Here is a 288,358-nt window from a genome sequence, read left to right on the forward strand (position 1 = left end):
GAGATGCCATCAAACATAATATCTCATGGGATCTGTTGGTTCAATCATCATGCCAAGATAAAGTGTTCAGAGGTTACGGTTGCAAGCTTCTGTACTGTCAGGCAGCACTGAGTGAGTGAGTGCGCTCGCACCTGCGTGTTGGTCATGTTATTTTGGGAAACAGGTGAGTAAGGGCTGCAGCAGGATCAGCCTGAGGGAAACAGGTGAGTAAGGGCTGCAGCAGGATCAGGCTGAGGGAAACAGGAGAGTAAGGGCTGCAGCAGGATCAGCCTGAGGGAAACAGGAGAGTAAGGGCTGCAGCAGGATCAGCCTGAGGGAAACAGGAGAGTAAGGGCTGCAGCAGGATCAGCCTGAGGGAAACAGGAGAGTAAGGGCTGCAGCAGGATCAGCCTGAGGGAAACAGGAGAGTAAGGGCTGCAGCAGGATCAGCCTGAGGGAAACAGGAGAGTAAGGGCTGCAGCAGGATCAGCCTGAGGGAAACAGGAGAGTAAGGGCTGCAGCAGGATCAGCCTGAGGGAAACAGGTGAGTAAGGGCTGCAGCAGGATCAGCCTGAGGGAAACAGGAGAGTAAGGGCTGCAGCAGGATCAGCCTGAGGGAAACAGGAGAGTAAGGGCTGCAGCAGGATCAGCCTGAGGGAAACAGGAGAGTAAGGGCTGCAGCAGGATCAGGCTGAGGGAAACAGGAGAGTAAGGGCTGCAGCAGGATCAGCCTGAGGGAAACAGGAGAGTAAGGGCTGCAGCAGGATCAGCCTGAGGGAAACAGGAGAGTAAGGGCTGCAGCAGGATCAGCCTGAGGGAAACAGGTGAGTAAGGGCTGCAGCAGGATCAGGCTGAGGGAAACAGGAGAGTAAGGGCTGCAGCAGGATCAGCCTGAGGGAAACAGGAGAGTAAGGGCTGCAGCAGGATCAGCCTGAGGGAAACAGGAGAGTAAGGGCTGCAGCAGGATCAGCCTGAGGGAAACAGGTGAGTAAGGGCTGCAGCAGGATCAGCCTGAGGGAAACAGGTGAGTAAGGGCTGCAGCAGGATCAGGCTGAGGGAAACAGGAGAGTAAGGGCTGCAGCAGGATCAGCCTGAGGGAAACAGGAGAGTAAGGGCTGCAGCAGGATCAGCCTGAGGGAAACAGGAGAGTAAGGGCTGCAGCAGGATCAGCCTGAGGGAAACAGGAGAGTAAGGGCTGCAGCAGGATCAGCCTGAGGGAAACAGGTGAGTAAGGGCTGCAGCAGGATCAGGCTGAGGGAAACAGGAGAGTAAGGGCTGCAGCAGGATCAGCCTGAGGGAAACAGGAGAGTAAGGGCTGCAGCAGGATAAGATTACAGATTACAGTTGGATGATGACTTACACAAGTCTCCTACCACAACAAATATTTTACAGAGACCCCTCAACCCTAGTGCTTCTGTCTCATGTATAGGCACGTATAGATATACCTTAAACCATGTATAAACATACATAGACTGTAAGCTATACACATACCCAAGCTGATTGATGTAAACACACTGCACAATACACACATACTTCAAATTACTCAAATCTATTGGGCAATAGACTACTGTTCTGAATCAACATGTTCACCTTATGAACCAAGGCCTGATAGACATTTGTGCTGAGCATCTAGGTGACCGTCAAAGTCAGATTGGGGTGTGGTCTATCTGTCGGTCTGTTGTTACAAAGGGAGAACATGAGCTGTTTCTGTCTGTCAACTCAGCGCCACAAAAATCCACATCATCTACTGTAACTCTCCAATGCCACCATGTGGTCAAACATTACTGCAGGCCACCATAGCTATGATCTCAACTTCACTTTGCCCAGCAACAGCCACACTGTGGAGTCTATATAAAAATCACCTCCAATGACAGAGCCCAGGAGAAAAATGAAAAACGTAAAAATTCTGTCATTCCCCCTGAGCTGCTCATATAAGCCGTACCCAAAAACAGAAGGGTGACCAAAGCTAAATCTCAATGTCTTGGAAAGTAAATGATCCTCTTCCTTTGTGTTAGACTACACAAACAATAGTGTAGTCTTTCTACCTATAGCCATGTAGGTGGTGGCCCTTTAACCTGAGCAGACCTCACTCCAGGCCAGTGTTAGACTGCCCTTCAGTTTGGGTCTGGAGTTATTCCTGAAGAGGAAAAATTCCTGACCCCAATACATCATTGGGCAAGCATAACTGGGAGTCAATCTATAGTTGTTGTGTATTTTTCTAACAAAGGGCTGAGATTTTGTATGGACTGACAGACCCAGCCTGTTATGGCTGGTTTATAAATCAGCCAAAACAGACACTGCCTGAAGTGAAACAGTCCCTGTGAAGTTACGTAAGCAGAGCGTCCACATGAAGGCCAGAAAGTAACATTCCATAAACCCTTCCAGGATAAACATACAACAGCAAGTAAACAGGTTATAAAAGAAGACATTTAAGTAAAACAAGCCAAATGGAGCCACAGATGTCAAAAGAACAATAGTCCCAGAACATTTCCTATTTAATCTATCCCATACTTACCAGGTTGAAAGTAGAGACAACACTAAGAAAAGGACTCAAAACGGCTCGCAGTAGACACGTCTTGGGGTATTCTACAAAGATTTAAATAAATACTTCAGAAGATTTATCTTCCTCAATGAGTCATTTGCATGTAATGTTCTTGGTCTCCTCAAAACATGCTCTTAATCTGTTTTGTACTGTGGCTTAGTTAGTTCAGCTTCCTCTTCAGAGACACTATATATATACACAAAAGTATGTGGACACCCCTTCAAATTAGTGTATTCGGCTATTTTAGCTACACCTGTTGCTGATAGGTGTATAAAAATCGAGCACACAGCCATGCAATCTCCATAGACAAACATTGGCAGTAGAAAGGCCTTACTGAAGAGCTCAGTGACTTTCAACGTGCCACCGTCATAAGATGCCAACAAGTCAATTGGTAAAGTTTCTGCCCTGGTCAACAACTAAGTGCAGTTATTTAAAGTGGAAACGTGTAGGAGCATCAACGGCTCAGCCGCAAAGTGGTAGGCCTCACAAGCTCACAGAATGGGACTGCGGAGAGCTGAAACACGTAGCGAGTAAAAATCGTCTGTCCTTGGGTTTCAACACTCACTACCGAGTTCCAAACTGCCTCTGGAAGCAACGTCGGCATAAGAACTGTTCGTTGGGAGCTTCATGAAATGGGTTTCTATGGCCGAGCAGCTGCACACAAGCCTAAGATCACCATGCGCAATGCCAAGCATCGGCTGGATTGGTGTAAAGTCCGCTGCCATTGAACTCTGGAGCAGTGGAAACGTGTTCTCTGGAGTGATGAATCACGCTTCACCATCTGGTAGTCCAACGGATGAATCTGGGTTTGGCAGATGCCAGGAGAACGCTACCTCCCCGAATGCATAGTGCCAACTTTAAAGTTTGGTAGAGGAGGAATAATGGTCTGGGGCCATTTTTCATGGTTCGAGCTAAGCCCCTTAGTTTCAGTGAAGGGAAATCTCTACAGGATACAATAACATTCTGTGCTTCCAACTTTGCAGCAACAGTTTGGGGAAAGTCTTTTCCTGTTTCAGCATGACAATACCCCTGTGGACAAAGCGAGGTCCATACAGAAATGGTTTGTCGAGATCGGTGTGGAAGAACTTGACTGGCCTGCACAAAGCCCTGACCGCAACCCCATCGAACACCTTTGGGATTAATTGGAGCGCTGACTGCAAGCCAGGCCTGATCACCCAACATTAGTGCCGACCTCACTAATGCTTGTGGCTGAACGGAAGCAAGTCACCCACTAGATGTTGGAACATTGCTGCGAAAGCCTTCCCCGAAGAGTGGAAGCTGTTATAGCAGCAAGGGGGGGAGAAACTCCATATTAATGCCCATGATTTTGGAATGAGATGTTTGGTCATGTACTTTTGGTCATGTAAATGTCACATCGCAATGAAATGACAATAGCTAAATCTTTCTGAACACTTCAAGGAAAACAATCAGAAACCAAATACATCTCAGGCATCTCTTATTCCAGAAAGAAATTGCTATATCTCCTTTTACAAATAAACAAGTCATAATACCAGCCAAAAGAGGAGCTACATGTGTCATACAGATCAGGAGAAACAACTAAATAATTACACTTAAATAAGACATTGTAAAGGCCTCAAAGAGTTAACATTGATAATCACACAGTTAAATCCTCCAATTCACATTGACCATACATAATATACATAGCAGAAGAGAAACAAGACATGAAACAGAATAGTTTAACCCCATTTCCTTCCCAGAGACACTTACAGTACGTACATTATCATTGTGGTTTTGGACCATCATTCAGAATTTCATTGTTTTTGAACATTTAATCAAACTATGTCAAGTTACAGTAGGGAAATTGTTTTAATTTTACTGAAAGTAAAAAATATATATTTTTTAAAGTTACATTTACATTTTGTCTACCAATAACTAAATCTCTTCCATCTACATACATACATACATACATACATACATACATACATACCAATTTCAGGACCTTTTTGCATTTCTTTCAGATGCACTACTACTTCACCACTATTGAGGCTCATGCCTGGGCTAGACGCAGAGCTTCAGGTTTTGCATCCATTTCCCTAGTCATGTAGAAATGAGTGCGGAAAAGCCATTTAAAAACAGGAGCACATTCTCATATGTAGACCTTCTACTCCATTCGGTGGTTTCTATCTCTCTGGGTCTTACATGTGTCTCTCACCATAGTCAGCAGGGATTGAACAGAAACATAACATTCAAACTAAAGACAACCCAATACAATCGGTATTGTATTCTTTTTCAGTCATACAAATAATTTTTGGTACGTGTCAGGTCTTTTTTAAATATTTGTTTTTATACTAAATGTACAATATTAAGAAAATTGGATAAGTCACACCATCATGGACTAGACACAGTTATGTGGTCAGCTTAGTTCTGGTGCATCATGAGTCACCAGTTTTATTATCTTGACCTCTTATTCCCTCCCTAAGAGAGGGGACATAGGAAGCTGAGAGATAGCGTGACATAATTCAGTCAAACCTAATGTCAAAGGAATTGCCCTCATATCAAGTCTGATGAGTGGGTTTAATGAACGAGTGAATGACCATGCATGGTCCAAGCGGTTGTGGTAGCGGCTGAGCGGTCATCGGGGTCTCTTGCGCGTGACGAAGATAAGGACCCTGCGGATGGCGATGAGGCGGTCCTTGAGGAAGGGCATGGCCAGGATGGTGAGCTGGGCACGGTTGTCCAGAGGCAGCACAGCTAACAGCCACCAAGCCCACGCTGGACCACTGGGATTACTCTGGAGGGAGGGATAAATGCAGCCCATTCAATCCCTATATGACATACAAGTGTGATTCTCACCAGGAGAGACGTGTGAGTGTGTGTGTGCACTTGTGCGAAGGTTAGGTTAGTGTCATACCTGTGGGTCAGGGTCCTTCCCGGGTAAGTGTCCAAAGTGGCTAATTATCTGGCTCTTCATGTCATCTTTGAGGGAGGTGAACCAGCCACTGGCCTGGTCGTACACAGATACATAAAGCTTCTGCAGCTCTGCTAGTTCTTGGCCCTCCACCTGACCACAAAATATATAATACAGTTAGCACACAAAGTACACACACAATGGAACAAACACGGTTGGGATGGAAGACTGAGGATCACATACACACTCCAATCATACACATATCAAACACATACAAAAGTGAGGATATGAATATCTATCTAGATCTATCCAAATACCTCTAATGCACTCTTCGTATCCACATACATGCAAAACCTTCCTCACACACAGCATTAGCCAGTACACACCAACACACACACCTTCTTATCCTCCAGGTACTCGATCTTGGCCGTGTTGTATCCGTCTCTCTGGCCGTGGCTCAGCACTTTGAAGCGGGACACTCCAATGGTGTCAACCACGGACCTCCCATCGGGGAAGAACTTGACATCCCGGACCTCCAGCATGCAGCCATAGTCAGCGAAACCCTTCAACTCGTCAGCAATGCACATGCCAAACCGTTTGGTTCCGGTCTCCATGGAGCGGCGGATCATGAGGCGGTAGCATGGTTCGAAGACGTGCAGTGGACAGGGGATGGTGGGGAAGGCCATGGTGCACACAAAGATTGGCACTTCCTGGTTCAAGCTAGGGTGTAAGGAGAGATATGAGATTGGTCAGCGATTAGCTGAAAAAGCAGGACTGTTGAAGTGCAGTTAACTCACTGACGATGCTATTACGTGATTAATTTACCATAAAATCAATGGCTATGTAAAGTGATCAAATCTGTGTTTGTGTGCTAATGCGTGTGTGAGTGCGAAACTCACTTTGACAGTTCCTTCATCTCCTCCTCGTGGATCTTCTTCCTCTCCGCCAGCTCGTCTCCAAGGTAACGCTGCAGCACCTCCTCCATCAGCAGGGTCTTGTTGTACCCTCTAGTGGCCAGATACTGGTATTATATAGAACACAGAGGAATAGGAAGTTACATTCACATTCTATTGGATCCTCCATGTCTCTTGTGAATTCTCCTTTAATTATATATTGTCCCAATATCCTACTTCACTCCCTGTGTCGGAGGAAGCTTTGTGCTAACTTTGTTTTGGTCACGCTAAACCATCCCTCAGACACTCAACAAACACAGAACAGAGATTATATTGTATTACAGACAGCCCTAAACCATCATTTTTCATAATCACCAGGTCTGCCTTAAGCCATCTATCCACATATAAAGTACAGCTACTTCCTGTGTGTGTGTGTTTACCTCTGAGAGGTTCTCTTTGCAGAGAGGGCAATTGGGGTTGTGGTCCAGACAGCGCTCCAGACACTTGAGGCAGAAGGTGTGTCCACAGGGGGTGGTGACGGGCTCATAGAACAGCCTGGAGGAAACACAATAACATAGGCTTTATCAGTTGAAGTAATTGTCAGTATTGACTGAAAATCAAACACTGAGTGGCTAATCGTAAATGCATAATTGTGTGGTGGTTGGTGGTCCCCTTACCTCATACAGAGGGAGCACTCCATATCTCTACTGTCGAGCAGGTCTGCAGCCACTGTCCTCCTCCAGGGGAAAGCAGCAGGAGGGTGAGAGGAGGAATAGGCTTCATCTGGTCTGGGCAGTTTGGAGGGGGCGTTGAAGGCTGGGCTGTCCCCACTATGTCTCCTCTTGAGGCCTCCTGGGGGGGCAGGCAGGGCAGCCAAGACACTGGCCAGGCTCTTGGCGTCTTCTAGCAGAGGCTTCTCAGCTTCACTGCTGGGAGACAGGGGGTGTTTGGAGGAGTAGGAGGGACCCTCACGAGGAGAACTCTTACTCGCACTGAACGCTGGGTCCTGGAGAGGAGAAGAGTTACTAGGAGAAGTAGGTGTGTGGGGAGGTAAGTGTGTGTGTGTGTGTGTGTGTGTGTGTGTGTGTGTGTGTGCCGACCTGAGAGGAGCAGCCAGGCCTCTGTCGGGTAGTGAGGGGGTGTAAAGAGCTGAGCAGGGCGGGGGGCTTGAGGCGGCGAGTGGAGGGACCACCCTGTAGGGGATGTAGGGGAGTGGGCTGACCGTCCTTTTCAAACGCTGACGAGAACAGCTCACTAAGCAGCTACAGAAACACACACTGTCAGTCAATACGCTCATACAATGTCATAGCATTCATAAGTAGCTTATACCCAGAGTTTAAAAGGGAATATGGTGGAAATACAGGACAATGGCTCAAACTAGACAGACTGCCTTGTCATAGTGACAGTACTAGTGGTGGAAAAAGTTCCCAATTGTCATACTTGAGTAAAGTAAAGACACCTTAATAGAAAATGACTCAAGTAAAAGTGAAAGTCACCCAGTAAAATACTACTTGAGTAAAAGTCTAAAAGTATTTGGTTTTAAATATGCTTAAGTATCAAAGTAAAATGTAATACACAAACTAAGCATGTGTGTTTAGTGAGTCCGCCAGATTAGAGCCAGTAGGGGATGTTAATAAGTGTGTGAATTGGACCATTTTCCTGTCCTGCTAAGCATTCAAAATGTAACGAGTACTTTTGGGTTTTAGGGAAAATGTAGTGATGTAAAAAGTTTAAAAATATATAAATAATAAAGTACAGATACCACAAAAAATGACTTAAGTAGTATTTTTACTTAAGAACTTTACACCACCGGACAGTACATATTGCAGTGAATATGTAACTGCAGTGGAGCTACTAAAACAGGCCACAGTGACAGCAGGGGATAGGCCTGGAATAGCTCCCCAGCTAAGACAGCTGGAATGGGGGCATTGCGTCATCACCTAGTGTGGCGCAGAGCAGGATTTAAAACCAAACTAATCCGGTCTGGTAAGCATGGAGACAGATTTACACTGTCATATCGTACATAGTAATACTGCATTTTTATATAATTGTGATGTGACATTAAGGGGCATTACGTTTGTGGTTAAGTCTGTAATTGAAGTAAATGGACAAAAGTTTTTTTGTTTTTTTTTTTAACTTGTGTATTACCTTCTGAGCTTCCAGCTTCACCGTCATCCAATCAGGCTTGAGCGCTACACACATGAAGTACTCCTTTAAGGCCTCATCATTGTAGTTGGCTTTACTCAGGGCTGAGGCCTTGATGTAGTGGGCCTGGGAAAAAAACAGACGAGAGGGTGTTTTGAGTAGGGAAACACCAAAGTGAGTAGGAAATACTGATGGCATTTCAACTACACCTCTAAAGTATATTCAAAACACAGATAATCTAAATATTGTTACAGTGAGCGGCCTAAACGACCTAAGAGAGATAACCATTTAAAAACATGGGAATCTAAGGTAATTCTTGTCATAACCCCTGGGTTATATTTCCAGGGGCTCTTCAACCTGGTCAACATAAGCTCTTCCCTATTGACACTAGTGCCTGGTTTTCAGGTCTATATGATCTATTTTGCATGTCTATCAGCTGCTGTCATTTGCATATTAACATACACAAGCTTGTAGCATCCAATCTCACTTACGAACACACTCAGCAGCATCCAATAATACTTTCACACATACATACAGTCCTGAGCATGTATAGTGTATTGGGTGCTGACTGGGTCAGACTGTGGTTGTGGAGATGTGATGGGTAGTTCATGACACGACTAGAGAAAGGTTAAGACAAGGCCCAGATATACAGAGATCATGTGGTGGTCTAGGTCTACACTCTGCTGGGTTCGGTAGACTGAGTTACATATCCATCTCTCTCACCTTTGGACAGAGAGGTTTGAGTCTGCACAAGCTCTCTGCGTCCTGGATGGCCTGGCTGTAGTTCCTACTGTCCATGTGCAGCTCAGCACGCTGTCCCAGTAGCCTACCTATAGATGGCGCTGTAGAACAGAGAGAACACAGGAAGAATGACAAAATGTCATTTACACCTTTCCACACAGGTACAATGTTGTCAGTGTATACAAGACCACAAAGAACAGTATCAGTTACTATGCAACAATATGTCAACTTATTTAATGTGTCTTTTCTGCAGAAATGTAATGCGACGTTGGATGTTATTCACCCCACACAGTATGAGTAGGGAACACTGGACCAAACCAGAGCATTTCCCTTGAATCAAAATACTGCACCATAGTCGACCATGCAGTCTGTGCCAGGAATTAGGTCTACAATGACATGCAACAACCTTCTGGCTAGTGAGAAGGGGAGGGGAGAGACGAGTGTGTCAACATTCTGATGAATGATTCTGTCCTGTGTGGCTCATTTGGTAGAGCATGCCGTTTGCACTCACTACTACGTTGCTCTGGATAAGAACGTCTGGTAAATTACTAAAATGTAAAAAGTTGAGGCCTTCCGAGAAGCGCGGCGGTCTAAGGCACTGGGGGGGGGGGGGGGGGGGGGGGGGAGGTTGGCCGGCTGGGATGTCCTTGACCCATCACGCTCTAGCAACTCCTTGTGGTGGACTGGGCGCCTGCAGGCTGACTTCAGTCGTCAGTTGAACGGTGTTTCCTCCGACACATTGGTGCGGCTGGCTTCCGTGTTAAGCAGGTGGGTGTTAAGAAGCGAGGTTTGGCGGATCATGTTTTGGAGGACGCATGACTCGACCTTAGCCTCTCCCAAGCTCGTTGGGGAGTTTCAGTGATGAGACAAGATTGTAATTGGATATCACGAAATTAGGGAGAAAAAAGGCGGTATTTTAACATGTAAATGTTTATGAATCTTTGCCTCAGTGGATGATATGACGCCTCTGTGGGTAAAAGCAGTCTGCGTCACCCCCCCCCCCCCCCCCCGACTTAAATAAGCAGGTCAGTAACTGACATTAAAGCAAAAAGAATGGGGTCAGTCAGAGCTTTTGTGCTATGCTGTTGGGCCGGCCTCTACTGAAGAACCAAAGGGCCTCTGACGCTGCCTCGCTCTCATTCCTGACTATGCCTCAATGCTCTCTCTGTAGTAAGGGTCAGCACAGGAGTTTTTTCTAGGGAGTTAGGCTAATTACGGGCCCAAGTTTATCCTGGTAAAACTCAGGTCACAAGGTTGGGGAAAACAACTCCTGGCTATCTATATGGAGTGAACTGTTCAGGGCTGACCTGGTGTTTCAACAGTAAATCAAATCAAATTTTATTGGTCACATACACATGGTTAGCAGATGTTAATGCGAGTGTAGCGAAATGCTTGTGCTTCTAGTTCCGACCATGCAGTAATATCTAACAAGTAGGCTTTAGGAGTGACCTGCATGCCTGCAGCTTGCCTAAAATGAGAAACACATGGAGCATTTTGGGGAAAATAAAACTAACTGGGGCCTGTCTGTGGTTTATACTGTTTTTTCATACAAAAGGGGAGTGAATTTGAAAAACATAAATGAATAATACCTTAACATAACTTAGGAATATTTAAATAGCAGTAGTAGACTACCCTTTGATTTAAAATGTAGTGTATTTTAAAGAGATAAGGGTAATGCATTAATTGTCATGGTATAGCTTTCATAAGAGTCTAACTTTCATCAGGGATTGCAAAAGAGGACTTGTTTTTACTGGGTTAAATAATGGCCATATTGCAGGTGATGCCACTCGAGGAGATACAAGCAACTTATTCTACCATTTGAAACACAGGCCGTCATGCTGTATTACATATACAGCATGACGGATGAATGCCAAAAACTTAGGAAGAGGCCAACAAGCGCCATGACAACAGCAAACAAACCCCATGCAAGAATCCATTACGGAATTGTTTGCACACACAACTCCCTATGCAACACGATCTCACCGATGGAATGAAATAACAGATGCCATAACGTACCACATTGCATTTTGATTGTGTTTGGAGCAAATAATATGCTACAATTACCAAACGCCAATATACTAATGGACTTGTACATGGTTTGAAATACGGTTACATTTAAAATCAGAAATAAATGCAAAACTAAATGAATGTTTAAAAAACAGGTCTCTTTCTGTAGCAGCATTATATCATCTTAGAAATCATATGCTGGATCACCTGGTAACCAAATTACTTTCTTTGACCTGGTGTAAAAAGGGCACTAATGGAGAGTAACTGTAGTCTTGCTAACACCAGCCTCTCATCGTCCTTGCAGCTGGCTGTGTAGACACATGGGTCACGTGTCTGCCAGGCTAGCGTAACATGCTGACCACACTGCCCGTGTTGCAAAATAAATGTACACATACATGTTATTCAATCATTTCATCCAAACTGCTAACGAGCGTCTGCGTAGCCAGGCGCTAAAATTGAACGTGGTTCCATTTGAAGCTTGATGCCCTGAAAGTCCCACCTCCTTATTGTTTTTTTTGGAGCATATACCCACGTGGGTGATTGAAAGATGAACTGAGTTAAACAGTCCAGTCAAAGTTGGTTGCCAAACGCTATATAAAGTCCACAGAATAATAAGACTGAAGGATGAGAGATTACTATTAACTAATTAGGTTTCCACTTTACCTGAGGATTCATTGTTGGAGTAGAGAACACACGATTTTGTGTGACTCAAAATGGGTGAAAATTCTACAAAGATCCAGAAAAAAAGACCTTGTGCATTTCAGGGAAAATAACAACCCAATGTTTATATCCCAAGACAAATTAGCTATCAACAGCAAGCTAGCTAGCTAAATGTTTCATGTTCTTCGACCTGTCCCCAACTTAATATAGTTGGTTGAGAGTTCTGCTCCTAGTGTGGATGGACAAAATCAACATGCTCGTGCCGGGTCTAGTCAGCATGTAACATGCTGATCACACTGCCTGCGCAAGACTTGCAAAATAAATTTACACATACATGTTATCATTTCATCAGCATGCTAGCTAAATGTCCATGAATGTTTCATGTGTTTCGACCTGTCGCCAAAAATAACACTGAACAAAAATATAAATGCAACATACAATTTCTAAGATTTTACTGAGTTAGATTTCCTTACACTGTATGAACTGTATCAATTGAAATAAATTCATAAGGCCTAAATCTATGGATTTCACATGACTGGGAATAGAAATATTCATCTTTTGGTTACAGATACATTAAAAAAAAGGTACGGCCGTGGATCAGAAAACCAGTCAGTATCTGGTGTGACCACCATTTGCCTCATGCAGCTTGACTAATTTCCTTCGCATAGAGTTGATCAGGCTGTTGATTGTGTCCTGTGGAATGTTGCCCCATTCCGCTTCAATGACTGTGCGAAGTTGCTGGATATTGACGGGAACAGGAAAACCCTGTCGTACACGTCAATACAGAGCATCCCAAACATGCTCAACGGGTGACATTTCTGGTGAGTATGCAGGCCATGGAAAAACTGGAATATTTTCAGCTTCCAGGAATTGTGTAGATCCTTGTGACATGGGGCCATGCATTACCATGCTAAACCATGAGGTAGCGGATGAATGGCACAACAATGGATCTCGTCACAGTATCTCGGTGCATTCAACTTTCCATCGACAAAATGCAATTGTGTTGCTTGTCCATAGCTTCTGCCTGCCCATACCATAACCCCAGCTAACCGCCCTCCCACACGCCATCTGTCCGGTACAGTTGAAACAGGTGTTCATCTGTGAAGAGCACACTTCTCCAGCGTGCCAGTGGCCATTGAATGTGAGCATTTGCCAACTGAAGTTGGTTACGACCCTGGTGAGGATGACGAGCACACAGATGACCTTAACCGAGATGGTTTCTGAAAGTTTGTGCAGAAATTCTTTGGTTGTGCAAACCCAGTTTCATCAGCTTTTCAGATTTCTGATCTCAGACAATACTGCAGGTGAAGAAGCCAGATGTGGAGGTCTTGGGCTGGATTGGTTAGACGTGGTCTGCGGTTGTGAGGCCAGTTGGACGTCCAGCCAAATTCTCTAAAACAACATTGAGTCAGCTTATGGTATAGAAATTAACATTAAATTATCTGGGAACAGCTTTGGTGGACATTCTTGCAGTCAGCATGACAATTGCTCACTCCCTCAAAACTTAAGACATCTGTGGCATTGTGTTGTGTGACAAAAGTGCACATTTTAGAGTGGCTTTTTATTGTCCCCAGCACTTTACATGTTGCAATAACTTTTTTGTTCAGAATAGATGATGCATCATGGGTGAATAAAACTGTTTAAATAATTATTGAAGTTTTTACAGCAACTTGAAAAAGTGTTACTTAATGAGAAGGATGTACGCAGACACCATTTTTAGATAATAGATATTATAGTTTCATGTAAGCCTCAACTAGTATAACACTGATATGATTTACAGAAGAAACTGCAGCAACATTGTGTTTTATGCAAATAAATTCATTTTTTTTTAAGTAATATTGCGTAAAATAACCAGAGAATTTAATTCAGATGCATTTCTGTAATGAGAATTTACAAAATTCAGGCAAAAATGTAAAATGTCTTTAAAATAAGACACTGTGTCAAACTAGGCATCTTAGTCTCCAGAATGAGTTAATTGTTGCAGATGCATCATGTTTTTCAAACTCAATTTTCTACTGCCATGGTTGAAACTGAGAATCACCCCAATGTTGATTTAAAGACTACATCTACATAGGTTAAGGATGTGCCACTTATTTTGGCTGCCATGGCCTCTCTGCTCCAGAGACCATGGCGCCTAAGGCAGGTTGACATTTATTGTCATGAATCTTGCTCTGGAGGCAGAGCAATTTTCACTAGATGGGCCAGCTGCTAAATCAAAATTAGCTATATCATAGAAAGTCTAGAAAACAAGAATTTGCTTTTTGGCTTTAAATGTGCCAAATGCTAGCTAGTGACCACTCTGCAGAGCTGCCTCCAGGTCAAGATTCATGACAAATGCTGACATGCTTACATCCAATAATGTAATATGTCCCAATAAAAGGCCTACATACTCTACATAACCAGAGGAAAAGACAACATGTAGTCCAGTCATTTTTAATTTAACAGCATAACCATTATTAAATAAATCTATGGGGTATGTGACTCAGGGTAGAAATGTGGGTTTGGTAATAAAGGGGGGTGGGGCTACTCGGTTTATGAAAGGATTTCTTCGAGAACTGAAATGGGTACAGTGTCACCCACTATCGGTGACACAATGTAACCTTTATTTAACTAGGCAAGTCACAATGCGGAGTAGTGAAAAGTAGGTCATCTAGACTCCCAGATATTTGGTTTTAAATAGGTAAAAGGGAAACATAAAATACACAATCTGTTCTAAAACATGAATTCGACAATTGCTTATTCAAACTTACTGTAAACGTTACATTATCTTACCCTGTTCTATGGCTTTGTTGTATTTGTCCAGGGCATCAGTGTAATCGTGCTTCTTTCGTGAGACCTCACCTTCTATCCAATGTCTCCTGGCTTTACTTTCAGAGTCGAAACATTTATCCAACAAACTACTGAGAATGACATTTACTCTAAACCCAACGGACAGGATCTGTCCGTCTTTTTTGTTCAGTTTATGTTTGCATTGTATGCAGTCTTTAACAGTTTCATCTTCTAAACAATGTTTGCAAAACGTATGGCCGCACTCCAAGGTGGTTGGTTCTGACAGTAAACACCTACACAGGCGACATGAAAACAAGTCCAAGGGTTCTTCCTCAAACGTCCCATCGGCCTCAACCTCATCGTTTCCATTCCCACTATTATGAGAACTCGTTGCCTTCGAATTAATGTTTAACGTTAGCTCCTTCTCGCGAAGAGTCCGTGCTATGTTTTCAACCAGAAGCTGCAATTCGCCTGGCCGAAGTTCGCCAATGTTGGCCGCGGTGCAGTACGAGTCAAGCGCCTCTGCTATCCGCCCGGTCTGAGCCAAAGCGTCAGCTTTGCGCAAACAGAGGCCCCGGTCTGGATGCTGGAGGTCCGCCAGCTGAGAACTATAGATCTCCGCAGCAAGGTCGTAGTCACCTGCCCGGTTTGCTTCCTCTGCCACCTCGAGCATTTCAGGGCATATACCCGCTGCTCCAGGGTTGTATACCGGGTGGACAAACTGCGCCGACTGGTGAGATTGGATTACCGTCTCCATGTTCATCTCGGAATATTACACATAGCAAACTGTGTTCAAAAACACTCCTCACAAAACGTCTTCAGACTAACGTTATAAGGTCACATGTGCCATCGTGAAAGACTCCTGTCGTTTTCCAAGAGAAGAGCTGGTTAGGCCTCGTTCCGCGACAGCCGAATAGAAAATGCACCAACTGGTGACTCCTAAAATGTCGAAATAGTTTGTATGTAGACTTCAGACTATAACGTCGCATGTGCCATAGTGAGCGATTCGTGTCGTTTTCCAAGTGAAGAGCTGGTTAGGCCTCATTACACGACAGCCGAATAGAATACGCACCAAGCATTTGCTAAAATGTCAAATTAGTTTGTATGTAGACTGACCGTTTTTAAAAACCGATATATTCGGACTCTGTGTTACAGCACCGTAATGCCTAATTACCTACCCAGCTGTGCTGAATAAACCAGTAGTAATTCACGAACTGAGGAAGTAGACGTCGAGTCACTCCTCTTGTTTGGCTGACAACGGCGTTACGCCTCCCCAAATAACAGCAAGTAACGCTAGGTATGTACTTCTAGTCAGCTAAACATTGTTGCAACTCAAATCCTTCATCGGAGGTTGGCAGACTTTAAGTCATTAGATGGCATAATTACGGTTTCCTGGGAGTAACGTTCTGTAGAGCAAAGTTCCGAGTGCAATTTCACGTTCTGTTTTTATGTAAGACCTGAAACAACCCAATTAATTTCCCTAGCAGGCTAACCTCTCGCGCTCACTGTGGCTGGAAAGCTTAGTTCGTTTCTCTGCCCGGGTCTTGACGTTCAAACTTTTCTTGTTCGGTTATAACAATTCCTGCCAAAATACTATTAAAATGAAAGTATCTGGTCCTCGCCGTACTCCATACTGTTGTTCAGTTAGCGACTTCAAATTCAGCTGTGATGATTCGCCAAACAAAGCGCAGGGAAGCACGTGATCGTAACTGTGAAACGTTATTGGTCCATTAAATGGCTCGCTTGTATAACATATCAACATTGCGTAACCACTTAACGTCAGTGTAGATCGCTGCGCACTGTTCATGTAACAACCTGACATTTATCATCGTTACACTATGTTTTAGAGAAATATATCTGACTAGAGAGACTATCCAGGTATGGTAATAGACTACCTAGACCTAGTTGTTTCATCTTCATTAGAAATGCACTGGTTATATCACTGTTCTGAGGGGGAGGGGGGTGCATTGTTTTATGTAATCCTTTATATAAGAAGCAGAGCTAGAATTACCCTTACATTTGTTTGAGAACACTGCCAAAACATATTGCAGTGATTTAAAAGACACAGAAAACAGCAAAAGGTTATTGCTTTAGATAAAGAAAATGATGTCCAAAATGATATACAGTACCTCTCAAATGTAATGTAGGCAGCGGGCTATCTGTTGAAGAATTTGTGCAATCTGAAAAAAGCTTTGTCATTCTTATACTCTTGGCATATGGATTTGTATATATATATTTTTTTCAATGTCTATCATACTGAGTGTAATCCTATCCTTTGAAAATGTGGGCAGAATTACTGGTGGATGTCAGAAACTTTTGCCATTATTCAATATGATAAATATGATGACAAGAATATGTCCACCTCAGGTAGCAGGCTACTACTAAGTAGCTACAAATAAGGACACAAATCATCATATCTCAGAGTCAATGTGTAATTAATGTGGATGACTCTCCCTAACTATCTCTTCCTCTCTCCAACTCTCAGCCAGGTAACAATGTTTATGTAATTTCAAAGTTGCATAAGGATGACCTCAGCTTTTATGATGACTCACATCTCCCAACATTTCACACACTTATGATGCTGCTACTCTACCAATCTTAATGAGGGGATGGTTTAAACTTATCAAAGAAAATAGAAATTCGGGCATTAACAATCACAGGGAAGATAAATCCTTTATCTTTAAGAAAACATGTTTTGTTTTAAGGTTATATGACACAGATGTTGCACTCCTCAGGGTAAACTCATTACTTCTCTCATTTTGTATGACCTGTCTAGTCTATGACACAATCCATCCGTCATAGGAAGGAACACAGTGTTCCCTGTTAAGGAGGTCTATTGCTCACGTCTGGTGAAATAGCTAGGATTATTTTCATGTTATGTACTGTATAACGATGTATAACAGTTTTATAACAGGGCACACAAACTCAGACAAAGGCAAAAGCAGAACAGGCCTTTAGGGTCGCCTCTGGTCAGTATGCATGCAGAAGTCAGAGAGGTGAAGGAAAGCCCAAACCTCCGCTACAAGAACCATTTAATCCCCGTAGCACAATAATCCAGGGCCAACCTGAGATTCTGGTTAAGAAGAGTAGTCCATAGGTTTCCCCTAAGGAAGAAACTCACTATTATATGCATTTCACCACATTCATCACAGTTAAGTAATGAGTATTTACACAGTATCTCATGAGTCACCATGACTACTGTAGTAATGTTATAAGAGGCTGACATAAGAGTTAGATGTCATAATAGTTGGCATAAAGTAATGCCAAGAGGTGCTGAACTTGTTTGAGCAAAGTGGCAGATTTGAACCAGTAATATAGTTGGGGTTATTGACCATATCATTTACTGGTATTTGGAGACCACAAACACAGAACAGGTCTTTTACATTGTCAGGATAATGTAGGATGTTTATACCTACACTCTTTGTGAAAAAAAGGTGCTATCTAGAACCTAAAAGGGTTATTCGGCTGCCCCAATAAGATATCCATTTGAATAAACCCTTTTTGGTTCCAGGTAGAACCCTTTCCATAGAGGGTTCCACATGGAACCCAAAGAAATTATACCTGGAACCAAAAAGGATTCTCCTATGGGGACAGCCGAATAACCCTTTGTAGCCCTTTTTTCAAAGTATTAAGAAAAAATGAAAAATACATTTGGGGAAAGTCCCAGCTGCCACTTACCTAGAATTAAAAAACAATCTGGAGCATCAGACAGGAAAGTTGTTCGCTTGGCATACCTGTTTGGGTAAAACAGTGATAATACAATACTAACTAATTTGCCCTTCCCTAACACTTTATGCAAGGTTCATCATCTATGTTGTGTGGATGACGTATTATACTGTATAGATTCGATTTAAATAACGCTTTTGTACCAACTGAGGTACTCAAAGCACTTTAGATAGTACGAGGGGAAATCACCTCACCCACCTCCATTTTTGTGACACAACGCTCATCACCCATCAGGTGAGAAGTGATATGCCAATTAGAAATGAGGGGGATGATTAGGTAGCCTTGATGGAATGGGGCTAGGTTGGGAATTTAGCCAGGACAACAGGGTTAACACCCCTACTCTTAAGATAAGTGCCATTTTTAATGCCCAGAGAGTTAGCACAACCATTTAACATCCCATCCAAAAGACTGCACCCTACACAGGGCAAGGGTGGTATGCTGCTGGCAATTCTCTTAAGTCATAAGTCAAACTAATCACAACCTTTTTACTATTTGTATTTACTACAAACACATCAAACTTCTAAATTATATTTCATGACAATAAGAAAACACATATCCTTTGGAATACATATTTACAGATGTAGAAACCTAAGGCAGTGACAAGTCACTGGTTTATATTGCCCATCTTGAAATACCAGTCAAATACATTTAACATGTAATATCATTAGAAATAGGCATAGAACAAGTCTGAAGTTTATACAGTCCATCATAACAGGCTAGACCATCTAATCAATCAGTTCTTCTACACAATGCTAACCTGTGGAGATCAGGGCCCGTATCCACAAAGCATCAGAGTAGGAGTGCTGATCCAGGATCTGTCCCCATAATCTTATTCACTATGATTTAAAAAGGCAAAAATGATTCTAGATCAGCAGAGATCCACAGCTGTAGTTCTGTGGGGTAAAAGTAAATAAAAAGTCCCCTTTCTATCGACATTTTATACTGGCACAATGTTAAAAACTGAAACATTAACATACAATAAAAAGGTACACACATGTGTGTATTAAACTAGCCTGCAAATGGATAAAATAAATTCACAAAATAATTTTGAGTATAATGGGTTCCCTGTGTTTGGTTTTAGTATGCTGCCATTGCCCTGAAATTGAGAAGTCTCACGATCAGATTTAAAAAGCAACGGTGTGATCAAGGTGTGCTGGAAAACAGCTTCAGATAGTGGACAGTCCGTGTCCACTAACAATTGCTGATGAATCCTCTGACATCTTCAAAGACTGCTGTACTATAGTCTGTGTTATAGGCAACTTTACCATACATCAATGGTTTTGGTAATAGTCCGAAACAAAGAAAGAACAGGGCAAATCTGAAAGGAAAGGGGTGAGGCCTCATCCGCATGGTTTTTGATAAAGCTGTTCCTAGACAATCTCTCAGTTGTTTAGTTCCGTGAGAGATGCAATCACCACCTCCCCCTGAAGATATAATGTTTATAACTAGGGTCTTGTTGTTGAGCTTAAGAAGCAAACAGGGCTATGGGAGAACAACAGTCATGTTGGTTTTGCACTTATTTAGCCTCGACTTGCCAGCCGTGACCACTTGATGAGGTGATTAGCCAGGGTTGGAATATGCCTTCAGTGGCTACACGTGATGTGACCACTTGATGAGGTGATTAGCCAGGGTTGGGATATGCCTTCTGTGGCTACACGTGACGGTCAGGTCTGGTAACTAGGCTGACAGAGGCTTGAGGCTGAAGAAAGCTATACTTCCTCTAATGGCTTAGTTCAATCAAACCTGCACTCCAGTATTTGCCCATTAGCTATTTTTCCCATTGACAAATAAAATGACAGATTTTACATTAAAAACATTCTACCACCAGCCCAGTTAGATACCCTCACAGGTAGATACTGTACTTCCAGAATACAATCTATTTTTCTCTCTCTCTCGCTCCCAGGAAGTGAAGGCTTAGCCACCGGTGCATTGTTCTGGCCCCATGTAATCCCCTCTAATCAAGGCTATGCCTATTTCATTGCATAATTTCTTCAGCAAGATTTATTTGGATTTGTGGAATGCCATTGACATAGTTATTGTTTTGATTGTCATTGACTGCAATGTAATTGAATTGACACTACATATGACAATTATATATTTTATTTTAAACAGAATTTCTTCAATCTCCGTTTATTATTTTTTTATTGCTTGTCACTACTAATGTGAATGGGATTTTTTGGGATTGCGGTGGCATTTGGGCATGGCAATTTGGGGGAAATTAACTTATTTAAAAATATATAGAGTACCAGCCAAAAGTTTGGACATACCTATTCATTCCAGGAATATCTTTATTTTTTACTATTATCTACAATAACACATGTGGAATCATGCTGTAACCAAAAAGTGTTAAACAAATCAAAATATATTTTATATTTGAGATTCTTCAAAGTAGCCACCCTTTGCCTTGATGACAGCTTTGCACACTCTTGGCATTCTCTCAACCAGCTTCATGAGGAAGTCACCTGGAATGCATTTCAATTAACAGGTGTGCCTTGTTAAAAGTTCATTTGTGGAATTTCTTTCCTTCTTAATGCGTTTGAGCCAATCAGTTGTGTTGTGACAAGGTAGGGGTGGTATACAGAAGATTAGCCCTATTTGGTAAAAGACCAAGTCCATATTATGGCAAGAACAGCTCAAATAAGCAAAGAGAAACGACAGTCCATTATAACTTTAAGACATGAAGGTCAGTTAATCCGGAAAATGTTAAGAACTTTGAAAGTTTCGTCAAGCGCAGTCGCAAAAACCCTCAAGCGCTATGATGAAACTGGCTCTCATGAGGACCGCCACAGGAATGGAAGACCCAGAGTTACCTCTGCTGCAGAGGATAAGTTCATTAGAGTTAACTGCACCTCAGATTGCAGCCCAAATAAATGCTTCACAGAGTTCAAGTAACAGACACATCTCAACATCAACTGTTCAGAGGATTTTTGCTTCTAACCGCCGTGCCTTTGTGAGACGCAGAGTAGGTGAACTGATGATCTCCGCATGTGTGGTTCCCACCGTGAAGCATGGAGTAGGAGGTGTGATGGTGTGGGGGTGCTTTGCTGGGGACACTGTCTGTGATTTATTTAGAATTCAAGGCACACTTAACTAACATGATTACCACAGCATTCTGCAGCGATACACCATCCCATCTGGTTTGCGCTTAGTGGTATTATCATTTGTTTTTCAACAGGACAATGACCCAACACAAGGGTAAGGGCTGTTTGACCAAGAGGAGATTGATGGAGTGCTGCTTCAGATTACCTGGCCTCCACAATCACCCGACCTCAACCCAATTGAGATGGTTTGGGATGAGTTGGACCGCAAAGTGAAGGAAAAGCAGCCAACAAGTGTTCAGCATTTGTGGGAACTCCTTCAAGACTGTTGGAAAAGCATTCCAGATGAAGCTGGTTGAGAGAATGCCAAGATTGTGCAGAGCTGTCATCAAGGCAAAGGGTGGCCACCTTGAATAATCTAAAATATATTTTGATTTGTTTAACACTTTTTGCTTACTACATGATTCCATATGTGTTAATTCATAGTTTTGATGTCTTCACTATTATTCTACAATGTAAAAAATAGTCAAAATAAAGAAAATTCCTTGAATGAGTAGGTGTGTACAAACTTTTGACTGGTACTGTTTTTATATATTTAAATGTACTTGGGTACATATTCCCATACAAAGTCAACCAGTATGGCAGCTTAATTTTAAGCTTTTTTTGACAATTATGATAACATTGGGCCACCAGTAATAGGTGTAACACCAATGATGAAATTATCGGTAATTTAGGATTTAATTTTCTTGAATGGAGGCCACAGATGCTCAAATCTAAGGTCATTAACCCATTACAAGACATTTACTCACTAATACCAATTACATAACACTTAGAGACACATAATATATTTGTAAAAAGAAAAAAAAGTGATCTACAATATATTAAATATTTTTGTTTACATTGTAGCATTCAAGATAATAGATATCAACGGGGACAAGCCAATTTGCTTACCTTCAGAACTTTAAACAATGCATAAACACCAAGTTTTGCACGATAAAGGACTTGCATTATGTTTTATCATCAACAGTTCAATATTAACAAAAACATGTATGATGTGTAATTATTTTACATTTTTAAATGTTTTTCAGGGTTGCAAAAGAGAGAGATGCAAATGCCTACGCAATTCAACAACAACCCATATTTGTTATTGGGCATAATACCATTTCTTTCTTCTGTAATTCACTCAATTGAGGGAGTGAATACATACAATGTTCTTTTACGGTTGTCCATTTCCCCAGTCCGTTTCACCACATGCAGTCCCAGCTGGACGAGGTAACTGGCACCGCATGTCCCTGTTCTCTCTCTATGATCACCTGTTAGATTCTTTCCAACCTGCAGCACGGTCTCCTCACCTCCACCACGTGCAGCACAGCACGTGGCAGTCAGGGTATCATTAAAGAACACAGCCTCCCAGTCCTCCTGCCTGTGTTTCACTGAGGTTATGAAAGAAAACGCTACAGCAAAACATCCACAACAACCATCTATCACACTGAGGGGCTGAGTGGGATGATTGTTTAATGAGTTCTTCTCTCTCAGACTCATGCAGGCACACACACACATACACACAGCTGCAGTCAGGGGGTTTAGAGTGCTCATGGTGTTGTTGCTATGGCAGCAGTGTTCAGTTGATCCCCAGCGTAGCAGGTGTCAAAAATAAACCTAATTTTATATTATGCCTTATTCTATCCAGGTAAAATTGCAACACATTATCCTTGAGAATGACACATCAAATGCTCATCAATTTTACAAACCCTTTTTCCATTCCCTTGAGCATTTAGAGGTAATTGTATTTCCTGCAAAAGTTATCATTATAAACTGTGACGTATGTTTGTGTCTATAGGCTACATGTTTTGTACTGGTGTTGACTATCTCAACCTCCTCAGAGCAAAATAGCATGGTCCATTTTGATATAATCTGTGTAATCTAAATTCATTAAAAGCGCAGTTTTCCTGTTGTCGTGTGTGGATGACGTAGGCTGTAATAGGTTCATCAATGATTCACACTATGTATTGCCTATAGTCTCTTCTTACACTATAAATATACATTTATGTGGAGACCCCTTCAAATTTGTGGATTCGGCTATTTCAGCCACACCCGTTGCTGACAGGTGTATAAAATCGAGCACACCGCCATGCAATCTCCATAGACAAACATTGGCAGTCGAATGGCCTTACTGAAGAGCTCAGTGACTTTCAACGTGGCACCGTCATAGGATGCCACCTTTCCAACAGGTCAGATTGTCAAATTTCTCTCCTGCTAGAGCTCCCCTGGTCAACTGTAAGTGCTGTTATTGTTAAGTGGAAACGTCTAGGAGCAACAACGGCTCAGCCCTGAAGTGTTAGGCCACACAAGCTCACAGAACGGGAGTGCTGAAGCGCATAGCGCGTAAAAATCACCTGTCCTCGGTTGCATCACTCACTATTGAATTCCAATCTGCCTCTTGAAGCAATGTTAGCACAAGAACTGTTCGTCGGGAGCTTCATGAAATTGGTGTCCATGGCCGAGCAGCCGCACACAAGCCTTAGATCACCATGTGCAATGCCAAGCGTCGGCTGGAGTGGTGTAAAGCTCACCGGCACTGGACTCTGAAGCAGTGGGAAAGCATTCTTTGGAGTAATGAATCGCGCTTCAACATCTTGCAGTAAGACAGATGAATCTGGGTTTGGAGGATGCCAGGAGAACTCTACCTGCCCGAATGCGTAGTGCCAACTGTAAAGTTTGGTGGAGGAGGAATAATGGTCTGGGGCTGTGTTGCATGGTTTGGGCTCCTTAGTTCCAGAGAAGGAACATCTTAACGCCATGTCATACAATGACATTCTAGATGATTCTGTGCTTCCAACTTTGTGGCAACAGTTTGGGGAAGGCCCTTTCCTGTTTCAGCATGACAATGCCCCTGTGCACAAAGCAAGGTCCATACAGAAATGGTTTGTCGAAATCGGGGTGGAAGAACTTGACTGCCCTACACAGAGCCCTGACCTCAACCCCATCGAACACCTTTGGGATCAATTGGAACGCTGACTGCGAGCCAGGACTAATTGCCCAACATCAGTGCCCGACCTCACTAATGCTCTTGTGGCTGAATGGAAGCAAGTCCCCGCAGCAATTTAAAAAATATATATATATATATATATATTTCACCTTTATTTAACCAGGTAGGACAGTTGAGAACAAGTTCTCATTTACAACTATGACCTGGCCAAGATAAAGCAAAGCAGTGCGACAAAAACAACAACACAGAGTTACACATGGGATAAAAAAAAAATAGTCAATAACACAATGTTCCAACATCTAGTGGAAAGCCTTCCCAGAAGACTGTAAGCTGTTATAGCAGCAAAGGGGGGACCACCTCCATATTTCTGCCCATGATTTTGGAATTAGATGTTAGACGAGCAGGTGTCCACATGCTTTTGATCATGTAGTGTATGTTGTGTCCTGGGACATGGACCATGGAGACTGTCATATTCTTGAGTCAGTAACATTTCAGTCACATAGTTCATTAGACTGCTATGTCCCTCATATGAAATAAATTAGGCTTTGATGAGATAGATGACAAATCTCACCAGAGCTCAAGCAGACACTAGTGCTTGTTTAGGATTTGTGCCAAGAGCTCTTAAACCTCTTAACATGTCCATTATCTGATTCTAAACAGAAGAGGTTTGTCTACCACCATTTTACACCAGAAGATGGCACCATGTCCTTTACTTCCTTATGCCAGTTTTGTTTTCATTTTACATTGTAAACCCTTTTATGCCGTTGGATGTGAGACAATAAACCATTCAGTCATCAACAGATGCATAGGTTCCAGCCTAGCATGAACTGAGAATATGACCTTTGTTGAAGAGAGAAGTGTTCTGTCATTGATTGGGCAAGGATAACAAACCTAGTCAATCTATATACAGTATAACAGACTCATGATAACAGCATCACAGTGTCAAATTCCTGGAAGGAAGTTTTATGACCGTCAATCAACTGGATCATAAAATCTAGACTTGGCTCTTCCCTGTCCGGCCTGACTCACCCCTAGTTAATGTTGTACATAAAATATATTGTCATGGAGACTTGGCAACAGAGGTGGTTATGTGACCAATGGAAGTTTAAATAGCTGACTAGACAAACATTTTAAAAAAATAGAGTCGATGTCACCGCCCCTGTGGAAATATAATTAGCATAATACAAAATCACCATGACAACCTGTCTGTTTAAACTAGCGATATCTGTCTCAATCCACCGCATCCTCCGATGTCGCACTTCCCTATCTGAGATGAAAGGTGACAGAGCTAGACTGGTGTTTGTCAGACCATGAGACTTCCCGAAAATCGTTATCACAAGAAATCGTCTGTAGCGTCTGAACAGTTAAGACCCCTCTATGGAAAGATGAGACTCCCCACAAGTGTCTTGGGACTTGTCTGTAGTCGGTACAGCCAATCTGCCAACTCCTGTCAGTAGCGCCCGAACAGTTTGGGTTACCCACTAATATGACCCCTCTGTGGAAAGGTGAGACTCTCATGAACACTTACATATTTTGCTCTAGGACGCACACATGCCTCAAAGATCAGCTTTCATTTTGCAGATAGATTGTGGCTTCTATCAATGTAATTGTCTCCATCATTTCCAGTCCCACATATATATTTTTTGTAAATATATATATATAATTTTAAATATATATATATATATTTTATATATTTTCCTTATTTATTATTTTGCTGTAACCCTACCACACCTCCCCTAATTGGAGTGAACAATGGACAACAATCCTTACACTGTGTCCGTAAAATGTATATGTATTTTACATTAGTTATCTTTTGCTTGTTTTTAGTCCCAGCCCTCAGCAGGAGATTGTTTAGTTTTTTATTTATTTTATTTTATTTCACCTTTATTTAACCAGGTAGGCTAGTTGAGAACAAGTTCTCATTTGCAACTGCGACCTGGCCAAGATAAAGCAAAGCAGTTCGACACATACAACACAGAGTTACACATGGAATAAACAAACATACAGGCGAAAAAGTATATTTACAGCATGTGCAAATGAGGTAGGATAAGGGAGGTAAAGGCAATAAATAGGCCATGGTGGCGAAGTAATTACAATATAGCAATTAAACACTGGAATGGTAGATGTGCAGAAGATGAATGTGCAAGTAGAGATACTGGGGTGCAAAGGAGCAAGATAAATAAATAAATACAGTTTGGGGATGAGGTAGTTGGATGGACTATTTACAGATGGGCTATGTACAGGTGCAGTGATCTGTGAGATGCTCTGACAGCTGGTGCTTAAAGCTAGTGAGGGAGATATGAGTCTCCAAAAAATAAGTGATTAAATACATGTAAAAAAATAACAAATGTTTTCTGATCTTTCTTATGTCTCTCAGATATAGGACAGACACTTCAGAACAAACTTCCTATAGATTATTTTGGGGGACTATCGGTTGGTTGTTCCACATAGTGAATCTGTTTTTCAATGTGTTTGTATGGGCTAATAGCTGTAAGGCCCAAAATATTTGTTCATCAAATATTTTTTTAAAATATTTTTGGGATACTTCAATGATTCTTAAAGTTCTAAATCAAATAGCTAAATGATCCTTGGTATAACCTTAAAACAATTCCAAATTGCTTAGTAGAACCCCCTCCCCCGAATTAGACAGGGCTTAGACTGTTATGGGTTAAATGCTAACTTATTTGCTCATAGACATTTCAGTGAGAATACCCCGTGGAAGTTGACATTTTAAATGGTTAGGGTTAGGTAAGGGTTATGGTGAAGGTTAGGCTTAGGGTTTAGGGTAGGAACGTCCCAAGGCAGGCCAAAACAGGCTGAAATTTCAGGTGGCCTTTTCAAACAGCTCTTACACTTAACGACATTATCAACATTTTCACAGTTTCACAATATTATTCCAACCACATAGTGTGGAAATATAAATAAAACACAGGAAATGCACTGGGCCTTTAAGGCAATACAACATTCATTTTCAGCTGTGAGACAGTGTGTTTGGAGTCATTCAGTCAATAAAACAATATTCACTGTCTGAAAGAACAGGGACAGGTGATTTGACTCCTTCTATGGTTCCCCTGACATTTAACTCATTTGTGCCCAGTCCCTGGAACTGGTCATGTTGCTATGTGCTAATGTCATACTCCGTTATAGCCATGTCTCTCTGTGAGGCTAATTGATACACTGCTGAAGGACTCACACCTTCACTCAATAGGCGTTCACACTCTCTACTCCCTTAGAGGTTAATACCAAGCAATGACAGGGAGAGTGAGGTGGATATTGTAACATTTACCGACAGGTCTAAAACACAGGAAGGATTGGAAGCCAAAAGTTAACCGTCACAGTTGTCGTAGGGTAAAGTGGACCAAGACACAGCGGGGAAATGTGCACTCATCTTCTTATTAAATGGAAAAGAAGGTGAACCAAAACGTACACCCCCCCCCCCCCCCCCCAAAAAAAAAAAACCCCCAACGACTAATAACAGGCCAGTAACACACAAAGCTATACACAGCACAATCTCCCACAAATACTAAAACAAACACATACCTATTTATAGAACCCTCAATCAGAGGCAACGAGAAAACACCTGCCTCCAATTGAGGGTTCAACCCCCAATAAACTAAACATAGAAATACAAAGAACTAGACTAAACATAGAAATACATTAACATAGAACAGTGCCCAAAGCCCCGGAATAATAAATCAAACACACCACTAAACACACAACCACCCCGAACCACATAAAACAAATACCCCCTGCCACGTCCTGACCAAACTACAATAACAAATAACCCCTATTACTGGTCAGGACGTGACATTAACGGATTGGGAGCCAATAATTAAAGGATTTGGAGCAAATAATTAGTACATGATTAAGGAAACTCCATTTGTGTGATGTTAACTTTTACTACTCAGCTGAGTGTGCGTAGGAGATCAGGATCAAATCACATCAAATACTTGTGTAAAATTAAACTAAAATGGATTAATCATGGAAGATTCCATTGGAGTGCCTGAGGCAAATCTTCTTCCTCAGCCATCCCCATAGTCCCATGAAGGCCAATGGCAAATCGGGGACTAGATGCAGCCTAACACTAGTGTGTTGGGTTGCTGCACTGTGGGAGAGGTTCATCACTGTCCCTGTCCATCACTGAAATGGGTTAGGTCATCACTTTGTGTCTTATTGTTGTGCATCCATCTCTCCCCCAGCTGTTGTTTGCTCGCTGTTTGACAGGTCTGACCAAGGGAGGGCTTACTTAATCCTTACTAGAGAGCACAACACCCACACAACACAAACACATCCTTTCAAGGACACAAATACACACACTCTCTCACTCACTGTAACACACACACACACACACACACACACACATACACACGTAGGGCCGGCTCCAGGAATAAGCGACATAAGCGGTCGCTTAGGTCCCCCGGCTGCTAGGAACTCAGTCGTGGTCTCAGCTTACTGTTGAGAATTAGAATAGCAGAATACACAAGGTGCAAGTTCAACATTTTGCTGTGCATCAGCAGGTTTTTTCTTGTTTTGTCAGTCACTGACAGTCACTTATTTGGCCATGTCAGCTAGCAATTTTTAGATTGGTAAGTTAGTCTAGCTAGTTATCTAAAGTTTAATCATGGCTGAATACCGACCGGCACGTGTCCAGGGGCCCGGGCCAAAAGGGTGCCCCCATTGATTTTGTTAGACACTCTCACTCATATCATTAACATGGCATAATGCATGGCAAAATGTGTAGAATTGCAGGAAATTAGCTTTAAAGCTACAAAAATGTCTCTCTGTGTCACAATCACTGTCCTCGAACTCCCTGTCATAAATAAGCCAAGGCGCAGCGTGCCGATAATTCCACATCCTTTATTTAGAAGTGAAACCGAACAAAACAATAAACAGGATAAACAGAAAGAAACGTGACGTTCTGGGGCTGCTCAAAGGCAGCTGCACAAAAACAAGATCCCACAACTCAAGGAGGGAAAAAGGGCTGCCTAAGTATGGTTCCCAATCAGAGACAACGATAGACAGCTGCCTCTGATTGGAAACTATACCTGGCCAAAACATAGAAATAAAATACATAGAATGCCCACCCCATATCACACCCTGACCTAACTAAACAGAGAAAAACGGCTCTCTCAGGTCAGGGCGTGACACTCTGCCCAAAGGCAAAATAAGTAGAACGCAAAAAACACCAGATTTAATTGGTGTTCTGTATTCTGATATTTACGAAGGAGCAAGTGAAGACTTTATTTCCAAAACATTATATCCACCAATGTTTCATCAGAAATTATTGCTTATCGGTTCCTTCATGTGTGTGTACAATATTACTGTTCTCAGATTTTTTTATTCATAGATTTTAGATGTGTATGAAAATGAGATTTTTTGCAAAACGCTATACTCAGAACAGCCTTAATTAATCAGGTCATGTACAAGGTTTCGAAAGCATTCCACAGGGATGCTGGCCCATGTTGAAGCCAATGCTTCCCACAGTTGCGTCAAGTTGGCTGGATGTCCTTTGGGTGGTGGCCATTGTTGATACACACAGGAAACTGTTGAGCATAAAAAACCCAGCAGCATTGCAGTTCATGACAAACCGGTACACCTGGCACCTACTACAATACCCCGTTCAAAGGCACTTAAGCCATTCACCCTCTGAATGGCACACATACACAATCCATGTCTCAATTGTCTCAAGGTCTTTAACCTGTCTCCTCCACTTCATCTACACTGATTGAAATGGATTTAACAAGTAAAATCAATAGGGGATCATAGCTTTCACCTGGATTCACCTGGTCAGTCTATGTCATGGAAAGAGCAGGTGTTCATAATGTTTTGTACACTTAGTGCATATTCATTGTTTAGCTGAAATGGAATGTTTGTATCCTAAATATTTGACTGTGATATGGGGTTTACTCACCTAGCAATCTTAGGATGAATGCACTTGCTGTAAATCGCTCTGGATAAGAGCATCTGCTAAATGACTCAAATTTTAAATGTAAATGTTTTACATACAGACCTCATATTACTGTATTGAATTGAGGTACTTAGCAGAACTATTTATCTGGAAGTGAAGCGGATATACATATAGCATTTAGCAAAAAAAAACGTGATTATTTGTCTCTCTGATATTAAACCATCAAAATTTCAAACAAATACATGTCTGTCATTGAACAACCCCATGCCATGATTAGATAATGAAAAAACACACCAATATCTTTCATAATTTCTTTAAACAATAAAAGCTAATTTACCAACATTTCTGAAAATGGATATGTACCGTTTTCAAATGAAACTCTTCATGTGTGCTATCATCGAACAGAGGAGCAATGAGTTCTGTGACGTGAACACTTGCGTCAATGCAACACTCAATAGTCATGCAGTGACAAGCATATGCAAATGTTTTAATCATCGTCGAGTGTGATTGCCCTGAAAATAACAGCAACAGCAAAAACAGGAATCTAGTGATGAAGAGGCCGTTTGAGAGAGATGGTGGCCCTCTTTAGAGGACTCTTCAGACCCTGAGGCAGTCTCAGCGCTGCACATACAAAAGAAGGTTCACCCTTGATGGGGAATATGATCATAGGCTATCAGTCGGCTGCACTCTCTCTCATTCCACCTCTCTCCTTTTTGGCATTTCTTTCACTGCATCTCCCCCTCTATCACTCTCATGTGAGGTTTTAGCTTTATGTGTGGAATCTCTCTGGAGTTTCCTGTGGGAACAGTGGAAGCCATTAATAGAGTTGAACAGGAAAGGTTCCTGTTGATGACTAGCTGTGATTAGAATCAGTTCGACTAATTAATTAAATGCAGGGGGCTGATCAATGCCGAGGGTCAAGTCATCTCAGACAGTACACCCCTTTCTGTTTGTGCATTAATGTGTTTGCTTGAGTGTATGCTATTTTGTTTGTATGTCAGTCTGTGTGTGTGGCTGTGGGATGATTGGGGTGATGATTGCTGTCTCAAATGCTTTTGTGTGACGTGTGCTGTTTTACTAGTGTGGTGGTGATTGGGAAAGCATCTGATTGTTGATTGTAAGTTTCCATGAGGGAACACAAGAACACAAAATATTACTCCACAATGAATGTCATTAAAATAAAAAAACGGAGGAAAGATAGACACACACACAAAACACACACACGGGTGTCCATCATGTCTCTGGGTTGGCTGTAGTTGGTCCCTCAGTCCAGATGAAAGTGCTGGCAAATCGATACAATGGCTTATTAACGGTATAAATCTACCCCACCTGTCTGTGAGGCTCGTCTCTAAAATGAACCTCAGAGTCCTTTCCAATATGGTTGATATAACATACAATCACCGCTCAGGGGACCTATAACAAAGACAAACATACAGTAAAGACCCGTTCTAAATGTAATGATCAGTATGTTGAGCTGAAGTGTAACTGCAAAAGCTCTTGTTTTTCTATTGGTTCCATCATTGAGCGCAGTGACTATAGGATTTCATAAGCATTCATAACCATGTTATATGCAACCATAACTACTAATTAACACAAACTGAACTGACCCAGAATAGAGACGTTTTATGTTCGAGGGTGGGGGTCTGGGTCTCCCCCTTGAGTCTTCTACGCTATATTCCATCCAAGGTCCACCGGGCAAGTACAGCTAATCCACAGTCTCTCTGGAATATTGTTTCAGATTAATCCAGGAGAAACTTGATCCATTGACCCACACATTCAGCTTTCATGCTTACACAGGGAAACCGGGCCCCAGCAGTCACAATAACTCTCTGTAGTCAATCTAATGAAAAATACTCATTTATTAGTAAATGTACACAACACTGATAAATTGATGTAGTGAGATTAGTGGAGACAAATTATATGATAATAAATCTCGACATTTCAACTCTGTGTCACTTCCACAGGATCACAGAGTGAAAAGGTTGTTTACACAGTTAGGCCTACATAATACATTTATTTGGTAGCCTACATCATGGTTTTGACTGACTGAACTTGAGCATCATCTGGTCATCCAAAGATAATTTCCTTTCATCAAGTGCACTGGGAAGAAATTGGAGACCAATTTTATAACCTCCATTTTGATTTTATATTCAGTCGCATCCTGTTTTTGATGAATTTCTTTTATTTAGTTTCCTATCTAAATGTATCTAAAAACCATTATCAAAATTGACTTACACAAGTTGTTATTGTCCGACAGGCAAGAGAGAGGACACCTGCGCTCTAAGACTCAGATGATGATCAAGGAGACCAGTGGGACGTTGATTGGTCACTTCTACGTGGGAGATGATGCTTCTCCCATCAAAGTTATAGCCTATATAATTCTCTCGGTTGAGAAAGTCATTAGTGTTCAGTTCTAGGACCTGATTTTGTGATATAACAAGACTTACTCCTGCAGCACCAAACCACACAGAGAAGCTATACTCTCACCAAAGCGCATGAGAATCTGATAGCTCGAGATGAGCGCAACGTATCTGCGACAACTTTGCCTCCTTCATTTGGTCTGGTGCCTTGGATGTTGGAAGGTGACAGGTGAGAGAATATTATTTATATAATTTAAGTTAACTTCAATATTTCAATTTAACTTATTTTAAACTAATCATATAATTGTAAGTCTTCTAAAAATGGTTTTCAACATTCAATTGATTTCTCTTTTGGTTCAGCTATTCATTGATATTGTTGATAATAGTTGACAATTACATGCATTTTGTTAATGTTGATGCTGATTATAGATTAATAACATTATAAATATATGCTTTTTAAACTGACAATGTTTTATCTATCTTTAGAAGCTAATCCCAGCAAAGAGTGTGAACATGGAATTGCTTTGACAAAGGTATGGGAAAAGGCAGGCAGCCCGATTACACAGGCAGCCCGATTCAGATTTTTTCCGCTAATTGGTCTATTAAACCAATCAGATCAGCTGAGAAAAAGATCTGATGTGAAAAGATCTGATGTGATTGGTCAAAAGACCAATTACTGAAAAAAAGATCAGAATTGGGCATTATGAAATTAGTTTTTAAAACAAATAGGTTATTGTGAAATTAGTTTTCAAACAAATAATTATTAATTTATTACCATTACATTCCCTTATTTGATACCAGAGTCAACATTTTGAAGGTGTAATAGACACAAAACTATCAATATGTGCCTTGAATGCGTATCACTCTGGCTGCGTTTAGACAGGCAGCCCAATTCTGATGTTTTTTTCACTAATTGGTCTTTTCATCAATCAACTCTGAAAAAGATCTGATGTGAAAAGATCTGTGATTAGTCAAAAGACCAATTAGTGGAAAAAATATCAGAAATGGGCTTCCCTGTCTATGAGCAGCCTTAAAGACGCTGCATTGGCAGTGAATCATTTACGGTAATACGACCTCTGCAGAAGTCAGGGCATTCATTATTTTTGCGCTTCACGAAGCAGCACAGAGCTGTTGAGTTGAGCTGTGAAGGAAGTTGTCAAGGAAGTGAGTTTGTGTTTATACACCACCTACCGTCAACCAATCATGTCAATACGGAGCTATACAGAGCTATACGGAGCACTCTGCATTGTTACAAAAATTGGGAGGCGCATGGCATTGTGGTACGGAGCTCAATTTGGCCTCTGCATGTTTATGGAGCCTCTGACCACATAACCGGATCAAGCATAAATTGGCTTTCAGTCTGTATCTTTGGCTGTCTTTACACAGGCAGCCCAATTCTGATCTTTTGCCACTAATTGGTCTTTTGACCAATGAGATCAGATCTTTTGCCAATAATTATTTTGCCAATATTTTGGCCAATAATCGGGCAAAATATCAGAATTGGGCTATCTGTGTAAACACAGCCTCTCACTGTTTAAACATCATGAGCTGCTTTATTTGCACACCTCTAGAAAAATCTATTCTGTGTCTGAGTAGGTGGTCTGCAGGTAATTCCATTCAAATTAAATGGTTTTCTTGTGGTGGCTGGGGCAGGGCAGAGAACACAGAAGTGAGTCACACTGTAACTTGAATCAGACTGGTGGGGGATGAGAGGGACATGAGGGGCATAAGAACATTTATGACTTTAGCCTACTCTCATCAGCTAGATACACAGGTTACAGAGACAGGATTATTACTCTGCAACCTGTAAAGTATAGTATAGTACATAATGGATGTCATGTCCAACAGATTTAAGGTTTTCTTGGGTTTAGTGATGTGTTATAGACTTATGTTTGATCGCCATTGGTTTGCCTGGTGCAGGGTCCTGGGATCCAGACTGATGTGGGAGATATGATGTGGAGAGATCAGAATGAGGTAAAGCTAAGTAACTGCATGACTCAATCTTATCACAAATCATTTATAATATCAGTTCTGTCAGGATGCTTACTCTCTCCCTTTCCCTCTCCCCTCACAGCAGCAAGTTCAGAATGTATTCAAAAGAGTAAGTTCCTCAACAATATCAAATGTTTATTCCTACCCTGTACATATATACCGTATCCTTCTTTGGAACAGAGTGTTTACTTGGTATATTCTCTTTTTGTCAGTTCCTGTTTCACTATTCAAAGGCAAACTCAGTAGGCTCTATACAGCATGCGGTAAGTAAAGGAAGACTCCTCAGTGAACAACTTGGCAACTTACAGTGCTTTCGGAAAGTATTCAGACCCCTTGACTTTTTCCACATTTTGTTATGTTACAGCCTTATTCTAACATGGATTCAGTAAAAAATTATCCTTATCAATCTACACATAATACCCCATAATGACAGTGAAAACAGGTTTTTAGACATTTTTGCAAATGTATTAAAAATAAAAACAGATACCTTATTTGCATAAGTATTCAGACCCTTTGCTTTTAAACTTGAAATTTAGCTCAGGTGCATCCTGATTCCATTGATCATCCTTGAGATGTTTCTACAATTTGATTGGAGCCCAGCTGTGGTAAATTCAATTGATTGATTTGGAAAGGCACACACCTGTCTATATAAGGTCCCACAGTTGACAGTGAATGTCAGAGCAAAAACTAAGCCATGAGGTCGAAGGAATTGTCCGTAGAGCTCCGAAACAAGATTGTGTCGAGGCAGAGATCTGGAGAAGGGTATCAAAGCATTTCTCCAGCTTTGAAAGTCCCCTCTGAATGCTCGGCTATGAAAAAACAACTGACATTTACTCCTGAGGTGCTGACCTTTTTCCCCCTCTACAACCACTGTGATTATTGTTTGACCCTGCTGGTCATCTATGAACGTTTAAACATCTTGAAGAACAATCTGGCCTTAAATGGCCATGTACTCTTATAATCTCCACCAGGCACAGCCAGAAGTAAACTGGCCACCCCTCAGAGCCTGGTTCCTCTCTTGGTTTCTTCCTAGGTTCCTGCCTTTCTAGGGAGATTTTCCTAGCCACTGTGCTTCTACATCTGCATTGCTTGCTGTTTGGGGTTTTAGGCTGGGTTTCTGTATAGCACTTTGTGACATTTGCTGATGTAAAAAGGGCTTTATAAATACATTTGATTGATTGATTGAAGAACACAGTAGTAGCCTCCATCATTCTTAAATGGAAGAACTTTGGAACCACTAAGACTTTTCCTAGAGCTGGCCGCATAGGCAAACTTGGTCAGGGAGGTGACCAAGAAGCCGATGGTCACTCTGACGGAGCTCCAGAGTTCCTCTGTGGAGATGGGAGAACCTTCTAGAAGAACAACTATCTCTGTAGTACTCCACCAATCAGGCCTTCATGGTAGTTGCCAGACGGAAGCCAATCCTCAGTAAAAAGCACATGACAGCCCACTTGGAGTTTGCCAAAAGGCACCTAAAGGACTCTCAGACCATGAGAAACAAGATTCTCTGGTCTGATGAAACCAAGATTGAATTCTTTGGCCTGAATGCCAAGCATCTCGTCTGGAGGAAACCTGGCACCATCCCTACGGTGAAGCATGGTGGTGGCAGTGTCAGGCTGTGGGGATGTTTTTCAGTGGCAGAGACTGGGAGACTAGTCAGGATCGAGGGAAAGAGGAACAGAGCAAAGTACAGAGAGATCCTTGATGAAAACCTGCTCCAGAGCGCTCAGGACCTCAGACTGGGGCGAAGGTTCACCTTCCAACAGGACAACGACCCTAAGCACAAAGCCAAAACAACATAGGAGTGGCTTTGGGACAAGTCTCTGAATGTCCTTAAAGCCCAGCCAGAGCCCAGACTTCAACCCGATCGAACAGCTCTGGAGAGACCTGAAAATGGCCATGCAGCGACGCTCCCCATCCAACCTGACAGAGCTTGTTTTTGCTTTGTCATTATGGGGTATTGTGTGTAGATTGATAAGGGGAAAAAAACTATCATATTTTAGAATAAGGCTAACGTAACAAAATGTGGAAAAAGTCAAGGGGTCTGAATATTTTCCGAATGCACTGTCTCTTTAGATTATATTGCAACATTATGCAATTGATTGATATGTGATTGGTCTAACAGGCCTTTTCCTTCTCTAGTCCCATTCAGTACACCCATTGATGCGCCTGTCACCAAAACTGTCTCAGAGGAGAAAGAAGCAGCTCCTGCTTTTGGTAAGAATCCTGTCCCTTTTCAACTTGAATGGTTAGCAGAATCATATTATTGAAGCTCAAGTTTAGGAAACTGAAAAAGTTCCTGAGACAGACATCTAGTTGTTAATTTACACTTGGTAGAGTTATCAACTACCATGAATTCAATGTGAACAAAACATTTCACCATGTCATTGGATTTAGGTTAAAACTTCCTTACGTTGATTACTTTTTGCAAATCCAATTAGTTTTCCACTTTGATTCAACCAGTTTTTGCACAGTGGGTGTGGCCAGTCAGTAAGGCTCAATCAAGGCATACATAGCAAATGTATTTAACCTCAGACCATTTAGTATTCCCAGACTGGTGTTAGGACCATTATTTTAAGGTAGACAATTAAAAGAATGTACCAAAACTATAACTGAGGCTTTCGCTCTTCCCTGTTACACAGAAGCTCCGGGATCTCCCTGAAGGTGTGATGTAAAAATCTGACTGTGGAATAACTGGAAGGCAGACCCCAGCAAGCTGCATCCCCCTGAACATTGAACACAAAATGGTGGACAGACAGAAGCAGCATTCTCAACTCTCGCTGGCAATGGACTTGATATTTTTGAGAAATAAATGAAGATAAATGTGACTGCATTGCAGAATGTAAAGTGTCTTCCTGATTACCATTGGTAAACATATGTTGCGATTTAAAATGAGGTGGCAATTACACATACAGGCATTAAGTACATCGCTATCAGAACAGTGAACATACACAAGAGTCAAATATAGCCAAATCAGTCCTTCATGTGATGGTTACCCAGATCACAGCGAACACTTTATTAAAAAACTGTCAACCGTGATTATGGCATGGGTGAAGGCTACTTACATTTAATTTAACAATTAGATGTGTATACATCTAAATTGTCATATTATAAAATGTATATGCAAAAAAAAAAGACAATCTTCAACCAAAGGTTCTGTAGAAACCCTATTGAAGAGTCCGATCTGATTTAGGAGAATGATCACTTAACACGAGATCCTTTAACCGGGAAGGCATAGAACTCTGACAGAGCCTCTCTGCGGTAAGCATAGGAAGAGGTGTGCATTTTAACACATCACCACATGAGAAAGCCATCCCCATTCAGTGACAGTGGAGCATTAGATTAATGTTATTTGGCGGTTAGGGGGCTAGTTCTCTTCTTCTGAGTCACTGTCTTTCCGTGTGGGGAGAGTGGATCGAATCGACGACATCAGCTTGTCTTCAATCTGCTTCTTGGGGTTTTCTTCCAGGTCTGTCTTGACAGCGCCAGATTCCGATAACCTCCACTCCAGCTCTGAGGATGATAGGATAATGGATAGTTTAATATCTAAACGATTGTCACTAATAAAACAATAAACAAAACTGAAGGGTCTTATGCTAGATTTCATATCATGTAACTAAAAGCATCATAACTTAGTATAAATAAAACGTCCTTCTTGAGAGTATAGCTAAGGAAACTGTCTCTTACCTTCAACTTTGAGGTTCATGCCTCCGAAGACCAGAGGCCCGATGTACTGTGCCTTCATCTCTCCCTCATGGTAGACAAAGATGGTGGGCAGGTTGCGGTCGGGGTAGTTGGGGATGCAGGTGGTGGAGATGGACTTGAGGAACTTGGTCTGGGGGAACTTCCTGGCCAGCTCTGATAGATGCTGGTTTATCAGGGTACACAGAGGTACTCTGGGAGGACAGAAGGTTAGAACAGGACATGTTAGAGAGAACAGATGTCACAATGAGTAAATTAGTTAAATCAGATATTTTGGTAGATGGGTCGATTCAGAGCAAATTAAAATGGACCACTGTAAATCAGGCTTAGGCTAAATGAAAACCTTGAATCATGATTTTCAAATAAGGTCTTGGTCATGAATGTTTTCACAATATTCTGGTTTATCGGATCTTGTCAAATCAAACATCACTTTTTAAGTGCATGAATTGGTGTGCTCGACTGCTATTGCAATCCTGAGAGAGAAGAGAGAGAAGAGAGAGGAAAGAGAGAAAGAGAGAAAGAGAGAAAGAGAGAAAGAGAGAAAGAGAGGAAGAGAGAAGAGAGAGGTAGAGAGAGTAGAGAGAGTAGAGAGAGTAGAGAGAGTAGAGAGAGTAGAGAGTAGAGAGAGTAGAGAGAGTAGAGAGAGTAGAGAGAGTAGAGAAATGGCAGAAGACTCACCCCTGTTTGTAGAGATGGAGCACGACCCAGATTCCCTCTCCAGCTTTGTTCACCTCCTTGATGTAGTCCTGCCCAGAGATCTCCACTACTTCACCGAAGCAATTCTTTATCTGGGTGGCTTTCCATTCTGCAAGCCTCTTCTGTCTGGTAAGAGGGAAATGCAGAGTGTAAAGAAAGGTTGGCTAATCAGAAAGATCAGTTTTAGGGCGCTGAAAAACACCTGCCCAATGGGGCAAACAATCACAGAACAGGGTCAACTTGCCCGATTGCTCAGCTCACATGCCCCAGGCAATAGGGCGGCCGTACATTCTTATCAACCCCTGTTGTATGTACCATCTAAGTGATGCTTTAAAGAGATCACTGACCTGTACATCTCGATGGCGGCCTCGTCCTCTTCACTGAAGTCATCCTCGTTCTCATCCAGCTCGTCCAGAGTCATGCTCTCATAGGTTTTCACTGGTCACAAAACACCATATGCATCGCACGTCAAAAAAAAGTACCATTTAAGTTATTAAAACAACTAACATATGTTGCTCTTAAATGTTGGCCATGAATCAGCCTTCCCACACCATGTCCTGTTAGTTATGAATAACATCAGAATTTGCTTTCCCTAGATCAGTTCAGTAGAAACTTAGTCCCATAGAGGTAGTCAACTATAACTAGTCATCTCTTACCAACAGATTCCTGCTCAAGAAGTATCTGCTTCTCTAGAGCTTCCTCCTCAACCTCATCCTGAGTTTTCTCCTTGGGAGGAAGGACCCCCTTCTTTCTCAGGATGTCATTCCACTCGGTATCTGCATTAGGGTCCTGAGAAATAAGAGATCATGTTGGAATTGTATTGTAACTTGGCTTTTTTCCATTCTGTACTACCACAGAGTTAAAAAAATTAAACAACATCTATATAACTAGGCCCTTTGGTATTACTGCTAGCGAACATTACCTAATGTTTAGCCATCTAGTTACCCAACATTTAGCTCTCAAACTCTAAGCATACTGCCTTCTCCCTACCGTTTTTAGCCATTAGCTTTGCCCCCGACTAGCTCATGTGAACTACAATCCGAACCCTATGTTTTAACTTATAGAAACGTAAATCATCAGTGGCGATATGGCTTTCGAAACATGGGCCTCATCTTTCATCAGCAAGAAAACAATTCTGGTAAAAATTATACACATTTACTGTAGCAGTTTTTCACAGATCCATACTACTGGAGATGCCTCCACCATACGAAACTACATTTCCCGAGTTAATTTACACACAGGTGTTCGAGCACGCTAGATCACTAATTATCACAGATGGTCCGTGATCGTAAACAAGCGCTGCAACATGGATATATCGCCATGTGGGAACAGTAACAGTGTGTGTATTCATTTAACATTTAGGTTTTTAGAAAATTAATTATCGCTGATATGAAAGATAAGGTCCTTATGCATCCAAAACCATACCGCAAACGACGCGTGTTAATGTTCAGATTGAGCGTTGGGGCTCTTATTAACAAAACGCCCCTGTACAGAAGACGCCTTCCTCCAACAATGACTGATGTTATAATGGAACTGAGAGTCATGATCAAGGGCTAAATAACGTTTTGTGCCAATCGAGGTGGCATGCGAACATATAATCATATTACTCGAAACATCGGCTATGTCCTTCATAACTACGATTAGAGGTTTAGCTAGAAAAAGTTATCTAAGTTTACCAACCTGCATTTTTTTAACCGTTCAAAACAGACGCTGAAAACACCACTGCGCTTCTCAGACACGGAAATAGAAGGACCTCACCCATATTTCTTCCGGAGTAAAACAAGATCATTAATGTGACAAAACTTAAATACTTGTCAGATATCTCAAATATAGAATCATTACAAAATAATTTATTTTTCTGAGGACAAATCTATTCTATCACCTGTTTTATATGTATTATTATCATAAACCTGTCTAGGGCAAGACATTAACGGGACAATAATAAAGGTTGCACCAATATCCGGTTTAGGTCCTGTATGTCTATATTAGGAGTGGGAACGCTATTCTACATTCCATGTGTGGCATCTGATTGAGACAACAGCTGCACCTGAAAATCACACTGCTGTGCTGTCAGTGTCTGGGTTGACCATAGATTTATGGGGGTGGCATAGAGGTCCAAAACATCTCTGAAAATTGTTGGCCTGTTTTTTGGTGTGTAGATGTGCTTCAATATGATATCCTTATACTGTATTTGTTTATTTTCAATGTAGTTATGATGAGTATAGTAAGTATAGACGACGCATTTAGGAATCATATAGGTAGGTACATTTTCTACTGTGCAAATATATTTTCAAATCCTTTATGGATATGGTTATAAATCTTTATGTCAGTCTTGATCTTGTGACACTCAATAAGATTGCTGCTCTAAAATATGATCATTTTCTTAATTTCACTGTTAGTCTACACCTGTTGTTTACGAAGCATGTGACAAAAAACATTTGATTTGAATAGAGTATTTTATGATAGGTGCCTTTGACAACTCTGACCACGGGTGTGTTTATTCTATTCAAATCAACCATAGTTTAAAACAGACATCATAAAGAAATCCTGTATTTGTTGATTACATGTCAAGCATGCATGTTGCAACCTCTATTTTACCACAGAAGTAGGCTGTAGGGATGGTATATACGTCCATACAGAACATTATGTAAATTGTTATATTGTCTAGACTCTATAGGTACTTTATCATTGAAAAGCAAAGTGACCATGTCACCGACATGGCATTGATGTCATTTAATTAATATGTGGTATGATCAAAGACTATGACATTTAAAACTATAATATAAAGAGAATGCAAACAAATATTCTGTCATTGTAAGCATAATGCAGAATTGATATAATAGATACTGTACATCATCTTCTGACGTATTTTTTGCACACACCAGACAGCATATGGCACATGAATAAACCCCTTTACTATGGACAAACAATGTGTTTACAATCCAATTATATTCCCAGATTTAGTTTTGTATGATGTTCAATGAATATCCTACTACTGCATAATAACTATTCACAAAGGGAAGGGACAGTGAAATTAAACTTCCTTGCTTTCGCCGGAACTATGGGAAGGATGTTGGGAAGGAAAGGTTGGGTTAAATGCGGAAATAAGACGCTCGCTGTGTAGGCTACAGTTGCAACGGGTGTGAGAGAAAATATGAGCACAAGACGCCTGCTATCTCGGGCAGCGCTTGAGATCAGTCATGGATGATTCTGAAAATCACCTAATTTTCTCCGACGCGTGGGACTACTGAAGAAGTGTGCATTCTATCAATAGCACAACAAAAACTACACTCGGCTTTGTTTTGTTTTCGTCCATTCTCTTTGTCAATCTCTTGTTTTGAAAGAATGTGGTTGAATCCGGAGGAAGTTTTGCTGAAAAATGCATTGAAGCTTTGGGTTACCGAAAAATCTAACGATTTCTTCCTTTTGCAGCGCAGAAGAGGACATGGGGATACAGGGGGGAAATTTACAGGTAATACGCCCCCTCCCATCTTCATCTCACTGTCTGTCGTCTGATTTCAGCAGCTTTGGCAGTCTATATGGATACACCAGTCTACGTGATACACTTGCAACACAGTAACAAATCATGTATAAACAATGTTGCAACTTGCTACAATGTATCACTTTAAATAGGCTCAGGATTTTTACACAGCATTACTTGGGAAACAAATGTTTTCTCCATATTTGGTGTCGTCAACAGCTTGGAGCAATAACAGGCAACTTTTTTGCATATAGTATTTAGACATTTATTTTGTTTCAGGTCTTCCTTGATTTCTTTAAGTTCGATACAATGTTTGTCTGATGATGAACTTTGATAAGGTGCCACCTGGTTTTGTTTTTGTTTAATCGTCATTGGGACGTTCATACATAACTGAACACATCAAGGACAGGAGGATAGAGAGTAGACATCTCATAAAAGGAACAATATAAAAACCTCCCGGCAATTGGTTATGATTTACAGTATTTGTTTGTCTCCATGGTGAAAGGTAAGATAAAGCCCTGGTTGTAATGGGGTTGGCTCTTCTTACAAAACCACACCATAGTATGTTTTGTTGTATGAAGAGAAGAACAAGTACAATATCAATTGGAAGAAGAAATCCATGATTCGATTAAGATAAAACATAAAAACATCTGCAACCTCTATCATTTTGTGTCACTAGTTAAAATAACTTCTGCTTCACAAAGAGCACTTTGCTACAAGGGAATTTTCATTTATTTATATACATAGGGTTTATTTTCTCTACGTCTGATCACACTGTACATGTCCATTGTCCACAGCCATACAAACTCAGTGAACTATATAAGCAGAACAAAATACATGATTTACAGTAGTTTAAGTTGGGACTTACAATGTAAGCGGTTTGGTGACAAATAAGTTTGTGTTGCCAGTGTGTCATGGTTCAGAGCGGCAGATGGACAGAGCGTATAGATGTGGTGTGGTCTGGAATGTTCAGTGCTCCAGGAGAGGGTTATTTGTCAGGAGTTCAGTTTGTCTTCCGTCCCTCTCCTCTTTTGTGGCGGGCGGTTGGGCGGGAGTGAGAATGCCAAACACTAGATAGTGATCTCATACCAACTAGAATGTAGCCTATTGAACGTAGTAAGCCTAATGCCTTGTCTTGCCTGCTGTGTGCTTATTACACATTTGATTGGCCAAATCATTAACAGACTGTTCTTGCTAACTTGATTTTTTATTGTAGTTGAGGGGTGTAATGTGTTGCTGTTAGGACTGTTTTTACTAGCGCTCCTTAAATGCTCCATTCTGTTGAAAATGGCAAAGAAAAGCCAGAATTAAAACTAGACAAGAGGGACTAGTGTTTGGTGTCTTTGGCCTCAGTGGGAAAGCATGACCATGAATAGCAGTGGAGTAAAGAGATACTATGATGATGAGTGTAGGCTCTGTTACCTCAGGGTATTAGTGAGCCTATCTGCTTCCATTAGGCTGATGACTGGTGGGGATGACTGGATGTGAAAGTTCTCCCTAAATGCTGGTTCCAGGGTTAATGTAGCCTTCTCAACGCCTAATAGGTACAAATTAGTTAGGTCTGGATGGAAATTGAAAGCTTGGGGTAGAATAGTGCAGTTTCTTTTGAACGTCAACTGGGGTGTCACTGTCAACCATATTGGATGGGATGTTAGGGGCTCTGTATTAAGTTTGTATTTTTTAGGCCATGGCTTTGGGGCTTTATATGTGGAGGATATGGGGAGGGTGTCTCCAATCCAATACTATTAGCCATTGGTTCTAGTGGGCCAATATAGTGACAAACAGAGAACAGCAATACTTGTGTTGAGTCTCTCAACAGCTTGTAAGCCTATGTTATGCTCTCACATGATGTGGCCATTATGAGACCGTTGGTGACCGTAAGTTGTACCAGTTTATGTCCTATCCAGTGCCAATCTTCTTCTGCTTGGCACCTCACTGTGGAATGTCTTGACTGTGATAGACATGGTAATGACTTTAGCCTTCTGGCATTATGTGTAATAGGTACCTTTGTGTCCCATGTGCTTCAAGGCACAATCTGTAAACTTCCTGCTGTTCAACAGTCATTCCACTAATGCTAACCATTGATTATGTATGTTAGAGTATATCTTATTAATGCCTTATGAGCTTAATACAACTGTTTTACCCTTTGAAAATGTGATTTCAGATTATATGGGTTGGTATAATGTGGCCTCTCTCTCCCATATGTCAATGAGCTCATTGACATGTCTGTGTTGTCAGATGGTATTTCTCCGTATTTTCTGGTCTCTTTCTGTGTCTGACTGCTCTGGTCTGTCCAGGTCTTCTGGTGGGAGCTCTGGACTCAGTGCTGGACTCCAATGCCCGGGTCACACCGTTCCGTATCCTACTACAGATGCCTGGGTCACAGGTCAGCTGGACTATAGCTTGTGGTAAGCTCTCTGACATTTCTCTCCATTACTTTCTATCTCTCTGATTCTCATATGTGTCTGTCTCTCTCTCTAGCTTTCTCTCTCTCTCTCTGTGTATCTATCTCTCTGACGGGTGTTGTGTGTGTGTGTGTGTGTTGTTATACAGGTGCTGCTGTTGGAGAGATGAACAGACATTGGGACTGGCTGGTCCAGAACCTACTCCACTCTCTCTCAGTGTTTGAGAACAAGGAGGATGTCGCCAGCTTCGTAAAAGGGAAAGTCAAGGTACTGTACTATTAGAATAAGACCTACTATAGACCTGTGATGCACTGTAAATACTTTATAGGCATACTATCAAAAATCACAGTATTCAACCTAATCTCAACTGTTGCTCTCTCTCCTCCTGACTTTCTTTTCTATTTGTGTCTCTTGCTCTCCTTTTATTTTCTCTTCCTCTTTTCTCTTTCTCTCATTTATTTCTCCTCCTCCTCCAGGGTCTAATAGCGGAGGAGGTAACGGGGAGGCAGGTGGCTCAGGAGGAGGAGCCTGAGAAGTTCCGGGAGACGCTGCTGAAGTTTGAGCTGTGTTTCGGCCTGCCCTCCTCAGAGAAGCTGGTCACCACCTACTCCTGCTGCTGCTGGAAGGGGCGGGTCCCCCGGCAGGGCTGGCTCTACCTCAGCATCAACCACATGGCCTTCTACTCCTTCCTGTTGGGAAAGGAAGGTCCGTCCCCTTAAATGCTCTTCCTTTCATTAGCACACAGAATAGCCCCCAGTCTTACTGGTTGTGAACTTTGAATGGTTGACCGCTTCTCTCTCCCTCAGTGAAGTTTGTGGTCCCGTGGGCGGAGGTGACGAGGCTGGAGCGGGTCTCCACAGGCCTCATGACGGACATGGTGCGTGTGATGACGCGGCGGTGCCAGCGGGACTTCTCCATGTTCCTGAGCCTGGATGAGGCGTTTGGGGTCATTGGTCAGCTGGCTGACATCGCCCTGCGACGCCTGCTGGACAGTGAAGGCCTGGAGCTGGACCGAGTCCTCCAGCAGTCCTCCAACATCACCAAGAGGTCAGCGGGTAACGCAGAAAAAGTTAAAGTTGTATCGTATTGTAGTGTAAAGGAGGGCAGGGGACTTTGTGTGATTGTATCATTGACTTTGTTCAGATTCACATCATCTGAGAGGATTAGAACAGTTGCTTGCCTGATTAATCAGTTTGATAAACAGTAATTTAATAAGGTTCTCATTCTTATCTGTTTTGGTCAAAAGAGACCTCATCAAGTGCTTCCTGAAAACCCCTCATATCTTAACTGATTTACTTCCCTTTAGTTTCCGACCATCCTTTGTATAATCATAGCATCATAGTGCAACTGATCTTCCTTTGAGCCGAAAGGGACGTTCAGTCATGTTCTTCAGACAGACATTATATGAGGCTGATGAGCTCATAAAGACTTGTAAATACCTAGACTTTGCCCCTAGGTGTTTCAGCCATAACAAGAATACAGTTTATCGTGTTAGTCTATGGGAAAATATATTTTTTGTTTGTTCCACTGCCTGTGTTTTGGGTTCCGGCTGGTCTCAGAACAGTTGTGTAGTGATTGATGGGCCGCGTTCCACTTCACAGCACTGCAACATACGTTATAAATCAGTGTTTGTCTCAGTGTGACTGGAAGGCCCTTCAGCTCTATCCTGTGGGAAATTATACCTTCACTTGGAGAGGTAGCTCATAAATACACCCCTGTTCTTTGTTCAGTCTTAGTTCCTTGTGTGTGTGCGTGCCTACATGCGTGTCTCAGTTCCACCTGTAGTACATTCACCATAACATTTTCAGTTTCAGGTTTTGTGTGTAAAATGACAGTTTGCGGTGGTAAACATTGTACTTGAGCTGGGCTAGAGCATTTAGTTCTCTCTCTATGGGTGTAACAGACTGTTTAATAATCAATTTGGTGACTTCCTCACATTCAACCCTTGCCAAATGAGTTATCTTTTTGTCCCTCCCCATCATTCAAACTAGTGACTTTATGTAAATTCCGCATCACAATACCATAGCAGGAAGTGAAAAATTACCTGACCTAAATTGTAGTGACCAAAATAGTCTGCCTGTATCTAATTGTCTGTGGGTACATGTGGATTATTTCAAGAGCAACTCTTTTTAACCTCCTTTATTATCTCCAGCACCAAAACAGTGTCTACATTACTTCTTCTAATTTTCTCTTGCACAGGCTTGAGGTACACTCACTGAACTCTAGCCACACACTCACACATACTACACTGACACTCCAACACACACACAGTAGTGAAGTACTTACGTAAAAATACTTTAAAGTACTACTTAAGACTTTTTTGGGGTATCTGTACTTTACTATTTATATTTGTGACTAGTTGTACTTCACTACATTCCTTAAGAAAATATTGTACTTTTTACTCCATACATTTTCCTTGACACCCAAAAGTACTCATTACATTTTGAATGCTTAGCAGGTGTAATGAATTCTCGGGTAGGAAAAGGTGTAGATTCACGCGCAGATGTTTATTAAGCCATCGCAGAAGGCAGGAATTGTGGTCACAGGCAATGATCAAACACAGGTAGGCAGTCAAAAACAATACCTCACAACCATACAAACAGAAACAAATGAAGTAAATAGGGAGCTGATGAGACCAGGTGAGAAACAAACACAGGTGAAATCAATGACCAAAAATGAAAGACAGGGCTACGTTCCAGAACACAAAGAAACAGGGCTACGTTCCAGAACACAAAGAAACAGGGCTACGTACCAGAACACAAAGAAACAGGGCTACGTTCCAGAACACAAAGAAACAGGGCTACGTTCCAGAACACAAAGAAACAGGGCTACGTACCAGAACACAAAGAAACAGGGCTACGTACCAGAACACAAAGAAACAGGGCTACGTACCAGAACACAAAGAAACAGGGCTACGTTCCAGAACACAAAGAAACAGGGCTACATACCAGAACACAAAGAAACAGGGCTACGTACCAGAACACAAAGAAACAGGGCTACGTTCCAGAACACAAAGAAACAGGGCTACGTTCCAGAACACAAAGAAACAGGGCTACGTTCCAGAACACAAAGAAACAGGGCTACGTTCCAGAACACAAAGAAACAGGGCTACGTTCCAGAACACAAAGAAACAGGGCTACGTTCCAGAACACAAAGATACAGGGCTACATTCCAGAACACAAAGAAACAGGGCTACGTTCCAGAACACAAAGAAACAGGGCTACGTACCAGAACACAAAGAAACAGGGCTTACGTACCAGAACACAAAGAAACAGGGCTACGTTCCAGAACACAAAGAAACAGGGCTACGTTCCAAAACACAAACAGGGCTACATTCAAGAACACAAAGAAAAAGAACACAAGGTTGACTAAGAAAAGAAAAGCAGAACCTTACAGCAGGACAGGAAAATTGTCAAATTCAAGCACTTATCAACCGAACATCCCTGGTCATCTCTACTGCCTCAGATCTGGTGGACTCACTAAACACACATGCTTCGTTTTTAAATTATGTGTGAAAGTTGAAGTGTGCCCGTGGCTTTCCGTAAGTTAAAAAAAACAAGAAAATAGTGCCATCAGGTTGTTTTTACATAAGGAATTTTTAATTATTTATACTTTTACTTTTGATACTTAAGTATATTTTAAAACAAATACTTTTAGACTCATACTCAAGAAGAATTTTGCTTTTACTTTTACTTGAGTCATTTTCTATTAGGGTACTTTTACTCAAGTATGACAGTTGGGTACTTTTTCCACGACTGCAGATATACATTCACAATCCTTCACACTCTTCACATACGCTGCTGCTACTCTCTGTTTATTATCTATGCAGTCACTTTATCCCTACCTACATGTACACTACTGGTCAAAAGTTTTCGAATACCTACTCATTCAAGGGTTTTCTTTATTTTGACTATTTTCTACATTGTAGAATAATAGTGAAGACATCAAAACTATGAAATAACACATATGGATCATCTAGTAACCAAAAAAGTGTTAAACAAATCAAAATATATTTTATATTTGAGATTCTTCAAATAGCCACCCTTTTCCTTGATGACAGCTTTGCACACTCTTGGCATTCTCTCAACCAGCTTCATGAGGTAGTCACCTGGAATGCATTTCAATTAACAGGTGTGCCTTCTTAAAAGTTAATTTGTGGAATTTCTTTCCATCTTAATGCATTTGAGCCAATCAGTTGTGTTGTGACAAGGTAAGGGGGTATACAGAAGATATCCCTATTTGGTAAAATACCAAGTCCATATTATGGCAAGAACAGCTCAAATAAGCAAAGACAAACCATCATAACTTTCAGATATGAAGGTCAGTCAATACGGAACATTTCAAGAACTTTGAAAGTTTCTTCAAATGCAGTTGCAAAAGCCATCAAGCGCTATGATGAAACTGGCTCTCATGAGGAAAGGAAGTCCCAGAGTTACCTCTGCTGCAGAGGATAAGTTCCTTAGAGTTACAAGCCTCAGAAATTGCAGCCCGAATAAATGCTTCACAGCGTTCAAGTAACAGACACATGTCAGCATCAACTGTTCACAGGAGACTGTGTGAATCAGGCCTTCATGGTCAAATTGCTGCAAAGAAACCACTACTAATGGACACCAATAGGAAGATGGGACTTGCTTGGGCCAAGAAACACGACCAATGGACATTAGACCGGTGGAAATTTGTCCTTTGGTCTGGAGTCTAAATTGGAGATTTTTGGTTCTAACTGCCGTGTCTTTGTGAGACGCGGTGTGGGTGAACGGATGATCTCTGCATGTGTATTTCCCACCGTAAATGCTTTACGAGGAGGTAGTGTTATGGTGTGGGGGTGCTTTACTGGTGACACTGTGATTTATTTATAATTCAAAGCACAGTTAACCTGTCACGTCCTGACCAGTAAAGGGGTCATTTGTCATTGTAGTATGGTCAGGGCGTGGCAGGAGGGGGTTGTTTTTGTGTGTTTTGGGGTTGGTTTATTTAGAGGGGATTTGTTCTAGTTTTCATTTTCTATGTTCGTTTTCTATGTGTGGCCGAGTATGGTTTCCAATCAGAGGCAGGTGTCTTTCGTTGTCTCTGATTGGAAGCCATACTTAGGCAGCCCTTTTTTCCTTTGGGTTTGTGGGTGGTTGTTTTCTGTATAGCCTGTGTGCCTTACGGAGCTGTTTTGTCGTTTGTTTATTTTGTTTGAGTGTTCTCTCTAAATAAAGAAAAGAAGATGAGCACTATACCCGCTACGCCTTGGTCTGTCCCTTACGACGCTTATGACAGAACCACTGTGGCTACCACAGCATTCTGCAGCGATACATCAACCCATCTGGTTTGGGCTTAGTAGGAATATCATTTGTTTTTCAACAGGGCAAGGACCCAACACACCTTTAGGCTGTGTAAGGGCTATTTGACCAAGAAGGAGAGTGATGGAGTGCTGCATCAGATGAGCTGGCCTCCACAATCCCCCAACCTCAACCAAATTGAGATGGTTTGGGATGAGTCTGACCACAGAGTGAAGGAAAAGCAGCCAACAAGAGCTCAGCATATGTGGGAACTTCTTCAAGACTGTTGGAAAAGGATTCCTGGTGAAGCTGATTGAGAGAATGCCAAGAGTGTGCAAAGCTGTCATAAATGCAAAGGGTGGCTACTTTGAAGATCTCAAATATAAAATATATTTAGATTTGTTTAACATTTTTTTGGTAACTACATGATTCCATATTATCAGGTATTAAGGTAAGACCCAGATGCAGACCACATCGAATAAACATATTTCAACAGGGGCAGGCGATAGACAGGTCAAGGCAGGCAGCATTCAGTAAACCAGATGTGGGGCAACAGTACCGGACGGCAGGCAGGCTCAGGCAGAGGTCGGTGATCCAGAGGGGGGCAAAGGGACAGGTCGGCAGGCAGTCTCAGGATCAGGCAGAGTGGTCAGGTAGGCGGGCTCAGAGTCAGGACAGGCAAGGGTCAAAACCAGGAGGGTGAGAAAAGAGAGACTGGAAAAAGCAGGAGCTGAGACACAAAACGCTGGTTGACCCGAACAAACAAGACGAACTGGCAACAGACAAACAGAGAACACAGGTATAAATACACAGGGGATATTGGGGAAGATGGGCGACACCTGGAGGGGGGTGGAGACAATCACCAAGACAGGTGAAACAGATCAGGGTGTGACACGTGTTATTTCATAGTTTGATGTCTTCACTATTATTATGCAATGTAGAAAATAGTAACAATAAAGAAAATTCCTTGAGTGAGTAGGTGTCCTAAAACTTTTCACCGGTAGTGTACATATTACCTCAATTACCCCGTACCCCTGCACATTGACTCAGTACTGGTACCCCTTGTATATAGCCTCATTATTGTTAATTTATTGTGTTACTATTTTTAATTTAGTTAAATTAGTAAATTATTATTTTCTTTATTTTTTGTCCACCTATTTCTCCCCAATTTTGTGATATCCAATTGTGATCCAGTTACGACCTTGTCTCTTTGCTGCAACTCCCGAATGGGCTTGGGTGCGACGAAGGTCGAGTCGTGCATCCACCGAAACATGACCCGCCAAACTGCTCTCCTTAACACCTGCCCGCTTAACCTGGAAGCCAGCTGCACCAATGTGTCGGAGGAAACACCGTTCAACTGACGATCGGAGTCAGCCTGCAGGCACTGCAATGCAGTGCCTTAGGCGTCACTAGAACACAATGAGCCAAGTAAAGCCCCCCCTGGCCAAACCCTCCCCTAACCCGGATGACGCTGGGCCAATTTTGCGCCGCCCTATGGGACCCCCGGTCACGGCCGGATGTGACAGCCTGGGGTCGAACCTGGATCTGTAGTGACGCCTCAAGCACTGCGATGCAGTGCCTTAGACCGCTGCGCAACTCGGGAGGCTCCAATTGGTAAGGTCTGCACCTGTTGTATTCGGCGCATGTAACAAATAACATTTGATTTGAAAACGCGTTTTTATGATCATTGGTTAAAAAGATAAGAACAAAAGGTCCTAAAAAACAGGGTAGGATTAAAAGTAAAGAAACAGTGATTTTCAAAACCTGCAATGAGTTTCTAGCCATAGGGAGGGTATTTTCTTGCTCCCCACGTCACCGTGAATCTCATAGTGTTTGAAAATCAACGTTTTTTTAAATGTTTAAACTTTTGATGATGTCATTGAGTAGAAGTAAATGTAGAAATATGCAATTTCCACATATGTAGACACTTGTATGGTGCTGGAGATAATGAAAATGAGATTGAAAAGTGGTGGAATTACCATTCAAGTGTTCCTGACTCTCTCAGTCAGAAATGTCTGGGTCACAAGGCAACAAGGCCGTGAGGATTCACACACAATCTCTCATTTACACTCTCCCTGTCTCTATACTGGAGGTTGAATTCCTAGCTGTCGCTCATTTGCAACAGAACGTTTCACTGTTTGTGTCACACTGTGTCTCTTTCCCCCCTGCCAGCTAAGTATCTCTTTCTGAGTGTCCCTCTAACTCTTCCCCCTCAGGGTTCTGGAGGAGCAGGCGTTGAGGACATATGTCCTAGCTCTATTTCGGCTACCGCGGGGCGAACGTCTTCAGGAGGTGGCGCTGTGTTCAGTGTGGACGCCCCATGCCCGCTGTCACACAACAGGAACACTCTTCACCACCGACAGCTACCTATGCTTCGCCAGCCGAGAGGAGGGCCACTGCAGCCTGCTTATCCCTCTCTCAGAGGTACCCATAGTACCATATTGCAGTGCCTCCCTATTTGATTTATAGAAAGGTCTCACACAAAAATCCCTCACAAGTTCCCCTAGCCTAGCTCTTAAGCTTAATCCAGCCTTCCCAGAGGAGAGCCTTTATCTGTGTACTGCAGTGTATTTTGTGCTAGAGGTGGTGTATTTTGGAGGGGTGGTGTATTTTGGCTTCTCAAACATACTATGTTGACCCTGCTTCTCTGCTGGTTAAAGTGTAACAGGTGGAATGTGGCTACTGCTGTTTACACAGTGTTGTTGGAAGTGTTAGAGTTTACACCTTTAGCTTTACCATGGTTATCTACATTATATACCAGTCAGTCATACATTAAGCTATATATAGATGTATTTTCTGGCTCTGCTATGCATAAAAGTTATTCATAGTTTATTACTGTTTTACAAGTAAATAGCGCTACAGTCATTTCTTTGGCTGTTCACCATTGACCCCTGTCTCCTCCTGTTTTATTGTCAGGTGATCTCCATAGAGAAGGCGGAGAGCACCAGCCTGCTGCCGAACCCAGTGATCGTCAGCGTGAGGAGTAAGAAAGCCTTCCAGCTGATCGAGCTGCAGGACAGAGACAGCCTGGTGGACAGCCTGACATCACGCCTCAGAGCCCTGCAATGGAAACACTCCATGTTCCGCAGCAAGAAATCTCTGGTATGCTACAGCAACACTACTAACTGCTAAATGTCTGTTGTCAATTACACACATCATATCTCATGGTGATGCCCAACAGGCCTAGTCCACAAAGCAGAATTACTGTATATTAATTGTGTATATTTGACTAATTCTGGTGTTTGGCTGCTCCAGACCTCCTCGTCTCCCTACTACACCTTCTGCTATGACACCATGTACTGTGACGGGGAGGATATCGAGGAGAGACCACTACGTCAAACAATGAACACAGAGGCTCTGATGGCATGCTACCATCACTCTCAACTTGACCCCAACAACAGCATGTCTGTGAGTATGGAAACTGGCGCCCCATAGGCTGTAGGCCTGATATGAATAGGGACTCTATTATTATGGTGTTTAGATAGCAGATACCATAATAATGGTGGCTGCAGCCATATCAGAACTACATTGGCCAATGTGTTTTCAGTCTAGGCTTGATGTTTAGCATTGTGAATTAGGGTGATTCTTGAATTCCGGTGGTAAATGCTGTCTCTTGATTTTGGCACCATGTAAAAACACTTTAAAATTACAAAAACATTACAAATAATACATTTTTAATTTATTTGACTGTTATTTAATAAGAGCATATGTAAGTCCTTTATACTGCAAAACATTTATTTGTATGCATTGTAAAAACTACTGGGGGCAAGAAAATTGGCTTGTCCCACTGGTGATTGTAACGGGCGTCATAAGGATTGGACCAAGGTGCAGCGGGAACGTGCATACTCGTCTTCTTTATTAAATTTAAAAGGAAAAACAAACAACTCACGTATACAAAAACAACGAACAACATAAAACAGTCCTGTCAGGTGCACAGACACCAAAACAGGAGACAACTACCCACAAATCCCATTACAAAAAACACCCTTATACATAGGACCTTCAATCAGAAGCAACGAGGAGCAGCTGCTTCCAATTGAAGGTCAACCCCATTAACTAAACATAGAAATAGAAAGACTAGAACTAACATAGAAATAAACGGACAAGAACATAGCCCAACACACCCCGAAACACTCTAAACAAACACCCCTCTTACATAGGAACATAGCCCAACAAACCCCAAACCACATAAAACAAACACCCCCCTGCCACGCCCTGACCAAACTACAATAGCAAATAACCCCTTAACTGGTCAGGACGTGACAGTGATATGTAGAGAGAGGTATAGTGACATGTTTTGGGGATTTAGAGATATCTATTATTTTGAATCCTAGACAGTGAACAAAAGTATTTAATATATTGTATAGATCAACAAAAACAAATACGGCTATTAAAATACCCTTTTTTTACCAGTAAAATGTGTGTCACTCAGTTTTATGTCATTGGTGTTACCGCCTTATTTACTGCTGCTCTTTAAATAATTAAAGAACAGCAGTAAATAACAATAGCTGGGCTATATACAGGGGGTACCGGTACAGAGTCAATGTGTCAATGTGTGGGGGCACCGGTGTCAAGGTAATTGAGGTAATATGTACAGTCGTGGCCAAAAGTTTTGAGAATGACATAAATATACATTTTCACTAAGTTTGCTGCTTCAGTGTCTTTAGATATTTTTGTCAGATGTTACTATGGTATACTGAAGTATAATTACAAGCATTTCATAAGTGTCAAAGGCTTTTATTGACAATTACATGAAGTTGATGCAAAGAGTCAATATTTGCAGTGTTGACCCTTCTTTTTCAAGACCTTTGCAATCCACCCTGGCATGCTGTCAATTAACTTCCGGGCCACATCCTGACTGATGGCAGCCCATTCTTGCATAATCAATGATTGGAGTTTGTCAGAATTTGTGGGTTGTCCACCCGTCTCTTGAGGATTGACCACAAGTTCTCGATGGGATTAAGGTCTGGGGAGTTTCCTGGCCCTGGACCCAAAATATTGATGTTTTGTTCCCCGAGCCACTTAGTTATCACTTTTGCCTTATGGCAAGGTGCTCCATCATGCTGGAAAAGGCATTGTTCATCACCAAGCTGTTCCTGGATGGTTGGGAGAAGTTGCTCTCTGAGGATGTGTTGGTACCATTCTTTATTCATGGCTGTGTTCTTAGGCAAAATTGTGAGTGAGCCCACTCCCTTGGCTGAGAAGCAACCCCACACATGAATGGTCTCAGGATGCTTTACTGTTGGCATGACACAGGACTGATGGTAGCGCTCACCTTGTCTTCTCCGGACAAGCTTTTTTCCGGATGCCCCAAACAATCGGAAAGGGGATTCATCAGAAAAAATGACTTTACCCCAGTCCTCAGCAGTCCAATCCCTGTACCTTTTGTAGAATATCAGTTGTCCCTGATGTTTTTCCTGGAGAGAAGTGGCTTCTTTGCTGCCCTTCTTGACACCAGGCCATCCTCCAAAAGTCTTCGCCTCACTGTGCGTGCAGATGCACTCACACCTGCCTGCTGCCATTCCTGAGCAAGCTCTGTACTGGTGGTGCCCCGATCCCGCAGCTGAATCAACTGTAGGAGACGGTCCTGGCGCTTGCTGGACTTTCTTGGGCACCCTGAAGCCTTCTTCACAACAATTGAACCACTCTCCTTTGAAGTTCTTGATGATCCGATAAATGGTTGATTTAGGTGTAATGTTATTGGCAGCAATATCCTTGCCTGTGAAGCCCTTTTTGTGCAAAGCGATGATGACGGCATGTGTTTCCTTGCAGGTAACCATGTTTGACAGAGGAAGAACAATGATTCCAAGCACCGCCCTCCTTTTGAAGCTTCCAGTCTGTTATTCGAACTCAATCAGCATGACAGAGTGATCTCCGGCCTTGTCCTCGTCAACACTCACACCTGTGTTAACGAGAGAATCACTGACATGATGTCAGCTGGTCCTTTTGTGGCAGGGCTGAAATGCAGTGGAAATGTTTTTGGGGATTCAGTTAATTTGCATGGCAAAGAGGGACTTTGCAATTAATTGCAATTCATCTGATCACTCTTCATAACATTCTGGAGTATATGCAAATTGGCATCATACAAACTGAGGCAGCAGACTGTGAAAATTTATATTTGTGTCATTCTCAAAACCTTTGGAGTCGTAGGCCACAGGCAGTGATGCAACCTGTCAGGATGCTCTCGATGGTACAGCTGTAAAGCTGTAAAAACTTTTGAGGATCTGAGGACCCATGCCAAATCTTTTCAGTCTCCTGAGGGGGAATAGGTTTTCTCATGCCCTCTTCACGACTGTCTTGGTGTGCTTGGACCATGTTAGTTTGTTGGTGATGTGACGCCAAGGAACTTGAAGCTCTGAACCTACTCCACTACAGCCCCGTCGATGAGAATGGGGGCGTGCTCGGTCCTACTTTTCCTGTAGTCCTCAATCATCTTCTTTGTCTTGGTCACGTAGAGGTAGAGGTTGTTGTCCTTGCACCACACGGTCAGGTCTCTGACCTCCTCCCTATAGGCTGTCTCATCGTTGCCAGTGATCAGGCCTACCACTGTTGTGTCATCAGCAAACTTAATGATGGTGTTGGAGTCGTGCCTGGCCGTGCAGTCATGAGTGAACAGGGAGTACAGGAGGGGACTGAGCACACACCCCTGAGGGGCCCCCATGTTGAGGATCAGCGTAGCTGATGTGTTGTTACCTACCCTCACCACCTGGGGGCGGCCCGTCAGGAAGTCCAGGATCCAGTTGCAGAGGGAGGTGTTTAGTCCCAGGGTCCTTAGCTTATAGTGTTGAACGCTGAGCTGTAGTCAATGAATAGCATTCTCCCATAGGTGTTCCTTTTGTCCAGGTGTGAAAGGGCAGTGTGGAGTGCAATAGAGATTGCATCATCTGTGGATCTGTTGGTGCGGTATGCAAATTGGAGTGGGTCTAGGGTTTCTGGGATAATGGTGTTAATGTGAGCCATGACCAGCCTTTCAAAGCATTTCATGGCTACAGACGTGAGTGCTACGGGTCGGTAGTCATTTAGGCAGGTCACCTTAGTGTTCTTGGGCACAGGGACTATGGTGGTGTGCTTGAAACATGTTGGTATTACAGACTCAGACAGGGAGAGATCGAAAATGTCAGTGAAGACACTTGCCAGTTGGTCAGCGCATGCTCGGAGTACACGTCCTGGTAATCCGTCTGGCCCTGCGGCCTTGTGAATGTTGACCTGTTTAAAGGTCTTACTCACATCGGCTGCGGAGAGCGTGATCACACAGTCATCCGGACCAGCTGGTGCTCTCATGCATGTTTCAGTGTTATTTGCCTCAAAGCGAGCCTAGAAGTTATTTAGCTTGTCTGGTAGGCTCGTGTCACTGGGCAGCTCTCGGCTGCGCTTCCCTTTGTAGTCTGTAATAGTTTGCAAGCCCAGCCACATCCGACGAGCATCGGAGCCGGTGTAGTACGATTCGATTTAGTCCTGTATTGATACTTTGCCTGTTTGATGGTTCGTCAGAGGGCATAGCGGGATTTCTTATTAGCTTCCAGGTTAGAGTCCCACTCCTTGAAAGCGGCAGCTCTACCCTTTAGCTCAGTGCGAATGTTGCCTGTAATCTATGGCTTCTGGTGGGGGTATGTACAGTTGAAGTGGGAAGTTTACATACACCTTAGCCAAATACATTTAAACTCAGTTTTTCACAATTCCTGACATTTAATCATAGTACAAATTCCCTGTCTTCAGTCAGTTAGGATCACCACTTTATTTTAAGAATGTGAAATGTCAGAATAATTGTAGAGAAAATGATTTCAGTTTTTATTTCTTTCATCACATTCCGTGGGTCAGAAGTTACATACACTCAATTAGTATTTGGTAGGATTGCCTTTACATTGTTTAACTTGGGTCAAATGTTTCAGGTAGCCTTCCACAAGCTTCCCACAATAAGTTGGGTGAATTTTGGCCCATTCCTCCTGACAGAGCTGGTGTAACTGAGTCAGGTTTGTAGGCCGCCTTGCTCGCACACGCTTTTTCAGTTCTGCCCACAAATGTTCTATAGGTTGAGGTCAGGGCTTTGTGATGGCCACTCCAATACCTTGACTTTGTTGTCCTTAAGCCATTTTGCCACAACTATGGAAGTATGCTTGGGGTCATGGTCCATTTGGAAGACCATTTGTGACCAAGCTTTAACTTCCTGACTGATGTCTTGAGATGTTGCTTCAATATATCCACATAATTGTCCTCCCTCATGATGCCATCTATTTTGTGACGTGCACCAGTCCCTCCTGCAGCAAAGCACACCCACAACATGATGCTGCCACCCCTGTGCTTCACGGTTGGGATGGTGTTCTTCGGCTTGCAAACATCCCCCTTTTTCCTCCAAACATAACGATGGTCATTATGGCCAAACAGTTCTATTTTTGTTTCATCAGACCAGAGGACATTTCTCCAAAAAGTACGATCTTTGTCCCCATGTGCAGTTGCAAACTGTTGTCTGGCTTTTTTTGTGGTGGTTTTGGAGCATTGGCTTCTTCCTTGCTGAGCGGCCTTTCAGGTTATGTCGATATAGGCCTCGTTTTACTGTGGCTATAAATGCATTTGTACCTGTTTCCTCCAGTATCTTCACAAGGTCCTTTGCTGTTCTGGGACTGATTTGAACTTTTCGCACCAAAGTAAGTTCATCTCTAGAAGACAAAGAGCGGTATGACGGCTGCGTGGTCCCATTGTGTTTATATTTGCGTACTATTGTTTGTACAGATGAACGTGGTACCTTCAGGCGTTTGGAAATTGCTCCCAAGGATGAACCAGACTTGTGGAGGTCTACATTTGTTTTCTGAGGTCTTGGCTGATTTATTTTGATTTTCCAATGATGTCAAGCAATGAGGCACTGAGTTTGAAAGTAGGCTTTGAAATACATCCACAGGTACACCTCCAATATACTCAAATGATGTCAATTAGCCTATCAGAAGCTTCTGAAGCCATGACATCATTTTCTGGAATTTTCCAAGCTGTTTAAAGGCACAGTCAACTTAGAGTATGTAAACTTCTGACCCACTGGAATTGTGATACAGTGAATTATAAGTGAAATAATCTGTCTGTAAACAATTGTTGGAAAGATTACTTGTGTCATGCACAAGTTAGATGTCCCAACCGACTTGCCAAAACTCTAGTTTGTTAACAACACATTTGTGGAGTGGTTGAAAACGAGTTTTAATGACTCCAAACTAAGTGTATGTAAACTTCCGACTTCAATTGTACGTACAGTCACTGTGGGGACGACGTCCTCGATACACTTATTGATAAAGTCAGTGACTGATGTGGTGTACTCCTCAAAGCCATCGGAAGAATCCCGGAACATATTCCAGTCTGTGCTAGCAAAACAATTTTGTAGTTTTGCATCTGTTTCATCTGACCACTTTTTTGTAGACTGAGTCACTGGTGCTTCCTGCTTTAATTTGTGCTTTTAAGCAGGAATCAGGAGGATAGAATTATGGTCAGATTTGCCAAATGGAGGGCGAGGGAGAGCTTTGTACGTGTTTCTGTGTGTGGAGTAAAAGGTGGTCTAGAATGTTTTTCCCTCTGGTTGCACATATAACATCTAAAACAGTGTACATGATTGATTTATTTGTTCCAAAGTGTATTGGTGATTATGAATCATATCAGTTTAGTAAATTATTTTTAAAGAATTGAGGAACTTTTGTGGCATTAATTTCATAAAATACTAATTTACCTAAATTGTCTCATTGGTGTTACCATGATTCATGTTACTACTCCTAATAGTCGCACAATGGTATCATAATATGAAAAAAATATATTTAAAGTCATTAAGCTACCATATTCGTAAATTTAGGATGGGAAGATGTACCCCCATACATAAAAAAACAAATGCCAACATAATTGAAGAACGACACAGCAACTCCTTTGTTGTTGTCATACCAAAAATGCAGTAAAACGAATCAGAAACAGACTGGAAACCAGGGTATGCTAAATGTGATATAGTGGCAGGCCTGGGATGAAGTTGTGACTCAGTACATCTCTTTTATTATTTACACATATTGATCCCTGTTCTCCCCCTGGCTGGCATCCTGGGTAACTTGACCTCCTAATACAGGCCACGGCTATTGTGGTTAATAGTGCTAAGAATGTGCTTACAGTTCTATACTCGGTTTGCTGAAGGTTGTGTGTGTCCTGTAGACCATGGAGCAGGTGAAAGAGCGTCTGTGGGAGGACCACTTCCCAGAGTACGGTCGAGGTGTCCACATGTTCCGCACAGAGAAGATCCAGAAGCTGGTTGCCATGGGGATACCAGAGTCGCTACGGGGAGAGCTGTGGATGACCTTCTCTGGTGAGGGACGGAGGAGTCTGAGGTCATTGGTTACTATAATAACATGACCAAAAGTATGTGGACACTTGCTTGTTGAACATCTCATTCTAAAATCATGGGCATTAATATGGAGTTGGTCCCCCCTTTGCTGCTATAGCCTCCACCGTTCTGGTAAGGCTTTCCACTAGATATTGGAACATTGCTGCAGAAACTTGCTTCCATTCAGCCATAAGCATTAGTGAGGTCAGGCACTGATGTTGGGTGATTAGGCCTGGCTCGCAGTCGGTGTTCCAATTCATCCCAAAGGTGTTCGATGGGGTTGAAGTCAGGGCTCTGTGCAGGCAAGTCAAGTTCTTCAACACCGATCTTGACAAACCATTTCTGTATGGACCTTGCTTTGTGCATGGGGGCATTGTCATGCTGAAACAGAAAAGGGCCTTCACCAAACTGTTGCCACAAATTTGGATGCACAGAATTGTCTAGAATGTCATTGTATGCTGTAACGTTAAGATTTCCCTTCACTGGAACTAAGGGGCCATGAAAAACAGCCCCATTATTCCTCCTCCACCAAACTTTACAGTTGGCAATATGCATTCGGTTAGGTAGCGTTATCCTGGCATCCGCCAAACCCAGATTCGTCCATCGTACTGCCAGATGGTGAAGCGGGATTCATCATTCATCACAGAGAACGCGTTTCCACTGCTCCAGAGTCCAATGGCGGCAAGCTTTACACCACTCCAACAGACGCTTGGCATTGTGCATGATGTTCTTAGGCTTGTGTGCGGCTGCTCGGCCATGGAAACTTTTTTCATGAAGCTCCCGACGAACAGTTCTTGTGCTGACGTTGCTTCCAGAGGCCGTTTGGAACTCGGTAGTGAGTGTTGCAACCGTTGACAGGCGATTTTTTTTACACGCTTAAGCACTCGGCGGTCCCGTTCTGTGAGCTTGTGTGGCCTACCACTTCGCGGCTGAGCCATTGTTGCTCCTAGACGTTTCTACTTCACAATAACAGCACTTACAGTTGACCGGGGCAGCTCTAGCAGGGCAGAAATTTGACAAACTGACTTGTTGGAAAGGTGGCATCCTATGACAGTGCCACATTGAAAGTCACTGAGTAAGCTCATTCTACTGCCAATGTTTGTCTATGGACATTGCATGGCTGTGTGCTCGATTTTATACACCTGACAGCAACGGGTGTGGCTGAAATAGTCAAATCCACTAATTTGAATGGGTGTCCACTTACTTTTGTATATATAGTGTATATTTAATGGTGGAGTTATGGTTAGGGTAGATATTTGTATATCCCCAAAGGAGAGAGAGTGCTGTTCTGTGTTGTGCTTGACTGCCTACTTTCTGTTCCTTTCCTGTGTACAGTACCATACCTAGCAATTCTAGTATGTGCCATTTTATCTTAAAGTTTGTGGAGTGGCTTTTACCAGGCAAGCAGTTCCCTTTTTTAGAACATTGTAGAGTCCATTCTCAGGTACCCTACTTTACCATAACTGTTAGCATCAAATGTAATGTAATATGGAATCCAGAGCAGCAGGATTTAGTGGGCATACAAATAACTCATGACCTCATCTCCAATGAAAACAAGCAATTAGGCCTGTGAGCACCCTGCACACACTGCACCAGAAACAAGCAGGCAACCAATTGTGGCTTCACCACTCACTGGGATAGAACTGAACAGACTGTTTTCTTTGGCCCCATATCAAACTATCCTATGTCCATGTTTACTCCCTCTCAATGATCTGAAAGCATCCTTTCACATCCTAGAGGGGGAGTCAACAAAGGGAAAGAGCTAGTTTTTAAAAAACAAGCCTTGTCCCAAAGTAATCTCGGTTAACCCAGAACTAAAGTCTTGCGTAATTAGTCAGATGCTTGTCATCTGTCTATGAGAGATTAGTCCCAAAGTAACCCCTACCTTTTTGGTGTTTGCAGATCTGAAGGAACCGGAAAGGTGATTTATCCATTCCTTTTAGATCGAAAGGAAAGGGAAAGGGGATGTTGTCTGACCAGGCCTTCATGTATGTGGTTATATGCTGTTGCTGTGTAACACTGATACCTTTCCCCCTGGAAACGCAGATGCCTCATCAGAGTTGGCATCCCACCCAGGCTACTACTCGGGGCTGGTGACAGAGTCTATGGGGCAAAGCAGTCTGGCCACGGAGGAGATCGAGAGAGACCTGCACCGCTCGCTGCCAGACCACCCCGCCTTCCAGAACGTCAAAGGCATTGCCGCGTTGCGCCGCGTCCTCACCGCATATGCCCACCGCAACCCCAAGATTGGCTACTGCCAGGTAAGGTACCCACCACCATACAGTATGTCACAGTGTGTGCACATGTGTACAGTCAACTGTATAGTGTGTCCAGTGTCCATAACCATACAGCTACAGACAGTATAACTGACTGTCTGTCTGTCTTTTTAGTCGATGAATATCCTGGCATCTGTGCTGCTGCTGTACACTAAAGAGGAGGAGGCCTTCTCACTGCTAGTGGCTGTGTGTGAGAGAATGCTACCTGACTACTTCAACCGCAGAGTCATAGGTGAGAGGTCAAACTGACCTGTATAGGTGTACCACTGCTACTGCTATTGTTACTACAGTAGTTTTACTACAGCGATGGTTTGTTTACTTCAGCTAGTATTGTACATTAGAGAAGTACTATCAAAGACAGCAGAGAGACTATTAATACACATGCATTTTCCTGTAGAGCTGTTCTGGTGTTTAGGTGATTTGAATGTGGTTTCCTTGTGGCATGTTTATTCTGTCAGGGCTGTTTTTCTGCCCCGACTGCCATTGGAGCCAACAATATCCAAAGGCTTTCTTTAGCCATGTGAAGCGTGTGCTGAAACACAAGCTAATTTCCTCTGCTTTGTGTTGCTATTTATTTATGGCACATATGAAATGCGTTCAAAGTCATTTCCTCTTCCTTTAACTGTTCTGTCTGAATGAGTGTCTGGCCTGTTCTGCTTTGAAACGGCAGTTGTTTACTTATTCTCCTTAGAAAATAGATTGTTAATCTCCAGGCAACTTCCTGGTTCAAATAGTCTTTAAAATAGAACTTATCTGGGATATTTCACAATGAGTATACATCATGAGTATGCACCCATAGTATTTCCATGAGACCAAAACCCATTTCCTTTGATGGGATAAAAAATATATTTGATTTTATACTTGTATGTGTGTGTTTATCTATAATATTGTAGATTTCCACTTGTTTGTGTTTGCAGGTGCTCAGGTGGACCAGTCAGTGTTTGAGGAGCTGATCCGGGAGCGTCTTCCCGAGCTGGCTGAGCACATTCCCGACCTCTCCCCCCTCTCTTCCATCTCCCTGTCCTGGTTTCTCACCCTCTTCCTCAGCGTGCTTCCCTTCCGCAGCGCTGTCTGTGTGGTAGACTGCTTCTTCTTTCACGGCATCAAAGCCATCTTCCAGCTGGGGCTAGCTGTGCTGGATGCTAACGCTACGGCACTTTGTGCTAGTGCAGACGACGGCCAGGCACTCATGATCCTCACTGGGTAATGCTTGACGGAAACAAAAGCCTGCACACACAGGCACTCTGTAGACAAGATTGGTCAACCCTGATGTGTGGGATGTTAATAGTTAATCATGCCTTTTATTTTCACTCTTGGCTCTGTCTGCAGTTTTCTGGACCAGGTGAAGTATGATGAGGGTCCATCTCCCCCTGCCCCTCACCCTCTCTTGTCTCAGAGTGGGGAGGAGGAGGGCAGACCGCCTGTAAAACAACACACCCTGATCACTGACCTCATCGCTGACTCCTATGAGGTCAGACGGCACTGCAATACTCCCTCCACACCACCAGAGGGTTGTGGTGACAGTGTGGAGCTGATCTTTGTTCTCATTGTGTGTTCTGTCTTGTCAGAAATTTGGAGACCTGACGGTGAGACAAATAGAGAAGTTGCGATGCAGACACCGGATCCAGGTTCTCCAAGCACACGAGGACACCACCAAGGAGAATGCGGTGGTTCTCTCATTTCACATAAACAGTCACAAACCTTATGCTTTTCCTCTCCAAACTTCTCTGACCATTCCCCTCTCTCTCTGTGTATTTAGCTCAGGGTGGTGACCCCAGATGTCTCTCTCTCCCCTGAAAACCTGGCTGATGTCTACGACCTCTTCAAGGTACTTCAGTTCAATTCAACCTTCATTTATCTTCCCAGGACCACTAAGAAAGGCATTGCCAGAACACAATAATAACATCCTCTGCTTATAGTCCAACTGTACAACAACACATCTGTTTCTGTTTGTCTTATAGACAGAGCACTTCATCAACCTGTACTGGGGCGATGGGGGCACCACATTGGCCCTCCAGCACCATGACCCAGGCCGGCCCTATGTGGAGCAGTACAGAGTGGACCGGGTCCAGTTCAAGAGCCTGTACATGCTGCTGGTTCCCTGGCTTTGTGGCTTCCATACTGACACCGTGGCTCACCGGACCTTCACACTACTGGACCAGGACAGAGACTCACTCATCACCTTCAGAGAGTTTGCTGGGTGGCTGGGTATGTGAGTGAGTGTTTGTGTGTGAAAGAGAAAGAAAGAGAGGGAGGGTGTGTGTCTAAAGGGAGGGAGAGTGAGTGAGTGCCTGAAGAGAGACTGTGTGTGTAATATGAGTTTGTGTGCGTGACTATGCCTGCAAGTGTATACGAAAACATACACCAGGCTATCTCACATCCAAATTCCCTTGTAAGGCATATCAGCCATGAACATTGGAAACCTGCCCACTAAGCTTTTATGGGCATCTGGAATTCAGCCCACAAAGCTTTTATGGGAATCAATATCCAGCCAAGGCTTTTAGGAGTAGATGTTGTGTACAGTACAGTGAGAACCACTGAAGTAGAGGAAGATCAAGATGATGTAAATTCACCTCTTAAACTCACACATCTGAAGGGCTCCCTCTGTGGCCCTCTATCATTCAGAATAAACACTAACCTAGAATTTACTGACAGTATAAGCACTAACCTTTCATTTATTGACACACATTGTTATTTAAGGCCAATGACATGTCTGTGTGTGTGTCTCTCCGTTTCAGATACGCTATACTGTGAGGAACTGAATGAAAAGGTCAGATTACTGTATCGTTTGCACATACCTCCAGGTGGGTCACATAGCTTTCCTGTGGTGTTTTTGCTTCTCTTTCATGTACTTTAGTTGGACATGCAATTAGCTTTAAATAACATGTGCACTTTGTGACAACTGCTGATGTAAAAAGGACTTTATACAATATATTTGATTGATGAATTAACTAGAGATGAACATTCTTCATAATGGGACTGTTTCCTGTAGCCCTGACAGAGAGTGAGGATGACCCGTCTCCACTGAGGAGCCCTCAGCTGTCCACTACCAGACCACTCCATGTAGAGCTGCCCAATGGTAAGTATTCACACACTGTTCCAGATTCACATTTACAGCGCAGGTCTGTTTAGATTATCACGTTGATGTAGCGCCTGATGTGTGTGTTCATGTTGAAGGGGAGATGAGAGACTTTCAGGAACAGTTGAAACAGATGTTGAAAGACCTGGCTAAAGAGAAGGAGAAGGATGTGGAGCAACCTGTACCTCCAATGAACCAGGTACATACAATAAAAAAATTAATTCAATCAGGGATCTATCAAACAAAGAGTCATTGAAAGGTACTAAGTAAGTCACAATAAACTTGTATTGTTGTTTTCTACAGAGGGAGTTCATCCAGTTCTGTAAGACCCTCTACAGCATGTTCCATGGCAACCCAGACGAGAATGAGCTCTTTCAGGCCATCGCTACAGTGACCAGCCTGGTGCTGCAGATCGGCGAGGTCGGGCACCGCAGCCGCTGCTCAGGGTCAGAGGTCAGCAGCGAGGGTGGGGCCGGAGACGAGGTAGAGGACGATCACAGGGAGGGGAGTCAAGAAGACCACCCCGTCTTCAGCACCAAAGAAGAAGAAGAAGGAGAGAGAAAGGAGGGGACCAGCAAGAGTTCAGGGTCTGAGAGTCAGAGCGAGTGGGCGGTCAGCTACGCTCAGATCCTGGCTTCTCTCCTCACAGAACAGCAGCTAGTCAACTTCTTTGAGAAACCGATGGACCTGTCAGCAAAGGTGGCTGAGGCAAAAGTGAAACAGTACCATGAAAGGGCTGGTCTGCTTATGCTCCAGCAAGGGACCAGCTGATTTCAACACGACCAACAGAACCTCGATGTGAGAACCACAGTGTGACCCAATACTGGGCTTCCAATCTAGTTTCTTATCTAGCTGTCCAGGCACCTTTGTCCCCAATAAGTGTTGTCTGTGTCCTCCGTCTTAAAAGGATGAGTGGGTACCAAGAGTCCGTATGTGCCTATATTGAGTCGTTGGTCTGTCGAGCACAAAGGAGAAGTAAAGTAGGTCTTCCTCTCCAGATGTAGCTGTGGAGAAATGTGGCCTTGTCTTTTGGGATCAACAACTGTCTGAAAGCAGGTTAACCAAAACATGCATGATAATCAAGAGACTACTTGATGTATCAGTCATAATCATATATACTACTGTGAGAACGTCCCACACACCATGCACTACACATAGCACCATTATTTTTCGTTGCTCAATATTTATATACACGTTTTCATTCTGCTTCATCTGGTCTATGAAATGGGAAAAAACTCAAATGTGCCCAGTTTTAGTGACATTTTATTTGACTTAACATTGGCTGCCTGGTTGGTGATACACTTGTTTGCCATATTGTCCAATCAAGTAGAGCAGACAAGTGTTATTTTCTGCCCAAATATTTTATGCCTGTACGCCTGCAGTGTATCATTTTGGCAAGCGTTTTCATTTGTATTTTTTTATATATAGCCCAAGGAGTCAAGGACTATTAACTGCCAAATGTTTGTCATACAATAATGGACATTGGAATCTTGCTTTTGTGTGTGACACATTGAAAATGTGCACCTATATATTTTGTCAAATCACATTCGTCACGGTTTACAGCAAGTATAAAAGGTGCAGCAAAGTAATTGTGCTAGCTCCTCAACAATGCAGTACATTAATCAATAGTGTTTGTCCTGTTTTGATTGAATGCATTTTGTTCTTTAAGAAGTCTTATTTTAGGTGTTCTTAAACTGTTTGAGCATTATTAGTATACCAAGCATATTTCTTCATTCAAGCCTTAAGTGTAAGTGACCAGTATTATATTATAGACTAAAGTCCTACACACTTTCTTAAAATCAGTTGTTACTAAACAAATAAAACTGTTGTGCCTCAGATTTAGTTGAATAAGTCTTCTATATAGAGAACTTGATTTTTCCATTTCAAATCAGTGGTGGTGTTAAATTAAGGTTTTGGTTATTCCAGAACCAGTCTGATGCCTTCTAATTGACAACAGATGCACCTGGATGTTACTCATAGTGCACACTCACAAGTTCACTTGATGTGCATTATCACAAATCAGGACATTTATCACTTGTTTAACGTGTCTGCTGCAAAATATCGGACATGGTTTGTTTGTAAATCATTAAAAACAATGTTGCATCCTTGTCTTATTCAATGTATTGCATAGACCAGTGGTTCCCAAACGTTTTATAGTCCCGTACCCCTTCAAACACTCACTGAGGTAAAGTTGGTGTTATATTCACACATTCAGCCATTCAACAGACATTCACCAAACTCGGTATGATTTATTCTATAAATCTCTAGCATACTTTTACAACCTTTGTTTTAAGGAAAGATTCCAGTTTTGATTTTATAGAAATTCATAAAATGCCATTTAAAGCAGTATAAATCAATAATGTTTCAACTGATGACAGAATCATCAAACTAGGTCAGATTTATTCTATAAATGTCTAGCATACTTTTACAACCTTTCTTTTGAGGAAAGATTCCAGTTTGGATTTTATAGAAATACATAAAATGCCATTTAAAGCAGTATAAGTCAATAATGTTTCAACTGATGACAGAATCATCAAACTAGGTCAGATTTATTCTATAAATGTCTAGCATACTTTTACAACCTTTCTTTTGAGGAAAGATTCCAGTTTGGATTTTATAGAAATACATAAAATGCCATTTAAAGCAGTATAAATCAATAACTAATTCAATGTTTGTCACAGAAACATCAAACTATGTATGATTGATTCTATAAATGTCTAGCATACTTTTACAACCTTTGAGTAGAAATTCCAGTTTTGACATGATAGAAATATATAACATATATAAAATGCCATTTAAAGCTATAGTTGAAATCGGAAGTTTACATACGAGTTTTAATGACTCCAACCTAAGTGTTTCTCAACCACTCCACTAATTTCTTGTTAACAAACTATAGTTTTGGAAAGTCGGTTAGGACATCTACTTTGTGCATGACACAAGTACTTTTTCCAACAATTGTTTACAGATTATTTCACTTAGAATTCACTGTGTCACAATTCAAGGGGGTCAGAAGTTTACATACACTAAGTTGACTGGGCCTTTAAACAGCTTGGAAAATTCCAGAAAATTATCTCATGGCTTAGAAGCTTCCGATAGGCTAATTGACATAATTTGAGTTAATTGGAGGTGTACCTGTGGATGTATTTCAAGGCCTACCTTCAAACTCAGTGCCTCTTTGCTTGACATCATAGAAAAATAAATAAAAAAATCAGCCAAGACCCCAGAAATAAAATTGTAGACCTCCACAAGTCTGGTTCATTCTTGGGAGCAATTTCCAAACGCCGGAAGGTACCACGTTCATCTGTACAAACAATAGTACGCAAGTATAAACACCATGGGACCACGCAGCCGTCATACCGCTCAGGAAGGAGATGCGTTCTGTCTCCTAGAGATTAACATACTTTGGTGTGAAAAGTGCAAATCATTCCCAGAACAACAGCAGAGGACCTTGTGAAGATGCTGGAGGAAACAGGTACAAAAGTATCTATATCCACAGTAAAACGAGTCCTATATCGACATAACCTGAAAGGCCGCTCAGCAAGGAAGAAGCCACTGCTCCAAAACCGCCATAAAAAAGCCAGACTACGGTTTGCAAATGCACATGGGGAGAAAGATCGTACTTTTTGGAGAAATGTCCTCTGGTCTGATGAAACAAAAATCAAAACTGTTTGGCCATAATGACCACTGTTATGTTTGGAGGAAAAAGGGGGAAGCTTGCCAGCCAAAGGATACTATCCCAACCTTGAATCACAGGGGTGGCAGCATCATGTTGTGGGGGTGCTTTGCTGCAGGAGGGACTGGTGCAATTCACAAAATAGATGGCATCATGAAGTAGGAAAATTATGTGGATATATTGAAGCAACATCTCAAGACATCAGTCAGGAAGTTAAGCTTGGTCGCAAATGGGTCTTCCAAATGGACAATGACCCGAAGTTGTGGCAAAATGGCTTAAGGACAACAAAGTCAAGGTATTGGAGTGGCCATCACAAAGCCCTGACCTCAATCCTATAGAACATTTGTGGGCAGAACTGAAAAAGCGTGTGCGAGCAAGGAGGCCTACAAACCCGACTCAGTTACACCAGCTGTCAGGAGGAATGGGCCAAATTCACCCAACTTATTGTGGGAAGCTTGTGGAAGGCTACCCAAAACATTTGACCCAAGTTAAACAATTTAAAGGCAATGCTACCAAATACTAGTTGAGTGTATGTAAACTTCTGACCCACTGGGAATGTGATGAAAGAAATACAAGCTGAAATAAAATCACTCTACTATTATTCTGACATTTCACATTCTTAAAATAAAGTGGTGATCCTAACTGACCTAAGACAGGGAATTTTTACTAGGATTAAATGTCAGGAATTGTGAAAAACCGAGTTTAAATGTATATCTAAACTTCCGACTTCAAGTGTGTGTGTATGTATATATAAAGGCCAACTAGCCTCTACCCCTTGATAGATAAACTTTTTTTAATGTTAATCACATTTTCATTTGGCGTACCCCCATACCCCAGTTTGGGAATACCTGGCATAGACTGATTCACCAAGGAGATTGAAGACCCTCAAAAGCACATGTAATGCAGCTGAAGTAAACATGCAGCTCCCGAGTGGCCTAAGGCACTGCATCTCAGTGCTAGAGGCATCACTGCAGACCCTGGTTTGATTCCAGGCTGTATGACAACCGGCCGTGATTGGGAGTCCCATAGGGCAGCGCACAATTGGCCCAGCGTTGTCCGGGTTAGGATTTGGCCGGGGAAGGCTGTCATTGAAAATAAGAATTTGTTCTTAACTGACTTGCCTAGTTAAATAAAGGTAAAAAAACAACAAAAAAAAAAACATGCTTTTATATCCTAACACTAATCAGACACTTGCTCTAGAAAGAAAATTAAATATAATTTAATGCAATTGCGCCACCAATAATCCAAATTAGTGAGTGCATAAACTCTGGATGAAAAAAATATCCAAAACTGCAGTTTCTTTTATACATTTATTTCAACACCGGTGAAAAATTAGTTCTCATCCACATTGACCGTCTGCAGACCTGTAGAAAGAAAAGAAAACAATCAGAATCAGTTTAGTCTTCAACAGGCAAATGAGGAACAGCACAGGACTAGCTCTGAGCTTTGGTTGGAGCATTTACAGGTCCTCTACTTTGTATACCCATTTGCATGCAGCTGATCTGAAAATAAGTCCACCACAATTAGTTAAGGTCACCCACAGGGGTATTTTGCACCCAGTGGGTGACATACAAGTATTGCTCATTTCATATACACCAGATCACCAACCTCAGAAATGCAAGTATACTTGTAGATACAATTCAGCAGTGAGCACAGCACACAGCCAAGCAAATGTTGGACTTACCTTTGTATGTTGTGACAGGAACGTATGTGACGAGGGTGTACAGTTTGTTGGGAGAGTCCTCGTCTTCATTGCGTTTCCTTGACAGGCGCACGCGCATACGGTATGGGACATTCCTGAAATAACATACAAAATATCAGTTAACTTCTTTGGGATGGGGGCGGTATTTTGAAGTCCAGATGAAGTGTGCCCAAAGTAAACTGCCTGCTACTCAGGCCCAGAAGCTAGGATATGCATATAATTGGTAGAGTTGGATAGAAAACACTAAAGTTTCTAAAACTGTTAAAATTATGTATGTGAGTATAACAGAACTTATTTGGCAGGCGAAACCCCGAGGACAAACCATCCAGGATTTTTTGTTGTTGAGTTCACTGTGTTTTCAATTGGTTTTCTATGGTAAACTAGATTTGAGGCACCTGGTTGCAGTTCCTATAGCTTCCACTAGATGTCAACAGTCTTTAGAAATTGGTTGATGTTTTTCCTTTAGAAATGAAGAAGTACGGCTATTCAGAATGAGAGTCAAGCCAAGTGGACTCTTGTTTGGGGCGCGCGACCTGTATCTCGCTCCACTTTGATTTTATCCGCTATTGAACACAGTATATCCCGTCTTAAATTTTATCGATTATTTATGTTTTAGGATACCTAATGATGGATTAAGAAAGTTGTTTGAAATGTTTGGACAAAGTTTACAGGTAACTTATTAGATAATTTGTAGTCATAAGTCTACCACAATTTGTTAATTAAGGTCACCCACAGGGGTATTTTCCACCCAGTGGGTGACATACAAGTATTGCTAATTTCATATACACCAGATCACCAACCTCAGAAATGCAAGTACACTTGCCGAGTTGGAACCGGTGTTTTTCTGAATCAAACGTGCCAAATAAATGGACATTTTGGGGATATAAAAAATGAGTTTATCGAACAAAAAGGACCATTTGTGATGTTTCTGGGACATATTGGACTGCCAACAGAAGATCTTCAAAGGTAAGGCATGAATTATATCGTTATTTCTGACTTTTGTGTCGCCAACTGCCTGGTTGAAAATGATTTATGCATTTGTATGGTGGGGTGCTGTCCACAGATAATCGCCTGGTTTGCTTTCGCCATAAAGCATTTTTGAAATCTGACACCGCGGCTGGATTAACAAGAAGTTAAGCTTTATTTTGACATATTGCATGTGTATTTTGAAGAATGTTAAATATTTACAATTCTGTAGTTTGAATTTGGCGCCCTGCACTTTCACTGGATGTTGGTCAGGTGGGACGCTACCGTCCCACCTAGCCTAGAGAGGTTTTAACTTGTTATGGATAGGGGGCAGTATTTTCACGGCCGGATAAAAAACGTACCCGATTTAATCTGATTATTACTCCTGCCCAGAAACTAAAATATGCATATAATTATTAGCTTTGGATAGAAAACACTCCAAAGTTTCTAAAACTGTTTGAATGGTGTCTGTGAGTATAACAGAACTCTGTAACATGACATTTTCTAACGCTCCCATAGGCTCTCAGAAGGCGCCAGAACGTCGAATGATGACTTTGCAGGCCATGGCTGAAAAACAGTAGCGCATTTGGTAAGTGGTCGATCTGAGAACAACGAGACTGGTGCGCGCGTACACGAGACGACTCCATGTTTTTATTTTCAGTCTTTGAACGAAAACAACGACTCCCGGTCGGAATATTATTGCTTTTTTACGAGAAAAATCGCATAAAAAATGATTTTAAACAGCGTTTGACATGCTTCGAAGTACGGTAATGGAATATTTTGACATTTTTTGTCACAAAACGCGCCGGGCGCGTCACCCTTCTTTACCCTTCGGATAGTCTTGAACGCACAACAAAACGCCGCTATTTGGATATAACTATGGATTATTTGGAACCAAACCAACATTTGTTATTGAAGTAGAAGTCCTGGGAGTGCATTCTGACGAAGAACACCAAAGGTAATCCAATTTTTCTTATAGTAAATCTGAGTTTGGTGAGTACCAAACTTGGTGGGTGTCAAAATAGCTAGCCATGATGGCCGGGCTATCTACTCAGAATATTGCAGAATGTGCTTTCACCGAAAAGCTATTTTAAAATCGGACACCACGATTGCATAAAGGAGTTCTGTATCTATAATTCTTAAAATAATTATGTTTTTTGTGAACGTTTATCGTGAGTAATTTAGTAAATTCACCGGAAGTGTTCGGTGGGAATGCTAGTTCTGAACGTCACATGCTAATGTAAAAAGCTGTTTTTTGATATAAATATGAACTTAATTGAACAGAACATGCATGTATTGTATAACATAATGTCCTAGGAGTGTCATCTGATGAAGATCAAAACATTTAGCTGTGGTTTTGTTTTTTATGACATTATATGCTAGCTTGAAAAATGGGTGTCTGATTATTTCTGGCTGGGTACTCTGCTGACAATCTAATGTTTTGCTTTCGCTGTAAAGCCTTTTTGAAATCGGACAGTGTGGTTAGATAAAGGAGAGTCTTGTCTTTAAAATGGTGTAAAATAGTCATATGTTTGAAAAATTGAAGTTTTCGGATTTTCGAGGAGTTTGTATTTCGCACCACGCCTATCATTGGATATTGGAGCAGGTGTTCCGCTAGCGGAACGTCTAGATGTAAGAGGTGAACATGGATAAATGTGCTCAGTTTTAGTGCATGGCATTGTGGAAAACTTTCCACGCCTCAACTTTTATTAATTGTGTCAACTCTACACCCATCGCCAAGCATAACAGGATATTACTTCGCTCTGAAGCCAGCACTGATGCTGGCTCGGTCAAAGTGGATATCCGCCCGGGCTAACTAGCCTCTACCCCTTGATATCAGGACAACACTGCATGAAGCAGATAGGACAGGGGTGACAGTGGGGTTTTCTTGCTGATAGAGAGGGGTGGAGGGAGAGAGGGAAAAAGAGAGCCTGATTTTCAACTTTCAATTCAATTAGACGTAACGAATAATATGCATCAATGATATCAACAATCAATTGTCATTAGCACAAATTTATCCCCAACATTAATGGAAAATGAATGCGAGGCCCATGAACTAGTTTCACTATGGCAGCCATTTTGGCCAGTGCAGTCCATTGCAGAGGAAGCACTGAATTTGACATGGCTGCACAGGCAATTTGGAATTCAGCATAGTCCAGTTCATACTACGGTTAAGTGCATATCGTCCCAACACTTATTGCACTTAAAGCATTAACCTGTAGTATACTGTACCCTCAACTCAGTGTCACTCAGATTGGCTAAGATGACAGTTTCAAGTATCAGTTTTGAAATATAGCCGTCAATCAAGTTAAGCTCAACCTTTTCTGTACCAGTGACCAGCAGGCTAAGGCCTCTGTCGCAAGAAACACAAGGGTTTGCTTACCTCACACCCTTGGTCCATACAGCCTTGTTCAGGCGAGTGTCGATGCGTACATCAGGGGTTCCCATCTCCTTCATGGCGAACTTGCGGATCTCCTTGAGAGCACGAGGTGCCCTCCTTTTGAAGGACCTGACGGGACACAGCAAGAAGCAACGTTAATTACATGCACAGGATTATCAAAGAGGTTGATAAAATCGTCACATTTGTCAGAGCAAGCAATGTCTATTTTTCAAAGCAATATAACAACGGAAGCCCTTGCAAAAAGGACCCTTATTGCAGTTCCAAAAATAAGCATCCAGCAATGGACAACACTACACAGCACCAGCTGCTTGTCCACCTATAATGACCTTGGAAAGAAAAATAGAGTCACAACGTAGCCTAAGCCCATTCACACTGGCACCTCACATTCTTTCCCATAAGCAACAGCAAACTTTCAACATTCAGCTGGTACAAAATCAGAAGTGTCAATTGCCTCTGATAATTTTACCTCCACCATTCCCTTTAATCCTCTTCAGTGGGATAGCCCACCAAATGACCTTAGACCAGCCATCAAAGTAACAAAAACACCTTGCAAGCATACAAACAGAGTACTTCCTTCAAACCGTGTGTAGATAGCACACATCCATAACTCTATAGCAGCAGACTCAGTGCCATGCCGCCAGACAGTGTACTCACACGCCATGTATGCGCTTGTGGATGTTGACGGTGTACTCCCTGGTCACAACCTCGTTGATGGCAGAACGCCCCTTCTTTTTCTCACCGCCCTTCTTGTTTGGCGCCATCTAAGAAAAGACATCACATAAAACATTGACTAACCTTTTGCTCATAACCAGAGACAAGACATGCATTCCTAAAGTGTCCACTGCTTATTTGGTTAAAAGGAGAGTGGCCCCCTACCAAGTCAGCACTGAGCTTAAAATGGAACTGACAGCATTTTAGCAACATTAAATCTTATTAGAATCTGTTCATATAGACCCCAGGATACACTATTGTAAATAAAATCAACAACAAAAAACATCTGTCTAGTCCAGGACCAGAGTCTACGCAGAGCGGTTCACCATGGACCAGAGATACAATAGGCCTTTTGTGTTTGGGCGGTATGCAAATTGGAGTGAGTCCAGGGTTTCTGGGATAACGGTGTTGATGTGAGCCATGACCAGCCTTTCAAAGCACTTCATGGCTACGGACGTGAGTGCTACGGGTCTGTAGTCATTTAGGCAGGTTGCCATTGTGCTCTTGGGCACAGGGACTATGGTGGCGTGCTTGAAGCATGTTGGTATTACAGACTCAATCAGGGACATGTTGAAAATGTCAGTGAAGACACCTGCCAGTTGGTCAGCACATGTCCGGAGTACACGTCCTGGTAATCCATCTGGCCCCGCAGCCTTGTGAATGTTGACCTGTTTAAAGGTCTTACTCGGCTACGGAGAGCGTGATCACAGTCGTCCGGAACAGCTGATGCTCTCATGCATGCCTCAGTGTTGCTTGCCTCGAAGCGAGCATAGAAGTGATTTAGCTCGTCTGGTAGGCTCGTGTCACTGGGCAGCTCTCGGCTGGGCTTCCCTTTGTAGTCTGTAATAGTTTGCAAGCCCTGCCACATCCGACGAGCGTCGGAGCCGGTGTAGTATGATTCCATCTTAGCCCTGTATTGACCCTTTGCCTGTTTGATGGTTCGTCGCAGGGCATAGCGGGATTTCTTGTAAGCTTCCGGGTTAGAGTCCGGCACCTTGAAAGCGGCAGCTCTACCCTTTAGCTCAGTGCGAATGTTGCCTGTAATCCATGGTTCTGGTTGGGGTATGTACGTACAGTCACTGTGGGGACGACGTCCTCAATGCACTTATTGATAAAGCCAGTGACTGATGTGGTGTATTCCTCAATGTCATCGGAAGAATCCCGGAACATGTTCCAGTCTGTGATAGCAAAACAGTCCTGTTGTTTAGCATCTGCTTCATCTGACAATTTTTTTTATAGACCAAGCCACTGGTGCTTCCTGCTTTAATTTTTGCTTGTAAGCAGGAATCAGGAGGATAGAGTTGTGGTCGGATTTACCAAATGGAGGGCGAGGGAGAGCTTTGTACACGTCTCTGTGTGTGGAGTACAGGTGATCTAGAATTTTTCCCCCTCTGGTTGCACATTTAACATGTTGATAGAGATTTGGTAGAACTGATTTAAGTTTCCCTGCATTAAAGTGTCCGGCCACTAGGAGCACCACCTCTGGGTTTCCTGTTTGCTTATTTCCTTTTTCAGCTGCCTGAGTGCGGTCTTAGTGCCGGCATCTGTCTGTGGTGGTAAATAAACAGCCACAAAAAGTATAGCTGAGAACTCTCTAGGCAAGTAGTGTGGCCTGCAGTTTATCACAATATACTCTACTTCAGGCGAGCAAAATTTAGAGACTTCCTCAGATTTCGTGCACCAGCTGTTGTTTACAAATGTGCAAAGACCCCCCCTCGTCTTACCGGAGTGTGCTGTTCTATCCTGCCGGTGCAGCGTGTATCCCGCAAGCTGAATATCCATGTCGTCATCCAGCCACGATTCCATTAAACATAGGATATTACAGTTTTTGATGTCCCGTTGGTAGGATATTCGTGATCGTACCTCGTCTAGTTTATTGTCCAATGATTGCACGTTGGCGAGTAATATTAACGGTAACGGCAGCTTTCCTAGTTGCCTTCTTCGGGTCCGGACGAGGCATCCCGCTCTTCTTCCTCTGTGTCGCTTCCTTTTGCAAATAATTGGGATGTCTGCCCTGTGGGGTGTTTGGAGAATATCGTGTGAATCCTGCTTGCTGCTGTTGTTGTAAAAATCTTTGTCTAATCCGAGGTGAGTGATCGCTGTCCTGATATGTAGAAGCTCTTTTCTGTCGTAAGATACGGTTGCAGAAACATTATGTACAAAATAATTCACAAATATCGCGAAAAAAACACATAATAGCACAATTGGTTAGGAGCACAATTGGCAGCCATCTCCTCCGGCGCCACTGTAATCACTGTAGTTCTATTGAGTACCGTGGCACCAACTCGCCTTCCGAATGTTCTATTCCAAGCTTATTTTTCTACAACACAATGCCTGCTTCGCTATTGTTGGCAATGAGACCTGCTCACGTTGTTTATTGATAAAATGTAAACCGAAAATTAGTCATGGAACCTGGGGCGGCAGGTAGCCTAGTGGTTAGAGCGTTGGGCCAACCGAAAGGTTGATCAATCGAATCCCCGAGCTGACATGGTAAACATCTGTCGTTTGCCCCCTGAACAAGGCAGTTAACCTCACTAGGGAGCACTATTTTCACCTCCGGATGAAAAGCGTGCCCTGCTACTCAGGCCCAGAAGCTATGATATGCATTTAATTGGTAGATTTGGATAAACTCTAAAGTTTCCAAAACTGTTAAAATAATGTCTGTGAGTATAACAGAACTAATATGGCAGGTGACAACCTGAGAACAATCCATCCAGGAAGTGGGATTTTTTTTAATTTATTTTGTAGTTTTCTATCGAATGCCATTACAGTATCCATTGACTTAGGACTCAAATTGCACTTGCTGTGGCTTCCACTAGATGTCAACAGTCTTTAGACATTGTTTCATGCTTGTATTCTGAAAAATGAGGGAGTAAGACCAGTCTGAATGAGTGGACCCTGCAGTGTCAGAGGCTTTTCATGCGCACGACCCAGAGCATGCCTTTGTTGTTTTCCTTTTATATTGATGAAGCTTTTGTCCGGTTGAAATGTTATTGATTATTATGACTAAAAACAACCTGAGGATTGATTATAAACATCGTTTGACATGTTTCTACGAACTTAACTGATACTTTTTGTCTGTCTGTTGTGACTGCCTTTGAGCCTGTGGATTACTGAACAAAACTGAGGTTTTGGATATAAAGAGGGAATTTATCAAACATTTGAGTAAATGGGAGTCTTGTGAGTGCAACCATATGAAGTTCATCAAAGGTAAGTGAATAATTTTATCACTATTTCTGACTTGTGTACCTCCTCTACTTGGCTTCTAACTGTTTGTAATGATTTGTCTGCTGGGCGCTGTTCTCAGATAATGGTATGCTTTCGCCGTAAAGTCTTTTGAAATCTGACACCGTGGTTGGATTAACAAGAAGTTAATCTTTAATTCGATGTATAACACTTGTATGTTTTATGAATTTTTATGAGTATTTCTGTTTTTGAATTTGGTGCTCTGCAATTTCACTGGATGTTGGCCAGGTGGGACGGTAATAAGAATTTGCTCTTAACTGACTTGCCTAGTTAAAAAAAATATAATAATCTCTTGCGGTCGTCCCATTGATTCCTATATGGAAAATATAGACATGTCTGCCTATTTCACCAAATATCTCACAATGTGTATATTTCGATTTTTTCAAGTCTGATGCCATTTTAATCATGAGAATCTCCTTTTTCTAATTATGTAAGTCTGGGCAGCGAGCTTGGTCGTCATCAAACGCTAGTCCCAAAATACTTTTTGCCCATGGAACGCTGAGCTCTCCCCATTGTTTTCCTATGGAGAGGCATGCCTTCTATTTCACCAAATATCTCACAATGTGTATATTTAGATTTTTTTCAGGTCGGGCACCATTTTAAATCAGGAGACTCTCCTCTTTGTAATTATGTAAGTCTGGGCAGCGAGCTCCTTTGTCATCGATCACCAGACTAGAAATAATTATACGTTTTCGTTTTTTCTTTACTTTCTCATTACGCAGACATAAGCGCAGTTGACACAATTACTTTCTACACGAGTAGTTTTTTTCCAGTTTCGTCAGATGAACAGATTGTGGTAAAATAAAAAGGATACATTTTTTTGTGCCATTAAGGCGAAATGGAATTCTAAGCATCACTCCAATCAAAATAGGCTCTGCTAACGTTCGATTCCATTCATTTGCCATGGGCTAGTGCTAGTGTTCCAGTTTAGCCAATGTTCTTTTGCTGTTTTTCAGCCTTGGGTGAACGTTGACTCGTTCTATTGTCCAGCCTAGCTCCGGCACACTCGGAAGAGAGTGATCTGAAATCCGAGTAGATAGCCAGAGTAATTTTCGAACGCAAGAGCTATGCAAACAGTCATTCAAGTTCTTGCTTGATAACCAAATTACACCTGCCACCAAAAAACAAGGGGCAAAGTCAGTTATTCACCCACTCCTCCCAATGACATCCTCCTAGCAGCTAGCGAACGTTAGGCTCCGTTTTTAGCTTGATAAATAGATACGCTAACCCAAATGGCTACCCAGACTATTTGCATTGCCCCCCTCCCCCCTTATACGCTGCTGCTACTGTGTTATTATTTATGCATAGCATGTTTCATTTCAGTCATTTAGCAGACGCTCTTATCCAGAGCGACTTACAGTAGTGAATGCATACATTTCATGCATTTTTGTTTGTACTGGCCCCCCGTGAGAATCGAACCCACAACCCTGGAGTTGCACACACCATGCTGGCGTTCCAAACGCCATGCTCTACCAGCTGAGCCACAGGGAAGGCCCGCATAGCCACTTTAATAACTCTACATGTACATATTACCTCAATTACCTTGACACCGGTATTTACTGCTGCTCTTTAATTATTTGTTATTCATCTCGTTTTATTATATAAAATAAGTATATGCATGTCCTAGCTTCTGAGTTTGATTAGTAGGCCGTTGAAAATGGGAACGAATTTTTTCCAAAATGCGCTGTGGCGCCCCCTATGGTAGGATATCCTCAAGAGGTTAATAACTCTACATGTACATATTACCTCAATACCGGTATTTACTGCTGCTCTTTAATTATTTGTTATTCATCTCGTTTTATTATAGGCATTTTCTTAACTACATTTTTTGTTTAGGGCTTGTAAGTAAGCATTTCACTGTAAGGTCTACACCGGTTGTATTCGGCGCATGACGTTTATTTATTTTTGACTGATGTGATTATTGCCCTGCTAGTTTGATTGTATTGACAATAACAGCCTTAGTTACATTCGTCCATTTTTTGTCCAAAATATTGAGCAATTGAAATTGAAACAGTGCATCCAGAAAGGAAGCAGCAAACAATTTACCAGGACATCTGATTTACAACCCGATATCAGTATTTTTTTCAACCACCAATAAATGTATTGGCGAATTATACTAATCATGCGTTGAACGGGATAAGTCTATTCAACCAAAATGCCTTCGTGTAAGTGACGTCGTGGAATGTTAATAAGTCAAATATTAACCTATTTTTAAAGTAATTTATAAAGTTGGTTTTGTAGCATAAACTGTTAATTTGATATGACTGATATTACTGTTTTATATCGGCAAAATAGTTAAAAGGCTGTCAGTTCCACTTTAAGTCTGCTTTCAATGACATGAACGTAAACAATCCCACGTGAAGTTTCATTAGTGATAAATTAGAATGTTGTAGAAAATACATTTCATAGGTTTACAATACCAGAAACTTTCGCCATCTAGATACGTGTTTGTGGGGCATAAACAATGTATACATCATTGGGCATAAATCTGGCTGCTGACGCCAGGCAATGCAGCCGGCTAGCTAATGACACTGGTATAGATCTAGCTTGCTAGTTTAACTAGCGCGCTACAGCGATTGGTTTCTGACTAACTTTACATTAATAGCAATGCGATGTTGTGAAACAGAAATTGGGGATCCCAGACCTAAACAAAGGACTAATAGGCCTTACAACCGAGACATTTGACACAATAGTTCCGTTTAGCTGACTACTGGTTGTGGACGTGCGGATAGCAAAGAGACTGCTTAGTGACTACACGTTTCTAATTAAATACGCACAATTGATCATTTGGGAATATTCAACAAAGATTGAATCGTTTATGGAGTTCAGTGTCTCATCTTGCAATTACGTAATTAAAACATTGGACTATATTCACACACGGTCAGGATGAAGTTAGATAAATAACACACATTTGGCAAAGCAGTACTCACTCTGCCCGAGAAATGTCGGAAAGGAAGTTGCAAAGACTTGTGGGTACTAAATGGCAACGAAAAAGGGTTCACATCCGGATCGTTCTAAACGCACGAAAGAAATATTGGTGGATACAATTTCAATTAAATTTCAATATAAGGGCTTTATTGGTATGGGAAACATATGTTTACATTGCCAAAGCAAGATGAATAGATAAACACTTAGTGAAATATGTATGTATGTATGTATGTATGTATGTATGTATGTATGTATGTATGTATGTATGTGTGTGTGTGTGTGTATATATATATATATATATATATATTTACAGTGTTGTAATATTGTGCAAATAGTTAATGTACAAAAGGGAAAATAAACAAATATAGGTTGTATTTACAATAGTGTTTGTTCTTCACTGGTTGCACTTTTCAATTTGGCAACAGGTCACCAATCTTGCTGCTGTCATTGCACACCGTGGTATTTCACCCAATAGATATGGTTGAAATATTGGATTTGTTTTCGAATTTGTGTGGGTCTGTGTAGTCTGAGGGAAATATGTCTCTCTAATATGGTCATACATTTGGCAGGAGGATAGGAAGTGCAGCTCAGTTTCCACCTCATTTTGTGGGCAGTGTGCACATAGCCTGTCTTCTCTTGAGAGCCAGGTCTGCATTCGACTGCCTTTCTCAATATCAAGGCTATACTCACTGAGTCTGTACATAGTCAAAGATTTCCTTAATTTTGTGGCAGTCACAGTGGTCAGGTATGCTGCACTGTGTACTCTCTGTTTAGGGCCAAATAGCATTCTAGTTTGCTCAGTTTTTTTGTAAATTCTTTCCAATGTGTCAAGTAATTATCTTTTTGTTTTATCATGATTTGGTTGGGTATAATTGTGTTGCTGTCCTGGGGCTCTGTTTGTGTTTGTGAACAGAGCCCCAGGACCAGCTTGCTTAGTGGGCTCTTCTCCAGGTTTATTTCTCTGTAGGTGATGGCTTTGTAATGGAAGGTTTGGGAATTGCTTCCTTTTGTGTGGTTGTATAATTTAACAACTATTTTCTGGATTTTGATAATTACCGGGTATCGGCCTAATTCTGCTCTGCATGCATTATTTGGTGTTTTATGTTGTACACAGAGGATACATCTCATTATTGTAATCCTTTCTTGAATATTCGATGAGGGTTGTTGATGTCTACCGCCTGTATTTAATGGCAAGAGACGTTATGCTACTAGCCTCAGACATGAATATGCATAGCCATCTCGAGACTATGATATAAAGTGTTTTTTCGCAAACTTGCCGGGATGTCACATCTACTTCTACCAGTATACTTTTAATAACTTCAGCATAAAGAAAAGTCAATTTGATAAAAATAAAACCCACGTAGCAAATAAGCCATTCATTTTTTGGGGGTGACCAAATTCGACACTCATTAACCGCCATACAAAAACTCCTTGCTTGATCGGAGAAAAAAAAAAACGCCACCTGCTGGAGGGCGACAGATTTCCCCCCGAGTTGGGCCTCTCGGTTCCCCTTTCTCTCTGAGTTTACTCCACTGAGGTTCACTCAGGCAAATATTATCTATTATATTGACAAGATAGGCGAGTGACCGTTCTAACAATGGAAATACAACCGTTAATTCATGTCCTCAATGATTGAAAGCAGGCAAGATCAGGTAGGACCATTCAAACCACGCGTGCGCACAACAGGCACTAAGTCGTTTTTCTCAAAGTTGACGGAATGCCACATGCATGTATCCATTTATATCAGTACATTTGTAACAGTCTAAACATTACAAAACGTATATTCGATCAAATCAGCTTCACGTCATTCGACACTCTCTCATAGACCTCCATACAAAAAAGGCTTCTCTCACACGGACGCCTCTTCCTCTCTCTTTGTTCAGGCCGTTTAAAACATCAGTTCCGGTCTACTTGACGGTGGCTCTCCCATTGAAACCAATGCGATAGAAACTGGGTCTGGTCTGCTAAGTTTATTGGCTTGTATATGAACCAGAAATAAAACAGCGAGTGGGATGTCTCACTTCCTCTTTCGTTTCTGACGCCAAATACTTTTTTGCAGTGCTTTTCCGAAACAATAAATAAATGACACGACATTTTATGTAATGTGTTATCTGTAATTTGTAGAAAATGTTTGTAGCCACGAGAAGTCCAGAGCAAGCATAAATAAACGAATAATCTTCTTTACTACATCTCCCGTAATGCACGGTGTTACCCGGGTCGAGTCAAAGGTCAAAACTCAACGCTGCAATGTTGTGAACGAAGTGGAAACTGATGGGAAAACAGCTGAGAAAAGCTCTTACTACTTATTTAACATTTGATAATAATTCGATTCATGATTTTACGACCAGTAAGTCTGGTATGCATATTTTTTAGTTGATCAAGGTCGATTTTGTTTAGCTGTATAACTTACTTTTACAATGACTTTGGTGACAAGCTAGCTAGTAAGCTAACTAGCATTTTCTAACTTATCTAGCTGCCCATATCTGCACTCCTGTGGAGTTTGTGGAAATGTATCTAGCTTCTTTTTAAGTATGAACTGAATAACGCGACCTACGTACAATTATAAAAGACTACTTGCAAGCAGTGATTTATCATTTTGGTCACATAGCTATAAGCTAGCTATCAACAACATAGGTACAATGACACTTGCCCCGAAGGAGCTCTCCAACCTCTTGGGAATCATCTCAGAGGAAGCTTGCACCAACACTTTCGAAAGTCTATCAACCGCCTTTCATCATTACTTCGCGAAGGCCGAACATTTCCGAGTAGGATCGGTTTTGGTGATGCTACTGCAACAGCCGGACCTTCTGCCAAGTTCTGCGCAGCGCCTGACTGCCCTCTACCTCCTCTGGGAGATGTACCGCACAGAGCCACTGGCCGCAAATCCCTTTGCCGCTGTCTTTGCGCACTTGCTGAACCTCTCCCCAGTTGGAGATGAGCAGGAGAAACAACTGTCTGGTAAGTGTCTGCTAAAATATCAAATGTAATCCATTTGGATAGTAAGAAGTATTGTCCAAAGTTTTTACCAGCAGTGTGTTGCTTTCATCATATCAACTCAAATATATCCTGATCATGTGATTGTTCATAGGATTCCTGCCACCCATTACACAGCCCGAGAAGTTCTTCCTCTCCCAGCTAATGCTGGCGCCTCCAAGGGAACTCTTCAAGAAGACCCCCAGACAGGTGTCCTGCATGGACGTGGGGAACATGCCACAGTCCATAGACATTAGTGGGCTGCAGTTGGCATTGGCAGGTAGAGTACCTGAATGTATGCACTTTGCATGTATCTTGTATGGAGGATGGTTACAGAATCGCAATAATTTTAAGCAACTCAAAAATAGTTACGTATGATGGGGAATTGTACATTTCTTGGTTAGGAATCCACCTATTGAGATTTGCTTGTGTTGAGACATAAAACCTCTCATATCCTTACTGTAGTACAACAGCACAGTTCTTTACACTTTACTATGCAGCAATTCTAACACTTCATATATAAACAACCTTATTCCTCTCTCTCCCCATTTAACCTGCAGAGCGCCAGTCAGAGCTACCCACCCAGAGTAAGGCCAGCTTCCCCAGCATCCTCAACGACCCGGATCAAGATTCTTCCAACTCCGGGTTCGACAGCTCAGTGGCCAATCAGATCACAGAGTCTCTGGTCACTGGGCCTCGACCTCCACTGGAGAGTAAGTGGAGCAATTTATCATTCAGTTTGTTATTAGTCTGTCTGTTATGTTTGTGGACGACATAAGTAAGGTGTATGTTGACACAAAAACATACACTATATACAGTTGAAGTTGGAAGTTTACATACACTTAGGTTGGAGTCATTAACTTGTTTTTCAACCACTCCACATATTTCTTGTTAACAAACTATAGTTTTGGCAAGTTGGTTAAGACATCTACTTTGTGCAATTTTTCCAACAATTGTTTACAGACTGAATTATAAGTGAAATAATCTCTGTGTCACAATTCCAGTGGGTCAGAAGTTTACATGCACTAAGTTGACTGGGCCTTTAAACAGCTTGGAAAATTCCAGAAAATGATGTCATGGCTTTAGAAGCTTCTGATAGGCTAATTGACATCATTTGAGTATATTGGAGGTGTACCTGTGGATGTATTTCAAGGCCTACCTTCAAACTCAGTGCCTCTTTGCTTGACATCATTGGAAAATCAAAAGAAATCAACCAAGACCTCAGAATTTTTTTTGGACCTCCACAAGTCTGGTTCATCCTTGGGAGCAATTTCCAAACGCTTGAAGATACCATGTTCATCTGTACAAACAATAGTACGCAAGTATAAACACCATGGGACCACGCAGCCGTCATACCGCTCAGGAAGGAGACGTGTTCTGTCTCCAAGAGATGAACTTACTTTGGTGCGAAAAGTGCAAATCAATCCCAGAACAACAGCAAAGGACCTTGTGAAGATGCTGGAGGAAACAGGTACAAAAGTATCTATATCCACAGTAAAACGAGTCCTATATCGACATAACCTGAAAGGCCGCTCAGCAAGGAAGAAGCCACTGCTCCAAAACCGCCATAAAAAAGCCAGACTACGGTTTGCAACTGCACATGGGGACAAAGATTGTACTTTTTGGAGAAATGTCCTCTGGTCTGATTAAACAAAAATATAACTGTTTGGCCATAATGACCATCGTTATGTTTGGAGGAAAAAGGGGAACGCTTGCAAGCCGAAGAACACCATCCCAACCGTGAAGCACGGGGTAGCAGCATCATGTTGTGGGGGTGCATTGCTGCAGGAGGGACTGGTGCACTTCACAAAATAGATGGCATCATGAGGCAGGAAAATTATGTGGATATATTGAAGCAACATCTCAAGACATCAGTCAGGAAGTTACAGCTTGGACGCAAATGGGTCTTCCAAATGGACAATGACCCAAGCATACTTCCAAAGTTGTGGCAAAATGGCTTAAGGACAACAAAGTCAAGGTATTGGAGTTGCCATCACCTCAATCTCATAGAACATTTGTGGGCAGAAATGAAAAAGCGTGTGTGAGCAAGGAGGCCTACAAACCTGACTCAGTTACACCAGCTCTGTCAGGAGGAATGGGCCAAAATTCACCCAACTTATTGTGGGAAGCTTGTGGAAGGCTACCCAAAACGTTTGACCCAAGTTAAACAATTTAAAGGCAATGCTACCAAATACGAATTTAGTGTATGTAAACATCTGACCCACTGGGAATGTGATGAAAGAAATAAAAGCTGAAATAAATAATTTTCTCTACTATTCTGACATTTCACATTCTTAAAATGAAGTGGTGATCCTAACTGACCTAAGACAGGGAGTTTTTACTAGGATTAAATGTCAGAAATTGTGAAAAACGGAGTTGAAATGTATTTGGCTAAGTTGTATGTAAACTTCCGACTTCAACTGTATACAAAAGTATGTGGACACAACTTTTAAATTAGTGGATTTGGCTGTTTCAGCCACACCCATTGCTGACAGGTGTATAAAATCGAGCACACTGCCATGCAATCTCCATAGACAAAGATTGTCAGTAGAATGGCTTTACTGAAGATCTCAGTGACTTTCAACGTGGCGCTGTCATAGGATGCCACCATTCCAACAAGTCAGTTCGACAAATTTCTGCCCTGCTAGGGCTGCCCCCTTCAACTGTAAGTGCTGTTATTGTGAAGTGGAAACGTCTAGGAGCAGCAATGGCTCAGCCGTGAAATGGTAGGCCACACAAACTCACAGAACGGGGCTGCCAAGTGCTGAAGCGTGTAGCGTGTAAAAATTGTCTGTCCTCGGTTGCAACACTCACTACCGAATTGGAAACGCTTTCTCTGGAGTGGTGAATCACGCTTCACCATTTGACAGTCCGGTGGACAAATCTGGCTTTGGCAGCTGCCAGGAGAACGCTACCTGCTCAAATGCATAGAGCCAACTGTAAAGTTTGGTGGAGGAGAAATAATGGTCTGGGGCTGTTTTTCATGGTTCGGGCTAGGCCCCTTAGTTCCAGTGAAGGGAAATCTTAATGCTACATACAATGACATTCTAGGCAATTCTGTGCTTCCAACTTTGTGGCAACAGTTTGGGGGAAGGCCCTTTCCTGTTTCAGCATGACAATGCCCCCTCTTGTGGTAGCAAAGGGAGGGGACCAACTCCATATTAATGCCCATGATTTTGGAATGAGATGCTCAATGAGCAGGTGTCCACATACTTCTGGTCATGTGGTGTTTGTCTTTTCAATAGCTTGGTATTGTAATGACACAGGAATGATACTGTGAAGTATATACCATGTCCCAAGTATCACGTAAGACAAGCCACATATCCAGCCTGTAACGCCTCCCCTTTGACCCTACCTCCCCCAGGTCACTTTCGTCCAGAGTTCATCCGGCCGCCCCCTCCCTTGCACGTGTGTGAGGATGAGCTGGCTTGGCTAAACCCCACGGAGCCCGACCACCATGTGCAGTGGGACCGCTCCATGTGTGTGAAGAACAGCACGGGTGTGGAGATCAAACGCATCATGGCCAAGGCCTTCAAGAGCCCACTGTCTGCCCAGCAGCAGTCACAGGTGAGTAGACAGGTACACTGTCTACTCAACTGTATTTTATATATTTCAAACATGACCTTCGCTTGGGAGTTCAACCTGAATATCTCTCTAAATTTTGCTCTCTCCCTACAGCTCCTGAGTGAGTTGGAGAAGGATCCGAAGCTGGTGTACCACATCGGTCTGACCCCGGCCAAGCTGCCTGACCTAGTGGAAAACAACCCTCTGGTGGCCATCGAGATGCTTCTCAAACTGATGCAGTCCAGCCAGATCACGGAGTACTTCTCTGTTCTGGTCAACATGGACATGTCCCTGCACTCCATGGAGGTGGTCAATAGGTGGGGACTTTGGATAGAATTTGATTTATACAATTCAGTTGTCTACAATCAGTTTTAAAATGTTTATTTATGTGAGGTTATTCTTTGTGTGCACAGGCTGACAACTGCTGTGGACCTCCCTCCAGAGTTCATTCACCTGTACATCTCCAACTGTATCTCCACGTGTGAACAGATCAAAGACAAGTACATGCAGGTAAGGAGGACTGTGGAAGGGCCTTGACAGGAGCCTGTAGCTTACTGTTTGGCCTTTCAGTCACATTGAACTGCTTGTCTTACCAGAGTATGCCACTTTCTTTCTGAGAAATATGTAACAGGAAGTTCATTTGTGTGTTCTCCCTGCTCAAGATAACTGTTTGTTTTACTAATGTTAGTCAATGCTCCGCTGTGTTAGCCAGTGTTCCAGATGTGTATGTAAAGCCTCTGTTTCCATTTGCAGAACCGCCTAGTGCGCCTGGTGTGTGTGTTCCTTCAGTCTCTGATCCGGAACAAGATCATCAACGTGCAGGACCTGTTCATCGAGGTGCAGGCCTTTTGCATTGAGTTCAGCCGCATACGGGAAGCAGCCGGCCTCTTCCGCCTCCTCAAGACCCTGGATACAGGAGAAATCCCCCCAGAGGTCAAACCTGCCAAATAACGCTTTCATAGTAAATAAAACGTGGCAGTAGCCTGTTGTGCCAAATAACACCCCCCAGGTAGTAAGCTCACAGAGGCACAACCCGCTAAATAGCGCCCCAACCAAGAGAAACTGACCAAGGCTGTATAACCACCCAGACAATCCTCACGATCTCACCAGTACCCGCCTGGAGTCCAGCTTTGAACTCAGTTACTGTTTTTCATCTCTCTTTTCTGGACAAAGATGGACATATTTTGAAAATAGATTTTGAAACAGTTTTTTCCCCCTCCATAGATTGATGCTTGTTGGTTTTGTTTCATTAAATGGATATGTAATGAACCATCTGGGTTGTTGAATTGTATTTTCTACTGAACATGGTGAGACATGCAGATACAGAACTGTTGGATTCTGTTTTGAATGAGGGAACTAGATGATTTATGACATGAATAGGTTCTCAATGCAGAACAACTATTTGTAAGGGAACTGCTCATACTGATGTAAAGGTGTAGTGCATGTGCATTATAATACATGTGAACAAAACCAAGACACACATTTGTTTTAAATTATTTTATATAAAAATCTGTTTCCCTGATATCTTTTCACAAATGTTAGTCTGAAAGCAAAATGGTCACAATTTGAAATTAATAGCATCAAGTGAATAAGTTTCTATGTTAAAAAAAAAAGAGTTAAATCTTATCAAAATAAGATGCTACATTTTGTAAAAATATTTTGTATAACTCCAGGTACAGTATTATTATTATTTGTTTTCTGCTCTTCATTATCAGCTCTGAGTTTTGAATCACTGATTTCCAGACATACTAGCTACATTACTGAATTAGTATTGACCTAGTGAGCTAATATCTTCTGGAACCTGATTCTGGTTGTTATTCTGATCACCTCTTCATGTGATGTTCTGTGGGGTTGTGACCCCTACACCCTCTTCATGCCCCGGGCCATCAGGCAGGCGAACACTGTCATCGCCATCTTAGGTTTCACCTCCACTAGGTCCTCAGGCAGGGCGTACACCCGCGCTCCAATTTTCCTGGCCATGGAGATGGCATACCTGACAACAGGCAGGATTTAGGGGACATCTTATCTGTTGTCCTGAACATTTAATCTCTTTCATCAAGCTAGTACTCAAATGTTATCATCACATGGTACGTACTTGGCGTTATTGAGCTTCTCTTCCTCAGTCAGGTCCTCCACCTTGATTAGGTCATAGCGGATGGAGCCTGGCTGGATGGCATCAATCAGGTCCAGGACTGGCATACTGGTGGCTATGGACCCATCCTACAGAGGTACACACACACTGAGCTATTGCTGTGGTGGATGCTTTATTTTTTTACTTATTCTACTTGGAAAAGTAGAATGAAGTCTAGTACTTCAAAAAAGGTACCATGGTCAGGAAAATGTTAAACAGCAGAGTTACAGCCTACCTTGAATCCAGAGATGGTGCCTTTGCCAGCCTGTGTGAGTGTGTCGTTGACCCAGGTGACGATGGTGTCGTCATTCACCTTCTGCCCGTCACCAAGCTCCTCCAGAATGTTCAGCGTGTACCTGAGAGAAAGAGATGGATCCTTCTAAATGTGGAATTATGGAGTAGGCAATGGGCCTGCTTATGAGTTTTTCCTGATCACATGACCTGAACGGGGAAAAAATATCTAAAGCATTTTTAATAATGTTCTGTTGCATTACCTCCTCATCAGCTGCCACAGCAGGGCCTGGGTGAGTTTTCTGTTGCCCTCGTTCAGGTCCTGTCCAGCAATGCCCACCAGGGAGAACTTAGCCTCATTCTTCCCCAGCTCCACTGCATAGTTACAGTTCTCCAACTGGCACAGACAAACGCATAATAAATAATAATTCAATCAATTGATCAGTTTAATCACGATCGCACTGTGGGAGAACACTTATTGTTCGTAGTCTCACCTTCTTCATGTTGCTGCCCAGTTTGGAGTAAGGGGGTTTGTTTACTCTGTCCCAATCCACTGGCACATTGATCTTCTCATAGAGCTGGAAGATGACCAAAGCATCATCTATGTCCCTGTAAAACACGCACACACATTACATTAGTGTGGTTTCCAAATGATTGGAAATGGTTGGAAATGGTGTATAATAAGATGGAGTGACCTGTACTGTACTTACACATAGAGGTGGTTGACACGAGGGTTGACCCCCAGGGAGTTCATCCAGTTCCTGAAGGTGCGCTCCTCTCTGGTCTCACCTGTAAGTGACAGATAACATTACACACTGGTTCAGGCCTTGTACTGTATATATGGTTTATATTATTTAATCAGGAAGAGGGGATGCTCAGGAACTAGGTTATGGTTTGGGATGGTCCCAACCCTGACCCTCGATGGAGCTCCAGTCAATGTCCTGGTTCTCTGGCTTCTTCAGGGCAGGATACTTATTGAACAGGTTGGCAATGTACGCCAAGTTCAGCTTGGGGTTGCCGCGGACTACGTCGGTTGCTGTGACGAACTGTCGGCAGCCAAGACGGTCAGCCTGCTCCAACATGCACTCTGCTCTCTTTATGTCCTCTTTCTCCTGCAGGGGGCGGTAGGGAGAGATTTAACAGCAACATCTACAGTATCTATGATGCATCACTCATTGATAATATGGTCAATTTAGCAGGCACTTTTAACCAAAAAAGAATAACAGCACTGTCTGTTGATAAGGTTGCCTAAAATGGAATTGCAATTGATTATGTTATCTAGGGTGGGATGACCATGTACCCTTATTCCTGAAATGTCGATGGCAATCAGAGGGATTCCCTCCTCATCTCCCTTAGGGGCCACTTGGTTCAGGATGTTGTAGTAGGCCTTGGAATCCTGTAATGCAAAACAAAAAATGTACGCAATCACAAATGCACAAAAAGATCCCGGACTGACACAGTCATATGACAATCCAGTACCAACACAGTCATATGATGATTCAGGACTGACACAGTCATATGACAATCCAGTACCAACACAGTCATATGATGATTCAGGACTGACACAGTCATATGACGATCCAGGACTGACACAGTCATATGATGATTCAGGACTGACACAGTCATATGACAATCCAGTACCAACACAGTCATATGATGATTCAGGACTGACACAGTCATATGACGATTCAGGACTGACACAGTCATATGATAATCCAGGACTGACACAGTCATATGACGATCCAGGACTGACACAGTCATATGACGATTCAGGACTGACACAGTCATATGACGATCCAGGACTGACACAGTCATATGACGATTCAGGACTGATACAGTTATATGACGATTCAGGACTCACACATATTCATATGATAATCCAGGACAGACATGGTGCGTATGACCCACCTTTATGTCAGAACTGAAGTTGTTGATCTTGGAACAGCCGGCCTCCTCCAGGTGGTAGTTGGCCCAGCGCAGCAGCAGCTCCTCTGGGGAAAGCTTCATCAGGTCCTCCAGGCTCTCCCCATCCCTCAGCAGGGCTATCAGAGCTGCACACACACATCATTGAAATAACACACTCATTAACATACATAGCTACAGAGATCAAGTGATGTACTGTAGATATATATATACACACTCACATGTTCTAAAGTTATAAAACACACCAAAACATTGAAAATCCATATTCAAATAAACATTTAACACACACACCTTCGTTTCTGCTGATCTCAATGTCTGCGAACAAGCCGATCTTGATGACCTGCCAGAGCAGGCCTAGGACCAGATGCTGCCTGCCTTCCTTCAGGTCCTCTGCTCCGATGTTTACCACGTGGCAGCCGATGGCCGACGCAGAGTTAAGAGCCAGGTTCAGATTCTCCTGTTAGAGCACACAAAACAGTATAGATACCTGTGCATGGCATACAGTATATACTGTATATAATGACAAAGAAATGACTGTCAATGGGTTATACAAAGCTGCAGTCCTCTGACTCAGCTGGTGTTGAACAGTCTGTAAAAGGTTACCTGGATGGTGAAGGGTGTGAGCTTCTTCTTGTTGATGGTTCTCTCATCGATGGTGTCCGGAACAGACTGATTGATCATCTTACTACCAGGTGAAGGAGAGATGCATAGGTTGATATCAATGGAATATTTCTGAAGGGATTGATTTATATCATCAAGGTTGCACATACTCTAAAGTAAGTCCATGAGACCAGTTAGAAAGTACCATAAAACGATCCCATCTCCGACAGCGGTGAACAGGTCGTTAGTGGTGGGGTCCATGGGGAGGACATGCTTGCAGTCTGGGTCTTTCTCCAATGCCTTATTCACCCAGTTCACAAAAGCCACCTTCTCCTCCTCTGTCAGTGGAGAAATGTGTGGGCATGGAGGGAATGCACAACATTATACATGTAGGAGTATTTGTATTTATGGAGAAATATTTGTATACATTGGCCAATCAGAGACGTATAGATGTGTAACTTCACAGACCAGGGAGTCTTGTTGTACTGATGGATTGTTCCACATATAGATATAGATGTGGTTCTGTATGTCTCATTTGAATGATAAGTGCTTCCTTTGTGATGTTGGCTACAGATGTATCTAGACAGACTGAAGTAGATACCTTGGGGGTATTCTCAGCCAGTGAAACAAGTAGGGACAGTCACCTGAGTAGGAGTGCTGTGTGCCTGAGCTGGACTGCTCTGAGGTTCCTGCTACAGCATAGATGCCCTCCTTCTTGTTGATAGCTTTCTTGAAGGTCTTAGCCACCTCTGTGCTCTTCAGTCCATGGACCACCTTAGTGAACGAGAAGAGATGAGACCATGTATCTCTGGTGTCATGTCAAGATGTCTCAAGATATGGTCTGCTCTTCTTTGACATTGACTTTCTGTAACTGTCATTGATTTTGACCTATTGATCTCTGAACTTACATTGGCAAACTCGTTGAAGGTGACTTTGCCGTCATGCAGGTCTCCTGTCTTGGTGAGATCCTGGATGATCTCTCGGACTCTGTATCCTGGCAATGGCAGGTTGGCAGCTTTGAACAGGTCATTGAGCTCATCTGTGCCAATGTGGCCGTGAGAATCGACATCTGGAATAAGAAATATAGGTCAAAGGTCACGTAGAATGTAGCCTTGTTGAATGCAAAAATAATCAGGGACCCAGGATAAGAGTGAGAGAGTGAAGTGAGTCTACAATGAATTTCCCTGTCAGGCTCTCACCGATCTTAGCAAAGGCTTCTCTCAGTTCCTCCAACTCATCCTGAGAGATCTGTGCTGGAGCAGCCATCTTGTGGAATCTGAAACCAGTTACACATAACTTCACTAAACCATACGGTACTGAACATACTCAACAGGGAGGAACTAGAATAAATGTTCAAATTTCAGCATTTTGTCATTGTGATAATTTCTAAAAAAATGTGCTCTACCCAGAGGTTCTGGGCTCTGATGTCTATTTCTTTGTGAAACATCCTGCTTCTAGCGAGCTACTTCCTTCCTACTTCTGCTAAGGTGGTGAGGTCATTCATACGATTCATATCTTTATTCATGTCTTTATTTCATCTGCCTTAGGACTGAGTATACATTTCAGGCCCCAGTCTGAGTTGAGAGGGGAGTAGATGTAGCTGTACTGATAACAGACAGGATCTTAGCAAAGGCTTCTCTCAGTTCCTCCAACTCATCCTGTGAATGGCTGCCATTCACTGTGTGGTTTCAATGAGGCCACTAAAGCTATATACCACAGATACAGCGAGAGATATAAGGTCATGTTAGAGACAGAGACCTACTTCAAACTAGGTCTGCTCTGCTTGCCTCAGAGGTGTGAAGTTTGGAGATGAGTAACAAATGTTTCTCTTTCCATTGTCACCCATCGCATCAGGACAAATCAGCTTGGCTCCTAGAGATTGCATCGATGGTTTTCTAAACATATAGTGTGGAGAAGGGTCTAGAGACCATTATTCATCTATATTCAACAATGTACCCACTGGACACAGACATCATTTCAACGTCTAGTTTTGATTTAATTTCGGTTGAGCTTCTGTGACTTCAACGTGAAATCAACAAAAATGTCATCATGTCATTGGATTTAGGTAAAACATTTTTTATTTAAATCCCTTATGTTGATGACTTTTTGCAAATCCAAAAGATTTTCCACGTTGATTCAACATCATAACATTACAATTTTTTGTTGAAATGATGTGGAAAAAAGTTGATTCAACCAGTTTTTGCCCAGTGGGTATGTAGTAGCACAGTTCTGAATGCTCAAATAAGTAAAAACAAGGAAATTTGTGTTTTGTTCCCTTTCTCACACTATAGCTATAGGGGTCAGAAGCAGAAGTGAAACTGATGTCTTTACACACCATGGCTCAACATTACCAGCTTTGTCACTTTGTAAGCATTACATTCCAATCAGCACTGAGACACTCTCTGATTATTCAATAAACCACAGTGTAATGGCACAGTGTAATGTTCACTAATCTAACTATAGGATATTACTGCCTTTTTAGGGCTGACATTTACCCAGACTTTACTTTAAAAATTTTTTTATAATAATGAACCTTTATTTAACTAGGCAAGTCAGTTAAGAAAAAGTTCTTATTTACAATGACGGCCTACCAGGGAACAGTAATTTAACTGTCTTGCAAAGGGGCAGAACTACAGAGATTCGATCCAGCCACCTTTCAGTTACTGGCCCAACGCTCTAACCACTCGGCTACCTGCCTTTTAGATTATGAGGTAAATGTGTCTTTGCAATTTGATCATGAGGGGTGTTATCTTTCATCAAGCAAATCCAGTTCCTTGATTTGAAATCCTTAAAACCATCATCAATCATCAAGGATTACCTGTGGTCTCAGCCACTAAAATCATCAAGGATTACCTGTGGTCTCAGCCACTAAAATCATCAAGGATTACCTGTGGTCTCAGCCACTAAAATCATCAAGGATTACCTGTGGTCTCAGACACTAAAATCATCAAGGATTACCTGTGGTCTCAGCCACTAAAATCATCAAGGATTACCTGTGGTCTCAGCCACTAAAATCATCAAGGATTACCTGTGGTCTCAGCCACTAAAATCATCAAGGATTACCTGTGGTCTCAGCCACTAAAATCATCAAGGATTACCTGTGGTCTCAGCCACTAAAATCATCAAGGATTACCTGTGGTCTCAGACACTAAAATCATCAAGGATTACCTGTGGTCTCAGCCACTAAAATCATCAAGGGCCTTTATGGAAGTCAAACTGCAATACCCACAAACATCAGTCATGGTACCGCGGATTTCACTTGCAAATCTTGGTCTCTTTTAATAAACAGACAGCTTATTCATTATGTACAAAAAAAATAATCAAATGAAAAGGTACATTTGCATGGATTAGCTAGAGGAATAGAGATTTATTGGAACAATATTATGATGTGGACATTTATCAAAGCCAATCTGTCTGTCACTCAAATGAATCTTTATACATCAATCAATTGTGCTCACTCAGTTTCTCTCATTTGTTTTGTATGAAAAAGCCCATTCCTTTAAAGCCCCCATGCAGTCTTTGTAATTTTAATTTTAAATCATTACTGTTTATTTAATGAAAATAACTCCAAAATATATCTGTTATCATCTATTTCCCTGAGCCTCCTTTGGCCCTTGAAATGCTCAGTCTGATCATGCGGATGTTAGGAAACACATTTTAAGATATTTACATGCACAGCCCTGATTGGCTGATAGGATGGTCTAGAGCTCACCACCTTACCCAGATGAACAGTCATTGGTCTATTATAATCATGATATGGGCCAAAAGATTTGCACCACCTAAACAGGCTGAAATTTCAGGCCTTTTTGTTTTAAACAGCTCTTACACAAAAAGGGCATTATCATCTTTTGCACAATTTAAGAGTGTTATTTCGACCTCATAGTTTGTAAATATCATTTAAAAAAGTAAAATTACGTTAACTGCACTGCCCCTTTAAGTGTAGTGTGTTATCAATTATTCAAGCACTATTGAAAGACAACATACATGTTATTTATTGTTCATCATTTCTAAATGACTACAGCAGTGTTGAGTTGAAGATTACAGATGTGTATGTGCCAGCAAATTCCACATGCTTAACATGTAAGCACACGTTATTGGATGAATAGTGATGATATGTTGGAAACTTTTTGAAAATGTACATGTTTAACTACTGTTGGCTTCACATGTTAGAATTTTCCGCAGTTGCAGCAAGGCTAACCACAACCCAACTAACTTCCTGTTTAAACACTATGCAATGATTTAGACTGCTTCTGCTCTCTGCCACCATGTTCTGCTGATACTAAAAGTAAAGCCATGACATGGCAATGCTTCTCCTGTGAACATCAGAATTCACTATAGGGCTATATAACAATTTTTGTAATACTGTATCAATGTATTATGTGACTGTGTAACAACAATCATTAGATGATAAAGTAGCAAGAGGATACTTTATGATTAATATGCATATTGTTAGGCTACTGTAAATCAATGCAAACTACAGATGCTGCCCTCAGATCCAGGAAGACACCATCTATTAACACACACGACCATCTGTGAACACTTGTGGACTGTTAAAGCAACAGAAACTCAACGTCCTTATCATCATCATTCATCTTCATCCTCATCAAAATCAACATGCAGTCACAGACCATCTTCCCAGTAGATTCAATGAAATACTGACACATGCAGAGGCACACACAGACACTGACACAGAGAGGCCCCAAGGTCAGGAGATTGAATTACCTTAGGGAGGTGAGTTGACTGGAAGGCCTGTCTGTGTGGTCTCTGACTCACTCTCCTTCCTTCAGTGTGTCTGCTGCTCTCACTGCTTGACAGGCAGTGCACTGTCTCTCCCTCAGAAGTCAACTGACAACGAATCTATTCAAATGTACTAGGAAGGAAGTGACATGCAACCCAGGACAACTTCACTAAGAGAAATGAAAGACGTTGTGTCTTTATATGGCAATCTGCTGCCTGCGACGGAGCTATCAAGGTGGGAGCAAGTTGGGCCTGCTCTGAGGTTGCCCCAATGAAAAAAAGAAGAAAAAAAAAGAAACTGCTAAATATTCCAGTAGCCTAAAACAGATTTTTTTTACTTCCTCTACATTGCTTAAGTGAAAGATAGACAATTTATGGCATTTATGGCAGTCGTGCAAGTTGAGCATGCTCTGAGAATTTATTTGACTCACAACTACCTAAAACTGATCTTTCTGGTTCCTCCCCATTGTTTAAGTGAAAAAATGACAAATGATGGCATTTATGGCAGTCGGGCAAGTTGAGCAACTCCAGCACCTGCAAAAATGTACCTGGATGTGCATATGTTCTCCAGCTTTTGTCGGGCAAGTTGAGCTGAGAATATATTTTACTGATAATATATTTTACACTTCATATAACATTGTCATGCATACCTTTTCTGCCATATTTGCATTGGCATACTCTAAGGGTTGGGGAGTAACGGATTACATGTAAACAGTAACTGTAATCCGTTACATTACCAGCAAAAATATTGTAATCAGATTACAGATACTTTGAAAAACTATATGATTACTTTGAGGATTACTTTTAAATTCAGAAAGGATGTTTGCGAAAAAAATCTTTGACACTTCCCGGTTTTCTCAAAGACATTCATATCAGCATTGACAAAAAGGGCAAGTTTAAGTTTGATCCACCTGAACGAGGCTGACCACAAGTCAGAGACCACTATGATGACACACCAAATGTGTTTGATGGATCGTGGGAAAAGCACATTTGTAGGCTACAGTCCAAGCTATGGCTTCCAATGGTGCAACTGCTGTCGACATCCAAAGATTATCCAACTTCAATAAACGCTTAGAGGTAAGGATGACAGCAGTGTAGTCAATGGCGATACGGATATCACTTATTACTGATATCTACATAGCGCATTGATGTGAATCACACTGCTGCTCTCACATCAACACCATCATGCCAGAAACCCTAGACCCACTCCAATTCACATACCACCCTAACAGATTCACAGATGACGCAATCTCAATCGCACTCCACACTGCCCTTTCCCACCTGGAGAAAAGGAACACCTATGTGAGAAGGCTACAGCTCAGCGTTCAACACCCTAGTGCCCACAAAGCTCATCACTAAGCTAAGGACCCTGGGACTAAACACCTCCCTCTGCAACTGGATCCTGGACTTCCTGACGGGCCGCCCCCAGGTGGTAAGGGTAGGCAACAACACATCTGCCACGCTGATCCTCAACACTGGGGCCCCTCAGGGGTGCGTGCTTAGTCCCCTCCTGTACTCCCTGTTCACCCACGACTATGTGGCCAAGTACGACTCCAATACCATCATTAAATTTGCTGACGACACAACAGTGGCAGGCCTGATCACTGACAACGATGAGACAGCCTACAGGGAGGAGATCAGAGACCTGGCAGTGTGGTGCCAGGACAACATCCTCTCTCTCAATGTGAGCAAGACAAAGGAGCTGATCATGGACTATTAGAAAAGGAGGGCCGTACAGGCCACCATTAACATCGACAGGAGTGAAGTGGAGCGGGTCGAGAGTTTCAAGTTCCTTAGTGTCCACATCACCAACAAACTATCATGGTCCAAACACACCAAGACAGTTGTGAAGAGGGCACGACAACACCTTTTCCCCCTCAGGAGACTGAAAGGATTTGGCATGAGTCCCCAGATCCTCAAAAAGTTCTTCAGCTGCACCATCGAGAGCATCCCGACCGGTTGCAATACCGCCTGGTATGGCAACTACTCTGTATCTGACCGGAAGGTGCTACAGAGGGTAGTGCGTATGGCCCAGTACATCACTGGGGCCAAGCTTCCTGACATCCAGGACCTATATACTAGGCGGTGTTAGAGAAAAGCCCCAAAAATTGTCAAAAACTCCAGTCACCCAAATCATAGACTGTTCCCAAGTCATGGACTGTTCTCTCTGCTACCGCACGGCAAGCAGTACCGGAGCCCCAAGTCTAGGACCAAAAGGCTCCTTAACAGCTTCTACCCCTAAGCCATAAGACTGCTGAGCAACTAAACTAATCAAGTGGCCACACGGACTATTTACATTGCTGCTACTCGCTGTTTATTATCTATGCATAGTCACTTTACAAATGACCTCCATTAACCTGTACCCCAGCACATTGACTCGGTACCCGTACCCCCTGTATATAGTCTTGTTATTGTTATGTACATTTCTTGTGTTGCCTATTGATTGATTACATTTTTTTACTTTAGTTTATTTAGTAAAATATTTTATTAACTATTTCTTGAACTGCATTGTTGGTCAAGGGCTTGTAAGTAAACATTTCATGGTAAGGTATTCACAAATCAAATCAAATCAAATTTTATTGGTCACATACAGTGAGGGAAAAAAGTATTTCATCCCCTGCTGATTTTGTACGTTTGCCCACTTACAAAGAAATGATCAGTCTATAATTTTAATAGTAGGTTTATTTGAACAGTGAGATACAGAATAACAACAAAAAAATCCAGAAAAACGCATGTCAAAAATGTTATAAATTGATTTGCATTTTAATGAGGGAAATAAGTATTTGACCCCTCTGCAAAACATGACTTAGTACTTGGTGGCAAAACCCTTGTTGGCAATCACAGAGGTCAGACGTTTCTTGTAGTTGGCCACCAGGTTTGCACACATCTCAGGAGGGATTTTGTCCCACTCCTCTTTGCAGATCTTCTCCAGGTTATTAAGGTTTCGAGGCTGACGTTTGGCAACTTGCACCTTCAGCTCCCTCCACAGATTTTCTATGGGATTAAGGTCTGGAGACTGGCTAGGCCACTCCAGGACCTTAATGTGCTTCTTCTTGAGCCACTCCTTTGTTGCCTTGGCCGTGTGTTTTGGGTCATTGTCATGTTGGAATACCCATCCACGACCCATTTTCAATGCCCTGGCTGAGGGAAGGAGGTTCTCACCCAAGATTTGACGGTACATGGCCCCGTCCTTTGATGCGGTGAAGTTGTCCTGTCCCCTTAGCAGAAAAACACCCCCAAAGCATAATGTTTCCACCTCCATGTTTGACGGTTGAGATGGTGTTCTTGGGGTCATAGGCGGCATTCCTCCTCCTCCAAACACGGCGAGTTGAGTTGATGTCAAAGAGCTCCATTTTGGCCTCATCTGACCACAACACTTTCACCAGTTGTCCTCTGAGTCATTCAGATGTTCATTGGCAAACTTCAGATGGGCATGTATATATATTATTGAGTAGGGGGACCTTGCGGGCGCTGCAGGATTTCAGTCCTTCACGGCGTAGTGTGTTACCAATTGTTTTCTTGGTGACTATGGTCCCAGCTGCCTTGAGATCATTGACAAGATCCTCCCGTGTAGTTCTGAGCTGATTCCTCACCGTTCTCATGATCATTGCAACTCCATGAGGTGAGATCTTGCATGGAGCCCCAAGCCGAGGGATATTGACAGTTCTTTTGTGTTTCTTCCATTTGCGAATAATCGCACCAAATGTTGTCACCTTCTCACCAAGCTGCTTGGCGATGGTCTTGTAGCCCATTCCAGCCTTGTGTAGGTCTACAATCTTGTCCCTGACATCCTTGGAGAGCTCTTTGGTCTTGGCCATGGTGGAGAGTTTGGAATCTGACTGATTGATTGCTTCTGTGGACAGGTGTCTTTTTTACAGGTAGCAAGCTGTGGTTAGGAGCACTCCCTTTAAGAGTGTGCTCCTAATCTCAGCTCGTTACCTGCATAAAAGACACCTGGGAGCCAGAAATCTTTCTGATTGAGAGGGGGTCAAATACTTATTTCCCTCATTAAAATGCAAATCAATTTATAACATTTCTGACATGCGTTTTTCTGGATATTTTTGTTGTTATTCTGTCTCTCACTGTTCAAATGAACCTACCATTAAAATGATAGATTGATCCTTTCTTTGTCAGTGGGCAAACGTACAAAATCAGCAGGGGATCAAATACTTTTTTCCCCCACTGTATATGGATGAGCAATGACCAATCGGCATAGGCAAAATGCAATAGATTGTATAAAATACAGTATATACATATGGGATGAGTAATGCAAGATATGTAAACATTATTAAAGTGGCATTATTAAAGTAACTAGTGATCCATTTATTAAAGTAGTCAATGATTTCAAGTCCGTGTGTAGGCAGCAGCTTCTCTGTGTTAGTGAGCTGTTTAACAGTCTGATGGCCTTGAGATAGAAGCTATTTTTCAGTCTCTCGGTCCCAGCTTTGATGCCTCTGTACTGACCTCGCTTTCTGGATGGTAACAGGGTAAACAGGCAGTAGCTCGGGTGGTTGTTGTCCTTGATGCTCTTTTTGGCCTTCCTGTGACATTGGGTGCTGTAGGTGTGCTGTAGGGCAGGTAGTTTTCCCCCGGTGATGAGTTGTGCAGACTGCAAAACTCTTTGGAGAGCCCTACGGTTGCGGGCGGTGCAGTTGCCGTACCAGGCAGTGATACAGCCCGACAGGATGCTCTCAATTGTGCATCTGTAAAGGTTTGTGAGGGTTTTAGGTGACAAGCCACATTTCTTCAGACTCCTGAGGTTGAAGAGGCACTGCTGAGCCTTCTTCACCACACTGTCTGTGTGGGTGGACCATTTCAGTTTGTCTGTGATGTGTACGCCAAGGAACTTAAAACTTTCCACCTTCTCCATTGCTGTCCCGTCGATGTGGATAGGGGGGTTCTCCCTCTGCTGTTTCCTGAAGTCCACGATCATCCCCTTTGTTTTGTTGACGTTGAGTGAGAGGTTGTCTTCCTAACACCACACACCGAGTGCCCTCACCCCTCCTCCCTATAGTCTGTCTTGTCGTTGTTGGTGATCAAGCCTACTACTGTTGTGTCATCTGCGAACTTGGTGATTGAGTTGGAGACGTGCATGGCCACGCAGTCATGGGTGAACAGGGAGTACAGGAGGGGGTTGAGCATGCACCATTGTGGGGTCCCAGTGTTGAGGATCAGCGAAGTGGAGATGTTGTTTCCTACCTTCACCATCTGGGGGCGGCCTGTCAGGAAGTCCAGGACCCAGTTGCACAGGGTGGGGTTGAGACCCAGGGCCTCAAGCTTAATGATGAGCTTGGAGGGTACTATGGTGTTGAATGCTAAGCTGTAGTCAATGAACAGCATTCTTACATATGTATTCCTCTTGTCCAGATGGGATAGGGCATTGTGCAGTGTGATGTCGATTGCATTGTCTGTGGACCTATTGAGGTGGTATGCAAATTACAGTGGGTCTAGGGTGACAGGTAAGATGGAGGTGATATGATCCTTGACTCGTCTCTCAAAGCACTTCATGATGACAGAAGTGACTGCTTGGGAACAGGAACAATGGTGGCCATCTTGAAGCATGTGGGGAAAGCAGAATGGGATAGGGAGAGATTGAATATGTCCGTAAACACACCGGCCAGCTGGTCTGTGCATGCTCTGAGGACGCGGCTAGGGATGCCGTCTGGGCTGCAGCCTTGCGAGGGTTAACACATTTAAATGTCTTACTCACGTCGGCCACGGAGAAGGAGAGCCCACAGTCCTTGGTAGCGGGCCGCGTCGGTGGCACTGTATTATCCTCAAAGCGGACAAAGAAGGTGTTTAGTTTGTCTGGAAGCAAGATGTCTGTGTCCGTGACGTGGCTGGTTTCTTTTTGTAGTCCGTGATTGTCTGTAAACCCTGCCACATTCGTCCACACACCTGTTGTATTCGGTGCATGTGACAAATAAAAATGGATTTGATTTGATTTAGCTATTTGCGCCTTACGGATTTGGGTTGTTGTGGATGACTGTTCACAAATCTAAATGTGTATTTGAATCCAATAATGGTTGAATTCAAGAAGTTTAAGCTACCTATCAATCATAGTTTTTGAAACTAGTGGACAGCCAGTGAAATATTCGCTCTTGCAACAAATGCATAGTGCGGATCCCAGCCTATGGAATAAAAGTAGGGCTTTTATTGGTTACATTTCTCCAGGCCCATCCCTCAGCTTTATACTAAAACAGGCTGGGCGACCGTTTTGTTATTGTTTCATCTGTAGATTTGCCATTTAAACAGCTGCTCGCAAGATATCAAAGTATCACCAACAAAAAGGTCAACAATAGGCCTTTAGCAAATGCAGCATATGGCATACATTTTTCACATGTAAATAGTACTTTTCAGTAGTGCTCAAAGCATGCCATACCATGGGCACAGCATTTATTTTTCAACTCGAATCAATGAGCCCAATCAGTCCTCCATGACAACAAAATCATAAACAACAGAGTAGGGCTGGATAATAAGTCCTTAGTTTTCTGGTTATGCTCAGGTAAAACAATTTGGCTAATCTATACTTCCATATTTCCAAGTCCTATTCTTGAAGATCAAGGGGTATAATATTTATTGGAATGACTGGAATTCTGAAAGACTTTGGTTTTTAATGTAAAATTACAATTTAATCGTATTATTATATGTAGTAAAAAGCGATGGGTTAGAAGAAGCCTACATAACCATAAAGTAAAATGTAACATCCATATATGGCCAGCTATGTAAACTTTAACATAGATTTATCCTGCAATAGATGTCGTTCAATTGGTAACATACATTTTTGTCTTCTTCTAATGCCGCTTAAGGGGAAAGTAATCTAAAAGAAACTAAATGTAATCAGATTACATTACTGAGTTTGGCTAATCTACGTTACTGATTACAATTTTGGACAGGTAAGTAGTAACTGTAACGGATTACATTTAAAAAGTAACCTTTACTAAGTAACCTTTACTATTTTTTACTAAGTAACCTTTACTATTTTTTTAAATAGTAACCAAATTACTATTTTCATTCTTAACTGAATTATATGCACGCACCCAATTTGACTCAGACTCTTGATTTGTTTGACGGTTGTTATGGCGGTTGCCAAGGGCTCTGCTGAATCGGGAGGTCGACTCTCCACCACTTACATAGAGGCCAGGGAAATCTCAGCGGTAAGTTTGCCTCCAAAAAGGGACAATATGATGTAGCTAAGCTAGCTAGCTAACTAAATGTGAAATTAAGAACGTAATGTTTATATTGAACGTGCTTCAAATGTCATTATTTGGTAGATTCATGGCTACTGGTTGCTATTATTATATGACTGGTTGTTTGTGGTTGGTTAGCTTAGCTCTCTGCTTTCTTAAGTCAACAACTAGGCTTGCCAGTTTTGCTCCCTCTGATTAGCCTGCAGCCTCCTCATGAAGATCGGTGTCATTGTCAGACATTTATGCAACTGCAAATGTATACAGTAAACTTAGCTACTGTACTTTTTGCCAGGAAATAGAAGCTTTCACCGTGGAGTCGCTATGCCATCAGAACGTGCAAGGCTTCTTCGGAGGCCTTTGCCCCCTAAAAAGATTCCCCCCATTGTGAAATCACTTCCTTCGCCTATACTTTCAGGTAGGTTACAGGGATTGTAATACAGGGGTTGAATACAGGGATTGCCCTATTTCCTGGGACAAGTGAATTGAGCAGTCCCGCAAGTTCAGCCGGCTCGGAGGTTGCCCCATTGGACGATACAAAAAAGTGAAACTGAAAAGTCATTCCAGCAGCTTAAAACGGATCTTTCTGCCCAGTTGACAATTCTAGGGAGAGGGGACGTTTTTGTAATGTTACCCCCAATGTTCCCCTAATGTTTGTGTCCAGTTTTCTGTTAGTTAGGGGAACAGCATTCTATCTATGTTAGCAATGTTTTGGTGTTAAAGTTAGGAGAATGTTCCTTTAATGTCAAGCAGAACTTATCTAGAACGTGGTTACAATGTTCTCAGAATATACACTGAACAAAAATCTAAAAGCAACATGCAACAATTTCAGATTTGACTGATTTAGAGTTCATATACGTCAATTTAAATAAATTCATTAGCCCCTAATCTATGGATTTCATATGCTTGGGAATACGGATATGTAAGTGTTGGTCACAGATACTTTGAATCAGAAAACCAGTCAGTATCTGGTGTGACCACTATTTGCCTCATGTAGCGCAACACATCTCCTTCGCATAGAGTTGATCAGGCTGTTGATTGTGGCCTGTGGAATGTCCCACTTCTCTTCAATGGCTGTGCGAAATTGTTGAATATTGGCGGAACTGTATGACACTTATGCATGTAAAAAGCTAATTAACGTTTTCGGGCAAGTGATAATAATCTTCTGGCAACGAAAAAATATTCCTGATTTGGTGGGCAAGTGCTTGTCAATCCCTGGGTTACATTACCTTCATTTAGCATGTCTCATTGCACTTGATAACTATAGAAATGATATAGACAATTAGCAGGAAGCATGCCATTCTTATCCTCCTTCATCTATGTTTTGTGCTGAGCGATTAGTGCTTTTTGAGGTCGGTTCGGTTTTGGGTTTGATTATTAAAAAATGTTTTTGATTCGGATTAATTGGGTTGAATGCTGTAACAGCACAGAATACAACAATGAATAAAAGTCCCATGATGGTAGTGACTGCCCATTACTGCTTATCACTTATTTACCATTTGTTCACATTACTTTATTTTAATAAAATATTTCAGTTGTGTAAATCACATTTGTTTTCACTGCTGCCTATGCTTTCTGACAAAATCACTATTTTGTCGTTCTTCAAAGTAAATAAGGCATACTTTTATGTCTGCTGAATACCAATTATTAATCACTTAGATCATGTATTTTCAGGTAGAAATACCTTGCGAACAACAACTGCTCTTTATATCCCCACACAATTGCGCATTTGTAAAAGAAACACAGACTGGACAAGCAGGTGCGCAATGGATTATGGTCATTGTAGTTAATTACCATGTTTTATGAGCTAAACTATGGAGAATATTGGCCTGTTGGAAACTACAACTCCGTACAACATCACACAGTTCAGGCTGGATCTGATTTATCTCTAGAGAGACTGTGCAATGTGCGCATTGAGCTCACAGAATAAAAATGAATTAAATGGAATTCAAATAATTGAATCGTTGGTCAATTAGTTGTTTAAAAAACGAAAAATAACAAAAATGTTGGTCAGCACTATCTACGTTTGATCCAACTGTTAAAGTGCCATGGGAAACTTGCATTTGTTTCTTCCAGGTACAATCATAGACTCATTGCCCTCAACAGAGAGAGGGGATCTGAAGGACAGTGCCACCGAGCGGAGTGAGTCAAGCTGCCACATGCTTCCTCTTTGGGACTATGACCCTGCAGCCTTTAGGGCAGCTCCCACTCCCCTGACCTCGGTCCCATCCATGCTAATACCTAAAATAATTGAGGGCTTCCCCTGTAAACCGCCACGCACTCTCCCCAAAATCCCCCTCCTCGACCTCCTCAAGACAGACCCCAGATACATCCCTTTTCCCCCTAGCTTTAGCTTCAATGACTTTCTGCGGGACCCTAATGGCGGCTGTGGGGCTCAGTCACTAGAGGGCCTGAAGAAAGTGGCCCTGTCTCGCTGCAACTACAGGAAGCTGGTTGGGCTTTTCCTGATGGAGCTGCACAAAGGGCAACAGACTGAGGTGTCCAAGCAGCTGATGTCCACTGAGAAATTGCCAGAGGTCAAGACCAGGATCCCACAGAAGCAAATCATATGCGGTACATACTGCATATAATATGTTAAAAGATTACCTACCATTGTAGTAGGCTATAATCCAGATTGTGGTGTGTTCATTATGCACCAGTACTAGTGTATTATTTAGTGAGTATTGTGTGACAAGGATGCTTGCTTGTGTAAGTTACAGTGGTGTACTGTTTCTTCATGCGTATTGTGTGTGTTATCTGATAAGAGCTGGCAGCATTGATCCGTATGGAGGTGCAAACTCAGATGATGTGTCGGAGGAGCTGTTTGGGAGATGGGACCTGCAGGTCTGAACAGAAATCTGTGGAGATCTGGGTACCCCCAGGGAAAAGACAAGCTGTTCAGAAACAGGAAAATCTATACCTAGGCAAGAACATGTTTGCCTTCTGACTTACTATAACAAAACTAACACTATTGAGTTGTTTGTACAACGCCAAGTTCTGTTTTTCTTGTAGCAAATAAATCAACTTTTCCTTTGAGCAGGAACGGAGGTGATCCTGAACTCTGTGACGACCAAGCACTTCCAGGGCTCTCGGCGGACCCACTCCCCGTTCAGGCACTCTGGAGAGGCCATCAACCCATCTGAGTTGGCCATACTGGACTGTCTGACGGAGGGGGGCAAGGCACTCACCCTGAAGGTGCTGTGTGTTGCTTACTGTGTTTGTGTGGGTGTGTGTCAAATTCTACAAGTCTCTTTGCCAATTATTTATGTATCCTTTTCTTATTGTTTTGTAATTTATTCCTTATGTATTGAAAACCTTTGTTCTCAGACTCTTTGCAGCATTATTGAGAGCGACAGAAACACAGACATCACTTATTCTGACTATCATTAAAAGTAAATGAAACAGCTGTTTCTCAAATTTAGCATAACAGGAAGTTGAAGAGAAATATGTAAGCTAGAGCTTCCCTTTTTCTCTGAACCTTGACTGAGGGATTTACTGTGTGTTTTCTCAGGCCCACTTCATTGCCCTGCTTCCTGATTTGACTCCTCTGGCCCAGAGCCTGCTCTACCTCAACCTGTCCTTCAATGACTTCACTATCTTCCCAGTGGAGGTGAGATGCCTTATGAACTGAGGCAAACCATGAGCATTATCTTACCAATATATTGGGGTAATTTTAGAGCAGTGATCATCAACTAGATATTTGACTAAATAATTTCAAACCTTGCTTAAATTTGTACGTGATCACATACAGTATATCTCTCTGTTATGTTTCGGAATACTTTGAAACAGATTTCCAAAATTAAAATCACTTGGAGCTGATTTGCTGGTGTTGTTACGGTCTTTTATGTCCAACAATAAAAAATAAAAATTGCTCCGACAAGTTGGGGGGACAAATAAAATCACCCGTGGGCCAAATTAGGCCCGCATGCCGCCAGTTGGGGAACCCTGTTTTAGAGCCTATTTATCTGAAAAGGGGGTTTTGAAAGCATGTTGCAAAATGTCATTGCAATTCCATGGCAAGACAACTTCCAAATATCTCTTCCCCTCTCTCTCTTTAAACAGGTGTATGAGCTCACGCAGTTGGAGGTGCTGAAGATGAGAGACAACCCCATAGAGGAGATCCCTACCGGCATCCACAGACTCACCAGGCTCAAAACCTTTGTCATCTCCTTCTGCAAGATCACCTCCCTGCCGTCAGAGTAAGCCACAAGGGGGCGCTACATGGTTGGGAACTTGTTATACACAGTGTTATAAACCTACCCTGCTGTTAGAAGCCTCTGTCGGTCTCCCAGATCTGAGTCCTGTGCTGTTGGTCCTACCTACAGGCTGTACCAGCTGCCCACCCTGCAGTTTCTAGATGTATCCTACAACCTCCTCTCATCCCTAACAAATGACATCAGAAAACTCAGGTGCAGTCTAGAGTAGGTAGTAAGCCTGCAAAGACCATGACCATCACCCCCTTTGTATAATACCCACCTTGTGTTATTATTTAAATGTAACAGAACACCTCTGTCTGCAGGACTCTGGAGTACCTGAATGTGGAGGGGAACCAGCTGCCTGGCCTGCCCTGTGGGGCCCTGCGCCTCTCCCTCACCCAGCTCAGGATCTCCAACAACTACATGCACCCCTACTTTTGGAAGAGCTGCAGCTGGAACTCTCCCCAGGATCTGCAACACTCAGCCACTATGACCCTCTCTCTCACAGACACCTGTCTGCGCTACGCCAGCCTTCCCCCTGAGGCACAGATGGCCCTTAGCAGGTAGCCTATTTACACAACCCTGATCAGATTCAACTAAATAAATACACAGTATAAAGGATGAACTCCATGTTTTTTTTATTTTTAAGGTAAAAGAGTTGACTGTTTCATTGATAGTGTGTGGTTTTTTTGTTTCCCCAGGGTGGGTGTGTGTGACTGCTGTAGGGGTCCTATGTACGGACCTGGACTCAAGGTGATCCGGCCCTGCTACAATATCTTCGGACTACACAGGGTGCCCTTCATCTTCTATGCCTGCACCCCAGCATGCCACTGGAACTTCAAGAACCAGACCAAGAGTCTCTCCAGTCTTCTGTATGGAGAAGACACAACTCACAATAGTGAACAACTAACATGACTATGAAGGAACCAATACTGAGGCTACTGTATCTTGGCCTTAATAGCCAAAGACCTCTGAATATCTATCTCATCAGCTCTACTAATCTTGTGCCAAATTGTAACCTTACCATAATGTTTACTGATGTCACTGTCTTTATATAGCCTTGAGTAGTTGTCTGCAAAACATTTATTTTGTACAGCAAGCGCATGTGAAAACTCCCATAATTATGGCACTTTTAATGTCTTTAAATTTTCCATTGACCTCCAATTAAAATAAAGTATTTCTGAATGCTAGTTGTGTTCAACTATTTCAGCCATCAAGTAGTGTGTATCGCTTTAAGTCTGACTTCTTATTTAAACAAACGAAATATGGACCAATCACAGACATGCACCTCAACAGATAGCTTGACAAATTGTTTTTTGAATGACTGAAGGAGTGAGACGAGTTTTGTAACTCTTTTTTATACGTAGTGTAATGGCATTTTTTAAATACTTTTTTTTACCCCCGTCCAGGTTGTGGCGGCATTACAACATTAGTTGTGGTACGCTATAAAACCTTAGAAGAAAAAGAGAAGAAGATGTATGGTTGAGAGCGATGAGGCCAAAGTAATGGCAAATAAGTCTGGCTGCACAACTGATTGGCAAACACTGTGACTAAACTGTGACTAAACTGTGACTAAACTGAATAAAAAGGAGAAACTACACTATGAAATAAATGACAAAGAATGATAGTAAAAGGTTTTGGAGCACCTTCAATGAAATTTTGGGCAAAAAGGCAAACTCTGCTCCATCATTCATTGAATCAGATGGCTCATTCATCACAAAACCCACTGGTATTGCCAACTACTTTAATTATTTTTTTCATTGGCAAGATTAGCAAATTTAGGCATGACATACCAGCAACAAACGCTGACTACCCATCCAAGTATATCTGACCAAATTATGAGTATTGTAATTTTGAATTCCGTAAAGTGAGTGTGGAAGAGGTGAAAAAATTATTCTTGTCTATCAACAATGACAAGCCACCAGGGTCTGACAACTTGGATGGAAAATTACTGCGGATCATATTGCCACTCCTATTTAACATATCTTCAATTTAAGCCTACTAGAAAGTGTGAGTCCTCAGGCCTGGAGGGAAGCAAAAGTACCTAAGAATAGTAAAGCTCCCTTTACTGGCTCAAATGGCCAACCTGTTACCAACCCCTAGAAAACTTTTGGAAAAAATTGCGTTTGACCAGATACAATGCTATTTTATAGTAAACAAATTGACAACACACTTTCAACACGCTTATAGGTAAGGACATTCAACAAGCACAACACTTACACAAATGACTGATGATTGGCTGAGAGAAATTGATAATAAAAAGATTGTGGGGGCTGTCTTTTTAGACTTCAGTGCAGCTTTTGACATTATCGATCATAGTCTGCCACTGGAAAAACGTATGTGCTATGGCATTACACCCCACTGCAATATTTTGGATAAAGAGTTACTTGTCTAACAGAACACAGAGGGTGTTCTTTAATGGAAGCCTATCCTACATAATCCAGGTAGAATCAGGAATTCCTCAGGGCAGCTGTCTAGGCCCCTTACTTTTTAAAATCTTTACTAACAACATGCCACTGAGTAAAGCCAGTGTGTCTATGTATGCGGATGACTCAACACTATACACCTCAGCTACTACAGCGACTGAAATGACTGCAACACTCAACAAAGAGCTGCAGTTAGTTTCAGAATGGGTGGCAAGGAATAAGTTAGTCATACATTTCAAAAACTAAAAGCATTCACTAAACCTCAACTAAATCTTGTAATGAATAATGTGAAAATTGAGCACATTGAGGTGACTAAACTGCTTGGAGTAACCCTGAATTGTAAATTGTCATGGTCAAAAGATATTGATACAACAGTAGCTAAGATAGGGAAGTCTGTCCATAATAAAGCACTTCTCTGCCTTCTTCACAGCAAGGCAGGTCCTACAGGCCCTAGTTTTGTCGCACCTGGACTACTGTTCAATCGTGTGGTCAGGTACCACAAAAAGAGACTTAGGAAAATTGCAATTGGCTCAGAACAGGGGAGCAAGAGAGCTAACATTAATAATATGCATGTACATCTCTTCTGGTTCAAAGTGGAGGAGAGATTGACTTCATCACTACTTGTATTTGTGAGAGGTATTGACATGTTGAATGCACCGAGCTGTCTGTTTGAACTACTGGCACACAGCTCAGACACCCATGCATACCCCACAAGACATGCCACCAGAGGTCTCTTCACAGTCCCCAAGTCCAGAACAGACTATGGGAGGCGCACAGTGCTACATAGAGCCACGACTACATGGAACTCTATTCCACATCAAGTAACTCATGCAAGCAGTAAAATTAGATTTAATAAAACAGATAACAATGCACCTTATGGAACAGCGAGGACTGTGAAGCAACACAAACATAGGCACAGACACATGCATATAAACACACGATAACATACGCACTATACACACACGTACACGTGGATTTTGTAGATATTTTGTAGATATGTGGTAATAGAGTAGTGGCCTGAGGGCACACACTTAATGTGTTATGAAATCGGTTGTGATTGTATTGTAATGTTTTTCAAATTGTATAACTGTCTTAATTTTGCTGGACCCCAGGAATCCATGACAAATACAAATATAAAACGCTAGTGAATTCACACTCCAGAACAGTAGGCAGACACAGCCCACACAGTAGGTGGAGGCACGCACCGCTAACTTAGAGTATGTTTGCAGACCGCCATAATACCATAGAAGAAGAGAAGGAGCAGACAGCTACAGGAAGAGGTGAACATCTTTGGGCTATCACTAACGTTACTTACCACAGCGGCAAAGTCAAAATTGGCTATATCGTATAAATTCTTGAAAATTAACATTTGCTTTTTGGTCTTACTTTAAGGTTAGCAGTGTGGTTACGGTTGGTGTTCGGTTTCAAATCACATTTTAAGAAGATTAATTGTAGAAAAAGTGTAGAAGTTTATGACTGTGGCTGAAACTACATATTTTTGAGAAAGCTTTACAAGCACTTCCGGTGTCAAAGTTTGTGTTGTGTTGTCAAGATGGCTGGCCATGATCATCATCATGACTATCTGTCTCTGTGCTTATGTGACTTAATCAGGTAATAATCAATGAATACATTATGCTGCTTTGTTTCTGATACCTGTCTAACGTTACAGTTCTCGCCAACAGAAACTGGATATGAATAAAGAATGAAGTGACCGTCATAGCTATCTAACGTTAGTTAGTAGCCATATCTATGAAGAGAAGACATTTTACAATCGGAGTAATTTGTATAGACAAACCATTGTCAAAAACGAGTTACATTCCTAGTTGGCTAGCTACTCAGAACCAGCCAGCCAGCCACCATGGTGTTATAGTTAGTAGTATAACCTTAATTCTTTTTGTCTTGAAAACAGATTACTATGGTCCATGGTGCTGCCATGCGTGTATCTGAGCTTGGTGCTGGCGCTGCTCCTGTTTCTACTCGTCATGGGTGTCCGAATATGGCTGCAGAGGAGTCGGAAAGCCCGCCTGGCTCAGAACAGCTCCCCAACTGTGGCCTTCTTCCACCCTTACTGCAATGCAGGAGGGGGCGGGGAGCGGGTGCTCTGGTGTGCCCTCAGAGCGCTTCAGAATAGGTAGGTTTACGCAGTCTGAGCCTATAGTTAGATTTTAATGCATTCGTGGAGTGCTCATGAGCTTAATAACCTCTCTTCTGTGTCTTCCCTCCCGTAGATACCCAAACGTTTTATTCGTTGTGTATAGCGGTGACCAAGGGGTGACAGGGGAGCAGATCCTCGAGGGCGCCCAACAACGCTTCAACATCAGGCTGCCTCATCCAGTGACTTTCATATTCCTGAAGAACCGTCTCTTGGTGGAGGCTAGCTCCTACCCCCACTTCACCCTGCTGGGGCAGAGCATGGGCTCAATGTTCCTGGGCTGGGAGGCCCTCACTGCCTTCGTACCAGACCTCTATATGGACTCCATGGGCTATGCCTTCACTCTGCCCATCTTCCGCTACCTGGGAGGATGCAGGGTGGGCAGCTATGTGCACTACCCCACCGTCAGTACTGACATGCTGTCTGTGGTGAGAGAGAGAAACCCAAGGTCGGAACTGTTTATTTTAATTGCATAAAGCATGTTGATATGGTTACTTATTGTGACACAGATAATGTATTTTTTTTATAGTTTGGTTGATGTTTTTGTTATCAAACTTGTGATTTGCCTCTGCAGTATTTGTGATGATACACTCCCTCCTATAATCCCAACAGGTTCAACAATGCAGACTACATCTCTGCTAACCCTCTTCTTAGTATGGCCAAGGTGATGTACTACTGTGCCTTCGCTCTGATCTACGGCCTAGCTGGCTCCTGCAGCGATGTCGTCATGGTCAACTCTACCTGGACACTGGGCCACATCCTAGCCCTGTGGCGCGCACCCAGCCGCACCGGCGTGGTCTACCCTCCCTGCGACGTCCGCTCCTTCCTCAACATCCCATTGGAGGATGAGGTGGAAGGGGAGGGGCTCGATGACAGGAAGTGCCATTCGATAGTGTCCGTGGGGCAGTTCCGACCAGAGAAAGACCACCGGCTGCAGATTAGGGCCTTCCGGAAGCTTCTGGACAGGAAAGGGGTAGGTCCAGGAGGGCGGGATTCTCTGAGGCTGGTGTTGATTGGTGGCTGCCGTAACCAGGAGGATGATGATAGAGTGCTGATGCTGAGGGGGTTGTGCCAGGAGCTGGGTGTGACAGAAAGGGTTGAGTTTAAACTTAACGTTCCCTTTGACGAGTTAAAGAGGGAGCTGGTGGATGCCACCATTGGTCTGCACACCATGTGGAATGAGCATTTTGGCATAGGTATTCATTTTTATCTATACCATCTTATTAACTTCTGTTTTTAAGAGAAGTGTTGTACATTCCAAACTTATTCATCTGATCCCAGGTCCTACTCTCTGCATCCTCTCTCTCCTGTCTCAGGTGTGGTAGAATGTATGGCTGCAGGGACAGTCATCGTGGCTCACAAGTCCGGCGGCCCAAAGCTGGACATTGTGGTTCCCTATGAGGGCGGGCAGACTGGCTTCCTGGCCGACAGCGAGGACAGCTATGCTACAGCCATGGAGACCATCCTGGCACTGTCGCCGTCGGCACGGCTGGAGATCCGGCGCAATGCTCGACGGTCTGTAGACCGTTTCTCCGACCAGGAGTTTGACACCAGCTTCCTGTCTTCCATGGAATCTCTGATGGGAAAGCTGGAGTGATGAGGGAAAACCAATCACTCCCCCCTCACAGACTGAAACCCTTCCTCTCTGCTGCACTCACAGGCCTGATTGGCTGGGAAACTGATGGTCTATCAGAGCTTTGCTGGCTTTATTCATAGAAATAAGTAAGGATGCTTGTATAACCTGCTCTGTCTTGCTAGAGTTCCAGTGAAGTGACTTGCTGGAAATTCTATTGATGTTTACACTCAAAAAGCGCTTGGTCCTTATATCTAGTCCAATACGGCAGATGGATCAAACATTGTGCTTTTTTTTTCTCACAGATTTTTTTCTTGCTCTGTATAGGACTATGGCTCAGAATTGTAGATATTATACAAACAATGCTTTATTTTGGAAAAAGGAAATGTATTGTTAATTTGTCTGAATCTTAAACGTAAACTTGTTGTACTTTGTATATAATTTTTTATTTACTCTTTAAAGTTCCTCCAAGCAACAACGATTCCTCCAAGCAACAACGATATTATTTGGGCATTTTCAATGCCCAAGTAATTGACATCTTGTCAATGCTTGCTTATGTTATACGTTAACCTGTGGCAAGAATAGGTAGCCCTTGGTCAAAACTTTAACCTGCAGTTTAGAAAAATGCAAGATGCGTCTAAGCCAAGAAAAAATAAAATAAAATGCAAGTCAGTTGATAAATTATAAGGATAGGGCTTTTGTCTTTCATAGAAAAGCATCCATTTCCTAGGTCAAGGTCTTGTCATGGTCTCACAATAAAGAATAATATGAACACTAATTTTCCTGCTTTTGCTTATTATTGTCCTCAGTCAACAGACTTACTTACACTAAATTACAGCCAAAACTGGAACTGCAACAATGTGTGTGCAGGTGTACCCTCACTCACTCACCCAGTTCAGGCACAGCCATGGTGGTACACACTGATGACGTCCATCTCAGCCAGGGCGTCCAGTCGGGTCTGTGGTGCTGCCTGGCCCCACCTCTTCCTCACCTCTGACCTGGGCGTGCCTTCAACCTGCGCCAATCATGCCCGGACCAATCCCTGTGCCTCAGCTCCTCCCCTGCCTGGAAGCTCATAGTCTTGTTCAGTGGGTCAAGCTCCTAGAGACCCATGCATGCACACGGTCAAGTGTGAGATGCTTGAGAGCCCTATCATTATTCAAAGTAAGGCACCATGTTGAAATGAACATACTCAGGCCACATGGTAACATGGAATGTTTTACCTCTTAATCAGATTTTTTTTATCATAAACTATTTTATTGTCCATTTTCTCTTATTTCTCTTCATCCTCTTGAATCCCTTCATCATTTAACTTGACCTGTCGTTCTGCCCCAGAGCAAGGCAGTTAAACCACTGTTCCCCGGGCGCCCATGACGTGGATGTAGGCAGCCCCTCCAACCTCTCTGATTCAGAGGGGTTGGGTTAAATGCGGAAGACACATTTCAGTTGAATTCATTCAGTTGTACAACTGACTACATATCTCCCCTTTCCTTTCTTGTCTTTGTGCTCTGTAGTTCTCTCCTCTCCCGACTGTTCATCTGAATGATCTGTCTCAAGGTTCCTTCAATATCCTAAATGTTGCAGATAGAAATGTAATATATAGAGCTGAAATTGTTATTTCTTGTGCATGACATATCTTTTCTACACAATACATTTCTATGTGAAAGTAAGGCATTAAGCACCTGGTCTTACCTGGGCAGGTAGGGTGTCTGGTGGCTCGGGCTGAAAAAATATGTCTGTTCTGTTAATATCAATAACCACGTTACCAAGCGTGCAAAGTCATACTGTATAAACAAATCACTACAGCTGTGATCGAAACAGTTTCAGCAGGATTGTATAAATAATGACAGATAATTTGTTCGTTTGGCATGGTGGGATCTTTTTATCTCTTCAAATTAATTATGCGAGAAATGTTGGTGGAAAAGCCTGTATGCGCAAATATTGATATAAAAACCATTTCGAAGTAAACTTGGAGTCACAATGATATGATGTGTGTGGTCCTCCACTTCGACTCGGAAAACCATGCAGTTTATTAGGCTACAGATCAGCGGTGTAGCCACCGGGAGCCTGGGTCTTACCTCGCAATGCCACGCTTATGAGCCCCGAAATTCAGAACTAGCAGATGAATGCCATACTAGCAGATGAATATTAGCAATATTCATCTGCCATACTAGCAGATGAATATTGTTAAGTTGCGTCAATTCAATCTGGTATCAGAACAAAATAGTCAGCACATAGTAACTTCAGATTTATTTGTACTTTAATTAATGCAAACACATTTATGGTAAATATGATGTTTCGTATATACGAGCTCACTGTGTCACCACGTAGGGCAGAACAGAGAACTGAAATGACATCATAAGTTCTTCCTTAAATACTTCTTGACAGACGTAGTTCCCTCTCCCTGAGGGCCTGTCATAGTAGAGGCTTGGGTGTGGTTTAGACTTACTCCAGCCTATCGTTGGCGTGCAGGCTGGTCCCAGCCTCTAGACGCATCTTTGTTGCCAGGCATAGTTGTCTTCTAGCTTATCTTCATGTGTGTAACCGAGAGTCAGACACTCAAGGACAGTGCCTGTTTTTATGCTACAGCTATCTTCCATTCTACCAGCCCCTCCCGTACACCTGTCCTTGAGCGGCCCCACAACCAGGCATTGTGTGTGTGTGTCACGAGTCTACTCAGCCTACACTCCTACTAGCCAGCAACCCTCCAGTTAGTCATGTCTATGATATGTTGCTCAATCTATGTTGATACAATATAAACCTCTGCATTACAGTCCGTTCATACTTAGGCCTACATCTACTGTAAATGGTAATGCATCACATCTAATAAGTGAAATAAAACCCAACAATATAAAGATTAATCTAAACGAGAACTTATTGCGGTGTGCATCCGATACATTCATGGTGGACTGATTAAAGAAAGAGCTGTTGGGTTTATGGAAACCGCTGATTTGTTTGTATAAGGAATTTCTCTGTAAATACTTGAAGTGTTGCAACCCCTGGAGTTGGATCCCACTCTGTGTGTGGGTTTTTGTTTCGATGGCGCTTCAGTCATGTCAGGGACAGAGGAGGGGTACATGTCCTACTAAAGCAAACATTTAAGCAAGTGGTATATGTGCATTGCAACTCCCACCGTTTGAATTTGGTTCTGTGTACCACGGCAAAAGTGTCGGGACATGTCAGTACTTTTTTTGACACAGTAAACCAGCTACACAGTTATGAGTGGATCCCACAGACATGCTGGATTCATAGAGGTACAGAAAGAGTTGCATCCCGATAGACCATGTATCGAGCTAGAAAGATCCACGGATGACCGTTGGAGTTCAACATCAGAGTCAGTGAGTAAAGTGCTGTTACTGCTAGATGTCATTTTAGAGGTTCTTGCAGATTTTTCAGAGGCTTGTGGACAAACCAAATTAGAAGCCGATGCCGTCTTACAACAAATCCAGAACAAGAAGTTTTTATTGCTGTTAGTCACGTTTAGTAAATTGTTTGAAATTATTGATTTTGCTACAAAGGGATAACAAAGCTCTACATTATCTGTGACGGACTGTATTGGTTTAATTGAAATCCTCAAAAGTAGCTTTTCTACGTTCAGAGATAACTCAGGGGGAGACTTTGATAAAGTTTTCAAGCTAACTGAAGAGATGATGGTTACGCATGATATTAGTAATTGGGATGTGAGCGCATCACGGCAGCGAAAACAGCCTGTAAAATTGGCAGACAGTGTAGTCAACTTCATTAGAGAAAACATCCAGCATCAAGAGTGACAGTGACCTGAGGCAATTTTGGAACAATATTCTAGACAGATAGATTACTGAGTTAAACTCAAGATTTCAAAAAGACACATATGGGATCATACAAGCGGCAGTCTCCTTTTCCAACGAATCCCAAACCTGCGGCCTTAAAGAGCAGCTGAAGACCACATGCGATCATTATGCAATATCAATTGAGGATCCTGAATTCACTGTTTTTATTCAGCAGTTGAGTCGCAAAATGAACATGAGAAAGAGTGACTTTTCCTCCATAATGAGTGTACTTGACAGCTGCCCTGATGATATTTTCCCTAATATAAACTCTCTGTTATTAAGGATTATTGCCACACTTCCAATGACATCATGCAGTGTGGAGAGACTTTTCTCAACAACAACTAGGATAAAAAATCATCTTCGCATATCAATGACAGCGCCCGGCTGAACCGCTTGAGCGTGAACTGACAGATACATTGGATTATGATGAAATCATCACCATATTCAACTCAAAGCCTCGCCGCCTGCGCCTTGTGATGCAGGTCACGCCTTATGATACGTCTGTCACGTCCTGACCAGTAATAGGGGTTATTTGTGATTGTAGTTTGGTCAGGACGTGGCAGAGGGTTTTTGTTTTATGTGGTTCGGGGTGGTGGTTTGTTTAGAAGGGTGTTTGATTTATTATTTCCAGGTTTTGGGTTATGTTCTATGTTTTTGTATTTCTATGTTCTTTCTAGTTTAGTATTTTCTATGTTAGGTAATTGGGTGTTGGACTCTCAATTGAAGGCAGGTGTTTGTAGTTGCCTTTGATTGAGAGTCCTATATATAGGGGTGTGTTTTGTTTTGTTAATTGTGGGTAGTTGTCTTTAGCACTGCTGTAGTAAGTATAGCCTGTTAAACTGTCTTCTGTCGTTGTTTTGTTTTTCTCGTGTTAACATTTATTTATTAAATTAATATGATGAGCACGCAACCCGCTGCGCCTTGGTCCTCTCTTCACGACGACAGCCGTTACAGAACTACCCACCAAAAATGGACCAAGCAGCGGAGAAAGGAGCAAAGGGAATTACGGGTGGACTATAGGAAGCAGCGCGCTCAGGAGGAGATGGCATCCTGGTCGCTGGAGGTATTGGAGTCTAGAATTGACTGGACATGGGAACAATTATTGGACCACTGTGATAACCTGCCTGGGAGGCAGGTAGAGCACGAGAGGCAGCCCCAATACATTTTTTTGGGGGGCACACGGGTAGTTTGGCTGGGTGAGGATTAAGTCCCAAGCCAAATCCCTGTGTTTTTTCCAAACAACCATTGACTGGACAGGTCCTGTGCTTTGGGGTGATGGGTGCTGTGACGAGGCTGGGTATTTTCAGGCTGGTATGCGCAGTACCAGCGCCCCGCATGTGCCAGGGGAAAGTGGGCATCCAGCCAGTAGGGGTGATGCCAGTCCTGTGCTCGAGACTGCCAGTGCGCCTCTACGGTTCAGTGTTTCCCGCTACACGCACTAGCCTTGAGGTGCGTGTCTCCAGGCTGGCACGTCCAATACCAGCCCCACGCATCAGGCTTCCAGTGAGTCAGCCCAGTCCAACTCAGCCTGTTCCTGCTCCTCACACTAGCCTGGAGGTGCTTGTCCCCAGGCTGGTACCTCCACTACCAGCCCCACGCATCAGGCTTCCAGTGCGTCAGACCAGGCCTGAGTGTCCGGCAACAGTGCCTCGTCCAGAGTGTCCGGCAACAGTGCCTCGTCCAGAGTGTCCGGCAACAGTGCCTCGTCCAGAGTGTCCGGCAACAGTGCCTCGTCCAGAGTGTCCGGCAACAGTGTCTCATCCGGAACCAGGGGAGACGGTCCACTATCCGGAACCGAGTGAAGTTTACTATAACTTTGAACTGTGAGTCTGCCTACGGCCCGGAACCGAGTGAGTCTGCCTACGGTTCGGAGTCAAGAAAGCCTGCCTACAGTCTGGAGGACTAGATAGAATAAGATCAAATTGGATTAGGAACATGCTTCCATGTAGTAGCTATGGAGAAACAGGAAAAACGTCTCTGCACACTTCCAGTGAAATGCACATTTATTTTTACATTAACCAAGCTTTCGGTCAGTCAACCTTCATCAGATCATTTTCCTGTTTCTCCAGTTTCCATTTTGCCTCCAGTACCTTCACAAATCAGTTTTGGGTGTGTGGTAGATTTGACCTATTATCATGATACAGACTAGGCTACTGCAGGAGTACAGTAACTGATATTAGAGGTCGACCGATTAATCGGAATGGCCGATTAATTAGGGACGATTTTAAGTTTTCATAACAATCGGTAATCGGTATTTCTGGCCACCGATTTGCCGATTAAAAAAAAAAAAAAAAAAAAGTAACATTTTTGGGGGTATTTTTGGTATTTTTTTTTTTACACCTTTAGCTCGGCAAGTCAGATTAAGAACACATTCTTATTTTCAATGACGGCCTAGGAACGGGGGTTAACTGCCTTGTTCAGGGGGGATTCATTTTTGCAACCTTCGGTTACTAGTCCAACGCACCTGCCTTACATTGCACTCCACGAGGAGCCTGCATGGCAGCAAGAAGCCAAGGTAAGTTGCTAGCTAGCATTAAACTTATCTTATAAAAAACTATCAATCTTAACATAATCACTAGTTAACTACACATGGTTGAAGATATTACTAGTTTATCTAGCGTGTCCTGCGTTGCATATAATCGATGCGGGGCCTGTTAATTTCTCATCAAATCATAGCCTACTTCGACAAACGGGTGTTGATTTAACAAGCGCATTTGCGAAAAAAGCACTATCGTTGCACCAATGTACCTAACCATAAACATCAATGCCTTTCTTTAAAATCAATACACAAGTATATATTTTCAAACCTGCATATTTAGTTAATATTGCCTGCTAACATGAAATTGTATCACATCTCTAGCGTTCATTGCACGCAGAGTCAGGGTATATGCAACAGTTTGGGCCACCTGGCTCGTTGCGAACTAATTTGCCAGAATTTTACGTAATTATGACATAACATTGAAGGTTGTGCAATGTAACAGGAATATTTAGACTTAGGGATGCCACCCGTTAGATAAAATACAGAACGGTTCCGTATTTCACTGAAAGGAAAAACTTTTGTTTTCGAGATGATAGTTTCCAGATTCGACCATATTAATGACCTAAGGCTCGTATTTCTGTGTGTTTATTATATTATAATTAAGTTTATGATTTGATAGAGCAGTCTGACTGAGCGGTGGTAGGCACCAGCAGGCTCGTAAGAATTCACTCAAACGTTTTGCCAGCAGCCCTTCGCTGTGCTTCAAGCATTGCGCTGTTTATGACTTCAACCCGGGTGGGTATAATTTGTGGAACGTTCCAACGGGAATCTATTCCAAAAACTTTGTAAATAACAAGGTTGCCAAAAAACAACGCATACAAAGTTGTATAGCGGCAGAATAAGATACCGGGTAGGGAGTGGTCTATTTCATTGCGTTTTTCACTCATTACGTTTATTCCGAAAAATGTCTGTCCTCACTCTGGTTGCCTATGGACAAACATTAAGAATAAGCTACGTGGTGAGTTGATGCCTATTCGGCAGCTAGTTAGCTAGGTTTGTATGCGTTGCTACTTTGTATGCGTTGTTGGTTGGCAACCTTTTACTTTACATTTTTTTGAACAGATTCCTGTTGGAACGTTCCACAAATTATACCCATCCCTTCAAGCCTATCAACTCCCAAGATGAGGCTGGTGTAACCGATGTGAAATGGCTAGCTAGTTAGCGGGGTGCACGCTAATAGCGTTTCAAACGTCACTCGCTCTGAGACTTGGAGTAGTTGTTCCCCTTCCTCTTCATGGGTAACGCTGCTTCAAGGGTGGCTGTTGTCGATGTGTTCCTGGTTCGAGCCCAGGTAGGAGCGAGGAGAGGGACGGAAGCTATACTGTTACACTGGCAATACTAAAGTGCCTATAAGAACATCCAATAGTCAAAGGTATATGAAATACAAATCGTATAGAGAGAAATAGTCCTATAATTCCTATAATAATTACAACCTAAAACTTCTTACCTGGGAATATTGAAGACTCATGTTAAAAGGAACCACCAGCTTTCATATGTTCCCATGTTCTGAGCAAGGCACTTAAACGTTAGCTTTCTTACATGGCACATATTGCACTTTTACTTTCTTCTCCAACACTTTGTTTTGCATTATTTAAACCAAATTGAACATGTTTCATAATTTATTTGAGGCTAAATTGATTTTATTGATGTATTATATTAAGTTAAAATAAGTGTTCATTCAGTATTGTTGTAATTGTCATTATTATAAATAAATACATTTTTAAAAATCGCCCGATTAATCGGCATCGGCTTTTTTTCGGTCCTCCAATAAACGGTATCGGCGTTGAAAAATCATAATCGGTCGACCTCTAACTGATATAGTGGTAGTTTAGACAGGTAAGCTACTTTATGCCGTGGCATGACTCTGTAAGGGGGTTTCCAGTCTGGTTTGAGGGGCAGTTCCTTTACCGAGAGCCCAGGCTTTGGCCGGGGTGGAGGCCTCTCTGGCTTTGGGGACTATTTCTGGACCCAACATGGGATGAAAAGTTACAAATAAAGAAGAACATTTAGATAGTTACATAGTTGTGATTACACTTTGACACTCCCAGTCTACTCAACACTCTCTGAATGTTGCTATGATGTTAGCATAACATTACAGGTGCCAGAAAGGAGATGTCAGCACTGGCATGCTTCCATAGAGAATGACAACAGTCTAATGATATTCACCTGATGATTGTACTCTGAGATTCAGCGATATGGCTGACGTAATTTACATTTCATGCCCAGGAATCTTTGAAATGGGCTCACATTTCAGTTCGGTGTAACTGGTTTTGATGCCAAAAAGCTAGAGCGAATGGAATCTGATGAGGATCTTCAGATAATGGAGAGCAAGCTATGGTGCTGACCACCAGGTGGTGCTACTGTCAACATTTCCCCACAGCTACTGTGAAGCCAAGCCTACTGAACGCAAGAAGGAAACTATAGATGTTGGGTAATGTGTGGCTGAAACTAAGCAGAGAAAAGCTAATGATTCTGATAAGGGGAGGTTTGAACACAGATATTTTAGCGTTATGTCCCTAATGTGTGTGTATCTGGGGTCTGTGCTGGAGCGGCCCGTACTCTAGCCTGTGGGCCTACAGCAGCTCTCTTTCTGTGCAACATCATGTGGCTGAACTCCTCCTCAATCACCTAGAAACATCCAGAATAGAGTGAGGAAACAGCACAATACCCTGAACACACACACACACACACACACACACACACACACACACACACACACACACACACACACACACACACACACACACACACACACACACACACACACACACACACACACACACACACACACACACACACACCCCCAAGCTAATAATATCTGTTCTTAACAAGAAGTCACAAGACTTCTGCAAAGTGTGAGGAGTTAGCACATTTGGTTTGTGCAAGTTTTTTTTAACTGTTTCAACTAGAAAGTATTTGAATGTTAATTTCTGTAAGAAGAAAGTCACCTCACTGTTTATGATGATCTCAAAAACAACTGAGTCTAGCTGTCAGAGGAGGAAACAGAGAGAAATACCAGAGATACAGTGCATTCAGAAAGTATTGACTTTTTCTATATTTTGTTGTTACAGCCTGAATTAAAAATAGATTAAATTGAGATTGAGTCACTTGCCTACATACAATACCCCATAATGTCAGTGAAATTTTATTTCTAAATGCCTCGCAAAGAAAGGCAACTATTGGTGGATGGGTAAAACATTTGAAAAGTAGACATTGAATATCCATTTGAGCATGGTAAAGTTAATAATTACACTTTAGATGGTGTGTCAATACACCCAGTCGCCACAAAGAGACAGGAAGGAAACCGCTCAGGGATTTCACTGAGGCCAATGGTGACTTTAAAACAGAGTTTAATGGCTTTGATAGGAGAAAACTGAGGACGGATCAACAGCATTGTAGTTACGCCACAATAATAACCTACTGTAAATTACAGAGTGAAAAGAGGGAAGCCTGTACAGAATAAAAATATTCCAAAACATGCATGATGTTTGCTATAAGGCGCTAAAGTAAAACTGCAAAAAATGTGGCAAAGAAATGTACTTCATGTCCTGAATACAAAGCGTTATGTTTGGGCAAATCCAACACAACATATCACTGAGTACCACTTTCCGTATACTTGTCATCAGCAAGGACTATGGAATTTTTCTTAAGATAAAAATAAACGGAATAGAGCTAAGCACAGTCAAAATCCTTCAGGAAAATCTGGTTCAATCTGCTTTCCAACAGACACTGGGAGACAAATTCCCCCTTCAGCAGGACAGTAACCTAAAACACAAGGCCAAATATACACTGGAGATGCTTTTCAAGATGACATTGAATGTTCCTGAGTGGACTGGTTACAGTTTTGACTTAAACTGCCTTAAAGATCTATGGCAAGACTTGAAAAAGGCTGTCAAGAAATGATCAACAACCAACTTGACAGAGATTGAATAATTTCAAAAAGAATAATGTGCAAATATTGTACAATCTAGGTGTGCAAAACTCTTAGACTTACCCAGAAAGACTTACAGCTGTAAATGCTGCTGAAGCCAATACTAACGTGTATTGACTCAGGGGTGTGATTAGACATCTCTGTATTTCATTTTCATTTTTTTTTAATTCAATGTTTTAACTTTGTCATTATGGGGTAGTTGTGTGTCGATGGGTGAAAAAATTTATATTTAATCAATTTTGAATTCAGGCTGTAACAACAAAATGTGGAATAAGTAAAGGGGTATGAATACTTTCTGAAGGCACTGTGTGTGTGTGTGTGTGTGTGTGTGGCAGTGCTTACTGGATGTCTGAGGGTGCAGAGCTCATACAGGACAGCCCAGAGACCAGATATAATTATGTTGACTGGTCTTGTCAATACCTGCACAGGATGCACAAAAATACAAGGTACTCTGCAACTTGTTCAGTCTTTCTTACAATTGTCTACCTGGAGCCAAATACCATGAGTGTCATATTTCAAGGGCCCGCAATTATTTGAGGGTTATTTAGATTTTATGGCAATGTTACACTTCTTTCAATGGAATATTCTGGCCATTACATTTTTACATTTACATTTACGTCATTTAGCAGACGCTCTTATCCAGAGCGACTTACAAATTGGTGCATTCACCTTAAGATATCCAGTGGAACAACCACTTTACAATAGTACATCTATATCTTTTTTTTGTGTGTGGGGGGGGAGAGGGGGGGGGGTTAGAAGGATTACTTTATCCTTTCCCAGGTATTCCTTAAAGAGGTGGGGTTTCAGGTGTCTCCGGAAGGTGGTGATTGACTCCGCTGTCCTGGCGTCGTGAGGGAGCTTGTTCCACCATTGGGGTGCCAGAGCAGCGAACAGTTTTGACTGGGCTGAGTGGGAACTGTGCTTCCGCAGAGGTAGGGGGGCCAGCAGGCCAGAGGTGGATGAACGCAGTGCCCTTGTTTGGGTGTAGAGACTGATCAGAGCCTGAAGGTACGGAGGTGCCGTTCCCCTCACAGCTCCGTAGGCAAGCACCATGGTCGTGTTGCAGATGCAAGCTTCAACTGGAAGCCAGTGGAGTGTGCGGAGAAGCGGGGTGACGTGAGAGAACTTGGGAAGGTTGAATACCAGACGGGCTGCGGCGTTCTGGATGAGCTGTAAGGGTTTAATGGCACAGGCAGGGAGCCCAGCCAACAGCGAGTTGCAGTAATCCAGACGGGAGATGACAAGTGCCTGGATTAGGACCTGCGCCGCTTCCTGTGTAAGGCAGGGTCGTACTCTGCGAATGTTGTAGAGCATGAACCTACAGGATCGGGTCACCGCCTTGATGTTAGCTGAGAACGACAGGGTGTTGTCCAGGGTCACGCCAAGGCTCTTAGCACTCTGGGAGGAGGACACAATGGAGTTGTCAACTGTGATGGCGAGATCATGGAACGGGCAGTCCTTCCCCGGGAGGAAGAGCAGCTCCGTCTTGCCGAGGTTCAGCTTGAGGTGGTGCTCCGTCATCCACACTGATATGTCTGCCAGACATGCAGAGATGCGATTCGCCACCTGGTTATCAGAAGGGGGGAAAGGAGAAGATGAATTGTGTGTCGTCTGCGTAGCAATGATAGGAGAGACCATGTGAGGATATGACAGAGCCCCTCTTCTCAAAAAACCTACACTCGATCCCTCCGACGTCAACAACTACAGACCAGTATACCTTCTTTATTTTCTCTCCAAAACTCTTGAGCGTGCCGTCCTTGGCCAGCTCTCTTGCTATCTCTCTCAGAATGACCTTCTTGATCCAAATCAGTCAGGTTTCAAGACTGGTCATTCAACTGAGACTGCTCTTCTCTGTGTCACGGAGGCTCTCTGTTAAAGCTAACTCTCTCTCCTCTGCTCTCATCCTTCTAGACCTATCTGCTGCCTTTGATACTGTGAAATGAACCATCAGATCCTCCTCTCCACCCTCTCCGAGTTGGGCATCTCCGGCACGGCTCACTCTTGGATTGCGTCCTACCTGACAGGTCGCTCCTACCAGGTGGCGTGGTGAGAATCTGTCTCCGCACCACGTGCTCTCACCACTGGTGTACCCCAGGGCTCAGTTCTAGGCCCTCTCCTATTCTCGCTATACACCAAGTCACTTGGCTCTGTCATATCCTCACATGGTCTTTCCTTTCATTGCTACGCAGACGACACACAATTAATCTTCTCCTTTCCCCCTTCTGATAACCAGGTGGCGAATCGCATCTCTGCATGTCTGGCAGACATATCAGTGTGGATGACGGAGCACCACCTCAAGCTGAACCTCGGCAAGACGGAGCTGCTCTTCCTCCCGGGGAAGGACTGCCCGTTCCATGATCTCGCCATCACAGTTGACAACTCCATTGTGTCCTCCTCCCAGAGTGCTAAGAGCCTTGGCGTGACCCTGGACAACACCCTGTCGTTCTCAGCTAACATCAAGGCGGTGACCCGATCCTGTAGGTTCATGCTCTACAACATTCGCAGAGTACGACCCTGCCTTACACAGGAAGCGGCGCAGGTCCTAATCCAGGCACTTGTCATCTCCCGTCTGGATTACTGCAACTCGCTGTTGGCGGGGCTCCCTGCCTGTGCCATTAAACCCCTACAACTTTTTTTTGTATGCTTACAGATTTGAACAATACCAGATGAACAAATGTGTCACAAGTGAACCACAACAGTCTCCAATCTCACAGTTCATGGAGACCCGTGTAGGGCAGTACAGCATGAATCATCCACAGCAGAAAGCTACCAACAATGCAATACTGTCCGACCTGGTTATCGATTGCAACTTGCCTCTGTCTATTGTGGAAAACAAAAGTTTTAATCACTTTCTGTCAGTGGTTGACAGTAAGTACAGCCCAGTGTGTCATAGAACACTCTCGTTGTACGCTCTCGTTGGCTGGCCCTCGCTTCATACTCGTCGCCAAACCCACTGGCTCCAGGTCATCTACAAGTCTCTGCTAGGTAAAGCCCCGCCTTATCTCAGCTCACTGGTCACCATAGCAGCACCCACCCGTAGCACGCGCTCCAACAGGTATATCTCACTGGTCACCCCCAAAGCCAATTCTTTCTTCGGCCGCCTCTCCTTCCAGTTCTCTGCTGCCAATGACTGGAACGAACAGCAAAAATCCCTAAAGCTGGAGACTTATCTCCCTCACTAGCTTTAAGCACCAGCTGTCAGAGGAGCTCACAGATCACTGCACCTGTACATAGCTCATCTGTAAATAGCCCATCCAATCTACCTCATCCCCATACTGTATTTATTTATTTATCTTACTCTTTTGCACCCCAGTATCTCTTCTTGCACATTCATCTTCTGCACATTCTACCATTCCAGTGTTTAATTGCTATATTGTAATTACTTCGCCACCATGGCCTATTTATTGCCTTACCTCTCTTATCCTACCTCATTTGCACATGCTGTATATAGATTTTTCTACTGTATTATTGATTGTATGTTTGTTTATTCCATGTGTAATTCTGTGTTGTTGTATGTGTCGAACTGCTTTGCTTCATCTTGGCCAGGTTGCAGTTGCAAATGAGAACTTGTTCTCAACTAGCCTACCTGGTTAAATAAAGGTGAAATAAAATAAAAAATAACATTGACATCAAAAGTAGAGAACCTCGCTACAGAGAGATGTTCAAAACTGAAATCCCAGTTGAGCAACACAGACCATGTTTCAGTCACAGTGGACATTTGGTCCGGCCGAAAGATGAGGGGGTTCCTTGGTGTCACTGTGTACTGTATGGAGAAAGATGGAGAGAGAATATAGCTCAAGTCCAATCTCTTGGCCTGTGACCGCTTCAAAGGCCCACACACTGCCGAAAGAATCTGTGAGCAATTTGAGGCCATATGTGGTGAGTACAGCATTAAAGATAAATTGGACTATATCATTAGTGACAATGCTGCCAACATGAGAAAAGCATTCATGGTGTGCTTCCCCATTGAACAAGAAGATGAAGTACATGACGAAGATCACCTTGATGACCCAGAACTCTGGAATGACCTAACCTTGGACGACCAGCAAACAGTGGATGCTGCTATTGCAAAAAAACAGTGCTTGCAGTGTTTTGCCCACACTCTCCAGCTGGTGGTGGGAGATGGTTTGAAAGAAACAAAAGTGATGACCCCTCCTCTTTCAAAGTTATCAAAAATCAGCTCACTGCTACATACAACACAACATTCAAAGAGGTGTTTGAGGCTGAATTTGGGGAAAGAGGCATCCCTGCTGCTGTCAACACAAGATGGAACTCAACACTGAGACAAGTGAAGGCAGTTATCCAATGTGACTATCTAAAGATCAGTCATGTTCTAGAAAAGGCTGGGCACAAGGAGTTGTTGGGCACAAGGAGTTGTTGTTCACAGTACGGGAGTGGAATAAGTTGAAGGAGTTGGTGGACATCCTGAAGCCATTTGGAGAAGCAACAGATATGACACGGGGAGAAGATAGTCACAATCAGTTCTGTTGTTCCCTCGGTCCGATCCCTGATTTCACCACCTGGAGCAGGGGAAGCCTCAAGTCAATTTCCTGAGCGGCCTGGTCAGAAGTCTCCAGGCATCCCTGAACAAAAGATTTCTTGGAATCTTCAATGTGAAAATGGCCAGGACACAAGATGGAATCACTGCCCCCTTTTCAGATCCAGTCTACCCCAAAGCAGCTGCCTTGGATCCGGCTTTTTCTCTGATGTGGGTGGAGCACCAAGTGCTGGTCAAGGAGGTGGCACAAAGAGTGAAAGGTAAATATTGAGTTTAATGTCACTTTTTCTCATAATTTAATCCAATTGACTGCAACAATAATACTTTTTCAGTGTAACCCACTGCATCACCAATACTCTAATACCGGCCTCTTTGTTTCTGCTATGCTTTTACATGTTTTGCCAGAACTGATTCTGCAAGATGCTACAGAGACTGAGCAAGCTGTGCCTCTTGTTGATGAGGAAGAGCGAGAGGACCATAGTTTTGGACAAGAAGAAGGGCTGTTTGCAGCATACTGTAAGAGGCAGAAGAAAGCTGTTGGGACCACTCCAGCACTACCTTGACATATGAGAAGGACAGAATGCCCCCTTGTTCTGGGCAATGAACAGGAAGGCTCTTCCTTCACTGTCCCGAGTGGCCATCAGGGTCTTGGCAGTGCCTGTCTCCAGTGCTCCGGTGGAGCGGGTCTTCAGCCATGGTGGCATCATACTGCGGCCTCATCGTGCACAAATGACTGACAGACTTTTATCGAATTTGGTCTTTTGCAAATGCAATGTATCATAGGGCCCTGAGATAAGAGAAAAACTGAAACTGTTAATGAGTTACACACAGTCTCCATGTTCAAGTTTTATCTCCATCTTTGGGATCTGCATTTTTTTCTCAGACATTCAGGCCAGTGTTCAAATTGTAGGCCTACTTGAAGTTCAGTATCAGTTGTTTTGATGTACCTTTTAATAAATGATTAACTTTATGGCAGGATTGTTTTAGGTGTGTAGAGTATATCTGGAGAGAGAGCACTACAATATTTCGTTTTTGTTGTCATATTGATGTGTCTTTCTCATGGCTACCAATGTATTTCCATGGAAATATAAAGTTTATTTGGAAAGTAATACATATATTTTTAAAAGCATTCATGATTTGCGTAAATGTAATATACTATTACTCTTAAATATGAAATGGTATTACATTTGGTGAAGAGCATTATGACATTATGACTTGTTTAGGACTCAAAACTCAAAGTTTAGGACTTGATACTTGACACGGACTTGCCTGTCTTGACTTGGGACTTGAGTGCTGACTTACTTGTGATTTGGTCCCACCTCTGCAGAGTTCCACTACGATCATTTAACAGGGCTTATAGTCATACTTTGTCAACTGATCCGTCACCACATTTAGCTATCAGAGGAGAGACATACTGCTATGGGAGCAAACGTAAGCAAATGAGACCGCGCATACAGTCAACATGTACCAATGACTCCATTTAAAAGAGAGTGGCAAATGTGCTCACAGGAAAAGGGCTGCAGGTAGCCTAGTGGTTGGAGTGTTGGCCAGTAACTGAAAGGTTGCTAGATTGAATCCCGAGCTGACAAGGTAAAAAAAAATCTGTCGTTCTGCCGCTGAACAAGGTAGTTAACCAACTGTTTCTAGGCCGTCATTGTAAATAAGAATTTGTTTTTAACTGACTTGCCTAGTTAAATAAAACGTTACATTAAAAAAATGACAGAAATGGATGGCGCCAAGTTAGCAGACAAATGTTTATTTAAGAAAAGCACTCAGACTTATTTGATATGTTCTTGCCACAAACATGCTGGCTATGCCATGGAGGTCCGTAGTACTGGTTTAACATTTATTGCGGTGTTGGTCATATCTTTATAGAGGTTATATACATAATAGTAATATAGATGGAGTTATCCCCCAAAAAACTGTATAAGAAAAAAAACAAAGAACTTAAACAAAATATTTTGATCCCAATATAAAAAAGTGTATGTTTTCCTTTGTTGTATAAGAAAATAATAACTATTTTGAATTATATAGACAACTGTCTTGATTTTGATTTATTCTTAAAGCTAGATGAAAAAAAACATTTATCCACACTTATTTTAAGATGTTTTCCAGTTAAGAAATCTTAACAGTTTAAACAGAACATGTAAAATCTATACAACACCCTGGACTAGTCCCTTCTAAACCAGGTTCAGTGGTACAAAATTATACATTTGCTATGCCTTTGCACATTTGTTTCTGTATTCAAAAATACAAATTAGACTCGGTTTCAGAAAATCTGACTATACCATACATGATCTGCTTCAAGCCCCTTAATCCCAGTTTGATTACTTAAGTAATCTTAACATAGATCTCAAAATCATCAGTGAGGTTTACATGTTTGACAAGCTAGCAGTCCCGCCGTTGAATATATCCTCCAAAAAATAGAAACCCTCTATCGAATAATTGCACCCCTGTATAATGAAAAAAAAAAATGAAAAAAAAAACACAGAACTGATTGACAGATTTTAAGCAGAGACAAAAGTGCCCCATTTCACATAAAAATGATCACACACACACACACACACACAACTACCTGATGTAGAATAACAAAATGGGAAAATTTAAAACAGAAGATGAGGATTGCAAATCTCCAACTGCGCTCCCAGTGAAATGAAGCGGTTGTACAGAGACGATGTCACACTTTCCCCACGGCGACGTCACTAGGGCTCACAGATCAAGGTCTCCACCACAAATTTGCTCTCAAAGTGACGGATCTTGTGGCAGTTGAGAGCTTCACGCTTCTGCATACCTGTAATGTGGGAGATGGAAAGGTTAAAATGATGATCTACGCCTAATAAAAACCTGTATGAGATGCCACAATATGGTGGTTGGTTGTTCATACAGACTCAGACTCATTGGGAGAACATTCTTTTGGAAAGATATGAGTCAGATACGCTACATGACAAAGTATGTGGACACCTGCTCATTGAACATCTCATTCCAAAATCATGGGCTTTAATATGGAGTTGGTCCATTCTTTGCTGCAAAAACAGCCTCCACTCTTCAGGGAAGGCTTTCCACTAGATGTTGGAACATTGCTGCGGGGACTTGCTTCCATTCATCTACAAGAGCATTAGTGAAGTCGGGCACTGATGTTGGGGGGGATTAGGCCTGGCTTGCAGTCAGCGTTCCAATCTAGCCCAAAGGTGTTAAATGGGGTTGAGGTCAGGGCTCTGTGCAGGCCAGTCAAGTTCTTCCATACCAATCTCGACAAACCATTTCTGTATGGACATTGCCTTGTACACGGGGCCCTAGCCCGAACCATGAAAAACAGCCCCACACCATTATTCCTCTTCCACCAAACTTTACAGTTGGCACTATGCATCCGGGCAGGTAGCGTGCTCCTGGCATCTGCCAAACCCAGATTCATCCGTCGGACTGCCAGATGATGAAGCGCGATTCATCACTCCAGAGAACGCATTTCCACTGCTCCAGAGTCCAATGGCGGCAAACTTTACACCACTCCAGCCAATACTTGGCATTCCGCATGGTGATCTTAGGCTTGTGTGCAGCTGCTCGGTCATAGAAACCCATTTCATGAAGCTCCCGACGAATAGTTCTTGTTCCAACGCTGCTTCCAGAGGCAGTTTGGAACTCGGTAGTGAGTGTTGCAACCGAGGACAGATGATTTTTACATGCTCCAGCACTCGGCAGTCCCGTTCTGTGAGCTTGTGTGGCCTACCACTTCCTGGCTGAGCCGTTGTTGCTCCTAAACGTTTCCACTTCACAATATCAGCACTCACAGTTGACCAGGGCAGGTCTAGCAGGGCAGAAATTTGACTGACTTGTTGGAAAGGTGGCATCCTATGACGGTGCCACATTGAAAGTCACTGAGCTCTTCAGTAAAGCCATTCTACTGCCAATGTTTGTCAATGGGGATTGCATGGCTGTGTGCTTGATTTTATACACCTGTCAGCAACGGGTGTGGCTGAAATAGCAGAATCCGGGGTGTCCACATACGTATATATAATGTATGTCGCAATGCCCATGTGCTAGTTTTGTTAGACATGCGTGCGTGCATGCGAATACTTGTACGTGCACGTGTGTGTGAGTAGTGTGTTAGGTATGGGAGATCTAACGGCGTGCTTAGAGACCAGTCAGTCATGATCTCAAGCTAAAAAGGGCTGAATGTAAGAGAAGCCTATTTCCTTTGGGCATGTTAGCATAATTCTTCACTTGTCCAAAGAACTATGAAGCGTGCGCAAGGTGTGATGTATGGTGTGTGTGTATTTATGTAGGTGTGTACTGACCCAGGATCCTGTCTCTGCGCTGAAGCTTATAGGTGTCCTTTCCCTGGCAGAGGTTGTTGATGAAGAATCCCAGTTGTTCCACATTGTCCAGGCGCTCTGTCACCACCATCTCCTCGTGGACCAGGTAGGACTGAGGCATGTAGGCACCAGCCTGGGGAACAAAGAGGAATACAACATCGACTAACACATCCTATCATTAACATCATGAGATACTAAGTGGTTCATTTGAAAAACATTTCATGTCAGTCTCTCTTACAACATTGTAAAAAGAGTACAAGGTTACATTGGGTGCCCAGACTAGTGCGTAAGAAATCGAATGTATTACTATCATTATTGTCACATGGTTCATAAAGCAGTTCCTGTTACCTTGATGTTGACCAAAAGCTCCAGGAAGTCATTGGGAGGCATGACGATGGAAGTATTGAGGGGGATGACATAGCACTTGTTCAGGAACAGGTCCAGGTAGGCAGTCAGTCTCTGTGGAGGAGCGCCAATAGAACAGACTAAGATAACAACCTTAAGAAATGCCACTGAACACAAACAATCCATGGTTTGTGGATTGTTATCACCACAGAAACAAACAGGGGTTAGCAAAAAACAGCAGGGTTGAAGTTTTCAATTCAGTCAAGTCTTACCCTGTGGAAGTCGTGGACGATGTCGGCGGGGTCCCCGTCTTCGAACTCGGGCACGGGTACGTTGATGAGAGCCACATCCTGGTCCGCCAGTATGCGGATGTTCTCCTGGATCATCTTGAAGCTGGAGGGCAGGTCCAGCTCCACATCCTCCTCCTCCTGGATCATCAATGTCTCCTCATGGTACTTCACAATGTCCTCCTCATGGTACTTCACCCCACACACAAACATCCTGCCCTCCTGGTGGACACAGAAAACATTTATATTCCCACTTTTCACTGCATGGAGCTCTGCCCTTCTAGCAGAACGTATCTTTTGCCATGTCAAATAAAAATTCTAAACATATCATGTATTCAAATACAATAAATACAACATTCCAATCCTGCCAGTTACAGTATTCAATAACCCATAGATAAACAGAGGGGCCAGAGTGGTCCAGTCTCACCTCCGGGATGTAGTACCTGTAAAGGTAGGCCCCTCCCACAACCACGCCAGACAGCATCAGGGCCAAGCCCAGGCACACGCACCAGCACCAGGCCTTGGACTGCTGACGCACTGGCAGAGCCACCTCCGGATCCTGAAGAAACAGAGGGAAGAGGCAGAATGTCAGGCAGACAGACACACACATACTGTATTTACAGGTTTCTAAGTCACTCAATCCCTCTTTCTCTCTTGAAACACTTCTCACTTCTGCCCATCTCTAACCTCTCCCTTCTCTGCCCTCTCTCTCACTTTCCTTTTCCACCTCACCCCTGGGTTCAAGGCAGTGTAGGAGGGATGGGCACAGCCACACTAGATATGAGAGTTTTGGCAACACTCCTGGTTCAAAACAACAAAAAGAGGTAGGGTTTGTTCAGAGGGGGTGCAGCACATTGGCAGGGGGGCTGCATGGCGAGCGGAGACAAAACAAAGGCTGTGTTTATGGAACGGATGAAGAGGGCTTCCATCTAGAGGTCGACCGATTAATCGGAATGGCCGATTAATTAGGGCCGATTTCAAGTTTTCATAACAATCGGTAATCGGTATTTTTGGCCACCGATTTTTTTATTAGACCTTTATTTAACTAGGCAAGTCAGTTAAGAACACATTCTTATTTTCAATGACGGCCTAGGAACGGTGGGTTAACTGCCTTGTTCAGGGGCAGAACGACAGATTTTTACCTTGTCAGCTTGGGGATGCAACCTTATGGTTAACTAGTCCAACGCTCTAACCACCTGCTTTACTTTGCACTCCACGAGGAGCCTGCCTGTTACGCGAATGCAGTAAGAAGCCAAGGTAAGTTGCTAGCTAGCATTAAACTTATCTTATAAAAAACAATCAATCAATCATAATCACTAGTTAAACTAGTAATATCATCAACCATGTGTAGTTATCTAGCCAGTCCTCTTGCAAACAGAGTCAGGGTATATGCAGCAGTTTGGGCCGCCTGGCTCGTTGCGAACTGTGAAGACTATTTCTTCCTAACAAAGACAGCCAACTTCGCCAAATGGGGGATGATTTAACCTGTCTGGGCTAGGGGGCAGTATTTTCACGGCCGGATGAAAAACGTACCCAATTTAAACAGGTTACTACTCTGGCCCAGAAACTAGAATATGCATATTATTAGTAGATTTGGATAGAAAACACTGAAGTTTCTAAAACTGTTTGAATGGTGTCTATGAGTATAACAGAACTCGTATGGCAGGCAAAAACCTGAGAAAAATCCAAGCAGAAAGTGAAAAGTCTGAGAATTGTAGTTCTTTTGATTCTCTATCGAAGCTCCAGTGTCTGTGGGGTGACGTTGCATTTCCTAAGGCTTCCATTGGCTGTCTAAAGCCTTCAGAAAGTGGTTTGAGCATTTTCCTGTCACTGGGCAGATAATAGGAGCTCCGTTACTGAGTGGTCTGCCTGGCAACAAAGGGATTGGATATGCTCGGTCCCGCGAGTGCGTCCCTCCTTTTTCTTCTTGAATGAATATGCTATTGTCCGGTTGGAATATTATCGCAATTTTACGTTAAAAATACCATAAAGATTGATTTTAAACAGCGTTTGACATGCTTCTAAGTACGGTAATGGAACATTTTGACTTTGTCTCTCGTTCCGCACTCGCGCGTTATGCCTTTGGATAAGTGATCTGTACGCACGAACAAAACGGAGGTATTTGGACATAAATATGGATTATTTGGAACAAAAACAACCTTTCTTGTGGAAGTTGCAGTCCTGGCAGTGCTTTCTGACGAAGATCAGCAAAGGTAATACAATATTTCTAATACTAATTCTGAGTTTAGGTTGCCCCGAATTTGGCGGGTGTCTGAATAGCTCGTCGTGAGGGCTGAGCTATGTACTCAGAATATTGAAAAATGTGCTTTCTCCATAAAGCTATTTTAAAATCTGACACAGCGGTTGCATAAAGGAGTAGTCTATAATTCTTAAAATAATTGTTATGTATTTTGTCAACGTTTATGATGAGTATTTTTGTAAATTGATGTGCACATTCACCGGGCGTTGTGGTGGAAATACATTTTCTGAATATCACGCGCCAATGTAAAATGCTGTTTTTGGATATAAATATGAACGTTATCGAACAAAACATACATGTATTGTGTAACATAATGGCCTAGGAGTGTCATCTGATGAAGATCGTTAAAGGTTAGTGCTTCATTTCGCTGTGTTTTGGGTTTTATTGACACATGTCCTTGCTTGGAAAATGGCTGTGTGATTATTTTTGTCTATGTACTCTCCTAACAATCTAATGTTTTCTTTCGCTGTAAAGCCTTTTTGAAATCGGACAATGTGGTTACATCAAGGAGAAGTGTATCTTTAAAATGGTGTAAAATAGTCGTATGTTTGAGAAAGTTGAATTATGACATTTTGTTGTTTTTTTAATTTGCCGCCCTGATATTTCACTGGCTGTGTCCCACCTAGCCCATAGAAGTTAACAAAAGCGCATTTGCGAAAAAAAGCACAATTGTTGCACGACTGTACATAAACATCAATGCCTTTCTTAAAATCAATACAGAGAAGTATATATTTTTAAACCTGCATATTTAGCTAAAAGAAATCCAGGTTAGCAGGCAATATTAACCAGGTGAAATTGTGTCAGTTCTCTTGCGTTCATTGCACGCAGAATCAGGGTATATGCAACAGTTTGGGCCGCCTGGCTCGTTGCGAACTAATTTGCCAGAATTTTACGTAATTATGACATAACATTCAATCTACAGTGTATATTCCTAATGCCTTGACATATTATTGCAGTCAATTTGTGATATCATAGACTAAGGCCAGGAGATGGGTTTGATCATTGGATCTTGGTGTAATACAGCTGGTCTTAGCTCTATTAAAAAAAAGGAAAAAAAAGCTTGTGAACTAAAACACTAGCACTTGACTCACCCCAGACACTCCCGAACTTCCTGATCGTTATTAGGGCATTTCAGATGGGTCAAAGATCTAAGGAGGACTGCAAACCACCCAAAGGCCCTGCTGGCTATAATGAACAGCTAAGTGCTCTGATCAACAGCCATAGATTGAGCTGATTGAGGTTGACTGAGGGAGTGAGTCATGTGGACAAACGACACAGTGTTTATCAAATCGCAAACATGGGATTTCACGATAAGGTCTCAATTCTTTAACCTGTTTAGGATAGGGGGCAGTATTTTCACGGCCGGATAAAAAAAACGTACCCGATTTAATCTGGTGATTATTCCTGCCCAGAAACTAGAATATGCATATAATTATTTTATTTGGATAGAAAACACCCTAAAGTTTCTAAAACTGTTTGAATGGTGTCTGAGTATAACAGAACTCATATGGCAGGCCAAAACCTGAGAAGATTCTATATGGGAAGTGCCCTGTCTGACCATTTCTTGGCCTTCTGTAGCCTCTTTATCAAAAATATAGGATCTCTGCTGTAACGTGACATTTTCGAAGGCTCCCATAGGCTCTCAGAAGGTGCCAGAACGTGGAATGATAACTCTGCAGTCCCTGGGCGAAAAACAGTAGGGGTTTTGGAAAGTGGTCGTTCTGAGAACAATGACACTGGGGCGCGCGTGCATGTGACGACTCCATTTTTCTTCTTTCAGTGTTTGAACAGATACAACGTCTCCCGGTTGGAATATTATCGCTATTTTACGAGAAAAGTCGCATAAAAATTGATTTTAAACAGCGTTTGACATGCTTCGAAGTACGGTAATGGAATATTTGGAAATTCTTTGTCACGATACGCGCCGGCATGTCACCCTTCGGATAGTGTCTTGAACGCACGAACAAAACGCAGCTATTTGGATATAACTATGGATTATTTGGAACAAAAACAACATTGAGTGTTGAAGTAGAAGTCCTGGGAGTGCATTCGACGAAGAACAGCAAAGGTAATCCAATTTTTCTTATAGTAAATCTGAGTTTGGTGAGTGCCAAACTTGGTGGGTGTCAAAATAGCTAGCCATGATGGCCGGGCTATCTACTCAGAATATTGCAAAATGTGCTTTCACCGAAAAGCTATTTTAAAATCAGACACCGCGATTGCATAAAGGAGTTCTGTATCTATAATTCTTAAAATAATTATGTTTTTTGTGAACGTTTATCGTGAGTAATTTAGTAAATTCACCAGAAGTTTTCGGTGGGTATGCTAGTTCTGAATGCTAATGTAAAAAGCGTCACATGCTAATGTAAAAAGCTGGTTTTTGATATAAATATGAACTTCATTGAACAAAACATGCATGTATTGTATAACATAATGTCCTAGGAGTGTCATCTGATGAAGATCAAAGGTTAGTGCTGCATTTAGCTGTGGTTTTGGTGACATTATACGCTAGCTTGAAAAATGGGTGTGTGATTATTTCTGGCTGGGTACTCTCCTGACATAATCTAATGTTTTGCTTTCGTTGTAAAGCCTTTTTGAAATCGGACAATGTGGTTAGATAAAGGAGAGTCTTGTCTTTAAAATGGTGTAAAAAAGTCATATGTTTGAAAAATTGAAGTTTTTGCATTTTTTAGGTATTTGTAATTCGCGCCACGCTCTACCATTGGATATTGGTGAGGCGTTCTGCTAGCGGAACATCTAGATGTAAGAGGTTAAAAACATGCTAAGGCATGTCCCCTCCACCATCTTCGTATCCCCTTGTGAAGGGACGTTTTAGACATGGGTCGACCCCTGGTCTAGCTGACCAAGTTAATGAGTATGGGCATTGACGGAAAATCATTAAGTCTCAACATTCTTCAGTAATGCCCTGACGGCAAATTTCTATACATTTCAACAAGAGGAAGATCTAGAGCTGGCTTCCGAAGAAACAAGTTTGCTGACTGAGAACATTATTGTTGTTGAGCCCATCTGTACAGTTGAGGAGTATGACTGCATGAGTAAGCGTTTCTGGGTCCAAACAATAGTTTGACAGGAAGAGCCCACATTCTCAACCAAACTTCAGCAGAAAAGCTATAGCACAATGAGAAGCAAGCAATTCGCCCTTCCCAAGTAGTAAGAGCTAGCCTGACCTCAATCAAGTTAATATCAACACAAGTCTCGGAGCAGCAGGGTGGCGTTTCCAGGGAGACCCAAAGCAATAAAGAGAGAGACTATGAGGGAGAGACACAGGGGAGTAGGCTAATAGCAAAAACCAAGAGGGAGCAAGGGGGAGAGGAACACTAACGTATATCCCATTATATCCACTCTGTTCGGAAGCCTTGGCTGCAAGTGATTTTCTAGAGAGGGCAAAAAGGGAATATTTGAGGCTTTCTGGCTGGTTTAACATCTAATCTCTTCCCCATGAGATCAAAATGCCAGGGTGGTTTTGCCTTTGCTGACCGAAGGGGAGTTTCCAGGGATAGGCTTCGACTTACTGTAAGAGTAAATAGGGTAATATAATGCACTAAAACAGGAACTTCTGCTTCATTAGCAACAAGAATCTCTGCCAATGGCAACGTCTGATTCAAATGCTGTGGTGGGCCTATCTCACACCCAGTGAGAAAATATAATCCCCGTCATAGATGGTTTTGTAACTGAGTCTGTATGTGCCCAAAGTCATGAACGGTTTGGTTACAATCGGTTTGGAGTCAGAGGCTTTATTAAAGTTTACTTTCATCCCACAACTGCACATTCCCCTCAGGTTTTTTTCTCATGTTGAACTTTGATAGTATAAGGCTGCGGCGCTAAAATTAAACTTGGTCTCAGTTTTGTTCCTCCAGTCTGTTCCAATTCACTTCCTCTTCCTTTTGTGTTCTTCTGCTCTGACTATGTTAGTTTCCCCATTTATGCAGGAAGAAAAGGGAAGAACATACGCACATCCAGAAGCTGTATGCAGATACTGGACATCAGTGTAAATGTTATCACGAAACATACTTTTGACCCTGAAATAGACAATATGGGAGCATAGCTTAGTGTACACTGCAGAAAACCTAGTCAAGTGTCTTAAAGGCCCAGTGCAGTCAAGCGTTTTAAATACACTGAACAAAAATATCAACGCAACTGTTGGTAACATGTTTCATGAGCTGAAATAAAAGATCCCAGAAATGTTCCACATGCACAAAAAACATTTCTCTCACATTTTGTGCAGAAATTCTTTTACATCTCTATTAGTGAACATTTCTCCTTTGCCAAGATAATCCATGCACCTGACAGGTGTGGCATATCAAGAAGCTGATTAAACAGCACGATCATTACGCAGGTGCACCTTGTGCTGGGGACAAAAGGCCACTAAAATGTGCAGTTGTCACACAACATAATGCCACAGATGTCTCAAGTTGAGGGAGCATGCAATTGGCATGCTGACTGCAGGAATGTCCACCAGAGCTGTTGCCAGAGGATTGAATGTTCATTTCTCTACCACAAGCCGCCTCCAACATCATTTTAGAGAATTTGGCAATACGTACAACCGGTCTCACAACGTCTAACCAAGCCAGCCCAATAACAGCAAGTTTTCAGTTACCCCTCCCCACTCCCTGACAGTCCTATCAAAATTCATGCTTGAGAAATTGCTCATTGCTAGGAAGCTATTTTTATTTCATTTATACCATTTTAAAAACAATCACAGTAAGGTAATTAATTGTCACCCAGAAATGATTTGATATTGAGATAAAAACGGCTGCATTGGACCTTTAAAAATACTGAATGTGCTGTACTTTATGTAGCCTAATATTGTCCTATACTTTAAGCATGTTTACTCTCCACTCAGACAGAGATGGTCTTCTGCTCTGCTAAGCCCCCTCAGACCACTGGCTCTAGGCCTACATCTGGGGCTGCAATCACATCGCACAGTCACGCTAGGGTGACGATCAATGCATTGTCTGTGTGTCCAAACCAGTCACACCAAGGAAACCACTACACACAAACACTTGTTCTCCCTCTCAGATAAATGCTATTTCTGCCTATGGTACAATGAGAAAACATAAGTTGGGGGCTATGTGTTTCAAAAAGTGTTGTTTTAGCCTCATTTCTCCCTAGGACCTTGAGGATGAACTCAGCTGCTTATGCTTCCTCTTGTAAGAAAACGAAATAGGTTGCGTCAGAGCATGCTCTCCCTTGGCTCGACGTCTTCTTCCAGCCTCTCCCTCTGTTCCGAGGACTGTCTGTCCCTCAGCTATGGGTTCCTGCAAGTTTCCACATGCTCCCCAACTTGCTGATGCCACAGATAACAAGTTTCCAGTATGCAAAATACCTGGCCTAGACTAATTCAGTGGTACTGACTGTCTTCATAATCAAACCATGCTGTATTACCGCTGCATTTACAACCTCAAAAATAACAATCACAAACGGGAGATGAGTACAATATGTTTTCTATAGTATGCCTCTTTTTAAATTCCCCAACAAGGAGAGAAAATACTTCCCCTTCTATTTTCGCACTGACAGAACATCTTAATTCTAAAGTTCAGGAATGTAACACCCTAAAAAGAGGTACAGTTTCAGTAGCTCGGAGACAGGTAGTGTTTTACTGTGACCGAGGAAGAGCTCACATTGCACGGGCAACTAAATCCTTATCTTCTTCCTTTTCCACCTCAACATGCCCAGAATATATCCTCAGTAATGCTCAGTGAACTTATGGCCAGCACGTCTTATTTACGAACCTTTCTAACCACTTTAGGGCTAGCAAATTTGACCAATCACACACTATTTCTGCATAAAACGGTCGAATCATTGCAATATTATAGCATAAAACTGACCCATGAAAAGGTGGGCTTGTAATTTCAACCAATCACTGCACATGTACCGCATAATATGGTTCAATCAAGCTCCACGAAGGTTTTCCCTCAGCGCATTTTCGTGACCAATTGCCATGCAAAATGTCAGAAAAACCGCAGCAAAATCAAGCATTTTTGCCTGCAAATATCACCAAAAAATCATGGGGGGACTGACTAGGCCAAGTCTATGCACTGCTGAATATTCGTCGCTCCTACTTTGTGTTCACTTCCATACAACAAGCCATTTCCCTCCCATCTATAGAGACTGTGAATTACACATTCAAAACAGTCAGTTTGAACTTTCATTCTATTGTACATTTGCATGCTCCATCCATGATTTACATGCAACCGTTTATGCATTTATGTACCAACGTGTTGCCAAGGTTGTCTAATAATAACTAGCTCAGTAAGTAGCTGATGCGTTCAGCTGACAGGAAAAGACTGAGGTGCTAACTCGATATCAGATCTGCTTCCGTATTCAAACAAGCCAACCAGACAGACATGCCCTTGAAAGTTGCCTAGTCGAGGCCATGCAAACTACATAAGGGGATCTGCTGACAACCACGTCTCTCGACTTCCTAATGTCAACTCTCTGGGCAGCCATCTTGTTTATAAAGTGGCTAGTAGGCAACTTGGAAAAACAACATGCGTTTAGCTAGATCTACTGTTTCTATAACTGCCTGTCTTTTGGTCATATCTTAGCCACACAGGCACACCAATAGGTTTAACCTGACAAAGGTAAGGCAAATAACAGTACCATATTCTAGGGGTGCCTCTGTGTTGTTAAGGGGTGTATGTCATTATGAAGTTGGCCTATATTTACATAATATTATTGAACTGTCAAGTGGTTGCAGAGCAGACTCAGGCTTGCCATTGGTCGAACCCTTGACAGCACATAGGACACACACTCGCAGCTGCACTGTGCCTGCTGCCAATCACTCTGCCCCTGTAAATGAGAACTTGTTCTCAACTGGCCTACCTGGTTAAATAAAGGTGAAATGAAATGAAACCTGTTAAATCAGGCAGTGTGTGAACAGAGCCAACCCTCCCACTGTCCGTCTCTCACTCCATCTGATGAGCTACTGACCTACACATTCCCTTAAATGGCTTCCCTAGCCAGGCGAGCGACATCCTGCCAGCTGGGAAGTGGTGTAAAAACACCTCCCTCCATTTTATGGAGCATTTTCACCTAAGACTTATCCCAGTGTTTTACCAAAAAGGCTCAGACTTTTGAGTTTCCACTTCCATGGACCGTCTCCAGTCTCACGGCACCAGTGGAACTGCTCCGACTTGGTGCCACGGCCTGGCCACCGGTTCTTTTCATCTGGCTTCTACCATACAATGAATGGCTAATTGAAAATGGTTAAACACCTTGTCTTGATGAAGAGTTTGTTGATTCTGCTCGCCCAAAGTCCTGTATCACACTTCTGATGGAAACACAGTTCCCGAAAAATAACACTTAGAGCTTACATTAACATAGACACTGGCAACACACTGGTGTGGGGTAAGTCTCAGGTGAAGAATTCCCCTGAAATGCATTTGAAGCCTATGCCTGCCTAGCGAACCTGAATGCATGCTACCTATTGGCCCCAAGAGTAGGCTACTTTGGTCATCTCGCTTTGTCTCTAAACTCTCATCCGAGTGAACATTTGGCCAGCAAGAAAACACTGACTACCCCAAATAAAAACAAGAAAACTGTCCCCTAAACTACCCCAAAAAGTTCAAAGGAGCAAACATACTGTATAGGGTGATTCAATGCCAGCATGGGCTGATTTTTTTTGGTTTTGTGGTATTAGACTGTCCTGGCAATTATCACATAGAACCTTCATTGGAAGGTTGTTTGATATGCTTTTTTTGTAACACAACCAACCATACACGATACAAACAACACCTGTGTCATTATACTCCTAATAGTGGGTTCTAAAATATGGAGTATTGGTACATTGTGAAATACAATTTCACATCTATATACACTGCTCAAAAAAATAAAGGGAACACTTAAACAACACAATGTAACTCAAGTCAATCACACTTCTGTGAAATGAAACTGTCCACTTAGGAAGCAACATTGATTGACAATAAATGTCACATGCTGTTGTGCAAATGGAATAAACAACAGGTGGAAATTATAGGCAATTAGCAAGACACCCCCAATAAAGGAGTGGTTCGGCAGGTGGTGACCACAGACCACTTCTCAATTCTTATGCTTCCTGGCTGATGTTTTGGTCACTTTTGAATGCTGGCGGTGCTTTCACTCTAGTGGTAGCATGAGACGGAGTCTACAACCCACACAAGTGGCTCAGGTAGTGCAGCTCATCCAGGATGGCACATCAATGCGAGCTGTGACAAGAAGGTTTGCTGTGTCTGTCAGCGTAGTGTCCAGAGCATGGAGGCGCTACCAGGAGACAGGCCACATCAGGAGACGTGGAGGAGGCCATAGGAAGGCAACAACCCAGCAGCAGGGCCGCTACCTCCGCCTTTGTGCAAGGAGGAGCAGGAGGAGAGCCCTGCAAAATGACCTCCAGCAGGCCACAAATGTGCATGTGTCTGCTCAAACGGTCAGAAACAGACTCCATGAGGGTGGTATGAGGGCCCGATGTCCACAGGTGGGGGTTGTGCTTACAGCCCAACACCGTGCAGGACGTTTGGCATTTGCCAGAGAACACCAAGATTGGCAAATTCGTCACTGGCGCCCTGTGCTCTTCACAGATGAAGCAGGTTCACACTGAGCACATGTGACAGACATGACAGAGTCTGGAGACGCCGTGGAGAACATTCTGCTGCCTGCAACATCCTCCAGCATGACCGGTTTGGCGGTGGGTCAGTCATGGTGTGGGGTGGCATTTCTTTGGGGGGCCGCACAGCCCTCCATGTGCTCGCTAGAGGTAGCCTGACTGCCATTAGGTACCGAGATGAGATCCTCAGACCCCTTGTGAGACCATATGCTGGTGCGGTTGGCCCTGGGTTCCTCCTAATGCAAGACAATGCTAGACCTCATGTGGCTGGAGTGTGTCAGCAGTTCCTGCAAGAGGAAGGCATTGATGCTATGGACTGGCCCGCCCGTTCCCCAGACCTGAATCCAATTGAGCACATCTGGGACATCATGTCTCGCTCCATCCACCAACGCCACGTTGCACCACAGACTGTCCAGGAGTTGGCGGATGCTATAGTCCAGGTCTGGGAGGAGATCCCTCAGGAGACCATCCGCCACCTCATCAGGAGCATGCCCTGGAGTTGTAGGGAGGTCATACAGGCACGTGGAGGCCACACACACACTACTGAGCCTCATTTTGACTTGTTTTAAGGACATTACATCAAAGTTGGATCAGCCTGTAGTGTGGTTTTCCACTTTAATTTTGAGTGTGACTCCAAATCCAGACCTCCATGGGTTGATAAATTGGATTTCCATTGATTATTTTTGTGTGATTTTGTTGTCAGCACATTCAACTATGTCAAGAAAAATGTATTTAATAAGATTATTTCATTCATTCAGATCTAGGATGTGTTATTTTAGTGTTCCCTTTATTTTTTTGAGCAGTATATTAAACATGAAAATTATTAATATGTTGCTATGTGCATAATAGCAAAATTTAGGGATTGAGAACAATGCCGCGGAGGCAGCAGCATCAACATCCCTGTGTTTTGAGAGAAATGTCTAGGTTTGACAGGTGTTGCTGATGGTTTGAGCAAGAAAACAATAACTGATTTGATAGATTGAACAAAGTGCTGTGCATAGCCAATATATGAAGGGCCTACATATCAACTTTCATAGCGAATGCTTTTGTTCATATGTTTTGTGCGTATTAATTGAATATTGCCAAATGCATCAGTAAACAAATATGGTGCCTCTAATGGAACCCTTGCTGTTGATAGATTGCAAAGCAGCATACAACTGACCTAAACGTTTGGAAATAAGTTTACTTTCGCATTATAACATAATAACACACAGAAATACGAGCCCTTGGTCATTAATATGGTCGAATCCGGAAACGATCATTTCGAAAATGAAACTTTTATTATTTCAGTGAAATACGGAACCATTCCGTATTTTATCTAACGGGTGGCATCCCTAAGTCTAAATATTCCTGTTACATTGCACAACCTTCAATGTTATGTCATAATTATGTACAATTCTGGCAAATTAATTACAGCCTTTGTTAGGAATAAATGGACTTCATAGTTCGCAATGAGCCAGGCGGCCCAAACTGCTGTATATACCCTGACTGCTTGCACGGAACGCAAGAGAAGTAACACAACGTCACATCCCTAGTTATAAGAAAATAAATGTTAGCAGGCAATATTAACTAAATATGCAGGTTTAAAAATATATACTTGTGTATTGATTTTAAAGAAAGGCATTGATGTTTATGGTTAGGTGCATTGGTGCAACGACAGTGCTTTTTTCGCAAATGCGCTTGTTAAATCATCACCCGTTTGTCGAAGTAGGCTGTGATTCGATGAGAAATTAACAGGCACCGCATCGATTATATGCAACGTAGGACACGTTAGATAACTACACATGGTTGATGATATTACTAGTGATTATGTAAAGATTGATAGTTTTTTTATAAGATAAGTTTAATTCTAGCTAGCAACTTACCTTGGCTTCTTGCTGCCCTCGCATAAAAGGTAGTCAGCCTGCCACGCAGGCTCCTCGTGGAGTGCAATGTAAGGCAGGTGGTTAGAGCGTTGGACTAGTAACCAGAAGGTTGCAAAAACGAATCCCCGAGGCGACAAGGTAAAAATCTGTTGTTCTGCCCCTGAACAAGGCAGTTAACCCCCGTTCTTAGGCCGTCATTGAACATAAGAATGTGTTTTTAATCTGACTTGCCTAGTTAAAGAAAGGTGTAAAAACAAAAGTTAAATATATTTAAAAAAAAATTGTATTCAAAAATGAAACAATTAAAAAAAAAAAAGAAAACTGAAAAAAGAAAATAACAGAATAACAGAAAAAAAAACAAAAAATAGGCAAATCGGGGTCCAAAAATACAGATTACCGATTGTTATAAAAACTTGAAATCGTCCCTAATTTAATTGGCCATTCCGATTAAATCGGTCGAACTCTACTTTATAGATTATAATTTTTTCCATCTGGTACACATATTTAGTGTTGTCTAAACTGTTCCAAATGGCCAGAAACAAAATACTATTGTAATCTAACAGCAACATAACTCACACAACACTTACTGCTATACCCTCCTTTTTCTGGATCTCCAGTAGTTTCTACAACTAAGTCAAATGTCTTCCACACATCTGACTTCACCTTTCCCTCCTGAGGAACCAGTTAACATTCAGCCGTTTCAAGTTGCTTTTACGTCCTCCACGTCCTCCGCATCCATTTTGCTGTCGACATTACTGTGTTTGGAGTTTGTTATAACCAATTTATTGATGTGATTATGATAGGCTATAGATCAGGCTATAGATCAGGCTGAAACAAGGTCATATCGCTCTGTTGTTGAATGGACCAAAAGAGAAACAAATCTTTCCTACTGATGAGTCAACAGGGTCAATGGAAGGTAGGCTCTGAGGGTCTTGCCACTTTCCTGAATAATAAAGCAACACCTGAGGGAATGGCATCTAAAACAATTGCAAAATCTTTAGGTGCTACAGGGACCTTGTAAAGTGATAAGAATTCCTTATAACTGAGTAAAAGACCCTCTGCATTTACCAGTTGGCTCACCAATAGGATATTATTTACCAGTTGGCTCACCAATAGGATATTATTTACCAGTTGGCTCACCAATAGGATATTATTTACCAGTTGGCTCACCAATAGGATATTATTTACCAGTTGGCTCACCAATAGGATATTATTTCGGAACCAATATTCTAAAAACAAAGAAGTATTTTTATACAATATATCCCGATTATTCCATATATAATATCTCTGTGGAGAAAAAAATATGCTTAGAAATTAAGGACCATGACAAGAAAACCTGCCGATGAAAAGCAGAACGTTTCACTGGAACTTTGTCAATATTATAATTGCAAACCAACATGAAGTTAAGGCCACCAAAAGTAGAGAAGGCATGATAAGGAATAAAACGCCACATAGAAGTGAGTCTTCTTAGGAATTGTTTTATCCAATTGATCTTAAAAGTAAAAAACTCAAATTCAGCCCACCATTCTCATAAGTGTTCATTACAACAGTTTTCCTAATGTAATGGGTACGGTTTCTCCACAGAAAGTTGAAAAGCATCTGGTCTATCCCCTTGCTTATTTTACTGTCAAGATATAAAGATAGAGGGCCATATGTTAGTCTAGAGATTCCTAATAACCAAGGCTGAAGGTCTCTTCCTTTTAAAGATAAGTTCCTCTGTAGCCATTGATTTAGCTTCTTCTCGGTTTTTTTTAATAATAGGGTTAAAATTTTGTAAGCCTCTAGACTTCTGATCCTTTGTAATGGTTAGTTCTTCTTTTACTGGAATACCTTAATATGAAGGTGTCACACAATCTTTGACAGCCATGAGTTCACATTTATTAATGTTAAGATATAGACCAGACGCTTTGGAAAAGGATTGTATCACATTGATCGTTATGGGAATTTGGTTAGCATCTTTCAGAAAAAGTGTAGTATCATCAGCCAGCTGGCTTATAATAATTTCTTTACCAGCTATGGAAATACCTTGTACAGGACTATTATTTAAATAATTTGTAAGAAGTTGGGTGATTAATAAAAACAGGTACGGAGAGATAGGAATTAGGCAAGGTTGTCCTCTCTTTAACTCAAATCTAGGCGAGGTGCCATATTTCAATTTGATAGAGCTGTTACCATTTGTATAGAGAGTCTTAATAGCCTTACAGAAAAAAATCCCCAAAGCCAAGTCTCTCAAGCGAGTGGAAGAGGAACTGATGCTCTACTGTGTCAAATGCTTTATAAAAATAATATGAAGCTATCCTCAGTTATTAGGTCTGAGTAGTCAAGTATGTCTAATACAGTCTGACATTGTTCGAAATATGTCTGTTCCTCGTAAAGCCAGACTGTTTCATCAATGATTGCATCCAGGACTTCTTTAATTGTTTTTGCAAGTAGTAAGGCTAATATCTTATAATCATTATTAAAAAGACAAATTGGACACCAGTTATCGATAAGTAGCACTTATTTTTTAGGCTTAGGTATCAGTGTTATTAACCCTTAACTCATTGTAGGAGGGAGAACATTGTTTTTAATACTCTCTAAAAATACTTCAAATAGGAATGGAGCTACTTGTTCAGAAAATAATTTGTAAAATTCTGATGTAATTCCATCAACACCTGGTGATTTATTGTTCTTTAGATGTTTGATAGACTCTATAATATCTTCAACTTTGATGGGTCACATCACACTGTTTAGATTCTATATCACTGATGGAGTTAACATTATTCAGTGAGTCAAAAAACATATGTGGATTGCTGACAGTACGTAGAGCTATACAATTTTCTGTAAAAATTGCTACAGTATTTAGCGACTCACCTTGTCCTCGGGAATGAGGGTTTCGCAGTCCTTTTTCACTTCTTTCTGCCCGAGGGCCGAATTAAAAGATACCTTCACCATCGTGAAATGCACACTTTATTTGATTTCGAAAAGAAGAGAACGACTGTGTTTATCACGTCGAAATTGTTGGGTATCTTGCTGTACTGCCTAACTCAAACGCAATAGCAGACACTCTTCTCTACTTTTCTTCAGTATTTAGTATAGCTAGATGTGGCTCCGCCTCTTTCTCTTTTTGATTGAATGACCAACAGAGGGCGAGAACCGTCGCTAGCAAGCTTTCTTTGCAGACAACAAAATATTAGCTCAATTTCCTGTCCTGCGCAGTGGCGTGGCAAAAACCATGGCGGTGGCTGACAAATCTACAAAAGAGCGGTTATTGTTGGTACTGGACGATTTAGAGGTGTTATCCAGGTACGAAATTATTATTTTCTCACCCTTTAATAGTTATTATCTTAACAGCCATTCAAATGATCTAGTTTGTCGCTAATTCAAAAATGCCTTTGCCTACGTTTCTTGTTCTGAGTGTATTGTTAGCGACCTGAGTAGTACCAAAGATTTTTATAACTAAACCAAGATCGAGCACAGCATGTCGTTTCCAATGGGATCAAATGAGCCATAGTGGGCATAATAGGTAAGGAGGGGCGCAGAGCAAGCACGAGTTAGTGAGATCCTATTGGCGCGTTATAGCGTCATCTGCATATTTCCGTTAAGCAACGCCTACTGTGAATTGCGCGTGTGCAATAAGTCTTAAACAACTAGATTTAAAAAAAAACTTTTGCAAAGGGTAAAGTCTACAAACCTCAGTCCACTCTGTTTATAACAGATTCTAGTTTTGGAACAGAACTGTATTGAGATCAAATGATTAATCGATTTCGGCCAAAATCCATCTCGTTCCATCTTCTCCCACTGCCCGCCATTGGGCTTTCTTTCACTACCATATTTGGAGGTAAGGGGAAACGCCAAGCGGATGCTTCAAATTTATACATCCAGTGAAATATCTGTCTCATTGTTCTATCTGTGGTTGTACACTCAGAATCAGGGTCCGGTTTCCCAAAATAATTTAAAAACTAAATTCATTTTAGGATTCTAAGATTAATTTAGCCATAAGATGCTTGTGGGAAACCGGTCCCAGAAACGTAGGCATTTATAAATGGGTTGGACTTATTGAATGGACAACCTGGTCTCAGAGTATGTATTATTCTGTAAGTAAATCCGAAACACTCCATATAGTATATGTTACGTTTCTTATGTTATGTATTAATATGTGGATGTCCATCACCCATTTCGTTTGATATGTTACAAACTACAATTCGTATTATGTTATGAATTTGCAAAATGTACATTACAAATTAGCAAAATGTACAATATTTTACGAATTTGAGAAATGTACAATATGTTTGGGAATTTGCAAAACAGATATGTTACAAATTCTAGCTAGGTGGCTAATGCTAGCTGGGTTAGGGGAAGGGTTAGTAAACATGCTAAGTAGTTGCAAAGTAATTAAAGTAGAATGAAGTTGAAAAGGTGCTAAAAGGCTAAAGTTGCCGTGATGAGATTCAAAGTCACATTTCGGTTGCTAGACGTTTGCGTATTACGCCCGACAATCCCCCACCTTTCATTTTTACCTTAAGTAACCATCTGTTTTATGTAACCATATCTGAGATACGTACAGAATAATACGAAATGCTCTGAGACCAGGTCCAAATGGATGGTCAGGAGGACTATATTAACTCATTTTTGCAAACGCAATGTTCAAGTAACTAATTGCCGGTAATTTATTATCTGGTAATTTTCTCTGTCAACTATTGTCTTTCAAACTGAGAAGTTCTGTTTTCTCTCCATTATCATGCATGGAAACTAAACCCAATATTACTCATATTTCAGGGAATTGATAGAGATGCTTGCACTGTCAAGGAGCCAAAAACTCCCTCAAGGAGGCGAGGACACTCAGGTAACAGGCTAACCCAATAATGGACTAAAGGAGCTTAACGTTACTCCGTAGGACCTTAGATATTCTGTTTAAAGGCAAATTGGCTTTGGAAACCAAAGCAGCCAAATAATCTAAACGTGAATCAATTGTGGTACGGTTCTAGAAACATAAATCCCTTTACTTAACCTATCACATAAGAACTATTTCACAAATGCAAAATACACACTTACTGTACACTGTTTTAACCGGTTTTATCACAGTTGCAGCCAACAGTATTTTTCAGTAACAACACGTTTGCTGCGTCTGTCTTCCGGTTTACACACGTTCGTAGACGCAGATGTTTAATTAGCACAGATTGTCCACTCTGTCTGTTTTCTGTAAAAAAGCACTAACACTGAGGGGGGGTTTGATTAATCTGGCCCGGGGCACACTGGGCAATGCCCGGTCACTTCAAGGGCTAGTAACAGGCATCTGATTTAACATAAAACTGCATAACCTGTTAAATATATAGACAAGTTGGTTGTTTAGCAACAAAACCGACACGTGTGCAACTACGGGGCATAACAGACGAATTTGGCTTAGATTGACAAAATGTAAACTATATTTAGTCTCCAATGTTTATTGAAAACATAAATACATTTGCACAATGTGTACTTGTTGTCTCTCAAATACTTTTTGACATGTAGTGTATGTGGACACCCCTTCAAATTAGTAGATTCAGTTATTTCAGCCACACCCGTTGCTGACGGGTGTATACAATCGAGCACACAGCCATGCAATCTCCATAGACAAACATTGGAAGTAGAATGGCCTTACTGAAGAGCTCAGTGACTTTCAACGTGGCAAAGTCATAGGATGCCACCTTTCCAACAAGTCAGTCTGTCAAATTTCTGCCCTGCTAGAGCTGCCCTGGTCAACTGTAAGTGCTCTTATTGTGAAGTGGAAACGTCTATGAGCAACAACGGCTCAGCCGCGAAGTGGTAGGCCACACAAGCTCACAGAACGGGAGTGCTTTAGCGTGTAAAATCGTCTGTCCTCGGTTGCAACACTCACTAGCGAGTTTCAAACTGCCTCTGGACGCAACGTCACCACAAGAACTGTTTGTCGGGAGCTTCATGAAATGAGTTTCCATGGCTGAGCAGCCGCACACAAGCCTAAGATGCTCAATGCCAAGCATTTGCTGGTGCCATGACGTTGCCCTCTGGGTTTTCTATGCACCATCCCCCGACCTCTATACTTTTGACGCAAGGCTGTGTGAAGGCGGCCGTAAATTCCAAAGGGAATGTCCTGCCTTACAGGCCACAGTTTTGAGACGGAGTGGGTTTTGTATAGAGAACAAAGGATTCTTCCACCTCACAGGATTGGAGAACCGAACAACATTTATGTTCTGGAGAAGGTATAAAAGATCGGTGAAGAATCCAGCTACGAACTGGTCCCCTTGGTACAATTTTATGACAACTCATGAGAGACAATATGGCCATATTACCATACTAAGGTTTATATACTAGCCTCAGCGATGAGACTTACATCTAATGGTTGTATAAAATGATTTAATAAGATTAAAGCTATTTGGAATATGTTGAGATGCTATGTACTGATGTTAATGTGAGAGAATTGTATTTCTGTACAAAGCTTAACTCAGTCATCGGCACGCCCCCAGGGACACAAACAGGACAAGGTGTCGTGACAGCCTTTTCTATGTTCAGTATAAAACCCCCACACAGAATTTTTTTCTTTAGACCAGGCCTCCACTCCATTACGAGTTGGCCAATAGGTTTGACCATGCATCCCTCTACTGAACTTTAACCATACCACGTGGTTAAACTTTTAGACTATCGATACCGACAGAATAATAACAAGTCTTTGATATTAATTACTAGTCTGCAGCTAGAAATTCGGTATCATTGAACGCGAAGACCGACGAAACATCCATTCTGAGAGAGGGAGGGAGAGGGAGGGAGAGGGAGAGGGAGATCACGACGACACACAGCGTAAATATATATATTGATTGCAATTGTTTCTGAATGAGTGAGTGTTCATGTGCAAAGGATTAGCATATCAATTGTTAATATTTATCAACTCTGTTGTGCCTCCTCAGCTGCCCTTTATCACCCGTTGTTTAACATGCCGGTTTAGGGCACATTCCTCTACCATTGCTTTGTAACGATACCTACTGTTTTGTATGCTTTCTGTGAATTACTTAGTTTAGTAAATAAATGATTTTAAGACAATTGATGTATGGATGACTTAGTGAAGACTGGGTTCGTGCAGATAACAATTTACAACGTTTGGAATGAGACTGGACGCGAGGTAATAACACATCATTAAAACAAGAAGATAATAGATCAGATCTTATATAATATATAATGTTATAATATCTGACAGTTATATTAGGAAAATTATAACTGTGTAATCTGAATATGGTTATGGTTTGGGCTAGGCCCCTTAGTTCCAGTGAAGGGAAATTTTAACGCTACAGTATACAATGACATTTTAGACAATTATGTGCTTCCAACTTTGTGGCAACAGTTTGTGGAAGGCCCATTCCTGTTTAAGCATGACATTGCCCCCGGGCACAAAGCGAGGTCCATACAGAAATGGTCTGTTGAGATCAGTGTGGAAGAACTTGACTGGCCTGCACAGAGCCCTGACCTCAACCCCATTGAACGCCTTTGGGATGAATTGGAACGCCGACTGCGAGCCAAGCCTAATCGTCCAACAGAGTCAGACCTCACTAATGCTCTTTTGGCTGAATGGAAGGAAATCCCCTCAGCAATGTTCCAACATTTAATGGAAAGCCTTCCCAGAAGAGTGGAGGCTGTTATAGCAGCAAAGGGGGGGACCAACTCCATGTTAATGCCTATGATTTTGTAATGGGATGTTCGATGGAATGTGTCCATGTACTTTAAGCCATGTAGTGTACATTTGGGAGGGGGGAGGGGGGGGGGGCGCCCCCTTGCCAAATTGAACAGTAATCTGCACCGCTCTGTCATATCTGTTCCATAAAATAAATGTTTATTTTCTAATTAGTTTTCATTGGGATTGCAGATTAAAGCATTTTTATCAAAAGCAATCACTTTTGCATGTGAAATCACAATCTTACTTTGTACTACACGTGCTTAATTACGTCACTTTTGTTTTAAGCCGACGTTGCCCTGGGCTTTGAACGGAGCACCTGGCTCATGCCAGGAGGCAGCCCAGTTCCAAATCGAATGCAGTCAACTTTCAGCCGGTGCGAACCCCCTAAAATTTTTGGAGTGAAAAAATGTATTCCTCGCTGATATGAAACATAGGGTCCTTATGCTTTCAAAACCGTATCGCAAGCGATGCGGGTTAATGTTCAGACCGAGCGTTGGGGGTCTTAAACTCCCCCGTACAGAAGATGCCGTCATGCCTCTTATGTGTAATGTAATGGAACTGAGAGTCAGGATCAAGGGCTAGTAACAGGCATCTGATTCAACATAAAACTGTACAATGCGTTCGCTATATAGACAGGTTGGTTGTTTAGAAAAAAAGACAAGGTTGGCTAAGATTGTTGACAACATGTAAACTATATTTCGTCTCCAATGTTTATTGAAAACAAATACATTTGCACAATAAGCACTTGTTGTCTCTGAAATACATTTTTACAGTTGTTGGTTAGCTAGTGAATTTTAGCCATATTGACATAGATGTGACAGTCAAAACAAGACATGGTATCAAGAACAAGATGAAACTAGCTGAAACAAGCCACTTATGATTCCCCACATAGCTAGCAACAATGATAAGAAGTAGCCATCTGGCCACCCAGAATCACAACAGCACACAGACTTCTGCCCCATTGAAGTGTGCGCATCGTTTTCGTGATGTCAACTAACCCGTCTATACCTTCTTCTTTTTTAAATGTAGCAATATCTACAATATTCACAGAATTAAATGTACACTATACCACTAAAATGTAGTTCTTATTTACATGTATTGTGAAATAGGTTTGATTCGGCCTTTTCGCCATACAACTCTGACTCAATAGTAGTCTATACATTGCAATGTGCATGCAATAGATGTCAGAAGTCTGAATGGATGTGTTTTGCTGTGGGTAGATCCTGGAGCTGCTGGTACAGAGAGACAAAGAGTTCCAGGAGCTGATGAGGGTGGCCCATGAGCAGGGCAAGGTGCACCAGGAGATGCAGGTCCTTGAGAAGGAGGTAGAGAAGAGAGACAGCGACATCCAGCAGCTCCAGAAACAGCTGAAGGAGGCTGAACATATACTGGTGAGTACAGCAGAGCTGAGGACAAATGAGAAATCCTAAAGAGACTATAAAATGGGTCACATTTTATTAACAGGCAATTTGAACAAAACAGCACTTTGTTACTGACTTTGATTCAAACTAACCTTTTTACCCAAACCTCTCTTCTAGGCGACTGCTGTATACCAAGCAAAGGAGAAACTGAAATCTATTGATAAGGCCAAAAAAGGTGAGCCTGATTTTCACAGCATTCATCTGAATAGCCGGAGAACTTTATGATAAATACTACCAAAGATAATACATGAAACTAAAAGTACTGTTGTCTTTCAGGGAGCATCTCCTCAGAAGAGATCATCAAATATGCCCACAGGATCAGTGCCAGCAATGCAGTCTGTGCCCCTCTCAACTGGGTACCAGGTATGTCCTGTTTCTGCCCATTTGAGCTTCTGTTACGCTGTCTTCGATGCCCTCTATTTTTCAACCCCCACCCCCGCCAGATCCTTCTTCCCTTGCATGTTCCTTCTCTCCAGAATGGAAATTCCTCTCAGTACTGATGGGGAATATTTGAACCTCAGTCACTATCATAGCCGTCACTTGCATTCACAATACTACTGTAATTACTCTTCAATCAACTTCATGGCATATTCCTTATAACAGGTGATCCGCGTAGACCTTACCCCACTGACCTGGAGATGCGCAGTGGATTGTTGGGTCACATGAGCAACCTGCCAACCAATGGCGTGAATGGACACCTCCCTGGAGATGCACTGGCAGCTGGGAGATTGCCAGGTATGCTTTCGGTTTGTGTGGTTCCACCTTTCGACAAATGGAATCAACTGTTTTTGTCTTCTCCTAGGATCTGTGTTTTGATATGTTTCTGTGAAATATACTGTAATACTAACCCTATCACTGTTTAATTACTCTTTCTTCCCTCCCTTCATCAGATGTGCTCACCCCCCAGTACCCCTGGCAACCATCAGAAATCTCAGTGGGCATGCTCCCCCCTCACCATGGCAACGACTTTGGGCTGGAGCCCCCTGGCCACAACAAAGAGAACGAGGACGACGTGGAGGCCATGTCTACAGACTCATCTAGCAGCAGCAGCGACTCGGACTAAGTGTGTGTGTCTGTCTCTGTCTGCCCATCTGTGTGTGTATATCTGACTCTGATTTGGGAATTGGACACACCCAGTACCTCGTACAGCCAGCTATCCATCACACCCATAACATTTACGATAAGCATCAGTTGATACAGGGTTAGCTATCCGATATAGCAAACAACTACATAGAATCCAGAGAATATTGAGAGATACTCATCTCACGGTCTTGTTTTTCTCTGACCCTCTCTATTCCCGGCTTGTTGATGAGACATTTGTACAACACTATCTGTGATCCCCAATGTAATATCACCAGCTCTCTATAAAGTCCACTGCATCATTTCAGGGGTGTATTCATTAGTCAGATTCGGTAATGGAAAACAGTTTGCAATGAAAACAAATGTTTCTATTGACAAATTTGGGTAGGTCCCGCCCCGTTTCGTTTGGTTCCTAGAGTAAACGGTTTCCGTTGCAAAATGTTTTGGAACAGACAAAACGTTGTGCAATAGAATCCGACTAAGGAATACACCCCAGGGAAATGTACATGTACCTTTGTGTAGGAAGGAATATAACAATATTTAATTAAAAAAAAAAAAATGTTGCTGATTCGAACCCAAGTGCTCCTTATCGCTGCTATTGCTGAAAACATGTCACCAGGAGTGGATTTTGAAATTGTAGGTGCACTTACCTGAGTTCACTTTTTTTTTGTCTTTTTATTTTTTTTCAAAAGTAAAAACGGCTTATTTCAGGCAAGATTCATCAAGCACACCTTATATTCTTTATATTGAAAAACTGCATATTGATTGACTGATGGCTTGTTGCTCCATGTGTAAATAAGGCTGTATATATTGTAGTTGTTTTTCAGGCTTGTAAATAAATACAACTTTTGAGTAAATACTTTGTGTGGTGCTGATATCCTTGATACCATTTGACAGGACATTGTATAGTTTTAAGTATGCGCAATGTTGACTTGACCATATGTATTTATTTATAGCCTTGTCTTCAAATTGTAAAGACCATGGAATGTGCACCAAGCCTGTGTAAGGGGCACTTGGTTTACTACGCATGCGCCCAATTTATCGTTCGCTTCAGGGAAGGAAACATGGCGGCGTCCCTGATTTGTGGCCGATTTTCGGCTAGCCTGAGAAATTCTGGGGCCAGATCGATACTTACCACTGCATCCAAGGTAAGTGTGCGTTGGAAAAAAAGGGGACGAAATCCGGCTGCCTGTAGCTGTGATCATTTTTTTGCTGCACCATCTTCGACGTCCAAAATTCCCCTAAAAGAGACGGGGTCATATTTGACATTAGCTCATCGCCATTGAGGCTGCTAGGAAACTGGCTATGCTAGCTACCTAGACATTGCTCATGTTTATCTTACTATCCAGCTAGTTACTTTCACTTACTAGCGATGGCAAAATGAATGTATTCATAAACGACTAAATGTATTAAAAGACAAGTAATTTTGGGGGTACAGGGATTTGCGTTTGCTAACAGATTTTCCGCTCACATAGTTCTAAACACAGTGACCTCCAACACCAAAGCGCCGACGTCAGAACGGGATGAATGGAGGCTATGCGACATCGAGACTGTCGGCATCTGAGATTTAGCTAAATAGGTTAGCTACAATAGCTAGCTAGCTAACTGTCCGATTTCTAAGAGTTAGTGGGCCTTTATACATTCGAAAAACGTTTTTGGTGTCGATTCAATTGACGCCCAAATGACATGTTTGATGTATTCCTCTTTCATATCCGCAAACTTCCACTATTGACACACACGTTACTCCACATTTGTGTTGTGTGTATCTGTGTGTGCCCTCTTTTGTATGGATGTAGCAATTCTCATTCAGTGTCCTTGCACAGACGATGTACTCCCCCTGACACGAGTAGGTACTGTAATTTCACTGCTTCACTAGTGTTAATGTACCCTCTCCCTACATCACCTTCTCTCTCCTCTATCCCCTTCTCACTCTACTCCCTCTCTCAAGGTGCTGGGTGGTTCCTCTGGCCTGCTTGGGCCTCAGCAGCAGTCCCCACACCTGCAGCAGCAGCAGAGGAACCTCTCCCTGCATGAGTACATGAGCATTGGTCTGCTCAAAGAGGCTGGTGTCTGTGTGCCCGAGGGCAAGGTGGCCAGCTCACCCGATGAGGCCTACTCTGTTGCCAAGGAGATTGGTAATCCATAGCCTAATAGGATGTGGGCAAATAAATTGCAGTAGAGTAAATTGGGGATAAACACTTTGAATTGACAGTAGGCTTATATTATGTCAGACCAGGTAGTAGTGAGTCTATGTATTAACTAACCAATCTTTGATGTTTGACTGAGTCAGGTATGGTCTGAGAGTGGGATGTATACTGTAATCTAGGGATGCCCCAGTATCATCGTAGTGCCATACTGAGAGCTCCGATAGAATGGCTGGAAGTTCATAATACCTCATAAGAGTTCAAAAGACAGTAGGGCCGGGACGATACCAGGATCGCAATACTCGTTAGTGTCGTGGCATGGAAACAAAACAAAAAGTGGATTTGACATTAGGAAAACAGTCCTAATGTTGTCTGTCATCCACGGTCACATTTATTTTCAAAAGCTGTAGCACACAATATTTTGCGTACTGCAGGTTTTTAAAGGACCAAAGAGTTTGGTCTGCTTCGTGTTTTCATTTTTTCCATGGAAAAAAATATTGCTGTACTGGTATCGTCACAGCTCTAAAAGACAGTGCAGTTTAGGGCTGTCCCCAACTTATCATTTTTTTCTGTATTCTTTAGCTTACGACCTATGACTGCTAACGATATCTAGGGATGGTTCACTGAATGCTCACATCCCAAAATATACACATTTCACCTCACATGACCAGCATGCACATTACGCATGGTGGGGGCGGATTTTTTTTACTTCAATTCACTTTTGCGCATTGTCAATCACAGTGGTGGAAAAAGTACCCAATTGTCATACTTCATTTAAAGTAAAGATAATAATAGAAAATGACTCAAGCTAAAGTGAAAGTCACCCAGTAAATTACTACTTGAGTAAAAGTCAAAGTATTTGGTTTTAAATATACTTAAGTATCAAAAGTAAATGTAATGACAAAAATGTACTTAAGTATCAAAAGTTAAAGTATGAATAATTTCTAATTACTAATATTAAGCAGACCAGTAGGCACAATACATTTTTTTTAAGTTTACGGATAGCCAGGGGTACACTCCAACACTCAGAAATAATTTACAAACAAAGCATTTGTGTTTCGTGAGTCTGCCAGATCAGAGGCAGTAGGGATGACCAGGGATGTTCTCTTGATAAGTGTGTGAATTAGACCATTTTCTGTCCTGCTAAGCATTCAAAATGTAACGAGTACTTTTGGGTGTCAGGGAAAATGTATAGAGTAAAAAGCACTATTTTCTTTAGGATTGTAGTGAAGTAAAAGTAACAGTTGTCAAAAATATTAATAGTAAAGTACAGATGCCCCCAAAAACGACCTAAGTAGCACTTTAAAGTATTTTACACCACTGCTTAATCATAATCAGAGGTATACTACATGACCAAAAGTATGTGGACAACTGCTCATTGAACATCTCATTCCAAAATCATGAGCATTAATATGGAGTTGGTCCTCCCTTTGCTGCTATAATAGCCTTTGCTATTCTGAGAAGGCTTTCCACTAGATGTTGGAACATTGCTGCGGCGACTTGCATCCATTCACCCAACAGCATTAGTGAGGTCGGGCAATGATGTTGGGCGATTAGGCCTGCTCACAGTCTGCGTTCCAATTCATGCCAAAGGTGTTCAATGGGGTTGAGGTCAGGGCTCTGTGCAGGCCAGTCAAGTTCTTCCACACCGATCTCGCTTTGTGCACGGGGGCATTGTCATGCTGAAACAGGAAAGGGCCTTCCCCAAACTGTTGCCACAAAGTTGGGAGCACAGAATCGTATAGAATGTCATTGTATGCTGTAGCGTTAAGATTTCCCATGACTGAAACTAAGGGACCTAGCCCAAACCATGGAAAAACAGCCCCAGACCATTATTCCTCCTCCACCCAACGTTACAGTTGGTCCTATGCATTGGTGCAGTAAGCATTCTCCTGGCATCCGCCAAACCCAGATTCATCTGTTGGACTTGTTGTGGAAAAATTCTTACACAGAGACACTCAAAGTCAATTTTAAATGAATCATTGTTTGTCAGCGTGCTGGAGAGGTTCCAACCAACTCAATGCACCATAGTACACATGTAAATCAGAAGCTCTGCCTGGGCAGACTCAGCAGTTGTCTTATATACGGCTATACACAGACAAGTTTATTTTTGCATGATTTAGCATAATTCATTAATCATTACCGTTTTGTTTCATTCATGTGACCGACCAATACTGTTTCATAACATGTGACAGACCAACACCTCACAAGGTTTCTCCTCTCTAAGCTGAGACCTTGAAACTGATAACTTTCGTTAGTTCTCAAAACAACGTCTCGGCGTACTGCCAAATTGCAGCTATTGATAAGTGAGGATTTGTACAGTCAGCCACTTGCATGAACACAGAGATTGGTTTATAGAACAGCACATAAATAGGACACAGAAATGAGTTACAAGAAAAGCACCAACATTCAAATTCCCATTACAGACTGCCAGATGGTGAAGCACCAGAGAACACGTTTCCACTGCTCAAGAGTCCAATGGAAGTGAGCTTTACACCACTCCAGCCGACACTTGGCATTGCTCATGGTGATTTTAGGCTTGTGTGCGGCTGCTCGGCCATAGAAACCCATTTCATGAAGCTCCCGACGAACAGTTATTGTGCTGACGTTGCTTCCAGAGACAGTTTGGAACTTGGTAGTGAGTGTTGCAACCGAAGACAGACAATTTTATGCGCTTTTCGCTTTCCACTGCTCCATTGGACTCTGGAGCAGTGGAAACACGTTCTCTGGAGTGATGAATCACGCTTCGCCATCTTGCAGTCTGATGGACAAATCTGTGTTTGGCATATGACAGGAGAATGCTACCTCCCCGAATGCATAGTGTCAACTGTAAAGTTTGGTGGAGAAGGAATAATGGTCTGGGGCTGTTTTTTATGGTTCGGGCTAGGCCCCTTAGTTCCAGTGAAGGGAAATCTTAATGCTACAGCATACAATGACATTCTAGACGATTCTGTGCTCCCAATTTTGTGGCAACAGTTTGGGGAAGGCCCTTTCCTGTTTCAGCATGACAATGCGCAAAGCGAGATCCATATAGAAAGGGTTTGTCGATTGGTGTGGACGAACTTGACTGGCCTGCACAGAGCCCTGACCTCAACCCCATCGAACACCTTTGGGATGAATTGGAACACCGACTGTGAGCCAGGCCCAATCGCCCAACATCAGTATCTGACCTCGCTAATGCTGTTGTGGTTGAATGGAAGCAAGTCCCCACAGCAATGTTCCAATACACAAGGTGAACTTACTAAACTAGTCTACAATGTGTATTACCATGAACTTCAAATAGGCCTACAGGTAGACATTTATGTGTTAAAATAAATATGTGGGTGAACTCTGATTGCTGGTCGCATTGAAAAAGGCCATGCTCCCTATACTTTCAAGTGCATTTTTTTTTTTAAGGCGGGTAAATGCTGTTTACCTTACAGTAGGCCTACACCACTGCCGGTAGCCTATCCTCTCAGCCAAGGCAATTTTAAACACATGAACACACTCAGAATAGGTATCCTACATTCAATATAATACATGAGTTGAATCAAAGCACATTTTACACCCTAGAGTTGTCCATAAGTCATGCGTTAATGCTTGGTCCTCACAGATTGTGTGACATAAAACACTACCTTTCTTTCCTTACATAAATGACATTTATGAGTGTTTGTCATTATTAAGCATTTTAATGAAAATTACAATTAAATTACAACATTGAACTTAAACCCTGTACGAATTATGGATCTTGAAGTTCTCTGAAAATGCACTGTAAATGAAACTATGCCTACGTAAAATGTAATGATGTTTCGCTGTGAAAACCGTTCTCATGGGCACTTAAATCCCAAATAATGTAGGGCTATGTCATTGCAAAATCGAATGCTTCTAACCCAGAGTTAACTATAGGCCTACTTTCATTAATGTAAACTTGTCGCATGAATTGGATGTGCAATGGTGTCTAGCTGTAGACTAGTTCTCTAGTGACATCGTCAATCATCATCAGCTGATCCAGGAAAGAAAACAAGTGTTGATAGAAAATAATGACGCTAAATAAATGCTGCTACTTCTGGTCACAGAGAATGCGTAGACCTGAAAAACAAAGCAATGAGCGCTCTAAACAGCTGACTGACAAAAGCAAATAATGATACATCAACGGATAAATCGAATGCATTGGAATAAAGGCTATTTTTATCAATTTTGAAAATGCGGAAGTATGCCTTCATAGGAAAATCTATGCATGAAGGAGCTGAGGCCGAAATTCAATTTTTTTAATTTTACAAGGCAAGTCCGTTAAGAACAAATTCTTATTTTCATTGATGGCCTAGGAACAGTGGGTTAACTGCCTTGTGCAGGGGCAGAACGACAGATTTTTACCTTTTCAGCTCGGGGATTCGATCTTGCAACGTTTCGGTTACTAGTTCAACGCTCTAACCACTAGGCTACCTGCCGCCCCCATTACTGAATGGACTACACCGCCACAGAATAAATGGTTTAAACCATGGCAGAGAGCTGGGGGTGTTTGTTTCATTGGGAGATTTTCATATTTACCACTGTAAAACATATTTAACATGCATTTTAAACAAATAGGAGAATGGTTATATTAGCATTATTTCAGGGGAGCTGAGCCCCCCCCTTTGCGCCCCCGTAATTCGCACCATGAAGTACAGTTGAAGTCGGAGGTTTACGTACACTTAGGTTGGAGTCATTAAAACTCGTTTTTCAACCACTCCACACATTTCTTGTTAACAAACTATAGTCGGTTAGGACATCTACTTTGTGCATGACGCAAGTAATTTTTCCACCAATTGTTTACAGACAGATTATTTCATTAATTCACTGTATCAGAATTTCAGTGGGTCAGAAGTTTACATACACTAAGTTGACTGTGCCTTTAAACAGCTTGGAAAATTCCATAAAATGTCATGGCTTTAGAAGCTCCTGATAGGCTAATTGACATCATTTGAGTCAATTGGAGGTGTACCTGTGGATGTATTTCAAGGCCTACCTTCAGACTCAGTGCTTCTTTGCTTGACATCATGGGAAAATCAAAAGAAATCAGCCAAGACCTCAGACAAAAATTGTAGGCCTCCACAAGTCTGGTTCATCCTTGGGAGCAATTTCCAAACGCCTGAAGGTACCACGTTCATCTGTACAAACAATAGTACTCAAGTATAAACACCATGGGACCACGCAGCCGTCATACCGCTCAGGAAGGAGATGCGTTCTGTCTCCTTGATGTAAACGTACTTTGGTGTGAAAAGTGCAAATCAATCCCAGAACAACAGCAAAGGACCTTGTGAAGATGCTGGAGGAAACAGGTACAAAAGTATCTATATCCACAGTAAAACAAGTCCTATATCGACATAACCTGAATGGCCGCTCAGCAAGGAAGAAGCCACTGCTCCAAATCCGCCATAAAAAAAGCCAGACTACGGTTTGCAACTGCACATGGGGACAAAGATCGTACTTTTTGGAGAAATGTCCTCTGGTCTGATGAAACAAAAATAGAACTGTTTGGCCATAATGACCATCTGTATGTTTGAAGGAAAAAGGGGGAGGCTTGCAAGCCGAAGAACACCATTCCAACCGTGAAGAATGGGGGTGGCAGCATCATGTTGTGGGGGTGCTTTGCTGCAGGAGGGACTGGTGCACTTCACAAAACAGATGGCATCATGAGAAGGAAAATTATGTGGATATATTGAAGCAACATCTCAAGACATCAGTCAGGAAGTTAAAGCTTGGTCGCAAATGGGTCTTCCAAATGGACAATGACCCCAAGCATACTTCCAAAGTTGTGGCAAAAAATGGCTTAAGGACAACAAAGTCAAGGTATTGGAGTGGCCATCACAAATGGCCTTCCCTGTAGCTCAGTTGGTAGAGCATGGTGTTTGCAACACCAGGGTTGTGGGTTCGATTCCCACGGGGTGCCAGCACAGAAAAAAAAAAAAATGTATGAAATGTATGCATTCACTACTGTAAGTCGCTCTGGATAAGAGCGTCTGCTAAATGACTAAAATGTAAATGTAAAAATGTAAAGCCCTGACCTCAATCCTATAGAACATTTGTGGGTAGAACTGAAAAAGCTTGTGCGAGCAAGGAGGCCTACAAACCTGACTCAGTTACACCAGCTGTCAGGAGGAATGGGCCAATATTCACTCAACTTATTGTGGGAAGCTTGTGGAAGGCTACCCGAAACGTTTGACCCAAGTTAAACAATTTAAAGGCAATGCTACCAAATACTAATTGAGTGTATATAAACTTCCAACCCACTGGGAATGTGATGAAAGAAATAAAAGCTGAAAAAAATCATTCTCTACTATTATTCTGACATTTCACATTCTTAAAATAAAGTGGTGATCCTAACTGACGTTAGACAGGGAATTTCTACTAGGATTAAATGTCAGGTATTTTGAAAAACTGAGTTTAAATGTATTTGGCTAAGGTGTATGTAAACTTCTGACTTCAACTGTATATAATCCTTTATGACCATATGTAACTCTGTGATTAATTATGATTGACTATTGATGTTAAATGTTTCCACACCCAGTGTGTTTAGTGGTAAATAGTGACGTGTATATTTTGGGATGTGAGCACAAGTCTGTTTGACCTAGCGAATATCCATTTCGGATTGAAACATTGTCAACAAAGCAGTGAATTAGGAGCATAAACAGTGTGCGGGCCTTCTTGTTCTTTGCTAGTATTCTTTATTAGCCCAGCACCTAAGTTAAGGATGTGCGTATGACCACAAACTGTTCTAATGAGTAGGGCTAAATGATTCACTAAGTACTCATTGCTAACACAATTTGTTTGGTGGTGGATACAGATTAACTTGACAGCAACAGTCTAGTCATTTAGGGGCTTATGAGTGCATGCTTCTGCTAAAATGGTTGTTAGACAGTGTTTGACAATGTTTTGTGTAGTTTGTTACACACATTATCTCTGTGTATAAGTGGAATGTTGGGCATATCTGTAACAGTTACTGTCGCTCTCTCTCTCTCTCTCTCTCTGTGTCTCAGGCACCAAGGATCTGGTGGTGAAGGCCCAGGTGTTGGCTGGAGGCCGAGGCAAAGGCACATTCGAGGGAGGGCTGAAGGGAGGAGTGAAGATTGTTTACTCGTGAGTGTCAGAGACATCTCCTTTCTAACTGCACCCAAATTTGTACTCTGTCTGACCATGGCAATGTCAACTCTTCTTCACCTCTCTTACAGGCCAGAGGAGGCCCGGGACATCTCCTCTCAGATGATTGGCCGTAAGCTGTATACCAAGCAGACAGGCGAGCAGGGCCGTATCTGTAACCAGGTGTTCATCTGTGAGCGCAGGTACCCCCGTAGGGAGTACTACTTCGCCATCACCATGGAGAGATCCTTCCAGGTGAGGCCATTCTCCGCCCCTCCACGCCTCTCAGGTGACAACAAGTGACACCGTCAGATTTGACAGATTGGTCAGTTGTGTGAATCTTGATTTAAGAATGTTGTTGGTGATGTTACCACTAGATGGTGTAGTGGTAAAGGACATGGGTATGGACATGTTGGAAATGCTTGAGCTCCATGGGACTTGGTTGTCCTGCTGTAAGCTGTATGCAGTTAGTCTTTTCACTCAAAAGGTTAGAGAAACAAGTTGTCATTCCAAATCAAACTTTATTTGTCACATGCGCCGACTACAAGTGTAGACCTTACTGTGAAATGTTTACTTACAAACCCTTAACCAACAGTGCAGTTCAAGAAGAGTTAAGAAAATATTTACCAAATAAACTAAAGTAAAAAAAATAATAAAAAGTAACACACTAAAATAACAATAACGAGACTATATACAGGGGGTACTGGTACCGAGTCAATGTGCGGGATACAGGTTCGTTAAGGTAATTTGTACATTGAGAACTTGATGACCGATGGATCAATTCAATCTTTTGTTCAATTTGTGATATTGCTGTGAGAATTATGTTCCATTCATTTGGTCCGTTTCAGTTTGATTGCCACTCCATGACGGTGTATAATTATTGGTACTAATAATCTATCGGACCCTCCCCCTGAACAGGGCCCTGTGTTGATTGGCAGCTCTCAGGGGGGTGTGAACATTGAGGATGTGGCAGCGGAGAATCCCGACGCCATTGTGAAGGAGCCAATCGACATCATGGATGGAATCAAGATGGAACAGGCTGTTTCGGTACAGTTGGGATCGGGTTGTAAAAATACCTAGTCAGACAAGACAAAGCACATGTCAAACTCTTGATTTGTAGCTATTTTGGAGCACGTTTAAACAAATGACTTGTGGCAACATTTACTGTATATTAATATTTGGTTTGTCTCGAGTTTCTCTCTCAAGAGAAGGGCCCCAGAAGCCTCAAAAGGCCTCAGAATCATGTTAGCTATCCCCTCACGCTGACTTTGATACAGTCTGTGATGCTCATTCAACATGCCATCTCACTTACTACATGTCACATGTGCCTGCGGTGTTTCCATGAACTGACACCTCCTGTCTCTCACATTCACTCTACCTCTTATTGTATTTTCTTCCTCCTCTCGCTCACGTCCTCTCACCTTCAATTGAATTCAAAGTGTTTTACAAGCTGGGAATACATTGCTTAGTGTTGCCAAAGTATATATTTTTTTCAGTCTCACATTTTCTCTCTCCGCTTTCTCTTTCTCCAGATTGCCACGAAGATGGGCTTCCCTGCTGCTCTGATCGACGACGCAGCTGCTAACATAATCAAGCTGTACAACGTCTTCATGAAGTACGATGCCTCCATGCTGGAGATCAACCCCATGGTGGAGGACGCCTCTGGCCAGGGTACACACACATGCTTGCTTTTCGTTCCCAGTGATGTTGTTCGTCACGCAAGTGTTAAGTGCTGGGTGAGAGCGTTGCCAGTCAGTGTTAAAATCTTGGTTGGAGGCTTCTCCCATCGATCTATGACTCACTGTCAATCATGCTCACTAATGCACTCCCAGTGAACAATCATAGTGTGAATCACAGTACTTTTAAGTGATGGGCCAATTAGGCAGCTAAACCCAATAGTACTGAAGGAATGAGAGGATCTTATTGCACAACCAACTGTCATCACCATAGCCATATATGAGAGCATGGTGGCTGATGAGGGTCAAGTAAGAGGCACTATTTTAGCTTTGAAATGTGAAAAACTTTCAAGTGCTTATATGTACTTCTAAGTACTTTGTGGTTATGGACTGAATTGACCAACCCCATACATACAAGAAGAGTTGATTGACAGCAGGAATTGCTAATGATGGCCCTTTGATGCTACTACGTCAGCAAACCATCCTTTTGGTGATATAGTATATGTGTACACCACTTCAAATTAGTGGTTTCGGCTATTTCAGCCACACCCATTGCTGACGGGTGTATAAAATCAAGCACACAGATATGCCATAGACAAACATTTGCAGTAGAATGGCCCGTACTGAAGAGCTCAGTGACTTTCAACGTGGCACCATCATAGGATGCCACCTTTCCAACAAATCGGTTTGTAAAATTTCTGCCCTGCTAGAGCTGCCCCGGTCAACTAAGTGCTGTTATTGTGAAGTGGAAACGTCTAGGAGCAACAACGGCTCTGCCGCAAAGTGGTAGGCCACACAAACTCACAGAGCGGGACACTCACTACCGAGTTCCAAACTGCCTCTGGAAGCAATGTCAGCACAATAACTTTTCATCAGGAGCTTCATGAAATAGGTTTCCATGGCCGAGCAGCCGCACACAAGCCTAAGATCACCATGCGCAATAACAAGCGGAGGCTGGAATGGTGTGAAGCTCGCCGCCATTGGACTCTGGAGCAGTGGAAACGCGTTCCTTGGAGTGATGGATCACGCTTCACCAACTGGCAGTCCAACAGACAAATCTGGGTTTGGCGCATGACAGTACCTGCCCGAATGCATAGTGTCAACTGTAAAGTTTGGTGGAGGAGGAATTATGGTCTGGGGCTGGATCGGGCTAGGCCCCTTAGTTCCAGTGAAGGGAAATTTTAATGCTACAGCATACAATGCCATTCTAGACGATTATGTGCTTCCAACTTTGTGGCAACAGTTTGGGGAAGGCCCTTTCCTATTTCAGCATGACAATGCACCCGTGCACTAAGTGACATCCATATAGAAATGGTTTGTTGAGATCGGTGTGGAAGAACTTGACTGGCCAGCACAGAGCCTTGACCTCAACCCCATTGAACGCCTTTAGGATGAATTGGAACGCCGACTGCGAGCCAGCCCAATCTTCAGTGTCCGACTTTACTAATGGTCTTGTGGCTGAATTGAAACAAGTCTCCGTAGCAATGTTCCAACATCTATTGGAAAGCCTTCCCAGAAGAGAGGAAGCTGTTATTGCAGAAAAGGGGGGACCAACTCCATATTAATGCCCATGATTTTGGAATGAGATGTTCGACGATCATGTACTGTATGGCCATGTAGAGGTCTGTCTATCTTATCTATACCTCAACCCACTGAACCCAGATTCATCCTTGACATGTACAGTACAGCCAACAAATGTTACACAGTAAAGCTATGTCACCTTGGACCAGGCATAACAAAAAGTTCCCTCAAAGTATAAACGTATATCTGCCTCTGGCTGTGTCGTAATTAAGTTACAGGGTCATTGGTTTTGTCGTCCAATGATGATGTCAGCCATCTTTGACTCAGCCTCTTTCTCTTGTGTTCCTCTGACAGTGATGTGCATGGACGCCAAGATCAACTTTGACTCCAACGCGGCGTATCGCCAGAAGAAGGTGTTTGACATGCAGGACTGGACCCAGGAGGATGCCAGGGACCGACAGGCAGCCAAGGCTGACCTCAACTACATCGGCCTGGACGGATCCATCGGCTGTCTGGGTGAGGGCCACAACACACCCACCACTGGTTCACTGCACCACACACCTAGCTTTGGTTCACTGTAGTAACAGTAGTGATAGAAATCTTTTGTTATTCGTGTATTCATTCTATACACTGTGTGCGTGTGCAGTAAACGGGGCTGGTCTTGCCATGGCCACCATGGACATCATCAAGCTGCATGGTGGCACGCCCGCCAACTTCCTGGACGTGGGGGGCGGAGCTACAGCCCACCAGGTGATGGAGGCCTTCAAACTTATCACCTCCGACAGGAAGGTAAGGACTGAGAGTGGGGGACACTTGTCACTGTAACTAGCATTTCTCAGTAGTAGGTATTCACTTATCACTATGGCACAAGCAGGCACAGACATGTCATGTATTCCACAGGCCTTCACCCTGACCTCTAACCCCTGACCCCAACTGGAACGGGATGGCTGGGTATCTGGGTCATGAGCAGCCTGCAACTTATACTAATGATGTTTTGATGGGGTAGTGGTAGGGATTAAGAATTCCTGATGTTTGGACCTTCAGGAAGGTCATGGTTATACAGTTGAAGTCGGAAGTTTACATACACTTAGGTTGGAGTCGTTTTTCAACCACTCCACAAATTTCTTGTTAACAAACTATAGTTTTGTCAAGTCGGTTAGGATATCTACTTTGTGCATGACACAAATAATTTTTCCAACAATTGTTTACACACAGATTATTTCACTTAGAATTCACTATCACAATTCCAGTGGGTCAGAAGTTTAAATACATTAAGTTGACTGTGCCTTTTAAACAGCTTGGACAATTCCAGAAAATTATGTCATAGCTTTAGAAGCTTCTGATAGGCTAACTGACATCATTTGAGTCAATTGGAGGTGTACCTGTGGATGTATTTTAAGGCCTACCTTCAAAGTCAGTGCCTCTTTGCTTGACATCATGGGAAAATCAAAAGAAATCAGCCAAGACCTCAGAAAAAAATTGTAGACCTCCACAAGTCTGGTTCATCCTTGGGAGCAATTTCCAGACGCCTGAAAGTACCACGTTCATCTGTACAAATGATAGTACGCAAGTATAAACACCATGGGACCACGCAGCCGTCATACCACTCAGGAAGGAGACGCGTTCTGTCTCCTAGAGATGAACGTACTTTGGTGCAAAAAGTACAAATCAATCCCAGAACAACAGCAAAGGACTTTGTGAAGATGCTGGAGGAAACGGGTATAAAAGTATCTATATCCACAGTCAAACGAGTCCTATATCGACATAACCTGAAAGGCCGCTCAGCAAGGAAGAAGCCACTGCTCCAAAACCGCCATAAAAAAGCCAGAATACGGTTTGCTACTGGACAAAGATCGTACTTTTTGAAGAAATGTCCTCTGGTCTGATGAAACCAAAATGTAACTGTTTGGCCATAATGACCATCGTTATGTTTGGAGGAAAAAGGGGGAGGATTGCAAGCCGAAGAACATCATCCCAACTGTGAAGGACAGGGGTGGCAGCATCATGTTGTGGGGGTGCTTTGCTGCAGGAGGGACTTGTGCACTTCACAAAATAGATGGCATCATGAGGAAAGAAAATCATGTGGATATATTGAAGCAACATCTCAAGACGTCAGTCAGGAAGTTAAAGCTTGGTCGCAAATGCATCTTCCAAATGGACAATGACCCCAAGCATACTTCCAAAGTTGTGGCAAAAAATGGCTTAAGGACAACAAAGTCAAGCTATTGGAGTGGCCATCACAAAGCCCTGACCTCCAATCCTATAGAAAATTTGTGGGCAGAACTGAAAAAGCGTGTGCGAGCAAGGAGGCCTACAAACCTGACTCAGTTACACCAGCTCTGTCAGGAGAAATGGGCCAAAATTCACCCAACTTATTGTGGGAAGCTTGTGGAAGGCTACCCAAACATTTGACCCAAGTTTAACAATTTAAAGGCAATGCTACCAAATACTAATTGAGTGTATGTAAACTTCTGACCCACTGGGAATGTGATGGGGAAAAAATAAAGCTGAAATAAATCACTCTACTATTATTCTGACATTTCACATTCTTAAAATAGTGGTTATCCTAACTGACGTAAGACAGGGAATTTTTACTAGGATTAAATGGCAGGAATTGTAAAAACTGAGTTTACATACACCTTAGCCAAATAAATTTAAACTTCCGACTTCAACTGTATAAGGAAACTTTTCAGTAGGTGTGTCTTGACAGACATGTCTGGAGATACCTGTAGGATATCAGTAGGAGGGCCCATTCTGGGGGTGAGGTTTAATACTGGTGGAAGCTATGGGGTGACATTTATCTGGGAGATTTTAAATGGGGGATGACTTAAGGGAACACCTATGGGCGTACACATGCCAGTTTACGTAGCCTGAGGTGTGAGGTTTGATAGATGGTTAAAAGCTCTCTGGTGGTAGATTTGTGGGTAATGTTGGTGCTTATGATTCTGTTGATGCTATAGGATTTTTAGGTTTTGGTTGTTAATGGTCCTTACATACATAGACCTTGATGAAAAGGTAGTGTGTGTCAACTAGGCAAATGAGCGAGCCAAATAAAATCATACAAAGCAAGACTACACGGAGGTCCAAGAGAGTGGCGTAGGCAGTCAGCGTGTTGGTGTGGGACACATGCTCGGGACGCATGGATTTGTGATCATGCTTTGCGATTGCTTGGTTTTGTCTTGTTTCTATCGTCAATATCTTCAGTCATGTTTTCATGGTCAACATCTCTTTTTGTGGTCCTCAGGTGCAGGCCATCCTGGTGAACATCTTCGGTGGCATCATGAGGTGTGACATCATTGCTCAGGGCATCATCATGGCTGTTACAGACTTGGACCTGAAGATCCCCATTGTGGTACGGTTACAAGGTGAGACTGACCTCCCTCATGGAGTCATCGGCTACCGCACTGACATTTTGGCACTGTCACCCAGTGGCACAAACACACAGTGGGGTGGGAGAGAAGGAAGGGGTGACACCAGGGCAACAATGGAGTGTGGCTTTTTAAAGGTCAAAGAGCAAGCTGCCTGTCAGGATTTGAGTCTTGTACTACTTCCACACACACAACCTGTGCTGTGGGACCCTGTAGCTCCCAGCTTTATTCCAAATGTACTAAAATAGATTATAAATACACACACACAACTCAGTCACTCAGTTAAACTAAATGTAATTGGACTAAAATGATTGCCTTCACAAACAAATCATAGACTTCTATTTTACTGTATGTCTTCTTGAGGTTATTATTCCAATCATGTAGCCCAGGGATCATCAACTAGAATCGTTTTCATTTTTCTTGAATGGATGATTGGGGGGGCCGGAAAATATTTACAAATCATTTGTAGACTGTAAATGGACCGCAAGAGGCCCTAACAGATGTAATATTTAACCTTCCTTACATGTTTTTATACAATCACATCTCCTTTATTATGTGAGGGAATACTTAGGAACAGATTTCCAAAATGAAAATCACTTGTAGCCGATTTCCTGATGTTTTTAGTCTTTTATATGATTTATTATGATGAAATAAAACCAGTTGGGGAACCGTATGTAATGTTCAATGCCTTACATGTATTGAGGCTCTTTCTACTTTCTGCAAAATGTCCTTATCAATAATGATCACCTACTCTAATATGAAATGTAATCTAGACCACATTTATACCAAACGCTATCAGCGACTTACATGAGCAATTAGTTAAGTGCCTTGCTCAAGGGCACCTTGACAGATCTTTTTACCTAGTCGGCTCAGGGATTCAAACCAGCGACCAATGCTTTCAACCGTTAGGATACCTGCCACAATATAATAGGACTGAAATTAAATTGCAGATAAAAAGCTATATAAAAGAGAACCAAAGAGCTTTGGAAAAGATAGAGGCTAAAGAGAGACTGCTCCTCTGCTGTGTTTCAGGATCCAGAGTGGACGATGCCAAAGCTTTGATCGCTGCTAGCCCACTGAAGCTCCTGGCCTGTGACGATCTCGACGAGGCCGCTAGAATGGTGAGACACACACCTCTCTCCCTTTCTCTATCCCCTTCGGCCCCTCTAAGCACCTTGGGTGTTGTGTGTGTGTGTTTGGTACAGTAGGTCTATGTGTATGTGGAAACTAAGGAATGTCAAGCACCGTTTGTGAGGGTCCAGAGTAATGGGGCGTGTGTGAGACAAGGTGCACCAACAGGGTAGTGTGTGTCCCCATTGGAACTGTCAGGGTATAGTGACAGTTTAAATGCAGCTCATCGCCATCCTGCCTGGCTGAAGTGACACTGCCTGAGTTTTATGGCTTTGATTTCTGGCAGAGCTAACAACAGTGGCATTGAATCAGAGCAGAGGCCCCCTTCTTATTATCTCTCCCCTCCCTCTCCCTCCTCTCTTTCCCTCAACATCTAGTCTGGCTTAGCTCTCACTGACTCCCACCATCTCTCTCCCTTGTTTTTGGAGTGATCTACTCCAGAGATGAGCATCAGTTAGCCAGCACAGTGGCAGCTTGGCATGACCACCTCATGGCAATTACAGCCCCTCGCAATCAAAACCTTTTTTAGCTTTGTTAGTTTTTTTTTTGTCTGTTTTTAAATGAGACAACTCGTATTGTTCCCTGCTACTGTTTAGTAGCTCTGTGCTTGTGTTAAACTATCCTCTCTCTCACACTCTCTCAGGTTGTAAAGCTTTCTGAGATTGTGTCGTTGGCTCAGGAGGCTCATGTGGACATCTCCTTCCAGCTGCCACTCTAAGCCACGCACCCTGAACCCCGACACCCCACCCCCAACCTCTCAAACAGCAAGAAGAAAGAAGCCTCTCACTACTGAGCGAATACTCCAATACAACACGGCCCACCAACTTCTCTGTTAGTTTTGATTCTCTCTCTGTGGCAAGGCTCCAAAATACACACACGTACATACACACCACTGTAGCAATTTTTGCTCTCCTAATCTCGACTTTCCTCCCTCTCTGTTTTGTTATGTATGCCATGGCTAGTGTGTATTGTCTGTTCAAATGCAACACATTAACATGCTTTTCAGATCAGACACGGGGGTGTTCCTCCAGATTATTCCATTATTACTCGCTCTGTTTTCACTTTCTTTCCGTAAGGAGAGACAGTGATTCCTAGTTACTTCCTCTTCCCCCACCTCTCTCCTAGGCTCCCAGAATGCCTAGCTCTAGTCATAATGCACAAACCCCAACCTTGCTCTTTTCTTTAAGAGGGTGATAGACCTATCTATTTACCGGTACATTTTGGGAGAATTTGTGCTGTCTGTAAAGGTACAGTTGATTCCACTTAGGCTTCATTCTCCTGGATCACTGGGCTAGAGAGAGTTATGTCGCTGTCAGTCATAGTCCTCTCCCCCTTTAAATCTCTTCCATCTGCAACTACAGGAGAGGCTTTTACTGAGTGGTTCTGAGAATGGGAGATGGGGAAGTTGGCCACTATGCAGAATGTAGCTCATCAGAAGCTAGGGGATAACACTTGAGCTTGTACATTGCTGTTAGGAGGATCTCTTATGTCACTCATTTCATTTCCATGCAATTTTGAATGCATAGCTGGATAAAAGCTTTCTAGTACTCTTGTTTTGAACTAGTAAGAGTTCTATTCTTTGTGTGTGTGTTATCAAAACTACTGGTTATCAGCATGTTTGTGTATTTGTCTCTTCCTTCCCCTCACTCTCCCCTATAAGAGCCTGCTACAGTGTATGTGTAGTCTGCCACTATGTCATGGGGAAAAACCTTTTTCACTTCATATGACAACACAAATGGGTGTGCGCAGTGTCCTCTCAACTAAACTGTTAAAAGATTGTAATTAAGTCCTCTCTGTATCTCTCTCTCTCCATTCCTATCTCTCTCTGTTACTCCCTAGCCCTCAGAACACAGAAACAGTTATTGTGAGTTGTCAAGACATTTATTATATCTTGTAAATAACGAGACCGCTGTTATCTTCTGTAAAATATTTATGCTTCTCTTGGAGTAAGAAAAAAGAAATGTTTGTTTGAGTTTTGTTGCACTTGTACGGTACTTACAATGTGAAAGTTGTCTGCATCTCGTATGGCTGTTTGGCAACAATTGACAACAAAACAGAGGAATTCCTAAAGCACAAATAAATATAAAGACCAGGCTCATGTGATGCCAAATTAGGTTCTATACTGTGAGACATTAGCATAAGTGTTAGATTCTTACATTTTCTACATGCCAGACAGTACATGTATTTCAGTTACATAAGTAATTTTGGCTTCTATTCAAATTTCTGTTCTAACCAATGGACGATAAAGTTGTACTCTATTCCATCTCCTAATCCACTGTGTGGATACGTACTATGTTAAAAGTTTCAAAACAGGATTGTGTCAGAGCAGGGTTACCTCCTGTTGCCAGCACCGTCGGTCTCCACCGTCGGTCTCCACCGTCGGTCTCTGTATGGCGCATGTGGACTCTGGCATTGATTTTGACACGCTTCAAGGAGACATTCACCTTGAGCATCCTTGAAGCCAGGGGCCACAGCACATCAGGAGCTAAAGGCTGTGGCCCAGTGGGTTATCGCTGTGTGGGTGGACTGAGTTGGTATACACTGTACTGTAATAAGGTCTTGTGGGTTGCAAGGTAATGGGAGTTTGATTGCTGGAGAGGATATTTTGCATTGCTTTAAGTACGTAACCGCCCCCCTGGATCCTTTTCCCAGAGCTGAAGATTTGAATCACATTCTGCGCAAGTGTTTCTTCACCTCTACTTTACTCACACATTTTTGTGGTGACCCTCCCTTCACATTTCTCCCTGTCGATCGTGAATGATAATTATTTGTTTTACCAGTGAAACGTCTATTCAGCATCTGAACACCAACCAGTTGATCTCAGTTTCATGGAGTTATGCATTTAGATCTTGAGTTGTACAGTGTTGTTTAGAAGCAGCTCACAGTTTTTGAATGCTGTACAGTAAATTAATTTTAGAGCAGATGGTGTTAAAACGGTAGCGTACCTTTTGCTTTGTTTCTATCAAAGCATATATTTGGCCCTAGTGTTATGCTCTGAGTTTTGGCTACGAGAGAGAAATGCGATCATTCGCACAATCATCCTAAAATCTCATGAGTTTTTTTTTTTACTTGCAGTATCATTATACTATGCTATTGTATTGGATTTGGTTCTGTTATGTAGAATACTGTCATTATGTAATCTTGCAGACATTGATTGATTCAGCTTTGATGCAACTTTGTTAAACAAGCACCATTTGCCGGAGTAGAGCGCAGAAGCTTCGGGACCTTTAGCTGTCGGGAAGATGGGTCCAGAAAAGTCGGATCCGCAGCCACTCTGTTGCTGGATGTTTTTTTTAAATGTTGAGAAGGAAGATGAAAACGATGTAAGGTCTGTTATTGTTTACTTACTGCTTCAGAAAACACACATACCATGATATTTTTCCAGAGCTAGCAGTTGAAGACTGGACTGCCTGACCTTGATATAAATATACTCTATTTGTCCTTCATAAACCTGTTCAAGCTCAGGATACGAATATGGGTAGATGGAAGGCAAGAACAACATGAATTATGGAGATGTTCCCATATTTTAAAGGTAGGGGTGTGTCTCATGGCTTCATCCATGTGACAGTGGCTGCCAGCATAAAAAACTATTGATGTAAAATGCATGAGATGTCTTATTTCTATGTGAAGCAGGGGCGAAAATCTGATATCAACTTTGGAGGGGACAATTACATGAAATTTTCTCAAGAGCAATTCCTGAGGGGGATACCAAAAGTAGTGCTGTAACACATAGCCTACATTGTAATATGGTAAATGTATATTGAGGAACCAAAGAAATAAGGTGTTTGCCGTACTCCTAACTACCGGTACCCAAAACTACACAACTAATCACAACAGCAATACCATTGCCTTTAACAAATCTTAGTTCAGTCACCAGTTTAAGTTGAGAGTGGGGGTATCCATGGCATTTTCCAATTATGTTCCTATTTTACAAGTCAAAAAAATTGAGAACCTTTCATAATGTTGCCAAACAAAGACTCAACAAACTTACCTGAAACTCCCTGTCTCTGCCAGTCTGTCCCTGCATATCTGTCCCCAACTCTGCTGTCTGTGTGCCATCTGTTGCCTGCTCTGCCTAATGACATCATTGTGAAACATTTCCATTAGAATTTCATTTCTTTCTTATGAACATTTGATCAACTAGTCTTTGAGATATTAGGCTACTAGGGTTCTTACTTTGCGTTTTGGTGTACTGAAAAATACTCTGATGTCCGTCTTTTATTTTTCTGCCATTTTTCTACCTGGCTGGCTGGCTACACACACACACAGTGTGTAGGTTATTTACAGTAGGAGATGGGCTTCTATCATCTTATCTTTTATTCTATTTGGGCTTCAATCTAAAAGGTAGCTAGCAAATGTGAAACGGATTAAAATGACAAGAGTTGACAGCTGTATGAGTTCACCATTTACACAACATATGCTGCAACCTTTTGTAATTTTAATAGTTTGTTTCATATTGGCTGGCTTCCAACAATAGCTGAATTTGCAAAGCTAGCGAGCACCAAATCCGTTTCAGTGGTGTTTGCTATAATCTTTGCTACCCGGGTTAAATAAAGGTGAAAATAAATAAATAAATAAAAGTTCCCTTGCGACAATTTAGCTTTTGCAACGACACCATTCAATATATTTAAGACAATGGTAGAAGAGAGTGTAGTTCTGTTCAGTTTGGACTTCAGTTTATCGCTAACCTTATCGCAGGGACTTTGAAGCACTAACTTACATCATCTGCATGCTGATCTTGGAATAAATTGACGATAGCAAAGATTCCATCTTTGACGAGGCCACATAAATGGAATAGGTACTAGCTAGCTTAATAGTTAATATTTGCGCGCTAGCTCTGCATATTCAGCTAGTGTGTGTGCGCGGTTGACTGGATTAACCTCACTTCAGTTACGTTCATTGAGTGCTTTTCAGACAGTAGATACGACCCCTCTTACCTTGCCAACTAAGGAACTGGCAGTGGATCAAAACATTGTGAGGCAAAGGGGGGGGTCGCAATCTTTTGAAACTTAAAAACACGCTATTAAGTGTCTATAATCAGCACAATTGCTTTCATTGCGTATTATTAATATTATTTAAATTACATAGTTATGTTTCAGTGATATATTGGGGGCGACAAATCATATTTTTCCAAGGATGGGGGGGTCGTGTGTCCCCCTGGGATTTCCGCCCCTGATGTGAAGGTGATTGAACACAACCAACACGAAGGTGAACAAATGCTTTGGGTATCATGTAAAATACCTATAGCATGCCTGATGATGCTCATGTGTTTTCTGTTCAGGGAAAGTTGCATGTTTAAACATTGAATTACCTATTCTACATACAGCCTTGGTTCAGTTAGCAGTGTTCCCCTCTAGCCTTGATCATAGGTTGGCTTGTCAGTGTTAAAAATATCAAAAGCTGACAATCATACAAAGACCCCTGGCAGACACGTTGAATTTCTACTTGTAAAGCATGATGCCGGCACGCACACACAATCACTAACGCCCCTCATCGAAGGCACTGCTTTGAAGCCTTTGCAGTAAAAAAAAAAAAAAGCTGCACTGGATAAATTGGTGAAAGACCCCTGACAGAAACATGTCTCTCTCTCCTCTAATTGCCCCTCTCTCGCCCTCCTTCCCTCTAGCCCGTTTATACATGGTTCTAACATGCGGCTGTTGTCCTGATCTTGTCCACATTCTGATTGTGCCCATTTGTCGACAGGTGTAGACAATCAAAAGACACATGAACAGATTGTGGTTAGATTTTCCTGACCCACCTCCGGAGGTACTAGAAGATGATCTGATATGGATAGCCTTGAAGTGTAAAATAATCATGACAATGAAGGCATACAAATTTGGCCAACCTCCCCAAAAAGAAGTCACACCGGCCAGTTAAGGTAGTAACTATGGACAACGATAACTCCAGACTTAAGATCACTGTCTTCATTAAAAACCAAATGCCTGCTGGCACTGTGATTGGATGCCACAGTCCAATCAAAATTAGATGATGCAGAGAATGACAGAAAAAGGGTTCCCACGTCCAACGCCAGCACAAAATTCAGCCAATGTCACTCAAAAGCAAATTAACTCTAGGTCAGGCTTCTACTGAGGCCTGCCTTTCTGCCATGTAGTGGGGAGAGGGGCAAATGAAGTAATTTGGATTAGGCTTTGTCTAGGGTTAAGGCCCTAACGCTAACTCTAGCTTCATGCCCACATCCTGGCTCATCCCCTAAGCCTCAACCCTAACTGTAGCTTCATGCTCCCAGCTCAACCCTCGCTTCATCTCCACATCTTGGATCAACCCTAATCCTAGCTATATGCTCAGCTATACCGTGACGCATATCTTTTCACATTAAATGCAATGTATTGACTTATTCGTCACGCCTAAAAAGCTTACCAGACTGACTCTTATCAGTTGGTAGCAGGCTGACAAGGAACAGACCCGACCCCAGACTGTGAACACATTTAATGCAGGCAAATATCTCCCAGACACTTCTATTCAACTGTCTGAACCAACGACTCAGCAAAGAACAGCACCATTAAGTAGACAGTAGAGTGCATTATCCCTGCTGGTCTACCGGTGCATTCAACTAAAGTAAATAAACCCAGACACCTTGGAACATTGTCTTGTCCTTATCTGAGGGTGTGGAGAAGCAGTGTCACATCTGTCTTTTGAGGTGACATCTCCCATTAGGATAAACTCCTGCTGACTACATCATAACAGCTGGGTTGTTTCTGAGGGGCTACAATATTTCCCTGTCTCCTGGTGTCATGGGTAATCCTAATTGTGCATGGTCACCAGCCTTGTGTTCTGTTCCTTGGCACACTGCGCTCTGCGAGGATCATGGAGTTGTGCCCTAGTCAGCAGACTAAGCTCCATGTGGGATGGCATTTGGTTTCCCAGAGGGCCTGGGTATGCCAGGGTTCCCAGAGAAGCCTTCATGTGGTCTACTCATACCCGTCAGTTAAAGTCAACCTCATTCACTGTCCGTACATGGTGTACTAACTGTGCAGCTTAGTGGCTGGCTGGGAGGGAGAGAGGATGTTCTTTGTTCTAGTTCTTTTTTTCTCATCCTCTTCACCTCTCACACATCTGTTTTTCACCCCCACCCCATATACACAATCACTCCCTTTCCATTTCAATTTCTCACTCCTCCATTCTCTGTCCCTCTGTGTGTATGTCTCCCCCTCTCCAATGCTATATGACAAGAGTGTATAAATCTCTGCTGGGGATGAGTGATGGCGTCCAGTGGGAGCAGCGGCATAGTGTTTCCTTCTGTTCTCTTATTTGTGTGTGATAAAGGGCATCAAGGAGATAAGGTGTGTTCTAACGTAACAGTCTTAGTGTATGAAAAATAAGTTTTAGTCTTACCTCATAAACCCAGTGGCAGCTTTTGATTGAATACAGTAGTACCTAGAGCTCTGAAAAACCAACAGACTGGTAGCCAAGCTGCTGATTATTTTGTCCCAAGGGATGGTCTATGATGTGTTGTTTTTATTGTTTTCTATTGGCTGCAGATGCTGACCAAGCCAATTCACAGTTCAGGACCTTTAATCTCACAGCCACATGCAGTAGCTGCACTCAATATCACCTATTAGATACTGTCTGGAGAGTCCAGACTAGGAGCTTTCAGCCTTGCATTATGTTTCTCTAGGCAGGTAAACTAAAGAAAAGAATCATCCACATTCATCTGTTGTTGTTTGGGCACAGTTATTTCAAACAGTTACATGGAGATTAAGTCAAGAGCCTATTTTTAAACATGCAGCATCTTCCTCTCCTCTCTTTAAAGTAGAAGCTCTGTCTAAAGAGTTGTAACTTATTTCCTTTCATTGTGTCCTTTCTTCCACATTCACTGATATAACTAAACATGATAGGTGAAAGCAACATGGTGTGTCAACCTATCCAGTCCTTTCATCAATCTGTGGTAATGAAGGCAATGATCGCGTGCAACTTCATCCTACTCAGAAACCCAAATCTGACCTCATATCAGTCAGTGTGTAAGGGGCAACTGCCTCCTCCTCCAAATCAGTCACTCCACCAACCTCATTAGGTTGACCATCTCTCAGTTGGATGTGGACAAAGGTCATCGGACCTGACTGGACCTGTCCGCCTCCCAACGTTTAGTTCTCTGACCTTTTCTGTCCTGTCAGCCACAGGAGTTCCCCCTCAATACATTTGCATGACATTGAATCGGCGTCCTTCGTTAGCTCTCTTCCCCCTGGCTAGTGTCTCTATGTGTTGGCTATTCTGCTTTGAGGTGCTCTCTCTCTCTCTCTCTCTCTCTCTCTCTCTCTCTCTCTCTCTCTCTCTCTCTCTCTCTCATGCACGCACTCACTCACTCACAGAGTGAGTGCAGAGTTGCAAAGAAAAAGCCATATCTCAGACTGGCCAATAAAAAGAAAAGATTAAGATGGGTAAAAGAACACAGACACTGGACAGAAGAACTCTGCCTAGAAGGCCAGCATCCCGGAGTTGCCTCTTCACTGTTGACGTTGAGACTTGTGTTTTGCGGGTACTATTTAATGAAGCTGCCAGGTGAGGACTTGTGAGGCATCTGTTTCTCAAACTAGACACTCTAATGTACTTGTCCTCTTGCTCAGTTGTGCACCGGGGCCTCCCACTCCTCTTTCTATTCTTGTTAGAGCCAGTTTGTGCTGTTCTGTGAAGGGAGTAGTACACAACGTTGTACAAGATCTTCAGTTTCTTGGCAATTTCTCGCATGGAATAGCCTTCATTTCTCAGAACAAGAATAGACTGACAAGTTTCAGAAGAAAGTTATTTGTTTCTGGACATTTTGACCCTGTAATCGAACCCACAAATGCTGATGCTCCAGATACTCAACTCGTCTAAAGAAGGCCCATTTTATTGCTTCTTTAATCAGGACAACAGTTTTCAGTTGTGCTAACATAATTGCAAAAGGGTTTTCTAATTATCAATTAGCTTTTTAAAATGATAAACTTTGATTAGCTAACACAACGTTCCATTGGAACACAGGAGGGATGGTTGCTGATAATGGGCCTCTGTACGCCTATGTAGATATTCCATTAAAAATCTGCCATTTCCAGCTACAATAGCCATTGACAACATTAACAATGTCTACACTGTATTTCTGATCAATTTGATGTTATTTTAATGGACAAAAAATTGCTTTTCTTTCAAAAACAAGGACATTTCTAAGTGATCCCAAACATATGACCGGTAGTGTATACTTTTACGCTTGATACTTAAGTATATTTGATCAATTATGTTTACTTTTGATATTTAAGTATATTTAAAACCAAATACTTTCAGACTTTTACTCAAGTAGTGTTTTACTGGGTGACTTTCACTTTTACTTGAGTCATTTTCTATTAAGATATCTTTACTTTTACTCAAGTATAAATTTTGAGTACTTTTTCCACCTCTGGTGAGTGACGGCTAGTACAATAAAGGCCTAGATTCAATCAGATCCTGCGTTAACAGGGGATAGCCGACACCCGCATAGCTGATGTTTTGGCGGTGTCAGAGGTGTAACTGCATTGGAGCTGTGAAATCAGTGAGCAGCTGTTCTTGTTCATTGTCCCGCAGCCACACCCATCCCACTCATGTTGGAAGTTCAGAACAAAAAAGTGTAGAAATAAAAATAATGACTCTCATATTTTAAATAATTAAATTAAATGAGGATTTCTATCAGCCTAACTGAGGTGTAGATTACATCTCACATTCCAGTGTTTTAAACTTGTAAACAAGGTTGCATGGGATTTCTCTTAATGCGACTCCGTTCAGCCAATGGCCAATGTCCGCATTAGGTATGCCAGGAGCCGCTTGTGTATTTGACAGATCTAACTCGACATCGACACCTCCAAAACAACCGCTAAGTGGATGTTGGCTAAAGCGGATCTGATTGAATAGAGCCCTACATCAAGTGGCTTTATTCTGCTCGTTGATATATGTGCACTCTATAAACAATTCTACTCTTTTGTGAAAAGGACTGTTGATTTTCTTTCTCTCTATCTCCTTGTCTTCAAACAGGAGGAAGAGAGCAATTCTCTGGAGAAAGTCTATGAGATGATGACACTCTGGAGAGTCATTATTCTCTCCTCCACAATGAAACAGCAGGAAATGGGGCTTCTTGCTCTCTGACCGGAGTTTATAAATAGAAATATGTGAAATTGCCAGTAGATAGAGCCGTCACACTCTAACCCGCGCGCGCACGCACACACGCATGGATGAACGCACGCACACACACACACTCCACCAGTGGTGACCCACCCATGGTTCCGGCTTTAAGTTAACATGAAGAGAAAATGTTAATAGGAACTAGCAGGTTACCTCTCCCCCTGAGTCCTTGGATCCAAGCCACAACAGCAGCATTTTTAAGAACCTGATGGACATCATTTTGGAGTGCACACACACCAACTCATGAGGTCTGGCGAGGCTCTTTCTTTATGATGCCTTTGCTTTTCTCCCTGCTGTAATATGTGTGAGGCATCCTGTTACCTTGGTGCTCCTGGGTAGAGGATCACTTCTAACTGAATCACATCACAGCAGGATCTCTCTATGAAGGTGTTTTTGTTCACAGGTGGGTTTTGGCTGTGTTGATATGTAGACAGATTTCTCGCCTTCTGTCTCGTTCTACTTCCGTTCTTCATGCTAAGGGCTCTTTTCAATCCGCATCGCGGAAGTTCCTCTTTACAGCGTGATTGAAATTTAAAGGCAATCTCCCCGCTTTAGCGGAGACTGCATTCATGATAAACGCTGCATATGTCAGCTCAATTGGAAAGTACCTTTACATTTATATTGCGGAATCTGTAACACTTCAGCTTTACAGATTGAATAGATCCCTAAAGCTTACCTTCAAAAATTGTTTGCACATATATTATGATGTTCGTTTTGGTGTTTTGCAGCGTTCAGCCTGTTTTTTTTCGGCTGTTCGAGGACACAATTTCTTTCCTTGTGGCTTGTCAAAGTTCGGTAGCCGAAGTCTACACCCCTTCGTCAGTGATTGGTCAACAATCAATGAAATGTTTCTTGTCATTCAACGACAGACAACTAGTTTTCATGTACATTTTTTCACTTGAGAAATACTGCACCAAACATCTTAGTTATATGTAAAATTGTGTGACTAAGAACTCCTCAGCAAAAATGTCAAAATGAATTACAGATTTCTTCAGTTGAGGAAGTGTAATGTTGTTGATACGGTGTCTCAAGAGGGACAAACAGAAAAAGGGATTATGCAAGCACAGACGTTCACTTCGCCTAGCCTTGTTCTACTACGAGCAAACCGAACCTATGTATGCAGATGTCTTAAAACCTCTACGGGATCGGTGTCCCCCTCGTGGGACGGTTGAGCTAACGTAGGCTAATGTGATTAGCATGAGGTTGTAAGTAACAAAAAAATTCCCAGGACATAGACATATCTGATATGGGCAGAAAGCTTAAATTCCTGTTAATCTAACTGCACTGTCCAATTTACAGTAGCTATTACAGTGAAAGACTACCATGCTATTGTTTGAGAAGAGTGCACAATTATGAATTTGAAAATGTATTAATACATCAATTAGGCATGTTTGGGCAGTCTTGATACAACACTTTGAACAGATTTGCAATGGTTCATTGGATCAGTCTAAAACGTTGCACATACACTACTGCCATCTAGTGGCCAAAATAGAAATTGTGCCTGGGCTGAAATAATACAATATGGTCTTTCTCTTGCATTTCATAGATGATGGTACAACCCCCCCCCCAAAAAAAAAAATATGTTTTTTTTCTTTGTATTATCTTTTACCAGATCTAATGTGTTATATTCTCCTACATTTCCACAAACTTCAAAATGTTTCCTTTCAAATGGTGTCAACAATATGCATATCCTTGCTTCAGGTCCTGAGCTACAGGCTAGTTATATTTGGGTGTCATTTTAGGCGAAAATTGAAAAAAAGTGTTGGATCCTTAAGTTAACACATGCACATAGAAATTAAGCCACATACACACTTCAAAGGCTGACTCCGGGACTACCCCCAACAGTAGAGCCTGTCCCACTTCTTCAGCCTCATGTGGCTGTGGCAGAGCCTAGACATACATGCATATATTGTATGTATAGGTGGTCTTCGGAATTGAACCCACTATCCTGGTGTGCTCTGCACCATGCTCTGCAAACTGAGCTACAGAGATCAATCTTCTGAAGCTTTAGAAAGTGAGTAGTGGGAATATTCTGTAGGTCAGAGATTCTTGGTGTGAAATGATCTGTTTTTAAGAACAACCGTATTGCTCTCCTATTGCTTTACTTCACTCAGCGCTAGAATGTCACTATCAAGCGAGAAAAAACTTGAAAGAACAAAAAGAAAACATAGGTTGTGTATAGTAAGGCTTGTTGTCTTTTCTTGTGGTTCGCATATGATTACAAGTGTCATAATAAATGTTTTGGTCTTTTTTTTGTCTCATTAACAGAATCACTATTGTTCCTGCCTTGCCTCCAGCCATCTCTGCACCAGGTAAGCAGGGGTCCTTTGTATTTAAAATTCCTCCATTTTAGGAAGTCTAAATATAGCTTGTGTCCTGCAGCCCTCTGTCTGAATTGATTACCTCATGGATCAAGCCTGGCTTCTTATTTTAGACCACAGATTACTGTTCAGAAGACTAATAGTATCTCTGTACAGAGTGAGGTTTAGAAAGTTGGATAAATAGCTATTGGAAGCTATTGTAATAAATGGAATGTATCAGTGTATATTTAGATACCACAAGGATTAAGAAAATATTGTTTGCATTGGTCTTGCTTATGTAAAGGTGGGTGATGCGGAAGGTTATGATTAGATACCAAAACACATTATTGTTATATGTCTCAGTGTCTTTGTGATGTGATTTCCTGTATCCTAGGTTTAATGCTCATTAATTATATTTCTGTACATCCCCATCTATACATTTTTCTTGAATGGAATCTCATTACCGTAGCCTTGCTTATTTTTACATTGCGGTGTCATTGCTGTATTTATGATTTTCCTCTGCTTCATTATCTTCATTGAATGAAACCAAGATCACCCCGTAATGGCAGCACATTTCCTTCTAATGCCCTCCTCTTTTACATGAGATATTGGGAAATAATCCCAGGTGCTGCAGTATTCTTTCTTCTTCGTTTGTTTGTCTGTGTTTATTTCTTTGCTCGTCAAAAGATTTCTGAAGGTTCAATGATTCCGATGGTAACAACAAGCACACAGGACTCAGATTCCATTCACAGTTATGTACATCTATCCATTAAATGTTGTCCTTCAGAAAACTTTAGTCCAATATGACCAAGCACAGGGACTTGAGTGGTAGGTTGTCTATTTCTGCTGAATGTGATAATGTGCTAAAGTTCTCAAGGTTAAGTCTCATCTCAATGAGTTTAAGGACAGAGAACATTGCATCCTTGGCTGCATCTATATCTGAAAAGCACAGTAAACATAGAGAACACAGATTTTTTAACCTTAAGATTCTTCACTTTCTACATATTTCATACCATTAGGGGAAAAGTATTTACAGCTCAACTTAAAAGTCAATAAGAAAGTATAATTTTCATATTCAGTTCTCTTTGCAGGGATTAATAGGAAATCAAAATGCCATACATTCTCCCCATATTTTCAAATGCCCAATTCTCTCAGTTCGGTTGAATTAGGGAGCTCCTCAGCCACAACCCATCCATGCTCCGTGAAACCTCCAGAGCTTTTGTTAAATGAGATTATTTGGCCTAGAGAAGGCCATCCCTATTTAAACAGCAGCCATTTTCTCTCCGTGGAATTATAGAAGACTCATATATCATTGAATCTGGCTACTGTGCAAATTGTTACTTTGATGGGCCTTTATGTCTTTTCACTTTGATGAACTCTCCTACACTTCCACAGTAGCTACCTTTCCTCCGTCTTCTTCCCAGGGCAAGCACAATAGTTTCCCTTGGTCCTGGTTAAGAGGATTTGAGCAGCTCTTCCTTTAAATCATTCACTGAAGAGGATTTGAGTAGGTTTTCTATAGATACCTTCATTGGATTGTGTGTCAGTTATTAGCATTTTTGTAGTAAATAAATAAGGGTAAAAAACTTTTTTGGTGACCTGTCCAAATTCACATAGAACTGTGGGTTATAGACCTACCAATCGACTTTAAAACAAGTCTAAAATGCAGTATATCTGTTCGATGTGTGCTATTTCTATGCTTCATGTTCTTAAGTTTTGTTTTTGTGTCTTTTACTTTCGGTTTTGTACACCAGTTTATAACAGCTGAAATACCAATATTTCTGGTTATGGAAAATATATTTCACAGCGATTTAGATAGTACAATGATTCGCTACACTATACTATCTTATTTTGTCACAAACTGAAATTAGGCAAACTATTAGAGTTTTGACAAGCAGTTTTCTGCATAGTGCAACTTTAACAATAAAGACATTTGGAAGCCTACATTAATGTGTGCGGATTGTTCAATGTTTAAAAAAATTAATTAAAAGCATGATTAATTATAGGTTAGATTTATGGATTAATATACAGTACAAGGCTGTATCACAACTGGCCGTGATTGGGAGTCTCATAGGGCGGCGCACAATTGGCCCAGCGTCGTCCGGGTTTGGCCGGTGTAGGCCATCATTGTAAATAAGAATTTGTTCTTAACTGATTTGCCTAGTTAAATAAAGGTTAAACAAACAAACAAACCAGTCAAAAGTTTGGCCACACATACTCATTCAAGGGTTTTTCTTTATTTTTTACTATTTTTCTACATCGTAGCAAGGTAGTGAAGACATCAAAACTATGAAAAAACACACATATATTTGAGATTCTACAAAATAGCCACCGTTTGCCTTGATGACAGCTTTGCACACATATTATTATAATTTTTTTCTTTCATAATACAGATCAACAATTTACATTGTTACATCATACAAAACAGAATGCAAGTATTAACAAGAAAATACTAAAACATACAAAAAATATCAATGAAATAATAAAAAAATAAACAATTCTAGTGCAATTGCAATCACTCTGAAAAAATCTTATTATAATGATTCAGGAAAATGTTATTCTTGTTGTTATTCACTAGGGTTAATGTTTTAATAAGATAGTTAAATTCAATCAAAAATATGTGTAATTGTCACGCCCTGACCATAGAGAGTCTTTTTTTCTCTATGTTGGTTAGGTTGGGGTGTGACTAGGGTGGGTAATCTAGGTTATTCTATTTCTATGTTGGCCTGGTATGGTTCCCAATCAGAGGCAGCTGTTTATCGTTGTCTCTGATTGGGGATCATATTTAGGCAGCCATTTCCCCACTGTGTTATGTGGGATCATGTTTTGTTTTTGTGTAGTTGCCTGTGAGCACTCCAGAACGTCACGTTTTGTTTGTTCGTTTATTGTTTTGTATTTGCTGAAGTTTCACTTTATAATAAAGATGTGGAACGCTACATACGCTGCGCCTTGGTCCAGTTCTTACGACGATCGTGACAGAAGATCCCACCACAACAGGACCAAGCAGCGTGTCCAGGAGGAGAGAGTATCCTGGACTTGGGAAGAGATTTTGGATGGGAAGGGATCCTGGACTTGGGAAGAAATCCTGGCAGGACAGGATCGCCTTCCTTGGCGGCAGACACAAGGAGAGAAGGGAGGACAGCGACAACGCCGGGGTTCGCGGCCATAAGGAAAGCCCAAAGGACAGCCCAAAACATTTTTGTTGGGGGGGGGGGGGGGGGGGGGGCACATGGGGTGGTCGGCGGAGCTGAGGAGCGAACCAGAGCCATTCTGGGAGAAGAGGGAGAAATTGGAGGAGAGTGAATGGAGAGAGTTGTTGTGTTGGTGTATGATGCACGACATTCGCCCTAAGGAGCGTGTTATCTGTTTGATGCCACCTGAGTCAGCTCTCCGTACTCGTCCTGAGGAGCGTGCTAGCAGTCTGGTAAAAACTGTGCCAGCTCCATGCACCAGGTCTCCAGTACGCCTCCACAGCCCTGTACGTCCTGTGCCAGCTCTCCGCACTCGCCTTGAGGAGCGTATCATTTGTCCGGTAGCATGTGTGCCGGCTCTAAGCACCAGGTCTCCAGTACGCCTTCACAGCCCAGTATGTCCTGTGCCAGCTCCCCATACTCGCCGTGCGAGGTGTGTCATCGTTCAGGTACAATTTGTGCCAGCTCTACGCAACAGGTCTCCAGTGCGCCTCCACAGCCCAGTACGTCCTGTGTCAGCTCCCTGCACTCGCCGTGCGAAATGTGTCATCGTTCCGGTACAATTTGTGCCGGCTCTACGCACCAGGTCTCCAGTGCGCCTCCACAGCCCAGTATGTCCTGTGTCAGCTCCTCGCACTCGCCCTGAAGTGCGTGTTCCCAGTCCGGTACGTCCTGTGCCTGCTCCCCGCACTCGCCCTGAAGTGCGTGTCACCAGTCCGGTGCAACCTGTGCCGGCCCCACGCATCAGGCCTCCAGTGCGTCTCCCCAGTCTGGTATGTCCTGTGCCTGCTCCTCGCACTCACCCTGAAGAGCGTGTCACCAGTCCGGTGCAACCTGTGCCGGTCCCACGCATAAGGCCTCCGGTGCGCCTCCCCAGTCCGGTACGTCCTGTGTCTGCTCCCCGCACTCACCCTGAAGTGCGTGTCACCAGTCCGGTGCCACCTGTACCGACTCCACGCACTAGGCCTCCAGTGCGCATTCACAGTCTGGAGCTTCCGGCGACGGTTCCCGGTCCGGAGCTTCTGGCGACAGTTCACGGTCCGGAGCTTCCGGCGACAGTTCACGGTCCGGAGCTTCCGGCGACAGTTCACGGTCCGGAGCTTCCGGCGACAGTTCACGGTCCGGAGCTTCCGGCGACAGTTCACGGTCCGGAGCTTCCGGCGACAGTTCACGGTCCGGAGCTTCCGGCGACGGTTCACGGTCCGGAGCTTCCGGCGACGGTTCGGAGCCTCCTGCGATGGTCCATGGTCCGGAGCCTCCTGCGACGGTCCACGGTCCGGAGCCTAGTGCGACGGTCCACGGTCCGGAGACTCCTGCAACGGTCAACGGTTAAGGAACCTGCTGTGACGGTCAACGGTTAAGGAACCTGCTGTGACGGTCAACGGTTAAGGAACCTCCAGCCACGGTCCGGAACCGCCAGCGACGGTCCGGATCTCCAGCGACGGTCCACAGTCCGGAACCTCCAGCGACGGTCCGGGACAACCAGCGACGCTTCACGGTCCGGAACCACCGCGACGGTCCACGGTCCGGAACCTCCAGCGACGGTCCACGGTCCGGAACCTCCAGGCAAGGTGTCCAGTCCAACTCCTAGACCGGAGCCTTCCTCAGCGCCGGGGCCCAGTCCAGGCACAGTGACCAGCCCAGCTCCAAGGCCGGAGCCTTCCTCTGTGCCGGTGCCCAGTCCAAACACAGCGTCCAACCCAGCTCCAGGGCCTGAGCCCTCCTCTGCGCTGGTGCCCAGTCCAGGCACGACGTTCAGCTCGGCGCCATGGCCGGATTCGGGGTCTGGGCGGGGGTTACAACCTGCACCGGAGCCGCCACCAACCCTAGATGCCCACCCGGACCCTCCCCTATTGAGTCAGGTTTTGAGGCCGTAGTCCGCACCTTTGGGGGGGGGGGTACTGTCACGCCCTGACCATAGAGTATTTTTTCGCTATGTTGGTTAGGTTGGGGTGTGACTAGGGTGGGTAATCTAGGTTGTTCTATTTCTATGTTGGCCTGGTATGGTTCCCAATCAGAGGCAGCTGTTTATCGTCGTCTCTGATTGGGGATCATATTTAGGCAGCCATTTCCCCACTGTGTTTTGTGGGATCTTGTTTTGTTTTTGTGTAGTTGCCTGTGAGCACTCCAGAACGTCACGTTTCGTTTGTTCGTTTATTGTTTTGTATTTGCTGAAGTTTCACTTTATAATAAAGATGTGGAATGCTACATACGCTGCGCCTTTATCCAGTTCTTACGACGATCTTGACAGTAATTTTGGTATAAGTCAATTCTTCATGATATTATCTGTCTCTTTCTGGAAGCTTGTTTATATGAATATTAGATTTTTTTTGTCTGTAGCTGTATGAATAATGAATGAAAAGCACCAGATGATGTAAAGGAGAACTAATGAAGTTTGCAGTTTGAATAGGACACACAACACAGTGAGTAAATGCCTCTCTACCATACGAATACATTAATGTCCACTCCACCTCAGCTCAACATGCGTTAATGCGGCTAAGCCCTATACCAGCCAAATAAAATCCTAAATAATACAGAGTTACAGGAGTATTTAAGGCCAGTTAAGGGCCTGCAGGTTTCCACCCTTGCCTTATAAACAACTATTGATGGGAAGCGCAGGTGAGAGTGAATGCAATTGTTAGCTCTCAGGCCAATCAATGTTATCTATTGAACAGTTAAGTCAATCTGAAGCGAGAGATAGCAGCTCTCCACTACACTAGATTATATGGCAGCACAATATAATATATAACCTTAGTACAGTGTATTGTCTTTGGACAGTATACCATAGTTCAATAGGTTACACAGCAGGACACAACATTACATAGGCCTGTATGTCCCAAAATAGCATATCCAACACTTTACTTTCAAACAATTCACTTCATCACACTTGACTTATCAATATTTTACCATATTCATCTTCTAAGAGACAGAAAGTGAGTCTGTGGACTAGAGAGAACATAATGCACTACACACACTCCCACATAGCCACACCACAAGTCCTCACAGCCATGTGTGTCTGATGTTCTGTACATGTACAGAAAAATTCAACAGCGGTCCGCAATTTATCTATTTTTATAGATTTGTTTGTCAAAACAAATAAGACGTCTCTGTCCATCTCTCTATCCTACAGTGAGGGAGAAAAGTATTTGATCCCCTGCTGATTTTGTACGTTTGCCCACTGACAAAGAAATGATCAGTCTATAATTTTAATGGTAGGTTTATTTGAACAGTAAAACACAGAATAACAACAACAAAAAATCCAGAAAAACGCATGTCAAAAATGTAATAAATTGATTTGCATTTTAATGAGGGAAATAAGTATTTGAAACCCTCTCAATCAGAAAGATTTCTGGCTCCCAGGTGTCTTTTATACAGGTAACGAGCTATGATTAGGAGCACACTCTTAAAGGGAGTGCTCCTAATCTCAGTTTGTTACCTGTATAAAAGACACCTGTCCACAGAATCAATCAATCAATCAGATTCCAAACTCTCCACCATGGCCAAGACCAAAGAGCTCTCCAAGGATGTCAGGGACAAGATTGTAGACCTACACAAGGCTGGAATGGGCTACAAGACTATCGCCAAGCAGCTTGGTGAGAAGGTGACAACAGTTGGTGCGATTATTCGCAAATGGAAGAAACACAAAAGAACTGTCAATCTCCCTCGGCCTGGGGCTCCATGCAAGATCTCACCCAGTGGAGTTGCAATGATCATGAGAACGGTGAGGCATCAGCCCAGAACTACACAGGAGGATCTTGTCAATGATCTCAAGGCAGCTGGGACCATAGTCACCAAGAAAAAAATTGGTAACACACTACGCCGTGAAGGACTGAAATCCTGCAGCACCCGCAAGGTCCCCCTGCTCAAGAAAGCACATATACATGCCTGTCTGAAGTTTGCCAATGAATATCTGAATGATTCAGAGGACAACTGGGTGAAAGTGTTGTGGTCAGATGAGACCAAAATGGAGCTCTTTGGCATAAACTCAACTCGCCGTGTTTGGAGGAGGAGGAATGCTGCCTATGACACCAAGAACATCATCCCCACTGTCAAACATGGAGGTGGAAACATTATGCTTTGGGGGTGTTTTTCTGCTAAGGGGACAGGACAACTTCACCGCATCAAAGGGACGATGGACGGGGCCATGTACCGTCAAATCTTGGGTGAGAACCTCCTTCCCTCAGCCAGGGCATTGAAAATGGGTCGTGGATGGGTATTCCAGCATGACAATGACCCAAAACACACGGCCAAGGCAATAAAGGAGTGGCTCAAGAAGAAGAACATTAAGGTCCTGGAGTGGCCTAGCCAGTCTCTAGACCTTAATCCCATAGAAAATCTGTGGAGGGAGCTGAAGGTTCGAGTTGCCAAACGTCAGCCTCGAAACCAGAATGACTTGGAGAAGATCTGCAAAGAGGAGTGGGACAAAATCCCTCCTGAGATGTGTGCAAACCTGGTGGCCATCTACAAGAAACGTCTGACCTCTGTGATTGCCAACAAGGGTTTTGCCACCAAGTACTTAGTCATGTTTTGCAGAGGGGTCAAACACTTATTTCCCTCATTAAAATGCAAATAAATGTATAACATTTTTGACGTGTTTTTCTGGATTCTTTTGTTGTTATTCTGTCTCTCACTGTTCAAATAAACCTACCATTAAAATTATAAACTGATCATTTCTTTGTCAGTGGGCAAACGTACAAAATCAGCAGGGTATCAAATACTTTTTTCCCTCACTGTATCTCAAGCTCCAGTCAGATGAAGGAGGCAGCACACTGAATGTTTCCACTTTCCATCTGCCACTGTGCTTGTGTAACCGTTCCAGAGGACAGTGTTGAGCAAGATGGGGGACCCAGCACCATGCAGCAACATGCAGCACCAGCTGTGACTCATGATGAGCAGGACTCTGTCTCTTCCTCTTTCTCAGTCTCTCTGAGCCCGTCTGTCTGTCTGTGTCTATGGGGAGATGCTGGACCCCAGCTCCCCCTGGAAGCATTACGTTCCACTTCCACTAAATGTCTCCTCCATTAGCCTACAGGCCCATGTGCCAACATCCCCAGGACCTGTTACTGCCCCACCTCCTCCAGGAACAAGGTGTGAGGTCACCCTGGCCTTTTGGGATTAGCTCCCGGCTGTTTTTTATGAAGGAGGAACAAAGTAGCCTAGTTGTTTGGGGTAATTACCGTGCAATCAGTTTATAATTCATGTACATTTTGAACTGAGAAGAGCAGGTTGTCACAAGGTGTGGTAACTGTGCAATAATACATGTACATGATTTTAGAAGTGGGGGGGACATAATATTAAATATCGTTTTTTTTATCCAGTCGGATAAACACTCCAAACGGCCTACCTGACGCTCAGAGGCGTCCGCATGGTCCTAAAGCACACCGTTGCCTTGTTTTGTATCACATTCCAATGATAAAACTGGGGGGGACAAAAATGTAATTTCAGAATGTTCCGTCCCCAGTGAAAGTTTCGCCCCTGTGTAATTGTGTAGCCTAATTACATTGTTGTGAAGGAGCATCAATCCACCCATTAAAACTCATAAATGTGACAATGAAATAAGTATGAAATTAAATAATTATTGAGAGTGTCTCTCTTCATTCAGTAAAGGACATGCCATTCCTCCAGTATCTATCAAGTGCTTGTCAACACCTTTAAAATGCACCATTACAGAGCTGTTGAATTGAAAGAATCTAACCTTCAGAAAGATGGCCAGCATTTTGCTAAATTCTAATTGAGTCATTCAATCAATAAGTGACTGATCCAGTTGACATTTAACTCTCAGCGTGATTTAACCATAATAAAGACTATCCCTGTGGCTCAGTTGGTAGAGCATGGTGTTTGCACGGGGGGCCAGTACAAAAAATGCATGAAATGAAAATGAAATGTATGCATTCACTACTGTAAGTCGCTCTGGATAAGAGCGTCTGCTAAATGACTAAAATGTAAAAAAATGACTAGAGAGAACACAGTTGACATACACTACCGGTCAAAAGTTTTAGAACACCTACGAATTTAAAGGTTTTTCTTTATTTTTACTATTTTCTACATTGTAGAATAATAGTGAAGACATCAAAACTATGAAATTACACATATAGAATCATGTAGTAAACAAAAAAGTGTTAAACAAATCCAAATATATTTTTCATATTTGAGATTCTTCAAAGTAGCCACCCTTTGCCTTGATGACAGCTTTGCACATTCTTGGCACTCTCTCAACCTGCTTCATCTGGAATGCTTTTCCAACAGTCTTTTTTAATTTGTATTATTTATTATAAAAAAACACAAGGAAGGGGTAACATTAAAGTATTAGAACATGAAGGACAAACAATCCAGCATCAAGACACTATCAAACATGTATCAGTCTTTCCGCAACAGAGCCATCCTTATGTGTGAGGGTGCGTGTGCATGATAGAAAATATATGTCATAGTTTCCTTTTTCATGATCACAATCTTGTGAAATCTGAACCCTCCAAGATCCCCCCACAGTTCCCCAATAGCTGTCCCTCAACCATTCGAGACCCCTCCCACAGTCCCCCCCAGGAAGATTCCATTCCCCACCCCCAAGAACCCCCTGAATGCACCAACAACCAAGAGAATGAACTAAAGAGAAAAAAGGAAAAGACAGAAGAAAACAGCAAACAACAATGCACTTTTTAAAAAAATAATAAATTTAAAACAAAGGACATCAAGGTTTTTCCAACAGTCTTGAAGGAGTTCCCACACAGCCTTACACAGCCTGGAGGTGTGTTGGGTCATTGTCCTGTTGAAAACAAATGATAGTCTCACTAAGCCAAAACCAGATGGGATGGCGTATCGCTGCAGAATGCTGTGGTAGCCATGCTGGTTAAGTGTGCCTTGAATTCTAAATAAATAACAGACAGTGTCACCAGCAAAGCACCCCCACACCATAACACCTCCTCCTCCATGCTTTACGGTGGGAAATACACATGCGGAGATCATCCGTTCAACCCCACCGCGTCTCACAAAGACAATTTGGACTCCAGACCAAAGGACACATTTCCACCGGTCTAATGTCCATTGCTCATTTAATGTTCATTGCAGCTTGACCCAAGCAAGTCTCTTCTTCTTATTGGTGTCCTTTAGTAGTGGTTTCTTTTCCTTGCAGAAATTCGACCATGAAGGCCTGATTCACACAGTCTTCTCTTAACAGTTGATGTTGAGATGTGTCTCTTACTTGAACTCTGTGAAGCATTTAATTTATTTTATTTTATTTAACCTTTATTTAACTAGGCAAGTCAGTTAAGAACAAATTCTTATTTACAATGACGGCCTACCAAAAGGCAAAAGACCTCCTGCTGGGGCGGGGGCTGGGATTAAAATAAACATTAATTAAATACAAATATAGGACAAAACACACACCTCCGACAAGGTTAATTGACCCACAGTCCCACACGGTGACATGATATCCTTGATGTGACGTGCAAAAGAGCGATAGAAAACTGATCGCTTTAATGTCACCATTCAACATTTTTTTGTGCGGGCGCCCAGTGCCGCCCCCGGCAAGATGTCGCCCTGGGCGGCTGCCCATGTTGCCTATACTTAAATCCGCCACTGCTTAAAGTAATGATGGACTGTCGTTTCTCTTTGCTTATTTGAGCTGTTCTTGCCATAATATGGACTTGGTCTTTTACCAAATAGGGCTATCTTCTGTATACCCCCCCAACCACCTTGGCACAACACAACTGATTGGCTCAAACGCATTAAGAAGGAAAGAAATTCCACAAATTAACTTTTAACAAGTCACACCTGTTAATTGAAATGCATTCCAGGTGACTACCTCATGAAGCTGGATGAGAGAATGCCAAGAGTGTGCAAAGCTGTCATCAAGGCAAAGAGTGGCAACCACAACCACCCGACCTCAACCCAATTGAGATGGTTTGGGATGAGTTGGACCGCAGAGTGAAGGAAAAGCAGCCAACAAGTGCAAACTCCTTCAAGACCGTTGGAAAAGCATTCCAGGTGAAGCTGGTTGAGAGAATGCCAAGAGTGTGCAAAGCTGTCATCAAGGCAAAGGGTGGCTATTTGAAGAATCTCAAATATAAAATATATTTAGATTTGTTTAGCACTTTTTTGGTTACTACATGATTCCATATGTGTAATTTCATAGTTTTGATGTCTTCACTATTATTCTAAAATGTAGAAAATAGTAAAATAAAGAAAAACCCTGGAATGAGTAGGTGTTATAAAACATTTGACCGGTAGTGTATTTCAGATGAAACCATCATGGTTGTCAGTTTCCACATGCACTAAATAGTCTATATATATATATATTTCTAGTTCTAGCAAAAACTGTCTCTCACGTGGCGTCAAGTGTCATTGAGAGTCGACCTGCACAGAAAAAAGGTTTACCCACCTTGTGCAGAAAAATGCATTGAAAGAATAGGAAACATTACTTCTTTACCCACGACTGGCGATCAGAGTTTACCCACCAAATGTTTTACCACTACATATAGACCAATTTCTTGGCAGCATCATGAAAAGTTGCACGCCCAGTTCGGAATCAGAACATTTTTTGTTTACCTAGTGTCACGTCCTGACCAGTATAGAGGATATTTTGTTATTGTAGTTTGGTCAGGACGTGGCAGAGGGTAGTTGATTTATGTATTACAGGGTTTTTTGGTCACTGGTCTAAGTTTGTATTTCTATGTGTATATTCTAGGGTAGTTTTTCTATGTGTAGGTTGGGTGCTGGACTCTCAATTGGAGGCAGGTGTTTCTAGTTGCCTCTGATTGGGAGTCCTATAAATAGGGGTGTGTTTTGTTTGTCACTTGTGGGTAGTAGTTTGAGAGCACTGCTTTTGTTGAGCCTGCCGCTCTGTTCCTGTTGTTAGTTTGTTTATTGTTTTTCTGTGGTGTTCTCATTGTTATAATAAATATGTTGAGCACGCAACCCGCTGCGCCTTAGTCCCATTCTCTCTTCCACGACAGCTGTGACACCTAGCAGTGGATACGATCACATGCCATTTCAAATGCAGCTCATGTAAGTTAACCCATTATCAGATGGTTATCGTCTACAACATCGCAGATTACACAAGCATTTCGCTACACCCGCAATAACATCTGCTAAACACGTGTATGTGATCAATAAAATGTTGTTTGATTTGATGTCATCTGAGGGTTGATTACCTAGCAAGCCAGCGAGGCAAGGTAAAATATCCCAAATAGGGCTAGATAAAGCTAGAAGAATAATATACTTGTTGAACATAGCTATAGCCATCAGTTTTGCATGTTTTCATGGTCATCGCTCACTGTTAAGTTCGTCAAGGTCCTGACTTTACCATTAGCCATCCTGCTACAGAGGTTTTTGGTGCAGGATTTTTTTTTCTTCCATTTATTTTACTAGGCAAGTCAGTTAAGAACAAATTCTTATTTTCAATGATGGCCTAGGAACAGTGGGTTAACTGCCTTGTTCAGGGGCAGAACGACAGATTATTACCTTGTCAGCTCAGGGATTCAATTTTGCAACCTTTCGGTTACTAGTCCAATGCTCTAACCACTAGGCTACCTGCCGCCCCATGTGCATGCATCACCCGAACGTGACACTTGCTTGTAATCAAAATATGTCTCTCTAATAGAGGCTTCATCTTATTACTATTGTTTTCACACCTAGTGTCAAGTTTTATTAGTCATATGTACAGGATACACTAAGTCCAACGAAATGCTTACTTGCAGGTTCCTTCTTGATAATGCAACAATAATAAATAATTAAAGATAAGAATACGAACAAAGTAAATGGCTTAGTAGAATAGAATAAACATTTTAGCATAAGTATAATACAGTTAGGCACAATTTATAGTCCAATATTTACATATGTATCAGGGAAAGGGGGGATTGGGGGGCAAGTGTTTAAATTGTGCAGTATTAGCAATAGTAAATGAGTCTAGTAGCAGCAATTGTGATCTCTCTCTCTCCGTGTGTGTGTGTGTGTGTGTGCTAAGGTGAGGATAGTCAGTGCAGGGGGTCAGTCCAGTTCAAGTGTTCAGCATTCTTATGCCTTGTAGACATAAACTGTCTCTGAGCCTGTTGGTATCAGACCTCATGCTCTGATACCGTCAGCCAGACGCTAAGGGAGTGAACAGCTCGTGGCTGTGGAACTTCCTCAGGCCCCGTTTCAAGTAGATGTCCTGGATGGGTGGGAACACGGCCCCAGTGATGTACCACCTACTGGAGGGCCTTTCGGTTGTGGACCTATACAGTAAGTTGTTGTTTCTCACTAACCTGCAATTCTCCCTTCAACACAAAAGCACACCAGATCATCAGTGCATGACCATCATTGATTAAGACTGTTCTGTGTAGCAAAACTAGGCCAACCATTTTGAAAATAAATTAGCAACATTTTGATATAACCTGTTAATCACAGCCAATATGAATAATTCATGAACATTTTAATAGCCACCACATCCTAACATTATCAGGCTGACCAGAATTCACTGTGCCTGCTGCTTTCAAGTTTGTTGGGAAAATCTCATTATAGCAGAAGAGCAAGTGTGTTGCTGCTATCACCGGGTTAATTATCATTGACCCTCTGATCAAGGCAATTTGGCTTAATTTACATAGCCAGGGTCCCGAACCAGTCAGTCAACCAACCCCACAGTCTTAACGAGGAGTATGTAACATTATTAAACACACATTTTAAAGATACCGTGCACTATTTCCCAGAAAAACTGAGATGTTCTGGCAAGATTCTCTGGATGTGTGCATACAATTTATGTGTCTTTAAAGCAGCACTTGGTGACTACTACAGTACCACATTGGTGCTTCAATGCCATACAACTCTCCTTCCGTGGCCTCCAACTGCTCTTAAATAAAAGTATATATAAAAAGTATATATAAGTAAAATTAAATGCATGCTCTTCAACCAATCGCTGCCCGCACCTGCCCGCCTGTCCAGCATCACTACTCTGGACGGTTCTGACTTAGAATATGTGGACAACTACAAATACCTAGGTGTCTGGTTAGACTGTAAGCTCTCCTTCCAGACTCACATCAAACATCTCCAATCCAAAGTTAAATATAGAATTGGCTTCCTATTTCGCAACAAAGCATCCTTCACTCATGCTGCCAAACATACCCTCGTAAAACTGACCATCCTACCGATCCTCGACTTCGGCGATGTCATTTACAAAATAGCCTCCAATACCCTACTCAATAAATTGGATGCAGTCTATCACAGTGCCATCCGTTTTGTCACCAAAGCCCCATATACTACCCACCACTGCGACCTGTACGCTCTCGTTGGCTGGCCCTCGCTTCATACTCGTCGCCAAACCCACTGGCTCCAGGTCATCTACAAGACCCTGCTAGGTAAAGTCCCCCCTTATCTCCGCTCACTGGTCACCATAGCAGCACCCACCTGTAGCACGCGCTCCAGCAGGTATATCTCTCTGGTCACTCCCAAAGCCAATTCCTCCTTTGGCTGTCTCTCCTTCCAGTTCTCTGCTGCCAATGACTGGAACGAACTACAAAAATCTCTGAAACTGGAAACACTTATCTCCCTCACTAGCTTTAAGCACCAGCTGTCAGAGCAGCTCACAGATCACTGCACCTGTACATAGCCCATCTATAATTTAGCCCAAACAACTACCTCTTCCCCTACTGTAGTTATTTATTTTGCTCCTTTGTACCCCATTATTTCTATTTCTACTTTGCACTTTCTTCCACTACAATCTACCATTCCAGTGTTTTACTTGCTATATTGTATTTACTTTGCCACCATGGCCTTTCTTGCCTTTACCTCCCTTACCTCACCTCATTTGCTTACATTGTATATAGACTTATTTTTCTACTATATTATTGACTGTATGTTTGTTTTACTCCATGTGTAACTCTGTTGTTGTATGTGTCGAACTGCTTTGCTTTATCTTGGCCAGGTCGCAATTGTAAATGAGAACTTGTTCTCAACTTGCCTACCTGATTAAATAAAGGTGAAATAAAAAATAAATAAATAAATTGGTCATGCTGACGGGCTGACAAAATAGAATAATATATTTCCCACACAAGTACAGTATATTTACATATACATCAGTCTCAATAAAATATTTCTCTCTAGTTTTATGACCACTGTGCTGACCCTGTATCACGCCCTGGCCAGAGAGGGTTTTATTCTCTATTTTGGTTAGGCCAGGGTGTGACTAGGGTGGGCATTCTGTCCTTTTTTCTATGTTTTGTATTTCTTTGTTTTGGCCGGATATGGTTCTCAATCAGGGACAGCTGTATATCGTTGTCTCTGATTGGGAGCCATACTTAGGCAGCCTGTTTTCCTTTGGGTTTTGTGGGTGGTTAATTTCTGTTTAGTGTTGCTTACCTGACAGAACTGTTTGGCTGTCGTTTTTGTTTGTGTTCTCAGTACAATAAATACATGATGAGCACTCAACGCGCTGCGCCTTGGTCTACTCTCTTCGACGGCCGTTACACCCTGTGCTGCACCCAGCCTGTTGTGCCTGTTGTGCTTGTGGTGTGTCTGTTTGGGTACTGACTGTGAAAGCAAAGATATATGTGCAAATAGATAGTACAGATCTATTCTGTCCAGACTAAAGCTGGCTCTGTCTGACGTGATGACTAAAGTTTTGATGTGTTTGATGTGTTTACCGCCCAGGGAGTTGGAGGTAAAATGGCCTTAGGACCTGTTTGCTTGCACTCACACTGTTCATTCTCATTGGATAGGGAGGGGGCAGAACATGTTTCTCTGGTATTGCAAAGCTCTAGGACGATAGTGGAAAATTTCAATGATAAATAGCATCACTCTAAAAGTGAAAACAACTGAATGATTAATGATACTGAAAGATGAATGAGGGTATTTCAGATCACAGGATGCTGTGAGATGTTGATTTTTGGCTAATTGGGTGAACCATCAATCTCTTTGGGTGATGATGTGAATCGTGCACCACAGACCTACTGCATTCCACCCATAGGTTACACAAGATCATGCTAACCAAGGACTAGTGTAGGACACAGGTAAGGGGACATTGAGGCCAAGGACTCCAGGAGATACAGAGAGAAACAGAACTATAGCCTTGTGTAACATGGTCTATCTTGTCATGACACACATTGCATTCTCTTGCAAAGATTATAAATGTTATATGACAAGCTATTCAATGTCATGGCTAAACAAATCCAAATAATTGTAATTTCATTAAACATTATCAGATGTAACTATCCTAACAAAATATTTATTCCCCTGTGGATAATGTTATAAAAACATCTAATAATGGTGCTTGGAGTGTGAGTGTGGGCTCCCGCATGGCGCAGTGGTCTAAGGCACTGCATCTCAAGAGGCGTCACAACAGTCTCTGTTTCGAATCCAGGCTGTATCACATACTGCCTTAATTTTGCTGGACCCCAGAAAGAGTAGCTGCAATGGGGATCCATAATAAATACAAATACATCCGGCTGTGATTGGGAGTCCCATAGGGCGGTCTGGGTTTGGCCGGTTTGGCCGGGGTAGGCCATCATTGTAAATAAGAATTTGTTCTTAACTGACTTGCCTTAAAAGTTAAAGGTTAAATAAAGATGAAAGAATATACTCTTAATAAACAAAGAACAGATCAAAACTGTATTCTAACGTGCAAGTTGATTTAACCGAAATTGATATTATTCTATAATTGTTTATTATTTATTCAAATGTCAGCAAAGTATTTATTACAGCCAGAAAGAGTTCTTAGTGCTCTAAAAACAACCAGAGGACAAACTCAAGCTGCAGTTCCTAGAGGAAATGAGAAAAAACCTCTGATCTGATCTGAAGTCATTTTCAGACCAAATCCCATGTCAGAAGAAAAATATGTTGATAATGTGTAACAGGTCGATACTGTAACCAGCGAGACAAAGAAGTTTGAGATTACTATTTCATAAACCAGCGAGGTTCTTCTGGCAGCGGGTCTGTACCAGTCTGACTGGCTTTTTGTTTGGGGAAAGCACTTCACCATAGAAGCAGCAGGCGGGCTCCCTGAGAAGCAGCAGACAGGGAAAGACTCCTTTATAGCTGGAGAGAGAGGGGAGGAAATCAATGAGCCGCCAGCGTTTGGCAGCTGAAGACTTCAGGCTCTCCACGCTCCCTCCTCAAATCATCAAAGTGAAAAAGTAGTTCTGAGACGAAACAAGTGAGAGGGGGAAATTAATGGGCTTATTTTTAAAGACTCCAGAGGGAGTGTTGAAACGTGTCAGAAGCACCAGGAGACACAGGGGAGTTACAGAGGCAACTGGTGCCACAGCCATACATGGTTGGTTTTACTTCCATCAAATGCATGAGTTATTAAAATAACCACCCTAAAATGATCATGACAGACATGAATTCAAAAGACCCACATTTTTTGTAAACAACTGTGTGATATTAAACAACATCAACTCACAAACGCACTGCTGGGTTTAAAGCAGTTAATGATGGTAAGGCAGCTTTTGATAACCACAGAATATTATTATTTTTGTATATATATTTTTTACCTTTATTTAACTAGGCAAGTCAGGCAAGTCAGAACAAATTCTTATTTACAATGACGGCCTACCCAGGCCAAACCCGGACGACACTGGGCCAATTGTGCGCCGCCCTATGGGACTCCCAATCACGTCTGAATGTGATACAGCCTGGATAATATTGTGGCTTGGGTTGAACTTTAGAAAAACGGCAAATATAACGCAGTGAAGAATTGTTGCAAAGCAGAGTCGCCTCACTCAAATCCAGGATGTGCAGACTTCATATAGCCTTCATGGGAATTGGTATTTTCACCTCCTCTCAAACTCTCAGGGTATTTTCATCTGATATTCTCTTTCAACCTGAGGTACCATCTGGGCCCATTAATCCCAAGCTTTATTAGTTCATCGTTTAATTAATTAACTTGTGCTGATTTGGTCTCTGGGCACCTGGACTGAATCTAAAATACTTGGTTGGTTGGAGAATCCCAGAGTTATAAACTAGGGTTATGGCTTTGTAATGTAACTGCCTGTTGGTCCATCAACCTTAATGACAGGCAAGGGATAATCAGTGTTAACTTCCCTGGGCTACAAGCGTCCCACCTAGTCAACAGCCAGTGGAATCGCGTGGCACGAAATACAAATACCTCAAAAATGCTATAACTTCAATTTCTCAAACATATGACTATTTTACACCATTTTAAAAGACAAGACTCTCGTTAATCTAACCACATTGTCCGATTTCAAAAGTACCCTGTCAAAAATAATCACACAGCCATTTTCAAAGCAAGCATATATGTCACAAAAACCAAACCACAGCTAAATGCAGCACTAACCTTTGATGATCTTCATCAGATGACACTCCTAGGACATTATGTTATACAATACATGCATGTTTTGTTCAATCAAGTTCATATTTATATCAAAAACCAGCTTTTTACATTAGCATGTGATGTTCAGAACTAGCATACCCACCGCAAACTTCCGGTGAATTTACTAAATTACTCACGATTAACGTTCACAAAATACATAACAATTATTTTAAGAATTATAGATACAGAACTCCTTTATGCAATCGCGGTGTCAGATATTAAAATAGCTTTTTGGCGAAAGCACATTTTTCAATATTCTGAGTAGATAGCTCGGCCATCACAGGCTAGCTAATTTGACACCCACCAAGTTTGGCGCTCACTAAACTCACAATTACTATTAGAAAAATTGGATTACCTTTGCTGTTCTTCGTCAGAATGCACTCCCAGGACTTCTACTTCAACAACAAATGTTGTTTTGGTTCCAAATAATCCATAGTTATATTCAAATAGCTCCGTATTGTTCGTGCGTTCAGGTCTCTATCCGAAGGGTGACGCGCGAGCGCATTTTGTGACAAAAAAATTCAAAATATTCCATTACCGTACTTCGAAGCATGTCAAACGCTGTTTACAATAAATTTTTCATGCTATTTTTCTTGTAAAATAGCAATAATATTCCAACCGGGCGACGTTGTATTCATTCAAAGGCTGAAAGAAAAAAATGGAGAATTCTCATGAACGCGCATCTCCAGTGTCACTGTTCCCAGCCTGACCACTCACAAAATCTCCTGCTGTTCTTCGCCCAGAGACAAGAGATACGTCATTCCACTTTCTGGCGCCTTCTGAGAGCCAATGGAAGCCTTAGAAAATGTCACGTTACAGCAGAGATGCTGTATTTTTGATAGAGATGCAACAGAAGGACAAGAAATTGTCAGACAGGGCATTTCCTGTATGGAATCTTCTCAGGTTTTGGCCTGCCATATGAGTTCTGTTATACTCACAGACACCATTCAAACAGTTTTTGAAACTTTAGAGTGTTTTCTATCCAAATCTACTATTATATGCATATTCTCATTTCTGGGCAAGAGTAATAACCAGTTTAAATCGGGTACGTTTTTTATCCGCCCGTGCAAATACTGCCCCCTAGCCCCAACAGGTTTTAACAAGAAAATCATGGTTCAATAGTCAGATAGAGGCCTGAGAATTATACAGTATTATAGTCAATGGTAGGGATTGATTGAAGCTCAATGTTAAATTCAAATCTCCCTACCATCATATCTAAGCCAATATGACACAAATGTCGCAAATTAACTTGATTGGAAGTACACACTCCCCGCCTCTCGTCATTTTCCGTCCAGGCGTTACCGACAACCACTATGTCAGAGTTTTGACAGGGTCGTTAGACTGTTTTTTGCTCAAACCTAGCTCAAATTCTAGACGTCGGATTAAAACGAGGCTACAGCCTCCATACAGTGACAATTATACTTGGATCCGTTTGGACTGAATACGTTTGTAGGTGCAACAGTTGTATTACATTTCTAATTTATCACTCTCATGTGCACATTTTCCATCAAGTTTTTTTAGCATTTCTGACAATGCTAACATCTTTTCAGCTGAATCTCGGAGTTCTATCTGAGCCGGTCGTGCAACAACACAGCTGCCAGTCATAAGAAGTGACTGAGAACAAACCTAGGCTACTGTAGATAACTAGCTATATGAGGTTAATCAGTAAATGCGGACAGATATTTTGATTAGCTACGCAGCAAGCTAACGTTAGCTTGCTTGTCCCCAGTCCAGCAGCTAGCCTCTGTAGCTAGCTAACGCCAGTAGTTAGCTATCTTTGTTTATGGAAGGTGCTTACACATTAGCTAGCTAGCTCGAGCCAGACATCAACAGCTGACCTCGACACAGTTGCTTGCTATCTCACGTCCAAATGCCGGACCTACATTTTCCACAAAACCAACACCAAACTTTGGGAAAGCACCAAACTGGGGCCAAGCTTCCTGCCATCCAGGACCTCTATACCAGGCGGTGTCAGAGGAAGTCCCTAAAAATTGTCAAAGACTCCAGCCACCCAAGTAGACTGTTCTCTCTGCAACCGCATGGCAAGCGGTACAGGAGCGCTAGTCTAGGTCCAAGAGGCTTCTAAACAGCTTCTACCCCCAAGCCATAAGACTACTAAACAGCTAATCAAATGGCTACCAGAATATTTGCATTGCCCCACACTGTTGCTACTCTCTGTTATTATCTATGCATAGCCACTTGAATAACTCTACCTACATGCACATAATTAGCTGAGGAAACAAATGCACAAGTAAACATAGTGGTTGTGCACTCCAGTGTGGAAATGCATGCTTGCTAGCGTCAGAAAAACTCACCAGTTTCGAACATCCAGAAAATATTCCACTACGCTCCTTCCCCTGTCTTCTTGACATTTTAATACAAATCTGTGATGATCAACAGTGCCAAACTAACAACGCTGCCATTTGACTGTCTTGATTGTATTTACAGCCACAATCTGGAGACCATGTGTTGGATATTTCTACCTGTGTGCAGATAGCAACAATAAGGATTAGCCACAATAATGGAATTTGCGGTTCATCTTCAAAATAAAAAAAAATCAACAAAATAAAATAATTAGTTAATATGAGAGGCAAAAAAGTAAAAATAATTTGAAAACGCACTGTGGATGTATTAGACTGGAATTGCATTGGGGGAATACTTATATGCACTATACAGCCTAACCAATGGATGTTGCACCCATGTAACGGAGTATCAGCCTACTCAGTGACACTCACAGAACACAACTGTGTAGAGTTTACACAAATATTAAGCCACATTATGCACTCAGCCTATTATACATATTGAACATACAGTATCAGTCAAAAGTTTGAACACACCTACTCATTCCAGGGTTTTTCTTTATTTTACTATTTTCTACATTGTAGAATAATAGTGAAGACATCAACTATGAAATAACACATATGGAATCACGTAGTAACCCAAAAAGTGTTAAACAAATGAAAAGATATTTTATATATATTATATTTTTTTCTCCTTTATTTAACCAGGTAGCCTAGTTGAGAACAAGTTCTCATTTGCAACTGCGACCTGGCCAAGATAAAGCATAGCAATTCGACACATACAACAACACAGAGTTACACATGGAATAAACAAAACATACAGTCAATAATACAGTAGAACAAAAGAAAACAAAAAGTCTATATACAGTGAGATTCTTCAAAGTAGCCACTCTTTGCCTTGATGACAGCTTTACACACTCTTGGCATTCTCTCAACCAGCTTCATGAGGTAGTCACCTGGAATGCATTTCAATTAACAGGTGTGCCTTGTTAAAGTTAATTTGTGGAATTTCTTTCCTTAATGCGTTTGAGCCAATCAGTTGTGTTGTGACAAGGTAGGGGTGCTATACAGAAGATAGCAATATTTGGTAAAAGATCAAGTCCATATTATGGCAAGAACAGTTCAAATAAGCAAAGAGAATCGTCAGTCCATCATTACTTAAAGACATGAAGGTCAGTCAATTCAGAAAATTTCAAGAACTTTTAACGTTTCTTCAAGTGCTGTTGCAAAAACCATCAAGCGCTATGATGAAACTGGCTTTCATGAGGACCCCCACAGGAAAGGAAGACCCAGAGTTACCTCTGCTGCAAAGGATAAGCTCATTAGAGTTACCAGCCTTTGAAATCGGCAATTAACTGCACCTCAGATTGCAGCCCAAATAATTGCTTCACAGACACATCTCAACATCAACTGTTCAGAGCACACTGCGTGAATCATGGTCAAATTGTTGTAAAGAAACCACTACTAAAGAAACTACACTTTCAGGTTTCACTCAGGTTACCTCGCCTCTCACATTGAGAATCATGTTGAATCTACACTTCCAGGATGTATCGCTCGTTCACCCTGTGTATGTTACCAGCCTCGAATCTGAACCTCTGCTACTCAGAGCAGACTTGATGGATCGGTTACTCCCAATAATGGATTGGATAACCAACCATGTATGGTCTTCTCCACTAACCACACTGTCTTCCCCTAACGCTAGCTGCAACGTAGTCATCCACGAGGGGTATCTGTCGAATGCACCCCTTGGGAAAAAGACGTTTCGAAACCTCTTTGTGCAGAATCCGATCCAAGGCGATATTAAGATATCTCGACACATTCCATCAGCAAACCTGAATGACCATTCTTTCCATGTTTTCGAGCCAGCAGTCTCTGTGAATGAGCAACCTCCCTCCTCCTTGAAGTTGTCCAATACTGTAGTTGAGATGAACATCTTATGCCCTTCAGACACTTTCGCAAGCACTGCGGCCGTCTCAGCAAGTTAAACATTGACGTGCAGAGTGTACTCTGCTTCCGATGATACATCTTCTGCTTTGTGGGGGACTGTCACCCCTTACAATGACACTAATGTCATTAGTCCCGCAACTGACCCGATGACTCCCACTGGTGAAACACCTTGTGATATCACAGACAGATATCCTTGTCTCAGTCCGCAGGTACTGAAGAGGTTGCCACACGCGAACGCTGTGATGACTGACAAGCCTTGACAGCCACTGAGTGTGTTGAAGCACAAACACCAGGAGATTTGGTTGAAAGGTTACCAGCCATTCTCATAACAACACGGCCGCTGACAACTCGTACATAGGGTCCGACCTTTTCGTTTGTGCCTCGGATATCAACACCACCCGATGGTGGGGGGGTCCCGAGACACAAAGGGGGGAAATACTAGCCCAGACCCATGATGAGCCTCATCGAGGCCGATGAGGGGGTCGAGACTACGTGCAACACTGTACGAGGCCGCCAGAGCAGAAAACAAATCTAGTTGTAAACTCCCCTATGAGAACAGTGAGGAGCAGACAGACCCCTAGACGGGGATAATCTTAGAACACATCTAAGAGATTACTGAGGTGTACCACACTGGTCGTAAAATAAGTCCAGTGGACTTCCACCTCCAAAATAAATGGCAAAACTAGGTTCAACTACAATACAACTAGTAAAATGCTCTAATCATGTGTTCCGGTAGGATAATATTTCAGAATAAATGAGTAGGATAACTGGTCCCCTTGAGTACCAGTACCAATGCCAGCACAGTCATTCCAGCAACAATCAGTAAGAGGAGTTAGTAGTCACTCAGATTGGTCAACACAAATGCCACTAATAAATAAATAGAAGTCATGAACCATGATCACACCGCGTACAACTGGTTCAGTGTTTAGAGAGTACTTCTGTGATGAGGTTAGCTCCTCCATGGATAACATAGCTATGAAATAGACTCCTTCATACCTATCACCACCACAGTAGTGTAAGACACATTGGGCAGCGGACATATGTCTTGAGGTCGACATCAATTCTTACTGACCTCCAGGCATCGAACTGGAAATTATCTGATGACGTCAGACTCATTGTGAACAGGTTGCAACCTACCAGGATACTTGGTTCTTTCCCTTGACATTTGCACCTATGTACGCATAAACGTACAGTACAACAGAACATTTATTGAGGATTTATGCTCGGATTACTTAAGGGTCCGAACAAAATACCAGCCTGAGTAAAGTTGAAAATTTACTCTGAGGCCTTTGAGGCTACAGTACACACCAGTTTCTCCACATAGGTCCATTGGTCCTCCCTGTAGACTGGCCGAAGCTGGTACCTTATAGCTGTAGACTTATCATGTAGTTATCAACTGAGAATAGTGCCCTAAGCAACACACTGCAAATTAGGAACACCCTAGAGATGAGATTAGACAATGCCATGATAGGGTCATTTTGCCAGGACCTTGAACGTATATAGAATACAGTCCAATTCGATTATTTTAGTGTGATAACAATTTTTTTTGCATATCTTTTGTTTATGCTTTCATTCCTTTTCATTTCAGTTCCTTTGACACTTAGGAAGTGATATAGCCATAAACAAAGTTCCCATACAACCATCACTTAGTGCCACAACGCCGCTCATTTGGGAAGAAATGTAATTATATATTTTGTGAGTGTGTGTGCATTGTTAACATCTCCCTAAGTTACTGCCCAGATCTTCTAGTCTGGACGACCAGACAATGGATCCGCAACGGCAATCCCAATCCAGACATCCACTGCCCATCCTTGTGGCGGCCTGCTCCATTTGCAGAAATCCTACCCAAATCGTCCACCAAAGGGGGACTGCAAATGGCGATCACCAACCGGACATCCACTGCCCATCCTTTTGTTGGACTGCTCCGCTTTCTGAGAACCTCCCAAGGTCAACCACCATATGGGGACTGCAATGATGATCCACAACCAGGACATCACAGGTTAGTTATTTTTATGTTGGTTTGCAACTTGCAGAATCCTTCCAAGTTGAATCCACCAGAGGGGGACTGCCATAACTCTCCTGTGATGATCTGAAGGATCAGGTTACAGTGGGTCCGCTCTACAGCGTGCTCTCTCTCATAGAGGGGGAGAGCGGGAAGCCGGCTGTTTTATGGTCGGTCATAAAATACGCTGCCCCTATGCTCTGTAGTGTTCAAGATTGACATGTAAACTGTGGAACACAGAGAGGCACATGGACATCAAAAGTTTGAATAATTAAACAATATTTCTATTTTTGAGAATGGGAGTGGTCCGTGGACACTTAAGGGACAGTCATGACGAGTGTGCTTCATTTGGGGATCTCATGAAGGACAGGAAACACTCATAACTATATCTCTTAAAGTGTACATTTCCCAGCTGTCAGGTGTACATCTAAATATTGTGAAACGTATGTGATTAAACATGAAACTATTTGTGAAAAGATGTAATGTGATGTTAACCTTCCAAATAAGAAAATATGGGTTTTCATATAAAGTTAACCAAATCAATGGCCATGCCCACGTGAGCATAGACATTACACGTCTGCCTCATGGAACCACCCTTTTCTCAGAAGTGTATAAAACCCACTCCTGACGAAAATTACATTAGACCAGAAAATATGGAGCTGACGCTACATGTTGAAATGGTTAAGAACTACAACTATATAGGCCAAGGAGACCACACAGTTGTAGTTTTGGCTACATGGCTGGAAATGGTTAAACTCTGAGACTATTGATCACAACAGAATAAGAGCAAATCCTAGACGTATAATTACTAGTCTGCAGCTGGATATTACGTAAGTCTAGTACGAGAATACTGACAACCGCAGAAGCATCTATTCTATGCAACAACCATCTGTAGGTCTGACGTGTCCATTACAACAGACACTATCCAGAGCCACGGAGAAAGCTACAACCATGAAGGACATTGTGACTTCTGGGGAAGTTAACCAGGGACTCTGTGATGAACTGACTCTCCAGCAGACGGACCGGCGATTCCAACAGAGAAGACAACAATGACATATGGGCGTAAATATATACATTGCAATTATTCTCAAATGAGCGGCCGCTCATGTGCAAAGGATTAGCATTTCAATTAATTGTAAAGGAGTGTGTAACTGGCTGCAGGGAAGTCAGGCGCAGGAGAGCAGAAATGGGTAGCAAACGGAGCCCTTTATTGAGGCGAACAAAACACGGCACTCAGAAAACTAAACACACACGGGTTACAATAACCCGGCGCAAACCAGCCTGGAGTACACATACATTTACATAATACAATTGCACACACAGACATGGGAGGAAACAGAGGGTTATATGCAAGACGAGTAATGAGGGAATGCAAACCAGGTGTGCGGGAAAACAAGACAAAACAAATGGAAAATGAAAGGTGGATCGGCGATGGCTAGAAGACCGGTAACGTCGACCGCCAAACGCCGCCCGAACAAGGAGAGGGACCGACCTCGGCGGAAGTCGTGACATTACCCCCCCTCCTCCGTGCGCCTGAAGCAGTTGTCCACCGCAGGAGCCTCGGTCTGACTCTGATGCCAAGGCGCCAGTACTGGCTGGTACCCCAGTACGCACTGGAAGGGGGAGAGGTTAGTGGAGGAGTGGCGGAGCGAGTTCTGAGCCATCTCGGCCCAGGGCACGAATGCCACCCACTCCCCCGGCCGGTCCTGGCAATAAGACCGCAGAAACCTACCCACATCATGGTTCAGTCTTTCCACCTGCCCATTACTCTCGAGGTGGAAACCTGAGGTAAGGCTGATCGAGACCCCCAGACGTTCCATGAACGCTCTCCAGACCCTCGAAGTGAACTGGGGAGCTCGATCAGACACTATATCCTCAGGCACCCCGTGGTGCCAGAAGATGTGCGTAAACAAGGCCTCCGCAGTCTGCAGGGCTGTAGGGAGACCGGACAGAGGGAGGAGATGGCAGGACTTAGAGAAACAGTCCACAACGACCAGGATCGTGGTGTTACCCTGTGAGGGGGGAGATCGGTAAGAAAATCAATCGACAGGTGCAACCAAGGCCATTGTGGAATGGGTAAGGGGTGTAGTTTACCTCTGGGCAGATGCCTAGGAGCCTTACACTGGGCGCACACCGAGCAGGAGGAAACATAAACCCTCACGTCCTTAGCCAAGGTGGACCACCAGTACTTCCCACTCAAATAGCGCTCTGTCCGACCGATCCCTGGATGACCAGAGGAGGGTGATGTGTGAGCCCAATAGATCAGCCGGTCACGGACAGCAGACGGAACGTACAGACGCCCAGCGGGACACTGGAGGGGAGCGGGCTCTGCACGTAACGCCTGCTCAATGTCTGCGTCCAGCTCCCACACTACCGGCGCCACCAGGCAGGGGGCCGGGAGTATGGAGGTAGGATCCATGGGCCGCTCCTCTGTGTCACACAGCCAGGACAGTGCGTCTGCCTTCACATTCTGGGAACCTGGTCTGTAAGAAAGGGTGAAAACAAAACGGGTGAAAAACATGGCCCACCTTGCCTGATGAGGATTCAGTCTCCTCGCTGCCCAGATGTACTCTAGGTTGCGGTGGTCAGTCCAGATGAGAAAAGTGTGTTTAGCCCGCTCAAGCCAATGTCTCCACATCTTCAACGCTTTGACGACAGCTAACAGCTCCCGGTCCCCCACATCATAGTTCCACTTCCGCTTCTAGAAGAAAGCACAGGGGCGAAGCTTCGGTGGCGTGCCCGAGCGCTGAGAGAGCACGGCTCCTATCCCAGCCTCGGACGCGTCCACCTCCACTATGAATGCCAAAGAGGGATCTGGATGGACCAGCACGGGAGCCGAGGTAAACAGAGCTTTTAGGTGCCCAAAAGCCCTGTCCGCCTCAACCTACCACTGCAGACGTACAGGACCCCCCTTCAGCAGTGAGGTAATGGGAGCAGCCACCTGGCCAAAACCCCGGATAAATCTCCGGTAGTAATTGGCAAACCCTAAAAATTGCTGCACCTCTTTACCGTGGTGGGAGTCGGCCCGTTATGCACAGATGCAATGCGGTCACTCTCCATCTCCACCCCTGATGTGGAAATGTGATACCCTAGGAAGGAGACGGCCTGCTGAAAGAACAGGCATTTCTCAGCCTTGACGTACAGGTCATGCTCCAACAGTCGTCCAAATACCTTGCGCACCAAGGTCACATGCTCGGCGCATGTAGCGGAGTATATCACAATGTCATCGATATACACCACTACACGCTGCCCGTGCAGATACCTGAAAATCTTGTCTACAAAGGATTGGAAGACTGATAGAGCATTCATCAACCTGTACGGCATGACGAGGTACTCATAATGAGGTGGTACTAAACGGCGTCTTCCACTCGTCTCCCTCCCGGATACGCACCAGGTTGTACCCACTCCTGAGATCCAGTTTAGTGAAGAAGCGCGCCCCGTGCATTGACTCAATCGCTGTGGCGATAAGAGGTAGCGGGTAACTGTACCTCACCGTGATTTGATTGAGACCTCGATAGTCAATGCATGGATGCAGACCTCCATCCTTCTTCTTCACAAAAAAGAAACTCGAGGAGGCGGGTGAAGTGGAGGACCGAATGTACCCCTGACGCAGGGATTCGTAGACAAATGTCTCCATAGCCACCGTCTTCGCTTGCAACAGGGGATACACGTGACTCCTGGGAAGTGCAGCGTCTACCAGGAGATTTATCGCACAATCCCCCCGTCGATGGGGTGGTAATTGAGCCGCCTTCTTCTTACAGAAGGCGAGAGCCAAATCGGCATATTCTGGGTGAATGCGCACGGTGGAGACCTAGTCTGGACTTTCCACCGTGGTAGCACCAACGGAAACCCCTACACACCTCACCGAGCACTCTCGCGACCAGCCTGTGAGAGCCCTCTGTTACCAGGAAATGGTGGGGTTATGACGAGCCAACCAGGGAAGGCTTAGTACCACGGGAAACGCAGGAGAGTCAATGAGGAAGAGACTGATTCTCTCCTCGTGACCCCCCTGCGTCTCCATGGCCAGGAAGATGGTGGCTTCCCTGATTAACCCAGACTCTAATGGTCGACTATCCAGAGCGTGTACAGAGAAAGGTCTATCCACAGGAATAATGGGGATCCCTAAACTAAGGGTTAACGCTCTGTCGATAAAGTTCCCAGCTGCGCCTGAATCGACGAGCACCTTATGCTGGGAATGCGGAGAAAACTCAGGAAAACAAACAGGTACAAACAGGTGGACAACAGAGGACTCTGGATGAGAGTGGTGCAGACTCACCTGGGGTGACGCCAGAGTGCCCTGCCTGCTGCTTCGACTCCCAGAGGGACCAACCCGGCACAGAACGGCAGTGTGCCCTCTGCGGCCACTGATGGTGCATGTGAAGGCCCCTCCTCCAGCCTCCCTACGTGCAGCCCCTCCCAGCTCCATGGGCACCAGAGCGGGAGTGCTGGAAGATGGAACCAACTGAGCCCCCTCTGGACGTCCGCGGGTGACCAGCAGGTTATCCAACCGGATGGACAGATCCACCAGTTGGTCAAAGGTGATGGTGGCATCCCTGCAAGCCAACTCTCGTCGGACGTCGTCGCGCAGGCTGCATCGGTAGTGGTCGATGAGGGCCCTGTCATTCCATCCTGCTCCGGCGGCCAAGGTCTGGAATTCCAGTGTGAACTCCTGTGCGCTCCTCGTCCCCTGCCTCAAATGGAAGAGCCGTTCCCCCACCGCTCTCCCTTCGGGTGGATGGTCGAAGTTAGCCCGGAAGCGGCGGGTGAACTCCTCGAAGTGGTCCAACGCCGCATCTCCTTCTTCCCATACGGCGTTTTCCCACTCCAGAGCTCTCCCCGAGAGGCATGAGACGAGGGCGGACACTCTCTCCCTTCCCGAGGGAGCTGGGTGAACGGTGGCCAGGTATGTCCAGTTGTAGGAGGAACCCCTGGCACTGTGCTGCCGTCCCGTCATACTCCCTGGGAAGGGAGAGACGAATCCCACTGGAACTGGATCCGGACGGGACGGGTAGAGGTAACCCCGGTTGCGCTGGTCGAGGCGCTGGAGACACTTCCTGTCTCTCCCAGCGGTCCATGGTCTGGACAATGCGATCCATCATGGCACCGAGGTGATGCAGCATTGCTGAGTGTTCCTGGACTCGCTCCTCGACTCCTCTGACCGGGGTACCTGCTCCTGCTGACTCCATGGTGGGTGGGTGATTCTGTCAATGGTGTGCGTACTGGGAGCGGAGTCAGGTGCAGGAGAGCAGAGAGTTGTGAACAGGCGCACACTTTATTTAGGCAGGAGAAACCAACAGACGGACGCCACTGCGTCGAAACCTCCATCCAATATGCCAAAGTCCAAAAATGCACAAACAGTCACAATAATAAAGTACAAACAAATAAACATACCTCGTGAATATAAAACACGGAATAAACGCACACCAGAAATAGCGCATCAAAAATTACACGTAACACGAAACAGTCACACACAAAGACATGAGGGGGAACAGAAGAATAAATACATGTAGTGTGATTGGGGAATGAAAACCAGGTGTGCAGGGAACAAGACAAAACAAATGGATAAATGAAAAATGGAGCGGCGATGTCTAGAAAGCCGGTGACGTCGACCGCCGAACGCCGCCCGAACAAGGAGAGGAGCCGACTTCGGCGGAAGTCGTGACAATTAGGCTGCATGTATTTTTAGATATAGACCTATTATAAATGTATATTATTGTAGCGTCACCATCTTTATTGCAGGAATAAATACAAATAAACACAGCTTTATACTACATATTCATTTGACAGAGGTAATGAACTGCCCACTGATCAGCACAGCAATTTATAAAACAGGACCATGTTTGCTTAACAAGTGTTTCTGAGCTTATGCCAATATTACACAGGTAAGCTAACGATTACAGAAATCAGGAATGGAGACATGCTCTATAGAGTTCTATGTATGCACTTCCTTAATATTAGATTTCGTGCACCAGCTGTTATTGACAAATAGACACAGATCGCCACTCCTTGTCTTACCGGAAGCAGCTGTTCTATCTTGCTGATGCACGGAAACTGTATGTTATCCTTGTTGTTGTTCAGCCACGATTCGGTGAAACATAAGATATTACAGTTTTTAATTTACATTTTTACATTTTAGTCATTTAGCAGACGCTCTTATCCAGAGCGACTTACAGTAGTGAATGCATACATTTTTGTTTTTCTGTGCTGGCCCCCCGTGGGAAACGAACCCACAACCCTGGCGTTTCAAACACCATGCTCAACCAACTGAGCTACCTGTTGGTAGGATAGTCTTGATCGGAGCTCATCCAGTTTATTATCCAATGATTGCACGTTGGCTAATAGGACTGATGGTAGAGGTGGGTTACCCACTCGCTGTCGGATTCTTAAAACGGCAGCTATCTCCTCCGGCACCATTATTTAAGAGTATGAATTAGGATGTTTGAGAAGGTTTGAATCCTACGCATACTGCATACACATTGTTTGAAGTACAATAGACCAAAACAGCTCCTGTAGTAGGTCAAAGCTGTGTGTTGGAAAACCATGGTAGAGCAGGCATTGCAGTGCATGGAATTTCCTTTATTTTTCAGCTTCTGACCACTGCTTACTTAGAATGTAGTTTTAGTGAATCAAGAGTCAGACACATCACACTTTTCACCTAGTCAGGTCAGGATTTGAACAAGCAACCTTTTGCTTACTGGCCCAATGCACTTAACCAGTAGGCTACCTGCCACCCTAATAAGTGTGATTAGTCCTAAATACATCACAGTACACAGTCCTGGGAGATGAGCTATCAGCAGTGGAATTGACATTCAATATACAGAATAATGACTACCATCATAGTAGATCTAGGGAAGGAGGCCTAAAACACCACTCTCATTTGCAGTGCATTATTTTACACTTACGGATGAAATAACGTGTTCTGTTGGTTTAATATTAATATGAAAACTGTTATAGTTATTGGAGGTGTTTGTCTTTCCATCACCAAACCATTTATTGTTGTTTCTACCTCCTCTTTGCTGCATGGAAAATGTCCTTTCAGGCCATGGTTTTTTAGTTTGTGTTGAGGTCTGGAAGCCAGAGGCTAGATCTGGTAATGTAGCGTGGTCTCCATAAATCAGGCACAGAATTGTGGAAAAACATGGTTAGAAAAATCATAATTGTGTCATAATGTTTCCATGAGTAATCCAGAGCTTGTTCGAGTTTTGTGACCCCAACCTTATTCAGCAGCCAGGGGAGGGCTCACCACCAGTGTGTCTGTGTATTAGTCAGAAGCCAGTGGTCACCAGCAGCACATATGGAAGAACACTCAGTGGAAACGGTACAGAAAGAGGAAGCCCAGGAGGGTTCCACAGACAGACACACGGGAAGACAGGCAGCAAGGGTGACTGGAAGGATGTTAGGGGAAAGAGTGACAGGAAACAAAATCATGTGCTGTTGTCTTGACAACCATAGTTGACAACCAATCCAGGTTGCATCACTTCCGGCAGTGATTGGGAGACCCATAGGGCGGCGCACAATTGGCCCAGCGTCGTTAGGGTTTGGCCGGGGTAGGCCGTCATTGTAAATAAGAATTTGTTCTTAACTGACTTGCCCAGTTAAATAAAAGGTAAAATAATAATAATAATAATAAATGGTGCTGTTGTGTTGATAACCATGGTGGTAACTATGTGGTCAGGGAAAGGACTACAGAATGAAAGCTCACTACACAGGGGGGTCTGACTTCACCGCAGAGCTTGTTAAAAATACGTTTGGGATAAACTGAAACATGGTTCATATGGAATTTTTGATACCTCAATATACTTCTATCCCATTTAATGACTTATAATGGTTTGGGACACCTGGGACCAAGGTGCGACTTCCTGATATGGTTCACACCAAGCCCACACCATCCCACACCAGCCTGACATGGGCTAGCCCTCAGCAAGCCCACATCAGCCCAACACAGGCTAACCCACACCAAGCCCAACACGGGCTAGCCCACACTAAGCCCACATCTGCCTAACATGGGCTAGCTTACACCAGCCCAACACCGGCTAGCCCACACCAGCCCAACACCGGCTAGCCCACACCAGTCCAACACGGCTAGCCCACACCAAGCCCAACACAGGCTAGCCCACACCAAGCCCAACACAGGCTAGCCCACACCAAGCCCAACACAGGCTATCCTACACCAAGTCCACACCAGCCCAACACAGGCTAGCCCACACCAAGCCCAACACAGGCTAGCCCACGCCAGCCCAACACCGGCTAACCCACACCAGCCCAACACAAGCTATCCTACACCTAGCCCACACCAAGCCCAACACAGGCTATCCTACACCAAGCCCAACACAGGCTAGCCCACGCCAGCCTAACACCGGCTAACCCACACCAGCCATCCTACACCTAGCCCACACCAAGCCCAACACAGGCTATCCTACACCAAGCCCACACCAGCCCAACACAGGCTAGCCCACACCAGCCCAACATAGGCTAGCCCACACCAGTCCAACATAGGCTAGCCCACACCAAGCCCAACACAAGCTAGCCCACACCAAGCCCAACACAGGCTAGCCCACACCAAGCCCAACACGGGCTAGCTCACACCAAGCTCAGATCAGCCCAACATGGGCTAGCCTACACCAGCCCAACACAGGCTAGCCCACATCAAGCCCAACATAGGCCAGCCTACACCAGCCCAACACCGGCTAGCCCAAACCAAGCCCAACACAGGCTAGCCCACACCAAGCCCAACACAGGCTAGACCAAACCAAGCCCAACACAGGCTAGCCCAAACCAAGCCCAACACAGGCTAGCCCACACCAAGCCCAACACAGGCTAGCCCACACCAAGCCCAACACGGGCTAGCCTACACCAGCTCATCACAGGCTAGCCCACATCAAGTCCAACATAGGCCAGTCTACACCAAGCACAGATATATCATAATGTAGAGGTGAGGAAGCATTAGCATATTTGGGGGCATGGTTTACAAATACCCCAATTCATATTGTTAAGTTAAAAAGGAATACAAGAAAAACATTGCTGACACGATTGAAACGAATGAGGGTCGGAACTTCAAAGCCAATTACCTTGGAATCATCTTTGTTTTCAGTTTTAATTTCACAAGGTCTTTTTGTAAAACCGTTACTGTATATGTCGTTCCAGTTTTTGTGTTCTGTTGTCTGAGGTTAACAAAAAATTATATTGTGGAAATGAAGTCTGTTAAAGGACTTTGGTAATTGCATGTGATATATGAGAAACTGGAGTTTCTCTGGCAAATATATGTATGTGATAGTAACAACTTTGTCTTTAAGATAAAATGTAACAGGCAGCCAATCCATTTTTGTTTTAGCTGAAGTGAAGGTTGTCTTTGGGCCAATGTGGAGCCAATGAGCAAAGGCACATCGACCCAATGTGGGCAGCCTACATGGGTCCAATGTTTTAACCCACTTTGGGCACACATCGTGCTAATTTGGACATGTTTGCTAGTCTAGTCAAAAATCTCCCAGAAGACCGCACGTAACGTCCTGACAACTGGTAAAACCAATTTTCCATACCACAGAGCTCTTTAAAAAGCAGTTTAGGAGAAACTGAATCATGTTGATATTAATGGTTCGTGTCAGTTTTTTTTTATATTTCAATTCACAAGACCAATTCCCACCTCCAGCTGTGTGCTTTACTGTTGCAGTGTTGCCATGTGAGTGAGACATACTTCACGTCAACTTGTATACTCTGTTGCTTCAGGAAGCATTCATGTGCACTCTTGCAAAATCAAACAGCCTGAGAGAAAACATATTTAATATATTCTGTAAGTATTTCTATTTTGTGTGAATGTACTTCAGACATTTTGTTGGTCAGACAGAGAACAACACACAAACTTTAACATATCAGTCACCTGTCAAAATACAGCCTACGTGTGTGATGACAGTGGGGTAGCTTACCTGTGTCCAGCCACCTCTGATTCAGTCTGTAGCATCCATCTCCATGATCCCATAATAGGGTCAAGGTGAGCGTTATGAATGTAGACAGACTGTTCACATGCACCTCTTTGAGTGTACGTTTAACTTTGACTCAAATGTCAGTAAAGTCTGTTCACATGCAGCTCTATACCTGTGATAGGGAAGCTTCCCTACGGCAAGAATGGAGGACTAAGTCTGTGTGTGTGTGTGTGTGTGTGTATGTGCAATGTATCTATTGTGTGTGTCTACATGCGTGTGTTGTTCTCTGTTTAATCTCTATGTTCTGCAGTCCTGTCAAATGTTGCCAGAGGGGAAAGTACTACAGTAGCAGCACCTCATCCTGCAGTTACTGTCAGATCAGGTAGGGAGTGTACAGCTTGAGATAGCACACAGAGAGCCAGGCAGACGTACAGATGTATGATCTTAATTTGATCACTCTTTTGTTGCAGAGAATTTTCTGCGCCGCAGGAAATGCAGATGAGCTTCATGATTGACATAAATTCACTGAAAACCTGCACTAACACATGGTTACAGTATATTAATGGTATTGCACTTTCCATGTAGCCTAATTTTGGATAGCTAATAGCTTAACCACAGATCAAGCAACATTATGGACTAAACGTTAAAATCCTGTTGCTGCAGGATTATTTTGCTGTGACAATACTGGTCAAATTAAGATCCAACACCTGGACATCTAACACCGTAACGACCCACCCTGAAACCAGGACAAAGCCACTGAAGGGCCTTTGCATTCATGTATACATTATGGATGTTTCTGAAGTACATCTTCTAAGCGGAATGTTCACGACATTTAGGTTTGTCTGAAGAAATGCTTTGTGTTGAATGGTTCATTCATGTTCATACAGACAATGTATTATACTATTTATACTGAGCCCAGCCACAATGTGTACACAGGTCAGGGGGTTCAGTCTCTCCATTCTGCCTCTCTCTCTCTCTCTCTCTCTCTTTCTCACTCTCTCAATTCAATTCAATTCAAAGGGCTTTATTGGCATGGGAAAAATATGTTTACATTTCCAAAGCAAGTGAAATAGATCATTAACAAAAGTTAATTAAACAATCAAAAATGAACAGTAAACATTACACGCACAAACATTTCAAAGGAATAGAGATATTTAAAATGTCATATTATGGCTGTCTCTCTCTCTCTTTCTAAACAACATAATCTGCCATTTAAGGGGTCTCTCCATTCCGCTCTCAGTTGATCTATTGTGTTCATTTCTAAAACACCCAATTACACCATGTTGGCCCATATTGTTGCCAAGCAACAAGTGAGGAAAATACTGGTAACATCAAACCCATAAAAACATCAAACCCATTTTCACTGGACTGAGATAACTAATACCTTGAGAATCTCACAAAGCTAATGAAAAAAATTAACATCTCAATTGTTTCAAGAGCAATTGTTCCTTTCCCAGTATCTACTCTCAATGTTTGCTGCTAAGCATCTTAGTTTTATGGCACCATAAACAACACGAATCTCTTGGACAGTACCTGGGAGCACAATACTTTGCCAGACACACACCTAGAGTAGCCTCCATTATTCAGCAGGACAGAGTGGAGTGGTGGAGCTACATCAGATGGTATGCTGCAATGGTAGGAGAGAAGTGTAAAGGATTTGATTAATATAATGTCACAGTGGGAGGCCATGGATGCAGAATACTGTACACTCATTTACACTGGTGTTTCAGAATGTTACCCTGTTGGAAGGCTCAATAAGGGATGAACAAACAAACACTCTTACCTGCATGGGATGACTACGTCAGAGCCAGAGGGAGTCCGTATCCCTGTATCCCTTCAGCTCTCTCAAATTAACTCTGCTCCTCTCCAGTTGTACCTTTCTTTATCTAACTCTCGCTCTTTATCTCTCAGCTCATACATTGCAGTCCTCTTTCCAGTATCCCTCTTTTTCTCGTCCATTAACTCCAATCCTCTCTTCTCTGTCTTGTCCCCTCTCTCTTCATTTCAGTTCATCATGTGCGCTATGACCACCATATTTTCAGTAATAGGAAATAATGTTCGAACTGCACATGCTGGATGTCTCGCATGGGGAGGATGTTGGACTGGTAAAGAAATGCTCAATTTGCCACTGATCCTCAACATTTTTGGGTGCCCTTGAGCTGCTGGTGGAAAAGTAATTCCTTTTAGGATCTAAGACTGGAAGACTTACACTCTCGTCTCTAACATGTACGTTGTGCTCAACATTTTCGAACAGGCCCATTGCAAGTTAGAATGTTGCATTAACTTCAGTTTAACTTACTTTACCTGTTGTCCGCTGATGTTTTCATTATGAGACAAAGTATCCACAGGGAAGTAATATTAGCCCGACTTTCATTGCGCTGGTCTCTATATGGTTTTGTCGGTTTGTATTTCCGGTTTTGTATTTTCAATAATGACACAATTCACACTCGACATAAAAGCTTGCACAATATTTAACAATGCCCAAGCGTAACCGAACCACAGACCGAACATTGTCGGCTTTTAAGACGCAAGCACTTCCAGCTGATTGTGAGGAAACTTGCTTCGGTTGACAATGTTTGGCTATTGTTAACACATTGTACATTACTGTTGTTTACATATTGTGCAATGTGTCAGGAGATTGAAAATACAAACTGGAAATATAAGCCAACAGAGCCATACACAGACTGGCACCCCAAAAAGTCTGCTTAATAATACTTTCCTGTGGACATTTTATCTTCACTACCTACCGTCAAAAGTACCAACAGCATGGACAACCAGCAATATACAGTACCAGTTAAAAGTTTGGACACACCTACTCATTCAAGGGTTTTTCTTTATTTGGACTATTTTCTACATTGTAGAACAATAGTGAAAACATCAAAACTATGAAATAACACATACGGAATCATGTAGTAACCAAAAAAGTGTTAAACAAAACTAAATATATTTTATATTTGAGATTCTTCAAAGTAGCCACCCTTTGCCTTGAGGACAGTTTTGCACACTCTTGGCATTCTTTCAACCAGCTTCACCTGGAATGCCTTTCTAACGGTCTTGAAGGAGTTTGCCCATGCTGAGCATTTGTTGGCTGCTTTTCCTTTACTCTGCGGTCCAACTCATCCCAAACCATCTCAGTTGGGTTGAGGTTGGGTGATTGTGGATGCCAGGTCATCTGATGCAGCACTCCATCACTCTCCTTCTTGGTCAAATATCCCTTACACAGCCTGGAGGTGTGTTGGGTCATTGTCCTGTTGAAAACAAATAATAGTCCCACTAAGCCCAAACCAGATGGGACGGCGTGTCGCTGTAGAATGCTGTGGTAGCCATGCTGGTTAAGTGTGCCTTGAATTCTAAATAAATCACAGACAGTGTCACCAGCAAAGCACCCCCACACCATCACACCTCCTTCTCCATGCTTCATGGTGGGAACCACACATGCAGAGATCATCCGTTCACCTACTCTGTGTCTCAAAAAGACACTGCAGTTGGAACCAAAAATCTCACATTTGGACTCATCAGACTATAGGACAGATTTCCACCAGTTTAATGTCCATTGCTCGTGTTTCTTGGACCAAGCAAGTCTCTTCTTATTATTGGTGTCCTTTAGTGGTGGTTTGTTTTCTTTGCAGCAATTCGACCATGAAGGCCCGATTCACGCGGTCTCCTCTGAACAGTTGACGTTGTTAATTGTCGATTTCTGAGGCTGGTAACTCTAATGAGCTTATTCTCTGCAGCAGGTTCTCGTGAGAGCCAGTTTCATCATAGTGCTTGATGGTTTTTGCAACTGCACTTGAAGAAACTTGAAACATTTTTGACTGACCTTCATGTCTTTAAGTAATGATGGACTGTTATTTCTCTTTGCTTATCCGAGCTGTTCTTGCTGTAATATGGACTTGGTATTTTACCAAATAGCCTATCTTCTGTATTGTCCCTAGAATTTCTAAGCAAACGGCTGGAGGTAGGGCTTTCTCCTATAGAGCTCCATTTTTATGGAATGGTCTGCCTACCCATGTGAGAGACGCAGACTCAGTCTCAACCTTTAAGTCTTTACTGAAGACTTATCTCTTCAGTAGGTCCTATGATTAAGTATAGTCTGGCCCAGGAGTGTGAAGGTGAACGGAAAGGCTGGAGCAACGAACCGCCCTTGCTGTCTCTGCCTTGTCGGTTCCCCTCTTCCCACTGGGATTCTCTGCCTCTAACCCTTTTACAGGGGCTGAGTCACTGACTTACTGGTGTTCTTCCATGCCGTCCATGGGAGGGGTGCGTCACTTGAGTAGGTTGAGCCACTGACGTGGTCTTCCTGTCTGGGTTGGCGCCCCCCCCTTGGGTTGTGCCGTGGCGGAGATCTTTGTGGGCTATACTCGGCCTTGTCTTCGGACGGTAAGTTGGTGGTTGTAGATATCCCTCTAGTGGTGTGGGGGCTGTGCTTTGGCAAAGTGGGTGGGGTTATATCCTGCCTGTTTGGCCCTGTCCGGGGGTATCATCGGATGGGGCCACAGTGTCTTCTGATCCCTCCTGTCTCAGCCTCCAGTATTTATGCTGTCGGGGGGCTAGGGTCAGTCTGTTACATCTGGAGTATTCTCTTGTCTTATTCGGTGTCCTGTGTGAATGTAAATATGCTCTCTCTAATTCTCTCTTTCTTTCTTTCTTTCTCTCGGAGGACCTGAGCCCTAGGACCATGCCTCAGGACTACCTGGCATGATGACTCCTTGCTGTCCCCAGTCCACCTGGCCATGCTGCTGCTCCAGTTTCAACTGTTCTGCCTGCGGCTACGGAACCCTGACCTGTTCACCGGACGGCTTGTTGCACCCTCGACAACTACTATGCTTATTATTATTTGACCATGCTGGTCATTTACGAACATTTTAACATCTTGACCATGTTCTGTTATAATATCCACCCGGCACAGCCAGAAGAGGACTGGCCACCCCTCATAGCCTGGTTCCTCTCTAGGTTTCTTCCTAGGTTTTTGGCCTTTCTCAGGAGTTTTTCCTAGGGAGTTTTTCCCAGCCACCGTGCTTCTTTCACATGCATTGCTTGCTGTTTGGGGTTTTAGGCTGGGTTTCTGTACAGCACTTTGAGATTTCAGCTGATGTACGAAGGGCTATATAAATAAATTGGATTTTGATTTGATTTGATTTTTGATTTTGATTTGATTTGATTTTGATTTGATTTGATTTTGATTTGATATACCACCCCTACCTTGTCACAACACAACTGATTGGCTCAAATGCGTTAAGAAATAAAGAAATTCCACAAATGTACTTTTAACAAGGCACACCTGTGAATTGAAATGCATTCCAGGTGACTACCTCATGAGGCTGGTTGAGAAAATGCCATGAGTGTGCAAAGCTGTCATCAAGGCAAAGGGTGGCTACTTTGAAGAATCTCAAACATGAAAATATATTTTGATTTGTTTAAAACTTTTTTGTTTACTGCATGATTCTATATGTGATATTTCATAGTTTTGATGTCTTCACTATTATTCTACAATGTAGAAAATAGTAAAAATAAAGAAAAACCCTTGAATGAGTACATGTGTCCAAACTTTTGACTGGTACTGTAGTTTTGTACAACATTCTGGCTTGTTGAGACTGAATATCCATGGGGTAACCATGGCAAGTGGAAAGTAATAGGCAAGTGGAAAATAATATGTTTACGTCAGTCAGTGTCCCACAGGCTGCTGTAGGCCCAGTATTGATAGGGGAGTTGAGATGTGCTACAATAATCTCACAGCTTTATGATATCCCTCATATTTTGTGCAGTTTTTTATCCATATACAGGGCTTCGAAAGAACATTTGAAGATTCCTTTTCAGTATGTTATGCCCACTTTGAAATTAATTTATCATCACAGAGGGATGACGGTGGAAACAGCAGGAAATCACAGTAGGAAATATGTTTATACCGCGCTGAAATGAATTAATCATTCATATAACTCAATTGCCTTATTCCAACCACAATCCCTTGATGGTAGTCCAGTGGTCTGCATCTACAGCTTTCCTATCTCCTAAGCCATTACTTCTGTTGCTTTTCATTTGAACGTTAATAAGAATCACTAGCTTGTGTGTTATTGCTGTTTTCACCTAGAGAGGAAAGCCAATAGCCACACTCTTGATCCATCACTGTCCAACAGCAGCCTCAAGAGAGATGCCTAAACAGATGTTCACACAGACTTTTAGAAACGTCAGTAGAGTATGCTACACCTGGCCTACTATGAACCAGGCTGTAACAAGTAGGAGATTCCCTGCACTTTTAGCACTTCGTAAGCTAGATGTTGTTTTTGACAAAACTATATTCCATTCTCTGAGAAAACCCTGGAAATGTACCTGCAATTTCATTTGATGACACACACAATAAAAAAACATGACAGTGACATCTTCTGTAATGTCATTGAATTATTTGATTGAAAATGTTCCTAAATGTAACAATTGTCACAATTGAATTTGATTGACTTCTATTTCCAAATACATTCCAATTTTCAACTACTTGTCTTTTGAAGTAAAAAATGACTTTGAAATGTAACTGAGATTGTCACACCCTGATCTGGTTCACCTGTCCTTGTGATTGTCTCCACCCTCTCCAGGTGTCGCTTATTATCCCCGGTGTATATATCCCTGTGTTTCCTGTCTCTCTGTGCCAGTTTGTCTGATTTGCCAATTCAACCAGTTGCTGTTTGTTTCTAGTCTGTTTTGGACTCGGATCTGGTTTCTGACCCCTGCCTGGCCTGCCCTCGAGACTGCCTATCATCTGGTACTGTGTGGACTCTGACCTGGTTTATGAACTCTCGCCTGTCCCTGACCTGCCTTTGCCTACTCCCTTTGTTATAATAAATATCGGAGCTCTACCATCTGCCTCCTGTGTCTGCATTTGGGTCTCGCCTTGTGCCCTTATAAAGATATTTGAACCCAGGTCTGGATCCTTATGTGAATGTTATTCCTACACTGCTACACTATCTAGAATGAAAAAGGGTTATTCGGCTGTCCCCATAAGAGAACCCCCCAAAAGAGTTCTACCTGGAACCGAAAAGGGTTCTTCTATTGGGACAACAGAACCCCTTTGAAACTCTTGATTTTTGAGTGTGTAATCTCTTGCTCCATTTTCGATTTTGGGTAAATCCATTTGAATTCAATAACTTTTTGACAGCATCCCTTCTGATTTAAACTAAACTTTCCATACATGTTTGCTAATGGATGAAGTGATCAGTGATTTTTGGACCTGAATGCCAATACATTCAGTTGACTCATGTTGTATACCATACCATGTGATATCCATGTCTTCATCACTGGAAAAGATGAACGGTTGAGTTTGATATAATTTAAAAGCTTACAAACAGGGTTGTCAAATTATTTTATAATTTCTTAAAAAAAATGTTTTTATACAAATTATGACATTTTTTATCCTTTAACGCCAATTATCTTAAACGCATAAACACGACCTGCAAGTCAATGCCATTATGTTTTTGATTATTGTTCCCATTCACCTTTCCTCAACTTTCGAGTTGTAAACAATAGGGAAATAAAACCTTGTATATTTATTTTTTTATTTCACCTTTATTTAACCAGGTAGGCCAGTTGAGAACAAGTTCTCATTTACAACTGCGACCTGGCCAAGATAAAGCAAAGCAGTGCGACACAAACAACACAGTAAAAAACTATGCTGAAGTGAGCAAAATGTCCAGAGCAGCATCCTGAAACACATGGATGCCAACTGACAAAATTCACATTGTCACACATGGGATAAACAAATGTACAGTCAATAACACAATAGAAAAGTCTATATAGAGTGTGTGCAAATGTAGTAAGATTAGGGAGGTAAGGCAATAAATAGGCCATAGTGGCGAAATAATGACAATTTAGCAATTAAACACTGGAGTGATAGATGTGCAAAAGATGAATGTGCAAGTAGAGATACTGGGGTGCAAAGGAGCAAAAAATAAATAACAATATGGGGATGAGGTAGTTGGGTGGGCTATTTACAGATGGGCTGTGTACAGGTGCAATGATTGGTAAGCTGCTCTGACAACTGATGCTTAAAGTTAATGAGGGAGATATGGGTCTCCAGCTTCAGTGATTTTTCAATTCGTTCCAGTCATTGGCAGCAGAGAACTGGAAGGAAAGGCGGCCAAAGGGGGAGTTGGCTTTGGGGATGACCAGTGAAATATACCTGCTGGAGCGTGTGCTATGGGTGGGTGCTGCTATGATGACCAGTGAGCTGAGATAAGGCGGGGCTTTACCTAGCAAAGACTTATAGATGACCTGGAGCCAGTGGGTTTGGCGACGAATATGAAGTGAGGGCCAACCAACGAGAGCATATAGGTCGCAGTGGTGGGTAGAATCTGGGGCTTTGGTGACAAAACGGATGGCACTGTGATAGGCTGCATCCAATTTGCTGAGTAGAGTGTTGGAGGCTATTTTGTAAATGACATCGCCGAAGTCAAGGATCGGCAGGATAGTCAGTTTTACGAGGGTATGTTTGGCAGGATGCTTTGTTGCGAAATAGGAAGCTGATTCTAGATTTAATTTTGGATTGGAGATGCTTAATGTGAGTCTGGAAGGAGAGTTTACAGTCTAACCAGACACCTAGGTATTTGTAGTTGTCCACATATTCAAAGTCAGAACCGTCCAGAGTAGTGATGCTGGACGGGCGGGCGGGTGCGGCAGCGATCGGTTGAAGAGCATGCATTTAGTTTTACTTGCATTTAAGAGCAGTTGGAGGCCACGGAAGGAGTGTTGTATGGCATTGACGCTCGTCTGGAGGTTTGTTAACACGGTGTCCAAAGAAGGGCCAGAAGTATACAGAATGGTGTCGTCTGCGTGGAGGTGGATCAGAGAATCACCAGCAGCAAGAGTGACATCATTAATGTGTACAGAGAAAAGAGTCGGCCTGAGAATTGAACCCTGTGGCACCCCCATAGAGACTGCCAGAGGTCTGGACACACTGAACTATATCTGAGAAGTAGTTGGTGAACCAGGCGAGGCAGTCATTTGAGAAACCAAGGCTGTTGAGTCTGCCGATAAGAATGCAGTGATTGACAGAGTCGAAAGCCTTGGCTATGTCGATGAAGATGGCTGCACAGTATTGTCTTTTATCGATGGCAGTTCTGATATCGTTTAGGACCTTGAGCGTAGCTGAGGTGCACCCATGACTAGCTCGGAAACCAGATTGCATAGCGGAGAAGGTGCGGTGGGATTCGAAATGGTCGGTGATCTGTTTGTTAACTTGGCTTTCAAAGACTTTAGAAAGGCAGGGTAGGATAGATATAGGTCAGTAACAGTTTGGGTCTAGAGTGTCTCCCCCTTTGAAGAGGGAGCTTTCCAATCTTTAGGGATCTCAGACGATACAAAAGAGAGGTTGAACAGGCTAGTAATAGGGGTTGCAACAATTGCGACGGATAATTTTACAAAGAGAGGGTCCAGATTGTCAAGCCCAGCTGATTTGTAGGGGTCCAGATTTTGCAGCTCTTTCAGAACATCAGCTATCTGGATTTGAGTGAAGGAGAAATGGGGGAGGCTTGGGAAAGTTGCTGTGGGGGGTGCAGAGCTGTTGACAAGGGTAGGGGTAGCCAGGTGGAAAGCATGGCCAGCCGTAGAAAAATGCTTATTGAAATTCTTGATTATCGTAGATTTATTGGTGGTGACAGTGTTTCCTAGCCTCACTGCAGTGGGCAGCTGGGAGGAGGTGCTCTTATTCTCCATGGACTTTACAGTGTCCCAGAACGTTTTAGAGTTGTGCTACAGGGTGCAAATTTCTGTTTGAAAAAGCTAGCCTTTGCTTTCCTAACTGCCTGTGTATATTGATTCCTAACTTCCCTGAAAAGTTGCATGTCGCGGGGGCTATTTGATACTAATGCAGTACGCCACAGGATATTTTTGTGCTGGTCAAGGGCAGTCAAGTCTGGAGTGAACCAAGGGCTTTGTCTGTTCTATGATTTCACGGCAAGTACTGCTTCAAGACTCCTGAATATACACCACAGTGTGCATGCGTGCGTGTCTCTGTCTGTGACTGTGTCTTTGTGTGTGTGTGTATCCGTCTGTGTGTGTGTCTATATAACGTGTGTGCTAGACCTGCGATGTGCTGTCGCCCGATTATGAAACGTATATGGGTTCCTCTTAGAAGCCGCGCTGCCAGCTAATCAGATCTAAATGAATCGTAGCTTGATTGAGATTCTGTCTGTGTACTTAGTGAGGGATGCTAATTCCCTTCTCCTCTAATGTTAATCAAATAATGTATTATCTCATACCAGCAGGTCCACCAAACTATAGGCCTAAAGTCATCATAGGCTACAGACACACAAGTACTGTATATCCCAAAGGCCTATTATCAGCTATCATTTGGTTACTTGATGATGAAGCTGAGTAAGCAAATGCAACAAACAACCATCCTTGGTGATATGGGCACTTATTGTTGAAATATAATATTAATTCTCCAGGCTTAGACAGACACATCTTCAACAGGGGTTTAGCTATATTTGCAAGACGCCTTATCAAGGACCAACTGCTTGGAGACAGGGCAGACAGGGAGATATTTATTGGAGAAGCTATGTGCCTGAGGGCTCCGTAAAGACTTCTGTTTACTGGGGGGTGTCAAGGATCTAAACTCTTCTGTTGAGAGAAACCATGATCCAGTTTTCTCTCTTTGTATTTCCCCTCCCAATACCTCTGATCAGCAGCACAATCTCAAACAATCAGTCAGTTGCTAACACCATCAGGGACAACTGACAGTGTTACAGCATGGCCACCTCGCCTGTGGCTGAGGATGGGTGATTTAGCGATGTTAGGCCGAAGAGAACAGCAGGGTTCTACCTTCTCCATGCATATTATATCAGCCAGGAGCCAGAGAATGGGTCATTAATTTAAAGAGTGGATGTTAAGCAATTATCCATATAAAAAATGCTAAAGTTTACTATAAAATACTACAGTACTTACTATAGAATTCTGTAGCAAACTGTAGTATACTGTAGAATACTATACTACACACATGGTAGTACTTACTATGGAATGTACACTGTAGAACACTGTAGTACACTGTAGAATACTGTAGTAAACACTACAGAAAGGTCTGCAGAAACACTACAGTCTGCAAAAACACACCAAAAAATAAACTATAGTAAATACTACAGTATATAATTTGCATATACCCTACTCATTCCCCTCCCCAATATCCCAAATTGTGCCACCCGTAAGTGAGAAACCTACACAAAAAAGAGCAGAAGCTCTGAACCCTGAAAAAAATAGGCTTGGCCCCTAAGACCCTCACAAACTTTTACAGATGCACAATTGAGAGCACCCTGTCGGGCTGTATCACCGCCTGGTACGGCAACTGCACCGCCCGCAACCACAGGGCTCTCCAGAGGGTGGTGCGGTCTGCCCAACGCATCACTGGGGGTACACTGCCTGCCCTCCAGGACACCTACAGCACCCGATGTCACAGGAAGGCCAAAAAGATCATCAAGGATATCAACCACCCGAGCCACGTCCTGTTCACCATGCTACCATCCAGAAGGCGAGGTCAGTACAGGTGCACCAAACCTGGGACCGAGAGACTGAAAAACAGCTTCTATCTCAAGGCCATCAGACTGTTAAATAGCCATCACTAGCCGGTTTCCACCCAGTTACTCAACCCTGCACCTAAGAGGCTGCTGCCCTATGTACATAGCCATGGAATCACTGGTCACTTTAATAATGTTTACATACTGCTTTACTCATTTCATATGGATATACTGTATTCTATTCCACTGTATTTTAGTCAATGCCACTCTGACATTGTTGGTCCCAATATTTATATATTTCTTAATTCCATTCTTTTACTTTTAGATTTGTGTGTATTGTTGTGAATTGTTAGATACTACTGCACTGTTGGAGCTAGGAACACAAGCATTTTCCTATACCTGCAATAACATCCGCTAAAAATTTATGTGACCAATACATTTCATTGGATTTCTTTGGATTTGATAGCCTTGAAATAATTGAAATAATATAGCCTAAATAATTCATTTTTGTTCCTTTTTAGGCTCCCTGTCTGACTCCTGACTTATTTAGACTGGTTCAATGCTGTTTAATATGACGTGTAGCCTATTTGAAATGAGGTGTGCTTCACCTTTTCATGTTCATTCAAATACTTTTCAATCATATCCATATGGTTTGGTTTCAACACTTCAAAACCAAATGGAAGGTCCAGGTAGTCACAAAAATAGATGGGTGTTGGTTAAATTGGAGCTGCATTTTTTTTCCAGTGCAGCAGTTTTTTTCCTGTGAGCACGGAGCGGTTAATAGTAGAGCGCTGCTCCATGAGCGATGAGCGGGATTTCCAACCGCTCAACTCTGCTCACATGCTGTGTCAGGAACATATCGGCCAGATTACTGTATTACGCATATTTCAAAATATATCCTGTTATATAAAGTGCCTTCAGGAAAGTATTCAGACCCCTTGACTTTTCTACAATTTGCTAGGTTACAGCGTTATTCTAAAATGTATTAAATTGTTTGTTTTTTACCCTCATCAACCTACACACAATACCCCATAATGACAAAGCAAAAGGATTTTTTGAAATGTTTGCTAATTTATAAGAAATTGAAAATTGAAATATCACATTTACATAAGTATTCAGACCATTTACTTAGTACTTTGTTGAAGCACCTTCGGCAGTGATTACAGCCTTGAGTGTTCTTGGGTATGACGCTACAAGCTTGGCACACCTGTATTTGGTGAGTTTCTCCCATTATTCTCTGCAGATCCTCTCAAGCTCTGTCAGGTTGGATGGTGAGTGTTGCTGCATAGCTATTTTCTGGTCTCTCCAGAGATGTTTGATTGGGTTCAAGTCTGATCTCTGGCTGGGCCACTCAAGGACATTCAGAGACTTGTCCCGAAGCCACTCCTGCATTGTCTTTGCTCATTGATTTAATGTAATTTATTTATTATAAAGTGCCATTCTAAAATGTGCAGTTTTGTCACAACACAATGCCACAGATGTCTTATGTTTTGAGGGAGTGTGCAATTGGCACGCTGACTGCAGGAATGTCCACCAGAGCTGTTGCCGGAGAATTTAATGTTAATTTCTCCACCATAAGCCCCTTCCAATGTTGTTTTAGAGAATTTGGCAGTACGTCCAACTGGCCTCATAACTGCAGACCATGTGTAACCACGCCAGGCCAGGACCTCCACATCCAGCTTCTTCACCTGCGTGTTCGTCTGAGACCAGCCACCCGCACAGCTGATGATAATAAGGGTATTTCTGTCTGTAATGAAGCCCTTTTGTGGGGAAAAACTAATTCTGATTGGCTGGGCCTGGCTGCAGTCCTGCCCAGTCACGTAAAATCCATAGATTAGGGCCTAATTGATTTATTTTAATCGACTGATTTCCTTATATAAACTGTAACTCAGTAAAATCTTTGAAATTGTCGCATGTTGCGTTTATATTTTTGTTCAGTATATTTATGATGAAATATTCTATAAATGTGGATGCAGTTGCTGGTGTGAACATGGCAAGTACTTCTGATGAAATTCAAACAAAAATACTGCTAGCAGGAAGAAAAATGATACATAATGCATCCCCAATGAAAGAAAAACAACTTAAAAAGGCATGCAATTTAAAAACTGGATATTTATCTTGGATAAACTGGATAGATGCAGTTCCCATGCGTTAGCCTCCAATTCCATCTCTGGACTCGAGGTAGGGTATGTGCAGGCCTGGGATTTTAGAGGAACAGACAGTTCCTTGTAATTAGTCAGGAGAGCCAATAGGATGTTTGCAGAAGCAACAAGCTAAGAATAAAAAACATTCTGGGCAAAGATTTACCCAGCCATTTATCAGAGGAAATATAACTTAAAGAGGTAGGGTAAAACATATTGGAAAAGAGATCAATATCAGTGTAAAATACTTTATCTAAGATAATTTGTAAAAATAAAAAAAGACAGCAATGTGTTTTTCAGTTTCTTTTTTATTTATTTCCCCCCAAAATTACACAGGCACGAAATGCTTGTCGATGAATTCACACCCTCACTTCTGATTCTTTCCTCAATGTCATGCACACACAGACAAATACACTACGTTTCCAATCACCAACACATAGCCACACACACACACACACACACACACACACACACACACACACACACAGGAGCACTTGAGGCCCTCTGGAGGCGGGACGGATGGAGGAAATATGTCATGTCGGTTCTAATTACGTGTACGGCTGTGGATCTCAACGGTATCGAATTCCCTGAGGAAGACAGCCAGATCCATTAGCATATAGCTGGCCCGAGCTGGCACCAAAAAAACAAGATTAGATTTATGAGGGCACCAATACCACCAACGCCTGCAACTCATACACACATACGTGTTCTGACTATACGTATTGGATTGATTGCAACGAGCAGGCAGAATGCAGTGCTGTGAGACGCATTACCGCTGGATTTCTCAGAATGCTACTAACGGCAAACTTGCTTGCAACCAAAAACCCACAATAATAAATCAGCATATCAGTTTATTTCCTGTTGTTACCATATCATGTGATTATGATACCAGACAGGTGTGTCTAGGTTCTCCACTGAAATGAAAGATCGACCTATCAGGAGCATCGGGCACCGTTAAGCTGATTAATTAATGTAAAACTACTTATTAGAGTAGAAGAATATAGAAGGACTGGCCTATATTTCATTCAAACGTTTCACCTTAAATGGCAAACTAATACAACATATTCCATTTGAAATAACTTTATTAGACTACATTTTCATTTGATAAAAAAATATATAGATTGTATAATCATGATTAACTTGATTTAGTTACATATTTCAAATATGGACAATCCATGGATATTTTTCCTCAACATATTTATTTTAAAAACAGTTGTATTTAATAAATTAGATACATTGGAAGCAAATAAAATAATAAGAGTATGGTACACCAACATTAGTTTTCCATTCATATAACGTGTCGGGTAAATTGCCACAGTAGATTTGCTGTGGTAAACAAGGAAATTGTTTATTTCAGTTGTAGGGAATGATTGTCAAATTGATAAATCACCCTTAATCTGCTCAAAAATTAGGACAAAATTGTTCTGATGATAATATCCACCAGATGGTGAACAAATCTTGAAAGACCGGTAGCAGGCGGGACTAAGGTACAGTAACACCTATGTCAGCCTTTAGGGAGTGGTAATGAGGTGACCAATAATGGTTGCAATTGAGATCAGCTGTCGGTGAATTTAGCTCCTATTGATGATTTAACTAGAGACCAACTGGCAATAATCTGGTGAACATCGATACTATTTATTCTCTGTGGATGTAGCCGAGCAAAGTGGAAAAGTTTCACAAGTCGCATTGTAGCACCCCCTACTCAAGATACGACCGAAAATGTCTGGCACGTCTGAAAAATAATCGGGACCTAAAATGCAGATCGGGAGAGCGCAAAACCCATAATCGCAAAACCCATAATCGCAAAACCCATAATCGCACATTTTTCAATTACTCACATTATGCGACCTACAACGTCTTGGTCGGAGAAAGCGACTATACAATCCCAGAAATGTGTTGTAGATCCCAAATCGTTGCCGAATTGCAGTTAAAGAATCATGTAATATATGGCCAACTTCAGAGGGATGCTACTTTTCATGTATATATAGTATGTGTTCATAACTTGTGTATGAGGAATGCTTTTTCAATAGGCTATTCATACATCCATAATTTTAAATATACAGTATGATGTAAGATGAGAAGCAGAGCACCTCTGTGCCCAAGAACGCCAAGTTAACCTGTCTAAATGACTACTGGCCTGTAGCACTCATATCTGTAGCCATGAAATGCCTTGAAAGGCTGGTCATGCCTCACATCAACACCATCATCCCAGAAACCCTGGACCCACTCCAATTTGCATACCGCCCAAACAGACCCACTGGGTTAAACGGGGCGCCCGGATTGGGCTACTGGGTTAAACGCCGTGCCTGGACTGGGCACCGGCGCAGAGGAAGGCTCCGGCCATGGAGCGGGACTGGACACCGCGCCTGGACTGGGCACCGGCGCAGAGGAAGGCTCCGGCCTAGAGCTGGACTGGACACCATGCCTGGACTGGCCACTGGCGCAGAGGAAGTCTCCTGCCCTGGAGCTGGACTGGAGGCCTTGCCTGGAAGCTCTGGACCGTTGACTCTCGCTGGAGGTTTCGGACCGTTGACCGTCACTGGAGGTTCCGGACCGTGGACCGTCGCAGGAAGTTCCGGACCGTGGACCGTCGCAGGAGGTTCCGGACCGTGGACCGTCGCAGGAGGTTCCGGACCGTGGACCGTCGCAGGAGGTTCCGGACCGTGGACCGTCGCAGGAGGTTCCGGACCGTGAACCGTCGCCGGAAGCTCTGGACTGGGAACCGTCGCGGAAGCTCTGGACTGGGAACCGTTGCCGGAAGCTCTGGACTGGGAACCGTTGCCGGAAGCTCTGGACTGTGAACCGTCGCCGGAAGCTCTGGACTGTGAACCGTCGCCGGAAGCTCTGGACTGTGAACCGTCGCCGGAAGCTCTGGACTGTGAACCGTCGCCGGAAGGTCTGGACTGTGAATGCACACTGGCGTCCTAGTGTGTGGAGCCGGTACAAGTGGCACCGGACTGGTGACACGCACTTCAGGGCGAGTGCGAGGAGCAGGCACAGGACGTACCGGACTGGGGAGGCGCACTGGAGGCCTGATGCGTGGGGCCAGCACAGGTTGCACCGGACTGGTGACACGCTCTTCAGGGCGAGTGCGAGGAGCAGGCACAGGACGTACCGGACTGGTGACACGCTCTTCAGGGCGAGTGCGAGGAGCAAGTACAGGACTGTCATTTACAAAATAGCCTCCAAATTGGATGCAAATTGGATGCAGTCTGTCACAGTGCCATCCGTTTTGTATACTATCCACCACTGCGACCTGTATGCTCTCGTTGGCTGGCCCTCGCTTCAAATTCGTCGCCAAACCCACTGGCTCCAGGTCATCTATAAGTCGTTGCTAGGTAAAGCCCCGCCTTATCTCAGCTCACTCGTCACCATAGCAGCACCCACCCATAGCACGCGCTCCAGCAAGTATATTTCACTGGTCACCCCCAAAGCCAATTCCTCCTTTGGCCACCTTTCCTTCCAGTTCTCTGCTGCCAATGACTGGAACGAATTGCAAAAATCACTGAAGCTGGAGACCCATATCTCCCTCACTAACTTCAAACACCAGCTGTCAGAGCAGCTCACAGATCACTGCACCTGTACATAGCCCATCTGTAAATAGCCCATCCAACTTCCTCATCCCCATACTGTTATTTATTATTTATTTATTTATTGGCTCCTTTGCACCCCAGTATCTCTACCGGCACATCATCTTTTACACATCTATCATTCCAGTGTTTAATTGCTAAATTGTAATTATTTCGCCACTGTGGCCAATTTATTGCCTACTTCCCTTATCTTACCTACACACTGTGTATAGACTTTTTCTCTATTGTATTATTGACTGTATGTTTGTTTATTCCATGTGTAACTCTGTGTTGTTTGTGTGGCACTGCTTTCCTTTATCTTGGCCAGGTCGCAGGTGTAAATGAGAACTTGTTCTCAGCTAGCCTACCTGGTTAAAAATGTGAAATAAAAAAAATATATATATATTGACCCCCAACACACACACACACACACACACACACACACACACACACACACACACACACACACACACACACACACACACACACACACACACACACACACACACACACACACACACACACACACACACTCACATAACACATTTGCCACACACATACTTACACACACACACTCACATAACACATTTGCCACACACATACTTACACACATGCTGCTGATACTATATTTATCTATCCTGTTGCCTAGTCACTACCCCCCGTGTACATATGTACCTCAATTTCCTCATACCCCTGCACATTGACTAGGTACTGGTACCCCATGTATATAGCCAAGGCATCATTGACTAGGTACTGGTACCAACATGTATATAGCCAAAGTATCATTGACTAGGTACTGGTACCCCATGTCTATAGCCAAGGTATCATTGACTAGGTACTGGTACCCCATGTATATAGCCAAGGTGTCATTGACTAGGTACTGGTACCCCATGTATATAGTCAAGGTATCATTGCTTACTGTGCATTTATTCATTGTGTCACTATTTTGTTCTATTATTAGATTTAAAAAAAAATGTTTTATTGTATTCTGCATTGTTGGGAAGGGTCCGTAAGGTAGCATTTTACTGTTAGTCTACACCTGTTGTTGACGAAGCATATGACAATAAACATGATGTTCTACCTCATATACATTTACAGTCAATTCAGTATGGCTAGAAACATGTCCATGAGGTACTATTCTCCCCATGGGTGTGCTGTACAGTCTACAGTCTACAGTACATGCTGTACTGCCCATGGAGCATACTTACATACTGCAATTGTGACTCATTTATGTTACAGAAGTCGATGTGAGAGCATTATATAGCAAAACTTTAATCAATAAATTAGATTCCTAAGGTCTTCTGTTGATTGAGAATAAAGGTATAGGATATTGAGATAAAAAGCAATGGTTTTCCATGGTGAATGAAATGTAAAGTAAGCCCATTTATTATGGTCATCAGCTCTACACAGTGAGATTCCTCACTGTCACATGTTATGATATATTAGTCCTGTGTTTTATGGGACGTAGGTGTGAAAACATATGGAAGTGCAAAGAGGGGCTATGACCAGTTTCTGGGAATCACAAAGGAATTTCCTACGAAGGAATCCAAGCGTTGATAAATTAAATATTTCACCTGGCTCAATTTCTCTACAGAACATACATACAGAGTCTTCGGAAAGTATTCAGACCCCTTGACTTTTTCCATATTTTGTCACGTTACAGCCTTATTCTAGAATTGATTAAAAAAAAAATGTCCTCAGCAATTAACACACAATACCCCATAATGATAAAGCGAAAAACTGGTTTTTAGACATTTTTGCAAAATTACAGAAATACCTTATTTACATAATTATTCAGACCGTTCACTATGAGACTTGAAATTGAGCTCAGGTGCATCCTGTTTCCATTGGTCATCCTTGAGATGTTTCTACAACTTGATTGGAGTCCACCTGTGGTAAATTCAATTGATTGGACATGATTTGGAAAGGCACAAGCCTGTCTATATAAGGTCCCACATTTGACAGTGCATGTCAGACCAAAAACCAAGCCATGAGGTCGAAGGAATTGTCTGTTGAGCTCAGAGACAGGATTGTGTCAAGGCACAGATCTGGGGAAGGGTACCAAAATATTTCTGCAGCATTGAAGGTCCCCAAAAACAGAGTGGGCTCAATCATTCTTAAATGGAAGAAGTTAGGAACCACCAAGACTCTTCCTAGAGCTGGCCGCCTGGCCAAACTGAGCAATCGGGGGAGAAGGGCCTTGGTCAGGGAGTTGACCAAGAACCTGATGGTCACTCCGACATAGCTCCAAAGTTCCTCTGCGGAGATGGGAGAACCTTCCAGAAGGAAAATTATCTCCGCAGCACTCCACCAATCAGGCCTTTATGGTAGGGTGGCCAGACGGAAGCCACTCCTCAGTAAAATGCACATGACAGCCCACTTGGAGTTTGCCAAAAGGGACCTAAAGACTCTCAGACCATGAGAAACAAGATTCTATGGTCTGATGAAACCAAGATTGAACTCTTTCGCCTGAATTCCAAGCGTCATGTCTGGAGAAAACCTGGCACCATCCCTTTGGTGAAGCATGGTGGTGGCAGCATCATGCTGTGGGGATGTTTTTCAGCGGCAGGGACTGGGAGACTAGTCAGGATTGAGGCAAAGATGAACGGATCAAAGTACAGAGAGATCCTTGATGAAAACCTGCTCCAGAGCGCTCAGGACCTCAGACTGGGGCGAAGGTTCACCTTCCAATAGGACAACAACCCTAAGCACACAGCCAAGGCAACGCAGGAGTGGCTTCGGGACAAGTCTCTGAATGTCCTTGAGTGAACCAGCCAAAGCCCGGACTTGAACCCGATGGAACATCTCTGGAGATACCTGAAAAAAGCTGTGCAGAGCTTGAAAGGATCTGCAGAGAAGAATTGGAGAAACTCCCCAAATACAGGTGTGCCAAGCTTGTAACGTCATACCCAAGAAGACTTGAGGCTGTAATCACTGACAAAGGTGCTTCAATAAAGTACTGAATAAATGGTCTGATTACTTATGTAAAAGTGATATTTCAATTTTCAATTAGCAAGCATTTCTAAAACCTGTTTTTGCTTTGCCATTTAGGGGATATTGTGTGTAGATTGATGAAGGACATTTAAAAAAAAAAAAATGTGGAAAAAGTCAAGGGTTCTGACTACTTTCTGAACGCACACACACACACACACACACACACACACACACACACACACACACACACACACACACACACACACACACACACACACACACACACACACACACACACACACACACACATAGACCACAATTCAATACTAACGTAACACCCTTGTCCCAAAAGCACAGGTCTAGCACAGACACGACTTTGAAGCAAAATCCTGTAGGACCTGTTTCATTAGCTGACTTACAAGGACACTACTGGGTGATCTGATAAGTTGGGAAGAAGAGTTTTCCAAGGACCAGATTTACACTGATTCCAAAATTCCCAGATAGGACTGCCCCATCTATAAGCCTGCACATCCAGGCTTGAACTGTATCCTTACCTATTGGATGCAGTGATCACAATATAGTGGCTATATCCAGGAAAGCCAAGGTTCCAAAAGCTGGGTGTAAAATAGTGTATAACAGATCATACAAAAGATCTTGCTGTGACTCTTATGTAGAGGATGTTAAAACAAATTGTTGGTCTGATGTGATTAGTATGGCTCATCCAGATGCTGTACATGATGAATTTGTTAAATTAATTATTAAATTATTGATAAAGGTGCATCTGTTAAGAAACTGACTGTTAGAACTGTTAAGGCTCTGTGGATTGATGAGAAATGTAAAAACTGTATGGTTGAAAGAGATTTGGCAAAATGGAGTGGTTAACAAGTCTTGCTGCACATCTGACTGGCTGACGTACTGCAAATTGAGAAAGTATGTGACTAAACTCAACAAAAAGAAGAAGAAACTGTATTATGAAGCGAAGATCAATGATAAATTATGGTCAGAAAGACTAATACAACTCCCTCTTTCATCGAATCAGAAGGCTTATTCATCAAAACAACAAAACCTATTGATGTTGCCAATTATATTAATGAATTGGCAAAGTGTGCAAACTTAGGCAGGAAATGAAAACAACGAACAGTGAGCTATTGTATTCATGCATAAAAAAACAAATAATGAAAGAAAAACATTGTATGTTTAAATTTTGTAAAGTTAGTGTGGGAGAGGTGGAAAAATTGTTATCGATCAATAATGACAAACATTCTGGCATTGACAACTAAGATGGAAAGCTACTGAAAATGGTAGCTGATTCTATGGCCACTCCTATACACTATATATACAAAAGTATGTGGACACCCCTGCTAATTAGTGGATTCGGCTATTTCAGCTACACCGTTGCTGACAGATGTATAAAATCGAGCACACAGCCATGCAATCTCCATAGACAAACATTGACAGTAGAATGGCCTTACTGAAGAGCTCAGTGACTTTCAACGTTGCACCGTCATAGGATGCCACCCTTCCAACAAGTCAACTTGTAAAATTTGGCCTGCTAGAGCTGCCCTGGTCAACGGTAAGTCAAATCAAAATCAAATAAAATGTTATTAGTCACATACACATATTTAGCAGATGTTATTGCGGGTGTAGCGATATGCTTGTGTTCCTAGCTCCAACAGTGCAGTAGTATCTAACAGTGCAGTAGTATTTAAAAACAATTCACAACAATACACACACAGACTGTCCGCAATAGGCTGAGAGAGGCTGGACTGAGGGCTTGTAGGCATGTTGTAAGGCAGGTTCTCACCAGACATCACCGGCAACAACGTCGTCTATGGGCACAAACCCACCATCGCTGGACCAGACAGGACTGGAAAAAAGTGCTCTTCACTCATGAGTCGCATTTTTTTCTTACCAGGGGTGATGGTCGAATTCCCGTTTATCATTGAAGGAATGAGCGTTACACTGAGGCCTGTACTCTGGAGCGGGATCGATTTGGAGGTGGAGGGTCCGTCATGGTCTGCGGCGGTGTGTCACAGCATCATCGGACTGAGCTTGTTGTCATTGCAGGCAATCTCAACACTGTGGGTTACAGGGAAGACATCCTCCTCCCTCATGTGGTACCTTTCCTGCAGGCTCATCCTGACATGACCCTCCAGCATGACAATGTCACACTGCGTGTTCAGTGTGTGATTTCCTGCAGGACAGGAATGCCAGTGTTCTGCCATGGCCAGCGAAGAGCCTGGATCTCAATCCCATTGAGCACGTCTGGGACCTGTTGGATCGGAGGGTGAGGGCTAGGGCCAATCCCCCCAGAAATGTCCGGGAACTTGCAGGTTACTTGGTGGAAGAGTGGGGTAACATCTCACAGCAAGAACTGGCAAATCTGGTGCAGTCCATGAGGAGGAGATGCACTGCAGTACTTAATGCAGCTGGTGGCCACACCAGATACTGACTTTTACTTTTTATTTTGACCCCCCCTTTGTTCAGGGACACATTATTCAATTTCTGTTAGTCACATGTCTGTGGAACTTGTTCAGTTTATGTCTCAGTTGTTGAATCTTGTTATGTTCATACAAATACTTACACACGTTAAGTTTGCTGAAAATAAACGCAGTTGACAGTGAGAGGATGTTTATTTTTTTGTTGAGTTTATATATATATATATATATATATATATATATATATATATATATATATATATATATATATGAGATGAGTAAAGCAGTAGGTAAACATTATTTAAACATTATTGAAGTGACTAGTGTTCCGTTATTAAAGTGGCCAGTGACTCCAAGTCGATGTGCATAGGGCAGCAGCCTCTAAGTTGCAGGGTTGTGTAACCGGTTGAAAGCCGGCTAGTGATGGCTATTTAACAGTCTGATGGACTTAGAATAGAATAGATAGAAGCTGTTTTTCAGTCTCTCGAACCCAGCTTTGATGCACCTGTACTGACCTCACCTTCTGGGTGATAGGCCATGGCTGATGTCCTTAATGATCCTTTTAGCCTTCACGTGACATCGGGTGCTGTAGCTGTCTTTGAGGGCAGGTAGTTTGCCCCCGGTGATACGTTGGGCAGACCGCACCACCCTCTGGAGAGCCCTGCGGTTGCGGGCAGTGCAGTTACCGTACTAGGCAGTGATACAGCCCAACTGTATGCTCTCAATTGTGCATCTGTAAAAGTTTGTGAGGGTTTTAGGGGCCAAGCCAAATTTATTCTGCCTCCTGAGGTTGAAGAGGCACTGCTGCGCCTTCTTCACCACACTGTCTGTGTGGGTGGACCATTTCAGATCGTCAGTGATGTGTACGCCTAGGAACTTGAAGCTTTCCACTTTCTTAACTGCGGTCCCTTGAATGTGGATAGGGGAGTGCTCCCTCTGCTGGTCCCTGAAGTCCACGATCAGCTCCTTTGTTTTGTTGACGTTGAGTGAGAGGTTATTTTCCTGGCACCACTCTCCCAGAGCCCTCACCTCCTCCCTGTAGGCTGTCTTGTCATTGTTGGAAATCAGGCCTGCTACTGTTGTGTTGTCGGCAAAGTTGATGATTGAGTTGGAGGCGTGCGTAGCCATGCAGTCATGGATGAACAGGGAGTACAGGAGGGGGCTGAGCACTCACCCTTGTGGAGCCCCTGTGTTGAGAGTCAGCCAAGTGGAGGTGTTGTTTCTTACCTTCACCACCTGGGGGTGGCCCGACAGGAAGTCCAGGACCCAGTTGCACAGGGTGAGGTTCAGACCCAGGGCCCCAAGCTTAATGATGAGCTTGAAGGGTACTATGGTGTTGAATGCTGAGCTATAGTCAATGAACAGCCTTCTTACATAGGTATTCCTCTTGTCCAGATGGGATAGGGCAGTGTGCAGTGCAGTGGCAATTGCATTGTCTGTGGATCTATTGGGGCAGTAAGCAAATTGAACTGGGTAAAGGGTGTCAGGTAAGGTAGAGGGGATATGATCCTTATCTAGCCTCTCAAAGCACTTCATGATGACAGAAGTGACTGCTACGGGGTGATAGTCATTTAGTTCAGTTACCTTTGCCTTCTTGGGTACAGGAACAATGGTGGACATCTTGAAGCAAGTTGGGATAGCAGACTGGGATAGGGAGAGGTTTAATATGTCCATAAACACTCCAGCCAGCTAGTCTCCACGTTCTCTGAGGACGTTGCTAGGGATGCTGTCTGGGCCGGCAACCTTGCCGTCAGTTAACAAACTTAAATGTCTTACTCACGTCAGCCACAGAGAAGGAGAGCCCACAATCCTTGTTAGCGGCCGCAATGGTGGCACTGTGATATCCTAAAAGCGGGCGAAGAAGGTATTTAGCTTGTCCGGAAGCAAAACGTTGGTGTCCGTGACATGACTGGTTTTCCCTTTGTAGTCCGTGATTGTCTATAGACCCTGCCACATATGTCTCGTGTCTGAGCTGTTGAATTGCGACTCCACTTTGTCACTGTATTGACATTTTGCCTGTTTGATTGCTTTACGGAGGGAATAACTACACTGTTTGTATTAGGCCATGTTCCCCATCACCTTGCCATGGTTAAATGCGGTGGTTCGCACTTTCAGTTTTGCACGATTGCTGCCATCTTTCCACGGTTTCTGGTTTTGGTAGGTTTTAATAGTCATAGTGGGTCCAACATCTCCTATACACTTCACAATGAACTCAGTCATCGTATCCATGTATTTTCTCAATGTTATTCTCAGAGGATGCCCGGATCATATCCCCGTCTGTGTGATCAAAACAATCTTGAAGCATGGATTCTGATTGGTCAGACCAGCATTGAATGACCTTAGCACAGGTAATTCCTGTTTGAGTTTCTGCCTATAGGAAGGGAGGAGCAAAATGGAGTCGTGATCAGATTTGCTGAAGGGAGGGCGGGGTAGGGCCTTGTAGGCATTTTGAAAGTTGAGTAGCAGTGGTCCATTGTTTACCCAGCACGAATACTACAGTCAATGTGTTGGTAGAACTTCGCTAGCGTTTTCCTCAAATTTGCATTGTTAAAATCCCTAGCTACAATAAATTATGTCACTGACAGATATGGCAGTAGATATGGCAGAGACGTCTAGGAGCAACAACGGCTCAGCCGCGATGTTGTCGGCCACACAAACTCAAAGAATGGGACTGTCAAGTGTTGAAGCGCGTAGCACGTAAAAATCATCTGTCCTCGGTTTCAACACTCACTACCGAGTTCCAAAAGGCCTCTGGAAGCTAATTCAGCATGAGAAATGTTAGTCGGGAGCTTCACGGCCGAGCATCTGCGCACAAGCCTAAGATCACAAGCTTTGGCTGGAATGCCAAGCGTTGGCTGGAGTGGTGTAAAGGTCACCGCCATTGGACTCTGGAGTTGTGGAAAAGCATTCTCTGGAGTGATGAGTCACACTTCACCATCTGGCAGCCTGACGAATGAATCTGGGTTTGGCGGATGCCAGGAGAACGCTACCTGCCTGAATGCATTTTGTCAACTGTAAAGTTTGGTGGAGTAGGAATAATGGTCTAGGGCTGTTTTTCATGGTTTGGGCTAGGCCCCTTAGTTCCAGTGATGGAAATCTTAACACCACAGCATACAATGATATTCTAGACAATTCTGTGCTTCCAACTTTGTGGCAACAGTTTGGGGAAGGCCCTTTCCTGTTTCAGCATGACAATTCCCCCGTGCACAAAGCCAGGTCCATGAAGAAATGGTTTGTCGAGATCAGTGAGGAAGAACTTGACTGGCTTATACAGAGCCCTGACCTCAACCCCATCAAACACCTTTGAGATGAATTTGAACTCCGACTGCGAGCCAGGCCTAATCACCCAACATAAGTGCCCGACCTCACTAATGCTCTTGTGACTGAATGAAAGCAAGTCCCCTCAGCAATGTTCCAACATCTAGTGGAAAGCCTTCCCAGAAGAGTGGAGACTGTTATTATCACGTTTTCGGTAAGACCCAGATGCAGACAGCGTCGAAGTAACAACAGTTTATTAATTGAACAGGGGCAGGCAAAAGGCAGGTTAAAGGCAGGCAGTGGTCAGTAATTCAGATAGGTGGGGCAAAGGTACAAAACGGCAGGCAGGTTCAGGGTCAGGCCAGGCAGAATGGTCAACACTGGGAAAACTAGGAAACAGGAACAATCGAGAGACAGGAGCAGAAGGGAAAATGCTGGTAGGCTTGACAAAACAAAACAAACTGGCAACAGACAAAAAGAGAACACAGGTATAAATACACAGGGGATAATGAGGAAGATGGGCGACACCTGGAGGGGGTGGAGACAATCACAAAGACAGGGGAAACAAATAGTACCCGCAAACACCAGTCTCAACGTCAACAGGCCTTCTAGGCAGAGTTCCTCTGTCCAGTGTCTGTGTTCTTTTGCCGTTCTTAATCTTTTCTTTTTATTGGCCAGTCTGAGATGTGGCTTTTTCTTTGCAACTCTGCCTAGAAGGCCAGCATCCCGGAGTTGCCTCTTCACTGTTAACGTTGAGACTGGTGTTTTACGGGTACTATTTAATGAGGCTGCAAGTTGAGGACATGTGAGGCGTCTATTTCTCAAACTAAACATTCTAATGCACTTGTCCTCTTGCTCAGTTGTGCACAGGGGCCTCCCACTCCTCTTTCTATTCTGGTTAGAGCCAGTTTGTGCTGTTCTGTGAAGGGAGTAGTACAATTGGCAATTTCTCGCATGGAATAGCCTCCATTTCTTAGAACAAGAATAGACTGATGTTTCAAAAGAAAGTACTTTGTTTCTGGCAATTTTGAGCCTGCAATCGAACACAAATGCTGATGCTCCAGATACTCAACTATTCTAAAGAAGGCCAGTTTTATTGCTTCTTTAATCAGAACAACCGTTTTCAGCTGTGCTAACATAATTGCAAAAGGGTTTTCTAATGATCAATTAGCCTTGTAAAATGATAATCTTAGATTAGCTAACACAACGTGCCATTGGTCACAGAAGTGATGGTTGCTGATAATGGGCCTCTGTACGCCTATGTAGGTATTCCATTACAAATGAGCCGTTTCCAGCTCAAATATTCATTTACAACATTAACAATGTCTACACTGTATTTATGATCAATTTGATGTTATTTTAATGGACAAACAATTAGCTTTTCTTTCAAAAACAAGGAATTTTCTAAGTGACCCCAAACTGTTGAGTGTTAGTGTATGTGTTATGGCTTTTAAACTTCTACCATATTGTGGATTCAGAGCTATCTATATGTTAAAACACAGAGGGGATTCTTTAATGGAAGCTTCTCTAATATTAAACATGTAAAGTGTGGTGTATCACAGGGCAGCTCTTTTGGCCCTTTACTCTTTTCTATTTTTACCAATTATCTGCCACTGGCCTAAAACAAAGCTTGTGTGTCCATGTATGCTGATGATTCAACTCTATATGCTTCAGCAACCACAGCTAGTGAAATCCCTGCAGCACTAAACAAAGAGTTGCAGTCCGCTTTAGAATGAGTGGCCAGTAATAAACTGATCCTAAACATCTCTAAAACTAAGAGCATTGTTTTTGGTACAAATCATTCCATAAGTTCTAGACCTCAGCTGAATCTGGTAATGAATGGTGTGGCTGTTGAACAAATTAAGGATATTAAATTACTTGGTGTTACCTTAGATTGTAAACTGTCATGGTCAAACATATTGATTCAATGGTTGTAAAGATGGGGAGAGGTTTGTCCATGATAAAGAGACGCTATTATTTTTTGACACCACACTCCACAAAGCAAGTCCTGCAGGCTCTAGTTTGAACTTATCTTGATTATTGTCCGGTCATATGATCAAATGCTGCAAAGAAGGACCTAGTTAAGCTGCAGCTGGCCCAGAACAGAGTGGCACATTTTGCTCTACATTGTTATCAGAGGGCTATCATCAGTACTATGCATTCCAGTCTCTCTTGGCTAAGAGTTGAAGAAAGACTGACTGCATTGCTTCTTGTTTTTATAAGAAACATACATTTGTTGGACATCCAAAATGGTTTGCATAGTCAACTTACACACACCACTGACACACACACTTACCCCACCAGATATGCAACCAGGGGTCTTTTTACAGTGCCCAGATCCAGAACAAATTCAAGGAAACGAACAGTGTTATACAGAGCCATGATTGCGTGGAACTTCCTTCCATCTCATATAGTGCAAATGAACAGCAAACCTGGTATCAAAAAACAAATAAAGCAACACCTCAAGGCACAATGCCTCGCGCTTGTTTCATTTTTTCATTTAACCTTTATTTAACTAGGCAAGTCAGTTAAGAACAAATTCTTATTTACAATGACGGCCTACCAAAAGGCAAAAGGCCCCCTACTGGGATTAAAAATAAAATAAATAAAAATATAGGACAAAACACACATCACGACAAGAGAGACAACCAAACACTACATAAAGAGAGACCTAAGACAACAACATAGCATGGCAGCAACACATGACAACACAGCATGGTAGCAACTCAACATGACCACAATATGGTAGCAACACAACATGGTAGCAGCACAAAACAGTTTACAAACATTATTGGGCACAGACAACAACACAAAGGCAAGAAGGTAGAGACAACAATACATCACGCAAAGCAGCCACAACTGTCAGTAAGAGTGTCCATGACTGAGTCTTTGAATGAAGAGATTGAGATAAAACTGTACAATTTGAGTGTTTGTTGCAGCTCGTTCCAGATGCTAGCTGCAGCGAACTGAAAAGATGAGCAACCCAGGGATGTGTGTGCTTTGGGGAACTTTAACAGAATGTGACTGGCAGAATGGGTGTTATATGTGGATGAGGGCTGCAGTAGATATCTCCGTAAGGGGGAGTGAGGCCTAAGAGGGTTTTATAAATAAGCATCAACCAGTGGGTCTTGCGACGGGTATACAGAGATGACCAGTTTACAGAGGAGTATAGAGTGCAGTGATGTGTCCTATAAGGAGCATTGGTGGCAAATATGATGGCCGAATGGTAAAGAACATCTAGCCGCTCGAGAGCACCCTTACCTGCCGATCTATAAATTACGTCTACGTAATTTAGCATGGGTAGGATGGTCATCTGAATCAGGGTTAGTTTGGCAGCTGGGGTGAAAGAGGAGCGATTACAATAGAGGAAACCAAGTCTAGATGTAACTGAGAGAAAGACAGTGTATGGTCTGTGTATGTACTGACATGTATGTGTAAGTTATTATAGATGCAAACACACACACACACACACACACACACACACACACACACACACACACACACACACACACACACACACACACACACTATATGTACATGTTTTTAAATGTATGCAAATTGTAAAGTCTTTTGTCAGTAATATATTTTTCATTATGTGCAGGACCCCAATAAGACTAGCTATCACCATTGGCGTCGGCTAATGGGGATCCGAATAAAATAAAATAAAACACTCAGCAGGTAGATGACAGGGCCGTTTGCATTATGGTTCCACCATCCTGGTTTATGGGGACTGCAGCGGAATCAAACACCCACACAACCGCACCACTACCGTCGTATTTCCTTCCTGTAAGACTGGATTCCACCGGAAAGCAGATTTTCAGCTTTGGAAGGATCTTCCTATGGAGTACGTAACATACAGTATGTATGTCCTATACTGGTCTATGATCTCTACAGTAGAATGAAACACCCAGACTACTGGAGTCATATCCCACATGAAAAAATACTACCGTTTACTATAGAATACTAAAGTACTTACTATAGAATCACATAGTAAACTGTATTATACTGTAGAATACTATACTACACACTGTATTATCCCTCGATCATGTGTAGTACTTACTATAAAATGTTGTAGTATACTATAGAATGCTATAGTAAAAACTACAGTATTGTCCTAAAAAAACTTTGTCCTAAATACCATCCCCCTCCCCCACATCGCAATTTGTGCCACTCATAAGTGAGAAACCTACTTGCCATGTATAGACCATATATTGTGTTCCCTACAGATTATAGAAAAGAGCAGAAGCTCTGAACTATCCGTTCAGACACCAGTCCTATCTACCCACAGGATATGTGAGCCATGACCAGCCTTTCAAAGCATTTAATGGCTACAGATGTGTGCTATGGGGTGATAGTCATTTAGACAGGTTACCTTTGCATTCTTGTGCACAGGGACTATGGTAGTCTGCTTTAAATATGTAGGTATTACAGACTGGGTCAGGAAGAGGTTGAAAATGTCAGTGAAGATTCTTGGTCAGCGCATGCTCGGTGTATGCGTCCTGGTAATCCATCTGGCCATGCGGCCTTGTGAATGTTAACCTGTTTCAAGGTATTACATTGGCTATGGGAGCGTGAATCTCAGAACATATTCCAGTCTTTACTAGCGAAACAGTCCTGTAGCTTAGCATCCGCTTTGTTAGACCACTTCCATATTGGGCGTGTCACATTTTCAACCTCTTCCTGACACAGTACTTACTGTTTGAGTTTTTGCTTGGAAGCAGGAAGCAGGAATCTGGAGGATAGAGTTATGGTCAGATTTGCCAAGGAGGGTGAGAGAGAGCTTTGTATGCATTTCTGTGTGTGCATAAAGGTGAGCTAGAGTTTTTTCACCTCTAGTTGCACAGGTGACATGCAGTTAGAAATTAGGTAATGCGGATTTCAGTTTCCTTGCATCCACTTGGAGCGCCGCCTCTGGATGAGCATTTTCTTGTTTGCTTATGGCCCTATACAGCTTGTTGAGTGCAGTCTTAGGGCCAGCATCAGTATGTGGTGGTAAATAGACGGCTACAAAAAATAGTGTGGTCTGCAGTTTATCATGAGGTATTCTAACTCAGGCAAGACGAACCTTGAGACTTCCTTAATATTAGAAATTGTGCAACAGCTGTTGTTAAAAAAGAGACACACATCACTTAGGGGTCACTTAGAAATGTCCTTGTTTTTGAAAGAAAAGGGATTTTTTTGTCCATTAAAATAACATCAAATTGATCAGAAATACAGTGTAGACATTGTTAATGTTGTAAATGAATATTGTAGCTGGAAACGGCTGATTTTTAATGGAATATCTACATAGGCGTACAGAGGCCCATTATCAGCAACCATCACTCCTGTGTTACAATGACACATTGTGTTAGCTAATCCAAATGTATCATTTTACAAGGCTAATTGATCATTAGAAAACCCTTTTGCAATTATGTTAGCACAGCTGAAAACGGTTGTTCTGATTAAAGAAGCAAAAAAACTGGCCTTCTTTAGACGAGTTGAGTATTTGGAGCATCAGAATTTGTGGGTTCGATTACAGGCTCAAAATGCCCAGAAACAAAGGACTTTCTTCTGAAACTCATCAGTCTATTCTTGTTCTGAGAAATGAAGGCTATTCCATGTGAGAAATTGCCAAGAAACTGAAGATCTCGTACAACGCTGTGTACTACTCCCTTCACAGAACAGCGCAAACTGGCTCTAACCAGAATAGAAAGAGGAGTGGGAGGCCCCGGTGCACAACTGAGCAAGAGGACAAGTACATTAGAGTGTCTAGTTTGAGAAACAGATGCCTCACAAGTCCTCAACTTGCAGCTTCATTAAATAGTACCCACAAAACACCAGTCTCAACGTCAACAGTGAAGAGGCGACTCCGGGATGCTGGCCGGGATGCTGGCCTTTTAGGCAGAGTTGCAAAAAAAAGAGCCATATCTCAGACTGGCCAATAAAAAGAAAAGATTAAGATGGGCAAAAGAACACAGACACTGGACAGAGGAACTCTGCCTAGAAGGCTATCCGTAATTTTTTTTTTTTTTTAATAAAAAATAAAATGTGCCGTCTGGTTTGCCTAATATAAGGAATTTGAAATTATTTACACTTTTACTTTTGATACTTAAGTATATTTAAAACCAAAGACTTTTACTCAAGTAATATTTTACTGGGCGACTTTCACTTTTACTTGAGTCATTTACTTTTCTTTTACTTGAGTATCTTTACTTTTACTCAAGTATGACAATTGGGCACTTTTTTCACCACTGAGAGTAATGTCTGCAAAAACACAAGAGTAAATACTACAGTACACTATAGTCCACAAAAACACCACAGTAAATACTAAAGTATAGTGCAGTCCACAAAAACCCTACAGCAAATAGTACAATCCACAAAAACACATATACTATAATATATACTACTATTTTCTTTTACTATAGTATTTATTCTATAGTTAACTGTGAATACTACAGTAAAGTCTGCAAAAACACTACAGTGTTTATATTATACTGTGGTGTTTTTGCAGACTTTACTCTACACCTTCTTTTGGTCTACAGCTGATGAACAAAAAACATATTGTGGATCTGGCCTTATACGTGTGTACGGCACAATAGTCAACCAATCCCTATTACGCTTTATGCATACACTGTTCAGACGGTGGGTTATCACCTCATTGCATTATAATCCCATTTTACAAAAAACATTACAGCTTAAATCATCCTTACTTCCAAAAGTTATTATGGTTGTTATAATTTCATTTCATTATTTTCTTCTAAGTCTCAATGCTAAATTTGGTAGTTGGTCATAACTGGCCTCATTGCCACCAAAACAAGCCTCACAGTACAGTACACTCTCCATTCACATTCATACAGCTCATTGAATGCCTCCCAAGGCTTATCCTGACTAAATATTGATTTCAGTCATCATACAAATTGAATAGTTTCCACAGAATGAGTTTACATTATAAGAAAGGAAGGAGGCCTTTCAAGGGCGATTTTCCTTGTGGATGTGTAATGAGGCTTGGAGGTGTGTATGTATGGCAGAGGGAGAAAGAAGGTATGTTGACCATTGAAACACATCACCATCACACGTGTTTGTCTTCAAGTGTGTGTGTGTGTGAGTGCATGCATGCGTGTGTGTGTGTGTGTGTGTGTGTGTGTGTGTGTGTGTGTGTGTGTGTGTGTGTGTGTGTGTGTGTGTGTGTGTGTGTGTGTGTGTGTGCGTGTGTGAGTGTATGCGTGCGTGAAAACTTGCATGTGTGCAGTTGTCAATGTGAGTGTTTATCAGCTGGCATAAGAATAAGGGTGTCTTTCACAGGCGAGACAACAGTTTGAGCAAAGGAGTGTTCCAATCTAACATGGGACTATGTCCCGCTTTGGGGAGAAGAAACATTCGCTCTCCCCTCAGCAAGGACGTGTGACTGATGTGTTAGTGATGTTGGGAGAACATCGGTTTGACACTGTATGGGGTGTGGTTGCAGCAGAACAGTATGTTATTTTGTGTGTGTGTGTGCGTGCGTGCAGTTGAGCTCCCAGATATTTGAGGAGCATCAATGCCGCTGAGCTTCTAACCACTCTGTGAAGTTATGAAGCTCAAAGAGAGACATTTCATATGCACAACCCTCAGCCTCCAAGTTCCACACAGAGCTCAACTGTTTGTCTTCTCTCAACCAAGCTGGGTTTTAAGAAAGTAACCCCTCATTGTCTCCCACAGTTTTATCATTGCATTGTGATTCAAAAAGCGGCATCGGTGTGCTTTATGACCTCAGTGTGCTTGGGTAGGCTGTTTGGTGGTTTCAGCCACCTGGATATAGGACCGGCGTGGACACCAAAGAGAGTATGAACAGAGGCAACTGTTGTCTGTGGCTGTTGTGCTATTTCCGGGCTCTGGCTGGGCGACTCAAGGACATTCAGAGACTTGTCCCAAAGCCACTGCTGCGTTGTATTGGCTGTGTGCTTTGGGTTGTTGTCCTGTTTGAAGGTGAACCTTCGCTCTGGAACAGGTTTTCATCAAGGATCTCTCTGTACTTTGCTCCGTTCATCTTTCCCTCGATCCTGACTAGTTTCCCAGTCCCTGCCACTATAGACTGGTGTGTGCCTTTCCAAATCATGTCCAATCAATTAAATGTACCACAGGTGGACTCCAATCAAGTTATAGAAAAATCTCAAGGATGATCAATGGAAACAGGATGCACCTGAGCTCAATTTCGAGTCTCATAGCAAAGGGTCTGAATACTTATGTACAGTTGAAGTCAGAAGTTTACATACACCTTAACTGAAAAGTTTGTGGTCATACGCACATCCTTAACTTAGGTGCTGGGCTAATAAAGAATACTAGTAAAGAACAAGAAGGCCCGCACACTGTTTATGCTCCTAATTCACTGCTTTGTTGACAATGTTTCAATCCGAAATGGATATTCGCTAGGTCAAACAGACTTGTGCTCACATCCCAAAATATACACGTCACTATTCACCACTAAACACACTCGGTGTGGAAACATTTAACATCAATAGTCAATCATAATTAATCACAGAGTTACATATGGTCATAAAGGATTATATACAGTTGAAGTCGGAAGTTTACATACACCTTAGCCAAATACATTTAAACTCAGTTTTTCACAATTCCTGACATTTAATCCTAGTAAAAATTCCCTGTCTTACGTCAGTTAGGATCACCACTTTATTTTAAGAATGTGAAATGTCAGAATAATAGTAGAGAATGATTTATTTCAGCTTTTATTTCTTTCCATCACATTCCCAGTGGGTCAGAAGTTTACATACACTCAATTAGTATTTGGTAGCATTGCCTTTAAATTGTTTAACTTGGGTCAAACATTTCGGGTAGCCTTCCACAAGCTTCCCACAGTAAGTTGGGTGAATTTTGGCCCATTCCTCCTGACAGAGCTAGTGTAACTGAGTCAGGTTTGTAGCCCTCCTTGCTCGCACACGCTTTTTCAGTTCTACCAACAAATTTACTATAGGATTGGAGGTCAGGGCTTTGTGATGGCCACTCCAATACCTTGACTTTGTTGTCCTTAAGCCATTTTGCCACCACTTTGGAAGTATGCTTGGAGTCATTGTTCATTTGGAAGACCCATTAGCGACCAAGCTTTAACTTCCTGACTGATGTCTTGAGATGTTGCTTCAATATATCCACATCATTTTTCTCCCTCATGATGCCATCTATTTTGTGAATTGCACCAGTCCCTCCTGCAGCAAAGCACCTGTCACGTCCTGACCATAGAAGCTTCTATTTTCTATGGTAGAGTAGGTCAGGGCGTGACGGGGTTGTGTCTAGTTTAGATTTTCTATGTTGTCATATTCTTGTTTCTGTATTTTTATGTTGTTGTTTTTTGGGATGATCTCCAATTAGAGGCAGCTGGTCATAGTTGTCTCTAATTGGAGATCATACTTAAGTAGTTGTTTTTCCCACCGGGGTTTGTGGGAGATTGTATTTTGAGTAAGTGTATGTTGCACCTCTTCGTCACGGTCTGTTGTTTTGTTTAGGAGTTTATTTGTATGTTTTGCACTGTTTCACAGTTTAAATAAAATGTGGAACGAAACACACGCTGCGCCTTGGTCCCATTCTTCAGACAGCCGTGACAGAATCTCCCACCACCAACGGACCAAGCAGCGTGGTCAGGAGGACTGGACCTGGGAGGAAATCCTGGATGGGGCAGGACCCTGGACAAGGCCCGGGGAGTATCGCCATCCTAAGGAGGAGATTGAAGCAGCGAGAGCAGAACGGCGATATTACGAGGCGTTATACCATCAAGGCAAGCAGGCGGAGACAGCGAGAGAGGAACGGCAACAATACGAGGAACTAGCACGGCAACGACAAAAGCCCGAGAGGCAGCTCCCCAAACATTTTTGGGGGGGGCACATGGGGAGTTTGGTGGAGTCAGGTTTGGGACCTGAGCCAACTCCTTGTGCTTACCGTGGAGAGCTGAGGGGTAAACCAGAGCCAGTCAGGGAGATGTGTGAGGAACTCGACGCAAGATTCCGGAGAGAGGTGTTAGCATTGAGAACACTGCAGAGTGGGCATGCTGAGGAGCATGATACCAGTCCGATGTCATATGCACCTGTTTCACGCATCTGGCCTTCAGTGCGCCTCCCCAGTCTGGTACGTCCTGTTTCTCCTCCATGCACTCGCTTGAGGGAGCGTGTGACCTGTCAGGCACCATGTTTTGCGGTGATACGCACGGTGTCTCCAGTGCGCATTCACAGCCCAGTGCGTCCTGTGCCAGCGCCCCGCACTTGCTGAGCTAAAGTGAGCATCCAGCCAGGACGGACTGTGCCAGCCCTAAGCTCCAGACCTCCAGTGCGCCTCCACAGCCCAGTATGCCCTGTTTCTGCTCCCCGCACTCGCCCTTAGGTGCGTGTTACCAGTCTGGCACCACCTGTGCCAGCCCCACGCATCAGGCCTCCAGTGCGCCTTCCCAGTCCGGGGTGTCCTGTTCCTGCTTCCCGCACTCGCCCTGAGGTGCGTGTTACCAGTCTGGCACCACCTGTGCCAGCCCTACGCATCAGGCCTCCAGTGTGCATTCCCAGTCTGGAGCTTCCGGCGACAGTTCCCAGTCCGGAGCTTCCGGCGACAGTTCCCAGTCTGGAACCTCCTGAGATGGCCCACAGTCTGGAGCCTCCTGAGACGGCCCACAGTCCGGAGCCTCCCGAGACGGCCCCCAGTCCAGAGTCTCCAGCGACGTCTCCCAGTCCGGAGCCTCCTGAGATGGCCCACAGTCCGGAGTCTCCAGTGACGTCTCCCAGTCCGGAGTCTCCAGCGGCGGTCTGCAGTCCAGAGCCTCTGGCGATGAACCACAGTCCGGTTCCTCCTCCGACGATCCACGGTCCGGTTCCTCTGACAATGATCCACGGTCCGCTGACACAAAGCGGAGGGATCAGCGGGAGAAGCGGGAGGCTACGCCCTGAACCGGAGCCGCCTCCTATGATGCTGGATTCGCAGGAGGAGAGGGTTCATCGTCCTGCACCCGAGCCGCCTCCTATGCTGGCGGATAAGCAGGATGAGAGGGTTCTTTGTCCTGCACCAGAGCCGCCACTGACATTAGACACCCACCTTAACCCTCCCTTTTTTGTTACATTTTTTGTTAGATGTTTTGGCATTCGGAGTCCGCACCATTGGGGGGGTACTGTCACGTCCTGACCATAGAAGCTTTTATTTACTATGGTAGAGTAGGTCAGGGCGTGACGGGGTTGTGTCTAGTTTAGATTTTCTATGTTGTCATGTTCTTGTTTCTGTATTTCTATGTTGTTGTTTTTTGAGATTATCTCCTCATCGTTGTCTCTAATTGGAGATCATACTTAAGTAGTTGTTATTCCCACCTGGGTTTGTGGGAGATTGTATTTTGAGTAAGTGTATGTTGCACCTCTTCGTCACGGTTTGTTGTTTTGTTTAGGAGTTTATTTGTATGTTTTGCATAGTTTCACAGTTTAAATAAAATGTGGAACAAAACACACACTGCGCCTTGGTCCCATTCTTCAGACAGCCGTGACAGCACCCCCACAACATGATGCTGTCACCCCCGTACTTCATGGTTGGGTTGGTGTTCTTCGGCTTGCAAGCCTCCCCCTTTTTCCTCCAAACATAACATTATGGCCAAACAGTTCTATTTTTGTTTCATCAGACCAGAGGACATTTCTCCAAAAAGTACGATCTTTGTCCCCATGTGCTGTTGCAAACCGTAGTCTGGCTTTTTTATGGCGGTTTTGGAACAGTGGCTTCTTCCTTGCTGAGCAACCTTTCAGGTTATATCGATGTAGGACTCGTTTTACTGTGTATATAGCTACTTTTGTACCGGTTTCCTCCAGCATCTTCACAAGGTCCTTTGCTGTTGTTCTGGGATTGATTTGCACTTTTCGCACCTGTAACGGCTGTCGTAGAGAGGGGACCAAAGCGCAGCGTGTTGATTGCTCATGATGAAATGTATTTTAACTCAGACCACTAAAGAATAAATAACAAAGAGAAAACGAAAGCGCACAGTTCTGTCAGGTACATAAACTAAACAGAAGACAACTACCCACAAACACAGGTGGAAAAAACCCTACTTAAATATGATCTCCAATTAGAGACAACGAGGTCCAGCTGCCTCTAATTGGAGTTCATGCAAAAAAACAACAACATAGAAATAAAAAAACTAGAACCTAAACATAGATATAGAAAAACACAAAACACCCCCTGTCATGCCCTGACCTACTCTACCATAGAAAATAACATCTTACTATGGTCAGGACATGACAGTACCCCCCACCAAAGGTGCAGACTCCGAATGCCACTAAAAAACAAAAACAAAAACAAAAAGGGAGGGTAGGGTGGGTAACTCCTGTCTATGGTGGCTCTAGTGCAGTCCACATAACCTTATCCTCCAGCGGATCCTCCAGCAGAGGAGGCGGCTCCGGTTCGGGGCATAACCCCCGCTCCACCCGCTGATCCCTCTGCTTTAGTACCACCGGACCGTGGATCGTCGTCGGAGGAACCGGACTGTAGATCATCGCTGGAGGTTCTGGGCTGCAAGTCGCCGCTGGAGGTTCTGGGCTGCAGGCCGCCACTGAAGACTCTGGGCTGCAGGCCGCCGCTGAAGACTCTGGGCTGCAGGCCGTTGCTGAAGACTCTGGGCTGCAGGCCGTCGCTGAAGACTCTGGGCTGCAGGCCGTCGCTGAAGACTCTGGGCTGCAGGCCGTCTCAGGAGGTTCTGGGCTGCAGGCCGTCTCAGGAGGTTCAGGGCTGCAGGCCGTCTCAGGAGGTTCTGTACTAGGGAGCGTCGCTGGAGGCTCCGGACTGGGGAGCGTCGCTGGAGGCTCCGGACTTGGGAGCGTTGCTGGGGTCTCCAGACTGGGGAAAGTCGCTGGAGGCTCCGAACTGGGGAGTGTCGCTGTAGGTTCCGGACTGGGGACCGTCGCTGCAGGCTCCGTGCCATGGATCATCACTACAGGTTCCGCGCCATGGATCATCACTGGAGGCTTTGTGCCATGGATCATCACTGGAGGCTTCGTGCCATGGATCATCACTGGAGGCTTCGGACCATAGATCATCACTGGAGGCTTCTATCGTGGAGCTGGAATAGGTCTCACCGGACTAGGGAACGTCGCTGGAGGCTCCGGACTGGGAAATGTCGTTGAGAGTTCTGGACTAGGGAACGTCGCTGGAGGCCGGGTGCGCAGAGCAAGCACAGGGTATACTGGGCCGTGGAGGCACACTGGAGGTCTGGAGCTTATGGCTGGCACAACCTGTCCTGGCTGGATAACCCCCGTAGCCTGGCAAGTGCCAGGCGTTGTAACAGGTCGCACAGGTTTGTGCTGGCGAACTGGGGGTACCGTGCGTAGAGCTGGCGCAGGATAACCTGGGCCGAAGAGACGCACCGGAGACCAGGAACGCTAAGCAGGCACAATCATTCCTGGATAAATGCCAACTCTAGCACGGCAACTGTGGGAAGCTTGCACCGAGCGCACTGGGATGCGCACTGTGTCGCCAGTGCGCATCCCCGCATAACAAGGTGCTTGCTTGATCACTCGCCCCCCACGGTAAGCACAGGGAGTTGGCTCAGGTCTTCAACCTGACTCTGCCAATCTCCCTGTGTGCCCTCCCCAAATTTTTTGGGGGGTCTGTCTCTCGCACTTGCCTCGTGGTTGGTATAGCGCCTCATAATAACACCGCTCTGCTTTTGCTGCCTCAATCTCCTCCCTCGGGCGGCAATACTCCCCAGCCTGACTCCCGGGTCCTTTCCCGTCCAGAATTTCTTCCCAGGTCCATTCCTGATCACGCTGCTTGGTCTTTTGGTGGTGGGTAGTTCTGTATCGGCTGTCGTAGAGAGGGGACCAAAGCGCAGCGTGTTGATTGCTCATGATGAAATTGTCAGGTACATAAACAAAACAGAAGACAACTACCCACAAACACAGGTGGAAAAAAACCCAACTTAAGTATGATCTCCAATTAAAGACAACAAGGACCAGCTGCCTCTAATTGGAGATCATCCCCCCCAAAAAAACATAGAAATAGAAAACTAGAACCTAAACATAGATATACAAAACATAGAAAAACACAAAACGCCCTGACCTACTCTACCATAGAAAATAACATCTTACTATGGTCAGGACCAAAGTACATTCATCTCTAGGAGACAGAACACATCTCCTTCCTGAGTGGTATTTTTACATTTTAGTCATTTAGCAGACACTCTTATCCAGAGCGACTTACAGTAGTGAATACATACATTTCATTTTCATTTCATGCATTTTTTTTTTTTTGTACTGGCCCCCCGTGGGAATCAAACCCACAACCCTGGCGTTGCACACACCATGCTCTACCAACTGAGCCACAGCGAAGGCGTGATGGTATGATGGCTACGTGGTCCCATGGTGTTTATACTTTCTTACTATTGTTTGTACAGATGAACGTGGTACCTTCAGGCGTTCGGAAATTGCTCCCAAGGATGAACCAGACTTGTGGAGGTCTACATTTTTTTTCTGAGGTCTTGGCTGATTTCTTTTGATTTCCCATGATGTCAAGCAATGAGGCACTGAGTTTGAAGGTAGGCCTTGAAATACATCCACTGGTACACCTCCAATTGACTCAAATTATGTCAATTAGCCTATCAGAAGCTTCTAAAGCCATGACATCATTAATCTGGAATTTTCCAAGCTGTTTAAAGGCACAGTCAACTTAGTGTATGTAAACTTCTGACCAACTGGAATTGTGATACAGTGAATTATAAGTGAAATAATTTGTCTGTAAACAATTGTTGAAAAAATTACTTGTGTCATGCACAATGTAGATGTCCTAACCGACTTGCCAAAACGATAGTTTATTAACAATAATTTTGTGGAGTGGTTGAAAAATACGTTTTAATGACTCCAACCTAAGTGTATGTAAACTTCCGACTTCAACTGGAAATACGTTATTTCAGTTTTTTATTTTTAATACATTTGCAAAAATGTCTAAAAACAGTATGTATGGCAATGTAACGTTATTGATCTGTCAGTTTCCCTAGCTAATTCCCTACTCTTCACACTGGCATGGTATAAACAGCTCTTCAGGCTTCACTATGCTAATCATGCGTTACCAGGATCAGATGGTGACAGGTGTCCCAGCAGGTGTCAGACAGCCAAGGAAGACCAGTCTACGGAGCTCAGGTGAATTTTGCAGTCTATTATAACATTCAGTGAATGGATACAAAGTTCCATTTTTAGTTGATGGGTATGCTACAGTCTGGGATCTGTGAATAATGGTAATTTCAATAATCTCCTCTCACCTCCACTCTCCAGTCCTCTCCACCCCTCTCTCCTCCTCTTTCCAGTCCTATTCTCTCCCCTCCTCTCTCCAGTCCTCTCCTCTCCCCTTCTCTCTCCAGTCCTCTCCTCTCTCCCGTCCTCTCCTCTCCCCTGCTCTCTCCCCTCCCCACCTCTCTCCAATCCTCACCTCTTTACTCCTCTCTCCTCCTCTCTCTCATCCAATCCCCTCCTCTCTCCAGTCCTCTCCTTTCCTGTCATCTCCTCGTCTCCTCTACCCTCCTTTACTCACCCCTCCTCTCTCCTTCCTCTCCTCTCTTAGATTCTATTCTTGGATAATATAATGCATGAATGTACACCAAGGTCATTCTTTGTCATACCTCATCTGAGCAGGATCAGATGGTGGCAGGGGTCTTAGCAGGGTCAGGTGACCAATGAAGACCAGTCTGTGACGGCACTGAGATTAACTTCTGCAGATACAACACTATTCTCTCTGCGCAGCAAACACTGGACAAGCCAGAAGCTTCAAAGAATGAAACTATTTTAAGGCAGTCTGACAAACCTCTGAAGTTGATTTCTTAACTGTACCAAGGGTTGATAGTCTTTTCCCAATGACACAAAACATGTGAGGAGGACCTGGGAGACACTACTGATGATGATGAATGGATACAGATATGTTTCCAGTCATGTTCATATAATCTCAGACATAAATGACTGCAGTTTAAGACCATCAATAGAACATACTATATGCCAGTGAAACTGAATATCATGCATTCAGAAATGCATGATATTCTGCTGGTGTAACGCCTGTCGTAGAGAGGGGACCAAAGCGCAGTGTGTTGAGTGCTCATGATGAAATTTATTATAACTCAAAAACACTAAAGACAAAATAACAAACAGAAAACGAAAGAGCACAGTTCTGTCAGGTACATAGACTAAACAGAGAAAAACGGCTCTCACAGGTCAGGCCGTGACAGCTGGAGGTAAAGCAGACTCATTTCATGTGTTATGCTCTTGTGAAGGCTGGCTGAAGTCTGGCAAAGAGTACTGTGGATGCTACCATGATAAAAACCATTTTTGGGGGGTATGATATTTGTACGTCTATAACTTTCTCACTCTCCATTATTATCGATTCATTCAGGATTTTCATTCAGGATTCATGGTAGCATCCACACTCATGTAGAAGTGTTTAGAAACAAATTGATGGCCTAAAATGTACTTTTTAGTCCACCAGCCACTGTGGCAGGTAGATTTAAAAAATCTACCAGCCACTGAAATTTTTGACCAACCAAAATATATTTTCCCTGCTACAATTACACCCTGCTACAAAAACACAAAAAAATGGATGAGAATGCTTTGTAATGTTTCTATTACTAGTAAGAAGTAATGTAGAATATTGTCTAATTTCATTTTTTTTTTATTAACCGAAATATCACAGATGAGACAAACATTTTCACGTGCCCCTTTAATGGCGGGAGGTTACCGTGGCAATGCGACTCCAGTCATGTTTGTGCCTGTGAGATTGAGAGTCTGACTACTAGGAGCGTTGTCTTCTCTTCCCTAGCAGTTGAAACTCACATTGAAAAACAACCTAGCTTGTGAACAAAACAATATAAATAGCCAAGAAACACAAAGGACAACGTTTCACCTCAGTAGACTTTTGTTTCAAGTAAATTAGACCCATTTTTATGCCTTTGTGTAGGGCTTCTAAAAATGAATCTTTCAGATCTTCACTTGCACACAGACCCAGCCTGGCAGTGTTGCAGCGCGAGGTGGTATAGGCTATATAGGATTCATAGTTCTTTGACTGTGTGCTATTAATTTACCAGCTATGAAACAAAAGGGAATAAATATTTTGAAACAGCTACTGCAGCATTTATTTTACTATAAATGTGATCATACTTGACTATTTTTATTCACAAATGTGAGTGAAATGCATACACTGTGGAGCCCTGACCACCTGCCAACATGGCTAGTGAAATAGACATCTTACCCGCCAATGCCAAAATCTACACGCATTTGGCAGGTGTTCATTTTAGTCCCTGAAAATATTAAATTCTTATTTAGAAAATTACCCAAAAAGGGTCATATTATATTCTGTAGAAATTCAGAAAATGACCTTTAGATGTCCCAAAAAATCTGAGGGAAGACCCCCAGAGCCCCCGCCAGGTTATAGCCCCCACACTTCTAAAACCAAAGTTGTGCCCCTATAATTTATAAATGTCTCAAATGGTTAGTTCAACTGCTGTGCCCCATCCGAACCCAAAATATAAGCTTGTTTTACTCCTTTGTTTCTAAACAATGTAATTTTAAACAAACACTGTATAACTGCAAAACATGGCTAAAACTATCATTTTGATATCATGGATGGTCAGTCCATTCATCCATAGCTCTGTCTATGAATTTGAGAGTGGCTACATCCCAGCTTGCACATTTGGTTCCTTGGAAGTTGTGGTGTGGGAATGTATGTTTTTGGTTTGACATTGGTTGTGGGAACGATGTTGACCGGTAAAACTGAATTCTTATAATTTTTTTGCTTGTTCTGTAACATTTATTTTTAGGTTGCAGAGAGGTTCTGAGAACGTTTTACTCTGGTTCCTTGAATGTTTTCCTGGGAGCTTTTATTAAAGCTCTGAGAATGGAAATTATAGGTTATTCGGAGGTTTTTCCATAACTTCCTTAAAATCTTTACTGAATGTTTCAATAAGACTGTTAATAACACTTCTAGCTTATTTGGGGTTAACTTTTTTGAACTCCAAACACAGATAGGACTCATAAAAAAGTTTGGGCATTAATCATACAAACTCATAGATTTTTTATTTCAACATGGCATCATTGAGATTTTAATTTATAATCTTCTGTTCTCTATCCATGGAATTAGTCCACTGAAGCTGTTCATTTTTGTCTATTCAACCAGACCCCATTTCAAAGGAAACAAGCACTCATTAGGATCAGGTGTGACACACCTTAATGCGCTTAAACAAGATAGAGGGTAGAGAGAGTTTTGTTGATGCTGAGAACAAACTGTACATGTTTTTAAATAACATTCTTTGAACGTTCTCTGAATGTTACTGAAGTGTTTTTATGGAACGCTTTCTTAATGTTCTGAGAACAGAATTTAGACTCTATTAATTTGTATATGAAAAAATATTTCCTAGAATATTTCCCAGAATATTGCCAAGAACTGACATAAAAGAGAACCATACATTATTTTAACATTTTTGAAAACTTTCCCAGAATGTGGTAAAAATATTACATGGGAATTTCTGTGGATTGTTCTGTTGAAGTACTGAAATTCCCACAGAAGAATGTTGTTTCTTAATGTTCTTGGAACAATTTCAGAACATGACTTTAAATAGAACTATGAAGAAACCTGTAGGAACTGTACGCTTAAGTACTGAAATTCTCACAGAATAAGATGTTTTATATGTGTGTCAGTGAACGTGCTGCAAACCCAATGCAAATTAGGTGCTGCACACAGTCATCTTGCTTTCCGTCAACTTCAACATAGAAATCTACATAGAAATCATGTCTGGGTGTGGACTTCACATTGATCAACGTTCATACACTCATCGACTGACAGTTAACTTCACCAAGATACTTTGTGTAATTTAAGTGAACTAGCTATAAGGGTAGCCCTGTAGGCAAGGATGGAATTGGTCCATCTTGTCCCATGGATCCAAAAATACACATATTTTCCTCCCATTCGTCCAACCCAACCCATTTATCATACACTACAGTACCGACATGTGGTTCCCATGTTCTGTGTGAAGGTAATTGGAGGAGTGAGCAGAGCTGAGCATTGAAGGAGGGAAAGGATAAGACAGGGAAAGAGCTTGAGGTGACGAGCTGAATGAAATCATTCCATGCAGCTCAATATGATGTATTTCCAAAGCCCTTTCATGTAGGTTATGTAAACAGAGGCAGTGCAGGGGAGGGTGTGTGTGTGTGCATGTGCGTGTGTGCGTGCATGTGCGGTAGCCACAGGCAGCCAAGGTAGCTCTCCACAGGGCTGTTGTAAGCACTTGAAACAGTGAAACTGAAGATACATCGACCAGATCTTATCAGCCGCCTCCAGAAGAGCCCCAGGCAGGGATCCTGCAGTATCCACAACCTGCCACCCAGTCACCTTATACCTCAGGATGCAGCTTGACAACTGTCACACAGCCTGTCTGTCAGGGCTTATAACGGTAGCAAGCCTGTGAATTGGGATTCATAAAATGTATGTTTGTGTTGGGGTATTGCTGATGTATTTGTGACTGCAGTCATATGTTTGGGAATAAATGTGACTCGTATCATTTTGTCTCAACATTTTGATTTGGACATTAGTTGAAATCAATTTGTAATTGTGACTAAAGATAATAGTCATTACATCTATTCAGAATGTGTCATTATACATTATTGTCATGTTCTGACCTGTAAAGGTGTTGTTTGTTAGTGTTTAGTATGGTCAGGACATGGCAGGGGGTATTTGTTTTATATGTTTTGCGGATTGTTAGTCTGTGTATAGACAAGGGGTGTTTGATTAGAGTGGTCTAGAGTTTTGGTATATGTTCTATGTTAGGGCATTTTCTATGTTTATTCTAGTCACACTGTTTCTATGTGCAGTTTTGTTCTTGACCTTCAATTGGAAGCAGCGGCTCCTCGTTGCTTCTGATTGAAGGTCCTATAATTAGGGGTTTGTTTGTATTGTGGATTGTGGGTAGTTGTATTCTGTTTTGTGCTTATCACCTGACAGAACTGTTAGTGGCGTTTCCGTTAATGGTATATTTGTTTCTCCTTCCTCAATATTAAAAAAGAAGATGAGTATACACTTCCATGTTGCGTCTTGGTCCACACACGACAATCGTTACAATTATCTGGGGCGTTACACCAATTCGGTGTCTTATGAGAAGTGTAAGTTTAACATTCTGTCATAAAAAGCACATGTTCAACTTAATAAAAAACATATTTTCCCATCTCAAGAGAATCAATAAAAAAAATACTATAGTAATTATTAATAATGCCTATTAAGTGCAAAATAAAGTAACATAACAGGGTTGACTATAACAGGGTTGACGATTTCATCTTAAATCAGCCATAAATCCCCTCGTTACAGGGGGAATGGAAGCTTATTGTGTGCAACAAGGTGTCTCCATTGAGTGCAAGCTTCATAAAAAATGTAATACTCTGAGCTCCAAAAGTATTAGGACAGTGACCATTTTCTGTTGTTGTTTTGGCTCTGTACTCCAACAATTTGAAATGGTGTAACGACTATAAGGTTAAAGTGCAGACTGTCAGCTTGAATTTGAGGGCATCTTCATCCATATCGGGTGAGCCGTTTAGAAATCACAGCACTTTTTGCACATAGTCCCCCCATTTTAGGGGACAAGTTAAATTATGTGTATTAAAGTAGTAAAGTATTTGGCCCCATATTCCTAGCACGCAATGACTACATTAAGCTTGTGACTGTACACATTTGTTGGATGCATTTACTGTTTGTTTTGGTTGTGTTTCAGATTATTTTGTGCCCAATAGAAAATAACTGTAAATAATGCCATTTTGGAGTCACTTTTATGTAAATAAGAATCGAATATGTTTCTAAACCCTTCTACATGAATGTGGATGCTACCATGATTACAGATAATCCTGTAATTTTCACACTCATCATTATTCACGATTCATTCAGGATTACCTGTAATCATGGTAGCATCCACACTAATGTAGAAGGGTTTAGAAACATATTATATTCTTATTTTCAATAAAAGTGACTCCAAAATGACACAATACATCCTTTACCATTAATTTCTATTGAGCCCAAAATAATCTGAAACACAACCAAAACAAATAGCAAATGCATCCAACAAATTTGTAGTCACAAGCTTAATGTAGTCATAGCGTGCTACGAATATGGGACCAAATACTTCACTTTTTACTACTTTCATACACATAACTACATTTGTCCCAATACTTTTGGTCCCCTAAAATGTGGGGACTATTTACAAAAAGTGCTGTAATTCCTGGTTCAACCAATATGGATGAAAATCCCCTTAAATTAAAGCTAACAGTCTGCACTTTCATAGTCATTGTATCATTTCAAATCCAAAGTGCTGGAGTACAGAGCCAAAACAACAAAAAAGGTGTCTCTGTAGCATTACTTTTGGAGCTCACTGTATGTTAAACATTTATAGCCACTCTAACTATGGGTAACAGGGTTGACGTGTTATCCTCGAGCCACTCTGTTATCCACCACAAAACAACAGAAAATGTCCAAAAGGAGTAGAACCAGCTCACCTGCTTTTACACTATAATTTGACTATTAGATGTTGAACGTTTCTTTTGAAAATATATTTCCAAAGGAATAGCTTCACCATAATAAAACGAGAGTTCAGTTCAGGTAACAGGGTTGACCTTAAAATGAGAGATAGACGTATGTGAATCACTAAACACATGAAATAGATAATAATCTTCAGAAATTACTTTTTCAAAGAAACAAAATAACTAGGGCTTTACAATGATGGTGGAAACTTGGAGAAATGTTGGGGTTAAGTGGATTTAAATCTTCCTAGAAGTCGCAAAGGGTGCACGGCGGGATGTCAAAATGCTGAATCTTGGCACTTTAGCAAGTCTTTATTCATATACAAAATCAGATGTATTACATTTTCCATGTGGTCTATATTAAAGGGCACTTCATTTACTACAACATGCTTATAAAATGCAATATTGGGGCACAATTTCTACTTTAAATATCATAGGGACGCAAAAGGCACTCATTTCGTGGAACGACCCATCTACTGGCAGGATCACTGTGCCATTGCATATTTAATATCATAGTCAGATTAGATAAACACAGATATTGTTCAGCCTCAGAGTAATCTGGCTCTCTGCATTATAATTTGTCATATAATGAAGCAATTATTCAATGCGTGAAGAGATCTTGCCATAAAAGGTGAAATGCCAAATCACAGCATATGTGAAACATTGTCTCCTATTTTTTTAATATATATTTTTTATATTTGCCCACTGACTCATTATTTACAACAAAATACATAAATGTTATCTCCCCTCCTTTACTCCATCCTTTCTCCCTTCCTCACAGTGTAATTAAAATCGCAGCATGCTTGTGTACAGTATTGATCTGTTCTGAAAATGCAAACTCAAAATGCCACCTGATTATTAATGGATCTTTTGCATCAGGTTTTTTTCTCTCTCACACACAGATCAATCAATACAGTACTACAAATACAGGCATCGTTCTATGTCACTGTCCATTATGTGGTGGAGAAAGGGGGTGCGGGGGTTATCGGCCCATTAACCTTACGACAATCAGTCACCACATTTACCACCTCCAAGGCAATTTTCTGAAAAACAGACATGAGTCATTGGACTATTTTAAGCAAGACACAGAAGGAGAAGTGAGAAAAAGAGGAAAGGAGAGATGTCAAAGTAGAGCAGGAGTAACAGAGGAGAGAGAAAGAGATAGATCAGCAGAGAGATAGGAGAGAAAGAGGCATAGAGACTACAATATGGAAGAGTACTGCGTCTCTGTCATCAAGGCTATTATCTCCTGGCCATGGTGTTGGGTGGGATCCAGGTGTCACATACAGACTGGGTATAAATACATCTTTAAAGATAATACAGTAATAACACATGACAGTTATAGCTAGCTCACTGGGGACTCTAGTCTTACAGGAGCATGGTCGCTTTCTCCTCTCCCATTGGCCAGGAACTGTCTCCTGTGAGCGGCTGCTCAACCATGTGTGGCCTACTACTTCGCGGGCTGAGCCGTTGGTGCTCCTAGAAGTTTCCACTTCACAATAATAGCACTTACAGTTGTCCACTTCACAGAAACAGCCCTTACAGTTGGCTGGGGCAGCTCTAGCAGGGCAGTAATTTGACGAACTGACTTGTTGGAAAGGTGGCATCCTATGACGGTGCCACGTTGAAAGTCACTGAGCTCTTCAGTAAGGCCATTCTACTGCCAACATTTGTTTATTGAGATTGCATGGCTGTGTGTTCAATGTTATACACCTGTCAGCAACAAGGTGTGGCTGAAATAGCAAAATCCACTCATTTGAAGTGTTGTCTACATACTTTTGTATATACAGTGTATATTGTATGCAACCATTTTTGGGGGAAATTATATTTTTTTATACTAAAACAATTTCTCAGAGAAAGATATTTTGTTTAACTAGATAACAACAAACAATCTCAAAAGGTAGGGGCCAAATTGGCACCCCTGTTTTGAATACTTTTCAATACCTCACCTTGCGAGGATAATGGCACTGAGCCTTTAAAAAAAATGTTTCATGAATTGGAGAACACATTGGAAGGGATCTTGACCATTCCACCATATTCAATCCTTCCAGATCCTTGATATTCTTTGTCTGCACTTATGGACTGCCCTCTTCAATTCAAACCACAGGTTTTCAACATGCTTCAAGTCAGAAGACTGAGATGGTATTGCAAAATGTTGATTTCTTGGTGGATTTTGATGTGTGTTTGGGGTTATTTTCTTGCTGGAAGATCCACTTGTGATCAAGTTTCAGCCTCCTGTCAGAGGCAACCAGGTTTATGGCTAAAATGTCTTGTTACAGGGTAAAGTTCATGATGCCGTTGACCTTAAAGTGCAGCTGAAACGCGGATTGGCACGTGTGTTTTTCTGTTGCTCATTAGAAAAATGAGATTTCAGTCTTGGAGGTGTGTTTCCTGACCGATTGCACATTTGGTTAATGATGTTTGTCCCTCATGAGACACTAGACACGGAAGCCTATTTCACTTCCTCAAAATACCCACAGAATGAAACTAAGATAACTCAAGAAATCTGTAATTCATTGACATGTTTGCCGAGGATGTTTAAGTTGCGCAATTTGGTGCAATATTTATCAAGTAAAAACATGTTATGTAAACAAAATCAGGCTGCTGGGCAGGTCTGTCTCACTGTCTATGCTATTGGATAGAGAGCAATCACCGTAGCTGTTTGTGTTAGTGGGCAAACGTACATCTTCAAATCAAAACCCACCCTTCATTTACCCGTTGTGACGCACGGATGTTCCAAACTTGTTTCAGACAAGACTTACTTCATAACCAAATTGATCCTATTTACACTGTGTAGTGTAGTTCACAAGGTCTGTGTAGCTCAGTTGGTAGAGTATGGCAAGTGCCAGGGTTGTGGGTTCGATTCCCACAGGCAGTGATGTTTTATTTGTATTTTTATATTTTATATTTAACCTTTATTTAACCAGGCAAGTCAGTTAAGAACAAATTATTAAAGTAAAGGTGTAAAGTACTTAAGTAAAAATACTTGAAAGTGCTACTTAAGTAGTTTTTGGGGGTATCTGTGCTTTGCTTTATATATTTTTTACAGCTTTTACTTTTACTTCACTATATTCCTATAGAAAATGATTTACCTTTTACACCCAAAAGTACTCGTTACATTTTGAATGCTTAGCAGGACAGGAACAATTCACACACTTATCAAGATATCATCCCTGGTCATCCCTACTGCCTTCCTTCTTTTCACTCTGTCAATTAGGTTAGTATCGTGGAGTAACTACAGTGCTCTGTTTTCTCCTTTCACAGCCATTAAACTCTGTAACTGTTTTAAACATTGGTGTGAAGTGGTCTAATTCACACACTTATCAAGATATCATCCCTGGTCATCCCTACTGCCTCTGATCTGGTGGACTCACTAAACACATGGTTCGTTTGTAAATGATGTCTGAGTGTTGGAGTGTGGCCCTGGCTATCTGTAAAAAACAACAACAAAAAAACAATATGTGCAGTCTGGTTTGCTTAATATAAGGACTTTGAAATTATTTATACTTTACTTTTGATACTTAAGTATATTTGAGCAATTACAGTATTAAAATGTAAATATATTCACTCACTATTGTAAGTCGCTCCAGATAAGAGCGTCTGCTAAGTGACTAAACTGTAAAACGTAGTAAATTTTGACACTAGAATACCCGTTCCTGACTCACATTGATGCCACATAGGCTGTTTTCAATGGGATTAGTTGCTTTTTAAAGGCAGTCACTCTTTAACAATGGCCCCAGGACAATTGGAAGCAAAATAGCCCCATAACATTAAAGCTCCACCACCATATTTTATAGTAGGAATGGGGTTGTTTTCTTCTCATGCATTCTCATTTTGACACCGCTGGTGAGCGTGGCCAAAGAGCTCTATTTTCATGTCATCCAACAAATGTAAATGCTTGGAGTTTGCTAAACGGCATTGGCACTTGGACTGGGCAGCAGGTAGCCTAGTGTTTAACAGTATTTGGCCAGTAAAGGAAAGGTCGCTGGTATGAATCCCTGACCTAAATAGCTCAAAAATCTATCTATTTGCCCTTGAGCAAGGCACTTAACCCTAATTGCTCCTGTAAGTCGCTATGGATAAGAGCACCTGCTAAATAACAAGAAAGATTGGAACCAGTGCTTTGGTCAGATGACTCAGATGACATGGAAATAGAGTTCTTGGCCACGCGTACCAGTATCAAAATGCGGCATCTGTGCACTCACTTCAAAATATAGGCTAGACCCCCTTCTTCCATAACAAAATACTGTGAATGTATTTTTATGAAGTTATGTTTCGAAAACAATTAGATGGCAAATGAAAGAGAAACGTATAGTTAGACTACTGTAGACAGATTAGAAATCTGAACGTTACTCTTGGACACATTCCCAGCCTCAGACTTCTTTTTCTTCTCTTTCTCTCTCCCCCCTCTCTCTCTCTCGCTCTCTCTCTCTCCATGGTCCCTCCAACTTCTCTATTTCCCATCAGTCAGCTGACTACGGCAGTCTCAACATTCCGTCTGGCAATGGCGTGCCATCGTTCCTCTCCAATTCACGTTCTCCCTCTCTGACTCAGTCTCAGGGATTCAAACCTGGATACCTTCATTCATCTGCTAAAGACAACAACGTCAAACATTTATGTTGTGTCACAATACCCTGCATTACATTGCATACCAAGTTTCTTTTGTTTGAACATAAAGCTCTAGACAGGATATCAGTTGAGAATGATGCCATAGGGCAGGGTTCCCCAACTGGTGTCCCACAGGGCCGAATTTGGCCCGTGGGTGGTTTTATTTGGCTCCCCAAGTTTTCTGATCAGTTTTCTTATTGTTGGACATAAGACTGTAAAAACACCAGGAAAATGATTTTCATTTAATAAATCTGTTCCCAAGTATTCCCACGCATTATAAAGAGACACGTGATCGTGTACAAATGTAAGCAAGGTTTGAAATGATGTTTTAGTCAAACATTATATCTGTTTGGGCTTCTTACAGTCAATTTGCAGTCTACAAATGATTTGTAATTATGTTCCGACCCCCCCGACCATCCACTAAAGAAAAAAACGGCGACTGAATCTAGTTGATGATCCCTGCCATAGGGGTTGAAGTGAGTTCCATTCAATCTCTGTCATTGGAGAAATTAATTGAAATCTAATCCATAATTTGTGTTACGCCTCAGGCTATACAGTATACGTTCTATGATCATTTTCTCCAGTTCATGAATTAGTTACTTTCATAGACACAAACCCTAGAAATCATATGGCTTGTCTTATGGGGAATCGAGTCCATATCTTTAATTGGGAAAAGATAGTAAGAACATTGACTCTGAACCAGTTGAAACCAGATCAATCTGGGTTAACTAATCTAAATGGATGAATTGAAAGATAATTGTATGAAAGTTGACTTGATAAATAGCCAGGGCTCACACGATCACACTATGGTAACAGCGTGTAACAGCGCTCGGTTCCTAAATTGAAAAAACAAACACAGCATCAAAGTAAACCAATTCTTGGAGTTTATGAAGCTTATTCTCTTTTTTTAAAGCCGGTTTCTGTCATGTTATTATAAAAAAATGTTTACCCACTTATTCGATCTTGTCTCATTGCTGCAACTCCCCAACAGGCTCAGGAGGTGAAGGTCAAGTCATGTGCCATCCGAAACATGACCCGCCAAACACGCACCCACTTAACCCAGAAGCCAGCTGCACTAATGCAAAGGAGGACACACCATGCAACTGATGACAGCCTGCAGGTGCCCAGCCCACCACAAGGAGATGCTAGAACATGATGAGCTGAGTAAAGCCCCCCTGGCCAAACCCAGACGACACTGGGTCAATTGCACACTGCCCTATGGAACTCCCGATCACGGTCGGTTGTGATGCAGCCTGGGATCGAACCCGTGCCTGTAGTGACACGTCTAGTACTGTGATGCAGTGACTTAGACCGCTGTACCACTTGGGAGGCCCTCTGTCATTTATTCTATCCCGTGGATCGATAAAGCTCCCAGTTCTGTCCCTTCTGGTTATCGTTTCATTATCTGTCGTTATTTCTCTATTACCTCCATCAGATGCACCACTCCTCACAGGACAGCCTATGGACAAGAGGGACATTTTCATAGCAGCAGGTTAGGATAACATACACAGCAGGTTAGGAGAATTAGGAAAAGGGTTGGAGTTAGCGAACATCACTTCAGGTGAAGTGGCGTGTATTTAGGGAGTCCCCAATCCTCACAGCGCTCCACTGCTACTGCCTTCTGAATGCCTCGGTTCAGGACACACTTTGATTGACAGTTGATATTTAGAAGAGCCGAGGGAGAGAGCAGAATTAAAGGACAAACACACACACACACACACACACACACACACACACACACACACACACACACACACACACACACACACAAAGCTCTACCCCATGGACTACCGCATCTGCATTTGAAATGTTTCAACCATAAAACCCAATAGAAGGAATAGAGAGCGAAGTCATAAAAATATGATGGTAGCTGCTACAGTCTTAGGAATTCAGTAAGCACCACTACAGTCTCACTAGCCCAACACACGCTCAGCACTGGCCATGAGGCCAAGGTCAAATAGAATGCTATTGATCAGACTCAGAGGGATGGAGGTGAAGAGAAAGAAGAAAACGAGAGACAGTTTCTCTCTCTTTGGCAGAGCCTGTACACACTGCACACACAGCTGGACACAAACGTGACACAAGAATATTCTCACCCTCTGGCACAGATGTCCTCATTCCTTTACTTCTCATTTAACATGTCCAAGCCGCCGAAAGCACCTCATCAAACTTTGGGGTGGAGTAGACACCCACAGGGCACAAACTGGTTGAATCAACGTTGTTTCCACGTCATTTCAACAAAACAATTCAATGTGACGATGTTAAATCAACGTGGAAAACTGATTGGATTTGCAAACAATCATCAACGTAAAGGAATTTTGTATGTTTTAAACTAAATCAAATTACATGGTGACAATTTTAGTTGAATTCACGTTAATTGACAACTCAACCAAATGTAAATCAAAACTAGAGTTTGAAGTGACGTCTGTGCCCAGTGGGCATTGTGAAAGTTTCATGCGATATCTAATTGTATGGAAGAGGCGTAGAGGAAAATGAGGTGGAAACTTTCAAACAGTGGAGAGAGTTTCACACTTCATAAAGTTGCAATTACAGCTATGCCAGCAGCCATATGATAAATTCAGTGAGGTTTCTGCCTTTGTGACTCTGTAGGGACCTAGCTATTTTCTGACTGAGAAGCTTGGATGTGGATACTGAGAGATAATTCCTGGAAAAAGGGCTCAGGGCTGTGTGAATCATCTATATACTGTATGTAATGACAAGTGGAGTGGATCATAACAGAAACAGTCCATTCCACTGCATAACAGTCTATTCCAAGTAAAACCTCAACTTCACAAAACATATTGCTACATGACTACCATCCACTTTCACTTATCACCACAGATGTAAATCTCCTGACAATCACTGAACACATTATGTGAACACAAGTCAATGCTTTTACAGCTGCTGTCTAGGATTAGAGCTTGACAAGGCTTTCAAACCTTCACACTTCACAGCTACTTGAAAAGTAGAAAATACTTCACTGAGAATGATGGTGGCTTTGTTTGTTAGTATGTGTTGGCGTGTATGCCCACGAGAACGCTTAAGTTCGCTTTTGTGAAGCTATGTGAATTGCTTCACAGCTCAAACTCTGGCCCTCAACATGAACCCTTCAACTGAAGAACCATATGTTTTTTATTTTCAGATGATTACTGATTTTGTGACCTATTAACTGTAATGTCCAAAATTCTCAACTGAGATAGATATGTATTGTACATGTTGTTTATTTATAGTCTGTATATAATATCAACACTCTGGATGATTCATTTTGACTATACAATTTGAAATATACCATATCACCAAAATGTTTGTGCCATGAAGTTCTGCCATGGCTGTGAAATCCCATTACCCTGTAATACAGCATGGCAGGGAAGAGCTCAAGGGCAGGAGGACAAAAGCAACATCAAAGTTTATGTGAGTTCCTCGTAGTATCCCCACTGTACAAGTAATTAACTAATCAAATTTGAGGGGATTTAGCGCTGTGATTTGTGGGCAGCTGAGAGAAAGAGCAGAGGGTCTTAACGTGTGTGTGTGTGTGTGGGGGTGGGGGGTGGAAAAGCTGAAACTGCTGGGAGTTAATGCATCCTAATCTAGCATCACTGGTGCTGAGGAAAACAAACAGCATAACAGGCTTAGCCAGAGAGAAAAAGAGGGGGGAAAGAGCGATAGGGAGAGAGGAGGAGAGGAAAAGAGAGAGAGGAGAAACGGAATCGTGACAAAATAGTTGACGGTAAGAGAGAAAGTTGTAGAGGGGAGAGATAAAAAAGAGATAGGTGGAGAGGGATAGAAAGAGAGAAAAGAGAGGAAAAGAAAGAGCAAAAGAGACATAGAAAGAGAGAGAGTCAGTGTTATCATAAGTATATGTCCAACATCCTCTTGGGCTCCTCCAGTGATTGATGTACTGTAGGACTGTCAGGGAGCCTGTCTTGGATATCATTGACAAAACCTCTCTCTCAACTCATCAAGCGCCTGGCAGGTACAGTGGCTGCAGCAGCAGCCCACACAGCACCTTGCCCATAGACACATCAACCCTCTGTGTCTTGCTGAGACATAAGCCCCAGTACAGAGCAGCTCTGTCCCCCATGGGTGATACAAAAGACCGGAGGAATGTGAGAGTGAAATGATGCCGGAGATTGAACAGGAAAGGAGAAAGAAAGGGAGGAGACAAAAAAGGAAGGAAGAGAGTGGAGGGTCTGAGGTGAGGGGGGGGGAATTGAGAGGGGGTTTGAAGCTAAGAGACGAGAGATGAGTAGAGGAGAGAGAGGCACGGTGAGAAGACCATGTGAATGACATTTAGCTATCATTCTCCCACCCATCTCCATAACAGGAGAATAGTCAGGATGATTATGTCAAATCGTCATTTTACTCAGAGGTTTCATTATTGTGTTCAGCTAAATCATTGGAGAGGCTATTCAACCCTGATGAAAGGGAATCAACAGAATCTCACTCAATATAAGCTGTTGTTTATTACTTGGTAATTGTCATGTTCTTTTTCTCTTTCTAAGGAAGGACACCTGAGGCAGTGTTCCCAGCTCACCCTGTCTCTTAACACAGGCTCGTTTAATTGACAATCTGTGAGCAAGGCTTTGGTGTTGCTGTCTACACTCCCAACTTGTTTTTTAATTGCTCCCCTCTAATCAAGGACTAATTTTAGACCTGGGACACCAGGTGGGTACAATTAATTATTAGGTAGAACAGAAAACCAGTAGGCTCCAGACCTCGTATGGTAAGAGTTGAGTATCCCTGCCCTAGGTCAACAGCTTATTGATGCCAATATCACTGTCAGTTCACCTCTCTACATGTTGCACTGCATTGCATTTACAAGGTCAGACTAACTCTTGCAAGCCACTCTGTAGCATAGTATCCTAGATCAGTGAGATCCAGATAAGCAGTCAGTTACTCTTGGTTTACAACACGTGTCAAACTCATTCCACGGAGGGCCGAGGGTCTGCAGATTTTCGCTCCTCCCTTGTACTTGATTGAGGAATTAAGGTCACTAATTAGTAAGGAACTCCCTTCATCTGGTTGTCTAGGTCTTAATTGAAAGGATTAACCAAAAACCAGCAGACACTAGGCCCTCCGTGGAATGAGTTTGACACCCCTGGTTTACAATGTCCATCTATAACTCTTGTGAGATATAGATCAGCCTTCCAATGGGATTTGATGAATCACAATAATCTTTGACCTTTACAGAGGCATCAGTTTGCTTCTCTCCATTCTCCTCTCATTGAATATACCATCGCACAGTCAGTAACTGTTGATGTACAAGAACACTGTTGATTGAGAGAAACATGAGTTATAAGATGGGATATGATGGATCAGAGCAACCATTGACTTTTTACATCAGTTTATATTTAGGCAGGTGGCCTCGTGGTTAGAGCATTGGGCCAGTAACTGAAAGGTCGCTGTTTCAAATACCTGAGCCGACAAAGTGAAAAGTCTTGCGATGTGCCTTTCAGCAGGACACTTCACCTTAATTTGCTCCAGGTGAGCCGTAGTACTATGGCTGACCTTGTAAAACAACACATTTCTATGCACCTGTCCGGTTTATTATTTCCCTTCCTTCCCCGCTCGTCCCTATCGATCACTTCTGCATATCCGTACATAACCAATGACACAGGCAGATAAAATGAGGGAGGAGGAGGGAGAGGGAGAGGGAGAGGGAGAGAGCGAGGGGAGATGTCTTTAATCTATCTTTGTGAACAGCGAGGACAAGTAATTTATGGAGATGAAGTGTTGTGGAGGAAGTGGGAGGGGAGTGTTGATGGAGGACATTGTTTAGAACTACAGTCAGCAAAATGACTGTTTAGTCTACTGAGCCGATCATTCATCCAGACCTCCGTTCTCTCTGTCATCCACTCAACATCTGATGCTGTTTTATCTGAGGGAGGCTTCAGTCAGTAAGCATGAAAGGGGAAAACGTTTTTTTAAAAACACTACTCTTATTGGACAACATTTTTCCTTTTCAAAATGTTTTTGTATTTAATGCCACTGTGCCAACCTAAATGACGTTAAACGAATGGAACAAATCCAGGAAAGAAACAGAACTACATGCCTCCTGAAAGACGAGCCCAGGGCAAGAACACCTGTTATTTCTGACATGGCTGTCATCATGACCTATAGTTAACTCATGGGGGAATGCAGATTGATTACAGTACCTTGAGCAACGTCCTTGTGTCCAGGCTTACAGTAAAATACAGTACAGATAGTTACAGTAGTTTACTAGAGTTCATCTTCCATATAATCTGAAACCCCACTGACGGAGGATAGACAGTAAGGTAAGGTGTGACGATAACTGTGGAACTCTCCATCAAACCCTGAGCCATTAAAAGGTCTATAGGAACTGGGGTTGGGTGACTTACTCTCTAAAAACACACATTTTTAATATCATTCAAAACAGGTTTTCTGCTTCAGAAACGGTCAACTCTTCTGATTGTTAGATAAGTCGTGTGTGTGTGAGATTATTTGCGTGCATGCTTGCATGTTGTTTACTTCAAGTTAATCAGGTACGACTGTGTTGTAAGATTTGGGGGGATTAGTTTGTAGTGCTTATGCCTGCAGAGTTTCCAAAGCACAATGAATAATTCAAGAGACATTTTACCCAACATCAAGAGTGGAGCATAGTCTGTCTGGCCAGTGTGGAAAATTAAGCTTCCCACTAGGCACAGACGTCAGTTCAACGTCTAGTTTTGATTTACATTTGGTTGAGTTGTCATGTGAAATCAACCAAAAATGACACCCTGCCATTGAATTTAGGTTAAAAGTTGGGTGAAAAAAAGACAGAATTTCTTTATGTTGATGACTTTTTGTAAATCCAATCAGTTTTCTACGTTGATTCAACGTCGTCACAATGCATTTTTTGGGGTTGAAATGATACGGAAATTATGTTGATTCAACCAGTTTTTGCCCAATGGGTTGGCCTCCATTGCTTGACCTGAACTGAAATAGTACTCATTTTGGGTGTTGGAAGTGTTTATATTTAGGTGTAAGAGCTCCGCAATACTTTGAGCTAATATTCTATAAGAGGAACAGGAGCTCAAGCAGTAGAAAATTTGAGGTGCCGGTACTCTCACATATTCCCTTTTTCCCCATCTGCTCTTTTACCACCTCAGTGTTCATCAGCTAGTTTGCCAAGAGAGACATTCGTACCATTTAACTAGGCAAGTCAGTTAAGAACACATTTTTATTTACAATGACGGCCTACACCAGCCAAACTCGGACGACGCTGGGACAATTGTGTTCCGCCCTATTGGACTCCCAATCACAGCCAGTTGTGATGCACCTGGTGACACCTCTAGCACTGAGATGCAGTGTCTTAGACCACTGCCCTACTTGGGATCCCCTACCATACTGAAGACATACAGTAAACATACACAAAATTGTAGCTATTACGTTAACAAAATGGAAATGTACATGAAACATGACTTAAGTAGCATAACTCATTGGTATAAACAATGTATTTCCTTGTACCACATAGTTTCTAAACCCAGCGGCTCAACATCACAATACTTCCGGGAACGCTTGCGAATCAGGCCAAGCAGTAACAATTTATTTGGATAATCAGTCCATTTGTAGATGCTCTACATTTCAAGTAACATTTCAACGGAAATATCTACTAACCCTAACCCAAACCTTAACCCTTATGCTAACTCTAAACTTAAACCTTACCCTAACCCTTACCCTTATTCTAAATCTAACCCTAACGGTAACTTTAGCAAGCAGTTGCTTAAAACTTCTTATGGGCAGGTGGGACGGTAGTGTCCCACCTGGCCAACATCCGGTGAAATTGCAGAGCGCGAAATTCAAAAATACTCAATTCAAATATTTAACATTCTTGAAAATATATGTGTTATACATCAAAATAAAGCTTAACTTCTTGTTAATCCAGCCGCTGTGTCAGATTTCAAAAAGGCTTTAATGGCGAAAGCACACCATGCGATTATCTGAGGACAGCGCCCCGCATACAAACACATGAAAATCATTTTTCAACCAGACAGGTGCGACACAAAAGTCAGAAATAGCGATATAATTAATGCCTTACCTTTGAAGATCTTCTTCTGTTGGCACTCCAAAATGTCCCAGAAACATCACAAATGGTCCTTTTGTTCGATAATGTCCTTCTTATGTCCCAGAAATGTCCATTTATTTGGCACGTTTGATTCAGAAATACAAATTCAACTCGCCCAACATGCCTACAAAGTATCTAATAAGTTACCTGTAAACTTGTTCCAAAAATGTCAAACCATGTTCCTAATCCAACCTCAGCTACCCTAAAACGTAAATAATCGCAAAAATTTAAGATGGAATAAACTGTTTCTAATACCGGATAAAAACAACGTGAAGCGCGCTCCAGTTCACGAACACCAAAACAGTAGTCCACCTGGAGTGACACTTACAATGAATAGGACTACTTCTTCATTTCTCAAAAGAAAAACATTGAACAATTTCTAAAGACTGTTGACATCTAGTGGAAGCCATGGGAACTGCAACCAGGTTTCTAATAATAAGGGTATCCCATAGAAACCCATTGGAAAATCCTATGACCTCAATTTTTTCCCCCTGGATGGTTTGTCCTTGGGGTTCTGCCTGCCAAATCAGTTCTGTTATACTCACAGACATTATTTTAACAGTTTTATAAACTTTACAGTGTTTTCTATCCAAGTCTACCAACTATATGCATATCATAGCTTCTGGGCCTGAGTAACAGGCAGTTTACTTTGGGCACGCTTTTCATCCGGATGTCAAAATACTGCCCCCTACCCAAGAGAGGTTACAGATAGTTTGTTGAAAATCCAGACTATCCAAATAAAGTGTGACCAACTGAGCAGACCAGGCTGGGGTTTGGTGCTAAAAAACGTTCAAATTATATTTTTGGGGGGGAGGGGGGATAAAAATCAAACCTATTCAATCTTTTCAGGCCGGTGAATTGTGGTCCAAATGTGGTCCAATAAGAACAGCATTTTGAGTTAACCCATGCTTCCCTTTTTCAATGAGAGCGGTGACAACCTAGATTTGAGCCAATGTCTTAAGTAGTTGAACATGTTAATACTCCAACTTTAATTTTCTTTAAAAACAACATTATATAGAATGAGTGTCTTTGATTTGACGGCCTGCACATTCGGCGCAAGATGACTGTTAGACCCCGATTACATGTTTCTGTGCATGAGCTTAGCTAGCCAATGTAGCCATGACATCGCTTACAAGCGTGATCAGGGATTTCTTTTGCTTATCTTCATCTTCATACTGTACTGTCTTTGCTTGTACTCTATTTGATACTCTCAGACACATTATTCAGTCCATTTTAAGAGCCCTTAAGTAGCACAACACCGATTCCATGCCAGCATGGAGGTTGACATGAATTGTGCAGAGCAACAGACGGGCTACAGTTAGGCAACTGACAGTCCAGTACAACATTTGTGCCCAAAGACCCATAAAAGAATGCACAACTCGTCATACCTTCACACAAATGGGGTTTGGCAGTCGACGACCTTACAGAGTTCCACCTCTTTCAGCACAAAAAAACACAACTGCGGTTACAGTGGGCTAAGGAACAAAAACACTGGACACTGGAGAATGTGAAAAACATTGCCTGGTCTGATGAATCCTGGTTCCTGCTGTTTCACGCTGATGGGATGACTAGGGTATGGAGAAAACCACATGAGTACACGCATCCATCATCCCGCATGTCAACATTGCAGTGTGGGATGTGGTTTCATGGCACACATTGGGCCCCTTGATAAAAGTGGAGCAATGTTTGAATGCCACAGGATATCATATCTGAACATCATTGCCAGTCAGGTGCATCCCTTCATGGCAGCAATGTATCCATCTGCACATTTTTCAGCAGGATAATGCCCCATGCCACAACGCAAGGATTGTCCTGAAATGGTTCCACAAATATGACAGTGAATTAATGTTACTGCAGTGTCCTGCCCAGTCACCAGATTTCAATCCAATTGAATTGAGGCTGAGGGCAAAAGGGGGTGCGACTCAATATTAGGAAGGTTTTTCCTAATGTTTTGTACACTCAGTGCCTTCAGAAAGTATACATAACCCTTGACTTATTCCACATTTTGTTATGTTAAAGTCTGAACTCAAAATGGATTAAATAGATTTTTTTTCTCACCCATCTAAACACAATATCCCATTTTAGCAAATGTATTGAAAATGAAATACAGAAATATCTCATTTGCATAAGAACTCACTCCCCTGAGTCAATACTTTGTAGAGCCATCTTTGATAGCAATTACGGCTGTGCGTCTTTCTGGGTAAGTCTCTAGGAGCTTTCCACACCTGGTTTGTGCAACATTAACCCATTACTCATTTCAACATTCTTCAAGCTCGGTCAAATTGGTTGTTGATCATTGTTAGACAATCATTTTCAGGTCTTGCCATAGATTTTCAAGCAGATTTAAGTTTAAACTGTAACTCGGCCACTCACGAACAGTCACTGTCTTCTTGGTAAGCAACTCCAATATAGATTTGGCCTTGTTGCTGAAAGGTGAATTAATCTCCCAGTTTCTGGTGGAAATCAGGTTTTCCTCTAGTATTTTGCATGTGCTAAGCTCCTTTCCATTTATTTTTTTATCCTGAAAAACTCCCCAGTCCTTAACGATTAGAAGCATACCCATAACATAATGCAGCCACCACTATGCTTGAAAATATGGAGAGTGGTACTCAGTAATGTGTTGTTTTGGATTTGCCCCAAACATAACACTTTGTATTCAGGACAAAAAGTGAATTGCTTTGCCAGATATTTTGAGTATTGCTTTAATGCGGTTTCCTTCCTCTCCGGCAACTGAGTTAGGAAGGACGCCTGTATCTTTGTAGTGATTGGGTGTATTGATACACCATCCAAAGTGTAAATAATAACTTCACCATGCTCAAAAGGATATTCAAGGTCTGCTCTTTTTTTACCCATCTACCAATAGGTGTCCTTCTTTGAGAGACATTGAAAAACCTCCCTGGTCTTTGTGGTTGAGTCTGTGTTTGAAATCCACTGCTTGACTGAGGGACCATACATATAACTGTATGTGTGGAGTACAGAGATGAGACAGTCATTCAAGAATCATTTGAAGCACTATTATTGCACACAGAGTAAGTCCATGCAACATATTATGTGTTTTTTTACTCCTGAACTTATTTAGGCGTGATATATAGTATATATAGTATATATACAGTACCAGTCAAAAGTTTGGACACACCTACTCATTCAAGGGTTTTTCTTCATCAAAACTATGAAATAACACATATGGAATCATGTAGTAAACAAAAAAGAGTTCAAGAAATCAAAATATATTTTATATTTGAGATTCTTCAAAGTAGCTACCCTTTGCTTTGTTTCTCAAACTAGACACTCTAATGTACTTGTCCTCCTGCTCAGTTGTGCACCAGTTCCTCCCACTCCTCTTTCTATTCTGGTTAGGGCCAGTTTGCGCTGTTCTGTGAAGGGAGTTGTACGAGATCTTCAGTTTCTTGGCAATTTCTCACATGGAATAGCCTTCATTTCTCAGAACAAGAATAGACCAACGAGTTTCAAAAGAAAGTTATTTGTTTCTGGCCATTTGATCCTGTAATCGAACAAATAAATGTTGATGCTCCAGATACTCAACTAGTCTAAAGAAGGCCAGTTTTATTGCTTCTTTAAACAGAACAACCATTTTCAGCTGTGCTAACATAATTGCAAAAGAGTTTACAAATGATCAATTAGCCTTTTAAAATGATAAACTTGGATTAGCTAACACAACGTGTTATTGGAACACAGGAGGGATGGTTGCATATAGGCGCCTCTGTACGCCTATGTAGATATTCCATAAAAAATCTGCCATTTCCAGCTACAATATTAATTTACAAGATTAACAATGTCTACATTGTATTTCTGATCAACTTGATGTTATTTTAATGGACATAAAAGTTGCTTTTCTTTCAAAAACAAGGACATTTCTAAGTGACCCCAAACTTTTGAACGGTAGTGTGTCACGCCCTGACCTTAGAGATCCCTTTTATTCTCTATTTGGTTAGGTCAGGGTGTGACTAGGGTGAGAAATCTATGTTTTCTATTTCTTTGTTGGCCGGGTATGGTTCTCAATCAGAGGCAGCTGTCTATCGTTGTCTCTGATTAGGGATCATACTTAGGCAGCCCTTTTCCACCTTTAGTTTGTGGGATCTTGTTTTTGGTACTGTGCTGTATGCCCTACTGAACGTTACGTTTTCGTTCGTTCGTTCGTTCGTTCTTATTTTGTTTTGTTTCGGTGTTCATTTAATACATTTTAAATGTACGCCTACCACACTGCACCTTGGTTCGATCCTTCCATCAACGAACGTAACATAGTGTATATATATATCGCTATATATATAGTACCAGTCAAAAGTTTATATATACATATATACAGGGTCAGTGCCAAATGTAAAATGTGCAGGAATACTGGAGTAGTTGAGGTAGCTACTGTATATACATATAGGCAGGGTTAGGAGAAAGTGACTGTTAACAGGATAAATAATAATAATAGTAAACAATATGGCAGCAGCATAAGTGGTGGGTAGGTGGGTGTGTGTATGGGAGTGTGAGGGTGTGAGTGTGTGTGTGTGTCAGTGTAGGCATGACAGGCAGATACAGTACATGTAACCAGGGATGAAAAGTGACTGGTAGCAGGAATATATAAATACTTTTATAAAATGCCATTAGTATATTACCATATGTAAATATGATAGATAAAAATATCTACTAATGGTAATGTCTATCAATAGTCAATGAACAGCAGCGTAATAGTGGTAATGAATCGAAACAATAATAATTTTAGCAACAGTGTAGGTCTGAGGGTGTTTGTGGGTGTAAATGTGTGGCGTCAGTAATGACTGTCTTAGTGTGTGAGTGTGTGTGTAAGAGTGACAGTGAAGCTGTATGTGTCTGAATGGGTACAGACCTGCGGATAAAAACGGGACAGGGAGGAAAAGTAATATAATAATACATTCCAATAAGAATCCTTCTTTTGTGCATCATGACAACGGATTCAATTATTCCACTTGATTACAGTAAATCTCCACAGATGCTTGGTTTTTTTGGCACTTTTATTAAGCGCTCCAGTCATAAATTAATGGACCTCCCTTGCCTGGGATGAATTATTTTGGCAGGAGGAGTGGAGGAATGAGAGAGGAGTGAGAGAAGAGCGAGAGGAGTGGGCGGAGTGAGAGAGCAGTGAGAGATGAGGGAGAGAGATCAGTGAGAGATCAGTGAGAGAGCAGTGAGAGAGGAGTGAGAGATGAGGGAGAGAGATCAGTGAGAGATCAGTGAGAGATCAGTGAGAGAGCAGTGAGAGAGGAGTGAGAGATGAGGGAGAGAGATCAGTGAGAGATCAGTGAGAGAGATGAAAGATCAGTAAGAGAGGAGTGAGAGAGCAGTGAGAGATGAGGGTGAGAGAGGAGTGAGAGAGCAGTGAGAGAGAATTGAGAGAGGAGTGAGAGAGCAATGAGAGATGAGGGTGAGAGATGAAAGATCAGTGAGAGAGGAGCGGACTGGGACGATATGAATTAGAGGGTTTGACCCAGCACAGCGGTAGTAGGGCCAAGCTATAGGAAATATGGGTTTGGGACCTGCAGGCAACTCTCAGCTATTAGCTCTATCAATAGGATTTGTGGAGTTTCAATAGTCCTTCTAGTTGATTCTGTAATGCACTGTACTGTAGCTGACATCTGCAATGTTTAAACTTTGGTTCTGTTGGAAAAGAACAGCAGCTGTGTATGATTTGTATGATTTATGCTCTCCCTGCAGAAGCATTCAATAGTCTTGTTATGTTAACAGTGTTTTGAGTGCGTCTGACTGTCAGAGTGGTAATATAATGTGTCTGTAACTGCCTCGTTTTATCACTACAGTGTGTGGCTGTGTATGTTTGTGTCTGTGTGTGCCTGTGTGTGTGTTGTGTTGCGTGTGTATAAATGTAGGCAGCTATCTTTGCCAGGCAGCAGCCTCTGCTTATATCAGGGGGGTTTTCAGCTCTAATTAATGTTGACTTATTCAGTCAACACTACTACAGTGTAGCGCTTTGCTACACAAATTAGCATATAGCTGATTGAAAGGGCAAACAAACTAGCCGAGTCATCTCTGTTATGTGGTTAGGGTGACCACATGCCCCGGATTGTGCGGGACAGTCCTGCATTTTCCCCTTTGTCCCGTAACCAAACAATACTGTCCAGCATTTTATCAACAAATTCAAACAAATCAAATCAAATCAATGTTTATTGGTCGCATACACAGATTTTCAGATGTTATCGCAAGTGCAATGGAATGTTTGTGTTTCTAGCTCCAACAGGCAGTAATACCTACAGTAGCAATACAAAACAATACACACATAATCCAAAAAATTTGTAAAAAAAAAGGCTGATTTGTCACATATTACAGTCAGACATTCCAACCTGTCTCTTGCAGTCATGTTGTGCTTAGATATATCATAAGGATGTGGTACTGATGATGTTAAACACTTCTCCAATCGCTATTGAGATCTAATATTCTGCGCAGCGCAAGACGAAACATAGGCCAATGTCATAGGCCTATTGTCAACCAGTCATATTTCTCAAATCCTTTCTGGCTAAATTCCAGCTAAAAACTTGGAGAGG

At 42.6% G+C, this 288,358-nt stretch overlaps 12 protein-coding genes, 1 long non-coding RNA gene and 1 other non-coding gene across 24 annotated transcripts; 8 read left to right on the plus strand and 6 right to left on the minus strand.

Moving 5' to 3' along the window:
* Positions 1-3,960: 3,960 nt before the first annotated feature.
* On the minus strand, positions 3,961-16,283 carry LOC115161019 (LON peptidase N-terminal domain and RING finger protein 2). 3 transcript variants are annotated; one of them, XM_029711680.1, is made up of 10 exons: positions 14,609-16,283; positions 9,152-9,270; positions 8,432-8,554; positions 7,384-7,545; positions 6,961-7,289; positions 6,724-6,838; positions 6,290-6,411; positions 5,789-6,110; positions 5,394-5,543; positions 3,961-5,273 (listed from the first exon to the last, which is right to left on the minus strand). In XM_029711680.1, exons 1-10 carry the CDS (start codon positions 15,366-15,368, stop codon positions 5,115-5,117), a joined length of 2,361 nt encoding a protein of 786 aa, XP_029567540.1. In that variant the 5' UTR covers positions 15,369-16,283; the 3' UTR covers positions 3,961-5,114. The 3 variants fall into 3 exon arrangements, with proteins under 3 accessions (XP_029567540.1, XP_029567542.1, XP_029567541.1); XM_029711682.1 differs by having other exon boundaries at positions 16,099-16,282; XM_029711681.1 differs by having other exon boundaries at positions 15,784-16,282.
* Positions 16,284-25,605: 9,322 nt separating this feature from the next.
* On the plus strand, positions 25,606-37,451 carry LOC115161022 (neuromedin-U-like). Its single transcript, XM_029711689.1, has 8 exons — positions 25,606-25,863; positions 32,524-32,855; positions 33,113-33,159; positions 34,547-34,600; positions 34,701-34,727; positions 34,831-34,881; positions 36,761-36,835; positions 37,261-37,451. Exons 2-8 carry the CDS (start codon positions 32,783-32,785, stop codon positions 37,291-37,293), a joined length of 360 nt encoding a protein of 119 aa, XP_029567549.1. The 5' UTR covers positions 25,606-25,863; positions 32,524-32,782; the 3' UTR covers positions 37,294-37,451.
* Positions 37,452-37,585: 134 nt separating this feature from the next.
* Positions 37,586-43,477, minus strand: LOC115161021 (phosducin-like protein 3). Of its 2 annotated transcripts, none has more exons than XM_029711687.1 (6): positions 43,366-43,477; positions 39,673-39,805; positions 39,364-39,454; positions 38,999-39,142; positions 38,306-38,514; positions 37,586-38,131 (listed from the first exon to the last, which is right to left on the minus strand). In XM_029711687.1, exons 1-6 carry the CDS (start codon positions 43,411-43,413, stop codon positions 37,986-37,988), a joined length of 771 nt encoding a protein of 256 aa, XP_029567547.1. In that variant the 5' UTR covers positions 43,414-43,477; the 3' UTR covers positions 37,586-37,985. The 2 variants fall into 2 exon arrangements, with proteins under 2 accessions (XP_029567547.1, XP_029567548.1); XM_029711688.1 differs by lacking the exon at positions 43,366-43,477 and adding an exon at positions 40,697-40,800.
* Positions 41,254-67,959, plus strand: LOC115161020 (TBC1 domain family member 8). 3 transcript variants are annotated; one of them, XM_029711686.1, is made up of 21 exons: positions 41,254-41,274; positions 42,449-42,488; positions 44,795-44,905; positions 45,051-45,169; positions 45,379-45,607; positions 45,709-45,949; positions 52,383-52,590; positions 53,083-53,268; positions 53,422-53,574; positions 60,331-60,481; positions 62,546-62,760; positions 62,890-63,007; positions 63,693-63,978; positions 64,105-64,246; positions 64,344-64,442; positions 64,535-64,603; positions 64,737-64,983; positions 65,514-65,579; positions 65,768-65,854; positions 65,926-66,053; positions 66,158-67,959. In XM_029711686.1, the coding sequence occupies exons 3-21, from the start codon at positions 44,869-44,871 to the stop codon at positions 66,623-66,625; spliced, it is 3,249 nt and encodes a 1,082-aa protein (XP_029567546.1). In that variant the 5' UTR covers positions 41,254-41,274; positions 42,449-42,488; positions 44,795-44,868; the 3' UTR covers positions 66,626-67,959. The 3 variants fall into 3 exon arrangements, with proteins under 3 accessions (XP_029567546.1, XP_029567544.1, XP_029567545.1); XM_029711684.1 differs by lacking the exon at positions 41,254-41,274 and having other exon boundaries at positions 42,094-42,488; XM_029711685.1 differs by lacking the exon at positions 41,254-41,274 and having other exon boundaries at positions 42,100-42,488; positions 65,953-66,053.
* Positions 67,960-70,823: 2,864 nt separating this feature from the next.
* LOC115161025 (60S ribosomal protein L31) lies at positions 70,824-81,557 on the minus strand. Of its 2 annotated transcripts, none has more exons than XM_029711695.1 (5): positions 81,484-81,557; positions 75,251-75,357; positions 74,579-74,704; positions 71,212-71,324; positions 70,824-70,891 (listed from the first exon to the last, which is right to left on the minus strand). In XM_029711695.1, the coding sequence occupies exons 2-5, from the start codon at positions 75,355-75,357 to the stop codon at positions 70,860-70,862; spliced, it is 378 nt and encodes a 125-aa protein (XP_029567555.1). In that variant the 5' UTR covers positions 81,484-81,557; the 3' UTR covers positions 70,824-70,859. The 2 variants fall into 2 exon arrangements, with proteins under 2 accessions (XP_029567555.1, XP_029567554.1); XM_029711694.1 differs by having other exon boundaries at positions 81,463-81,517.
* On the minus strand, positions 74,191-74,325 carry LOC115161699 (small nucleolar RNA SNORA5). Its single transcript, XR_003869389.1, has one exon. It is a non-coding gene; the product is annotated as a small nucleolar RNA SNORA5 (small nucleolar RNA).
* A 1,787-nt stretch (positions 81,558-83,344) lies between the features above and the next one.
* On the plus strand, positions 83,345-89,290 carry LOC115161024 (CCR4-NOT transcription complex subunit 11). Of its 2 annotated transcripts, none has more exons than XM_029711691.1 (7): positions 83,345-84,439; positions 84,570-84,734; positions 85,015-85,167; positions 87,819-88,033; positions 88,133-88,335; positions 88,432-88,528; positions 88,772-89,290. In XM_029711691.1, exons 1-7 carry the CDS (start codon positions 84,121-84,123, stop codon positions 88,967-88,969), a joined length of 1,350 nt encoding a protein of 449 aa, XP_029567551.1. In that variant the 5' UTR covers positions 83,345-84,120; the 3' UTR covers positions 88,970-89,290. The 2 variants fall into 2 exon arrangements, with proteins under 2 accessions (XP_029567551.1, XP_029567553.1); XM_029711693.1 differs by having other exon boundaries at positions 87,819-88,021.
* A 210-nt stretch (positions 89,291-89,500) lies between these two features.
* Positions 89,501-97,780, minus strand: LOC115161023 (plastin-2). Its single transcript, XM_029711690.1, has 16 exons — positions 97,626-97,780; positions 94,103-94,179; positions 93,812-93,972; positions 93,548-93,677; positions 93,109-93,241; positions 92,907-92,988; positions 92,595-92,760; positions 92,289-92,431; positions 91,681-91,776; positions 91,297-91,492; positions 91,091-91,169; positions 90,875-90,989; positions 90,644-90,777; positions 90,385-90,505; positions 90,114-90,238; positions 89,501-90,011 (listed from the first exon to the last, which is right to left on the minus strand). Exons 2-16 carry the CDS (start codon positions 94,167-94,169, stop codon positions 89,879-89,881), a joined length of 1,881 nt encoding a protein of 626 aa, XP_029567550.1. The 5' UTR covers positions 94,170-94,179; positions 97,626-97,780; the 3' UTR covers positions 89,501-89,878.
* Positions 97,781-104,730: 6,950 nt separating this feature from the next.
* On the plus strand, positions 104,731-110,236 carry lrrc63 (leucine rich repeat containing 63). 4 transcript variants are annotated; one of them, XM_029711696.1, is made up of 10 exons: positions 104,731-104,797; positions 105,123-105,245; positions 106,904-107,401; positions 107,593-107,751; positions 107,868-108,022; positions 108,339-108,437; positions 108,890-109,026; positions 109,153-109,248; positions 109,347-109,586; positions 109,725-110,236. In XM_029711696.1, exons 2-10 carry the CDS (start codon positions 105,152-105,154, stop codon positions 109,936-109,938), a joined length of 1,692 nt encoding a protein of 563 aa, XP_029567556.1. In that variant the 5' UTR covers positions 104,731-104,797; positions 105,123-105,151; the 3' UTR covers positions 109,939-110,236. The 4 variants fall into 4 exon arrangements, with proteins under 4 accessions (XP_029567556.1, XP_029567558.1, XP_029567559.1 ...); XM_029711698.1 differs by having other exon boundaries at positions 109,153-109,236; XM_029711697.1 differs by having other exon boundaries at positions 104,776-104,797; positions 105,130-105,245.
* A 2,485-nt stretch (positions 110,237-112,721) lies between these two features.
* Positions 112,722-115,952, plus strand: LOC115161027 (GDP-Man:Man(3)GlcNAc(2)-PP-Dol alpha-1,2-mannosyltransferase). The gene is made up of 5 exons (XM_029711700.1): positions 112,722-113,060; positions 113,359-113,580; positions 113,678-114,049; positions 114,214-114,797; positions 114,918-115,952. Exons 1-5 carry the CDS (start codon positions 113,002-113,004, stop codon positions 115,196-115,198), a joined length of 1,518 nt encoding a protein of 505 aa, XP_029567560.1. The 5' UTR covers positions 112,722-113,001; the 3' UTR covers positions 115,199-115,952.
* A 13,073-nt stretch (positions 115,953-129,025) lies between these two features.
* On the plus strand, positions 129,026-130,747 carry LOC115161520 (uncharacterized). Its single transcript, XR_003869275.1, has 2 exons — positions 129,026-130,211; positions 130,357-130,747. It is a non-coding gene; the product is annotated as an uncharacterized LOC115161520 (long non-coding RNA).
* A 944-nt stretch (positions 130,748-131,691) lies between these two features.
* Positions 131,692-150,691, minus strand: LOC115161029 (integral membrane protein 2B). Its single transcript, XM_029711701.1, has 6 exons — positions 150,474-150,691; positions 135,321-135,452; positions 134,879-135,115; positions 134,610-134,720; positions 134,244-134,394; positions 131,692-132,742 (listed from the first exon to the last, which is right to left on the minus strand). The coding sequence occupies exons 1-6, from the start codon at positions 150,552-150,554 to the stop codon at positions 132,654-132,656; spliced, it is 801 nt and encodes a 266-aa protein (XP_029567561.1). The 5' UTR covers positions 150,555-150,691; the 3' UTR covers positions 131,692-132,653.
* A 119-nt stretch (positions 150,692-150,810) lies between these two features.
* On the plus strand, positions 150,811-158,641 carry LOC115161030 (mediator of RNA polymerase II transcription subunit 4). The gene is made up of 7 exons (XM_029711702.1): positions 150,811-150,905; positions 152,379-152,445; positions 156,504-156,674; positions 156,822-156,879; positions 156,981-157,067; positions 157,308-157,439; positions 157,595-158,641. Exons 1-7 carry the CDS (start codon positions 150,835-150,837, stop codon positions 157,765-157,767), a joined length of 759 nt encoding a protein of 252 aa, XP_029567562.1. The 5' UTR covers positions 150,811-150,834; the 3' UTR covers positions 157,768-158,641.
* A 166-nt stretch (positions 158,642-158,807) lies between these two features.
* On the plus strand, positions 158,808-176,817 carry LOC115161031 (succinate-CoA ligase ADP-forming subunit beta). Its single transcript, XM_029711703.1, has 11 exons — positions 158,808-158,932; positions 159,733-159,919; positions 166,924-167,023; positions 167,116-167,278; positions 167,942-168,070; positions 168,556-168,694; positions 170,575-170,736; positions 170,867-171,009; positions 173,465-173,585; positions 174,621-174,709; positions 175,363-176,817. The coding sequence occupies exons 1-11, from the start codon at positions 158,849-158,851 to the stop codon at positions 175,435-175,437; spliced, it is 1,392 nt and encodes a 463-aa protein (XP_029567563.1). The 5' UTR covers positions 158,808-158,848; the 3' UTR covers positions 175,438-176,817.
* Positions 176,818-288,358: the final 111,541 nt, after the last annotated feature.

The sequence above is a fragment of the Salmo trutta genome, chromosome 24, assembly GCF_901001165.1.
Source record: "Salmo trutta chromosome 24, fSalTru1.1, whole genome shotgun sequence".
Lineage (NCBI taxonomy): Eukaryota > Metazoa > Chordata > Actinopteri > Salmoniformes > Salmonidae > Salmo > Salmo trutta.

Bases quoted from the DNA above. Each gene is read 5' to 3' on its own strand.
- LOC115161019 (XM_029711680.1), bottom strand. From the start codon at position 15,368: ATGAACATGGAGACGGTAATCCAATCTCACCAGTCGGCGCAGTTTGTC. The intron at 6,839-6,960 runs GTAAGGGGACCA...TGTTTCCTCCAG, and splicing joins GAGTGCTCCCTCTGTATGAG to GCTGTTCTATGAGCCCGTCA. The intron at 5,544-5,788 runs GTGTGTGTGTTG...TTTTGTGGTCAG, and splicing joins AGTACCTGGAGGATAAGAAG to GTGGAGGGCCAAGAACTAGC.
- LOC115161022 (XM_029711689.1), top strand. From the start codon at position 32,783: ATGAGCGCAACGTATCTGCGACAACTTTGCCTCCTTCATTTGGTCTGG. The intron at 32,856-33,112 runs GTGAGAGAATAT...ATCTATCTTTAG, and splicing joins TGGATGTTGGAAGGTGACAG to AAGCTAATCCCAGCAAAGAG. The intron at 34,882-36,760 runs GTAAGTAAAGGA...TTCCTTCTCTAG, and splicing joins TAGGCTCTATACAGCATGCG to TCCCATTCAGTACACCCATT.
- LOC115161020 (XM_029711684.1), top strand. From the start codon at position 42,362: ATGTGGTTGAATCCGGAGGAAGTTTTGCTGAAAAATGCATTGAAGCTT. The intron at 45,950-52,382 runs GTCAGCGGGTAA...CTTCCCCCTCAG, and splicing joins TCCTCCAACATCACCAAGAG to GGTTCTGGAGGAGCAGGCGT. The intron at 64,443-64,534 runs GTGGTTCTCTCA...CTGTGTATTTAG, and splicing joins ACACCACCAAGGAGAATGCG to CTCAGGGTGGTGACCCCAGA.
- LOC115161021 (XM_029711687.1), bottom strand. From the start codon at position 43,413: ATGACACACTGGCAACACAAACTTATTTGTCACCAAACCGCTTACATT. The intron at 39,806-43,365 runs GTAAGTCCCAAC...CTTATTTCTCAG, and splicing joins GTCACCAAACCGCTTACATT to GACCCTAATGCAGATACCGA. The intron at 38,132-38,305 runs GTAAGAGACAGT...TATCATCCTCAG, and splicing joins CATGAACCTCAAAGTTGAAG to AGCTGGAGTGGAGGTTATCG.
- LOC115161025 (XM_029711695.1), bottom strand. From the start codon at position 75,357: ATGGCGCCAAACAAGAAGGGCGGTGAGAAAAAGAAGGGGCGTTCTGCC. The intron at 74,705-75,250 runs GTGAGTACACTG...GTGTCCCGTCAG, and splicing joins CACAAGCGCATACATGGCGT to GTCCTTCAAAAGGAGGGCAC. The intron at 70,892-71,211 runs GTAAGTCCAACA...TTCTTTCTACAG, and splicing joins TCCTGTCACAACATACAAAG to GTCTGCAGACGGTCAATGTG.
- LOC115161024 (XM_029711691.1), top strand. From the start codon at position 84,121: ATGACACTTGCCCCGAAGGAGCTCTCCAACCTCTTGGGAATCATCTCA. The intron at 84,735-85,014 runs GTAGAGTACCTG...TTTAACCTGCAG, and splicing joins GCTGCAGTTGGCATTGGCAG to AGCGCCAGTCAGAGCTACCC. The intron at 85,168-87,818 runs GTAAGTGGAGCA...TACCTCCCCCAG, and splicing joins GCCTCGACCTCCACTGGAGA to GTCACTTTCGTCCAGAGTTC.
- LOC115161023 (XM_029711690.1), bottom strand. From the start codon at position 94,169: ATGGCTGCTCCAGCACAGATCTCTCAGGATGAGTTGGAGGAACTGAGA. The intron at 91,777-92,288 runs GTGGGTCATACG...TTTGCATTACAG, and splicing joins ACTTCAGTTCTGACATAAAG to GATTCCAAGGCCTACTACAA. The intron at 90,239-90,384 runs GTAGGCTGTAAC...GTACCTCTGTAG, and splicing joins GCACCATCTCTGGATTCAAG to GATGGGTCCATAGCCACCAG.
- lrrc63 (XM_029711696.1), top strand. From the start codon at position 105,152: ATGCCATCAGAACGTGCAAGGCTTCTTCGGAGGCCTTTGCCCCCTAAA. The intron at 107,402-107,592 runs GTACATACTGCA...TTATCTGATAAG, and splicing joins ACAGAAGCAAATCATATGCG to AGCTGGCAGCATTGATCCGT. The intron at 109,027-109,152 runs GTAAGCCACAAG...TCCTACCTACAG, and splicing joins ATCACCTCCCTGCCGTCAGA to GCTGTACCAGCTGCCCACCC.
- LOC115161027 (XM_029711700.1), top strand. From the start codon at position 113,002: ATGGCTGGCCATGATCATCATCATGACTATCTGTCTCTGTGCTTATGT. The intron at 113,061-113,358 runs GTAATAATCAAT...TCTTGAAAACAG, and splicing joins TGCTTATGTGACTTAATCAG to ATTACTATGGTCCATGGTGC. The intron at 113,581-113,677 runs GTAGGTTTACGC...TCCCTCCCGTAG, and splicing joins CTCAGAGCGCTTCAGAATAG to ATACCCAAACGTTTTATTCG.
- LOC115161029 (XM_029711701.1), bottom strand. From the start codon at position 150,554: ATGGTGAAGGTATCTTTTAATTCGGCCCTCGGGCAGAAAGAAGTGAAA. The intron at 135,116-135,320 runs GTGAGACTGGAC...TGTGTCCACCAG, and splicing joins ACAGGTACTACATCCCGGAG to GAGGGCAGGATGTTTGTGTG. The intron at 134,395-134,609 runs GTAACAGGAACT...TTTGTTCCCCAG, and splicing joins AGCTTTTGGTCAACATCAAG to GCTGGTGCCTACATGCCTCA.
- LOC115161030 (XM_029711702.1), top strand. From the start codon at position 150,835: ATGGCGGTGGCTGACAAATCTACAAAAGAGCGGTTATTGTTGGTACTG. The intron at 156,675-156,821 runs GTGAGTACAGCA...CCTCTCTTCTAG, and splicing joins AGGAGGCTGAACATATACTG to GCGACTGCTGTATACCAAGC. The intron at 156,880-156,980 runs GTGAGCCTGATT...GTTGTCTTTCAG, and splicing joins TATTGATAAGGCCAAAAAAG to GGAGCATCTCCTCAGAAGAG.
- LOC115161031 (XM_029711703.1), top strand. From the start codon at position 158,849: ATGGCGGCGTCCCTGATTTGTGGCCGATTTTCGGCTAGCCTGAGAAAT. The intron at 159,920-166,923 runs GTAATCCATAGC...TCTGTGTCTCAG, and splicing joins CTCTGTTGCCAAGGAGATTG to GCACCAAGGATCTGGTGGTG. The intron at 168,695-170,574 runs GTACACACACAT...TTCCTCTGACAG, and splicing joins GGAGGACGCCTCTGGCCAGG to TGATGTGCATGGACGCCAAG.